The sequence below is a fragment of the Lacerta agilis genome, chromosome 13 (genome assembly GCF_009819535.1).
Source record: "Lacerta agilis isolate rLacAgi1 chromosome 13, rLacAgi1.pri, whole genome shotgun sequence".
NCBI lineage: Eukaryota > Metazoa > Chordata > Lepidosauria > Squamata > Lacertidae > Lacerta > Lacerta agilis.
This window is the reverse complement of record NC_046324.1, coordinates 46,289,702-46,576,272: the sequence shown is the minus strand read 5'-3', so window position 1 is coordinate 46,576,272 and position 286,571 is coordinate 46,289,702. Positions and strand designations below refer to the sequence as shown.

The window sequence follows — 286,571 nt, the reverse complement described above, 5'->3', positions numbered from 1 at the left end:
AACCAGAGCACGCCAGGCACGCCTATCCTTCATTGCCTCTCGCAGTTTGGCCAAACTCATGTTAGTAGCTTCGAGAACACTGTCTAACCCAGTGTTTTTCAACCTTTTTTGGGCAAAGGCACACTTGTTTCATGAAAAAAATCACAAGGCACACCACCATTAGAAAATGTTAAAAAATTTAACTCTGTGCCTATATTGACTATATATAAAGTAATTTTTCAATTTTTCCCACGGCACACTAGGCAACATCTCGTGGCACACTAGTGTGCCGCGGAACAGTGGTTGAAAAACACTGGTCTAACCATCTCATCCTCTGTCGTCCCCTTCTCCTTGTGCCCTCCATCTTTCCCAACATCAGGGTCTTTTCTAGGGAGTCTTCTCTTCTCATGAGGTGGCCAAAATACTGGAGCCTCAACTTCAGGATCTGTCCTTCCAGTGAGCACTCAGGGCTGATTTCTTTAAGAATGGATAGGTTTGATCTTCTTGCAGTCCATGGGACTCTCAAGAGTCTCCTCCAGCACCATAATTCAAAAGCATCAATTCTTCGGCGATCAGCCTTCTTTATGGTCCAGCTCTCACTTCCGTACATTACTACTCTTACTTCCCTCTTACTTCGAACATAGTCAGAGAAACCTTCGTTGTTATTTTTAACCTCTCTTGCAAGCCTGAGCTCATTCTGAGCTTTAGCCAGCCTGACTTCCCCCCTGCAACTGTTGGCTACTCGTGTGTACTCCTCCTTTGTGATTTCCCCTTCCTTCCATTTCTTATGCATGCCATTCTTAACTCTCGGCTCATCTGCAAGCTCCTTATGCAGCCACACCGTTTTCCTTAGCTGCCTCCCGTTTTTCTTTCTCGTTGGAACTGTCTGCATTCGGACCTTCAATATTTCTCCTCTTAGAAACTCCCATCCTTCTTGGATTCCCTTCTCACTGAGTCTTTCTGACCATGGAATCTCATCCTTAAGTTTTTTGAAATCAGCCTTTGTGAAGTCCAGAGCGCGTGCAAACTTATGAAACTCCCATCCTTCTTGGATTCCTTTCTCATTGAGTCTTTCTGACCATGGAATCTCATCCTTAAGTTTTTTGAAACCAGCCTTCGTGAAGTCCAGAGCGCGTGCAAACTTATGAAGCTAACTGCCATTCACCAGGGCAGACCGTTTGGCACAGGACTAACCAACTCTGACGGTCAGAGTATCTCCAAGGAGCCACTCTTGGCACCCATTAAGATCATAAGGAGAGTCTTCCTTAGATGCCTTGTGCTTTTCTTTCTTGTTGGTATTGTCTGCATTCGGACCTTCAGTATTTCTCCTCTTAGAAACTCCCAACCTTCTTGGACTCCCTTCTCATTGAGTATTTCTGATCACGGGATCACACCCAGTAGCTCCAGAGGGATTCCTCATTGGGTGAGATCCCAACGAATCAGAATAGGAATAGGAATAGGAATAGGAATAATTTATTATTGGCCAAGTACATTTTCCAACATACTTGGAATTTGTTTCAGCTACATTGCAATGTAAACATACAGACACTGTTCCTCTCACAATACAAAGAAGCAAGGAAACCCCACCCATAATGTACCCCCCCTTCAGCTATACAACTATGAATTTAACAATTTAATGGCACAAGGAAAAAAACTATTCTTGTGCCAGGCCGATTTTGTATATGAACTCCTGTAGCGGCGTCCAGATGGAAGTAAATCAAGCAGATGATGACTGGGATGTAAAGGATCTGCTACAATTCTCTCTGCTCTCTTCCTAACTCGGGTAGCATAAATTGTCTCTATTGAAGGCAAGCTAACACCAATTACCCTTTCTGCAATTCTTACAGCTCGTTGAATGAAATCGAGCAGCGGCGTAAAAGGCATGTAAAAATGGACCTTCTCGATGCTTGATGCAGGATATGAGAGGGGATGGGGTGGGGCAGGGAACAGGGCCATATGGCTGCAACTTCCTTGAAGCTCTCTGTACAGATGCCCTGGGAAGTGGCATATGGAGTCTCACCCAACTGCTAGACACTCAGACAACGCCATGACAGTTCCTTCCGGCTTGTTTCATTTAGCCTGTCTCTGACGTCACATTTCCTGGCCTGGGTAGAGGTGCATGCAGGGGCGTAGCAAGGGGGGAGCATAGGGGGCGGACCGCCCCGTATTCCATAATGGAGGGGGTGACAAATTATCAAGGAACAATTACTGCCCTACTAGGGCGGTTCATAAAAAAACATTTTTTAAAAAATGCCTGCTCCAAAGGTCTTATCTTAATATACTAGGGATTATATAGCTATATATGAAATTTCATGCATATCGGTTAATATCTTGACCCTCCTCCACCAAAATAGCTGTTTACTTGGCTGTTTTCCTATGTCGTGAAGGCTGAAATTTCAGTTCAGTGGAGCACTTACTGTTCCCAACCCTAACCCTGTGGAAAGCCATCTAATTAGACTTTGATTTGATTTTGAGATGTTTTTAGGAGGTAATTTAATTATTGTTTGATTTTATACCAATGTTATGTATCTGATGTTAGCCACCCTGAGCCCGACTTTGGCCGGGGAGGGCGGGATATAAATAAAAGTTTTATTATTATTATTACTTGTTATTATTCCTTTGTAAGAAAATATGAAATAATGTAAAACCATTTTTCCAGGGGGGGAATCAACGGGAGGGGGGTGACAAGAAATTTTCCGCACTGGGTACCACCTGACCTTCCTATGCCTCGGGGGGGGGGCAATTTTTTTTTGCCCCCGGGTACCAATTTACCTTGCTACGCCCCTGGGTGCATGTAGAACAGAGAGTCTGTTCTCTCCTGCCCCCTGCTCTTTAATAAAAAGATTTGGCTTCCAGAAGCATACAGATAGTTCCAGAAGCCAAACTTGGAAGAGAAGGAGCCTTCTGCGCTTTCCAAACCATTGACATTCACCTGGCAGCTGGATACTGCAACAGTCTGAATCCAGGGTTTCAAGCAGGGGATCAGTTTTTAGAAACTCAGATATGTACGCTAATCTCCAAATGGCACTTTCAACCTTGGTTATGGTCACAATGGAATGTCTTATCACCATTTTTTTGCACTGGAATTTAATAATAATAATAATAATAATAATAATAATAATAATAATAATAATTTCACTTCTGTACTGCTTTATATTGTAAAGGAAAAAAGATCAAAGAGCAGTTTACAACACATTGAAACATCAAATAAAACAATCCAGAATAAAACAGATTCAAACTTCAAGGAAAATATTTCAGATCCTTCTCCAAGTGCCATTTTGCTTTCCCCATATTTATTTATTTACCTACTTAATTTATTTAGCTGCCCCAAAGCAGAAGAACTCTAGGAAGCCTGGGTGGTGTAGTGGTTAGAGTGTTGGACTAGGAACTGGGAGATGAGGGTTCGAATCCTCACTCCGTCCTGAAGTTCACTGGGTGACCTTGGAGTCAGTCCCAGCCTCTTAACCTACTTCACAGGGTCGTTGTGGGGATGGTGAACCATGTACTCCTTGGAGAAAAAGGTGGGATAGAAATGCAACAAATAAGCTCTTAACTGCATAAGAAAGCTGGAGAGGTCAGCCAAACAGAGATGTCATTCGCCAACCTGGCAGCCGAAGATCTGCACATGGGCAAATTTGGAGTCGCGTCGGTCGTAAAAGGTGCCTGGCAAATTTCTAACACTGCAGAGGATTTTTGCCAGCTGCACATGGGTTGGATGCCCATCTGTCATGGATGCTTTAGTTTAGATTCCTGCATTGCAGAGGGTCAGACTAGATGACGCTTGGGGGTCCCTTCCAACTCTACATATCTATGATTCGAGGATTGAACCTGGGGCCACCTGCATGCAGCTGCTTCACTGCTGAACTCAGGAGTGCCAGCTTGGCCCCGCAGCCATGGGTGCCCGTGTCCTGGGTGCCATGCAGCGTTCATGGCCCTGGCACTGGAAATTGTGGGTGCCCTTTGTGGGGAATTTTGTGGGTGCTGGGGTACCCAGGGCTCAAGGGAGTTGGCACCTACAGCTGAGCTTATGGCCCTTCCGTCAAGACCTCGGACGGCACCTTCCTTGCAAGACCGTGTCCCATCCCCATGTCCCGCCCAGTCTCCACTCTGTAAATTGAGTCAGTTTCTCTTCACTTGGGGGTGGGGATGTCCAGGCGGGCAGAACTGCTTGAGCGCCACTAATAAATGCTCCTGGAAATTCAAACACACACGAGTCCCACGTGACGTTTAGGCTGCCTGAACGGCAGCGGTTGTGCATCAAAGACTCTTCTGAAGAGAGAGGCAGAGAGGCAGGGACAGGGAGAGAAGGAACATTTGCTGTATTATTATTTTTTTCTTCTTTGTTACCAAGCAACAAAGGGCTTTGGGGAGAAGCCCGGCCTCTACGTAGGGTCAGCGCTTCCAACCAAGGGGGCATGTATGGAGAGAGAGGCAGCCTTCTTCCTGCGTAAATGTCTTTGTCGCCCAGTCTCTGTGGAAATACGGCAGGTGAGAGTTGTCATTCCCCTCTCCTTCTTTGGAAAGATGAAAAGGGTTGTTGTTGTTGTTGTAGTTAGTATAATTACCATATTTTTCTGTGTATAAGACTCCCCCGTTTATAAGACCCCCCCCCTATTTTTTGGGACTCAAAATTCAGAAAAATGCACTATTAAGACGGCCCCTTATTTTAAACTTCAAAAATTTAGGAAAAAATATAGTCCTATGCACGTAAAAATATGGTTATTTATTAATCACCTTCTAAACCACTGCCTCAAGGCGATTCACACGTAAGGTGATTAAAAACAGTTAAAACCTCAAAAAACCCACCCCCAAATATATTTAAAACAATAATAAAAACCTAACAAGGGGACTGTTGCGGTAAAGACCCCAGCAGATAGAGCCTGTCGAAACAAAAAGGTCTTCAAATTTTTCCGGACAGTACAGACAAGGAGCCAGTGTGGTGTAGTGGTTAAGAGCGGTAGACTCGTAATCTGGGGAACCGGGTTCGCATCCCCGCTCCTCCACATGCAGCTGCTGGGTGACCTTGGGCTAGTCACACTTCTCTGAAGTCTCTAAGCCCCACTCACCTCACAGAGTGTTTGTTGTGTGGGAGGAAGGGAAAGGAGAATGTTAGCCGCTTTGAGACTCCTTCGGGTAGTGATAAAGCAGGATATCAAATCCAAACTCTTCTTCTTCTCAGCAGGAATGCTATTCCACAAGGCAGGTGCAATGGCACTAAAAGCCCTGCTCTGACTTTCTGCAGGGCAGCTTCTGCTGAAGAGATTGTGCTGCAGATCACAGCGATCAACCTGGGGTTTCTCAAACAACCTGGTCCCGAGTTGTATAAGGATTTACATGTTAGTAGGAACACCCTGAGACGCGGGTGGCGCTGTGGTCTAAACCACTGAGCCTAGGGCTTGCCGATCAGAAGGTCGGCGGTTCGAATCCCCACGACGGGGTGAGCTTCCGTTGCTCAGTCTCTGCTCCTGCCAACCCAGCAGTTCAAAAGCACGTCAAAGTGCAAGTAGATAAATAGGTACCGCTCTGGCGGGACGGTAAACTGCGTTTCCGTGCGGTTTAGTCATGCAGGCAACATGACCCGGAAGCTGTCTGCGGACAAACACCAGCTCCCTTGGCCTATAGAGCGAGATGAGCGCTGCAACCCCAGAGTCGTCCACGACTCGACCTAACTGTCAGGGGTACCTTTACCTTTACTTTAGGAACATCCTGAACTTGGCTTGGTAGCCCGTGCGAATCTGGTTGTCCCTGTAGCAAAAGTTTCACACCTGACTTCCTAGTTGCACCCGTCGAGGACCCACAGATAAGTTTTCCAATGCAGTTTTATCTTGGAGGAGAGGGATCTCGGTGGCTGTGCGCTGCCTCCACAGCTGGAGACAAGGCGTTTCTTATGTCCTTACCTACCAAAATGGATCAGTATTTGCTGTTGTTGCCGCTTGCATTCTGCAAACGATGCGTACCTGAGTACATCTCCCTCGCCACCATTTGCGTTGCGTTTCCTTCTGCATTTATGATGTGTGGGGCAGAGGAACACAACAACAACAGTGTAACTCGAGCAATTTACAAAATGACGTACATTTCACAAGTCGCGCAGTTTCGCCGCAGAAGACAGCGAAGCGAATAACTCAAGCTTTTTTTGGAGGGAGACGAACCGCAGGAGTGTGGAAACAGCGCAGCAAAACAGTGCTTTCCCCCAGGCACCATTGAAGGTTTAGCCTCTGCCACGGCTCAATTTCTGAAAAACCAACCGACCCAGGGATGCTTAGTCATGTTTGTGGGAAGCGATGTCCGCGACCGAGCTTCGGCAGGGGAAAAGAGCTTTCAGCCCGCAACCCCTTGTGCAAATTGAGCGTGACGGGCGAGATCCAGCGCTGTGCACAGAGGCTCATCCCCCTGCAAGGTCGCTGCAAATACAGGAAGGTTTTTTGGGGAGAGAAAAAACCCAGAAGATGCAGAACAGTCCCAGAGATACATCTGCTGGGAGGCTAGGGGTTGGTGGATTCTTTTTTTGTTGTTAAAAAAAACAAATTATTGGCTGGCTCCTTGATGAGGTTGGAAACGAGAGGAGGAAGGATCTATGCTTGGACGCCTGGGGCCATTTAGCTTCAGTACATCACGCTAAAGAGAAGGTGGCTTGTGCCAGCAGATTGCTCTGCCGCTGGAGTTTTATTGCTGTCATTGCCGGTGTGTATCCTCTAGCACCTCTCCAATCGCTTCTCTCTCCCACCCCCTCCCTCCTTAAAAACTCCCCAATAGGCCTTCCTTCTTCCTTTGATGGATCCGGTCCTGTCTGCCGTGTGCTTGAATTTGCAGCGCCTTCCTAATTGCCCAGCGCACCGTGCGTGGAATAAAATAGGCAGATCCCTTGCATCTCCCCCTCTGCTGCAGGGAGCAGGGACACAGTCCTCCTTTCGACTAAGACCAGAATGGCTTTGAAAAACCGGGGTGCGATTGGGGCCGGATCTGTCGTCCCTCGTTGCTCCTTCCCCCCCCCTATCGATGATCATTCTCTTTTCCCGTATGTGTTTTTTCATACATACACCCACAGTTTTCTGTTTTTTTTTAAAAGTATTTTTTATTAAACATTTTCTTGATTTACAAAGGTAGTGCAATGTCTCTCTCGTATTTTTTCCATGTAACATTTTTACAAATCAGTTTCGTTTGTTGAGACATTAGGAAGAAAAGGGGGAAAGAGGTGGGCGGGATGGGGAGATGGGTGGGGTGGGGTGACGATGTTTCTATTTTACTGAATATATGTAGGGTTTGGTGTCAGCGTTGTTTGTGCAGGTTCTCTGTTGTTCACTTGTGCTCCTTTGGGGTTGGCGTAGGGTGCGATTGTTCATTTGTGGTTGGCCGTGGTGGTCTTTGGTTTCCTGTGTGAGTGGGGTGGGTGAGTGTTTTTGATCAGGTTAGCCATATTGATTTGTATGCTGTCGGTAGATTTTTGTCATTGTCTTGTTGGGCTGTGTGTGTGATGAAGGGGAACCATACCGGGGTCAGTTTCAGCTTACTGGTTAGTTTTTCTAGTAGGGCTGTTTCCCATACTACTTGGTACCATTGTTCCATGCTTACTCCTGACAGGTCTCTCCAGTGTCTGGTTATGATCTTTCTGGCTTCTGAGAGTAGGTGGGTTATGAGTTCTTTGTGGTGTGAGTGGGCATTGTTGTCTTGGAAGATGTTTAGTAAGACCAATTCTGGGGTGATTTCTAGCACTTGCTTGGTTATCTTACCTATTTCTCGTATGGTTGTTGTCCAGAATAGTTGGATTTTGGGGCACTCCCACCACATGTGGAGGTATGTGCCTCTGGAAGTGCACCCTCTCCAGCATTTTCCACACTTGTCTGTTAAGAGTCTTTTAAAATGAGCTTTCAGGTTGTCGTTTTGCTTAGATGTTCCTCATTGGACGCAGAGGGCTCAGGTTTCCCTTCCTGATGCAACATTTCTATTGCAAAAAAGCGATTTGTGTTTGTGTGTGTGTGTGTGTGTGTGTAGGGGGACTGTAGTTCCCCTCCTTCCATTTCTCGCCGTATCTTGAATCTGTGGACTTTAGAGTGCTTTGCAGTGGGTTTTTTATAATATATTATAAAAGCAATGTGTTAACCTCCTAAACCCCCCGCCCCTGGCCAAAAACAAACAAAACCCCAACAGCAAAACAAGGAAGACCACATTTAAAACAGTACACAAATCTGGTGGCTTGGGCTGCAATCCTAAATATCTACACCACGTTTCCTCAAACTTGGCCCACCAGATGTTTTGAGACTACAATTCCCATCATCCCTGACCACTGGTCCTGCTTGCTAGGGATCATGGGAGTTGTAGGCCAAAAACATCTGGAGGGCCGAGTTTGAGGAAGCCTGATCTACACTTTCTTGGGAGACTTAACTAGGCTTTATTGTGAGTAGACACATACAGGTTGGCATTGTTAAAGGCCTAGATGGAAGAAGACACATTTGGCTGATGCCTAAGTGGCGTCACTCTCAGTGCCAGGTGAATTTCTCTAGAATAGGGTTAAAATTAAGGCCCTGTGCAGCACACAGTTTGTCATTCCACACTCTTCAGCTTGGGGGTGCTGGTTCTGACCCATCGCTAACATGGTGCATGGCAGCTTCCCCGACTCAGTGCCCTCCAATGTCAGGAGCTACAACTCCCATCAGCCCCGCCAACCATGTGACACCCAAGGCCTGATTCCGACATGGTGCGCTAGGATTGTATCTGCAGGGTGCCCTCCTCTCCTGCAGAGCACAGTGGTTGGTGTGGAAGCATCTGCAGCCAGATCACAAAGGCATGGTTGCTAGACAAGCAGGAGCAATGGCACCATGGAGTTTCAGAACTAGTATAGAGGGGACTCTTTGATGTCTAGGATTGCCATATTCCCAAAAGCTTTTTTCTTTTTTCTTTTTCTCAAGGATATAAAGTTAGTGAGCTTTTTTGGGAACCTCTCCCCCCCAAAATCATAAGTTTTGGCCTTTATTCAAATTTTTAAATGTTAAATATTAACTCCCCCCCCATGCCATATGTCTGCATTTCCCTGGAAATTTTGCAGATTTCCCGAAAATTCGCCTGGGCACTGTATGGCAGCCCTAATGATGTCATATCCCAGACCTTCCAAGTATCCCTATTTTCCAGGGACAGTCCCAGATTTACAGAAGCCGTCCCGGTTTCTGATTTGATTCTGATTTGATTTTTATCAAGGGATATGTTGGAGGGTGTGGAGTTACGCGACCCTCAAGCCAAGGAGATAAGTAACTATACAACCTTTAGAAGACATCTGAAGGCAGTCTTCCATAGGGAGGTTTTTAAATGTTTTATTATTTGTTTATATATGTTGGAAGCCATCCAGAGTGGCTGAGGAAACCCAGTCAAATGGGCAGGGTATGAATAATAAGATTTAATAATAATAATAATAATAATAATAATAATAATAATATACACTGCATACTTTCTTCCTACCTGCAATGGGGTACGATGCTGGTAAGCTCTCATCCAAAATACGCTGCTGTTCTCTCTCTCTCTCTCTCGAAAAAATGGGTTGTCCCGTTTTTTCCAGGACACTTGCAGGATATGGTGGGACATGCCACCCCCTTTGAGAACCACTGGGCTAGTCAGCGAATGCAATACTGAGCCAGATGGGCTAATGGGCTAACTCAGTACCCCTACGCTCCTGTGGGTTTGCGGGGATGGTGGTAGGCAAAGAATAAAAATAACTATTAAAAGTCGGTTTGCAGGTAGGAGGAATGGGTTTAAAGGTATGTCCCAAATCTGTCAAAAACGCAAGGGCTGCAGCTTCAGCCGAGGTCCTAATGCTCTGGCCTTGGCAAGTAGCCAGAGAGGTGTCCAAGCCAGGCCGAGGCTAATGTCTGTCGCATCTCTGCCGATGCCCAAGCCGGAACAGATGGCAGAGAGAACAGCAACAGGCCTGTTGTCATGGCAAAAGTACTCAGATAGGGGAGAGAGGTCGAGGGGAGGAGGAGGGTGTCTTAGTGGCTGGCTGTGACTCGGACACCGGAGAGAGCTTTCTGCTTCTCCCTCCCACCCCTGTTTCCTGGGGCCTACGAATACAGTGCCGCCAACGTCCCCGGTGCAACGGCAAGCAATCCTGTGCCCGTCTCTGCATCCCTCGGGGCTGATGGGGATCAGCGGATGTCTCTGAAGGCTGTGAGGTGGGGCTCCAGAACGGGGCACAGATGCAATTCCTTTTGCGGAGCGATTTGCTCAAGGCGAGCCATTTCGCTCTTGCCGCTTGAGCCGGCGGCGGAGGCGCCTGGGGGCAGAGGGTTGTTGCCAGAATCCATCCGAGGGTGGGCCGCTCTATTTGCGCATGTTAATTCTCTCAAACGCAAGCCCGTTCGGAATGGCCTAGCACCGGAGACTGCGCCGACGAGGGTGGGAAGACCACCGTTTACCAAGCGGCAACGTGTCGCGGTGTTACGGCACCGTCATGGGTGAGCTGATCTTCAGCGTTCTGCCCCGCGATGAAACGGACATCGTAGGATATGCTGGGTCACATCTCTAATAATACAGAGTGCTGGTTATGACCTATAAAGACCACTATGCCTTGTCCTGAAAGATCATTATCTCCTTATATGAACCCGCCCAGGTGCAGAGATCCTCAGCTGAGCACCTTCTCTCAATCCCATCACCATCAGAGGCACAGCTGCTGGTGACATGAGAGAGAGCCTTCTCCGTGGCTGCCCCCAGATTGTGGGATTCCCTCCCAAGAGAGTCTAGACTGGCCTCCTCCTTGTTATCCTTCTGCCAGTAGGCTAACCCCTTCCTGTTCAGACAGGCCTTTGGAAACTAAGGCAAAGATGATGCTTAACATTAGGCTGCTCAGTTGTACAAAAAAAGTGGTGAAATGCAATACAGCGATTTTTGGGGGGGGTATGATTGAAAATTAGATATAATTTGGAATAAAAGTTAGACTGTAGATTTAGAGTCTGATTAAGTGTTTAGGAATTGTGAAAGAATGAGTTAAGATATTAGATAAGAATATTGATTAGGTATTTTTAATAGTAAAATAAGATTTTTTAAGATGTAAAGAAATTACTAAAGATGATTGACAAGGAACGCAGGAAGGAGAGATGAGAGGAAGTCAATATACAATGTAAAGGATAGAAGTTAGTGATAGTAATAAGTTTTTTGTTTGTTTTTATTGTAGGTTTGTTTTCTATGGTTGTATTGTTTTGTATTTGTTTGTTTTTGTGGATTGTTTTTTTAAAAATAAAATTTAATAAATATATTTTAAAAATAAAAAAAATAAATGCAGTAGTGGTACCTCAGGTTACATACATTTCAGGTTACATACTCCACTAACTCAGAAATAACGCCTCAGGTTAAGAACTTTGCCTCAGGATAAGAACAGAAATCGTGCTCTGGCAGCACAGCAGCAGCGGGAGGCCCCATTAGCTTCAGGTTAAGAACAGTTTCAGGTTAAGAACAGACCTCCGGAACAAATTAAGTACGTAACTAGAGGTACCACAGTATTCACTATAAGAAACAATTCAAAACTGCAGTATTTACCATACTTTTCGCACCATAGGGCGCACCGGACCATAGGGCGCACCTCATTTTTAGAGGAGGAAACAAGAAAAAGAGTATTTTTTCTGGTTTTCCTCCTCTAAAAGCCCTGTTTTTTTTGAGGATCAGCTAAAAGTTTTGCAGCTTTTTTGCAAAGGGAAAAGCCCTGGTTTTTTTGAGGATCAGCTAAAAGTTTTGCAGGTTTTTTTTTTTTTGCAAAGGGGGAAAAGCAAAGCTCCTTTTGCAAAGGGGGAAAAGCAAAGAGGAAAAGCTCTGTTTTTATGGGGTTCAACTCACATTTCTGCAGCTTCTAAAGGAAAGGGAGCCTTTTCTACAGTTTCCAGACAGATAATCTAATCAGCCAGTCACATGTAGCTGGGGAAACAAACAACCTCCCTCTGAAGCACATTCAACAAAGGAGGGCGGGGCTGAAAGGGAGCCAGGACTCTTATCTCTCTCCTGATCTCTTGCTGATCAGCTGCTGAGCGGGGTCCTTTCAACACCCCCTTTTCTCTTTGTAAAATAAAAAGCATGATCCTCTTTTGGCCCCTGGGCAATTTAGCTCCAGGGACCACCATTCGCTCCATAAGACGCACAGATATTTCCTCTTACTTTTTAGGAGGAAAAAAGTGTGTCTTATGGAGCGAAAAATACGGTAATTGTGTTTTAACATTAGGCTGCTGTCAGAGCAACCTGGATTTTAACTGCTGGCTGTAAATGTGTTTCAGTGTATTTTAACTCTTGCTTTTCAGCTAGTTTGCTTTTATTATGTTGTATTTTGTAATCATGTTTTTTAAATAATAATTATAATAATAACAATAATTTATTACTTATACCCCGCCCATCAGGCCAGGCCTCCCCAGCCTCTCTGGGCAGCTTCCAACAGGATATTAAAAACACAATATATATATTTTTAAAAAACTTCCCTACTGCCTTCAGATGTCTTGTAAAAGTCAGATACAGTATAGTTATTTATTTCCTTGACATCTGATGGGAGGGCATTCCACAGGGCAGGTGCCACTGCTGAGAAGGCCCTCTGCCTGGTTCCCTGTAACCTCACTTCTCGCAGGGAGGGAACAGCCAGAAGGCCCTCGGCGCTGGATCTCAGTGTCCGGGCTGAATGAAGGGGGTGGAGACGCTCCTTCAGGTATACCGGGCCGAGGCACTTTAGAGCTTTAAAGGTCAACACCAACACTTTGAATTGTGCTCGGCAATGTACTGGGAGCCAATGTAGGTCTTTCAGAACCGGTGTTATATGGTCTCGGCGGCCGCTCCCAGTCACTAGTCTAGCTGCCACATTCTGGATTAGTTGTAGTTTCTGACTCACCATCAAAGGTAGCCCCACGTAGAGCGCATTGCAGTAGTCCAAGCGGGAGATAACCAGAGCATGCACCACTCTGGCAAGACAGTCCATGGGCAGGTAGGGTCTCAGCCTGCGTACCAGATGGGAGCTGGTAGACAGCTGGCCTGGACACAGAATCAACCTGCACCTCCATGGACAGCTGTGAGTCCAAAATGACTCCCAGGCTGCGTACCTGGTCCTTCAGGGGCACAGTTACCAAAATTCAGGACCAGGGGGTCCTCCACACCAGCCCACCCTCTGTTGTAGCCTGCCCCGAATCCCAGCTTGGGAGAAAAGCGGGGTGTAAATAGAGGCATTCCCCCACTTAAGCACATTCAAGTCGCATGTGACCATGTATATGCACGGTGCCAGAAACCTGGAAGAGGCCCAACAAAGTCCCGCTGTGCCTCTGGCTCATGAGGGTACCCTCCCCGGAGTCAAAGAGAACATGCCCATCGAGCTCTGGGAATGGTCTCCTCACGAGCCAGAGGTGCAGTGGGTCCTCCCCCCCCCCATGCACATGCCACTTATGCGCTCAGAGGGCCAGAACATAACCCCCATCGCATAAGTGGGGAGTCGCTTGTACACTGAACAGTAAATAGCAATAACTTTTACGGCTGCAGTGTTTAATCAGTTAAGCAGGTTCATCAATTAAATATCTCAAGAAGCATTTTAATTATCATGCAATGTGCCTGAAAGCTGCCGTCTGCATCCGGTGTGCCTCTTCCTCGGTGTCCTGAGTGCTGCTCTGGGTTGGACACAAGCTCTGGCACCTGCAGTTGGCATCGAACGTGGATTCTGGCAGCCAGATGGGCGGGGTATAAATAAATTATTATTATTATTATTATTATTATTATTATTATTATTATTATTATAACCGGTGAGGCGACTTGGAGGCAGTAAAATGGCGACAAGGAGGTGGATCTAGAACTTGAACCCAGAACATTTAAACCCTGGCTGGTTGATGAATAGAGTGAGAAAGGGAAGGGAAGGAGAGCACATGGAGAAGGAGGGAGATACTGGGATATGGAGCGAAAGCGGGGCAGGAATGGACAGTGACCCGAAAAGTTACCTGGGGTCAAAGGAGATTAGATGAAGGAATTAGGGAAGGGGGAGAATTTAGATCCAGTTCAAGCAGCACACAATTTTGCAAACTGAAACACAGCCTCCGAAATCCTCACTTTTCCGAATTTCATAATGGAATTCTCCAGGGAAGTAGAATCATAGAATTGTAGAGTTGGAAGGGAACCCCAAATGTCATGTAGTCCAACCCCCTGCGATGTAGGAATCCCAGCTAAAGCATCCATTACAGGTGGCCGTCCAACCTCTGCATAAAAACCTCCCAGGAAGGAGAGTCCACAACCTCCTGAGGGAGTCCCAGGGAGCAAACCAGACTGCCTCTTTCCCTACATAGATCAGCAGAGATGTTCCCCTTATTAGTTCCTCTGCCTTCAGAGGCTCAGGGTGGGTGGACTAGTAGAGGGTCTTCTCTGTGGTGGCTCCTAAGCTGTGGAACTCCCTTCCTAGAGAGGGTGTTCATGGCACCTTCATTGTACAGCTTCTGGCAAGTGCCTGAACACGCACCTTTTTGCCCTGGCTTTTGAAACTTGAGGTGTATATTTTAAGGACCCTCCTTCTTTTTGTGGTTGTCGGTTATGTCACACTGTTCTTAGTATTGCATTTTAATGTTGTGATCTGCCCTGGGATCTTAGGGTGAAGGGTGTGTGTGTTAATCATTGAAAATGATGGTGCCATACCCTCCAACAGGTTGGGTCCCCAAACCGGGATGTCCATCTTCCCAGCTGTGCTCCTATGTGAGTCACACAACCCATGTGAGATCACGGAGCCCCGAAGACGCGAGCACGGCACCCACAAACGTGTGTTTGGGGATGCCTCGCAAAATTGCGGGCCCCCCAAAAGCACTTTGCACAAACTCAAAATGCTATCATTTAGGTCACATCCCCATTCAGAGTACATTTAAGGCAAATTACTTCCGCCAAAGAACTTTCAGGGTGCATAATTCATTAAGGGTGCTGAGAACTGTAGTTCGGCGAAGGGCAAACTACAGTTCCCACGATTCTTTGGTGGAATCCACAAAGTGGTTGTGGCCTACCCCACCCCACTCCACCTAGAAGTAAGTAGGTAAATAGATATGGGAAAAGCAAAATGTCACTTAGAAAAGGATCTGAAATATTTTCCTTGAAGCTTGAATTTGATTTTTTCCCCCCTGGATCGTTTTATTTGATATTTTAAAGTGTTGTAAACCTCTTTAAGATTCTCTCCCCCCCCCTTAAAATATAAAGCTGTATACAAGCACTCCAGAAAACAGGGTCAGCCCCTGGTAAACAGAGGACAGTCGGTGCATGAATGCAAAGCGTTTCCTGGTCGCATGGAGTAGCCGTGAGGTGGAAGAGGCGAGGGCACCCTCCCCTCCCCCGCGAACCGACCGTGCACCCCGCTGCGCTCCCCAGAACCTCCTGCAATGCGCAGCAGCCTCGTGACGTATGCGCCTTGGCAGAGAAATTGACGTGCAAAGGGTTCCCCAGAGGGGCAGGGTTTGAAAGCCACTACATGAGATCTGGCAGGGGCCGCTCGGCGACGTTCTGGTGGGGGGGGGCCTTTCACATGGATCTTTGTCAGCTCTTCCTAGCAGTGAGAGCTGGCTTCATAAGTCACGGAGAGGGAGAGAGAGGGAAAAGGTGCTTCAAAAGGGTCTGGTGGGCATATTGAACCGGAATGAGGAAGCTGCGAGTGGAGAGGCGCTGTGTTTTAGTCAAATGCAAAATGCATTTATTAGGAAGCATTAGCAGTTGCCAGGAAGAACGAGCTTTAGAGAACTTGGGAAAGAGAGTAAATGAAATAGATTTAGATGGTTGGTCCAACAGAGAGGCCGGAAGGTTCTCTCCCCCCCCCCCAAACTCTGATCCTCCTTTTTCATGCACCCCTAATGCTGGGGACCTCTTCCCAGAGCCCCATCTTTCTCCCTTGACAGACTCTAGGCTTTCTCCCATGCTCCCCCATAAGTCCTCCCAGAACACCAACACTCGTTCTCCCATCCCTGTGGAAATCCTCTCTCCCATCTTTTCCACAAAGCTTTTAATAGAATTGTAGAGTTGGAAGGGATCCTGAGGGTCATCTAGCCCAACCCCTGCACTAAAGCCAGATTCTCTTAGAAAATCCCCCCCCCCCAAAAAAAGAACTCTGGTCTTCTTAAAACCACATCTACATGTGGTGTGTGGACGTTTTTTGTCTGTCCCAGTGCCCCCTACGATGTGTGGACAGTCAGTCCATGAGAGTTGGAGGCGGGCATTGCTGGAAAGAGCGAACAATGGAAAACCCGAGGGTCGATGCAGAAACTCCACATTTTAAAAACCGTATGCTAGAGATTCCCTCTTTCATACCGCTAACATCCATGGGGTTCCAATGAAGCAGAATGTTGGGAGAATCGGGACAGATAAAAAGCACAGTGTTAATCTATGGAACTCGCTGCCACCGGAGGCAGCGACGGCCACCGACTTAGATGGCCTTGAAGTGGGTTAGACAAATTCATGGAAGAGAGGGCTGTTGATGGCAACTAGCCCCAGCAGTTACTTTCTCCCCTTCGCAGCTGGAGGCAGCAATGCTTCTGAATACAGTACCAGTTGCTGGAAACCCCAGGAAAGAAGGATAATCTTGTGCTCAGAGGCTGCTTATGGGTTTCCCACAGGCATCTGGTTGGCCACTGTGAGATCAGGATGCTGGACTCGATGTGCCACTGGCCTGATCCAGCACGCTTGTCTTAGTTTTTAGGCATGGACTTCAAAGTGACAAGCCAATTGCAGAAACTCTGGATTTTGTAGGCAAGTGTGGACGGCCCCTCACTGCGTGGCAGGCGCACATTTTGTCATTCGCGAAGCAACCTGTGTTCTTGGCTGAGGGAGGAGGCAGTGAGGCGTTGGAAGGCCACTGAGCAGGCCGAGAGAGGTGAAGGGGGTTTCCGCTGCTCCTGGCTTGGGAACATTCCTGGCAGGCCTCTCCCAACACCTTTTAAAAATAAAGGCTGGTTTTCATCTGCAGGCTTGATGCTCCGTGATGGCTTCTGAGAGAAAAAGCAGGGTGGGACGAGGTCTGGGTGGGAAGGAGCAGTAACCTGCATGGGAATTTGTTTTTCGGTAATACGCAACCCCAACCCCTCAATTGCCCCCCGCTCTTCCTCAAGCAGGGAGGTGCAAATCCCCCCACCCCATCCCCCCGGGTTCCATTAGGCCTGCATCTAAAGCCTTTCCCTTCGCTTGGCTGCCCCTCCGTAGGAATAAAAGGAATTCTAATAGACTGCCGGGAAGGATCCGCCATTCACCCTTTCCATGGAAACAAGGGGACGAGGGCTGCACTCGAGATTCGGCCCAGGTCACCACAGGAGGGGCCGGGGAAGAAAGGGGAGGCCTTTTTGTTGTTGCAGAAATGAGAAACCTTTGAGAAAGAGGAGTGGAGGAAGGACAATTGCTTTCCTTTCTCTTCCTCTCCTGCCTGTGGAGGAGCAGAGGTGTCAGGGGGTTCCCTCCTCCTGCAGAACTGGAGACTTGCCTGGGTGGAAGGGCCATCATCCGTGGCGGTGCGGGTGTGCGTGGTGCCAGTGGCGGACCTACATTTGGGGGCCCCTGAGACTCAGACCCTTCAAGTGTCCCTATTTTCCAGGGACAGCCCTGGATTTACAGAAGCCGTCCTAGTCAGATGGGTGGGGTATAAACAATAGCATTTGGTGATGGTGATGATGATGATGATGATGGAATAGGATGTCCTTGTTCTCATCAGAGAAATGCTGGAAGTTTGGACTTTCATGTGGGCCTCTTTGCAACCAGCAATGGGGTCTGGGTAACCACTGTTATCTTTTTCAATAAGGTTGTTCACAGCAGATCACCACACCTTTCCAACATCTGTGCTACTGACTCTCAAACTTTGGGATTGTTGAAATATATACCCTATCCTCCAACATTTATCCGATGAAAATAGGGATGTGCTATTCCACCACCACCACCATCATAATTGCCCTGCCCATCTGATTGGGTTGCCCCAGTAACTCTAGGCAGCCTCCAACTTATATATATATAAATAAAGCATTAAACATTTTAAAACTTCCCTATACAGGGCTGCCTTCAGATGGGTATCTGAAGAAGTGTGCATGCACACGAAAGCTCATACCAAGAACAAACTTAGTTGGTCTCTAAGGTGCTACTAGAAGGATTTTTTTTATTTTTTATTTTGTTTTGACTATGGCAGACCAAAACGGCTACCTACCTGTAATTCAGATGTCTTCTAACAGTTGGATAGCTGCTTGGGGGTCACATAACTCCTTTGTCGTTGTCGTTCAGTCGTGTCCGACTCTTCGTGACCCCATGGACCAGAGCACGCCAGGCACCCCTATCTTCCACTGCCCTTCCACAGTTTGGTCAAACTCATGCCAGTTGCTTCGAGAACCCTGTCCAACCACTTCCTCCTCTGTCGTCCCCTTCACCTTGTGCCCTCCATATTTCCCAACATCAGGGTCTTTTCCAGGGAGTCTTCTCTTCTCATGAGGTGGCCAGAGTACTGGAGCCTCAACTTCAGGATCTGCCCTTCCAGTGAGCACTCAGGGCTGATTTTTTTAAGGATGGATAGGTTTGATCTTCTTGCAGTCCATGGGACTCTCAAGAGTCTCCTCCAGCACCATAATTCAAAAGCATCAATTCTTCGGCGATCAGTCTTCTTTATGGTCCAGCTCTCACTTCCATACATTACTACTGGGAAAACCATAGCTTTAACTATCCACCTGGACTCCATACCCTCCAACATTTCTCTGATGAAAATAGGGACGTCCTAAGGAAAAGCGGGGCATTCTGGAATCAAATCAGAAACTGGGATGGCTTCTGTAAATCTGGGACTGTCCGTGGAAAATAGGGACACTTGGCGGGTCTGGGATATGACATCCTTAGGGCTGCCATATGTCCGGGTTTCCGGCCGAAAAATGGCGTCCAGGTCGATTTTCAGCAAATGTCGGCAAAAATGTCTGGGAAAACTTGGACGTATGGCAAAGGCCAGGGCGGGGGGGGGGGGTGTTAATCATTTAAAAAATTAAATCAGAAACCAGGACGGCTTCTGTAAATGCGGGACTGTCTCTGGAAAATAGGGACACTAGGAGGGTCTGCCTTTACAACATCTGTGCTGCTGACCCTCAAACTTTAGGATGGTTGAAATAGATACAACAAAAAATTAATCAATTTGCTTTGTGCAACTCACATTGGGTCAACCAGACCCACCATTTTAAAGCAATGTGGATTAAAGTCATTTATGGGACCCCTCTGGGATTAGGGGGCCCTGTAATTTGAGCTTCTTTAGTTTCATAGTAGATCTGGCCCTGCGTGGAGCAAAGCCTGTACAGTATTGAGACGCCCTTTGACCAACAGGTTAGGAGGGATTACCACCATGGCAAATGGCCTGAGGGCCAGTCTCATTTCCCAGATGGGGGCCTGCATTTGCCTCCCGCCGTGTAGTGCTTTTCTCATGAGCAAGGCCGCACCTGCACTATAATTTTGAAGCACTAACAGGCTGCATTTAACAGTCATGGCTCCCCGCCACCCACCCAAAGGATTCTGGGAACTGTCGCTTTGTTAAGGGTGCTGGGAGTTGTGATGACACCCTTGCTCCCTTCATGGAGCTACAATTCCCAGAGTTCCCTGGGAAGAAGGAATGGCAGTGGCTCTTGTTGTTTCCTAAACAGATCCAGGTATTGGCCAATTACTAATAATGGCATTTATTACAGCAATGTAGCCTACTCCAGCTGCCGCCTGGCCAAAATGGCCGCCGGAATGGTTGCTAAACCTTGGAAATTGCGGCTCTGTGGAGCGGCGAGGGGTCAACACTCAGCACCCTCAACAAGCGACCGTTCCCAAGAATTTTTGGGAGAAGACATGGCTGTTCAAAGCGGTATCATAGGGCTTTAAATGTATAGTGCAGACGTGGCTGTACTTCAGATCTAGGCCTGGCCTAGGTCATTTTTTGCATCCTCCCATTCCGGGTCAAGGTGGCTAGAACCCAAAGCCAGCCAGTAATTTTAACAGCTGAGGCAGGTATCTCATGAGTTCCTCACCTCCTCTCCGGCAGTAAAAATGCCCCAATAATAAATTAAGTAGTCAGCAATTTGCTGCCCTTTCATGGCAGCCAAAATCAGTTGCCTGAGGCGCCTGCCTCAGTTTGCCTAATGGTAGAGCCGGCCCTGTCCAGATCCCATCTTTCCTTAGCCTGCCTGCAACCATTTTTTTTAAAGGACTGTATTTGCCTCTACTTTCCTCTGGGAAGCTTAAGGCAGCCTTGGGATTTATATGAAGGGCGGGGTATAAATAAACGACACCAATAAAACCAAAGTCCTTCTCTGTGTCACCCCTTTTAATCCTTGCAAGAGCCCTGTGAGGGAGGTTAGGGGAAAACATAGGCCACCCAGTGAGCTGGGTGGCTGAATGGAGATTTGAACTCGGGACTCCTCAGCCCTAGCCTGACACTCTAACCACTATTCCATGCAGGCGGCCTTGAGGACCATACCCCTCGACATCTGGGGCATGTTTGTAACACACCCGTTCTCTAAGCCAAAGATTGCAGCCCAGCCTTTGCCCAACTTGTTTCTTATAGCTGAAAGCTTTCTTCCAAGCATTCTGTGCTGCGATAATTTCTCCTCTGTGGCCCAACCCTCCCGCCATTGATTTGAAAAGCCCAGAGAGCTATCCTTTGGTTAATGACCTGCTTGAAAAACGTACCGTATTTTTCGCTCCTTAGGACGCTCCGGACCATAGGGCGCACCTCATTTTTAGAGGAGGAAACAAGAAAAAAATATTTTTCTGGTTTTCCTCCTCTAAAAGCCCTGTTTTGTTTTGTTTTTTGTTTTGTTTTTGAGGATCAGCTAAAAGTTTTGCAGCTTTTTTGCAAAGGGAAAAGCCCTGGGGGTTTTTTGGGGTTTTTTTTTTGGAGGATCAGCTAAAGGTTTTGCTGCTGTTTTTGCAAAGGGAAAAGGCCTTTTTTGAGAATCAGCTAAAAGTTTTGCAGCTTTTTTTGCAAAGGGAAAAGCCCTAGGGTTTTTTTTGGTGGGTTTTTTTTTTTTTTTTTTTTTTGAGGATCAGCTAAAGGTTTTTCAGCTTTTTTTGCAAAGGGGGAAAAGCAAAGCTCCTTTTGCAAAGGGGGAAAAGCAAAGAGGGAAAGCCCCATTTTTATGGGGTTTAACTCACATTTCTGAAAAATCTTAAGGAAAGGGAGCCATTTCTACTGTTTCCAGACAGATAATCTAATCAGCCAGTCACATGTCCTGGGGAAACAAACAACCTCCCTCTGCAGCACATTCAACAAAGGAGGTTGGGGCTGAAAGGGAGCCGGACTCTTATCTCTCTCCCGATCTCTTGCTGATCAGCTGCTGAGCGGGTCCTTTCAACACTCCCTTTTCTCTTTGTAAAATAAAAAGCACAATCTGCTTTTGGCCCCTGGGCAATTCAGCTCCAGGGACCACCATTCGCTCCATAAGACGCACAGGCATTTCCCCTTACTTTTTAGGAGGAAAAAAGTGCGTCTTATGGAGCAAAAAATACGGTAATCGTCTTGCAGTCAGAATCTACTTCAGCAGCTGCCGCGGGTGTGAATGGCAGGTTGCTCTAGGCATGGCATTTTAGGGTTTATGCTCATGCGTTTACCTGCATGTGCAGCAAGACCGATCCATTGCAATGGCACCCCGTCAGAAGGAGGGCTCAATTTCATTGGTGGAATGCAACAGGGTCCAACTTCAATTCCCAGTATCTTCAGGTAGGACTGGGATTTGCAAGTATGTGTTATTGTTGGTCAGAAAACATTATTTGGCAGCCATGCAAATGTTATAGATATTCCTGAGAGCCAGTGTGGTGTAGTGGTTAAGAGTGGTAGACTCGTAATCTGGTGAACCGGGTTCACGTCTCTGCTCCTCCACATGCAGCTGCTGGGTGACCTTGGGCTAGTCACACTTCTCTGAAGTCTCTCAGCCCCACTCACCTCATAGAGTGTTTGTTGTGGGGGAGGAAGGGAAAGGAGAATGTTAGCCGCTTTGAGAATCCTTCGGGTAGTGATAAAGCGGGATATCAAATCCAAACTCTTCTTCCTCTTCTTCTTCTTCTTCTTCTTCTTCTTCTTCTTCTTCTTCATTGCAGTGGGTTGGACTAGATGATCCTCAGGTTCCCTTCCAACTCTACAGTTCTATGATTCAATGAAATCCTATGCCAATCATTGCAAACAATGATGTGCTAGCTGAAACAATGGCCAGACTTGCTAGGCTAGGCTCCATTTAATTTACTCCTTTATTCGTAACAATGAGGACGTTTCCATGCACAATTCAGAGTGTTCGTGCTGACCTTTAAAGCCCCAAACCGCCTCAGTCCAGTATACCTGAAGGAGCGTCTCCACCCCCATCGTTCTGCCCGGACACTGAGGTCCAGCGCCGAGGGCCTTCTGGCGGTTCCCTCCCTGCGAGAAGTGAGGTTACAAGGAACCAGGCAGAGGGCCTTCTCAGTACTGGCACCCGCCCTGTGGAACACCCTCCCACCAGAAGCCAAAGAGAAAAACAACTACCAGACTTTTAGGAGATATCTGAAAGCAGCCCTGCTTAGGGAAGCTTTTAATGTTTAATAGACTATTGTATTTTAATATTTTATTGGAAGCCGCCCAGAGTGGCTGTAGAAACACAGCCAGTTGGGCGGGGTATAAATAATAAAGTTATTATTATTATTATTATTATTATTATTATTATTATTATTATTATTATTACTGGTGTCTTACTTTAGTTTTAGGCATAGAGCCACCACTCCATTGCATATCTCATGCTTTGCCTGCAGAATGTCCCAGGTTCCATCCCCGACATATCCAGACAAGGCTTGAAAAGTCTGTCTGGAACCTGGGACAGCTGCTGCCAGTCAAGGTTGGCAACACTGAATTAGATCCATGGCCTGATTCAGTAGAATCTGAGGTTTTCCCTGGAGGGAGTTGGATGTTGAAGAATAGCTGCCAAGCAGTAGAAATGAGGAAGCTAACCAAGAACAAAGCAGTCACACAGGAGGCAAAATCAGGATGGAGATTTGCCTGGGACCTGGTTAGTACAGCAGCATAAACAGGAAAAGTCATGAATTGTCCAGACTCCAACTCCCATCAGCCCCTGCCAGCACGGCCAATAATCAGGAATAATGGGAGTTGTATTCCAGCCAGATCCAGCCACAGGGTCCCCCATCCTTGGTAGAAACTTACCTTTGGAACAAATACAACTGCATTGGGGGTGGGGGGTCCCCACTTATCTGGCTTCCAAATTCTCCAGTCAGCTGCTGAAAAGGGTGTGAGAAAGTTTTGCTTTCCATGTATGCAGGTGGTACACCCAACTGTCTTCTCCCATAGTTGACAGTTGTCCCACTGTGAGTCTATAAGCGGCCGCCATAGAAATCCAAATGGTTGGACTTCCCCTTTGAGATTTCAGTATACCTTTTGGTGTAGAAGAAGTGGTGCTTATACCCTTAGAGCAATACTAGTTTTTCTTCTAGGCCAAGAATGGGGAACCTTGGGCTCCCCAGAATGGTCAGTGGCAATAAGAGTTGCAAGTCAGCAACATCTGGGTTGGCCAAAACATCCCCACACCAGCTCTAGGTTGTCCACTACATCCTCTGCCTACTAGTGGACCTCCAGATGTCACTGGACTCTGAACTCCCACCTGCGCCAGGTAGCGCTGCCAGTGGCAGAGATTGTTGTAGTCCAGGAACACCAGGTCAGAGAAGTCTGGTGACCTCTTGATCCTGGAATTCCTTCCTTCCTTCCTTCCTTCCTTCCTTCCTTCCTTCCTTCCTTCCTTCCTTCCACTAAAACACAGGCAAGGTGGGCTCCAATGTTGTTCAAAACAGCGGTGCTGGGAGAAGGGGGTCTAAACTTTCCTGCCATGGCATTTACATGATAGGACTCCCCCCACCCAAACTGCTAGGACCCCCCAAGCAGAGATAGGGAGATAGTATCAACCCCCATCACCAGCACCACTTTTTTGATTGAGACTGGAGCCTCTCCTGACTGCTTTTCGATTGTATGCATGTGGGGAGGATAAGGTGGGGGGACCAGTGCCAGGAGATCCAATAAGGAATCTCCTGTATCTCATCTATCTGAACCAGAGATGCGGAATCTCAGGCCTGATGGCTGATTGTAGCCCTCCACCCTCCCTTCTCTCCTGCCCTTGGGGTTCTGCCAAGGCCACATACTTCACCAGCCCTTCTCAAGGGCTTTTGTCTGGCTGGGCTGTGTCAAAATAATGCATCCTGATTGCTTGGATAGGGGATGCAGAGGTGTGTATGTGGATATATAGAAACTTTGGGCCTTTGGATAGCAGCTAGCCAGCTGTGCAAAGGTAAGAGTTCCATTTGTTGCTCCACCCACTTTTGCCTGTAGCCACACTTACCGGTACTTTTGTATTTGGCCCCGACCGCAACTGCTATGTCCGTCTGTCCATCCCCCATCCCCCCGGCAAGCTGGAAAAGTGACCTCACCTGTGAGCTTAAGATAGTAGGTCACTTTCCTTCCCCTCCCTTGAGTTCTAAATCTGGCTGGCTCCAAGTGTTGCAAAACATTTTGCAGTCCTCACCATCACTTCTCTGGGGTGCATCCGACCTGCCACACGACTACTGTAGGAAGCAGGATCGGCTGCCCTTGACCACAAGGGGAAGTAGGAAGACTCTGGGTTCATAGGTAAAGGTAAAGGGACCCCTGACCATTAGGTCCAGTCGTGGCCGACTCTGGGGTTGCGGCGCTCATCTCGCGTTACTGGCCGAGGGAGCCGGCGTACAGCTTTTGGGTCATGTGGCCAGCATGACAAAGCCGCTTCTGGCGAACCAGAGCAGTGCACGGAAACGCCGTTTACCCTCCTGCTGGAGAGGTACCTATTTATCAACTTGCACTTTGACGTGCTTTCGAACTGCTAGGTGGGCAGGAGCTGGGACTGAGCAACGGCAGCTCACCCAGTCGTGGGGATTTGAACCGCCAACCTTCTGATCAGCAAGCCCTAGGCTCTGTGGTTTAACCCTGGGTTCATAGACTCTGGGTTCATAGACTCATAGAATTGTAAAGTTGGAAGGGACCTGAGGATCATCTAGTCCCACCCTCTGCAATGCAGGAATATGCAGCTATCCCATACAGGGACCAAACCTGCGACCTTGGCATCATCAGCACCATGTTCTAAACAACAGAGCTTTTGTACCTAAGCTTGATGGTTTTTGCTATTCTCCTGTTTTGAAACTTGACACTGCTCCTGTTTCCATGTTCTCAGCCCACATGGCTCATGTGCCAGACATCTGGTGGCTGAGATCTCCAGTTCCTATAGAACTGGAATCGGGATGCCTGCAGCAGCCCAACCACCCCCTGCTTTCGTTCCGTGGTTTCTTTGGATTGTAGGCTCATGTCCCACGGATTGCGTCATTTTCACTTGCGTTACTCTGAAAAGCACCTCGTGCTTTGTTGCTGTAGCAAACCATCATTATTACAATAAATCATGGGAGTCGTGTGGTATAGTGACTATGGAGGCCACTCGTTCTCCGGTGACCATGCGTTTGGGTGATTGCAATGCGCTCAGCCTTTGAAAACAGTCTGGAAGCAGCTGCAGCTAGGGCAGAATCGCAGCAACTATGATGTTACCTGAAGGTCCTGCGCTGGCAGCGTGAACTACTAGCTCGCAGATTCGAGGATCTGGCAATGATTTATAAAGCCCAAAATGGCTCAGGGCCCAACTATCCAAAGAAACTCCCACCCAAAACCAGCTGACCCATTCCGTAAGATAATAATAATATTTTTTTATTTATATGCTCCCTATCCGAGTGGGTTGCCCCAGTCACTCTGGGCGGCTTCTAGCAAAATATTCAAAAACGCAATCAAACATTAAAAACTTCCCTGAACAGGGCTGCCTTCAGATGTCTTCTAAAAGTCAGATGGCTGTTTATATGCTTGACATCTGATGGGAGGGTGTTCCACAGGGCGGGCGCCACCACCGAGAAGGCCCTCTGCCTCATTCCCTGTAACCTCACTTCTTGCAATGATGGGACCGCCAGAAGGCCTTCAGAGCTGGACCTCAGTGTCCAGAACAGTAAGGGATGCTCCGCTCATGATTCTCTCAAGCAAAGCCAGACCACTGATGAGGTGGGGTGAAGCACCTCCCTCAGACGGTGGAAGTTCAAGAGGCAGTGCCCTGCCACTGCTGGAACACCTCCTTCTCACCAGCGGGAAGAAGGCTTTCCCGTGCTCAACATTGCTGGTCGTCTCCCCCCCCCACCCCTGGGGCAGAGGAGATGAGTGGCAATGCCTTGTGGAACACCCTGGCTCTCACTAAGTTTGGCGAGGGCGGGCATGCCAATGGTGGCAGAAGTGGTGGCACGGGGTGTGGTGGCAGGAGGGGACAGGGAGTGGAATATTCCTTGCCTCAGGAGTCGAAATGCGCCAAGCCGCATGTGCTATTAAGGATCATTTGGCCATGCCTTTTCCGTGGTCTCCGTCTCAAATTGACATCTGTCCCTTTTGCTGTTGGGATTTAGACATCAATTGAAGATATTTTCGTTTACCCACGGATGCACCAATTTGTCCATTCCGTTTTCTATCGCTTTCTTTCCAGTCTTCTTCACAATTCCACACCAACTTGTGGTTTTTGTTCAAAAGTCCTCGCAACAATATTGTCAGTATTTAAGTTTATATTTATCCCAATATACACATTTGGTATTCAGTTTTGCCTACCATGCACATTTTCCGCAAGCCGTGCTCCTTAATATCATGCGTTTTTGAATAATATTGTCACAATGCACCTTTACATTAAAAACTTCCCGGAACAGGGCTGCCTTCGAATGTCTTCTAAAAGTTGCGTAGTTCTTTTATCTCCTTGACATCTGATGGGAGGGCATTCCACAGGGCAGGTGCCACTATCGAGAAGGCCCTCTGCCTGGTTTCCTGTAACTTCACTTCTTGCAAAACAAAATAAAAAATAAAAAATTCCTTCCAGTAGCACCTTAGAGACCAACTAAGTTTGTTCTTGAGCTTTCGTGTGCATGCACACTTCTTCAGATACACTGAAGATACACTTCAGAAGTGTGCATGCACACGAAAGCTCGTACCAAGAACAAACTTAGTTGGTCTCTAGGGTGCTACTGGAAGGATTTTTTATATTTTTTATTTTGTTTTGACTATGGCAGTCCAACACGGCTACCTTCACTTCTTTCAGTGAGGGAACAACTAGAAGGCCCTTGGAGCTGGGCTGCACAATGTGCTCCTTCGGGTACATGGGACCATGCATGGTTGAGGAACTGCAAATGAGGCAGGCTCCTCTTAAAATGCAAAGTGAATTTGAGAGCTGATGGGTTTCAGTGGCTAGAGGTTTGGGCTAGGTCCTCGGAAACCAGGGTTCAAATCCCCACTCATTTATGAAGCTCGCTGGGTGAGCCTGGGCCAGTGGGCCAGTCGCTGTCTCGTAGCCTACCTCACGGGGTTGGGGAGAGGGAATAAAAAGTCTGCTGCCACTTTGAGATCCTTGGAGTAATGCCAGCTTGGATGGCTTTAAATTAGGACAAGGAAAACTCACAGAGGACAATGCTATCAATGGCTACTAGTCATGATGGCTAAGCTTTGGCAGAAATGCTTCTGAATGCCAGTTGCTGGAAGCCACAGGGGGAGGAAGTGTTGCTCTTGTGCTTGAATCCTGCTTGTGCATTTTCCACAGGCATCACTTTGGCCACTGTGAGAACAGGATGCTATCTATAGGCTACTGGCTTGATTCAGCACACTCTTCTTATGCTGTTGGATGGGACAGAACTCAAATAAATGAATAAATTTTAGTGACTGTTTTTTTCATAAATATTGTGATTTTGCATGTGTATTTTGCATTATTTACCGGGACATTTTGCTGTTTATCTTGAGCTGTACGCACCCTGTGCTCTTAGGAGGACTGGTGATTAATAAATGTAATAAACAAACAGAAGGGCTGATGAGAGTTGGAGAGAGACCCGGGTTCCAATTCCTTCTCACCAGGGGCGTAGCTAGCTGCTCTGGCACCCAGAGTGGCGGGGGCGAGACAATATGGGGGCAGGGGGCAATCCATGTATGGGGCGGCGAGGCGATCTGCCCAGGGGGGAAGTGTGGTGATCTGCCCGGGGGGGGGGGGCAGTGCAGCGAGCTGCCCACAGAGTCCGCCTTGCAGCGTGGGGCCCCGAGCCACCGCGTCACTCCCAGGAGAGAAAAGTGTGGCTCAGGCACGCTGCAGGCCAGGCCCCGCAGTAAGTGCCTCCCCCCCCCACGGTGTGCCATTTTGTCACCCCCTCAGGGATGACACCTGGGGCAGGCCAGACACCCCTCTGCTTCACACTCAGTGACCATGTGCCAAGCACTTTCTCTCACCCTGTTGCAGCCTTCCCCAACCTGTTTTTGTACTACAACTCCCACCTCTCCAACACAGAACACCTCTTCCAGCTGTGGCTGATGGGATTTGTAGTCTTTAAAATGTCTGGCAAGGGTGCCAGGTTGGGGAAAACCTCCCTTGAGGTACCTTGCAGTGTTGTTGTATGACTAGAAACAGGAAGGTGGCATCATCAGTTTCTTTGCAGGAAGGCTAAGGCTCAGAAACAATTACTTTGATTGTTGCACAAAACTTAGAAGCCGGACAGATTTTGTGGGAGCCTGCTGGGAAAGCTGGGTGCACTGCCAGTGAACAGAAGGACCCTGTTCTGGCTAGTGTGTTGCAGCTGCCACTTTTGGGGGCACCAGAGGGAACTGGGCACCTGGGTTTCTGCACTCTGAATCACGCCCCCCCCCCGTAAAAAAAACGATGTGAGGAGGGCAAGAATGGTTGGAGGCTATTCCTTCTCAGTCGGCAGAGCATGAGATTCTTAGGGTTGTGGGTTCGAGCCTCACATTGGACCAAAGATTCCTGCATTGCGGGGGGGGGGTGCCCACTAGATGGCCCTGGGGGTCCCTTCCAGCTCTATGCTTTTAACCTCTGTCGTTCAGTCCTTCCTGATGCCCAGCAGCCACCCAAGGGAAATCAGGTGCCCTCGGCTCTCATTTGCTAGCAGGCTGCGCGCATGACTCCCCCACCACCACCATCACGTAGGGACCCCCACCCCACCCCACCCCAAAAAAGCTCCCCTCTCCTCCGCCTGCTGTGTCAGTCTCTGCCTGGGCTGCAGCTGCGCGCATTTAGGAGAATCTCCCGGTGTGGAGGGACGAGGATGCTTCCCTCTCCCCCAGGCCCCTTCCCCCTCCCCCATTTTGGTTCTCCCTCTCCCCCATCGCAACCCCCCCTCCCCATCGCACACTCCCACGCAGCTCCCACCTCCCTAAGCCAGACCTCTCTCATTCAAGCTTTCACACCGTTCTCTGCTCATTCAACCGCCGTGGCTTTGTTTTGCGTGCGTGGGATTACATTTCAGGAGGAGGGATGGCTGTGGCCAAATTAGACTGATGGAGGGCAACCCCCCACCCCCCCCCGCCTTCCTCCACCTTCCCTTGCTTTTTAAAAAAATTCCTCCTCTTTCTTTCTTTCTTTCTTTTTTCTTTTTGCCTCCCCTTCCTTACTGCGGAGGGTGTTTCTTTCTTTCTCTCCCTCTCCCTCTCTCCCATTTCATATTTTAAATCTGTAGCTTTTCTTGACCCTGCGTGATGGCGCTTTTATGCTTGGTAGGCTGCCTCTGTTTCTGATTGCTATTCCTGGCACACACACACACACACACACACACGGATCACAAACATCACACACCGGCGACAAGGCTGCCACCCACTCACAACACAAAACAAGAAGGAGGAGGGGAGAGAGAGAGAGAGAGAGGAAAAATCTGCCACCGCTGGTCCCTCAATCTCCTTGGACACCCTGATGTCTTTATAGTGCCACCGAGAGAGACCCTGAAACCACTCCCTCCACCCTCCTTTTCCCCCCACCACCTCTCCCTCCTCTCCATCAGCACAACCTCCCCCCACCCTTTTAGCAGCCTGCAGCCAACCAATCAGCCCCCCCACCACACACACACACAGCCGTGCGTGCCCTCCCTTCCTCTTCCACACACATGTTCACCATTCCTACCCCTGGCATTAAATTTTCAAACTGCAGGCTACGGGGCCGTTCCTAATTACCTCCTATCCCCTAGTGGTCTATGAATAATGACTACTGAAGGAGCTCAAAGAGGTTGCTAAGAAGAGAGAGAGAGAGAGAGAGAGAGAGAGAGAGAGGAAAAGGGGGAACAAAAAAATTAAAAACAACAAAAAAAGAATTGTGCTATATACATATTTTTCTCCCCACATTTCCCCCCCCCCCTTCTAAAGGATCTAAATCTGTGACCACTCTGCTCTGGGAGGACGGCAAGGGAAAAGAGCGAGGGAGCGCCAAAGAGGAGACGGAAGAGAAGAGGAGAGCTTGCAGGTAGGGCGAAAGGAGATCTCTCTTTGGGGTGCTTTGATGTCTCCTTGGTGGGGGGCTGCGCGCTGGCCGCTCATTCATCAGCTGCCTTCGTCTTCTTTCCAACCCAGCCCCTCTCCCCTGCCCTCCCTCTCTCCTTGGTTTTATGTTTCTTGCTTACGCCATTTGCGCTTTGGGGAGATTTGTGGGGGGGGGGGAGAGCGCTTCAGAGACAGCCGCGTTGGTCTTTCGGCTTTGGCAGAGTTGGTGAGTGTGCATTGTCTCCCCTCCAAGTGGATTGTTTGAAAAGGGCTTCTGGATTTCCTTGCAGAATTCTGAGCAAGCTGCATTCCTTCCTTCCTTCCTTCCTTCTTTCCTTTCGTGTGTGTTCGTTTGTTCTTTCTAAATCTGGTTGGACGCACAAGTGCGGGCGTGAAAAAGAAGTTTGGTTTTGGGGAGGGATGCTTCTTTTTTATGCGGGGGTGGGGGAGATGTTCGGTATCTCTGGAGAGTGGTGTTTTTTTTTTAAAGGAAGTTCAAAGAAGGCTAAATTGGTGGCGAGGCTGAGATTGAAGGTTATTTTGGATGATGCCTTCGTGGGTCTCAGTAAAGTTGTCGGATGGAGACCCTGCATCCCATTATTTCTCGCCAGTGTTTCCATGCGTGGCTTTGATCGATGTGTTTCCCCATTGGTTCCTTTTCCCAGAGAATCAGTCTCTCCTCTGAGCAAGAAGACCATAAATTGTAGCTAGCATTTGTACTGTACAGCTGTGATGGTTCATTTGGAAATTCCCCCTGGGGGGGGGGAGCATGCTGGGAGAGAGAGAGAGAGAGAGAGAGAGAGAGAGAGAGAGAGAGAGAGAGAGAGAGAGAGAGAGAGAGAGATTTTCTAGAGGTCTCCCTGGGGTTCTCTTTTTCCCATGACAAATGTCTTGCCCCCTCCCGACACAAACCGCCCACTGACACGATTATTATTTTTTAATAAATAAATGGGCTCTCCAGAGCCTCAAGGAAGCGTCGCCAGCCTACAAAAGAGCCTCCGTGATCTTCCTTCCTTTTTCTTTTTCTGCTGCTGTTGCTGTTGCAGAGAATGAAAAGGAAGAAACTGGGAATGTGTGCAGGGTGTTGAAGTATTATTGCAGGAGGAGAGCTGGGAATCAGCTGGAGCCAAACTGCCTGCCAGCCAGCCAGCCAGCCAGTCAGCCTATGACATAGTGGCAGGATGCTGTCCACCCTCTGCCATTGAAGAGCTACTCAGAGCAGGCAATTGTGTGCGTTTGGCGCAGGTGTGGTGGCCGAGATCCACAAAAGCCTCGACTCCAGAGCAGCCCCATTAAAACCAACAAAGCGAGGCGACCCGGATGGGAGCAGATAGGTTTGTTGCACCTGTGTCACTGTGTGCGGATGGGAACTCACCGTGCAAATATTGAACCTTTTTTAAAAACAAAAACAAAACAAAGCACAAATGTAAATCCATCTATGGAAAGGCGCAGGAAACACACCGTTCAGGGAGGCAGCACGGATATGGTGCGGGATGAAACTTTGTGGCATGCACGAATCGTCGCAATGGTGGGTTTGTGACAAAGGAGGCAGGTGGGCAGGTTTCAAAATGAGGAGAGCAAGGCAAAGCTGCAGTGTTTGGCGTAGTGGACAGACTGCTGTGTGTAGGCCAGCTGTGTGCAGCTAGGTGGGGGAAAGAGGCTCTTTGCTCCAGGTTTAATAGCAGTCAGACAGATGCCTCCAGGAAGCCCACAAGGCAGGGATCGCACAAGTGGCCTTTCTTGGTTGTTTTGACCTCAGCCCCTGGGGTTCAGAGATAGACTGCCTCTGAACATGGCAGTTCTATCTCTTGCTATCAAGGTTAATAGCTGCCTCCTGCTATTGTGTTTCAGATTGCATGTGGTTATTCTTCAGGGAGTATATAATTTCTGAGAGCTGCAAGGCATGGAAAAAGTAAAGTCCACAAACGCTCTGAAAGCACACTGTTTGTTTTCGGTTTGTTTGAGGGGTAGGTTTGTTTTCGTCTTTTGCAATTTAATTGTGGATGTGCTGGCCTTTGGACCTTAAATTGAACCTGCCCTTTCTCATGCACTTAAACCCAAAACAGCCTCTGACTTTAGACCAGGGGCCGAAAAGATGTAAATCTCTTGCTAAATCCCTGCCAAGCCACAAAACAGGATGTCACAGTTTTAATACTGTATTATATAGTTAGATAGGTTTAAAAATCTTGCTGATATCTCTTACTTCGGGTAGCTCATGGTTAATGTACGTGCATATTGAGTAAGTCTATGTTGAGCTTCACAACGACCCTGTAAGGTAGGTTAGGCTGAAAGAGCAAGAAACAGACAGGACCAAGGCAACCCAGCGGAGTTTCACGGAGTGAGGATCTGAACCCAAGGAGCGCATTCAGTTTGCTATGGCTGCTACAATGGCTTTGGCAAAAGAAGAAGAAGAAGGAAACCTTTTTGTAGCCCTACCTGGAGCAGCTAGAGGATCAAACCTGAGACCTTCTGCATGCAGGAAACATGCTCTACCCCTGAGCTACAGCCCTTCCCTGACGTATTGTAACTGCATATGTTGATGGTGTTCGTCATCCATAGCTCTGGGAGGCTGTTAGGCTCCAGATTCCACCCTTGTAGCATAAACCCCAGTTCCTTATTGTTTGCCCTAAACTGGAATCATCAAATGCACCTCCCATGTTACTACTTCCTCAAACTGCCCTGAACTTGGGGTCCATTTGACTCCCACTACCTGAAGAGTAAAAAGCTGTTCAGGGAGGGTTCCCCCCCCCCCAGGGTTCCCCCCCCCCAGGGTTCCCCCCCCAACCTGCTCTCCCCGTTTATTTATTTTAATGACGTTGTTTGTTGTTGTTTCGTAGGGAAGCAGAAGTCCAGAGCGGCAGGGGAGGCGGGGAGAGGACTGTGGGGGCGGAGAGTCGATTTAAATTGGGCTTAATGGATTCCCAAGGCAGCTTTTCGAGATGAAAGTCAAAATAAGACCGAATCTCAGCAGACCCGTCTCTTGCATTAAAGATGCCGCACTCCTCGACTTAGCTCCTCTTCCCTCCCCCTTCCTCCTTTTCTTCTTTTTAAAGGGGGAAGAGGGAGGGGGGAAGATTTCTGTGTTATGTGCACAGACGACAGAGTGGAGTTTTCTAGTCTTATAATGAGGACCCTAATTGAAGAGCGTAACCCTCCTGGGATCTGCATTCACTGCTGGCTGTGTTTCTCACTCCTACTGGACTGTGGCTTTCTGTCTGGGGCGGAGCAGGCCGGTGGTCAGTGTGCAAGATTCAAAAGGTACGAGGGTTTAAACAGTGCTACCTCTATTATTGTTATTTAACGCACATCTATCCCGGCTCTCTCCCAAATTGGGATTCGAGGCAGCTGGTTTAAAATTTGAAAATGCAAGCTAACGAAAAGAAGCTAGTGAACAAACCACAATTCAAAGGCATCAGAGCACTTTTTAAATCCAGTTTGCCCTGACAGCAGGACAGCGAGTCTGCACCTTAGTTTCCAAATGCATCTCTGAACGGGAGAGTCTTAGCTAGCTGGTGGGAGGATTGCAGATAGGGAACCTATCTAGCCTCTCTTGGGAGGGAATCCCACCATCTGGGGGTAGCATAAAAAAGGTGCCTCTTGTGTCACCACCAAGCATGCCGCTCATGTTAATGGGACCTAGAGAATGTCTTAAATGGCAATACTTGAAGGACCACCTCTCCCATATAAACTGACCCAGACTCTGCGTTCATCACCTGAGGCCCTTCTTCGTGTGCCTCCTCCCCGTGAAGTCCGGAGGGCGGCAACTCAAGAACAGGGCCTTCTGTGCAGTGGCTCCTCGTTTGTGGAATGCTGCCCCCAGGGATGCTCACCTGGAGCCTTCCTTATATATATATTTTAGGGGCCAGGCGAAAACGTTCCTCTTCAACCAGGCCTTTGACTGATTAATATTCTACAGCCTTTGAAGTATGTTTGTGTATGAGGGGTAGGGGGTGTTGTTGTTTTGTTGTTTCTGGTTTAACTATTTATTTGTGCTTTTTCCTTATATTTTTATCTTGTGAACCACCCTGATATCTTTTGATGAAGGGTGGTATGTAAATTTAATAATAAATAAATACAGTAAGGTGATCGATCACCTGAGGATCGTAGCACCTGGGCAGGTTTGTGTAGGGAGATATGACCTTTCAGGTAGTCTTAGTGCCCTTAGTGTCCTTTTGGCACTAGGGATATATCTCAGACACGTTATGAAATGATGCAGGCAGGCAGGCAGGCAGGCAGGCAGGCAACAACAACAACAACAACAACAACAACAACAACATGTGTGCTCTGCATATACAGACCAGAAATTGCTTGCTTTGCCTTAACAATGTAAGAAACCCACTCTGGCCTCTCAGTCCTCTCTCCATAGCCTCCACCCAGTTCTGCTGGATCGGCGAGATCCTGCGGGAGGCATTTGGTTCCTCGGGGGAAGGTGTCTGTGAGGGTCCTGGGTCTGATTGTACAGGAGATTTGTTTGGGGTCTCCTGTCTGTTAGTCTTGGTGGTCTCTCCGGTCCTCAGCAGCAGGCCCAGAGCTGCTGGATTCTGGGGTCAAAACACCAAGTTGGGGAAACCCGCTTTAGCATTAAGACTAAAACCTGGTTGTTATTTTGGGGTGGGGTCTCCTGGAAAGACCCTTGTGTGACCACGTAGCTGCCGTATCTATTCCCCGAGAAGAGACGGGGCAATACACGGGGCAATTTCCAACCCCTCTTTTGCAAATCTGATTTCCGATAAGGCAGAGTTTGACGCAGGGAAGAATCCCAGCATCCAGTGGGTTCACAATTCTCTGAAATGTCTTATTGAAAACGTTTGTACCCTGCCTTTTGGGCATGCGGGTCTAGCGGAGGCAGCCCGCAAACCAATAATTGAAATTCAGGAGCAAACACAGATGAAAACGTAACCAAACAGATAGCATCAGAACCAGGCAGCCGGGAAAGGACAAAAACAAGGAGATACACAATAAATAGCTAGGCAGTGGAAACAACAACCCAGGAACAACATAAGCAGCCTCCAGCCCCCCTCCCCGTCCATCCCCCCCCCCGCCTCGGACATAACAAGAGGCCTCAAAAGGTGCTCTGGAAAAGAATCACCTTTAAAAAACAGCTTGGGTGGCCTGTTCCCAGGCAACCGTTAGCCGTAACCCAGACAGCAGGGGAGATCAGAGAAGGACTCTGGAAAACGTTGAAGGAGGTAATGCCGGTAAACATGAGCCAGTGGTGTGATGTAGCGGTTAGAAAAGCCAGCACAATCTGGACTTGCATTAATGGGAGTGTAACAACAACAACAACAACAACAACTTATTTATACTCCGCACATCTGGCTGGGTTTCCCCAGCCACTCTGCGTGGCTCCCAACAGAATATGAAAAACATGATAAAACGTCAAACATTAAAAACTTCCCTGTACATGGCTGCCTTCAAATGTCTTCTAAAAGTTGTCTAGTTCTCTATCTCCTTGACATCTGATGGGAGGGTGTTCCACAGGGCTGGTGCCACCACCAAGAAGGCCCTGTGCCTGGTTCCTTGTAACCTCACTTCTCGCAGCGAAGGAACCGCCAGAAGGCCCCCGGAGCTGGACCTCAAGGTCTGGGCTGAATGATGGGTGGAGACGCTCCTTCAGGTATACTGGGCCGAGGCCATTTAGGGCTTTAAAGGTCAGCACCAACACTTTGAATTGTGCTCGGAAACGAAGTGGTAGCTGCACTCTGCTCTGTGCTGTTCAGACCACAGCTGGAGTGCTGTGCCCCTAGTTCTGGGCGCCACATTTTAAAAAGGACACTGGCAAACCAGAGCACCATCCAGAGGAGGAGCATTCTGTAAACCAAATCCTACAAGGGATGGTTGTAAGAGCCGGGTGTGTTTATCCTGGAGAAGAGAAGATTATGGAGAAGTCATGGAAGCTGTCCTCAGAGACCCGATGGCCTGCTGTGCAGGTGACAGAGCAGACTGGTTCTCTGTAGATTCAGGATTGGAACCCATGGCTGCAAAAGGCAGGAAATGGAATTTTGGCTCACGTTCAGAGAAACCTCCCGGCGGGAAAAGCTCTTTGGGAAATGCTGAGCTCTCGGCTGGAGGTATAAGGTAGCAGAGGACGGGCAGCCAGGGGTGCTGTAGCGCAGTCGCATTTTGCCTTGCAGAACCTGCATTGAGTCAGGGATTGGAGTCGATGGGCTTTGAGGTCCCTTCCACTTTTGTGGCCCAATGATTTTATGTGGGAGAAGGCAGTTGTTGAGGCACCCTGGGCTCTGGCGGATTGCAGGGTAGCCGGAGAACAAGAACAGATGCGCCGACTGCTCACTGTTTACCAGCGACAGTCCCTATTTTCGGAGCCCTGTACTCTATTTTTGCCTTTGTAAGAAGGCCTTGTTAACACTGTGTTGTACTCATTAGAGTGAGTTGTTAGAGCTCTCGTTCTTCGAGATGCAGCGCCTCCCCAGGGTTAAGTTTCGGAAGAGAGGGGTGTTTCTTGAACTTGGTGCATCTCCCCCAAGGAATCTGAAGAAGCCAGGAGAATTAAGAAGCGGCTCAGAGGTCAAGTCTGCATGCAGCATACCCCTCAACGCTTTGAAACCAAAATCCGGGATGCCATGTTCCCAGATGCCATCTTCCTGTTTTTTTATCGCGATGGCACAGTGGCCATTTTAGTTGCTGTGATCTTGCATGATTTCATGCTGCGGTTTCCCTCCTAAAACCCTATTTTTGGTGGCACAGAGCCCCAAAATGTGCATTTTGGAGTGGCACGCGAGATTGTGCCCCCCATGTTTTCTGAGGGGAAATTGTGTCACGAAATTGTGCGAGATCGCAGCAGCCAAAATGACCACTGTTCTCTTGCGATAAAAAAGGGATGTCTCAGTTTTTTCAGGACACTTGCAGGGTATGCATGCAGAGGGCCTCAGATTTCACCCCTGTCAGCATCTCCAAGTAGTGGATAGGGAAGGCCCTTGCTTGACACTTTGGAGAGCTGCTGCCAGTCAGAGTAGACGATACTGAGCTAGATGGACTGCTGTGGTAAAAGGCAGCTTGTTTAAAAACAACTCTTCATTCAGGACCATGAGGACTAGCATCTTACTTAAAGGAAGGGCTGTGCCTGAGTAGTGTAGCACATGCCTTGCATGCCGAAGGTGCCAGGTTCAGTCCCTGACATCTCCAGGAAGGGTTGGAAATGTTCTCTCCCTGAAACCCGTGGACAGTTAGTGAAGACAGTATTGAGCTAGATGTGCTGCTGACTTTGGTGTAAAGCAGCTCCCCGTGTTCCTATTTGCATCTGGAGGAATTTCCATGCTTATGGTGCCATCACTGAAAAGGCCCCATCTTCTGTATGGGCAATGGAGAAAGCAGGACCTCCAAGGCCACTTTTCATCAACAACAGGTTTGTAAAGGAGAAGACAGCTTCTGAGAACTTCTTTCTTCCACTCCGTCTTCTTGTGCCAATGCAGGGTGGCTGGTCAGATTTTGCTTGTCATGTAAAGTGCAGCAGGGTTGTGTGGATGCTGAGATTATGTCAGTGCAAAGAAAAAGCAATTATGGTCCTGGGTACAGAGATCATCTACCTTCCTGAGAACAACAGTCCTCCTCCTCCTTCTCCTTCTCCTCCCCTCCCCCCTCCTCCTCCTTTTTTAAAGCACAAGTTTCTAGCCCCCATGGGTGGCTGGGACGATACGTGGGCAAAACCAACTGAAACCTTGAAACCTTGAGTAAGGCCTGGAAAAGATTGCTTGACAAGAGCAACTCCAGCACCTTTCACCCTCTTTGTGAGGGACAAAATCGGAATGAACTATGGAAATGTATCGTGTTTGCATCTTTTCTACAAATTGCAGAAATGGGTTTGCCTTGGACTGCCTGGGTTTGAGCATTTGTGTCGTTTTTATGCAGAGCTCTAGCTGTGACCTTTCCAAGTTGAGACCGTCTCCCTGTCCCTCCCCTCGCCTCGCCTGCTGTTCCGCAGCTGTAATTAAAACTTGGCCAAGAAGACCCTTAGCCATCCTATGAGGCAGAGGACTTTGCAGGCATCAGGACTTTGAGGATTAGGTTGGATAAGGCACCATCCATCGGTCCCCTTCAATAATAAGGAGTGGGGCGGGGGGGGGGTTAGATGCAAAAAGCGAGGGACTGCCCCAGAATCCTTTGGTGAGATCACTCATGCAAGTGAGTCAAGCCACATTATTTATTGATTTGGTCAAGCTATAGACCACTTAATATTATAATAAAACATTTGAAAGCAGTTTTTAATAAGGGGTTGCATCCTCTGCTAAGGCATTCTCAGAGCAGAACCACTGAAGTTAATGGTCACAGCCGATTTAAGTTCATTAATTACCCTGAATACAACAATTCCTTTCCTGCAGGTTGTGGGAACACTGCAAGATAGCTCAGTTGGCTAGAGCGTTGTGCTGATAACACCAAGATAGCTCAGTTGGCTAGAGCGTTGTGCTGATAACGCCAAGGCTGCAGGTTCGATCCCCGTATGGGACAGCTGCATATTCCTGCATTGCAGAGGGTTGGACGAGATGATTCTCAGGGTCCTTTCCAAATCTGCCATCCTATGAAATAGGGGTTGAATCCAGACACTTGGAATGCCAGGTTAAGGGCAGGCGGATGAGAGGAGCATTGTTCGAAACTAGCCAGGTGCGTTTTGCTACTAGCGCGTGGGTCCCATTGCAACTTTGTGGGCATTTCCAGGCGCCAGCTTGGCGACCACCATCTTAAAACCTCTTCCTTAGTCCATAGTTACCGGTAGTACCATTTCCATTTTCCTTGTGTGTGTTCCTCCTTCTTGCATACTGGGACAAGCATACTGTTGTAAGAGCAAGCTACAGTCAAGCAATGTAGCTGAGAACGTAGCATCATAGAATCTGTTGGAAGGAACAATCCTTCAGTTGTGGTGACCGTAACCCCGGTTTAAGGTGGCATTTGGCGCCTAGCTTATATATCTGAGTTTCTAACCCTGGAGAGGAGGGGAGAGATACCAGCAATGAGCCGTGCCACTGCACTGGGCCCATAAGACGCAGGGTACAGAGGCACCAGCTTATGGTCAGGGATTCTTCCTCCACCGGCTGCCACCACAAACCAGGGGCTGCTTCCCCTTCACAGCAGGAGGGGATGGAGCCGGCCACTGAAGTCAAGATGCTCTTGGCTCTGCACTGAGCCTCCTCTTCTGCTTTTGAACATTGGGGGGCCCTCCCCCAAAATATGGGGGCACCAAAGGGCTCGGCCCCTAGGAGATGGTGCCCCTGGCCAAGTGTCGGCTCTGATCATTGCATGCGAGGCTAAGAAAGAAAAGAGGAACGGGTTTCTAGCGAGAAAGGACTAGCGGGTGATCCGAGCCTTTTACCGCCCCTTTAGAGGAATGCGTATTGACAATGACAATGAAGGTACAGGCCGTATGTGATTGATTCTCCCGCCCCCATTCCATTACAAGGTATCAGGAGAACCTACAGTGGTAGAGAGGGGTTTAATTTCAGGCACCGCTGCACTGAATAAGAATAGGGCTTGGCGCCTTTCATCCGGAGATCCCAGGATGTGGCGCGACCTGATCCATGCAGAGTGTATCGGCAGAGCTGGCCGTTCTGTAGGGGGGACAAGGGGCTTGCTCCAAGCCAGCTCTTTTGATGAAGAAGGCCACATCAGGGGGGAAAGACCCGCTCGAGGGGTCTCCTTGCCTTCCTTCCCAGTAACCTGCCCTCCCAAGAAAAGTCACCCCTATGAAATAGCCCTGCACCATCAGCCTCCAAAGCAATCCGTTGATTGAATTTACATGCAGGTGCCTTTTCAAAATATTGCAACCATTGTCGCTTAAAATCTAATAGCCACAAAGCCTCCCTTTAGGAAGAGCTGTAGCTGAGTGTACCCAGAAGGCCACAAGTTCGATCCCTGGTTTGGCCAGTTAGGGCTGAGAATGTCGCTTGTCCTGGAGAGCCTCTGCCAGTCCGTGTGGACAATATAGGCTAGGTATAAGGCCCCCATCTGCGCTATGCATTTAAAACATACCTCCAACATGTTGGGTCCCAAAACCAGGGCATGCGTCTTCCCATCTGTGGTCCTGCATGAGTCATATGACCCATGCAAGACCACAAGAGTTTAAAAGACACACTTTTTTGGGGGGGGCAAGATCACCGCACCCAAAATGGGACACTGCAGGGTACGATTTAAAGCAGTAACATGCCACTTTAAACAGTCCTATGTCCCACCCACCCCCCAAAGAATTCTGGGAAGTGTAGTTTGCTAAGGGTGCTGAGAGTTTCTTGGAGACCCCGACTCCCCTCACAGAGCTGCGGTTCCCATAGTGGCGTAACAGTAGTGGGAATTGTAGCTGTTTGGCCTCCAGGGCTTAGGCAGTGAGGGGTGTCTTTCCCAGCCCTCTTATCCTACCTGAAATCCTTTTAAATGGAAGCGCCGCTGATTGAACATAGAACTGCAGAGTTGGAAGAGACCCCCGAGGGTCATCCAGTCCGACCCCCTGCAATGCTGGAATCACAGCCCAAGAATTCCCGTCAGATGGCCGCTCAACCTCTGCTTCAAAACTTCCAACGAAGGGAGTCCACCATCTTCTGAGGTTGTCGGTTCCACAGCCAAACAAGCCTTTGCCCTCAGAAAGTTATTCCTGATGTTTCGTCACAATCTCCCTTTTGTTGCCATTTGAATCTACTGGTTTGGGTCCTGCCCTGCAGATCAGCTGAAAACAAGCTTTCTCCATCTTCCATGTGGCAGCCCTCTTGATATTTCAAGACGGCTATCACATCACAGGAGAGCTTTTTGCATGCAGAGCTGGTCTCTGCCACTTAGCTGGTCTCCCTCCCCTGTCACGGAGTGATGGCCAGCCTTTCCCCTCTACTCTAGGAGGAGGGGGGGAACCCTCCAATTCCCCTGTAAATGATCATCATTAAAATCCTCCTGCCTCCAATTTATTTTGCTTTCCATCTGGCTCGGCCTCTTCCAGAAGCAAGCAGGACGAGGAGGGAGAGAGAGAGACACACACAGAGACACAGGCGCTATCTATCTCTTTCTGCTGCACACCAAGGGGAAATGAGCGAGGGCAAGGAAGAGGGGGAGGGTTTTTTCCGCGGCAGGCAATCTATCAATCCTCGGTTGTCAGACGGGGGCCTTTGGAGTTCTCTGCGCCAGGCTGTTCTCCTTTCAGGAGGCGTCCCTCTCCTTGCCCAGCTCCTCGGAAAAAAGAGGCCGAGAGAGGGAGGCTGGGCTTCTGCTTTACGGCATACTTGAACTTCTTGCAGGCCAGCCTTTCAGAGCGCCGCTGGGTTTTGGCAGCCAGAACTGCCTGGGAAACGTCAGCCCGTGTGTGCCGGCGGGTGGGTCTGCTTATTAGTAGGGCCAGCATTTCCAGAGAGGACCCCTTTCCCCAGTGCTCAGGATGTGGACAAAGTCTGGAAACAGCAACAAAATCACCATCCTATTGCTGTTTTAAAAAACAAGGAGCTTTTAACTCAACGTGCACATGGACCCTACACCTGGTTTCTCGTCCCAGCCCCTGAATAGTTATCGTCCTGGCTGTGCTAGCAGAAGCAGTACCACTCTATTGCCTCTTTACACAGGCAGCTTTCAACTCACCTTGCACTCCAACTGCCCGCCCTGTTTCTGGTCCCTGTCCCTGAATAATCACTGTCCTGATGGTGCCTTTGGGAGACGCCTGGTTAAAATCTTGCTAGTGTGCATTGCTCACACTGTCCTTCTCTGGGGCTCAGCTCCCTTGCTAGGGTCAGTTCCATCTCAGAATGGGGAACCAACTCACCTTGTTGTGTTAAAAAATGGGACTTAAATGGGCTCTCTCTGGCCCCAATAAAGTACGTTTTGCAAGTGTAGGATGGCTAAAGGGTTTCTGGACAGCAGAGTTATTCCAGTAAATATAATGCATGGAAGGCACTTAGAAACCCTGGCAGTGCATTGTATTTGTCTCTGCATTTATATCTCCTGTTATCTATCTATCTATCTATCTGGGATGGATGGATGGATGGATGGATGGATGGATGGATGGATGATGGGGAACCTGTGGCATTTCATTTGTTGTTGGACTACATTTCCCAGCAACCACAGCAAGTTTGGCCAATGGTCAGAGATAATGGGAGAGGGAATCTACCACATCTGAAGGGTCACAGGTATTCAGTGTGTGTGTGTGTGTGTGTGTGTTACTTTTCAGGGACTGCTAAAAATGTTATTGTACCGGCAGCTCTATCCAAATATGTATTTTAGTTTATTCTATTGGTATTTTCTTTATTAAAAGACCAGTTTTTAACTTTGTATTTTATTGACAATCTGAATGCTTGTTTTGGTTTTAAAAGGCTGCTTAGAGGTTCTAGATGTACAAGAGGCATATCAGTTTTGTTAAATGAAACAAAAATTGTGTGTGTGTATGCACGATGGGGAATCTGTGGCCCTAGATATTGTGTGTGTGTGTGTATATGTATGTATAGAAAGTATATGTATATGTATGTGTATATATAGTATAGTATTTTTATATAGTGTGTGTAGAATATATATTATACACAGAGACATATATATATATATATATATATATATATATATATATATATATGTAATATCTCCATCCCAGTGTTCTAGTGTGACTGACATGCGGAGTACAGTGGTACCTCAGGTTACAAACGCTTTGGGTTACGCGTTTTCAGGTTGCGGACCACGGGAAACCCAGAAGTACTAGAAAGGGTAACTTCAAGGTTTTGCCGCATGCGCAGAAGCGCTAAATTGCGCTTTGCACATGCACAGAAGTGCCAAATCGCGCGTGTGCAGACGCGGCATTGCAGGTTACGAACGCTGCGGGTTGCGGACGTGCCTCCATCACGGATTACGTCCGCAACCCGAGGTTCTACTGTATACCCAAATGATCAGCTCACCCCCTGCATGTAACATACTGTTTTAGCTGACAAGTGCAGCTGTTCCTGTAACCTTTCAAGACAACGACAAAGAGGTATTTAGGGGGGTCCCAGGAGAAAATTGTACCCCCATACCCCCACCCACCCAAGCACCGTTATTTGGTCTGTGTGGAACTATGGGATGCCAATATTCTTTGCTGTGAAAATGGTGGTGTCCGCTTATAGATCTCTGTGCCTGTAGCCTTCCTCGTCCGTCCCCTGTCCATCCGTCCCCCGTGAGCCTCTCTGGATTGCTCAGTTTAAGGTTGCCAGTTGTCAGCCTAGAGATGCTTCCGGTCCCTTTTGTCGAAAAGGCTCTGAAGTCTAAGAACATAAGGTTAAGCCTGAGGGATCTCACCAAAGGTCCGCCTTGCCCGGCATCCTGTTCCCCAGAGGACGTTGGCAAGGTAAGAAGACATGCAGTTGTCTTCTGCCTATTCCTCCATGCCTCGTCGCCAGTGCTCTTTGCCCTATCACTGGGAGGTGAATAGTAGCCCTGTTTGCTAACAGTGAGAAGGGGTGCAGCGCAGGAGGAATGGATTCCTGGGGGGCTGGAGCACCCCTTTCCCCCTTCTGTGTGATTTGTGCTGCTGTTGATAGTCAGGATGGGGTCTGTGCTAGCCTGCTTTCAATACCCTTTGGGCCTGCTAGTTGCCGGAAACCACAGGAGGGGAGAACATCACAGGAGGCAGGGACAGCCACCAACTTGGGTGGCTTTAAAAGAGGAGTAGACAAATCTGTGCAGGAGAGGGCTACCAATGCCTACTAACCACAGGAAGGGAGAGCACTCTCGTGCTCAGATCCTGCCTCCAGGTTTTCCATAGGCATCTGGTTGGCCACTGTGAGGACAGGATGCTGGACTCAATGAGAGCTGTCAGAACAGGACCCAATTCACCCAGAAAGTGTGGTAAAACGGGAACCAATCTTTTCTCTGCACACTGGAGTTTACCATCTACTGTGTGTGTGTGTGTGTGTGTGTGTGTGTGTGTGTGTGTCTGTCTCATCTGGTCTGTTCCTGAGCATACGTGGAGAGCCTCATATGCATACGCAGAAAATTACCTGGTTTTTTTTTTTTTTTTAAGGGTTTGACAAATTCTCCATGGAGGATGTTGTTCAGTCGTTCAGTCGTGTCCGACTCTTCGTGACCCCATGGACGAGAGCACGCCAGGCACACCTATCATGGAGGATAGGTCTGTCTATAGCCATATTATAAAAAACGAATATTTAACTTCAAAAATTGGGGCTTGAGTTTACTTCCCCACCTCTTCCCTCGCATCTCTTTTTCCTTTTGTGTTGCGTGTTTGAGATTGTCAGCCTGCTGGCAACGTCAGACTTATTTTAACCAATTGCATGTAAGCCAGTCTGGGAGACTTTCCAGCTTGTAGAACAGCATACAGATACCTGAAATAAATAAATAAATAAATAAATAAATAATAACCATGACAGCTAAATAGAACCTCCATCTCCAGAGGCAGTATACCTTTGAGCATGGATGCTAGGAAGTATCAATAGAGGAAGGCTATCAGCGTTGTGCTTCTTGCCTGTGAGCTGCCCAGAGGGTTGCTGTATGAGAAGCAGGCCATTGGAGTCGATGGGCCTTTGGTTTGCATCCCCCAAGCTTATACCTTTTTATTCACGGTGTGTTGTGTTGTTGGGAATTGTCTCTGGTTTTCTAGCTCCTTTCCTTCCTTGTTGGTACAGGACCTTTAAAAACACGCGGACCAGCACATAACCCTGATTATAGGATTCGTGTTTTGGGATGGGTAGTAGTGGCTGTCGCAAACAAGGCCAAGCTGAAATTAAAGCCTGGCCATGATGATGGCAGTTCTGTTATTTTAGGTGCAAAGGGGGTGTTGCATTGTAGGACCATATTGCAGGATGTATTGCGCTCTTTGCTCCGGTGGGGACCAGCGAATGCAGTCTGGTAAATTCCTAGAGAAGGGGAAGTTGAGATGCATTGTAGGTGTGTGGGGAGGGAGGGGCTGTATCTCAATGCGCAGTCGTACCTTGGATCTCAAACGCCTTGGCTCCCAAACAAATCGGCTCCCGAACGATCGAAACCCGGAAATGACTGTTCTGGTTTTCGAACAATTTTCAGAAGCCAAACGTCCAGTGCGGTTTCCGATTGGCCGCAGGACGCTCCTGCAGCCATTCAGAAGCCGCGCCTTGGTTTTCGAACCGTTCCAGGAGTCGAATAGACTCCTGGGACACATTCTGTTCGCGAACCAAGGTACGACTTTATGTGGAACAAGATTGGAGAGTTGTGCCTTCCTGTATCACCCGGAAACAGAAGGGTTGCAAACACCACTTCTGGGAGGTAAAACTGTGGCCCCTGGCTTAGCACTACGTGCAAACACAACCAATAGCTGCCAGCTTCGTACGCCTGTGATTCTCAAATTGTGTTTATGCACAATTTGGAAACATGAACCACCATGTTGGATGTGTCCACTGCTCGCTGCTTCTTGGGGCGGCACTGATTTCCCACCCCCGTTCCCAAAATATGAACAGCAAAATCACAAGGGAGGAAAGGTGTACTCGGGTTCAGCAAAAGGGAAACCTGTTGATTTTGATTTCTCTCAGGGTTCATCCACACTTCTTCTCATGCCACAGCTTTCCCCTGAGGAAAACCGCTCTTTAGCGCTCAGTTGGAACTCACGAAGAGAGCCCACTAAACGAAACTCCAGCCCAAGAGTCTGTTCAGCTGCCTCAGCTTTTGATGCTGGAGTCAGTCCAGGCCCCGCTATCCCAGGCCAGGTGGGAAAAGGCCGGCAAAGCACAGAGCAGGTCTTCCAGGACAAACAGCCAAGATGGCAGGCTGCTGCCTCGGCATTTAGAATCACAGAATTGTAGAGTTGGAAGGGACCTCAAGGGTCATCTAGTCCAACCCCCTGCAATGCAGTAATCTCAGCTAGAGCATCCATGACAGATGGCCATCCAATCACTGCTAAAAACCTCAAATGAAGGAGAGCCCACAACCTCCTGAGGGAATCCGTTCTATTATCAAACAGCTCTTGCTGTCAAAATGTTCTTCCTGATGTTTAGGTGGGATCTCCTTTCTTGTAACTTGAAGACATTGGTTCACGTCCTACCCTCTGGAGCAGCAGAAAGCAAGCTTGCTCCCTCTTCCATGTGACAGCCCTTGAAGTATTTGAATTTAGAGTATAAAACCAAGAGTTTGAATTGAGCCCAGAAGCACATTGGCACCACTTAATATGGGAAGGTGGCATAATGTGGACCAGGGTTAGCAAATGTTGTGCCCTCCAGATGTTGCTGGGTGGACTACAACTAACCCTGGTCCCAGCCACCATGGCTAGTAGTTGGGAAGATTGTAGTCCAGCAACATATTGTTGTTGTTCAGTCGTTCAGTTGTGTCCGACTCTTTGTGACCCCATGGACCAGAGCACGCCAGGCACGCCTATCCTTCACTGCCTCCCGCAGTTTGGCCAAACTCATGTTAGTAGCTTCGAGAACACTGTCCAACCATCTCATCCTCTGTCGTCCCCTTCTCCTTGTGCCCTCCATCTTTCCCAACATCAGGGTCTTTTCCAGGGAGTCTTCTCTTCTCATGAGGTGGCCAAAGTACTGGAGCCTCAACTTCAGGATCTGTCCTTCCAGTGAGCACTCAGGCCTGATTTCTTTAAGGATGGATAAGTCTGATCTTTTTGCAGTCCATGGGACTCTCAAGAGTCTCCTCCAGCACCAGCAACATATGGACATTGCCAAATTGGCTGCCCCTAGTATCATGGAACTGTAGAGTTAGAAGGACCCCAAGGGTCATCTAGTCCAACCCCTTGCTCCTGGTGTCAATCAGTTATCAGTGTTTCTGGATTGTCTTCAAGAGAGCCCCATGCAGAGTGCATTGGTGTAGCCCAGACGTGAGGTGACCCTCCCTCTAAGTATCAGAAATCTGAGGAACCGTAGGCTAAGAGAGATCGGAGATGCGATCCAGCCAAAGGCATCTCCTTAAATCCTCATAGCTGGCAGGGGCTGGGAGATTGCGCAAATGCAACACTTCATGTCCTCTGGGAGCAGGAACTCAGCCACAAATGAAACCCTGGATAGATATCATTATTTCTTTCTCTCTCTCTTTCTCTGCTGGCAAGGGAAAGATGATGCAGAGCCATTGCCAGCTGTGGGAGGCGTAGACAAGAAGAAGATGAGAGAGGAGGGGTGTGGAGGGAAGATGGTTCAAGGCAAGAAGGAACCGGGTATTGGGAGGAACAGAGAGATTGAGAAGGAGGTGAGGACTCTGGAGCAAGAGAACCCTCCAGGAAGACGGGAGCTTGACAGTCGGCAAGGGAGAAAAATCTTTCAGAGTCATTCAGAGCAGTGAGAACCTGTAGGATGTGGTTGCTTTTCCAAGAGGGGTGGCAAATCTCTGCAGCAATTGAGGGAGGGGGGGGAGTGAGCTCCTATGGCATTGAGCCCCCTCTCCATCTTCTTCCCTTCCCCCTCCCCCTTCCAAGTCTGAGCCCAGACATCGGCGCTATGAGGACCGAGGATCATTAGCTGGAAATGAGCAGATGAGCTGCTTTCTTAAAAGGATTGTCTGATTCCTCTATTGATCCGCTTGATTTAGAAGGTGGAGCGGGTCAGAGGGTCATAAATTATCATTTGGAAGCAGGGGGTGGTGGCAGCCAGCGGCAAGGGGGAAAGGAAGGCGGTGCCTGCGGTTTAGCTGCAGGGGCGAGGGATCCATCTGGGAAGTTCGGAGGCAGCGGCTTTGTCCAGTTCACAGGGACTGGGGGACCTGTTCGAAGAACCAGCTTGGCAAAGTTCTCCCCAAGGGAGTCAAAGAAAGCTTTGCTGCCTTTCATGTCCCTTGAGTAAGCTTTTACGTTTCCCTTTCAGATAGGTGAAGGGACAGAGGGGCAAAGCGCTTGCCTGGGCAGTATTTTCTGGGGTGGAGGGTCTGTGATGCAGCATGAAGAAGGTCCCAGGTCCAACCTCCGGCCTCTCCAGGTAGAATGTGGTGGGGGATCTTTGTCCCTGTCCCTGTCAGAGCAGACAGTGCTGGGCTAGGCAGACGTAGAGTTGGACCCGCTATAGGATTATATACCAAGTCAGATATGATACCCATCATCAAATCTCTGAAGGCCTTTCATATAGATCAAGGGTAGGGAACTCAGATGTGGCCCTCCAAGTTTTTCTATCTGGCCTTCAGAATCCTCCCCAGGCAACAGACCCCAGTAGCCCCACCTCCTGCCCTCCTTGAGAGTTTTTGCCTGGCTAGAGGGTGCCTCTTGCTTGTCTGGATGGAGAATAGAGAGCTGTGTAGAAACTAGCCTACCATAGAGAGGTTATATTTACATGTGTTGCTCCTCCCACTTTTGCCTCTGGTCCCTCCCACCACTGGCACTTGGCCCTCTGAAGGTCATCCAGATGAGAATGTGGCCCTCAGGCTGAAGAATGTTTCCTTGTCCCTGATATAGATGTTGGAGCAAATCTGTTTTCTGCTGCTGCAGAAGGCAGGACCCAAATCAACGGGCTCCAAATGATAAGAAAGAGGATTTTGACCCAATATCATGAAAATCTGAAGATGTTCCTGATGGCTGTTTGGCAGAGGAACTGTGGTTGGTGGAGAAGGCTACCCTGAAAGATAGTGGGCTCTCCTTAGTCAGACGTTTTCAAACAGAAGCTGCACGGCTGCCTCTAAGGGATGTGGTCGCAGTCAGTTCTGCAGTGGCATGGGGTTTGACTAAACCAGTGTTTCTCAAACTCAGGTCTCCAACTGCTGCTGGACTATAACTCCCATCATCTCTAGCTAGCAGGACCAGTGGACAGGGATCATGGGAGATGTAGTCCGCCCAAGTTGATACACACTGGACTAGATGATGACTGAGGTCCCTCCAGCTCTGTGATTCCATGTTTCAACGTATGTTCAATACAAAAGGTCTCTAAGGCAAAGGTGGGGGAACCAGTGGCTCTCTAGATATTGTTTGACTCCAACTCCCATCAGCCCCAGCTAGCCTGGGCAATCAGAGACAATGGTAGTTGTAGTCTAGCACTTTATGGAGGGCACCAGGTTCCCTACACCTGCAAGAGACATTTGTGTGCACTTTCATCAGGGAGTGGGGGCATTGTGCAGTTTGCTACCACTCAATGAGTCCAAAGGTCTCTGGGCAGCCCAGGAGCAAAGCCTCCTGAGCAGCAGTTGACATGATAAAGCATTATTGAGGGCACCATCCCTCAGGATTCCCCCTGGATGTTTTTAGCACGTCAGCCACAGATTGGAAGGCAGTGACCCTCTGGAACGCCCCCTCCGGAGACATTTTGCAGCTTGCGAAGCGGGGAGCGATGCATTTTTTGCCCCCTTTCCCCATCCCATCTTGGAACCTGGAGCCCTGCCTGCAATTATTTCTCTTCCTTAATTGAAAATTTTGGCCTCCGCAATTTGCTGGAGCTGGCGAGGGATGGGCGCAAACGAGCGAACGTGACACCATCAGAGCACCGCGTAATGGGCCAAGAGGGAGCCTCGGATTTATGGATTCCACAGGTTGGCAAATGATCTCATAACTCACGCGAGGGCACAGCCGCAGCGGGATCAGTCAGCAGACGCTTCTTCCCCACTGCCACCACCCGCCTGCTGCTTCAAGGCTATGGGGGGGGGGTTGAGGGTGGCGGGAGAGAGCCGGGGTGGGGTAGGATTTCCTCCCCTGCCGGCGCTGATGGGTTCTTGACATGCAATTCTTTCATGAGAATTATTACTCTTATTACAAACGCGCCCTCTTCAAAACGTTTCGGAGCAGGATCTATATATCTGTGCCTATCTACCCTTGGCAAGGAGGGCCAATTAAGTAGAATTACAATCAGGAGTGGGCTAGCGACGCCACCTTTGAGGCATCCCGCAGTCAGCCTGTCTCTGGGAAGGACTGATAAGGTGCAATCAAGACATATAAATGAGGTGTTGGCGTTGGAGCAATGGGCGCCCACCACGACGGCCACCGCCGGCTCCGCTTGCTGTCTGCTGAAAGGCCACGGGATCCCAGGGGTAGCATCCGTGCAGTGTGGCTGCAGGATGTAGTCTCTCCCAGGAAGTAGGGGGGAGAAACCAAGTGGCTGGCATCGTTGCCAAGGCCCCAATGGAACTCTCCAGTCATGTCATTAATAATGGCAGTCACGCTTGGTCAGTGCCCATCTTTAATCAAATGAGATGTCTTGATGTTCAGGACCAGAAGGAAAATATGCCCAAGGCAAAACAGGGAAGGCTGACCCACCCGGTTTCCAGTGACATGAAAATACATCGAATTGTAGAGTTGTAAGGGACCACGAGGGTCATCTAATCCAGCCCCCTGCAATGCAGGAATCTTTCGCCCGACGTGGGGCTCGAACCCACAACCCTCAGATTCAGAGCCTCGTGCTCTTCTGATTGAGCTATCCCAGGTCCACAGTAGTTTCCTGGCAGGATCAGAGCGACGACCATGTGTATACCAGCATCCCTCTTTCTGTTGCAGGGCTGGGGGTCATGCCGCCCTCTTCCAGGAGTGTTATTGGCAGTCCAGTCTCTATTGAACCTCGCCAGAATGGGTGATAAATGGGGGTGGGTGGCAGCTGGAGGACCACAGGTCCCTGGTCTAATAGCCTTTATTTGGGAAGCTCGCAAGCAGGACATGCCTGACAGCCCCCCTCCACTCTGCTGTCTGTCCAAGCATCTTGTACTCAAAGGTACTCTGCTACTGGACATGGAGGTTCCATTTGGCTAACATCATCATAGTTGCAAGCACTAGGATCAAATCAGAAGCCAGGATGGCTTCTGTAATTCCAGGAATGGCCTGGGAAAATTGGGATGCTTGAAGGGTATGTGATCTGGCTTCAGGAGGCTGCTGTTTGGTTCAGGGGAGGGCAGACTGCAGGAGATATTCCGCTTATCAGTAGATCCCCAGAATATATTAACTGAAACCAGTTGAAAGGGTCCCTCCAGATGCTTTTTTAATGCATATCTGTTGTGCAGCATGCCATTGATGCATTTTTTTATTTCATAAATTTATATACCACTTGATTGCTTAAATAAAAAAACACACACTCAGAGTGGCTTACAAATGATAGTGCATTCGTGCTGGGTTTATACTGAACCGTCCACACATCATTCTTCTTCATCAGTTCTTCTGCAACGCTTCCCCAATGTTGCTGCATCACTGCCGTCTTTTGGGGTGTGGGGCACCCCCCTGCGACAGTGCAAGAGAAAGCTGACCCGGCCCCGGAATATTTGTGATACAAAAAGCTGCAGGATTTCAGCAGCCTGTTACAGGACGTGGAAACAGAGCTGCGTGTCCACCATGGGACTTTTTCAAGCGCAAACAGGACAGCCTACGACTGCACACACAAAGGATCACGACTGCAGCCAACCATCTGGTTTGGCCTTGAGCACGGCCCACCCATTGGGCAGGGAAAGGCAAGTCCATTTTCCATTTTCCATCCATGGCCAGATGATCACTGTGAGCAGCAGAGACGGAGGTCGTTGCGATGCTGGACACTTCAAACCCCACTGGGGATGGTTGGGATGGTGGAGGAAGAATCAAACGAGCCTTTCTTCTTCTTCTTCTTCTTCTTCTTCTTCTTCTTCTTCTTCTTCTTCTTCTTCTTCTTCTTCTTCTAGCAACTTCATCAGCATTTCCTGTCTCGCAGCGGAAGAGCCGCGTGTGGCAAAGGCGGCAGGCTAAAAATAGGCTCGGCAAACTCATAGCTGTGTCGGCAGCTGCAAAGGTGAAGTCAGCACATCCCAGTACAACAGATGGGGAACCTTTTCCAGAGCGAGGGCCGAGTTCCTTTCTGAACAGCCTTCTGAGGGCCGCATGCTCGTGGAGGCAGGGGCCAGAGGCAAATGGATGGGCAGAGCAATGGATATAAATTCTACCTGGGTACAGAAAGGTTATTTCTACCAACACACACACAAACATCCCTCTGCAAAGTGCATCTCAGCCTAATTGACCTCATTGCAGGGTTGTTGTGGGGAATTAAATGAGGAAGGGAAGGTGTGTTGTTGTTGTTGTTGTTGTTGTTGTTGTTGTTGTTGGTTCAATTTATATACCACCTTTTATCAAAAGATCCCAGGGCGGACACCTTTTACGGAGCATAATAATAAAAGCCTAACAATAAATAGCATGCAATAAAATACAGTAATCATAATAACAGTCGTCATCTCCCCACAGCTTTAATAGGCCATAGATTATTTAATGGCCAAAGGCCTGGGTAAAAAGGAGGGTTTTTTCCCTGGCGCCTGAAGACATGAAAGGATGGCACCAGGAGAGCCTCTCTGGGTATAAAAGCAATAGATAAATTGCAACTCTCTGAGGGGGGATTAGGGCTCTCCTGGCAATTCTCAGCGCCCTTTACAAACTACAGTTTCCACAATTGGTGTGTTTTTTTGGGGGGGGGCTGTTTAAAGTGGCATGGTACTGCTTTAAATGTATGTTGCAGATGGGGCCCCACTGAGCTCCACAGCCGCGTGGGGGGGGATTTGAACTCTGGTCTCTCCCAGGTCCTAGTCCGACGCTCCAACCACTGTGCAACCCTGGCTCTCTGGAGCCTGATGCCACAGACAAGGAGAGATCACACAGCCACAAACTGGTAGCAACAGCGGCCTTCCGGGACTGGCAGCTGGAAGGAGCTTCTCCCCGGCCTCCTCTCGGGAAGGCATTAAGATCAGGAGCACGTACGGCGAGACTCTGTCTAACGGCGCTGCGAGCGGACGCTGATTTGTAGCGGGGCCAAGGAGTGGGGAGCTGGCGTCGCAGGCTCTTTCTGTAGCAATGGTGAGGGGGAAGGAGGAGTCGAAGCAGCAGTGGCGAGGAGGGGGCAGGACCGAACAGGTCAGCTTCGGGGGTGCCACGGAAAGGGAGATTGGGTGCAAATGAAAACCCGGCGTCTCATTTGCACTACATTTGCTTAGCGGTCCGCAGTGGTGCAGCCGCAGAGCTGTGTGGCATCAGGGGATGCCAGGAGGGCTAAGGTGCATTCACATTGTCCAGACAGGCCGAGGGGAGAGGATTATAGTGTGTGTGTGGGGGAGGGGTGCTGGGGTTGAAGAGGGAAGAGCGTAGGAGGGAATGAGGCTATTTGACCCCCCCTCAAACATGTTTCCAAAGGAACTCTGTTCTCACATACAGGACACCTCGACACCATGCAATTGAAGCACTGCGGTACCACTTTAAACAGTCATTGCCGCCCCCCCCAAAAAACATAATTCTGGGAAGTGCGGTTTGTTAAAGGTGCTAAGAGGTGTTAGGAGACCCCTCTTTAGAAATTGGGAAGGGCCACACAGCATCTGCTTTGCTCAGGCTCAGTCCCTGTTTTCTTCACTCGGGGCTGGGAATGTCCCCTGCCTGAAGTGCTGCTGCCAGTCAGTGAGGGCAATACTGAACCAGATAGATCCATGGTCTGACTCAGTGTAAGACTCCATTTACACTTGACATTTAAAGTAGCCGCCCAGAGTGGCTGGGGCTACCCAGCCAGCTAGGCGGGGTATAAACAATAAAATATTTATAATTACTATTACTATTACTTGTTAGCATCCATCTGTCTTGAGAGACAATTGAGTGCGCCTCCAGGGGTGAAGTAAACTGCTGTGTTTGCAGCACCCAAGTGACCTCCCTGGGGCGCAAGCTTGGGCAGTGTGTCTGGAGATCCTGCGTTGCCCAGAGGATAAGACCCCACCCCCAAAGGCCTCGCTGATGGAAAGAAAAGGAAAGCAGATCAAGGTGTTTGGCACCAGCTGGGCTGCAGGAGTTGCCAGAAGGAGGCACACAATGGTGCCACCCAACAGTCTTAGGGACTCCACTCCAAATTTGTGTAGCATTATCATACCACTTTCAACAGCCATGAATCCTGGGAGTTGTAGTTTGTTAAGGGTGCTGAGAGTTGTTAGGAGGCCTCCCAGACCTACAGCTCCCACCGTGGTTTAATAGTCAGTCCCTCTTCACAGGGAACTCCGTGAACTGCGAATAGGGGCCTCAAAATAGCTCTCGGCACCCTTCACAAATGACATCTCCCAGAATTAGTTGGGTGAAGCCACGACTGTTGAAAGTGGCATTGTGGTGCTTTTGACGATGTATGGCATGGATTTGGCCGCAGCTCCTTCCAAATAGGGCAAATAGGTCTGCAGCGGGGAGCCTGCTGTCCACCGCTGGCTCCTTGCTCGATCCAGAATCCTGTGAAGGAAGTTGACAGAGGCCCTCCCACTGCAGATGTTTGTCCTAAAATATGAGAAACTAGAAACAGCCACACGGCAACAGGAGCAGGGCTTAAGATGTTGCTCTTTTGTGCTTGCCTTTGCTGACTGAATAGGGCTTTGTTTATTTGTAAATGCATTTGCCACTTTTCTGTTTGTTGGGATACTGGGGAAAAATGGCATTTTAGTATAAACCACTTTTTAAAGGGACACGGGTGGCGCTGTGGTCTAAACCACAGAGCCTAGGGCTTGCTGATCAGAAGGTCGGCGGTTCGAATCCCCGCGATGGGGTGAGCTCCCGTTGCTCGGTCCCAGCTCCTGCCCACCTAGCAGTTCGAAAGCACATTGAAGTGCAAGTAGATAAATAGGTACCGCTCTGGCAGGAAGGTAAACGGCGTTTCCGAGCGCTGCTCTGGTTCACCAGAAGCAGCTTAGTCATGCTGGCCACATGACTCGGAAGCTGACTGCGGACAAACGCCGGCTCCCTTGGCCTAGAGATGAGCGCGCAACCCCAGAGTCGTCCGCGACTGGACCTAATGGTCAGGGATACCTTTTCCTTTACCTTTACTTTTTAAAAATGCACACCTCAGTTGATTAGAGTGTGGTACTGATATTGCCATGGTTGTGGGTTTGAGTCCCGTACAGGTGCATATTCCTGCATTGTAAGTGGGTTGGACAAGGTGGTTCTCAGCGTCCCTTCCAACTCTATAATCCTGTGGTGTTCAGGGTGACATATATGGGCTGTTACTCCTTTTTATCCATGCAGGAACCCCCATGAGTTTGGTCAGGTTGAAAAAACATGGCTGGCTCAGTCTGCCTTCACATAGCAATTTATCCCATTTCCCTGTTAATTTCAATGCCATATCTGAGCTTTCACACGACGTAAAAAACGCTTCCGGAAAACTAATGGATTACCATGCATGTTCATCACTCACTTCTGTTTTATTTGATTCCGGGGCGGGGGGGGGGGGTCAGTTTGCAGCCTCCTTAACCGGGAAAATCATGGGAATAAAGTGATGAGATTTGGAGTGATACACTAGCATGCGGTTCTTTCCTGCTGTTTTTATGGGGGGAACTTGGATTACAGCTTCCATCATCCTTGACTTTTGGCCATTCTGGCAGGGGTTGATCAGAGTTTGGGTCAAAAAAATCTGGAGGTCACCAGGTTGGGGGGGAGGGATCCCTCTTCTAGACTCTACTGTGAGCTTTGAGATAAGAATCCTCAAAAATAGCATTGGGGGAACCTTTTGCCTCCCAGACTCCCAACTCTCACCATCTCCAACTGGCATGACCAGACCAATGGCCAGGGATAACAACAACAACAACAACAACAACAACAACAACAACAACAACATTCATTATTTGTACCCCGCCCATCTGGCTGGATTTCCCCAGCCACTCTGGGCGGCTTCCAACAAAAATCAAATACATTAAAATATCACACATTAGAAGCTTCCCTAAACAGGGAAGTTAGAGTCCAACAGCACCTGTATGACCGCAGAGTCAGTTCACTTTTCTCCTTCTCCTCCCTCTTCAGCACTGCTGTTTTAACTCAGAATCAATGAATCAAAACTCATACAATGAATTAACAGAGATTTTGCTAATCAGGTGGCAGCACCAATATTCAATACACACCATTGACTTCTCCCATCCAAAGTCCTTTAGAAAGAAATACACTTTTGCAGAAATCCATCAGCCGCAGGATGTTCAGGCCCAGTTTCTTTCCTTCTCTTTCGTTCCAGTCCTGATATTGAAAGGGATTTTTTCTCTCTCCTCGTATCCTCCTGGGTCCCACAACTTTCTGAGGTGGAAGGAATCTGACTGCTTCACGTTTTGTTCTCCAACCCTTTCATTCCCAGAATCAAAGCCGAGGTGGTTGGCGGTTCTGCTATTCCTGTCCTGCTCACAGCTCTGCAGATTCTGGAGGGGAGGTCCACAGCAGAGACCTCTTGCTCGTTTTAAACTAATTCAGAGTTCACCAATGTGGCACACATGGGCTCAGCGAGACCCTAGTAACTAGGGTCATCTAGTCCAACCCCCTGCAATGCAGGAGTCACAGCTAAAGAATCACTGACAGATGGCCATCCAACCTCTGTTTTAAAACCCCCAAGGAAGGAGAGTGCACCACCTTCCAAGGGAGTCCATTCCACCGTCGAACAGCTTTTACCATCAGAAAGTTGGGCAAAAAAAATGAAAGGCACAAATACAGGATGGGTGACACCTGGCTTGAGAGCAGTACATGTGAAAAGGATCTAGGAGTCTTGGTAGACCACAAACTTGACATGAATCAACAGTGTGATGCAGCAGCTAAAAAAGCCAATGCAATTCTGGGCTGCATCAATAGGAGTATAGCGTCTAGATCAAGGGAGGTAATAGTACCACTATATTCTGCTCTGGTCAGACCTCACCTGGAATACTGTGTCCAGTTCTGGGCACCACAGTTCAAGAAGGATACTGACAAGCTGGAACGTGTCCAGAAGAGGGCAACCAAAATGGTCAAAGGCCTGGAAACGATGCCTTATGAGGAACGGCTTAGGGAGCTGGGTATGTTTAGCCTGGAGAAGAGAAGGTTAAGGGGTGATATGATAGCCATGTTCAAATATATCAAAGGATGTCATATAGAAGAGGGTGAAAGGTTGTTTTCTGCTGCTCCAGAGAAGCGGACACGGGGCAATGGATTCAAACTACAGGAAAGAAGATTCCACCTAAACATTAGGAAGAACTTCCTGACAGTGAGAGCTGTTCGGCAGTGGAATTTGCTACCAAGGAGTGTGGTGGAGTCTCCTTCTTTGGAGGTCTTTAAGCGGAGGCTTGACAGCCATCTGTCAGGAATGCTTTGATGGTGTTTCCTGCTTGGCAGGGGGTTGGACTGGATGGCCCTTGTGGTCTCTTCCAACTCTATGATTCTATGATTCCTAATGTTTATTTGGAACCTGCTTTCTTGTCACTTGAACCCACTGGTTAGCATCATTCATTCCACATTTTACCCACTTCTCCACAAGGATTTCACGGGGGACTATGTCAAAAGCTTGACTGGAATCAAGATACACTACATCCACAGAGTACCCCTGATCCACCAGACTTGTAACTCTTATCAAAAAAGAAAGAAAGAAGTCTGGCATGATCTGTTCCTGAGAAACCCATGCTGGCTCTTAGTAACTGCAGCATCCTTTTCTAATGCTGTCTCTCTTACATCTCCATAAGCCAGAGATGGCTAAATTCTGGCCCTCCAGAAAGAGGTGGATTTAGGCCACAGGGCACCACAAGTATAAGTGCACACATAGAATGGAAGGTGAGAGGTGGGGGGGGCACCAAAGTTTGGCCTTGCACAGGGTGCTGCTGAATTTGAAAGACCAAAGGCCCCCTCCGCCGCCAATCTCGATGTTGCTCTCCCAACTCTCATCGGCCCCAGCCAGCAAGGCCAATGGTCAGGGGTGATGCCATTGAAGAACAACAGGGAGGCCACAGATTCCCCCACCTCTGCCCTAAGTAAAAGAACTGGAGATATACTGGAAGGAAGGAGGATTTCGGAGGAAAAATCTAGAATGGCCCGGAGGGTCCCAGCTCCCCCTTCGCCATCCTTTGCCCTTGCTTGGAGGCCTTGCTTTTGTTGCAGGCGCATGAGGTGTCTCTGGCTTTCAGAAGGAGCCGAGGGAGGCTGCGATGCGTGGCGTGCATCAAAGCTCACCGATTGTTTCTTTGCGCAGGGATTGTGCATCAGTCCCATTAAGCCCCGCCGATACATAGAGGGAGAGAGTGTGGCACTGTTATTACCGAGAGCAGAGAAAAGAACAAGCTTTTAGACGCATCTTTCCAAACCTGAGAGGCTGAGGCTGATGGTTGCCAAGAAAGAGACAGACATTAAAGGGAAGGAGGAAAATTAGATTCCTCGGGTTACCTTAGTTACCCAGTTTCTAATGACTCCAGCTTCTGGGCCCCATCACCTCACGCGTATAAGGATTCTCTAGAGATTGCCCCGTTAATAAGAGAGAGTCCCTTGTTCGCGGTTTTTCGGAGGAGGAGGATGAAGCTGCCTCCTTGGAGGAGGTGGGGTTGGGGGAACGCTCCAGGAGTCTTTTTAATACTCTCTTTTTGTGCGATGGCTGGGGGGTAATCTATATCTCTCTGTCAGTAATTGCCTCTCCTTATACCTGTCTTTCTTCTGGGTAATTGCCTGCGCAGGCCTTGCGAAGGTTTCGGGGTGATATTTTGGAGGAGATGCTGTCAGCATTTACCTGGAAACCAGCGATTATGGAGAGGAAGGCGTTGTCCTTCGGGGTTGTAAAGCAAAGATTGTTTGAAGGAACGGGGTAGGGTGGGGGGAATCGCTTAATGGGAGCAGGCCTGTGGCAAGCCCATCGATTCCCCACTTCTCCTAGTTCGCCGTTTGCTCGCCTGCATGAAGGTTGTTCTCCATAGAGGAGGGCAGGAGCTAAGAATAGGGGGGTTCTCTCCTGTTCCCTTAGTATCTCCCTAGTTCACTGCCCATAACCCCACTTTTCTCTTGAGATTCGTGTCAGAACTGGACCATGCACAATTTCACTGCGCACACCCCTATTCAACATATTTATTTATGTTTAAAAGAAGCAAGGGGGGGAGAGAAAGAAAGAATTCCCACTTCATCCAAAAATGAATTTTATTCATGTGTTTATTTCATACCATGTATATACCTGAAAGCAGTTTACAAAAAGAAAGACGAAATAAATAATCGGGGGGGGGGGTGTCAAAAAGCTATTCTGAAACATTTTTTAAAATATATATATATATGAAAATCCGTGGTAAGATAAAATCCAGATTCAAACAAGATGAAATCCAGATTCAAACACAGGTCTGCATTCTGCATGTCTGGGTAGGCTTGTCAAAACAAAAACGTTTTTCGCAGGCTCTGAAAAGTGTACAGCAAAGGTGCCTGTATTCCGTCCATGTTTCCTGATAAAACACTGCCCTGTTTTCTGTGCATGTGGGCATGGAAAGATAAGTTTTTGTGGGTTTTTTTCCACTTTAGCACACCAAAACGGAAAAAAACAAATATCCATTAAAATAAGGCAAAAAGAACATTAACACATCAAATAATAATCTCAAAACCTTAAAATAAAAATGGTCTTTCTCTATAGACCCAACTTCCCATCTACTCCTTACTGCACTTTCTCGTCTGTTGTACACTGCCATAACATAACAAGTTAAATTAAAGTTTCATAATCTTTAGTCTACCTTAAGTTTTACATCATACTTAAAGCTGCTACTGAAGTTATTCGAATGCTGCAAATGACTTTAAGCTACTATTATTATTTTCCAGATAAATTTTGAAGACTTTTCCCATTTTGATATAAATACCCGTTTTGGTATATTTTTTATTTTTCCCCGACAAGCTATCTAATTCCGCATATTCAGCCAGTTTTTGTATCCATTCTAATCTTGATGGAACTTTATCACTCTTCCAATTTGCCACAATGAGCACCCTTGCTGTGACCGTAGCATATAGGAAAACCCCTCTTACCTTTTTGGGCATGGAAAGATAAGTTTGCCCTGTGTGATTTAAATCCATGGAATCGTTGAGTTGTAGAATCGGAAGGGACACCCGAGGGTCATCTAGTCCAACCCCCTTGCAGTGCAGGAATCTTTTGCCCAATGTGGGGCTCGAAACCACGACCCTGAGATGGGTAGGAGAGAGATGTGAAAGGATTACCATAGGAACCTGCTTTACCCTAGGTATGGTGATCTGTCCATCTAGCCCAATACAGTCTGCTCTGACTGGCAGTGCCTCCCCAAGGTCCCGGGCCTAGAAGGGCCATCCCCCATCCTCCGCTGGCTGATCCTGTTTTGACTGGAGATGTCGGGGATTGAACCGGGAAACCTTCTGCACGCACAGCAGGTTCTCTACCACCTGAGCCATTGTATGCCATGCTCCTCTAAGTCTTCTCTCTAGCACAGGTGCATTCAAATGTGCACCCGTGAGATACTAAATCCCCCTGCTGTGCCCACCCTGTGGCTGATGGAACTTCATTATGAACCGTTGATAATGTGTAATAGGACAATTAAAGTGTCCTTTTGTAGTACAGTCATACCTCGGGTTGTGCTTGCTGCGGGTTGCGCGTTTTGGACCAAACCCGGAAGTACTGGAATGGGTTACTTCCGGGTTTCGGTGCTCGCGCATGCGTAAAAGTACTAAATCGCAACCCGCGCATGTGCAGGCGCGGCGCTGCGGGTTGCAAACATGCCTCCCGCATGAATCACGTTCGCAACTTGAGCGTCCACTGTATATCTTTAACCAGAGCAACAGTCACACGCTCTCTTTGCTTTTAAATCAGGGCAGGAGAGGCTACTGCAGATGCAGCATGCAAGGAGTGCAGCAAGGTGGAACGAGGCAGGGGGAGGCGGATAGCTGCTCGGGAAGCCCTGGGGTGCTACAAGCACCCCTCTTTTCACAGCTGTGAAATATCCGAGTCGTATGCTTAGGTGAGTAGCCTAGTATTGCACAGGGATCACCAGATACGCAGGTAAGCCGCCACAAGTTCTATAACCCGAATGTTGCAAGGAGCAGAAGTGATGCAAACACAGTCTTAAGCCCCGGGGTGGCTATATGGCAGGGATGGTGTCTAATCCAGCCCCCCTAAAGCAGTGGTTCTTGATCATTTTCGGGCCACCGCTTCTTTAGTCCCATAAACTCATCCCCTACCCTACCCTTGTTCAGAACATCAGTTTGCACAACCCACTAAGGAAGGCAGCAGCACAATCACTTTCAAAACGGGAAGCAATTAATTCAAATTTCAATTAAAACTATTTAGTTTAATTAATTCAACAAAACTGAGGAACTTGATCCAGTCTGACAGTCATTTATACCTCTTGCCACCCGCTTGACTCTTAGCACCCCTCTAGGTAATGCCCCCCACCCCCCCTGGGGATAGTGATCCACTGGTGATCCACTGGCCTAAGGCACTTTGTGATCCACTGGCCTAAGGCAAGCCTTTCTTCCCTTCTCCAAGCAGGGCAAAGGTGATTTTTGGGGTGGTGGTGGCAAGAAGGAATACTTTTTTTAATAAAAAAAATCAAGCTAAACGGCAGCCCCTGTCCAGTGACCTGATATGGATGAAGGGCACATCAGATTAATCATCAGGTAAACAGGGGTGGAGTGGGGAATAATTCCCTCTCCTTAGCTGACCTGGATGAGGGAGTTTGTGCATAAGAGAGCCACCTGCATGCAAGCCACCTGGGGTAGCCACCTGCATGCAAGTCTCCAAAGGGTTGGCCAAGGATGAATGTGGCCTGGAAGCATTAGCCATTAAGCCCACTGTATTTAATTCAAGGAGATAAGGAGAAGTTCTCAAGTCAGGCCAACGATTCCACCTTGCCCTGCTTTCTCCTTATGAGAGGCAGCTGGCCAGATGCTCCCAGGGAGCTGGAAGGGTGACGATGAAGGTGACGGCCTGTGGCTGCTGCTCTTTGTGCCTGGTGTTCTGAGATAGACTGCCTCTAGCCATGAAGGTTCCAATTGGGTATCTTGGCCTGCTCTATGGAAATATTGGGGGGTGGGGGGTGATACACTGAGCCAGAGGGTTGGCCCAATGCTTTCTGCTCTAGGGATGGAGAACCAAGGGCAAAATGCAGCCCTTTGGACTTCCTTTATTTGTCCCTTGGGTCTCTCCCCAGGCCACATGCCCTCCTGAGCCTCATCCCTGACCAGCCTTGCTTCACACCCTCCTGGGGTGTTTGTGCTCAGCTGGAAAGCGCCACTGAACTCTGATCACACTTCTCTCTCACCTGGATGGAGGGTAGGAATGGGAGGGAGCACGCATTTTACAAAGGTAAAATGCACCCTAGTTGCTCCAACCACTTTTGCCTTTGGAGCATGTCCAGCTCCAGGGAGAGGCATAGCCTGGCATAAGCCCAGGCCCAAAGTCTGCCAAAGGGACCCAGCACCCCAACAACAGGTAATAAGGTAAAGATAATGGACCACTGGACGGTTAAGTCCAGTCAAATTCAACTATGGGGTGCAGTGCTCATTTCTGCTTTCAGGCCAAGGGAGCCGGCGTTTGTCCACAGACAGCTTTTCCGGGTCATGTGGCCAGCATGGCTAAACCGCTTCTGGTGCAACAGAACACCGTGACGAGTGCCAGTGCGCACGGAAACGCTGTTTACCTTCCTGCTGCGACGGTACCCATTTGCTCGCGCTGGTGTGTTTTCAAACTGCTAGGTTGGCAGGAGCTAGGGCAGAGCAATGGGAGCTCACCCCGTTGCGTGGATTCGAACCGGCAACCTTACGATCGGCAAGCCCAAGAGGTTCAGTGGTTTAGACCACAGCTCCAACCGCGTCCCCAACAATAACAACACCCCTGTTCTCGGTATTAATTGAGCAGATCTGTAGCAGTGCAAGAGACTTCTTCTTGCAGGCCCTGCCTCACCAGCACACCAATCAGGTCCCACACACTGAAGAGGCACATTTTGAGAACCTAAGATGGCTGGATCAAGCCAATGGCCCATCTAGTTCAGGCATCCTGTTGTCCCAGTGCCCACCCAGATGCCTGTGGAAAACCAGGAAGCAGGATCTGAGCACGAGAGCACTCTTCCTTCCCGTGGCTTCCAGCAGCTGACATCCAAGAAGCTTTACTGCCTCTGACCATTGAAGCAGGGCAGAGCCTTCTCAGTGGCCTTCTCCTCCATGAATTTTTCTAATCCTCTATTATAGCCATCCAAGTTGTGTCCATCACTAACCTCCTGCAGGATCGGGTTCCATAGATCAACTATTGGACTGCGGGAAGAAGTCCTTTATTTTACCTGGCCTGAGTCTTCCAATGTTCAGCTTCATTGGGCATCCATGAAATCTGGGTGATTCATTCAACTTACAGTCTGCATAGACAGAGCATGCATGGTGTTTTTGTTGTTGTTGTTTATCCAACAAAACGCTGCATCTTTCTTTCTCCGCAGTATGAAACATCCATTGCAAGGGCTTTGTGGGGGGTTGGTGCAGCAGTCACAAGCCCTGGGTCTCTTGAACTGGGCCCCAGATCTCCTCTACTCCTTCCATCATCAACATCATCATCATTTATTACAGGGCTGCTCTGTGCCAACTGCAGTAACAGACGCAGCAGCCACCCACCACCTTAATTTGCTCAGGGACCCAGATTTGCACTTACACATATAATTTAGCATGTGCAAATCTTATGGAAATGTGTGCCCCGAGTCTTTCTAAGCACCCACCAGTACCCCCGACCCACCACATCCATGCCTCGCAGACTTGGCGTGCTTTTTTTCAGCGGTTGGGGTCTTTGTTCTTTCCAGCAAGGCATCCGATCGCAGTGACCTATCGTGGAGCGTTTAATAAGGACGGGTAATCAGTTTGGGAACAGCTCCCCTGGGAGCCCAAAACCTGTCTATCCAAACTAATTAGCAAACAACTCTCCGCCAGCCAATGGGTTTGCGGAAATTAGAATCTGGGGGGGAGAGGTGGCTAAATGGCGCAGTAATTTATTCCCCTGCGAATAATTTGGCTGGCGTTATTTGAAACCCCCCCTGGCCATTTTTTTTTTTTTTTTTTAGCGTAAGCCTGTTTTCCAGGCCACGTTTCTTCCCATCCCTCCCACTCACCTTCGCCTCCTTGGAGATGGAAGGGAAATGTTTGTAGCCAGAAGCCTTTCCAGCTTTCAGAAGGTGGTAGGGTTTAGAAGTCGTCAGGTTTTTTTTATATATTTAAAAAAAAACCCTGTGCAATTGAACTTCTAGCTAATACCTTTCATTCCTGGGAGCAGAAATAAGAGGGGAGCTTGCAAACAAAATTAATACATTTTCTAATTTCTCTTCTCTCCTCCCCCCTCCTCCCTTCTCTTCTTCATAGTCTACTTCCCAGAGATTTAGCATTTTCAAAGTGTTCCGTCAAGGTAAAAAAAAACAACCCCACGTATGACAATGGGGAAGTGCTGCCTTTCTAGCCCACGGCCAGTGCAGTTTTAAAATGAGGTCCCAGGTAGTCATGGTTACCGGTACCTTTCCTCTTTGGGGAGAGATGGAGATGGCTCCCTCCCCTTCAGCCTTCACCTTTGTGTTTGCACGTTATCAGACAGACCGTTGAGACAGAACAGTAATCGGTGTTCACACATGCAGCCAGGGACACAGTAGAAGAGGGGGACCAGCGAAGGCGAGCGTCAGGGTGCCCCCCTGGGATTCCACGAAGCTCCTGGGCTGAACACCGACAGCAAAGGTTTTTAAAGAGAGTCTGAAGTGGATCGCCGCGAGCATCGCTTCGGGGGTCTTAAGCCCAGGGGTAGCCAGGGTGGTGCTCTTGGGATGTTGAAACAAAATAGAAAATTCTTTCCAGTAGCACCTTAGAGACCAACTGAGTTTGTTCTTGGTATGAGCTTTCGTGTGCATGCACACTTCTTCAGATACACTGAAACACTGTGATACACTGAAGTGTGATACACTGTGATACACTGAAGTGTGCATGCACACGAAAGCTCATACCAAGAACAAACTCAGTTGGTCTCTAAGTTGCTACTGGAAAGAATTTTCTATTTTGTTCTGTCTTGGGATGTTGTTAGACTCCCATCAATCCCAGTCTTACAAAGAGCCTGCTGGATCAGGCCAATCGGCCACCTAGCCCAGCATCCTGCTCACAGGGGCCAACCAGATGCCTGTAGGAAACCCTCAAGCAGGATCCGAGCACAAGAGCAACTCTCCCCACCTGTGGTCTCCAGCAGCTGGCACTCAGAAGCATTGCTGCCTCCCGACTGTGGAAGCAGAGCAGAGCCATTGTGGCTGGTAGCCATTGGTAGCCATTATCCTCCATGAATTTGCCTTATCCTGTTTCAAAAACCTTCTAGGTGGGTGGCAGAGGACCATCTTCTCGAGATGATAGAGGCGGCCTGACGTCACACAAGTGTGACATCACAAGGAGCTATGGGGCAGAGTCAAACTTCCTCTGAATATTGAAGGGGCTCGGTCCACTTAAAAAAAAAAACATGTGGGGGGGGGGGCAAACTGTATAGGAGGTGGCACGTATGGTTGGTGGCAGTTGGAGGGTTTATTTTGCCCATATTTTGCCCCTGCTTCTGTTTTATTTCAGAACAGCACACAAATTTGCCAGACCTGTTTACAGAAGCCAAAGTCAGGATAAGCGTAAGCAGCTCAGACTGTGATTACTCATTTAAACTGCTATCGGTGCTGTTTCTCCCCAATCGTCAGCCTCATCTCCCTCCTCTGAAAAGGGCATTTGCTGCCGCCACCGCACCCCCCCCCCCAATACTAGGTGACCCTCTCCTACAGCATTTGTCTGGCATGCAGGAATAAATCCAAGCTCAGATCAAACTCAGGCTGGTGGAAGCTCAGAGGACCTACCATGCCAGTGTCATGTATTTGCAAGGATCTGTTTCCTGCAGACATACAGGTTGAGCGGGTATTGAGACAAGGAGGCAGGTATGGCGGCAGCATGAGGGCAGAAGTAACACTAACCTTATCCCTCTAGATAAGCTCTCTTTGCCAAACCCCCAAAACTCTCCCTTTGTGGCACAACCTTTTCCCATCAATCGGACGATCCTGGGTCTTTTGCTCTCTGGCCCAGACCTCCTGCTCTTTCCCTCCCCCTTTCCACCCCAGCTTCCTTTTTGCTCTGCTTACGGGTTGGCTGGGTGCATTACAAACCGTGATGCCAGCAAAGCCCAGCCAACTGCCATCTTAATTTGCCCGGAGGCCTGTGTGGCCCACGTCTCTTAATTACCTGCTGCCCTGCCGATGGGCATGACTCAAGCGACATTCCAAAGCAGCTTCAAACAAAGAGGGGCCTAATTTGCCCATGGGGTCTGTTGCCATAGAAACATACGAACACAGGAGGACCATTGGCCCATCTGGCTTCAGTCACTGGCAGCAGAAGCTCTTCCAGGTTCCAGGCAAAGGTATTTTACCTAGTGCTTTTTTTCAGCCGGAGAGCACCGGAGCACAGTTCCGGCAGCTCTCAGGTGGGTGCCATTGCGGGCTAGTGCTCTCTCCACCTGCTTCTTGCCTTTTACATACACCTGAGAAGCCCCAAATGAACATTTCAAGTCAAAATGGAAGCTGGCCAGCAGCTGCGAGACCACTTTTTTTAGATCTATGGCTCCACCTAGCTCCTAGCTGCTCCTAACCATGATTGGTCCAACTATGGGGCGGGGCCAATTCATATTTCCTTTTCTTCAATCCATCTCCCATGTAGCGGCAGTGGGCTTTTAGCTTTCCAGCCAGGCTTCTACCATTGCGCATGTGCTCACAGGGTCCCTTCCAAGCTGCCCTAACCATCCGCCTGAATCTAAGAGGAGGTGGGGCGCATTTATTTGACCTTCACCAGAACTGGGGGCAACCCCCAAACCAGCTAGCTTGCCATAGTTTTTTAGCACTTCCGCAGGCAGTGAATGCAGCTATTGTCAAACCGGCATTTGTTCAGGGCTGCCCCGAGTCGCTGTAGCAACTTCATGGTGAGTTTCGGCACCTATTTTTCGAGAGAGAGAGAGAGAGAGAGAGAGCGAGAGAGAGAGAGAGAGAGACAAAAGCACTGGTCTTTCCCACCTTATACTTGGAGATGCTGGGGATAGAGACTGGAACCCTTTGCATGCTAAGCCGATGGTGTGCCACTGAGCTACATCCCTCCTCAAGCTCCCTTATATCAAGTCAGTCCATAGAATCATAGAGTTGGAAGAGACCCCAAGGGCCATCCAGTCCAACCCCCTGCCAAGCAGGAAACACCATCAAAGCATTCCTGACAGATGGCTGTCAAACCTCTGCTTAAAGACCTCCAAAGAAGGAGACTCCACCGCACTCCTTGGTAGCAAATTCCACTGCCGAACAGCTCTCACTGTCAGGAAGTTCTTCCAATGTTAAGGTGGAATCTTCTTTCTTGTAGTTTGAATCCATTGCCCCGTGTCCGCTTCTCTGGAGCAGCAGAAAACAACCTTTCACCCTCCTCTATATGACATCCTTTTATATATTTGAACATGGCTATCATATCAACCCTTAACCTTCTCTTCTCCAGGCTAAACATACCCAGCTTCCTAAGCCATTCCTCATAAGGCATCGTTTCCAGGCCTTTGACCATTTTGGTTGCCCTCCTCTGGACACGTTCCAGCTTGTCAGTATCCTTCTTGAACTGTGGTGCCCAGAACTGGACACAGTATTCCAGGTGAGGTCTGACCAGAGCAGAATATAGTGGTACTATTACCTCCCTTGATCTAGACGCTATACGCCTATTGATGCAGCCCAGAATTGCATTGGCTTTTTTAGCTGCTGCATCACACTGTTGACTCATGTCAAGTTTGTGGTCTACCATTGGTCCATCTACTTCAGTACACAGACTGGCAGTGCCTCTTTTCAGATTGTGGACATTCTCAGCCCCACCTGGAGATGCCAGGGTTTGAACCTGCGACCCCTTGTGTCACGAGGGAGCTGACAGGCAGCATACCTCCTCATCCGTCCAGTCCCTGAGATCTTGCATGCTAAGCCCATGCTCTGCCACAGAGCTACATCCCTGCTCCCCCAATCCCTCAGTAACCAGAGCAGGCCGATCCGAAAAGGACACCCGGTTTATCATAGTGGCCTGAACCATGGCTCAGAAGAGCAGTACAGCCGTACCTTGGAAGTCAAACAGAATCCGTTCCTCCAAAACGTTCAAAGACCAAAGCGCGGCTTCAGATTGGCTGGAAGGAAGCTCCTGCAGCCAATCAGAAGCTGCGGAAGCCCCGTCGGACGTTTGGCTTCCAAAACTCGTTCAAAAACCGGAACACTCACTTCCGGGTTTCAATCGTTCGGGAACCGATTTGTTCAGGAGCCAAGGAGGCGTTCGAGATCCAAGGTACGACTCTAGAAACGCAGGTGGGAAAGCAAGGGGCATTTTGCAGCCTGCAACAGTCGGCCAGTCCTACAGGGGAGCAGAAATGCGGATTCTAAGCTCTGTTTGTTTTTCCTCTCGCATACAGCCATAAAAGATTTTTCTCTCCCCCCCCCTTTCCTCCCAGAGACCAAACAAGTTCCACCAGGTGGCTTTAAGCCTCTTGAAATTTAAAAAAAAAGAAAGGAAAAGAAAGAAATAACAAGGCACCTCAAGGTCTGGTGGTGCGTGCGCATGTCTCTGCATTTGGACTGTGATTGATGAAAGATCAAAAGCTCTGTTCCTGGAGGATCACTGCTTATGGAATGAGCAGACGTGGGAGGGAAGGAAGGATTGCATCCCCCCCCCCCCGCGCTCACTCCACCTCCGAGTCTTTTTGTTTTGTTATGAAATGGGGGCGCGTGGAGAGAGGGGGCAGCAAGCTAGAGCAGGGGGCCCTGGGTCTCTGTGCCAACGCAGCAAAGCTTTCCCGCAGGAATCTCGAGCTCTGTGTCGTTGAAACGTTTTTATTTCCTCCCCGTAATTGGATCCTGGCGAAATGGCGCTGTACTATTTAGTGCTGCAGACTTGCGGGGTACCGGCTTTCGAAAGAGCCTCTGCCGGATCAGGCTTAGCTCCCACTGATTTCAACAGGAGCGGAGCGCAACGGCTAGTTTTTACAGCGTGATCTTAATGCTTGCCTACTCAGGAGTAAAGCCCTATGAATTCAGTGGCACCTACTGTTGGATCAGTGTGTATAGCGGGGATCGCCAACGCCGTGCCCTCCAGATGCTGTTTGAACTGCAGCTGACAGCAACTGACATTTGGAGGGGCAGTTGGTATATAGGATTGCAAACTTAGCCTGGATCTAACCCACCATGTGGAGAATAATGACCATAGACCACTAAATCCAGAACCTGCAATCAAGTGATAAGTACTTCAGGTTTCTTTTTAATTTAAAAAAGAGGCAAGTTGCTAGTTCTTATGTGGGCACACACACACATACACCCCACAAACACACACCGCTTCCTTGCCCTCTGGGATCTATTTCCTTCTGCCCTCTCTTTCATCCCTTCTCTGCAAAAGCGTTAGAATTCAATTCAAAATTCTTTGCAGGAGCCAAAGAAACAAATACTCAGGAGAGGGGGGGGGAATCTCAAAATGAGTGAAACGCGAATGCCCACATTGCGTTTGCAGAATTCAATCTGATTCCTGAGAGCCAGAGTGTTGTAGTGGTCAGAGCATCCGACTAGGACAGGGGTCAGCAACCTAAGGCCCATGGGCCGGAAGCAGTCCACGGAGGTCGTTTGGCCGGCCTCCGAGCTGCCCCCAAACCAAGTTGCCCACTTGCGCGCTGCACTAAACCGGCGCAGCACGGTGTGGGGACTCACTTCAGCGGCGCCAGAAATCACATCTGCGCAGGTGCTGAAAATCGTGTCTGTGCACGCACAGACGCTGAAAATTGTGGGTGTGCATACACACACAATCCAGCCCACGGAGGGATCTCCGTGGAGCCAATCTGGCCCAGGCAAGATAAACCTTGCTGACCCCTGGACTACGACCTGGGAGAGACCAGAGTTCTGATCCCCACTCAGCCATGAAACTCACTGGGTGTGGCCTTGAGCTAGTTCCTGCCCCTGAGCCTAAACTACCTCACAGGGTTGTTGTGAGGATTAAATGCAGAGAACTCCTTGAGCTCCTGGCGGGGGGGGGGGAGGTGGGATACAAAGGCAATAAACGGAATTCAGGAAACGTGCTTGCGTGCTTTCTACACCTGCCTTATTTAAAATGCAGGATGCTGGTGCCCCGTCACTCCTGGGAGGTCTGCACATGCCCCTGGCATCGCAGGATAGGAAATAAAAACAACATCAATAATATTATTAATCCCCCTGCCTTTAAAGTCTGCTCGAGACCTGCTGCCTGGTAGCGCTCTTTCTCTCTCTCTCTTTCTCACTCCCTCTTTCTCTCTGTCTCTCTCCCCGTCAGCCTGATAAGCAGCTCCAAACAATTACTGCCTTGTAACGGGAGCACCAGACGGGCTGCCTTTCCTCAGCCAGCACAAAATAATTTGCAAAATTAAGCGGATGACTGGAGAAGACAGCTCTTGCTGAGCGAGGATGGGCTCTTAGCCGCAATGGCTCCCGAATCTGCAGCTCCCCAGAGCTGCCCATTGCAGCGTGTCAGGAAGCTGCACGTTGAGCTTGCACCTGGCTTTCCGTTTACATTTTTCGCCAGGGCTGGGCTCAGTGATGGGGCTTTGTAGGGGAAAAGAAAGGCCTCTAATTGCTGCTTTATCGACTCTCCCGAGCAGGGGCTGCAAACAGCTGTCCAGGTGTGGGGAGCCAGAGGGAGGTCAGTTGACAGAGGGGGAGATTCCTTTCAAATGAAACCCAGAAGGTGGCATTTAGAATCGTAGAGTTGGAACGGACCTCCAGGGACATCTGAAGGCAGCCGTGTATTGGGATGCTTTTAATGTGCAGTGTTTTGTTGTTGTTGTTGTTGTTGTTGTTGTTGTTTATATATTGTGTTGGAAGCTGCCAAGGGTGACCGGGGCAACCCAATCAGTTGAGACGGGTACAAAACAATTTTATTTTATTTTATTTATTTATTTTCCAACCCCCTGCAATGCAGGAATCTCAAAGATCATCCATAACAGATGGCCATCCAACATCTGCTTCAAAAACATTCAATGAAGGAGAGTCCACCACCTCTAGTGGGAGCATAGGTGCCACCTACGCAGGCAGAGCCATGGGGGCCCGAGCACCCACAAATTTTCAATGAAGGGATTGGGTCGCCCCAAAGTTCCACTCCGTGACGCCCGCCCGATGTGTGTGAGTGACGTCACCACGCCATGGGTGCATGCTGCTGGGCGTGCCGACACGCCGCATGCACGCCACAGTGACGTCAGTGCGCCCCGGGCACCCTCTGTCGTGGGGGCAAGTCGGCGCACCTGAGTGGGAGTCTGTTCTTCTGTTGAACAACTCTTACTGTCAGAAAGTTCTTCCTGATGTGGAGTTGGAATTTCCTTAAGGTTGAAGAGCTGTGCAAATAAAAATGGGCGTAGAGTCATTAGGGAGCTGCCGTAAACTAGGTGTGGTTATTTGCCCGTCTTTTAGCTCTTCACCAGCCTGGGTGCAGATGTTTGAGGCTGGGTGTTTGGGGCTACGATTCTTATCAGGGAGTGGCCTCAAACCAGGTAGGTAGCACCAGGCTGTGGGGGGGGGCGAGTCTAAATCAGTGGTTCCCGATTCTTTTCAGGTCACCACCCCCTGCATTCCATAAGCTCATCGCTAGTGCCCCCTACCCTGTAAAAAGCGTGGCTCAGAATAGCGCTCTGCACAACCCACCAAAGGAAAGTAATAACACAATAAAATTCAAAACAGTAACAATTAATTGCATGTTTATTCAAAAACCAATTAAAACTATTCAGTTGAATTAATTTGATGAAAGGTTTGAACTCGATCCAATGCTACGCTACCAGCGTTTCCAAGTCTGATCGTCATTTACACCTCCAGTGCCCCCCTTGCCTCTTAGCGTCCTTCCCTAGGTAATCCACTGCCCCTCCCCAGGGGGTTGTATCACACACACTGGGAACCACTGATCTACACTCAGGATGGACAGATCTGTCCAATTTGGTTTCTCCCAGTTAATCATCCCACCCCACCGCCCGGTCCTAAATTAGTTCATTCTGTTTCCGCATCTGGCTGCATTTTTTAAAAATAGCAATCCACGCGCAACTTCGTGTACCTTTCTCCTGATATACACAACTTTGTACATAGTTTTGCCTAGTTAACAGACACACACTTTCTATCTCTCTGTATCTCTGTGTGAGGGCCGGACTGATCCGGAGGAGAGGGCAGAGAAGTGATCAGAAGGACTGGCACCCACAGCGCTCTCTCAAAAGCCAAGCGTTTCTGGGAAAGTTTGGCTGCCCCCGTGGAAAGGAGTGCTTTCCTTGCACATTCTGAAAACTCGCACAGCTGGGAAGTGGCCGCATTTGCACGTCTTTGCACTGTGGTGGTGGTCAGATGTGGACGACACCCCCCCCCCGCTGCCTCCAAACAAACACCTCGACTCTGCAACCTCCGTAAAGTCCTGCAAAGCTTCCAGGGCCTTCCCCCACTGTGCCTCCTACCCATGCATCACATCCTCCCCTCCAGCTATTCCCACGCTCCAAGGAATGCAGTTGGTCTCTGTTCAGACAGATGCTCGCATGCATTTGAAACCTATGGATAGGGAAAATCAGAAGCATCTCTGGGAGCTAAAGGCCCATTACTGCCCACATCCTACATTTCCCCCAGTTTAAATAACAGCAGTAGCTACATTCAGAGAGCCAGAAATCTCACCCATGAGTATCCGATTTATTCCTCCAGTGGAGTATTCGAGTTTCGAGGGTTTGTGTTAGGAATATGATGCAGGTTGCCCCAGCAACACTGCCATGGTCCAAATCTGAGCCTGCTTTTTTAGTCCAGATCAAAACTTTGCGGTGTCTGGTGGTGAACCTTCTGTAATACAGTTGGTTTGGACCAGAATTTGTCTCTTCTTCTTCTTCTTCTTCTTCTTCTTCTTCTTCTTCTTCTTCTTCTTCTGATAGCCATCTTAAAATAACTAAATGGCTGTCCCATGGAAGATGGAGCAAGCTTGTTTTCTCCTTCTCCAGAGGGTAGGACAGGAACCAATGGCTTCAAGTTACAAGGAAGGAGATTCTGACTAAACATCCGGAAGAATTTTCTAACAGTAAGAGCTGGTTGACAGGGGAACGGTCTGCATCAGGAGGTTGTGGACTCTCCTTCTTTTTAAAGCAGAGGTTGGATGGCCACCTGTCATGGATGCTTTAGCTACCGGTAAGATTCCTGCATTGGTGACTCTTGGGGTCCCTTCCAACTCTACAATTCTAATTCTTGTTATTACATTTATACCCCACCTTTCCTCCAAGGAGCTCCAGTTCTGATCCTCCCCATTTTATCCTCACAACAACCCTGTGAAGTAGGATGGGGTGAGAGATGGTTCCACTGTAGAGTTGGTCTCTAAGGTGCTACTGGAAGGGCTTTTTTATTTTTATTTTGTTTTGACTATGGCAGACCAACACGGCTACCTACCTGTAACTGGTTCCACTGTAGTTCAACTTCAGGGCAGGTGTGTTTGGCCTCCTTATTCATCTAGTTGTCCATAACTTACATAATTTACATAATTTACACAATTAAATATGTAAATTACGTTGTGGTTAGGTTATTCCGCTTCATTCATCTAAGTGCCAAAGAAACGCAATGCAAGAGGAAGGGAGGACAATCCTGTAATCAATACCGATCGTATTTGCTGGACTTATTTTTGTTCTGGTCATGGGACGAATGAATGAAAATTGGCAATTTTTGCTCCTGTTTCTGTTGGAATTATTCGACATCCCTAGCCTCAAGGTTAAAAAAACCTGTGAATTCTGACTCAGCCCTGTTGCTGTTCACACTGGGGCAAACGGAAGAGGTGGCTTAAAGAGCCCTTCACTAGTTTCTTGGCTTGTGCAGGAGGAAAAGAGACAGTGGCCCTAACGAGTCCTTTGCCCCTGTCTGGGAGCAAGGGGAGACACAGTTTAAAGATGCCTTTGCTTATCTGTCGGCTTCCATTAAGAAGCCCTTTACCTGTCTTGCAGCTCGGCTTAAAGGAGGCGCTGGCTTAAAGAGCCCTTTGTCTTTGCTTGCATTGTTGTTGTTGTTCAGTTGTTCAGTCGTGTCCGACTCTTCGTGACCCCATGGACCAGAGCACGCCAGGCACGCCTATCCTTCACTGCCTCTCGCAGTTTGGCCAAAACTCATGTTAGTAGCTTCGAGAACACTGTCCAACCATCTCAACCTCTGTCGTCCCCTTCTCCTTGTGCCCTCCATCTTCCCAACATCAGGGTCTTTTCTAGGGAGTCTTCTCTTCACATGAGGTGGCCAAAGTACTGGAGCCTCAACTTCAGGATCTGTCCTTCTAGTGAGCACTTTGCTTGCATGGGCATCACGTAAAGAGCCCTTTGCCTATGAATTGGTTTTACTTGGGAGAAAGGGGACAGAGTCCCAAAGAACCTTTTGCCTCTGTCTCACGTGTCAAGAAAGAGGATGGTGGCTTACAGAGCCCTTTGCCTGCGTCTAAGTTTGGGGAAAGGGAAGTGGTGACTTAAAGAGCCCTTTGCCGTGTCTCAGCTTTTGTGGGAGAACGATAGTGGTGGTTTAAAGAGATTTTTTGCCTATGTCTTGAGTGTCTTGCAAGAAAGGAGGGCAGTGGCTCCCAGAGCCCTTTGCCTCTGTCTTACCAAGTGTGGGAGAAATGGGGCAACTGCTGATGCATTTATTTCATCTAGAAACTTCTGTACTCCGCTTATGGTAACCTACCGTTATATCTTCTCAGAGCCCTTTAACCTCTATGCTGACTTGCATGGGAGTAAGAGGTTGCTTTGGCATGCCCTTGGCATTTTGGCTTGCATGGAATAAGGCAAGCAATGACTTAGGAACCTCTTTGGGATCCAGGGGCCAGGTGGTGATCCTCTGGGGGCCAGGGTTTGGTCCTCAGGCCTTCACAGCAGCCCGTCCTTTTTGCTGCGTAGGAGAAGAGAGGGGCAGCCGATTTGATGCTGAACGGCGCAGCAGAGAGTCCACAGAGGGAGCTGGCTGCTGGATTGCTCCTATGCAGAACCATAAAGGGAGCTATTAATGGCAGGCTGCGCATGAGCCGCCCCGTGGGTGTGATGGGAACTTTCCAAAGCTGCAGGTAACTAAACAGCCGTTGAGCCAGCCAGCCAACCAGCCAGCTTGTGTCTGTGTGTGCACGCCTGTGAGAGGCAGGGAGAGGAGGGGAGGAGAAGGAATGTCAGCTCTGGTGGCCCCTTGCTGGGAGCATCATGGATTCTGACACATTCCACCCACAGAGGCAGAAGCCAGCAACAAGCTCCCCCCCCCCAAATACCTCCTCCTCCCTGGGTTTCACACATCCAATTTACCTGGTTTCCCGGAGCTCCCTGGGGTGTCAGCTTGCTGCGTAGTTACAGCAGCTGACAGGGGAGGGGCAGGCAGGCAGGCAGGCAGGCAGGGGACCTGCTTTGGCGGGAGGCAGCAGGCAGCTGTGCTGGCTGCTGAATGAGCAGCCCCAAGCAGTCGTGATGGAAGTGCCAGCCCATGCCAGCACAGGCGAAAGAAGCTGGAGGACAGAGGGCTGACGGGGAAGGGAGGTGGGGGAGGACAGATCTGGGGGATCTAGGATGGCCCATTAGGGCAAATGGGGCACTGCCCCATCGAGGGGTGTACATAGGGGCTGCCAGGTTTGGCCCCTGCCAAGGGCGCAGGCCCAGGGCGGCTCAAAAAACCATTTCTCCCATACTGTGGCTCGGAGGCCTGTCTGCCCATCCACTTGCACCCTGGGCAGTTCCTCTGCTGTTCTGGGCAGCTGGGCAAGGCAGGGAGATGGAACCGGTCACCGGCGTGGGCTGTTGAAGCAGCCTTGCAGGGCTCCCTCCCCAGCCAACAAAAAGCAAACTTTTTGAGATTCTGGTCCATGGTCTCTCCTGGCTTGAGAGGTGCCGATACTTCTCCTTGCCAAGGATGCAAGGAAGCTGGCCCCCACCAAGCTCAGCCTCAGCCTCCTCCTCCTCCTCCTCCTTCCTCCTCCTCCTCCTCACCATCATCTCATCATCTGTTTATTTGTATGCCACTTTCCAACTAAATTGTGCCCAAAGTGGCTCCATTGGACAAGTATAACACTTCAGTATATACCGGTACGTGTGCAGGTGTGCTGGGTCCCATCCCACATTGGGGGCGCCCCGACCTGTGTGTGATGCTCTGCATGTCATGCGCATGACATCACACAGCTTAACAGGCTCCGTTGCACTCTCCTGCAGCTGCAACGAGCTCCGTTGCGCCTCTGTGCGCCATGTGACATCACACATGCAATGCATTGGTTCTCCTGGCCAGGCACACACAGTGACAATTTTGCCTCAGCGCCAGGGCCCACTAGAGATGGCACTTCTGTATGTGATTGATTGAATGTGTGTGTGTGTGTGTGTGTGTGTGTGTGTTAGAAACAATTAGAAATAATATCATCAATAATAAATAAATACCCCAAAACCGAAGTTTGTAAAAAAAACTAAAAATAAACCAACCTAATTTTAGCAGCTTAAAACAAACAGGAGAGAGAGTCATAGAATTGTAGAGCTGGAAGGGACCCTGGGGGTCATCTAGTCCAGCCCCTACAATGTAGGAATCACAGCTAAAGAATCCCCGGCAGGCAGCCACCCAACCTCTGCTTGAAAGCCTCCGGTGAAGGAGAGTCCCCACACCTCTCGTGGGAGTCCATTCCCACTGTCAAACAGCTCTTACTGTCAGAAATTCTTCCTGACACTGAGTCGAAATGCTAACACAGAAATAAAAATAGTCGCATACAAATGTCCGGGTCTGGGGGCCTCACCCTGGGCTGTGCTTGCTTGGCTCTGGCCTCTGTCTGTCCTTCCAGTGGGGGGGGGCAGGACAGCAGGCCCCCTCCCCTAATATTTTATTGAAGTTGGCACCACAGGACCGAAGTGCGGCTCTTTTAAATAAAAGAAGTCTGGGGCAGGTGGATTGAAACAGTTTTGCTGGTGTGTGGGCGTTCATCACCTGCAGATTATGGAGCCTGGAAGAAGCAGGTGACTTTATGCTGCAGGTGAAGAACCCGCTAGGATGCCCTTTTTCTATCCTGATCTTCCTTCACTCGATAATTCAGCTACGCATTGCAGAAGGAGTAGGGAATCTTAGAACCGGGGACAGAATGTGGCCCCCAGGCCTCTCTGTCTGGCCCTTGGAAGTACCCCCAGGTCTCCTTCAGTGCTCTTGCCAGGCTGGGGTGTGCCTTTGAACTCTGATGCTGCCAGGAAGGGGAGAAGTGTGTGAGCGTGTGTAGATACTGCTCTTCTGCACCCAGGTAAAAATCTGCATTTGCTGCTCTGACCACTTTTCCCCTCTGGCCCTGTCCTTTGCTGGCATGTGGCCTCCAGAAGGTTGCCCTGAAAAGGTTCGCTGGCCTTCTCCCGCTGCATCTCAGATTTCCCTGAGCGTTCCCCACCTGCTTCAGAGCCAACCTTCACAGCCGTAGGAAAGGCTCAGAAGCGTGCTTTTCAAAAGCCAAGCACTAGCTCAGTCGGTAGAACATGAGCTTCTTAATCTCAAGATTGTGGGTTCGAGCCCCACGATTCCTGCATTGCAGGGGGTTGACTAGATGACCCTCCTGGTCCCTTCCAACTCTATGAAGCTCTAGAATCCTGGCTGTTTTCAACGTTTGTGACCATTGAGAAGGCCAGCAAACTCAGGTCTCTGTAGCAGAGTCTGGCATGGGCATGTGATTCCTAGGTTTAATATCTGCTGTGTCCATCCTCCCCAAAATCCCGGAATGTGGTTGGGGTGGGAGGGAATTCTCTCCGCTTCAGATCAACTGGCAACTAGCTGCCTTATCCTGGTCCAAACCACTGGTCCATCTAGCTCAGGATTGTTCATCCTGCCTGGCAGTGGGCTCTCCTGGGTTTTGAGCAGAGGACGTTCGTGGACATCCCATGAAGCTGAACACTGGAAGGTTCAGGACAGATAAAAGAAAGTCCTTCTTCACGCAGCGCATAGTTAACCTGTGGAACTCACACCCACAGGAGGCACCAATGGCTACCAATGTAGGTGACTTTAAAAGAAGCTTGCAGGCAGTGTCCATTTCACATGCGTCCAACTGATGCACGACTGCCGACGCACAGGTCCTTTTGGACCCAGAAGAGGGCAAAATAGAGTGGGGGGCAGGGAGGGTTTATGCACGCTCCACAGATGGGGGGGCAAGAATGGAACCCCCATGCAAGAGGGTCGCTACCTGTAGACAGATTTGTGGAAGAAAGCTATTGTTGGCTACTACTACAGTTGGAGCTAGTAATGCTTCTGAATACAAGTTGCTGGGAAACATAGGAGGGGAAGTTGCTCTTGTGTTCGAATCCTGCCTCCTGGCTTCCCACAGGCATCTGGTTGGCCACTGTTCAGAACAGGATGCTGCACAAGATGGGCCATTGGCTCAATCCAGCTATAGGCTCTCCTTAGGTTCTTGACTGAACATACCTAAGATGGGACGCAGCAACACATGTGCTCTGCCCCAGACCTTGTGGCTCATTCCTTAAACATAGGAGCCTGGTCCTCTATGGGAACATTAGGCCGCCACTGAGTTGCTGAGCTATGGCCCCTCCTCAAACGGTTAGATCCCCCTAACCGACATAACGCACGGAAACGACATAATTCCGAGTGTAGGAAAAGTTAACAGCAGATCTCTTGCACCAAATAATGTAACCATTGGGGGGCAGGGAGCATCACACGGGCTTCTGTTGTGCTTGTGGCCATCTGGCTTAAAGAAGCAGCGTGGTGTAGTGGTTAGAGTGCCGGGCTAGGGCCAGGGAGGCCAGGGTTCAAATCCTGGGTGACCTTGGAAGTCAGCCACCGTCTCTATCAGCCTAGCCTACCTGACCGGGTTGTTGTGAGGATGGAAATGGAGAGGGGTGGTGAGAACCTTGTAGGCTACCTTGAGATGCTTGCAGGAAAAGGAAAAGTGGGTTGGAAATGTTGTCAAGAGACGTAGTAACAATGAATAGATTACAGGCGCTCGCCCCCTCACCCGGAGGAACATTTCTGCTTGGCCATCGCACCTTTGCCTCCGCCCCCGCCCCACATCTTTTGCAGAGCCCTTTGCAATCAAAAGACGGCTTGGCCCTCTTGATAAACAAAGGCAGGGGGAGGGGGCTGGCATGCTAATGCACTCCTGCCCCCCCTCCAGCCTGCCCGTCCCGCCGCCACCGCCCCCTCCCCTCCCCTCTGGGAAAGGCCTTTGCAGATATAAGCAAACCTTGATTAAAAGCGGACTGACAGCCAGCGGCAGGCGTTGGAGCAGCTCTTCAAGCCTAAAGGGAGCCAGTCCCGCCTCTGCCTCCGCTCTCAGATGTCCCTGATCCTTTAATCAATCACAGCCGAGGAAGGGAAGAGCAAACACGGAGCCCTCGGTGGAGGGGAGAGAGGTATGTGCCCGCATTCATTGCCACTGCTGCAAAGCAGAAGCAGAGGCGATAAGAGGGAGGGCCCACATTCCCTCGGAAGAAGCAGCTGGGCGGCCGGGAAGGCTGTGGTCAGGCATCCTGCCAGCTGGGGAGGCGGCGCTTCCTTCCCCCGCCCATCCAGTTCTCGGCACACCTTGGGCGCATTTGCACCGTGCGCATCAAAAGCGCAATCAGTGCGCCTTTCAAGCACGTGGCTTTCCCCGGAGGATCCTGGGAGCTGTCGTTCGTTCAGGGCGCTGGGAAATCATGGCTCCGTGAGGGGGAAGCGGCAGCTCCCAAGGTTATTTAAGGAAGTCACGTGATTTAAAGGTGTGTTGAACATCCTTTGGGGGGGGTGCTCCTCGACAACCTGCTTACAACGTGACTCTGGTCTGGTGCTGTCACACTGTGTTAGAATCGGGAAGCACAAGTGCGATTCCGCGATCGAAGTGCAGTTGCGGAATCGCTGGTCAGGTGCAGAATGGGCCAGTCCACCTGCCAAGGTAGCCATGGAGGTACCTGGAAAGCGTTGGGGAGTTTTTGGAGAGTCTGGGTGTCCAGAGGTGGCGTGGGGTGGGTGTTTCCGGGTTCCACATAGTTCCTTGTCCCTTCCCTAAAACAAGCGTAAGATTTTCAAAGCAAAACCATCAAAGGTTTTGCGATTGATCCCAGGAAATGAAAGCCTGCCATGGCAACTTGCGGTACATTCCAGCAAGTTGCATGCCTGGTCAGCTAACAATCTTGTCCCTCCCCTCGTGCATCAGGTTTGCTGTTCACTCTTTTCCCCACCTCCTATAATTGGTTCATTTGCAAAGTATAACCATATCTATCTATCTATCTATCTATCTATCTATCTATCTATCTTGTACAACTGTACTAAGGATCAGGAAGAATGAACTGGTGACGTCCCAGGCACTAGCCAATGGGCGCCTTCCATCCTTCCTTGGTTCAAACTGACCACACTGCAAATTTGCAGAATGCTTTCAAACCACCCTCACTTGCTTTAAAAGTGCTATGTCTTATCTTCACCCTGTAGAATGTTTTCCTAGCTGAGGGTTCGCTCATCCTTTTGAACAGGGGTAGGCAACCTAAGGCCCGGGGGCCGGATGCGGCCCAATCGCCTTCTCAATCTGGCCCACGGATGGTCCGGGAATCAGCGTGTTTTTACAGGAGTAGAATGTGTGCTTTATTTAAATGCATCTCTGGGTTATTTGTGGGGCCTGCCTGGTGTTTTTACATGAGTAGAATGTGTCCTTTTATTTTAAATGCATCTCTGGGTTATTTGTGGGGCCTGCCTGGTGTTTTTACATGAGTAGAATGTGTGCTTTACTTAAAATGCATCTCTGGGTTATTTGTGGGGCCTGCCTGGTGTTTTACATGAGTAGAATGTGTGCTTTACTTAAAATGCATCTCTGGGTTATTTGTGGGGCCTGCCTGGTGTTTTTACATGAGTAGAATGTGTGCTTTTACTTAAAACACATCTCTGGGTTATTTGTGGGGCATAGGAATTCGTCCATTCCCCCCCCCATATAGTCCGGCCCACCACATGGTCTGAGGGACGGTGGACCATAGCTGTCAACCTTTTCCCTTTTTTGCGGGAAATTCCCTTATTATAGCATTGGGAAACAGCAGGGAGGGTTGACAGCTATGCGGGTGGACCGCCCACGGCTAAAAAAGGTTTGCTGGCCCCTGCTTTTGAACCTGTGGGCACATTTGAAAGCCAGAGGAACTGTTGTGAGCTACACATGCTTGCCCCAAACTTATCCCTCCCTAGTTGCAAACCTCCCTGCAATCGCCTGCAAGCTGTGAATTTAGAGTTGGGGAGGAAACCTTCCGTTACCTAATTTCGCTCCTCATTTCAGAGGTATAATAGGACCCCAAGAGTGATAGGAAAGGCCTGTGGGCTGCAAGTTGGTGACCAAAGACCTATCTTATTCTTACTGTTTTTTGTCCAAGGCATTGAAGCACGGTGGATTTGATTTAAATCAAATCGATTTAAATCACAATTTAAATCACTAGTCAGTAAGACTTGATTTAATTGTTGTTGTTTTTTACAGAAAGACTCATTCTTACTGGTATAATTTTAATATTTACAACCAGAGGAAGGTCTCATTTTTGGAATAAGAAATTTTCAGAGTACTTTTTGCAGTTATATCAAAAATTACTGATTTGGTTATACTATTAGAAATACATAGACAGATAATTATGAAATTATTGTGAGGTTTAATAAGTTAACTGTTTATATTTGGACAACTTTAATGCTGTACTTTATTGGAAAGAGAAAAATAATCATTTCCTTAAACAATTTATTTAACTAAAGCAATAACATTATAGCATATATCCATGTTTGTTGACTGATGTGGTTAAACAATTAAAAAAACTTAGCACACATGAGAAACTTAAACCAAATCCTAAATTCCTGATGATTAGCTTGGATGTAATGTAATAAATAGAAAACTATATTTAGAAAGATTTTTCCTCCAAAAGCATTTTATTTTAAAAAATTGATTTAAATAAAAAAAATTTAAATAAAAAATCCATTTTTTATTTTTTTAAAAAATCATTGATTTTATCCACCCTGAATTGAAGTAGCCAGAATCATTGGCTTGTGGGGATGGATGAAGTCAGAGTAAATTCTGGTGCTTCGGATGAGAGTGGTGGGCTTGCATGGGGGGAACCCAGCTTCAGGTACCCCTGAAGCTCACGGATTGATTGTGAGCCAGCCACAATTTCTCGGCGAAACCTACCTCACTGGGTTGTCGTGGGAATGAAGCGAGATATGCACATACAGCACTCAACTCTTTGCAGGAAGGCAAAGTCTCTCTCTGTGTGCAGACACATGAGTGCAAGGAATGTATCCCCAAACATTGAAGTTGCCTTCGGCTTGATAGACAAGCCTTATTTACTCACATTGCAGATTCCTGAGTGTCTGCTGTTGGGTTGCTGTAATAGATGTATTTTTTTTTAAGAAAAAAGTGGGGGGGGTATTTTGACGTGGTTTCAGCTTGCTAGGCTGGTTGGACAACTTTGAGGAAACCGGCCAGAGGAGGCCAGAGGAGTCTACACAGATCATGTTGGGGTTGGAGGCACTACTGCTGCCCCAGGGAGGGAAGGGTGGAGCTCAGGAAACAGTGGCAGGATTGGGCTCCCTCCCAGATGAGGCAAAGGTCAAAGTGGCTGTTGAGCAGCCGAAAGACCTACGAGGAAGGAAAGAGCCAGACAGGCAACGTGCCTGCAGGGAAATTGTCCAGAAATCGTGGACATCCAGAGAAGCTGAAGTTTAGGAGATTCTGGACAGATATAGAAAAAAGCTTCTTCACTCAGAGTTAAACTATGGAACTCCCTTCCTCAGGAGGCAGGGCTGGCCACCAACTTGATTGGCTTTAGAAGAAGACTGGACAAATTCAGGGAGGAGAGGGCTATCAATGGCTACTATACATCATGGCTATGCTCTGGCATGAGGGACCCAGGTGGCGCTGTGGGTTAAACCACAGAGCCTAGGGCTTGCTGATCAGAAGGTCGCGGTTCGAATCCCTGCGACGGGGTGAGCTCCCGTTGCTCGTCCCAGCTCCTGTCTACCTAGCAGTTCGAAAGCACGTCAAAGTGCAAGTAGATAAATAGGGACCGCTCCGGCGGGAAGGTAACGATTTCCGTGCGCTGCTCTGGTTCGCCAGAAGCGGCTTAGTCATGCTGGCCACATGACCCAGAAGCTGTCTGCGGACAAACGCCGCTCCCTCGGCCTATAGAGTGAGATGAGCACCGCAACCCCAGAGTCGGGCATGACTGGACCTAATGGTCAGGGGTCCCTTTACCTTTACCTATGCTCTGGCATTTCCAGGGAAATGTTCCCTGCCTAAAATCCTGGCGATCCGCTGCTGGTCAGTGTAGACAACACTAAACTAGGTGAAAAAAGGTCTTAATGTTTCAGCACAGGCTGCTAGAACTCATTCTTAACAGGTTCTGCGCCTCGCCAAGATCTCCGATAGTTACATCTTGAAACGGGAAGCCATCTGTAGTGTCAAACAATGCGTGCGCATGGGCACATAGGGGCCGTGCAGTGTGCAACCTGCCACTTCACACATCCGGCGGCTGCTCTGAGGCATGTTTTGAACTGTCAGTGACCTATTTTAGGATTCCTTTCCCCACACACAAGCACTTCTCCCTTGTATATGTTTAACCAAACAGCTTTTAAATGGCTGGGTGGAAGGAAGGCAGTTTCGGGATCATAGGAATTGCCTTCTACTGATTCAGACGTTGGCTCCATCTAGCCCAAACTTGGGTCTCCAGCTGTTGTAGGACTACAACTCCCATCATCCTTAGCTAGCAGGACCAGTGGTCAGGGATGATGGGAGATGGTAGTCCAAAAACAGCTGGAGACCCAAGTTTGGGAAACCCTGACTTGCTTTTTATTTTTATTTTTTATTGCACAATTTATTATACAAGAAAATTCAAATTAACAAACAACAAAAGCGTAACTTTGTTCCCCATTAATTTCAAATTAACAAAGTAGCAGATCCATATCACCTATACATGTATATCTTATTCATTGATTTACCAAAACAGCTCCAACTAATACAAGATTTTAATAAAATTAGATACCCTACTTAATAATTGTTTGTGTCATCTTTTCATCCTTCTATACCTATTATCTTTTACCACATCCTTTTATAATAAAGGGGGAAAGAAAAAAAAAAAAGAAAGAAAAAGAAAAAAGATGGAAAAAAGACAAAAGACAAAAAGAGAGAGAGAGAAAAACACCAATAATGAACACAAAAAAGATAAAAAAATAAAAATGACTAAATAAGTAATAATGCTAAAAATCAAAAATAATAATGATAGTTATAATAGTGATGTAAAGAAATAATAAACCAAAAAAAAGAAAGAAAAAAAGGGAAAAAATTAAAAATTAAAAAAAATAACCCTTTGGTTCGACTTCCTGACTTGCAATGACTCTCCAGTTTTTCAGAGAGGAGATTCCCTGTGCCCTACTAGAACTCCGGAGATTGAACCTAGGACCTTCTACATGCAAAGCAGATGTCCTACCACTGAGCTTTGGTCTTCCCCAAAAGCTTGGTCCATAATTTTAGGACCACCAGAAGCTGTCTTATACCCAAGTGGTTTATCTAGCTCAGTATTATCTACACTGAATGGCAGCGACTCTACAACTATCCCACCTTCTACCTGGAGATGCCAGAGTTTGAATCTGGGGCCTTCGGCAAACCAAGCAGATGCTCTTTCACTGAGCCACAGGTGTGTTGTGTGAGCAGAAAGGAGGTCAGGAAGTGATCCTGGACAGGAGAGTTGTGCTCTTTCAAGCATGCCCCTGTTTTGGTCTACAAAGAGCTTGCAATTCGTTTTGTTTTTAATTATGTTTTATTAAATTTTCAAAAGTTTAACATAGGCACTTCAATACATTGTAATTTTTAATTTTGTATTGTTGACATCCCGTCCCCTTTTCCATGGTGTTTTTATTTCTCCCCCTCTGCTGCACCTTATCTTCTATCTCTCATACCATAAAACAATATTGTATAGTGGCAGTTACAGGTGGATAGCCGTGTTGGTCTGCCATAGTCGAACAAAATAGAAAATTCTTTCCAGTAGCACCTTAGAGACCAACTGAGTTTGTTCTTGGTATGAGCTTTCGGGTATCTGAAGAAGTGTGCATGCACACGAAAGCTCATACCAAGAACAAACTCAGTTGGTCTCTAAGGTGCTACTGGAAAGAATTTTCTATTTTATTGTATAGTGGTACCTTGGTTCTCGAACTTAATGCTTTCTGGAAGTCCATTCAACTCCCGAAACTGTTCAAAAATCAAGGCGCAGCTTCTGATTGGCTGCAGGAGTTTCCTGAACTCAATCGGAAGCTGCGTTGGATGTTCGGCTTCCGAAAAATGTTCACAAACCGGAACACTCACTTCCGGGTTTTGCGGCATTCGGAAGCCGATTTGTTTGGGAGCCAAGCCATTTGGGTACCAAGGTATCACTGTAGTCTCTAATTCCTTCTGTTGCTCATAGTTCAAATCCTGCTTGCAATTTTCATCAATTTTGCCAATGCAGCATACTCCGTCACCTTGGTTGTCCATTCTCCTTTGGTGGGAACGTCTTCTTCTGAGCTGGTGATTCTTTAGGTTTCTGGCCTTCTGAGTTGCCCCACTTCCCGTCCCCCCCCCTTCGTTTTGTAGGATGTCAAAAGCAGGGCTGGGACATCTTTGCAAATGAATTTCTCATTAGATCATCCATCTTCCCCAAGACTGACAGGGTGCCCTGCAAACGGAGCTGCTGTCAAGAACTGGCATTCTCTGCAGATTAGAGTTTAGAAGGCCTGCTGTGGGAGTGTTTGGGTTGCTGACAACCCTCTGTGGGGGGGACAAATGGCCAGGTCAAACGACACCCTTTATCAGATTTAATAGCAGTTGTTGAAGGGGTGGCGGTCAGGACAGCAGGGGAGGGCAGGAGCTCAGTCACATGCTTGGAATGCAGAAGGTACCATGTTGATTCCACAAAATCTCCAGGTAGGACTGGGACTCCAGGTGGACTCCTTGCGAAATGTTGGAGAGCTGTTGCCAGGTATTGAACTCAGCTAGTCTGGCTCAACAGTAGGAATAGGTGGGTTCTTTCCTTTCAGTTTCTCGTTTTAAGTGTACACCATTTCTACATACAACTGTGATTTTTTTTTGGAGGGGTGGGGAACCCTGTGTGAACATTCTTGGAGCCTTTTCTGCGCATTTCTCCTGTTGAACGCATTTTCGTACACATTTTCACGTGTGCAGTTTTGCAAACAAGTTCCCCCTCACAGAATGCATTTTTTATACCTTCGGTTTGCTGAGATATGCAATTATTTGCATGCATTCTGTGTGCATGGCTGCCAAACTGCACCTGTCACAAAATTCAGAAAGCGCAAATTTCAAAGGAGAGCTATGTTTCAGTTTGCAGGTTGGGGCAAGAAGTGCAAATTTTAAAAGTTCGTGTGGAAATGTGAACCAAGCACATTTCTTCTCCATGCCTAAACACTTCCTATGCTCCTGTTTAATTCGGTACCCATATTCAGCACCTGGAGTCCTGAGGACTAGAATCTTACTTTTTAGAGAGGGCAGCAAAGGATTCAAACCTGGAATCAGCCAGTCAGTTCTTACAAATTTAAGTTATGTGCCTGCCTATGTTGTTTCGTTCTCTGCTTGTAGGCTTCCCAGAGACTGTGGGATGGTGGATTAGGTGGAACCAAATATTTATTCTATATCTACATATCTATATCTATATCTATCTATCTATCTTTGGTAGGGTAGCTCTATAGATGTGGATAGCCATCTTAACCCAAAATGGAGCCTCACTGTTCAGGAGAAGTCTACCAGATACCCAGGATAAACTATTGCTTTTGTGCCCAGCTTCGGAGCTTCCTGGAGGCATCTGTTTGGCTGTTGTGGGATGCTAAACCAGGTGGGACTTGGTCTGATGTAGCAGCTCCCTTCATTCAAGTTTGTAGGCCCCATTGTTCTCACAACCAGCAGGTGATCTGGCCAGCTGCAGACCATAGGGGAAAACAATCCGCTGCACATAGAAATCTAGGTATTAGCAAGAGGGGTTCCCCAGAAACTAGTTTTCTGCATACACAAGCTTCATTTACTCTCCCAGCCAAGGAATCTTCTTCGCCATTGCCTTTCAGAATCAGGTTAATGTCTAGACTGAGATTGGAGCAGCTTCTGTGGAGATCTGCCTTTCTTTGTTATGCTTGTTTCAGGTTGTGTGTTGCAAAGGGAGAGTTGAATGACAGGGAAGAAGGCTCTCAGGTTTTGCCAACAGGGCCATAAAAATAAATCTGGCCCTGATCCTGCAAGGAACCTGGTATTGATGCAGAATCCAAGCTTTTGCTGTTGTTTTTTAAAGAGTACCGGTAAATCCTCATTGCTGCGAAAGGAAGTTTGGAACTTTGCGGGCAACATCTGTCGAAGACTCGGGGCAGATTACAAGTGTACACCTAAATATATAAAATATATGTGCGTAGTAGATAGGCACATAGACAAGCAGGCAGACAGGCAGACAGACAGACAGACAGAGTGCCTGTATGCATGAGACCAACTCCATAGCCAATATAGAGAGGGTGCCCAGGGTGGTGAGGGGTCTGCAAAGCCACACCCTATGAAGAAAGGTTGAAGTAGCTGGGTATGTTTAGCCTGGAGAAGGGAGGATTAAGAAGGAGACACAATAGCTGCCTTCAGGTATCTGGAGGGCCAGCAAGCAGATGATGGAATGGACTTCTCTGTTCCTCTGGAGGGAAGACTTGGAATCAATGGGTGGAAATGGACTCTGGTCAATGACAGAAATAAATCGATTCATTCATTCAATGGGTGGAAATTTTAGGGAAGCAGATTCCAACTACACATTATGATAGACTTCCTAACCGTAGACTTCATTCACTTGGAAGCATTTAAGCAGTACCTAGGCAGCAATCTGTCCTAAGGATGCTATCATATCAACTCTGTAATTCACTGGCCAGACAGAATTGGCTCCAGATTCGCATTGAGTCTAAATACCTGCTTCTGCCTAACACAGACAGGGGTTCTTACTCATAAGGAAGAAAGAGATCTTTATTTACACAGGCTCATCAGCAGATGCAAAGCTCAGGAGTCATGATTCAGGAGCTGAGTAACAAAGTAAGAAGTTCAGAATTGGGCTCCAAGTCCTCGTGAAAATCCATCAGTATTTTTTCTGCAAATTTCGCTTAAAATACACATTTCCGTGTGTGATTTTGCCTATCACGTGTGCGATTTTGCAAAGCAACTTCCTCTTAATATAAATTTTTTGCATGCTATTCTCAGCAGCATATGCACTTTAATGCAAAAAGTTGCTACAGCGCACTCATTTCTGTGCTTCCTACTTGACCTCCGAGGGTCTTCTGGCAGTACCCTCACTGCAAGAAGTGAGGTTACAGGGAACCAGTGGCAGTGGCACCCTCCCTGTGGAACAGCCTCCCTTCAGATGTCAAGGACATAAAGAACTACACAACTTTTAGAAGACATCTGAAGGCAGACCTGTATTGGGAGGTTTTTAACGTTTGACGTTTTATCATGTTTCAGATTTTGCTAGAAGCCTCCCAGAGTGGCTGGGGAATCCCAGCCACATGGGCGGGGTATAAATAAGAAAGTATTATTATTATTATTATTATTATTATTATATTATTATTATTATTGGCTGAAGTATATTGCAAAATTCGGAGGCGTGGAAATATCAGAGGGCGGCTGTGTTCTGCTTTGTGAATTCCTTTGCCGTGTGATTTAGAAAGATTGTCCTTTAGATGGAAACTGAAACCTGTCCCTAACCAGGCACCATCCATTGCACCGTGTGGTTTCCAGGGGCACAGGAGCATTGCCAGGAAGTCTTTGCATTGAGCATTTCCTGAAAAACAGCAGCATTTGCCTTTGCAGTGTCCATGGTTAGCATTCGCCTCCATTTCCCCACTAAGCTCAGCCCGCTCTGCAGGCTGGCACCTGGTGTGCCATTAGCCCTGCCACACACACCAAAATCCTCTGATTAATTGGCAGAGAGGCGGCTCTGCTCCTGCTAAAGCTGCCTGGGAGCCATGAAGAAAACAAAGGAGGCCAGAAAGGGACTCCCCACATGGAACTCAACCCTCTTCCAATCCCAAGGCATCATCCAGTCATGCTGTGGCAGGGATATTAATTGCAAGGTGCATTTGCACAATGACACCTTGGGTTGCTCAGTGACGCAGCAACCCTTTTCGGACATTACCGCATGCTTGTGGGTGGGCTGAATTGCATAGCAGGCTCGATCTCCGGGGTTATGTGCACACCAGATCATTTAAGCACATCCCCCACCCTGGCCCGCAGAAATCCTGGGAGCTCTAGTTTCTTAAGGGTGCCGGGAATTGTAGTTACCAAAATTCTTTGGTGCTTCAATTCTGCTTTAAGGGCCCAGTGTATATGCAGCCCGTGAGTCATAATACAAGGGGGGTCACCAGCACAGCGCCCGTGGGCACGATTGTGCTACCAGACCTTTTCCTCGGCTCCTGTCAAGGCCCCCTGGCCCTCCCTTTTTATTTTTAATTTGGCGTTTGGGGGGTTTGAGGTAAGGGTGTTTGGTTGGAAGATTGCTTGGGGTGGGACGTTCTCGTCTGCTGGAAGCCACAGGAAGGGAGTGCTCTTGTGGTCAGATCCTGCTTGTGAGTTTCCCCAAAGAGGCATCTGTTTGGCCACTGGGAGAAGAGGATGCTGGACTAGATGGGCCCTCGGCCTGATCCAGCAGGCTCTTCTTACGGTCTTACGGTCTCTTCTCAGCGATAAATACATGAGGCACTCTTATTCCTTTGAACCAGTTTGCATGGGCTGCCTGTGCCTCCTCCCACCTCCGCACTTAGGATCCTCCACCGATTTATTTGAAAAGTGGTGGGAGGGGATGGTGGGGGGGGGTTGGACTCGATGGCCTTTGGGATCCCTCCCAGCTCCACAGTTCTACGATAACAACTGCAAGAGTGACAACGGCCACAGTCAGTGGAGGCTGGTGCATTACAGCGAATGGGGCCCTGCCCCACCAACCTCAGCCAGCCCCCACCTTCTTATAGGCCAGTGGGTGGCCTTGCATGCCAGCTTCCTCCTCCTCTTCCTTAATCTCTGGGTTGCATTTGTAGAACTCAGCAGGGAGGAGGATGGGGGCAGAAGCATTATGAGTCGGCTTCACCTGCTGCTGGCTCTGGCACCACCTACTGTTCGGCCTCCCTGCTTTCTGCTCCACCAGCTGCAGTGGGTGCACAGGAGCCAACTCCTAGGGGCTGAGGTCTCTGCTTCCCCCCCCCCATTATTATTTTTTGAGGGGCCAGACTTCCACAAAGTTGATGGGCATTGCCATTCTAATGGTGTGCTACATCTTGGCATCTACAACCCACCCCCATTTTTTTTCAAGTTGGCACCCATTCAGGTGCCCTGATGGTGAGGCTGCTACTGTGTGCACTGTGTGAGACAGAGGTGCCAACTTGAATAAAATATGGGGGGGGGCAGGTAAACTCCGCCCTGCATAAGCGATCACATGATGCAGTGCGCACACACAATTTGAATGGCAGTGTCCGTCAACCGGGGGGGGGGGCTCAAATATTTCATTTGGGGGCTGAAGGAACCTTAGCTCCTATGCTGTGAGACAACCGCTGTGAGCATCGCTCTATGGGGAGGACATCTGCTTTCTGAAAATGAGGGTAACAAGCAAGGAAGGCATCGCAAAGGCCATATGTATTGTACTTAGCAAAAAGGAGCTTGTGTAGACTTGGGTCCATATGCATCTGAGCGGAGGGAGTTAAACAACTTAGGGACCACCCCAGAGAAGGCCATCTCCTGGGCTTCTGAGCTTCCTCTGGCATCCTTTGAGCTTCTGAGGGTGGTGCCTCATTCTCCCTTTAGAACTTAACAGGAGCTTGCTGGATCAGGCCAGTGGCTCATCTAGTCCAGCATCACTCTTCCCTCCTACGGTTTCCAGCACCTGGTATTCAGAAGCATTCCGGCTGCCTCCGAGCCACCATGGCTAGTAGCCACCAATAGCCCTCTCCTCCATGAATTCGTTTAATCCTCTTTTAAAGGCATCCGAGTTGCAACTTGAGGACAATGGGGCTGATCTTTCTTCCCTGGGTGGTTGCGAGGGTTGCCAGATAATGTAGTTCTTAAAGCATCATATAAATAACCCCGTTTGTTCCTTCAAACTCTGGCAGGAAGGGAGCCCCGTGCTTTGATGGCACCAGAGGTGGGGAAGAGGATGAATGTTCTTGGCAGTGCAAAATGGGGTGCTAGTTGCTGTTATTCCATTAGGCTGCATCTTGGGGAATGGAGGGGTGGGGGGGGGACTAGGATAAGGCAGTCTGAAAACGCCGAACGCCGAAGAATCTGAAACTGCGCGCACACACACACAAAAAAGGGATGGCAAATGAAAACGAGGGGACGTTAAGGGAGGGCGCCGCGCAAGCGTTAATTGAATTGGAGATGATGGCCAGGAGCAGCCAAATAATCAAGTTGGTTTGGGTTGGTGGTTTGCAGCATCCTGTCCCTAGCTGTACCAAAGGCCATTAGCAATGGATCTCTCTTTTTTGCAGAATACCCTCCTCATTAATGCAAGAGGAGCATTTATCACTTGTGGGCAAAGATTCCCGTAGAAGCCCCCCTGCACGCACACCACCCACCACGGCCTGTGCATATGCAGATCAGGCATGGCTCAGGATACTTTCCCTAACTGAGACATCACGAGGTCGTTCGTTCAGCCCAGTCCACCTGGGGGATTTCAAATTTTGACACTTAGAAAAAGGAATGGGGGTGGAAATGTCCTTAGGAGCCCAGGAGAAGAGTGTGGGTCACTCACACTCAGAAGCTGTCCTCTCCTTCCTCCATGGAGGTCTCGCAAGACTGCCTAGCTGCTTTATTTTAGCAGCAACTAACCTCCTCTCGTCTTTATTTTATACATTTAAGGCATTTATAGTCCGCCCTTTAGCCAAATAAGCTCTTTGGAGCAGCTTACAAAAGACTTTAGTATTTTTCTTCCTTCGTGAAAGCACAAGGTCCAGATTCAGGATTTATTCATTGCTGTGGGTGAGCGAGTAGGGTCTTGCATGGAAAAACAGTAGCAGGCACAGAAAGGGACGGGTTCCCTCCTCGATCGATAGCTGATTCCTGCTGCCCAAAGGTCAGCCTGAAAAGGAACAGGACTTTTTGAGAGCACCAACCCAGCAGCTTAAAAGCCTCGTGGGGCATTTTGCTTGGGTGGCCATACACGCTACTTCATTGAGGACAGTCCTCTCTCTGAAGGAGTCCTCCGTTGGAAGGGCTGTCAAAGACAGTTTGGAGTCTTGGGGGCCGACCATTGTGATCGTAAGCCCCTCCACCTCTGCCACATTCACACCTTCCATTTGAAGTGCTGTGATACCACTTTAAACAGTCGTGGCTTCCACCAAAGCATTCTGGGAGCTGTTACGGGTGCCGAGAGTGGTTAAGGGGTCCCCTGTTTTCCTCGCAGGGCTACAATTCCCAGAGTTCCCTGTGAAGAGGGATTGATTGTTAAACCACTCTGGGAATTGTAGCTTGCAGGGGGATAGGGGTCTCCTAACAACCCTCAGCACCATTAAGAAACTACATCTCCCAGAATTCTTTGTGGGACGCCAGGACAGTTTAAAGTGGCCTCATAGTGCTTTAAATACATGATGTGAATGTGGCCATACTCCCATGCTACAATGCCGGTTCTCCTTCTTTGCCCCCCATGCTTTTAGATTCCCTCCTCTTCCTCTCCTCCTCCTCCTTCTCCTTGTCTTCGTCTCCTTTGAAAGGCTACAAATCAAATCGCTTAAAATGTAAAAGCATCAGAAATCCCAAAACCTTCACCTGTCATTAAGCGTGACAGTCAGCCTACCTTGGAATGTTTTGCATAGCAACTGTTTCCAAGACACCCCACACCTGCACGTGTGACATTCCCACAGATTGCCATCTTACCCGACGGAGCAGAACTTGGATGCCAGTTTGTGGAGTGGGGGAACAGTCACAGGAACTCGGCAGAGGGTGAGTCAAATTAGCCAGGATAGCTTAAAGGTAAAGGGACCCCTGACCATTAGGTCCAATCGTGTCCGACTCTGGGGTTGCGGCGCTCATCTCGCATTACTGGCCGAGGGAGCTGGCGTACAGCTTCCAGGTCATGTGGCCAGCATGACTAAGCCGCTTCTGGCGAACCAGAGCAGCGCACGGAAACGCCGTTTACCTTTCCGCCGGAGCCGTACCTATTTATCTACTTGCACTTTGACGTGCTTTCGAACTGCTAGGTGGGCAGGAGCTGGGACCGAACAACGGGAGCTCGCCCCGTCGCAGGGATTCGAACCGCCGACATTCTGATAAGCAAGCCTTAGGCTCTGTGGTTTAACCCACAGCGCCACCCACGTTTCCGGATAGCTTATTCCAGTACAATTGAGCACTCTGAAGGCTGAACCAGGGTCCTCATTGCCAAGTGAGCTGGCCAGGCGGTGGTGTGTGCTTTCAATCCTCCAAACCCTGTAGCATAGTGGAAAGAAATACATCCTGCAGAGGCACATCTTCTGGTCCATGTTCTATCCCTGGAACAAGAATTCAGGAGCACTAGCTGGTTTCATGCTGTTTTTCTGTTGTGTGGTGAGGCCCTCATTCGGATGTGGCCATTAGAGGCCCTGGCTAGGCACACCAATGTGGTTTGTTTCCTTGCCTGACGCCTGTTGCATCTTGGCGACTCTCTGGGGTGGGACTTCTGTTTCAGTGTATCTGAAGAAGTGTGCATGCACACGAAAGCTCATTCCAGGAACAAACTCAGTTGGTCTCTAAGGTGCTACTGGAAAGAATTTTCGATTTTGTTTTGACTATGGCAGACCACACGGCTACTCACCTGTAACTGGGGTGGATTGTCCACAGAAACCATGGTTAGGCAAGGCTTGGGCATCATGCTGCAGTTAAAACAAGACATCAACCAACCATGGCTTTGCAGCATGGTTTGTTGCCAGAAAACAAACCACGACCCGCTTCTTGGGCTGGGCCAAACAAACACGACGTAGCGTTTTATGCAAACCAGGCTGACATAAAGACTGATAGATTATTTGTGACAGAACCTGGAGTTTACCAGCTTTTCCGGAACATGAATTTTCTGGCTGGCAATCGTGCAGAAAATCTGCAAGTCTCCTGGCATCGACTTCCTGCTAAGCTCCCATTACTCCCAGAGGGGAGGGGGATTCGATCTCTTCCCCCATCACGGCTTATCTCTTGTAAAAGCCTGCTGGGCACCAGGCCCCCCCTCCCCACACAACTCCCCCCCTCCTGCAACAGCATCTGGCATTTGACACATGCCATGACCACGACCCCTTCAAGGTCGGGAGGTCAGAGGAGTTCAGCTCAAATCCCATCACTGTGCTCTTGTGTTCGATTGGCAGAATGAGAAAGCCATGGTGGAAGCAGTAGGGTGGAGGGGGGGTGTTCTGGAGTCTCCCTTCCTCACCCGCTCTGTGCCCACGGCCACCACTGCCTCCACTCGAACACATCTCCAAGCGGCCTTGATTTATCCCTTCATAAGAGAAACAGCAGCACAGCTTATTGTGTGCGTTGGAGAGCCTTGCCTGCCTGCGCCTCATAATCTTCTCTCGCCCCCCCCCTCCCCAACATCCTTTCCTTCCACTCCTCTAGGGATCGGCAGCAATTTTTCCTCCTCTGAAGAAGCTTGCAAGAGGATGAGTCTGGGAAGCCAATCTAATTGGCAGCCGAGTAATACCCCCGGGGAGACGTGTACTTTGGTCATATCTAAGTACATTCCAGCCCGGCGTTTAAAGGCACAACTGGATCTCAGACTTGGCCAGGGAAAATGAAATACCGGCGTCTTTAAGCTCCTTATCTATTACTAGCAGATTAACTCCTTAATCGTCCTTTTTGGAAGTTCCCCTGTTCCAAAATTATCACCCGGTCTCGTCTGATGCCTCTCCTCCTTTTGACTTTCTCTTTAGGACAAAAGCGAGGGGGGGGAGAGGAGTCCCTATAGCAGACCGGAAGTGGCTGAGGAGAAGCCGTGGGGCAGGGGCGCGAGGCCCATGATTTGAGTGGGAAATGACCTGCGTTCAGCCTTCCCCACCTCCTCAGCATCTGCAGTTAGGAGGTTTCAGCTGCGCTGGGAGGAGACCTCGGAGGCTAGCCGCAGCATTGAGGGGAAAGCACAGCTGAGCTAAATGTGACTTGGTCTAAGGCAGCTTTTTATGATTCACAACAGCAATAGGAAACATGGCGCAGCTTAAAATATGAGAAGGATTCTCATCGTTTCCCCACTACCTGAGCCAAGGGATGGGGTGGCGGCGGCCAGGTGCAGGGCTTAATCAGTTGTGACACTCCTCCTCTGAAATCCCCTCCCTCTGCAAAGTTTGCCTGGCACCGTATTTGTGATATTTTCATCACTAGCAGAAAAGCTTTAATTTGCCCAGGACTTTGAGCCAGGGTGTTGCTAGGGGCACGGCTCGGGGGCTGAGCCCTGTTGTGTTTTTTGCGCAGGCTCCCTGATCTCCTGCCCCATCCCACCCACTCTCTGGTGAAGAGCATTATCTCAGTGCTAGAGCACCTGTTTGCATGCAGAAGGTCCCCGGTTCCAACCCCAGTGGCATTTCCCCTGCCGGAAACCTTGGAGAGCTGCTGCCAGTCAGTGTAGACAGTACTGAGCTGGATGGACCAGTGGTCTGATTTGGTAATATATTTTTACTTTGCTTACTGGCTGCAGTAGCGGCCAGTGATTTGGCAGCATGCCTCTCGCCACCAGCATCTCTGCAGTTTACCTGAGCAGGGCTGGCAAGGTTGAGACTGCATGGAGCGACAATGTGGTGTAGTGGTTAGAGTGTTGGACTAGGACCTGGGAGACCAGGGTTAAGCTCCCCACTCAGCCACGAAACATAGTTGTTAGGAGTGTGAGCAGTGAGCCATCAGGTTTCTGTTCCAATTTCTCTTTGGGTACAATCACACTTGGTGCCCTGCCTAGGCACCACTCTTTAAGCCTCAGGTCTCCCTGCCTCATCTTGAATAAGAATGCATGCCAAGTGAGGGGTATAACTGTCCTTATTCAGGCCATGTTTACACCACACCTTTAAAACCATATGAAGCCCCTTGAACAGTCAAAGAATCCTGGGAGTTATAGTTCGTGAAGGGTGCGGAGAGTTGTTAAGAAGACCTTATTCCCCTCCCAGAGCTATAGTTCCCAGAGTAACCTAGGAAGAGGGGAAACAAAATAAAAATAAAAATTCCTTCCAGTAGCACCTTAGAGACCAACTACCGTTAGTTTGTTCTTGGTATGAGCTTTCGTGTGCATGCACACTTCTTCAGAAGGAAGAAGAGGAAGAGGGGCTGACTGTTAAAGCACTGTGGGAATTGTAGCTCTGGGAAGGGAATAGGGGTCTTCCAAACAAATGGGTGTGACATGTCCCATTTCACCACTTGAGGCGCGCCACCTCGGGAGCTTTCGCAGCCTGAGGCAGTGGCTTCACCCCACCAAATGGCTGGACCGGCCCTGCTACCAACTCTCTGCACCCTTGACAAACTACTGCTCCCATAATCCTTTGGGGAAAGCCATGACTGTTTCAAGTGGTATCATAGTTTTTTAAACGTATAGCCAATATGTCGGGGTGAGCTCCCATTGCTCGGTCCCAGCTCCTGCCCACCTAGCAATTCAAAAGCATGTCAAAGTGCAAGTAGATAAATAGGTACCACTCCAGCGGGAAGGTAAACGGCGTTTCCGTGCGCTGCTCTGGTTCGCCAGAAGCGGCTAAGTCATGCTGGCCACATGACCTGGAAGCTGTACGCCAGCTCCCCCAACCAGTAATGCGAGATGAGCACCGCAACCCCAGAGTCGTCCGCGACTGGACCTAATGGTCAGGGGTCCCTTTACCTTTACCTTTACCAATATGATCAGATGTCAGCCGCAAGACTTCGCAGCAGCAGTTCCTGGATCCCTAAACTCCTACCCAGTCGCCCATGAAAACGGTTCTCTCCCTCGCAACCCGCTTCCAATTAGTCCGTCTTCTGAAGGGAGGGGGCTGCCCTTTGCAGGGTGGGGACGACAGCAGGGAACAGCAACTATGGCCACCCTCACTCCCATGGGCTGGGCTGTCATCCGTGGCTCCCTCATGGAGTTAATTTGCCTGCTTCGCAAGCGGAGGCTGGAACTGGAGCGCCGCAGCAGAATAAGTGGCTCCCCCACTGGGCCTGTTAGCGTGAAAGAGGTGCGGGCAGCGCTCCCCGCGGATCCTGACAAGCGTCCCCTTGGAGCTGCTAAGCCATCCCCCCCATGACGAGCAGGAGGAGATGAATGGGCTCACAGAGCGCATGTCGACGCATCCCACACCAAGGGCTCCTGAAGGGAGATGTGCTGCAATGGTGGCTCCTGCCATTGGCTAGGCCTCGCTTGCCCTTTCCCCTTGCCCTCCTCTCTTTTTCCCGGCCTCGCTGCTTCTGGTTTCCCCCACTTCCTATTTTTCCACGCAGGAGCTCTCTTGAGTCACTTTTGACCGAGGGCCCCCCACGGTCGCCGCGTCACGTGAAATGCATCTCTACGGCAGGATGGATTTAGCGTTTTGAGTTTTCATTTTCTGTTTCCTCCCTGGTGGGCGAACGTGTGTGACTTTCTCGACGGCAGGGCGAGGGCCTGCGCGCAGAGGCTAAAACCGCTTCTCAAAATGCACGGGTGTGCGTTAATTTCGCCTCTCCCCATATCCTAAGAGGGGGGCAAAGGAGGCTGTGGGAAGCAGTAGAGGCTCAGCTGGTGCTGGGCAGCATTGTTCCAGGGAGCGCCGGAGCATTACGCTTCATTACTGGGCTGTCTGCTCCTCTCGGGGAGACGAAGGCTCTCCTGGCAGCGGTACAGATGGATACATCTCTGGCACACAGGCCAGTCTGTTGGCCATCCGTCGGTCAGAGCTCAACCTCTAAATGGGCAAGGAGAATGGGGCGGGGAGAGAGGAGGTGGAGACAAGCCTGCAAAGGCAGGAAGAGGATTTCTGCAGGAGATTATGAAGGGGGGAGTCTCTGGAATGCAAAGGCCCAGCAAAACACACTAGGAGCAGAAGGCAGTCAGTCATACATCCCAGCTGTTCATATCTGGGTTTTTTGGTCTTGGTTCCTGGCAAATTGCAGTTTGTCCCTTTGGGCAATGCTTGCTAAATTTTGCTAGCACTTGGATCCTTCAGGGTCCGTCTTCCTCCATAGATCCTCTGGAATAGGCATCTTTGAACTCTTCAGACCTAGGACCCACTTTTATCCTGAACATGCAATTGGGGACGCCTAACTTTTATCCAGTGGGCCGGCGCTCCCCCCCATCCGCTTCTTGCCCCTACGTCCTTCTGAGAAGCCCCAAACAAACATTTCAAGTCTAAACAGAAGCTGGCCAGTGTGTGCGAGTCTACACTTTTTTAAAATCTGTGACTCCACCTAGCACTTAGCCACAATTGATTCATCTATGAGGTGGGGCCAATTCATATTTCCTTTTCTTCAATCCATCTCCCGTGTATTGGGGAAATCTTTGGTACGTCCCAGTGGTGTAGCATGGGGGGGGCCCACAAGGACACTTGCCCCAGGTGCAAAATTGTTAGGGTTGCAAAATTTCAGCACCTGGTGCTGCCTCAATATAGCTGTGTGGCAGACTTTAAGCTTTCCAGCCAGGCCTCTACTGTTGCACACGTGTGCATTTGCACGTGGGCCCTTCGGAGCTGCCCTAGCCATCCGTCTGAATCTAAGAGAACAAGGGAGGCGGGGCACATTTAATTGACCTGCACCAGAACCAGGGGCAACCCCCCCCCCAAAAAAAAACACCACCTGGCTATGGAGACAGCTTGCCGTAATTTTAGCACCTCCATGGGCGGTGAACACAGCTGTTGTCAAACCGTCAGCTGTTCAGGGCTGCCCCAAGTCGTCCCGCGACTTACTGTAACAACTTCATGGTGAAACAAAATAGAAAATTCTTTCCAGTAGCACCTTAGAGACCAACTGAGTTTGTTCTTGGTATGAGCTTTCGTGTGCATGAGAACAAACTCAGTTGGTCTCTAAGGTGCTACTGGAAAGAATTTTCTATTTGTTTCGACTATGGCAGACCAACACGGCTCCCCCCTGTAACTTCATGGTGAGTTCCTGTGCCTATTTTTCGGCGGCGGGGAGTGGGGGAGGGAACCCACTGCTTTTAACATTATTTGCATGGTGTTAAGTGCTCCTGTTGCAACCCACCTTGGACAAGGCCCCAACCCACCAACTGAAGTCAAGTGCTCTAGAACAACCTCCCCAAACTTGACGGCCTCCCGATATTGCTGGACTCCATCAACCCCAGCCAGCATGTGCAGTGGTCAGTGATGACGGGGGATTTATTTCAGCAACAATTGTAGGACACTGCATTTATTTTATTCTGACAATTTTTGTTGTTCAGTCGTTCAGTCGTGTCTGACTCTTCGTGACCCCATGGACCAGAGCACGCCAGGCACGCCTATCTTTCACTGCCTCCCGCAGTTTGGCCAAACTCATGCTAGTTACTTCGAGAACAGTGTCCAACCATCTCATCCTCTGTCGCCCTTCTCCTTTTGCCCTCCATCTTTCCCAACATCAGGGTCTTTTCTAGGGGTTTCTCTTCTCATGAGGTGGCCAAAGTACTGGAGCCTCAACTTCAGGACCTGTCCTTCCAGTGAGCACTCAGGGCTGATTTCTTTAAGGATGGCTAAGTTTGACAATTTATATACCACTTAATAGCAATTGTCTCTAAGTACTAAGAAGAGTTGGGGAACTGGTCTGAACTGGAGGTGATGGATCTTGGGTCATAGTAGACAGCTCATTGAAGATGTTGCCCCAGTGCTCGACGGCCGTGAAAAATGCAATTCCCATGCTAGTGTTCATTAGGAAAGTAATTTAAATAAAACTGGCAATATCATACCGCCACTGTAAAAAATATTTGGTACGACCCGGTGGTGTAGCATGGGGGGCCCACAAGGAGACTTGCCCCAGGTGCAAAATTGTTAGGGTTGCAAAATTTCAGCACCTGGTGCTGCCTCAATATAGCTGTGTGCTTCCATTGCTGGGCTCCATGGAAAACAGCTTCTCCATGAGAACCAGGAAGTGACCTCTCCAGACAATGAAACGACTCTTCTTTTTTTATCTCTGTGGCTGCGATCTCTTGGGTGAAGCAGGCACTGTTAGGCAATTGAATGCACATGCTAACTCCATCTGTTTCCCTACCTCCCTCCACCGGGCCCCAGGCACTGGCAACCCACGTTACGCCACTGGTGCAACCGCATTTGGAGTACTGTGTGCAGTTCTGCTCATCTCACCTCAGAAAGGATGTTGTAGGGATGGAAAAGGTTCTGAAAAAGGGCCACCAAAATGATCCAGGGGGTGGAGCGACTCTGCTATGAAGGAAGATTGTTGCGTTCGGGACTTTTTAGTTTAGAGAAAAGGCGAGTAAGAGGTGACGTGATAGACCAGGCTTCCTCAACCTCGGCCCTCCAGATGTTTTGAGACTACAATTCCCATCATCCCTGGCCACTGGTCCTGATAGCTAGGGATCATGGGAGTTGTAGGCCAAAACATCTGGAGGGCCGAGGTTGAGGAAGTCTGTGATAGGCGTTTATATAATCAAGCATGGCAGGGAGAAACCAGATAGAGAAAAGCTTTTCTTCCTCGCATAACCCTAGAACTTGTGGGCACCCAATGAAGCTGCATGTTGGAAGATTCTGGACAGATAAAAGAAAGTCCTCCTTCATGCACTGCATAGTCAAACTTTGAAACTTGCTCCTCCTGGAGACAGTGACGGCCACGAACTTGGTGGCCTTAAAAGAGGCTCAGACAGATTCTCAGAAAGGGCTATCAATGGCTACTGGTTGTGGAGGCTATGTTTGGCTCCACAGTTGGATGGAGACAACATGGCTCCCAGTTGTTGGAGACCACAGGAGGGAGAGAGCTCTTGTGCTCAGATCCTGCTGGCTTGTTTCGCACAGGCATCTGGTTGGCCACTGTGAGAACATGATGCTGGACTGGATAGGCCACTGGCCTGATCCAGTAGGCTGTTCGTATGTTGTTATGGGACGTCTGATTTTGAATTTAAAATCCTATGTGTATGTGTGTGTGCAAAACAGGATGCACCATAACTGCACAAACACCATACATTCCAGGGTGGTCCAAGGGCTGCGTGCGACCCTCAAGATCTTTTTTTTCACAGCCCTTGGCAAAAATTGATGCCTTCCCAAAGCTGGGTGAGAATATTATTATTATTATTATTATTATTATTATTATTATTATTATTATTATTTATACCCCGCCCATATGGCTGGGTTTCCCCCCACTCTGGGTGGCTCCCAACAGAATATTAAAAATGCGATCAAACGTTAAAAACTTCCCTAAACAGGGCTGCCTTCAGATGTCTTCTAAAAGTCAGATAGTTTGTTTACTTGACATCTGGTGGGAGGGCGTTCGACAGGGCAGGTGCCACCACTGAGAAGGCCCTCTGCCTGGTTCCCTGTAGCCTCACTTCTCACAGTGAGAGAACCGCCAGAAGGCCCTCGGAGCTGGACCTCAGTGTCTGGGCTGAACAATGGGGATGGAGATGCTCCTTCAGGTATTCTTAGCTTTGGGAAGGAGGCACGAGGGCTCTAGGGCCCTGCCAGAGTTCCGCACCTCCTTCCCAAGGCCCAGCACCTTGCTTACATGATTAATAATAATTTTATTATTTATACCCCGCCCATCTGGCTGGGTTTCCCCAGCAGCTCTGGGCAGATTTTGAGAAGGTGGTGCAGGGCTGTGGGGACATCAAGTTTTGGCCTCGCTCCCCACCCCACGACAAACCAATGTGTAGCCTGAAGGTTTCACGTTGAAGTACTCTTGCAGCCCATTTGATATGAAAAATGGGACCACCCTGCATGAATAGGACATTTGCCCCCCCTCGAAGAATCCCAAGGACTGCTATTTACCCCTTGCAGAACTACAGTTCCTTGAACCCTTAACAAACTACCATTCCCAGAATGCTGCAGGGTTTGTGTGTTTGCTTTAAATGTTTGACGCATACACAGCCCTCGTCTTCTGCAAGCACTTGGACACTAAGGAGCAGCACCATGCGCAGCCTGACATATCGCACAGCTGCAGAGGTCTATTTCTGAACTACTGACAACAGATTGTGGAAGAATTATATTTTACCAGTATATCTTTGCGCTTCTGAGCAAGCCACCTTCTCGGCTCCTAAGCCAGCGAAGGAACCGGCTGCTGCAGAGAGGAAGAGGATAAAGCAGGCAGAGCAGACCGCCAGCCGTGTATAACCGTGGGATCAGGTTTGGGCTCTGAGCCCCGTGGGGTGAGGATAGGGCTTTTAGGAAGACATCCCTGTATTCCTCCGTTATGCGATTGAGCTGCTTATCGGAGAGTGCCCTTGGATTGACATGGCTCAGAGCAGGGTTGGGCTCCTTCTTTCCATCAAGGGCCACGTTCCCTCCTTGGTAATCTGTTGGGGGCCACATGCAAATGATGGGTGGGGCCAGAGCCACAGGTGAGCTGGTGTACCCCCTTTTCTCCATCTTTCTGCCATTCCCTTCTCTCTCTCTCTCTCTCTCTCTCTCTTTCTCTCTCTTTCTGCCACTCATCTCCCTGCTGTGGGACAATCTGGTGCCACAAAATGTCATGAGGTTCTGGAAGTGGGACTCAAATCAACCCTCTACCAACCTGCTGCAAACAACTATGCTCACTGCAGCACCCTTAGACACCCCCCCCCTTTCTCGGTGTGTGCATACCTACCCCTCCTGATTTTTTGAAGTTGGGAACCTTTTTCATTTTTCATTTGCTTGGGAGGCATTGTTGTTTTGGGAGTTGTAGCCGGCCTTTTTGTCTCTGTTTTATTAGTTTGTATAGCCGGTTTTCCTGTTTTGGAAGGGGGAGTTCTGAACATCGCCCATTTTTCATCTTTGAATGGGTATTTTGTGGTGCCTACTGGAATTTCTTGCATTTCCAAATGTAACCCTGGACCACAAAAGATTGGATGACCTCGCTCTGTTCCATCCGCTTGGCCTGCCTATAAAGTTGAGATTTTTTGAAACGATGACACCAACATGCTGCGTTGAGCTAGGCTGGAATTAAGGATGGCCCTTTTAAAAAGCACACCATGTGCTTGAGAGCAGAAGTGGAACCATAGAATTGCAGAGTTGGAAGGGAACCCGAGGGTCATCGAGTCCAACTGCCTGCCGCGTAGGAATCATTTGGCCAACGTGGGGCTTGAACCTGCAACCCTGAGGTTAAGAGTCTCATGCTCTACTGTTTTCAGATGTTATTCTCTTCATCAGGGTTCCTCTGAGGAAGGGCTGCAGCTCGCAGTCACACTTTGCATTCAGATGGTTCCCAGTTACATCCACAGCATCTCCAGGTGGGGCAGGAATATCCCACTGGAAAGCCTCTGGCAGTCAATGTTGAAAATGCTGGACTAGATGTACCAATGGTCTGGCTCAGTATAAGGCCGCTGCCGATGTTCCTCTTTCTCCAGATAATAATAATAATTAATAAATAATAATTCATTATTTGTACCCCACCCATCTGGCAGCGCCTCCCCAGGCACTCTAGGCGGCTCCCAACAGAATTAAAAACACAATAAAACACCAAACATTAAAAACTTCCCTAAACGGGTGCCTTCAGAAGTCTTCTAAAAGTCAGATAGTTGTTTATTTCCTTGATATCTGGTGGGCAGGTGCCACTACCGAGAAGGCGCTCTGCCTGGTTCCCTATAGCTTCACTTCTTGCAGTGAGGGAACCGCCAGAAGGCCCTTGGAGCTGGACCTCAGTGTCCGGCTGAATGATGGGGGAGAGGTGCTCCTTCAGGTATACTGGGCCAAAGCCATTTAGGGCTTTAAAGGTCAGCACCAACACTTTGAATTGTGCTCGGAAACATACTGGGAGCCAATGTAGGTCTTTCAGGACCGGTGTTTTATTGGTCTCGGCGGCCACTCCCAGTCACCAGTCTAGTTGCTGAATTCTGGATTAGTTGTAGTTTCCGTGTCACCTTCAAAGGTAGCCCCACGTAGAGCGCATTGCAGTAATCCAAGCAGGAGATAACCAGATCATGCACCACTCTAGCGAGACATTCTGCGGGCAGGGAGGGTCTCAGCCTGCGTACCAGATGGAGCTGGTAGACAGCTGCCCTGGATGCAGAATTGGCCTGCGCTTCCATGGACAGCTGTGAGTCCAAAATGACTCCCAGGCTGTACACCTGGTCCTTCAGGGGCACAGTTACCCCATTCAGGACCAGGGAGTCCCCTGCACCAGCCCACCCCGTCCCCCCCAAAACAGTACTTCTGTCTCGTCAGGATTCAGCCTCAATCTGTTAGCCGCCATCCATCCTCCAACCGCCTCCAGGCACTCATGCCTCCAAACACTCACTCGCCCAAAGTGAGCTCATTGCAATAGAGCACTCCTGGGGAAATGGCATTCAGATCACAACCTAGACACTTGGACTCCTGTCCTCTTGCCTGAGCCTAAGCAAAGTTGCTCAGAGTTTCTCAAGGGAGATTTTGCCTGGGGGGCAGTTCAGCTCCATGACATTGCCCAACATCCTGTTACTGCAATCTCTGAATGGAGAGGAGAAAAAGGATCCCAAGGTCACTGTTCAGGATTGTGCTTCCTGAGCATCTCGGTTGCCAGGATTTTGTTTGTTTGTTTTGTTTAAGGATCAAGTGCCTAGCCCTCGGGGCTGCCAAGATCTGCTCAGTTTTCCACTCGTCTGGAGCAATTCTTCAGCAAGATCATTAGAAAAGCAGAATAAATTGCTCTTCCCTCTGACCAGCAAAAGCAGAATAAATTGTGCAAAATAAGAGAAATCATTCATGTGTGCAATTTGCATAATTTACATAGGGTGGAGAATACAGCTTTGCATCGTGCAGAGCTTTAGTTCCATGTGATTTTTTCTTTTTAGCACGGTGTACACCCAATCCTTGCATTATCCGGAGAAGATTTAAAGGCTGCTGCTTTGGCAATCACACCTGGCCTCCCTTTTCCATTTGTCTGAGCTACGGGTATGTCTTTGGCAGCTGCCGTTCCATTCACAGAAGAGGTGAAATGCCTCTTGATGAAATGGTTGCAGAGTGTTGGAGCGGGTGGGGGGGGAACAGGGTAGGGGCCAGCCCCCAGAGCGATGTGTTGGAGAAGAATGCTTTGCGATGGATTAAATCGTCTGGAACTTGGATCGATCTCACAAATACAGTGTGGGTTAAGTCGCCCACAGATGTTTTACAGGGTTGTGTATTGTTCTCTTCTTTTTCCCCCACTTGAAAAATGCACCCACAAAGAGAGGAGATTAAGAAAGGAATGATGGGAAGAGGCAAGCCCTTTGTGGCTTTGAAAAATCTCTGCTATGAACTGCACACCCTTCCAACCAATTTGCACAGCACAAAACAAAGCAAATCCACCCCCCTCCTCGGAACATGCATTTCTCTCAAGCAACGCTCAGACAGATGCATGGCGCTGCTTTTATACATTTCTGATGACGGAAGAGTGTGTGCGTTAGATTTCTTTCCAGATTTATAACCCGGCCCTCTAGTTTAGGGTGAAGTGAAGCCAAGCAGAGCAGAGGGGCAAGTCTGAAAGCAATTTCTTCACATTTAGGAGATTTTTTTCTTTTCCTCTCCATGGGGTTCTGCAGGTACACACCAAAAGCTATCTGCAGAAATTGCTGAATGGTTAGCCCCTATAACACCACTTCAATTTTTGGGGGAAATGTTCCTGCTAGTTTTTGTTTGTGTGGCAAAGTGCCAATTAGCTGGTGCCTTTGATGTCACCAAGAAATCTGCTCGTGTCCCATCCCTGGAGAAGTTTGCCTACTGTTCTTTTTAAAATGTTTGTGTTTGGGTGTCGCTACTAAAAATAGTAGGTAATGGCTGCTAATCAGCTACCAGAGAAAGTTCAAGGTGCTGGTTTTGGTGCATAAAGCCCTTTGCAGCTTGGGACCAGGATACCTGAAAGATTGTCTCATGCTTTATATACCCAACCTATCAGTGCACTCTGCAGGTGAGAACATCCTGCAGATGCCATCGTATCAGGAGATCTGTTCCGCACGTTGTAGGAATCGGGTCTTTAGTGTGGTGGAACCTGTCCTTGGGAATCTCATCCCCTTCAGTGTTAGATAGGCACCTTCTCTTAAGCCCTCGCCGAGGACCTTATTATTTTCAACAAGCCTTTTAAGTTGAGCTCTTTGCATCTGTATTGGAATTGTTGTTAAGATGTGTTGTTTGCTTCCCTGAGCTCCTTTGGGAGAAAGGGTGGGATATAAATTTAATTAATAAATGTGTAAAACAAGAAACTGCCTTATACTGATTCAGACCATAGATCCATTTATCTCAGTATCATCCACACTGGTTGGCATTATCTCTCCAGGGGTTTCCCAGCCCTCCCTGGAGATGCCAGAGATCGAACGTGGAGCCTTTTGCATGCAAAGGAGATGCTCAAATATTGACCTACAAAAAAGGATGAATGTGTTGGTTGATTTATTTATTTTTAAGCAAAAGACCTTGTCTGAATACTCCTACGTGTGTGACTATGGGGTGGGTTTGGGACTTGGAGAGTAACATCAATGGTTGACATGGCATTCGACCCAATAGAATATGCATCCGCCATGCAAATTGCGAAACTAGGAGGAAGAGCTCCTTGTGGCATCTCGTTAAATCTTACATCTGCCCGGGCTTGATTAGTGGTTTCACACTTTCTGCTGTAGTCACGTCTGCTGTGGATACCCTGATGTTTTTGCCAGTGTTCCCTGCGACAAATCCTCAAAGCATGAATGATGGACACGCAGCCATAAGTACCCGTGTATGAGCATCGGGGAGTCATAGATCTGAGAAAAAGACACAGCAGCAGTGGCAACAGGAAGCGAAACATCCAGAGCTCATTTTCACCACTGGGAGAGCAGAGCTCCGGAGCACGCAAGCTTCACATTGGAGGCAGGGGAGGCAAAATCAGAAAACGGTGAGGCATTGTGGCGAGGTGGGGGCAGGGAGTGGGGAAGCCTCACTGTCAATCACTCTGTTTGGTTCATGCTAAATATAATGCTAACTAGAGTGGCTTTCAAACAGAAAACAATATTCTCTGAATGTGTGACGTTACTCAAATTCAAACAGAGAGAGAGAGAGAGAGAAGGGCATTTGCCTATGTGGTTTGTGACTGAGCCCAAAGTTTGTGCCACTGGTTTTTTTAAAAAATAAATAAAAATAAATGCTCAGCTTGTTTGGGCAGGACTAGATGCACAGCCACACATGGCTTGCTGCTGACAATGGTCGCTCTGGGTCCAGTTCCGACTTCTCTCCCCACGTATGTGATCTACTGGGTCCCACTCTTCTCCAGTGCCCATTGGGACTGGTGGGTTGGAAGATCAATAGTAGGTAGGAGCTGGAGCCAATGAATTCTAGTTTTGTCCTCTTCCTTCTCCCTGCTAGGAGGAGGCGGAAGCTGATAGCCAGAGGCAGCCCTTGGACTGAATGTAAATAAGAAGGCAGGCAGGTGGGAGATGGAGGAGGGCAGACTGAGGATGGTGGGACAGTGCCCCATCTGTCCTCATGGACCACCCTCCACTACCTGAAACTTCTGATGTGATGTCACAAGGTTGCGACTTTTCCATGTCTCCGTTCCAGGATTGCGTCATGCTGCACATTTTAGGAGCTAAAAGTTATGGGGAGACAAGGGGGTAACTGGGCTCAGGGTTGCAATTTTGGATGATACACTGCACTTGGGGGGGAAGGACCAGAACCCTGTAACTGAGCCACATGCTTTATTGGCAAAGGGTTCTTCCAGGTTCTATCCCTGGCACCTCCAGTTAAAAAAGATCAGGTATCAGGTGCTGGCAGGACTTACTCAGCAGCTCCATCACCATACAGCTGAGTTTGCTGGGGGTGGCGGCAGTTGTAGTTCAAAACATCTGGAGAGCACTAGTTTGGCAAAGGCAGGAGTAGACAACACTGGGCTGCATGTACAAAGAGTCTGATCTGATATTGTGTATCTTCCTCTAGCCTTTTTGGGTCCAGGCCCAGTTCTGACCTTTGGAGTTTAGGCCAAGGGTAGCCAATTGCTGTTGGTAGACTGCAACTTCCACCCAACCAGAATGACCAATGGGTCACTGGTAGAGATGTATGAATCTGTCCATTTCATTTTTTTCTTTTTCTTTTTTGCAATTTAAGTTCATTTCTCCACTAGTATGCAACTTTTCTTTTTAGAAAACAAGTCCTCACGAAGATTCAGCAGCATTTGAAGCACATTCCTCTTAATAGGCAAATCTTCATATGCAATTTTGCCTGACAAATGTGGTTTTGCAAAGCAATTTTCCCTGCTATAATGCATTTTCTGTCTGCTGTTTTCAACTCATTTGTGCACCTATAAGCTCGCTTTACCTCCGGTCTATGTTTTGCACACATTCCTTGTCTGGAGAACCCCATTGCAAAATTCAGAGAAGTGTGAAGTTTGAAGAATGGCTGCGTTTCGGTTTGCATGTTGTTTTGGGAAGTGCAGATTAGGTAGGTTCACCTAGAAATGGAAAGTGAATCCAATTTCTCCTCCATCCCTAGTCAGAGATGGTGAGAAGTTGGAGGCTAACATCTGGCGGTCACAGTGCTCGCCTCCCCTGGTTTAGAGTATAATCTGATGGAGCTGGGGGAGGCGATATGATTTGAGTAAATCGACTGAATGGAGGAGCAAAAGATGGAGGAACGGAGGCGTGAGGCGGAGTGGGGTTGGACTGAATGGAGGCTTTGAGCCCATGTCGGTCCGAGTCCCACTGGTGTAAAATCAGGAGCTAAGCCTCTCTGTTCCAAGAGCTAGCCTAATGATACACCCATGTGATAGATGGCGGCATCAATCCTCTTTTGAATTCCAGCAGGGGCCCATTTTGAAAGCACGGCGAGACGTGTTGGGCGAAATTGATTGAAATAAAGTAAAAAGGACGCAGAGGGGAAATGGAGACTGTTCAGAGGTAAATCCATTTATGCCCAGAGGGGTTACGGTCTGAGCGCTACGTTATAAATACACTCTGGGGTGGTCCGCTCGCCCCACGGATACGTGGAGGAGGGGAGGGGTGTCGAAGGTTGAGGAGGTTATTCAGGTAATATTTAATAACGCTGTTGGGAATTATGGACATAAATCACGGGGCACAGCTGTGAAGAGGGGGGCGGGAGGGTGGAGCTCCCGCCACCACACACTGGCACGGTTTGTGTGGAGTGGGGCTAACAAGGGAGCGGAAAGTAATCAGAGGCCTTACAGGAGATGCGAAACACCAGGCCGAGAGCAGGAGCCGGGTGACAGGCGGAAATTAAGAGAGCGAAACAGCGATAAGGCGTAAACACGGAGGTCGGAGGTCTCGGTGTCGTCGCCGTCCCCCCTTCTCGTCCCATGAACCTCAGGATCAAGAGGGCTGGGGGGGTGCTTTTCATTTCAGTGAGGGCAATTTCAGTGAGGGTGGGTGGGAATGGGAACAGGGACAGGAAACACAGTCTCTGCACTCCAGACCTCCCTGGCGTTGGAAAAATTCCTTGCTTCCTGCTCCAGAAAGGAAAACATTCACACACCAGTGTTTGAAAAGCAGGACGCAGGGATGGAAGAGAGAGAGAGGGAGAGAGAGCTTGCAACACGCTTTCTTTTTCATTATCCCCCGCGAAGAGGGATTGTGCGATAAAGCACTCTGGGAATCGTATCTCTGTGAGGGAAACGGGTTCTCCTGACAACTCTCAACACCCTTAGCAAACTACAGCTCCCAGGGTCCTTTGGGGGGAGCCATGGCTGTTCAAATTGGCATTGTGTTGTTGTAAACGTATGCTGTGACTTTGGCCTGAGTGCATGGAGTGTCCTCAAGCAGGCGAGGACCAGGCAACCATCTAATGTATACAATCCTCTCTCACCGCCACGGCCTTTGTGGCCTTATTTCACACGCCAAGCTTGGCCGATGCTGTCTTATCAGTTCCTTTGCCTCTGCTCCCACTGCTCCCAAATAACAAGGCTGTTTTTGTTTGTGTGGTTCCAACAAGGCGACTGGCCTTGCCCTGGTTGGCAGTAGTACCAGGAAAATGCTATTTGCGAACCCCCTTAGCTGCCTCTGCCCAGGAGCAAGGGGAGGGGGCTCTGATCATTTGTGTAAGAACGAAGCGGCTGTTATCTCAAGCGATCGGGGTGGCATTTGCCGGTATCAGCTAACCGAGAGAAAAGCACTTTGGATCTCACCAACCTATGTCTGATATCGGGCGCAAGGTAGAGGAGCACTTTATGAAAAGGTCTTCAGCACCTTTGTGTTTTAAATATCTTGAAAACCTTTTGCTAGCGTGTATGAATTTGGAGGCTGCCTCTGTTTAGGCAACTATTGCAAAGCCTCTGTTTTGTATCTCGGCAAACTGTGCCACTGAATAAACTTTGCAGATTAAACGTTCAGCCCCAGATGGATCCAATTGGCAGGGTCGGCTGTGGTCTGGGTTCGATTGTGCGCTGACACGTGAGTGCATTTGAAACTTGAGCAAGAAGGTGAGCCAGTGGCTCTGTTGGTCTTGGAAATCCCGTTGTGCTGAAAGCCTTGCATTGGTCCATTTGAAAATACGCGGGCTTGTGCGTTTCCTAATTATTAAAAGGGCCCGTATGTCTGTGGTCCTAGCTGCAAAGAGTATCTGTCTGGTTGCTTCCAAGGGACTAAGACAGCAGCTTGGGCTGTTGGCAGGGTCACTGGAGCTGGGCTTTGCAGGATCAGGTCTTGGGCATCGCAAGGTAGGAAGGGGCCTGAACAGGTGAAGGTGGCCAAAATATAGGCAACACACTGTCATCATAAATAAGAGGTCAAAAAAAGGTGCTGATTTGCATAAAAATTGCATTTGGCTATTTCTTTGTATACATGCATACCCTCCAAGTGTCCCGCTTTTCCAGGGGCAGTCCCGGAATTACAAAAGCCATCCGAGCTTCTGATTTGAACCTGGAATGTCCCTATTTCCCCTGCCAGTGTTGCCGCCGCCTAGCTTGGGGATGAGCATGAGTTGGTGCATGTCTTGGGCGGTGGCAGCGGCAGGGACCACCCTGCAACCTCTCCATGACCACTGCTGGCTTCCTCCCTTGGGCAGCTCGTAGCACCTGCTGGAGAGCAGGTGAGGAGGGGGAGATGCTGCCACCACCAAGGCCCAGCCCTGCATGACACACAGGCTCTGAGGGGCAGGCAGGGGGCAGGGCCTTCCTGGGCGGGAAGAAAAGGGGAGCAGAGGAGTCTTACTTTTAAAAAAAATGCTTTGTGCTTCTGCTTCTAATCTCGCCCCTTTCTAAAACTTCCCACCACCCTTCTGAGTAATACCCCTCCGCACTCCCTCACTATATTTAAGGATCTGGTGACTTCTGTTTCAGTGTATCTGAAGAAGTGTGCATGCACACGAAAGCTCATACCAAGAACAAACTCAGTTGGTCTCGAAGGTGCTACTGAAAAGAATTTTCTATTTTATTTATGTGGTGTGTGTTTCATTTTGGTCAATATACCAAAGAATAAAATAAAATAAAATAAGGACTAAGGGGTTTTCTCAGGCCGGCGGAGGGCATGTGTGCTGTGTCGTTTTGCTGTAGTGGTCATGACACTTGTCCTTATTTTGATAGGAAATGCTCTGTGAAGGAGACGGGGCAAAAAATTGGGGTGTCAAGGAGGATCAGTTGTGGGGGGGGGGTGAGCGATGTCCCTGTTTTCATCTAAGGAATGTTTGAGGGTATAACTCATGCAGATTTAGAAAAAAGGCACACTCTAAACAGGAGGGTTACAGCTGTTGCCAGGTGCTGTGGATGGGCTACTTCAGTGCCTTTGTCCCTGTGGTCTTTCTAATAATAATAATAATAATAATAATAATAATAATATAATAATAATTTATTTATACCCCGCCCTTCCCCGCCAAACCGGGCTCAGGGCGGCTAACACCAATAAAATCACAACAAAAACTGAACAGTCTTTAAACTGAACAGTCCTCTGAGTAGAGGACTGCTTGAAACAACAGAGGGTTGTCCTCTGACGGTTCTTCAGATGTGGAAGGCTGCCCTCTGTCAAGTAGGACCCAGGGCTGCCCAGAGAGAGGCGAGGAATGCAGAGGAGCAGGAAGCCAGATCAGATCCAGACAGGAAGTAAGGCACGGTCCAGGTCGGAGCAGAAAGGGGTCACAGAAAGTGGAGGTCTGGCAGCCTTAGAAGGGCAGGCAAACAGAGGGGACTTGTGGGAGGTGAGCCCCCTTGAACTGGGTGGTGTGGAAGGATTCACGAGCAGGGCTGCGGAAGCCAGAGAGTAAGAACTCTCTTCGTTAGAGAACTAAATAAGCGTGCTTCCGTCCCTCATGAGGACATAGGGAGAGCCTGCCAGATCAGACCCACGGCCCACCGTCCCGTCCTCATGGTGGCCAACCAGATGCCTGTGGGAAACCCACAAGCAGGATCCGAGCACAAAGAGCCCTCTCACCTTACCTGGCTTCCAGCCACTGGTATCCAGAAGCACACAACCTCCAGCCGTGCATTTATTGATCCCTCATCAATCAAAATAATTGTGTAGTGTAACCTTAAGGGGAAAAGGCGCATGCACACAATTTCAAACTGGTTTTGTTTTTTGCTAGCTGAATTGAGATGTCAGGATATGCAGGAAGGCTTTCCATCCTAGGAACAGCATGGCTTGGGCTGAAACGATGTCCCTCCCTTCTGACAGCTTTCCCAGGATCACCTCTGCTCATATGGACTTTTGGGAACACTAGTAGCTGTCTTCATAGAATCTTAGAATTGTAGAGTTGGAAGGGACCCTGAGGGTCATCTCGTCCAACCCGCTGCAATGCAGGAATCTCAACACAGTCCCCCATCTAATTCGAACCCATACCAGGCTCTGCTTAGCTTTGCAAATGTGCCTGCAGTTTTATTGCTGTTGAGTCTGACCATTGGTTCATCTAGCTCAGTATTGTCAACACTGACTGGCAGCAGCTCTCCAGGGGTTTTTTTGAGTCTCACCTGAAGAGGCCAGGGATTGAAATTGAAGCCTCCTGACTGCAAAGCAGACCTTCTACCACTGAGCTACAACTCTTCCCCATAACTTTCCCATGCTGTAAGATCAGACTCTTGAGGCCCTGTTCGCTGCCCTAGAAGGTAGGGGCTAAGGCTGGCTGATATATTGATATGTCATCCAAAACCGGTTTGAAGTCCTTATCGTGATATCGGTTTCATAATTTTTGACCTGGCAAAATTCATGATGTGTGTGTGTACTATGCAAAAATCACAATGCAGGAAAAACCGTGAAGCCAGCCAACCCCTCTACATAGCTCCATCCTTATTTCAGACATTGTAATATAACAGTATATTGTGATGTTTAGCTGGTGATATATCATGATGTTGAAAATATCACCCAGCCTGGGTAGGGAAGGTGGCAGTCAACTACACCAAGCCCCTTCCTTCCCCACTTTTAAGTACAGTGGTACCTCGGGTTACGTACTTAATTGGTTCCAGGTTGCCGTTCCAGGTAACCTGAAAAGTACGTAACCCGAAAAGCACGCTTTGTGCATGCGCGAACTACACAGAACGCTTCTGCGCATGTGCGGAGCGTGCGCGTGCCAAAAAACACTTCCGGGTTACAGGAGTACATAACCCAAAAATACATAACCCGAGGTACGATTGTAGGTCCTAGAGACTTGACCATCTCATAAGGATAGTCATGAATAATACGTGCTGTTTCTTGATGTTTCGATACTGCTTTGTAATATTTTATTACTGATTTATGGGGCTGGAGGACTTGACATGCTCTTTAAATGTGAGGTATGTATGTGGTACCTATAAAATACAACCTTGCCTCCAGACTCCAGATTTCTAAAAATCACTCTTGTTCTTTTCCCATGAAGAGCTTGGCTGCTGGATCAGGCCAGTGGCCCATCTAGTACAGCATCCTGTTCTCACAGTGGCCAACCAGATGCCTGTGGGCAGCCCATAAGCAGGATCTGAGCACAACAAACAACCACTCTCCCCATATGCGGTTCCCAGCAACTAGAATGCATAGCCATGGCTGGTATCTATTTGGGGTACAACAGAGCCAATCCTGGCTAGAATTCTTGTCCTCCATGAATTTGTCTAATCCTCTTTGGAAGCCCTTCATAAACTTGGGGAGGGGAGTTTCCTGTTTGTTTTGGGGGGAAGGAGCTGAAAGGTCTTGTATAGCCTGGGAATCAGCAGCCAAGGCCAGCCTACCTTATCAGATGTCCTTGCATCTGGCTGTCTGCATTGCTCACGGGACCTCCCAATGTAATCACAGTCCCATTTCCTGTCTCCTGATCCTCCCTCTGTCTCTCCTCTGCACACCTCACCTCCACAGAGGTTGGCGATGATTCAAAGAAGAGGGGAGGCGGAGAGCCATCACAGGAGTCTTCACAGGCGGGACTTCCCTTTGTTGAAGATGTTGCTGATCATTCCACACTTGTTTAAAACCAAAAACCAAAAAAACCCAACCCTCACCCAGTTCTGTGGTTTGTTGGCCGAGTGAAGTCAGATTTCCTTTTAACATTCCCCCTGTTAATTTCTCAGTTCGTGATGCAGTTAAGCTCTGTGAAAATGTTGAGACAAGAATACGAGAACGTAAGATGAACATTGCTGGTTCAGGCAAGAGTCCGGCACTTTGTTCTTCTCATGGCCAACCAGATGCCTATGGGAAATGTCACAAGCAGGATCTGAGCACATCGGCAAATTCCTGTAATGGTGATCGTCAGCAGCTAATATCAGAGCCATGCCACATTCAAAACCGGATGTAGTACACAGGTGTCACGAGTAGTACCCATTGATAGCATTATTAATAATAATAATAATGGAAAACCCAAGGGTGGACACAGAAATTGCACATTTTAAAAGCTGTGCACCAGAGTACAAGGTGCTCTGGTATGGCCTTCAAGCTGACCGACCACAGAAACTCTGAATTTTGGGGGCAAGTGTGGATGGGCCCTAACTGGCAGCGAATTCCTGGGGTGTCCAGCATCTGTCTCTCCCATTCCATCCTGTCGAATGCTTTTTCTTTGGAGATGCCAGGGGCTGAACTTGGGTGCTTTAGCATGCCCCGCACTGGGTCCTTGTAGCTACCATTGAACTGCAGCCCCTCCTCATCAGGAGGAAATGCCTGCATTGCTTGCCCGCTTCACCAGCCAGCATGTCCTTGCAATGACATGGTTCCGCTTGGCACAAAACTGGTGGCTTCTTTGAAACTACTCCTGCCCCTTTGCCAGCTGCAATGTGGGTAAACACCTTTCCTTTCCAGCCCTGGCCCTTTTTAACCCCCCCCCCATGAGACATAGGATCATTGCTCCTTCCACCTAAAAAAACAAAAAAAAAACCCTCCCCACTTTTGAGCCGCTCGGAAAGATGGAGGGTGATAACTGGGAAGGTGGAGATCAGAACAGCCAGTTATGAACTTCTGAAACGAAATATCTCTCTCTCTCTCTCTCTCTCTCTCTCTTCCATAGTTCACAGTGATTTCAGCTCAATAATTCCCTCTTGAAAGCACATTGTCCTTTTAACCTCCCTCCCCACCCCCATTGGAAAAAAGAAAGAAAAAGGCAGCCCAGGAATAATATTTCACTGAGGGCTGCTGTTGAATGAGCCTCTGCAATGAGGCAAGCTCCCCCCCCCACCCCCCCGTGCCTTTTTCCCGGAGAGAGCTGTGAAAGGCCGCCTGGGTGAACTCCTGCTACAACCTCTCCCCGGCCCTTCCCAGACAGCCGCCCCTCACAGCCCGGCAGGCAGGGGGAAGGGAGGGAGCGGAGGGGCCATTATTTACAATGGCTAATGGCTTGGAGACGTGAGGAGGAGGAGGGACTCCGCGGGGACCAAAGTGGGGGGGACTTCAAAGATGGAATTGGAGGAGGAGGCATGAGAAAAGACAGCACAGCGCGACACAATAGATTGGCCTTCGCTCCCCGTGGCCAAGGCCTCTTGCCTGCTCCGGAGAGAAAATTGCAAGAGAGTGGCATCTTGCATTATACTTTTATGTTTTTCATTTTCTTTTCTTTTCTTTAAAAAAAAAAACACCCCTGGCTTTCCACCAAAGAGCTCAAGGCACTGCAAACGTTTCCCTTACTTTATCCTCAGCACCAGGCTTGGAAGGTCAGTAAGGCTGCGAAAGAGCAACTGGTCCAAGGTCACACAATGAGCTTCCTAGGAAGCTGCACCTGGCTCTCTCAGGTGTGAAACTGTAGCTCTGAAGTGGGCAGCCTTTATTCTGCCCAGTAATGGCCCTAATGGTAGGGCCGGCCCAGTCTCATCACATTGGGGCATTCCATTTCCCCCCCCCTCTTTGTGCATTAGCTGGCCCCTCCCATGTCTTTTTCCCCACCAAGCTTGACAGAAACTCCTCCTGCCTCGAAACGTGGCAGTTCCCGCACTGAATTGTGCTGGTTGTAGAAATATTCACAACTTAATCAGAAGCAGCATCTCTTTTCCAGGTCAAGCCACTTTGGAATAAAAGTCTTCTCCGCTGGGTGTTCAGTGTTGTTGATTTGTGGCTTAAGAAAGCAATAGCTGGTGCATTCTGACGCAAGATTTCCTTTGCAGTCTGCACTTCTCTCTCTGCATCCCCATTTGCAAGAGCATAGTCAGGACCACCGGAGGCTGGCCCATATGGGCAAATGTGGTGCTGCCCCACCAACTTCTATCTGCCCTCCGTGAGCCCCCGCCTTCCTACCTTCTGACTTACATTCAGCCAAGGTGTGGCTCTGCTCTGGCGCCACCTCCTGTTGACCTCCATGCCTTTTGCCCTACCGGTTCGAATGGTCACTGGCTGCCACCTGTGAGGGCTAGTGGTAATATGGCCAAATTCAAAAGGTATCTGGAGTGAGTGGAACTCTGCCTCTGTGGATTGGGTATCGCTGTCAGTCACAAGTTCATCTGGAGTGCTGAAGCAGACCATTACGTTCTCCAGTTGCGCAACAGCACCATGGGACTTAATGGTTAGGAAAGAGGAGTATCTCAGTATAACGGGTTGACCTCCCAATTTATACAGATCAGCTGCTAGCCTTTCCCAAGGTTTATTAGGTACGGGTGCCGTGCTTCATCTTGATTTGGCCTACGTCTTCTGCAGCATTCGTAGGATCTGGCTGTCAGGCTAAGATGCTGGTGTTGGTGTACAAAGCCCTATACAACTTGGGATCAGGATACCTGAAAGATCGTCTCAACCCTTCTATATCTGATTGATATCTGCAGCTGGGGGCCTCCTGCAGATACCATCATATCAGGAGGGCTGCTCTGCGCAACACAGAAACCAGGCCTTTTATTTCATTGCGTTGCATTGCGTCGCATTTTATTGCATTTATATCTCACCTCCTCCAAAGAGCTCAAAGTGATTATACATATTTTTCCTTCCCGTTTTCTCCTCACATCAACCCTGTTAGGTAGTTACAGGTGGGTAGCCGTGTTGGTCTGCCATAGTCAAAACAAAATCAAAAATTATTTCCAGTAGCACCTTAGAGACCAACTGTGTTTGTTCTTGGTATGAGCTTTCGTGTGCTATAAACCACATTCCTCCTGGGGCTGAAATGAGCATCACACTCGGCCAGAAGACTGTCATTGAGTTCTGCTTGTTGCCATGGTCCTCTTCAGAGGAGGTAAAGGTTTTAGAAACATTACTGGCTTCATTCCCCGTGGCATAAAGGAGAGAACCTTCTTTCAGGATTCCTTCCTCTTCACTGAGCCTTGTAGTCAGGTGAAAAAGCAAGCAGATTTTTCTTTCCATTCAAACCTTGCTGCAGGATGATTAAAGCTGAAGTAGGGAGAGGGGAGAATTTCAGATCAGCTCACATTTAAAGGTGACTTTGTACAATTTGCACTTTTTGAAACAGTACATGGGAACCAAAACACAGCCGCCCGTTGAAATCCGTACAACTCCGAATTTTGCAATGCAGCTCAATGTGTACAAAATATGTATACTCCGGCAGAGCGTGCATAGAAATGGATATCGTAGTGAAAAAGAAGTTTATTATGTGGGTGGGGGAATTCCATAATCTTTTCAGTGCTTTTGACCTCTAAGGGTCTCATTCTGGCCCTGGACTCTTACCTTGGCAGCTAGCAGACCACATTCCAACCTCACCAATGCCAGAGGTTTCTAAACATAAGTATCTCTCCATTCTCCAAGGGAAGCAGGAGGCAGGATGGCAGTTGACGGACACATTCCAAATGCCCTCGGGGAGGACATGGGACTGGGCTGGGGGGGGCATGCAGCCTGGGGAGGGTGCATGACTAAGGCAGAGTCCTGGTGTGGAGATTCCCCTTGACCGTGTGTGTGTGTGTGTGTGTGTGAGAGAGAGAGAGAGAGAGAGAGAGAGAGTCTTTGATTATTTAACATGTGAGCAAGAAGGCTGGGCATGCAGGTGGCCAGCCCGAGGGGCCGTTAGGGCTGATAGCTTTTTCAAACCACTTCTCTCCCACCCCCTCTCTGCATATATCCCAGAAGGCCTTCCCATGCCCCTTTACGCTACCTTTACCATTACAACACTGGGCTAAGGGGGAAACCCAACAAATTTGAAGAGGAGTCCCTATGACGGTTGGGTAGCGCCTTGTACTCCTGCAGCCAAGCTGGTGCCAAACGTCCTGTTCTGCTTTCCTTTGGACCACATCGCCAAAGCCGAGGCGAGGGGGGGAGGTCTTGTCGTCTGGGCAGCCCAGGACCTCCATACACACCGCTCAGGCTTGCACCCGGGAGAGGTCACTTTTGTTTTGCAGTTTGACATCACCCCCGGAGGTGCACTCCATTGTCCCTCGAGACAGACAGACGGGATGCCAACAATGGGTGGGGATCTTTGGGATTTCCTTCTTCCCCCCCCCCCCGCCCTGTACCATGGGAGCACACAGAAAAGCTTCAGCCAAACCCAGCAGGGATCCCCGCTCAGCATATCCCTCTTGCTCACCCCCACCCCCCTTTGCGCGCGCACCATTTTGGCGCCACCCCAGCTCCATTTATCATCATCTGTGGTCAAGTGAAGTGTGCAAGGAACAGCTGCTGCACTCTGCTGATTTCCGAGGGAGCGTGTGCAGCTGGGAGGGGCGACCGGGGAAGATGAATGAGGAGGGCTGGGAGAGGGAAAACGACTCTGCCAGCTCCTCCTTTTTTCTCCTGCAAGAGGTGGAGGAGAAAACGAGAGAGAGACAGAGAAAGAGAGAGAGAGAGAGAGAAACAGAAATTCACATGCAGCCCCCAGGTCCCTGTGCACATCAGGCCTGACTGCTGTGGCCTGTCTGTACACTGCAGTGCTGGAATCTCTTTTTTTACCAGATCCTGATTCTCTCTCTCTCTCTCTCTCCTCTCTCTCTCTCCTCCTTCCTCCTTTCCCTCTTTCAATCCCCCCCCCCGGCGCTAATTAATTCTAATTGGGGAGGGGGGTGAGGTCTGGAATGAGTGGGAAGTGACATGCCCCACAAGTATCGCTGCACATGGTTAGAGAGCCAGCAACCGGGGGAAGAGAGAGAGGCTTTGTTGCTGGTTAACAATAGCCACCTCTGCAGCAGAACCACCAATGGGCATGTAGGCAGAAAGGGGAGAGACGGATAATCGGGAAGAGGGAGGGGCAAATCATATCGGTTTCGATTGCTCTTCCTTTCTCATTCCCCTCCCCCCGACCCAATCTTTTACGTTCAGTTCTCCACATTTCTGCCCCAATTGGAAATTCTTTAAAATTAAATAAAAAATTCGTCTTGAAAATTCGCCAGCATTTTAGGGTTAATTCTCCCAATGTTTGTGTATTTAGTTTGGCCAGACGTTATGCACTTCTGCATGTGATGTTCACCAATAGCTGCATTTTTCTGCGCATGTTACGCTAATGGATGTATGATCGTACACATTGCTTGGCTGGAGAAATGCATTGCAAAATTCATAGGCTTTTGGATCTGTGTTTCAGTATTGCAAAGTGCAAATTAGGTTCTCCTTTAAATGCAACTTTATTGTTCTTGTTGTTATTATTATTTATTAAATTTATTAGTCACTTTCTTTGCCATAGCAGCTCAAAGCAACGTACAGTTTTAAGCAAAAAAACCCCGAAACATACATATACCAGTGTTTTTCAACCTTTTTTGGGCAAAGGCACACTTGTTTCATGAAAAAAATCACGAGGCACACCACCATTAGAAAATGTTAAAAAAAAATTAACTCTGTGCCTATATTGACTATATATAAAGTAATTTCCCACGGCACACCAGGCAACATCTCGTGGCACACTAGTGTGCCGCGGAACAGTGGTTGAAAAACACTGATATATACCATGCATATATTACCATTTATATAAATAAATACTATGGCCTTTAAAATGTGTTTGTGGGAGGAGGGGGTTATTGGTTTGTTTTTATTATGTATTTTGCATTCTCATTTTGTGTTTTTATGTTGTGAACCTGTCCTGTGACTAACCAATTTCTCTTCCATGATTTGGAGATGTTCTGTAATCCGTGGACGTAGGCAACATGCTTCTGAATCATGTTTAAAGCCCCATTCCCCAGAATCCTGAGAACTGTAGTTTGTGAAGGGTGCTGGGAACTGTAGCTCTGTGAGGGGAGAACTACAGTTCCCGGGCACCTTTGCAAGGGAAAACTTACTTTAAATGTGCGCAACCGTAGTCGATACAGTCAACCCGGTCTCAAAGCCATTTTCTGGGGCGGGGGGGTTGTGGTTTTCCCCCTTGCAAACGCCTCCTTTCTGGCTCCCCATATCTTCGCCTCCCGCCGCACCCTCGTATCTCCCCCATCCCCAGCCTTCCCCCTTCCTTCCTAATGATAAAATCATACGAAGCCGTTTGCAGCGTGGCAGTCGGCCAGAGAGGGTTTCTGTAAACTCCAGGAGCTCACAATTAGGCAGCACCGCAGCTGACATGCTGACAGGCTCACGCTCTCGGAGTTGGTGGTGTGGGGAAGGGGGACGCGAGAGTGGGGTGGGGCGGGGGGGGAGAGCGGAGCAGAGCAGAGCACAGAGGAGGAAGAGGTGGAGGTGGCAGGCAGCCTCTGCCACATTCTCACGTCCCCCACCCGCTCCCAAGTCGAAGCGTTGTTTGGAATTTAATTTAGGAACGAGTGCGAAATCTGACTGCTGCGTCAGGGATGGAGAAGTCTGTCTCTCCCCCTCCCTCTCCTTCGCTCCCTCCCTCCCTCCCTCAGCCTGGCCTGCCTCTTCCACTTGTTAGCAGACATCTGTACACAAAGCGTTTCCGTTGACTGGGGCCAGCAGTGTGTTCCCCCCAGGAAGGCATCCTCCGTTAATGTTTCCCTGTGCTCATTCACAAGCGGTTTTAGGAACATAGGAACATGGCAAGCTGGCAGAGTCAGACCATTGTGTGCATAGAATCACAGAGTTGGAAGGGGCCCCGAGGATCATCTAGTCCAGCCCCCTGCAATGCGGGAATATGCAGCTGTCCCATAAGGCAGAGGGTTTCAACCAGTGCACCATGGCACCCTGGGGCGCCTGGAATGGTAGCCAGGTGCGCAGTGGAAGCACCGGCCCCCATCCCTCCTTCCTTTCCTCCCTCCTCTGACGCCCTCTTGCGTCTCTGCATCCAGAGACAGCTGTTTGTTTCAGCAGCCCTTTCACAACAGAAAGGATAAGACTCCTGGGATAGCTCAGTTGGTAGAGCACGAGACTTTTAATCTCGGGGTCATGGGTTCGAGCCCCACATTGGACCAGTGTTTTTCAACCTTTTTTGGGCAAAGGCACACTTGTTTCATGAAAAAAATCTCGAGGCACACCACCATTAGAAAATGTTAAAAAAAATTAACTCTGTGCCTATATTGACTATATAAAGTAATTTTTCTATTTTTCCCACGGCACACCAGGAACATCTCACGGCACACTAGTGTGCCGCGGAACAGCGGTTGAAAAACACTGCATTGGACAAAAGATTCCTGCATTGCAGAGGGTTGGACTAAATGACCCTGGGGGCTCGCTTCCAACTCTACAATGATGTGATTCTACCATTGGTCCATCTTGCTCAGTATTGCCTGCACTGGCTGGCAGCAACTCTCCAGGTTTCCGGCAGGGGCTCCTTCCCAGCCCTACCTGCAGATGCCACTGGGGATTGGACCTGGGGTGCAAAGAAGATGTTCTAACGCTGAGCTGCAGCCCTTCCCCATCAGAAGAGCAGTGTTGAGGGGGGAAATGGCCTGAGCTGTGTTGGTGGTAGAAGCTGCCGTAACGTGGTTTCAGGGTGGTCAGAGGCTGGAATGCTGGCAGACACGCATGGCGTGTGGATGGCTTTGCAGCTGGCACATCAGAGCGGCCTGTGGTTAGCAAGAGCTTTGCATTCTGGAGCAGCATCTTTGCAGAGAGGGAGACACACAGAGAGAGAGGGAGAGAGGGAGGGAGGGAGAGAGAGAGAGAGAGAGAGAGAGAGAGAGAGAGAGAGAGAGAACTGATTGCAGAGGGATGGCTCTGGCGCCACTATATTAACGGTGAGATCTCCAGGCAGATCATTGGCAGGCAATGGCACGTATTATTTTTAGTTTACAAGACCCTGTTGAAATCCCATCCGAAAGAGCAGTAAGCAGCTGGAGAAAAGACAGCAAGATTGCCAATTTGCAGGATGGCGGTTTGTTAGTGCTGTTGGGTTTTGCTTCTCATTTCTTTGCTGTTGCAAATCTCGACACCTGGGAGAGCATCTTCAAAGCTCAACTGCTAAAGCTGGAGCAGTCGGACAGTACTGTCCAGCACGAACAGTAACCTGGTTTCTCTGTGTGTCCAAAAGGAGGTGAAAAGTCCAGATTAAAGGGGCACAACACATCATATGGGGGTTTCCGGCAAGGAAAAATGGCGGGCACCACAGCAGCAAGCAGCTCCTGAAGCCAGCCAGAGCCAACTGCGCTACCAGGCTGGCTCCGGGCTGTTGAATGCTGCTGCCACCGCCACTGCCGAAGGGGAACCAGGGACGTCCGGCGGTACAGATCTCCTGCCCCCTTCCCCTTTTGGCTCGGGAGTCACGGGCGCGCTGCGCGCCGTTGTCCAGTTTTTTAAAAATTGTGCATTTATGTTTCACAGGGTGCGAAAGAAGGGCTTTGTGCCTTTATACAATATGCACGTGTGCATGGGCCCAGGGTCTTTTGCCTCAACATCCCCACCACGGACTCCCTGTTGCTACTCAGCTTCACAAAAAAAGTGTCCTCAGATTCATTGGAAAAAAATCTGGTAACCATACTTTATCCCATCCCTAGTAAACCCTTCCCATTGTGAATTACCCCCTTCCCACATTGCAAAGGTGAGATTTTTGTTTATTAATAATAATAATAATAATTTATTACTTATACCCAACAGGAGATTAAAAATGCATTAAACACCAGTCATTTAAAAAAAAAATTCCTAAAGAGGGCTGCCTTCAGATGTCTTCTAAACGTCAGGTAGTTGTTTGTTCCTTTGACATCTGATGGGAGGGCGTTCCACAGGGCAGGAGCCACTACCGAGAAGGCCCCCTGCCTGGTTCCCTGTAACTTGGCTTCTTGCAGTGAGGGAACCGCCAGAAGGCCCTCGGAGCTGGACCTCAGTGTCCAGGCTGAACGATGGGGGTGGAGACGCTCCTTCAGTATACAGGACCGAGGCCATTTATGGCTTTAAGGTCAGCACCAACACTTTGAATTGTGCTTGGAAACGTACTGGGAGCCAATGTTTGGGCACTGTGTGTGTGTGGTAACAGGAAGGAAGGCTGGCTAACAGTGGCTGGCAAATCCCATTTCAACTGGGCCCAAATTTGGCCAAGTTTGTGCCCAGCACAAAATGGAAGTGAAGTTCTTCAAACTTGGGGGGGGGGGGGTGGAGTTGGAAGCAGCAATGCTTCTGAATACCAGTTGCCAGAAACCACAGGAGGTAGAGACTGCTCTTGCACTTGGATCCTGCTTGTGGGTTTCCACAGACATCTATTGGCCACTGTGAGAATGGGATGCTGGACTAGATGGGACATTGGCCTGATCCAGCGGGGTCTTCTCTTGTCCTTATTTTGGGTCCTGGGAACCAAAGTGGCTTGTGACCATTATCTCATCCGTAGAGGCATCTTCTCGAGCATGAGATACCCACTGAGTGACATGGCATGTAAATCCATGGCTGATCTGAGATTCAGCCCCACATGTTTTGGGTCATGGATGGATGCAGAACACCCGTGGTCATGCAAACCCCCTGAAGAAAGGCCTCTCGACCGTTAAGATTTACTTGTCATGAAGGTTAGGGAAAGGAAAGGGCAGCATTCAGAGATCTTCCCCTAGAGATCTGTTTCCTCTGCCACAAGTAGCAGCCCTGTGGCTGAAAGCTGAGATGTGCATGTCTGTCCTCACCCCATAACTTTTTTTTCTTTAAACCCACATGTTTCTGCCTTGCATTAAAGCTGAATGCCTGTGCTAACATTTCTGAAATTTGCTCTCTCCTCCTCCCTGAGCTTTCGGGTCCAAGACAGGAGCTGGGGGGACAACCCCTGGGATTTTTCTTTTCTTTCCAGATGGCCAAGCAGCTCTAGGGCTAAATTCCCCCCCCCCCAAAAAAAAAAAACAAATGTCCCCCTTCAGCCAAACTCGCTTGTGAGCCAGGAAACGCAGGACCTCTAAAGGAAGTCCTAGCAGGCTTCTGAATCCACCTCTGGAGTTGAAACTTTGAGAAACGTTTTCAGTAACCCCTGGTAATTATTGAAGTTCTCCAGCCAGCCAAGCTGCGAAGCCAGCTGGGGAAAGATTTGACAAGATTCAGCAGACTAACTGCCGTAATTAGACGTTAGGTGGTAGGTTGAGTACCTCATGCTCAGGAGCCAGTGGACCTCCAGGCCTCCGTATTTGACTTTCAGGCTCAAACCGTCATCCCAGGCCATGCCACTCACCGATCCTTTACTTCCCCAAAGCTCAGAGGGAGCCCTGTGAGTTTGCTTCCCCTCCCTCTGAAAGTTGGTCTGAATTTTCATGGGCACACAACAAATTAGCATGTGCAAATGGTATGCCAATCTTTGGCATGAGCCTGCACCCAAGGGTCTTTTAAGAGCCAGCACCCGCTCTCCACATTTCTTATTCTCTTTCTGTCTCTCTCCTGTCGGCCGGTCTTCAGACTCCATAAGAGAGCAGGGCTATCGATTTCCGTTGCGAATGCAATCGGGAGATAGGCTAGCAATTTCCCGGTAATTGTGGGAGTGGAGAGAGAGATGAGCTGCAGGATGGAGCTTGTTGCCTGGGGGTGGGGGTGGCGGCAGCAGCAGCAGCAGCAGCAGCCGGCTTGCGTGCACAAATCAACTGGAGCCCGAGGGCTTCCCACCTCTGGAGGAAAGATTTTAACCTCCCTGCCATAGACAGTTGACTTGGTGCTGTTAAAAGATTGGCTAGGGAGCAGCCGAAAAAGTAGGCGCGTCTGCTCAGGACCCAGCTGCGGCAAGGCCAAGGACTGAGCCACAGGGCCAGGGGGAGGGAGGGAGTCACCCCAACAGGATACCTGCTGCAGGGCAAGCCTCAGGGGATGACCTTCTGGATCCCAACCAGTGATGGGGATGGTCAGGCAGCTCATGTGAAAGCAGGGATGAGAGATACCATGCCCTGTCTGGCTCCTTTCTTTTGCACATCTCTCTGCCTTCTGTTCTTCCTGAATTCTGGTTTGGCAAGGAGAATTCTGTAAATCCGTGCTGGAACTGGAGCACGGCTGGACCTTCCATAACTCTGGGTTGCTTTGCATCTGTTCCCACCGTGTTACTGATCCGTATACAGTGGTAACTCGGTTTTCAAACGTAATCCATTCCAGAAGACCGTCCAAGTTCCGAAACGTTCGAAAACCGAAAATTCAATACGGAAGCCTCAATACGGAAGCCGCGTGGCATGTTCTACTTTCGAGGCGTGCTCGAAAACTGAAGCATTTACGTCCGGGTTTATGGCATTTGAAAACCAAAATGTTCAAAAACAGAGACGTTTGAAAACCGAGGTACCACTGTATGTGCATTGTTAAAACGTTGCAAAAGCAATAAATGTGCATAATCTCATTGAGATTCCTCCCCTTGCGGAGCAGGTGCACCTTGCACTCCTTTGCATGGGTTCAGCACCACAGAAAAATACAATCTGGGTTTTTCAATGGTGTGTACCATCGCAATCAAGCCGTACGCATCGTCACCCTGACATTCCTCTTCAAGCAGTGTTCGCAGTGGCCCTTGCGCATGGGTGAAATGGCACAGAGAAAAAGCATCTTGGCTGAAACGGTGGCATACAGGTCACGCTGAACAACAAGATAGTGTCCCTCTACTGCACACCCCAGATCACAAGTTCGTTCTGGGGTCGCAGGGCATCCTGTGTTGCATACAGAGCTCTGTCCTCCAATCGAGGGGGAGGAACAGCCAGGGGCTGCCTCCCTCCCGCCTCAGGTGGTTGTCTCACCTTGCCTAACAGTAGAGCCGGGTCTTGCCTCTTATCTCCTTTCACCCTGTACCAATTTTTGGTTAAATTGAATTTGGGGGACAAGAGCAATCACATGTTTAAGTAAACGCAGAGGATCTGCATGCTCATTGGTTACCTCATGGCACAGAGGGATTGTGAGTCTATGACAAGGATGGGGAACTCATGGCCCTCCAGACTGGACTCCAACTCCCATCTGCCCCAGCCAGCAAAGCCAGTGATCAGGGGTGATGTTACTCATAGCCCACCCCTGACCTATCGCCTACTAGTCTTTCCCTTCATACAGTTCTTGGGATAGAGTACAGGTGACTCCGATTATGTGGGAGTTAAGTTCCAGGCCCCTGCGTGCATAAGCCAAAAATGCCTGTAATTGGGGAGTACTCTCTAAAAAGCCTCTAAACACCTGTTTTTAATCCACTGCACCCCCAGTCTATTCAGTGTGGAATAAATTCAGCAACTTTATGTATGCATTAGGGTTTTGAGAGCCAGTGTGGTGTAGTGGTTAAGAGTGGTAGACTCGTAATCTGGGGAACCGGGTTCGTGTCTCCGCTCCTCCACATGCAGCTGGGGTGACACTTCTCTGAAGTCTCTCAGTCCCACTCACCTCACAGAGTGTTTGTTGTGGGGGGAGGAAGGGAAAGGAGAATGTTAGCCGCTTTGAGACTCCTTCGGGTAGTGATAAAGCGGGATATCAAATCCAAACTCTTCTTGTTGTTGTTTTGTTTTTCCTTTTTCGTCACTGAGCTTTTTCCTTGCTTCAGATTTTACCGTTGGGTTTTTATTATATTTGTGGATTATATTGCTTTGTGAGTGGGGACTTGAGCCCTGGTCTCTCCCAGGGGACCAAAGCTCTGGCGCATTGAGTGGATGAGACCAATAGTGGGTCCAACAGACGAGAAGGTGGTTTCTGCGTGTGTTGTAGAGGGAAGTGGGGCAAGTGGGGCTTGGAAGGAAGCCCAACTAAGAGAAGGTAAACTCTGGTCCCAAGCCTTGCGGGGTTAATGCAGCAGTTTGACATAACCCCTTGAGGCGCACTCCATTGTCTCTCGAGACAGCCGGATGCCAACAACTTCTCTCTTATGCCAAGGTTGAAGGTTTGATCTCCAAACAGGAACAGGTGCATATCCCTGCATTGCAGGGGGGGTTGGACTAGATGATCCTTAGGGTACCCTTCCAACTCTACAATTCTATGATTCTATCCTACAGCACTCTGATAAGCAGTAGTTGTACACACCCAGGGAGAATGCAAGCGGCACCGTCTTGAGAGTGTATAAACAGGGCGTGCTCACCTCAAAAAACAGACAGCATGTGACTGTCAGAAATGGCATGCTAATTCCTACCCAGAAGCAGAGGCATCACGTATGACTTGGCAAACTGTGCTCCGGGTTGACGGGTCCCCCCAGTTCCCTGCCGCTCTGCCCTTTACCTCCAAGGGTTAGTTTGCTCTCCCAGGTGGGGAAGAGGAGGGTTGCTGGTTGCCTGGCAACTGCCTCACATGCTCCCTGACCCAAAAGTGATGCTCAGCATGGAAGTGACATAATGCACAAGGGGAGGAGGAGGATGCTGCCTGCCTCGGTCTCCCCTGCCAAGACAGCTTTCAAAGGAATCGGCCTTCTAAACTGTGGTCTCTTAGCATGCTATGTCAGGCTTGGCCTTTCTCCCGGAAGAATCTGGGGGTGGGCGAATCCCCTGTGGTTCTTTCATGCTCCTCCACTCCCAGTTATTTTATTTGGGGTTTTCATCTTCTTCTTTTTGGGCCTTCCCAAGAAAGGCAAGATTGGAGAACAATGCTCTCATCTCCGCTCGGCAAAAGCCCCGGGGGACGGTCAAGCAGGGATGGCGTGTGAACTTCTGAGGCATTGCCGTCTTTGAAAAGTTGCTCTGGCCCCCGTCAACCAAAGCCTGGGAGAGGCTGGGCGCTGGCAGATAGCAATCAAGCGACCCCCACGCTCACACCGAGAGAAAGAGAGAGGCTGGTCTTCCCATCCACTGGACAGAGGCCATCTCCATGGTGACGGCAGGTGACCAAGGTCCCGCTGCTGTGCAGGCGCCACTGTAGGGCTGTGGTTATCTCTAGACGAGTCGCGGGAGTGGCAGGACGTCTGCTCTGTTTCCAGCTAGCCCAGGCTGCAGCAATTGGTATTCTCTCTTGCCCTGCAGCTGCCCAAACTCCTTGCGTCTTCCCAGTCTCCGAATCCCAGTGCCGGGTTCACACATCACAAGAAGCCAGGGCTGCAGGCCAGCTGGAAACCGTGGCTTCCAGATAAATTGCAACAAGCCAGCAACCCTGACTTATTGCAACGTGTGAACAGGCCGTTGCAACGAGACCAGATTTCAGAATGCTCCTCTGCATTGCAGTCGTGGAAAGGAAGCATGGATCAAACGGTGTTGACCGCAGCTTTGCAAATTGTTTCTCAGGCAGACTGGATCCAGTTTTACGGAGACATGAATCCACTAGATATTTATTTCTTGGTAAGTGGGATCTAGAACAACAGCTCAGTGAACTTACTCAGATAGTGGTAAATTGGCAGCAGGCCTGGTATCAGCAGCTGGCATCCGAGGGCAACCGTCAAGGACCCCAAGGCCACAGCAGGGCACATCAGCACTGACGCCCACCCTGCTGGGTCTGCAGGCCGCCACTGTAATTTCCAGAATGCCCCTGAGGCAACACTACGTTGGGCATGCTGGGGCATTGTGGGAAGTTAAAATGGCAGTTCCCAGCCATGCCCAGGTCTTCATCAAAGCTGGGGACCTGCCCTCTTTGGTAGACTCCATATTCTAACATGTTGATTCTGATTTACACAGAATCTTAATTTAGTGGTTTATTTTGGGCTTTACACAAGAGGATCTTTCATTGGATTCCCTCCACATATATACACCCACTTTGCACATTTCAGAATTTGACCAGATAGAGACGCCTGGAAGACTGTATTTGGCTCCGAGGGTTGAGGTTCCTCACACCTGTTCCTGGGAGCTATAATTTCCTGAGGGTGCTGAGAGTAGTTTGGAGACCCTTATTCCCCTCCCACAGATGCAGTTCTCAGAGTGGTTTATCAATCCCTCTTCCCAAAGAGCTCTGGGAATTGTAGCTCTGCGAGGGGAATAGGGGGTCTCCTAACAACTCTCGACTCCCTTAAGAACTGCAACTCCAGGGAACTTTGGGGGGAAGCCATAGCTGTTTAAAGGGATATTGCAGTGATTCAATGTTATTATTAATCATATTTTTTTAGATGTGAAATATAATTTTTTAATAAACTCGGTTGTTTTGAGTGGCCTGAATACTGCTGACAAATTGTTCATAGATTATACCTTCCAGTCAGCTAAGGTTTTGCCATCTAAAAAGGGTTGTGAATTCAACATGAAAGAAGACTGTAAATCCTGCATGGCAAAATAACATGTCCAAGGGCAAAAGTAGATCCTTTCTTTGTAACGTCAGTTGCCCTATTATTATTAATCATAATTAAAGTTAATAGTAACTTATATTGTGATTTACAAGTAAACACACAGACAAAAAAACCCCACATAGATACATTAAAACCAAGAAGAAAAAGAAATACCGTACATTCACAGAATTGTAGAGTTGAGAGGGAACCCCGAGGGTCATCTAGTCCTATGCAGGAATCTCAACTAAAGCATCTATTACAGATGGCCATCCAACCTCTGCTTAAAAACCTACATGGAAGGAGAGTTTACAAGGGAGTCTGTTCCACTATCAAACAGCTCTTTTGAGAGCCAGTGTGGTGTAAGTGGTTAAGAACGGTAGACTCGTAATCCTGGGGAACGGGTTCGAGGTCTCCACTCCTCCACATGCAACTGCTGGGTGACCTTGGGCTAGGTCACGCTTCTCGAAGTCCCCTCAGACCCACTCACCTCACAGAGTGTTTGTTGTGTGGGAGGAAGAGAAAGGAGAATGTTAGCGCTTTGAGACTCCTTCGGGTAGTGAAAAGCGGGTATCAAATCCAAACTCCTCTTCTTCTTCTTCTTCTTCATCTTCTCTTACCGTTAGAAAGTTATTCTTGATGTATTGGTCAGATCTCCTTTATTGTCACTTGGAGCCATTGGTTCAGGTCCTGCCCTCCGAAATAGGGGGAAAAAACCCAAGCTTGCTCCATCTTCCATGTGACATTACAAATACCTGCCTGCTTCTAAAAAGGCCCCAGATTTTATAAGGCCAAAAGCCTGGTTATAGAGGAAAGTTTTTTGCCTGGCTCCTAAAACTATATAATGATGGTGCCAGGTGAGGCTTCCTGGGGAGTGTTCCACAAATGGGGAGCCACTGCAGAAAAAGCCCATTCTCATGTTGCCCACCCTCTAGACCTTTTGTGAAGGGGTCACATGCAGAAGGGCTATATATGCTGACCACAGGGGTGGGTCGGTTCATATGGGGAGACGTATTCCTTGAGGTACTGGGGTCCTGAGCATGTGTGAATGTTGCCACTGTCCCTTTTGAGCTCGCTTCTCGAATCTGGAGCACCAACCAGTGAGAAAAATATGCTTGTGAGTAAAAGCTTGAACGGATGGGCAGGTTGCCTCCATCAATATGTAAAGCTGAGCCTTGCCTCCACATAAGCACCTCTCGCTGCTTCTTGGGCCTCAACAGCTCCTTAGGATTGACAGGTCATGATGTTGCAATGGCCGCACAAGCCACAACTAATGGAATCTTCTTTCTACACAACTCCTGAAGATGTTGCAGCCCTGTCAGGATGCAGACCTAGCAACCCTGTTCCCCGTTGGCTTCCTGGCCCACACCCTCCAAACATTTTCCAGCTTCCTCCCACCTCTCCCCATCCTTATATCGGGTCCGAGCTTTATTGGTGTCTCCCAAACCTTTTATTTCCTTGCTTCCGGAACCATTTTCTCAGTGCTCTGCCTGCCTCACTAGGTAGGGCCTGAGTGAGCTTTTAATCCCAGCCAACTTCCACTTCCCCCATAGTAGCAAATACTCTAATGCAGCCTTTCTCAACCTTGGGTCCCCAGATGTTTTTGGCCTACAACTCCCATCATCCCTAGGTAGCAGGACCAGTTGTCAGGGATGATGGGAGTTGTAAGCCAAAAACATCTGGGGACCCAAGGTTGAGAAAGGCTGCTCTAATTGCTTTTTTCCCTATGTAGCTGGAGTGTTCATGAATGACTTTCTATAACGTGACACCAGCTCAACCAATCAGTGTCGGAGACTTTGCCACAAAAAAAGCACAATACAATGCAGATAAAAAGCAAGTTGCAGGTTTAGGCTGCTCTGGAGCACCTAAACTAAATGACAAATTGTCTGCTGGCCCCCACATCTCTTCCCCCTCTGAATATGTTTATGGAGACTCAATAGCAGTGGCTTCCCGGTTGTGGAATGCTCTCCCCACAGAGACTTGCCTGGCGCCTTCATTATACACCTTTAGGTGTCAGGCAAATACGTTCCTCTATAACCAGGCCTTTGGCTGATTGGCATTGTTGTTGTTTAGTCGTTTAGTCGTGTCCTACTCTTCGTGACCCCATGGACCAGAGCACGCCAGGCACTCCTGTCTTCCACTGCCTCCCGCAGTTTGGTCAGACTCATGTTGGTAGCTTCAGAGAACACTGTCCAACCATCTCATCCTCTGTCGTCCCCTCCTCCTTGTGCCCAACATCAGGCTCTTTTCCAGGGAGTCTTCTCTTCTCATGAGGTGGCCAAAGTACTGGAGCCTCAGCTTCAGGATCTGTCCTTCCAGTGAGCACTCAGGGCTGATTTCCTTCAGAATGGAGAGGTTTGATCTTCTTGCAGTCCATGGGACTCTCCAGAGTCTCCTCCAGCACCATAACTCAAAAGCATCAATTTTTGGCGATCAGCCTTCTTTATGGTCCAGCTCTCACTTCCATACGCAAAAGCTTTTGACTGTGTTGACCACAGCAAACTATGGCAAGTTCTTAAAGAAATGGGAGTGCCTGATCACCTCATCCGTCTCCTGAGAAATCTCTATGTGGGACAAGAAGCTACAGTTAAAACTGAATATGGAATAACTGATTCAAAATTGGGAAATAAGTACGACAAGGCTGTATATTGTCTCCCTGCTTATTTAACTTATATGCAGAATCCATCATGTGAAAGCTGGACTGGATGAATCCCAAGACGGAATTAAGATTGCCGGAAAAAATATCAACAACCTCAGATATGCTGATGACACAACCTTGATGGCAGAAAGTGAGGAGGAATTAAATAACCTTTTAATGGGGGTGAAAGAGGAGAGCACAAAATATGGTCTAAAGCTCAACATAAAAAAAAACTAAGATCATGGCCACTGGTCCCATCACCTCCTGGCAAATAGAAGGGGAAGAAATAGAGGCAGTGAGAGATTTTACTTTCTTGGGTTCCATGATCACTGCAGATGGTGACAGCAGTCACGAAATTAGAAGACACCTGCTTCTCGGGAGGAAAGCAATGACAAACCTAGACAGTATCTTAAAAAGCAGAGACATCACCTTGCCGACAAAGGTCCGTATAGTTAAAGCTATGGTTTTCCCAATAGTAATGTATGGAAGTGAGAGCTGGACCATAAAGAAGACTGATTGCTGGAGAATTGATTGGCATACAATGCCCTTATAAAATGTGTTGGGGGAGCAAAGATTGTTTTTATTATGTATTCTGTGTTTTTATGTTGTGATTTTATATTGTGAACGGCCCTGAATCCTGCAGTTATAGGGCGGTATACAAATTGAATTGTATTATTATTATTATTATTATTATTATTATTATTATTATTATTATTAATAATAATAGGGAGAGAGGGGCAGAGAGGAGTGCACTTTCTTCCAAAGAGCCCAGTGTGACAGCTGCAACAAAGCAAAAACTATGGTTCCTCTTAGCAATCTTGACCCCTCCCCACCTCAACCCTCCTTTGCTCATTCACCTCCATCTGTTCAACCGCTCCTCGGCCATGATTGGTCCAACTCTTTGAAAAAGCATCCGTAATGGGAGAGGAGAAACGTGGGGCTCTTTAAAGCGAGCCCTGTAATGTCCTTCCCTCAAACTGCGCTGGCCACTGCACCCCACTGCCCCTCCTTGTGCTGAGCTTTGGGGCCCTCCTCTCCAAGAGGGGTCTGCCTTTGATTTCCAGCCCGCCTTTGTTTCCCCAAGCCTCCTTTCACACGCACATCCTTTCCTCCGCCCTCCCGACTCTCGGCTGGGACACGGAGCGTGGAGGAAGGGCTTTCTCCCACTCCTGTGCCAGGTTGCTGGCTTGTGAGGCTGTGCTGTATTTTTAATTGAACTGTCTTTTCGGGGAGATACATGCCTGACTCTGCATTCCAACTGCTTGGTGTGCGTTAGGAGATCCAGCTGTACGGCAGCGTAGATGCATTTGCAGCTCGGAGGAGGAGGGGGAGGCTGGGAACTGATGGATGGACCAGAGGAATAGTGTGCGTGTGTGTGTGTGTGTGTGTGTGTGTAGGTTTCGATTATCTGTGCCACTTCCGTTGCAGTTATAAGGTTAACTCCAGAGAGGCTGCCTTGTTTTAAGGCTGTCGTCGCAACACCAAACAGCAGCACCGTGGCACCTTCAGAGGGGAGCAGATTTATTGCAGCATAGCGCACATCATCAGGGAGCTTATGCCATAATAAACGTGCCGTTCCACAAAGTGCCACAGCACTCTGGCTCGTTCAGATTTCTTTCTTTCTTCCCTTCCCTTCCCTTCCCTTCCCTTTCCTTCCTTCCTTCCTTCCTTCCTTCCTTCCTTCCTTCCTTCCTTCCTTCTTCCTTCCTTCCTTCCTTCCTTTCTTTCTTTCTTTCTTTCTTTCTTTTCTTTCTTTCTTTCTTTCTTTCTTCCCTTACCTTCCCTTCCCTTCCCTTTCCCCCTCCCTTCCTTCCTTCCTTCCTTCCTTCCTTCCTTCCTTCCTTCCTTCTTCCCTTCCCTTCCTCCCTTCTTCCTCCCCTTCCCTTCCTTCCCTTCCCTTCCCTTCCCCCCTCCCTTCCTTCCTTCCTTCCTTCCTTCTTCCCTTCCCTTCCTCCCTTCTTCCTCCCCTTCCCTTCCTTCCCTTCCCTTCCCTTCCCTTCCCTTTCCTTCCTTCCTTCCTTCCTTCTTCCCTTCCCTTTCCTTCCTTCCTTCCTTCCTTCTTCCCTTCCCTTTCCTTCCTTCCTTCCTTCCTTCCTTCCTTCCTTCCTTCCTTCCTTCTTCCCTTCCCTTCCCTTCCTACCTACCTCCTCCCTCCCTCCCTCCCTTCCTACCTTCCTACCTACCTACCTCCCTACTACCTACTCACTTTTGCAAACAAATGAGCCAGCGGATGTCAAAATACCAATGATCCCCATAGGACACTCAACAGGAAGGGAAAGCAACCTGGGACTAATAAAGGAAGAAAACCTAATTTCTGCAGATATGCACGCCAGGCAGGGGGAAAGTGCAGCTGGCCTCCTCCTAGGCCCGTGGTGAAGTTTTGCACCTGCTGGGCTTTTGGCAACAGGCCAGCAGTAGCAACCCCCCTCCTCCCCCAAAAGGACCAAAACACCCTTTGGGAAAGGCCTTCGGCTCAGTAGCAGAGCACAGGCTTTCCATGCGAAAGCTCCCAGGTTCTGTGTCCAGGTAGGGGAGAGTACTGCTTCCTAGGAACATAAGAAGATTGTTCTGGATCAGGACCAATCCAGTCCAGCATCCTGTTCTCACAGTGGCCAACCAGATGTCCTAATGGGAAACCCACAAGCAGGACCCGAGCACTCTCCTCTCCTCTGGTTTCCGGCAGCCGATATTCAGAAGCATTTCCTGCCTCCAGCCGTAGAGACAGAGCACATCCATCATGGCTGGTAGCTATTGACAGCCTTCTCCTCTGTAAAGTTGCCAGCGCTTTTGCAGCCACCCAAGTTGGCAGCCATCACATCTTCCTGCAGGAGTGAGTTCCATAGTTTAACGACACACTGCATGAAGAAGTCTTTACTTTTATCTGTCCTGAATCTTTCTACATTCAACTTCACTGGCTGTCCATGAGTTTTCGTGTTTTGAGGGAGAGAGAACAACCCAGTGTGTAATACCTTGGAAAGTGGCTGCCTGTCCGTGTCAACAGTACAGACCTAGATGGACCAGTGGTCTGATTCGGTATATGCTAGCTTCTTGAGTTCTTAGGTAGCAGGCAAAAGGGCATCACAGCCCTTCCCAAGGAGATGTGGCTTTTGTCCATGAGTGTAGTCAGCAGTTCTTAGGCAATGGCAAATTTTGTGGGGGATGAGCTGCTTTGTGGGTGAATGTACATTTGTGGTCTGTGTTGACAGCAATGAGGCTGTGTGTGGGCTACAAGCCCTGGCAAGCAGCCATACAACCCATGAGTGCGTGTTTGCACGTCTGTGTCACGGAGAGCACATATAGTGAAGCGTTCCTGTGTGTGCAAGCAGAGAGGATGTTTGCATCCTGGCTCCCACCCAGACCACGATGACAGAGGCCCTTACTTGAGAGTAAGGAAGAATCACAGAGTTGAAAAGGATCCCAAGTGTCATCTAGTCCAACCCCCCGCAATGCAGGAATCTCAGCTAAGGCATGATGGATAGCCACCCAACCCCTGCTTAGAGGTATTTACTGAGGCGGAGAAGACTCAGCAACCGTTGATGACTTCCTGCAGCTGCTCTACTCAGGCTAGAGGCCAGGGAAGGTGAGGCCAGCCAGGCCAGAAGCAGAGGTCCAAGTCTTAAGGAGTCAATGGGCAATTCATTGGAGGTTTTATAAGCAGATGTTGGAAGGCCAATCTGTCATGGGTGCTTTAGTTGAGATTCCTGCATTGCAGGGCGTTGGGCTAGATGACCCTTGGGGTCCTTTCCCACTCTACAATTCAGTTATTCAATGAATCCCAAAATCAGGGCAAGGAGATCAGAACTACACGGAAGCAACAACATTGTCCCAATGGGATGGCATACCCACCCGCCAAGCTTTTAAAGACTGGGCAAAGCACATTCTTTTCCAAGACTCTCTTGCCGTGCAGGATTGCTGAGCTTGTAGATGCTCACTGCACCAGGAAGGATGTATCTGTTTCTTCTGACAGGAGTGCCTCTGGGTCCTGGGCCACCAGGTTGTACCTTCCTTTTCTGACTCTGCTTGCTCTATGCCTAGCGGTGGGCTGACACCCTTCCCAGATTCTGTTGCTGCTCTACTTTCCCCAGGAGGGAAGGAGCGTAGTGGGAATCCTGCTTCTTCAACCAAGGCAGCCAGATCCTGGCAGGGAGATATACCTGCCTCCTCCAGCCTCTATTCCCCAGCCTCAGCTCCTCCTCCACGCCAACCTCCTGTTCCCTTCCTGTTCATCCATCCTGGCGATACCTCGGGACTCGCGGCATTTTGCATGCCAGTGCTCAGTTGGCTGCTGCCCATCTGCTCCACAGTCTGGGTGTCAAGGGCGACATACCTGTGTGCTGTGTGCAAATGTTTGTGCAGGTGTGGGCACGTCTTTTTCAGCAGGCGGGCGTAGCTTGCATCTAGCCTGCGGGCTTCAGCAAAGCTAGAGAATGACTGGTCGGATTCCAACCCAGCCAGCTACGTTCTCTTCCCCCAGTCAGGGTGTGCGTGTGCGTATGGAAAAGAAAAGAAAACATTCTGAGAAGTGGCGAGGAAAAAGGGTGGGAGCATCATTATAATGCTTGATGTTTTATTATGGTTTTTATATATGTTGGAAGCTGCCCAGAGTGGCTGGGACAGGCCAGTCAGATGGGCGGGGTAATAATAAAATTGCCATTATTATTATTATTATTATTATTATTATTATTATTATTATTATTATTATAAAATAAGAAGGGCCTGCTAGACCAGGCCAATGGCCCATCTAATCCAGCATCATCTTCTCACAAAAACCAATCAGATGCTTGCGGAAAAGCAGGATTTGAGCCCAAGAACAACCTTCTTCGCTGTAATCCCCAGCAGCTGACATTCAGGAACATTGCTGCCTCTGACCATTGGAGCAGAGCACAGCCATTGTAGCTCACAGCCATTGACAGCCTTATCGTCCACGAATTTGCTTAATCCTCTTCGGACGGCACCTAGGTTGGTGGCCATCACCGCCTCTAGTGGCAGCGAGTTCCAAAGTTTAACTATGTGTCACATAATGAAGCACTTCCTTTTATTTCCCCTGAATCTTCCAACCCTTCGGCTTCATTGGATATCCATGAGTTCTTGTGTTTTGGAGAAAGGGAGAAGGATTTTTCTCTGCCCACTTTCTCCACGCCATGTATAATTTTACAAACCTATATCGGTGCTGCCTCTTACTCAGTTTTTCTCTAAACTAAAGAGTCCCAAAAGCTGCAAGCTTTCTTCGTGGAAGAGTCACTCCATCCCCTTGACTGTTTTGGTCACCCTTCTCTGAACTGTGGATCTCTGACACACAAACAAGGGATCCTGATGCCACTGCCCATGCAGATCTGCTTTGTGCATGTGTGCAGGGTTACCGTATGGGTGCAATCTAACCACCTCCTGCCTTAAAATATTCCCTCTCAAAAGTCGAACACCTGAAGCGGCTAATAAAAAAAGCAATTCAAATACATGAAAAAGCCACACAGAGAAGCACAACCGCATGGAAGGATAGCTCAAGTTGGTAGAGCATGAGATTCTTAATTTCAGGATCATGGGTTCAAGCCCCACGTTGGGCGAAAGATTCCCGCATCGCTGGGAGTTGAACTAGGTGGTCCTTGTGGTCCCTTCCAATTCTATGATTCTGTGATCAGTTTGGGGGAGGGGGGGTTGCAAGACCAGCATCGTGGCAACAGCAGAACAGAACAGCCCTCTTAATTCTTGCAAAAGGAAAAAAATCCAAGAGGCGAAAAAAAGTTTCAGTAGTGCCTCAAAAGGTCAATAGCAAGGAGGTCAAGAGAGAACCCCCGAGGGGGGGGGGAGTTTGAAAGCCAGAGTGCAAAGGTCGGGAAGGATCTGTTCCTTGCACTTTCTTCCCACCCTTTGTTTAATCCCTGAAGGTGTGGGGACACAGAGCAGGCCTTCCCGTGTGCAGGCAGGTTTCTAAGGGAGGACACAACCTGCACGTGCTCAAACCACCAGGCATGCACAGAATTGCCCTGTGCGTGTTGTCTGTGCGCCGTACGGACATGACCTCCAGCAGATTGCGATGGAGCACAGGGGAGGAAGAACGGTGACGCGGTTCAGATTGTGCTGGGGAAAGGTATTAAATACAGCCCACTGCCCGGGTTATAACAGCATCTTTGGGTGGTGTTGCAAAGCGAGCAGAATCGAGACTCCCCTTAGATCTGTAGTTGAGTTGGTGGGAGAAGAGCACATATCACTCCTGAGCCAAGACGTGCTCAATGCAAAACCTGCATCTTGTCAACATCCCCAGCTGAAAACACACAAAAGCAGGTGCTCTCGCTGTTCGGCGGCGCAGCAGAGAACTGCAGAAACCCAGGATGGTTTTATCACTGCTGTTCTCCGCTGCCTTCCTAATAGACGTCAGTTGTAAAGAGCAGACAGATTCCAGATGGAGGTGCAGCAATTGCAGAGCGGTGCTTGGGAGATATTGTGTTGGGGGGGGGGCGGGGGGGAGGGTGAGGAGGAGCATCCAGGCTACAGAGCTGAGGAACTGCAGGATCAAATGCTCAAAGGGACAGATCCTGGGCATTGCGACCAGATTAAAGGAGCCACAAATATCAGAATATATAATCTCTCTGCTGTTTTAACAACGAAAATGTTTGGAGCAGGGATGCAAAAATACAGCTACCCAAACTAAGAATGGATGAATCTGTCCATTCCGGCTTTTTCTTCTTTTCCAATCTGATAAGCACATTTTTTGCAAGCAATCGCCCACATTTTTGTATGCTTTCCCTCCACTGAAATATGCATTTTTAAGGGCAATTCCACCTACCATGAGCATTTTTGTTCACTTTGGTTGGAGAGGTGCACAATTTGAAGGATAGCTGCGTTTCGGTTCACATAGTGGTTCAAGAAGTGCAAATTAGGCTGCGTCTCATCAAAATGCAAACAACAACGAATTTCTCCCCACCCCACCCCCACCATCCGTAGCCAGGACACCACTGCCGACTTCGTATTGACTCGAAGAGAGCACAGAATGAGTGACCGACCCTTCTGTACTTGCTGGGGCATGCAAAGACTAGTTGCATCTTCTCTTTACCAACCTCAGCTGTGCCTCTGAAAATAATTCTAGATCCTTCCCCAAGTCCTCCTGGGACTTGGGGAGGGATCTAGATAATTGGCTTCCTCTAGGCACACCTGCAGCTGGATGGCTGCTGCCTTGCCCAGGTCCTAGAATGGACTGAATCACTTCTAAGTGGAGCATTTCATATGCTCCCTGTGCACGAAAAGGTCCCTGCAGTGAGAAAACCAGCTCAGCGTGCAGGGGGTGGCCTTTGTCCCTGATGTGCTATGCTTCTTCCTTCGGGGTGTTTGCTTTTTAACTGGGTGAGCATTCAGAAAAGGGGTGTAGTATGAAATGGTATGGATTGTTCCACCACCTCCTGCTGTTGTGAGTCCACACACAAACACACACATACACACACACACACACACACACACAGAGAGACATCATTCTCTTGAGGCTGACTGCTTTACATTTTGCCAAATTTTCTCCCTGGTTTTTTGGGGAGTGGGTTACAAGAGAGACTCCATTCTCTCCTCATCCCTTCTTTAAAGTCAGAATGTTGCACCCAGACTGGAATAATGCTCTTTACAGCGGTGAAAGAACAGTTTGTTGTTGTTGTTGTTGTTTACTATCTGTCCATCTAGCTATCTGTATAGTATAATGGATACTGTTTATCCATTCTGTATGTACACACCCACGTACATATATAATTTTAAGCATTTGCCTCATGTGTTTGTTTATTTGCTTTTAAAGCACAGCCAACAGGGGAGACGGGCTGGGGGAGATACAAGGTGGAAAGGTGGAAAGCAGGAAAGAAGAAAATCCATTTGTTTGAACCCCCCTTGTCTCTCTCTTTCTCTCTCTCTCCCCACTCTGCACAGATAACAAGGCCCAGCCATGCAGTCCTTCCGTGAAAGGTGTGGTTTCCATGGCAACCAGCAGAACTACCAGCCGGCATCTTCGCAAGATTCATCACGCCTGGAGAATTACAGGCATCAAAGCCAGGCCGGGCCGCACTGCGAGCGTCAGAGGATGGTGGCAAAGGAGTACTATGGCCAGCAGCAGCCACAGCCGCAGCCGCCGCCGCAGCCCCCCTTGCCTTACCAGGGGTACGGGGAGAACAGCACCGTGGAGAAATATCACCGGGGGAATAAGCAGCTACGCAGCCAGCAACTCCCAGGCCGGCCGGCGTCCTTCCCAAATTACACTGTCCAAGAGAACAGTCCCTATCCAGCCCGTTATTCTGGAGAGGAAGGCCTGCAGGCCTGGGGGTCACCGCAGCAACAGCCACCGCCGCCGCCTCCACAACCCTTGCCAGGAGGGGTGGCTAAATATGAGGATAGCTTGTTGAAAAAGACAGCCACCTCCTCCGGCAGCAGGCAATACCACGAGCAAGCCCCTCAGCTCCCTTTCCGAACTCACTCCCTACACCTTCAGCAGCAGCAGCAGCAGCAGCAGCAGCAGCCCACCTTGACCTACCCTAAGCTCCCGAGGCAGAAGATCCAGAATGACGTAGCCTCCCCCATGTCCTTCCCGCAGGGCGCCCACTTCACCCAGCATTCCCAGTCGTTCCCAGCCTCCTCGACGTACACGTCCGTCCAGAGTGGGAGCCAGGCTGCGCATTCCTACAAAAGCTGCAACGCTCCCTCGGCGGCGCCACAGCACGAAAGGACTCTGGGGAATGCCGCCAGCCTGCCCTCTGGGCAGCGGGTCCAGGGCCTACATGGCTATCAGCCTAACCGAATCAGCTATGACCAGCAGCAACAACAGCAGCAGCAGCAGCAGCAGCAGTCCATGCAAGGAAGACACCATGCCCAGGAAGCCCTTCACTATCAAAACCTCGCAAAATACCAACATTATAACCAGCCGGGACAGAGCTACTGTCAAGCCGATGCCCCTGTGCGGACTCCAGACCAGTATTACCAAACTTTCAGTCCCAGTTCCAGCCATTCCCCGGCTCGTTCGGTTGGTAGGTCTCCCTCGTACAGTTCAACGCCTTCCCCGTTGATGCCCAACTTGGAGAACTTCCAATACAGCCAGCAGTCTCTGAGCACGGGGAACTTCCCAGCCAGCCTCGCTGACCATAGCCATTTTATGCCTTTGTTGAACCCTTCGCCGACCGACGGGGCGAGCCCAGATGCTCAGCCGCCTGCAAACTGCAAGAGCATGCCGAAGGAGAAGATCCCCGAGAACCTCTTGTCAGATCTCAGCCTGCAGAGCCTCACAGCGCTCACCTCCCAGGTTGAAAACATTTCCAACACCGTCCAGCAGCTTCTCCTCTCCAAGTCCACTGGGATGCCCCAGAAGAAAGGCATCAAGAACCCACCAAGGACCCCAGAGCAGCTCAAGGGTCAGCACTGCAGCCCGGAAGGCAACAATTACTCAGCTGAGCAGGCGGGGACTCCCCTTTCAGACCCCCTGAGCACCCCCCAGTCAGTCCACGCTGAAACCCAGGATGGCGATTACCTGAGTGGATCTGAGGAGCAGCTGGAAAGGAGCTTCCTCTACTGCAACCAGAGCCGCAGCCCAGCTCGCGTCAACAGCAACTCCAAGGCAAAGCCTGAGTCCGTATCTACGTGCTCGGTGACTTCTCCGGACGATATGTCCACCAAGTCGGACGATTCATTCCAAAGCATCCACACCAGCTTGCCACTGGAGAGCTTCACCAAGTTTGTGACCAACGAGAGGGATTGCCCGAGACTGCTCCTCAGCGCCCTGTCTCAGGAGGAGCTCGCCTCTGAGATCATCGGTTTGCAAGATGCTATCAACGAGAAAGCAGACAAAGGCTGGGCCAGCCCCCCTGCTCCAAACAAAGACCCTGACAAATCCCCTTTCCACTTAGAGAACCACAGAACCTGCCTGGATTCCATAGTAAAAAGTCCGTGGTCCAATCAGGGGGATTCAAATGCCCTCACTGAGCCCATGAAGTTGGACAAAGCTCTGGGGGGGAATAACGGGAAGAATTTCACCGAGGAAGTCTACAACAACTCCCAGGTGGCGTTTACAACAGCAGAGACGAAAAATACCCTGAAAACGACCAGCTCTGTGGGCTACAATTCCAAACCCAACATCTCGGCTGCCACTTCCAGCTCCGAGGCCACAAGCTTCAGTTGCTACTCAAATGCCACAGCCAATTCAGTGGGTTCTGAAAATGCCATGGAGAACTTCGATTGGCCAGATGAAAACCTCAGCGACACATGGAAAGAGCTGGGGTCGAGCCTCCAAGGGTCAGACCTTTCCAAGAGTTTGTTCTCTGGCAAACTGAGCGAGACGTCCGAGGAGAAAAAAAATGCTTGCTGCCTGAGTCTTTGCGATGCTGAGCAGGCGCCCCAAGAAGCAGAGGGCTTCGATCAGCCGCAGGAGGCAAGCAAGGGAGAGAATCTGACTTACGACGAGGCCACCAGAGCAGACAGTGAGCGATGGCTGGAAGACACCACCAGGCAGTCCTGCTCAGGAGGGGACTTCAGTGAACTCCCCATGATGTCCTCTCCAGACCTGAAAGAATCCGATTTGGAACCTGAAGAGTACTCCTCTTTGTGTGAACTAGCAGCTTCTGAACAAAAGTCTTTGACCTATGATGCTTTTACACCTAAGCCAGCGGAGAACACCCCAGCCCTCTCCCTGCAAGACACACCAGGTTCAGCAGAAGAAATGGCAAACGCGGCCGAGAAAGAGAGTGTCACTCCTCCTTCGCACTTATCTGATCAGTCTGTTATCCTCTTGGGCCCAGCTGTTGGCACGGAGACAAAAGTGAAAAGTTGGTTCGAATCTTCCCTGCACCACTTGAAGCCTGAGGAGGAGGTGGCGGGAAGTGAAAACGCCCTTCCAGATAAGGCAGAGACTCTGGCAGCTTCGCTAGTGACTAACCAAGCCTCTCTTGAGCAGGTGCCAATAACCTCAGAACCAACATCTAGGGGCAAGAGCCTTCGCAGTAAGAAGGTCCACTGCAGACTGTCGGGAGGCGAGGAACCCGTCCAACCCATGTCAAGCCCATGCACGGGCAACCAGGCAGCTGGCATGGTGGCCAGCAAATGCCCATGTCCAAACAACCTGATTGAAATGCCAAGTAAGAGCGCCCATGGCCAAACTCCCCGGTTTCCAGCAGAAGGCTTGCCAGCAAGGATGTGTACCCGCTCGTTCACCGCGTTGACTGAACCCAGGATGCCAGATCCTTTGGAAGGTGCAAAGGCCTCGACCCCTCAAGAGAAGTCAGGCAAGAAGACAGTGTGCATCCTGAAACAGAGAGCCGCTTTCAAAGCAAGGAAGGCCAATGGCAAACCTTCTCCAAAGCCCAGCAACGCTGCTTCCCCACCGGTCTCAAATTTGGTGCAGAGCGAAGACTCTGGTCACAAGGCGAAAGAAGCCGATGGCATTGAAATGGAAGCGAAAGATCAGCAGTCCATGATCCTTCGTTCCAGGACCAGGACCCAGGAGGTCTTCTACAGCAAGCGGAGGAGAGAGAAGAGCGCCATGGATGCAGGGCTCAAGGAGGGCAAGCCACCCAAGAAGGTTCTTCCAAACAACCACTTCCCCGGTTCCTTCAAGGTCAGTCCCCAAAGCAGGTCTGAGAGGGAGAGCAAAAGGCTGGCACTCCCAAAAGCCAGGCCTGGAATGGGTGGCAAGATGTCCGATCAGCCGCTGCACAGCCTGAAGAGAAAGTCCGCCTTTATGCCACCGGTTCCTGCGAAAAAAAGGAACTTGGTCCTGAGGAGTAACAGTCACAGGAGCAGCAACGCGAAGGATGAGAAGCCGGAAGCTTCCGCCAGCCTGTTCAAGAGGATGCCGCTGGCCAAAAAGGCGAAAGCTAAGCTGTCCCCTAAGAACTCATGCGATGTGGTGCTCAAGTCCCCTCAGGTGAAGGAGAACCCCGACGTCTGCATCAAGATCACCTCTCGGGCCGCCTTCCAGGGAGCGATGAAAACGAAAGTACTTCCCCCAAGGAAAGGCCGGGGCCTGAAGCTGGAAGCCATCGTCCAGAAGATCACCTCTCCCAACCTGAAAAAGTTTGCCTGCCGAACAGCCACCGTCTCCTTCACCGTCCCTGCCGCCACCTCCCACAGTAATCCCCTCAGCCCGTCTCTGCCACCGGAGAGGGAGCAGGCCTCAAAGAATGCAGGCGCAGCCCCAGCGGCGGTGGAAGCCAGGCCATTAAACCAGGCCTTGTCACAAAAGGCTCCCGCCGCTCCAGCAGCCGAGCAATTATGCAGAAGCCCGAACAACAGATCCTTCAGAGGAAAACTAATGAACAGTAAGAAACTGTCCTCCAACTGTTTCAAGGGTGAGGCCTATTCATCTCCCGAGACGTTGCAGCACAGCGGTGACGGCATGGCTGCCAGCGGCACCGGCCTGCTGCCCAAGAAGAGGAACCGAAAAGGGAAAGTGGCGTCCTTCCGAACGGCCAAAAATAGCCTGGAGAAGTGCCCTCACCTGAGCCCAGCTCTGCTTTTTGCATCCAGAGAAAAGGCAGCGGTTGCAGCAGCAGCAGGGAAAGGCGAGGAGGGACAAAGGGAGGTGAAGAAGCCAAAGGCCGAGGACAAAGGCTTCAGTAGCGCCGAGAGCTCCGAGGGGAGGTCCTCGCAGGCCCAGACCAGGGCCCAGAAGCAGCGGGCCAACCATTCCAACTACAACGGCTACACCAAGAGACAAAGGAAGCGGCTCAGCCGCCGCAAGGCCCCCAGCGTGCCCTCGAGGTGCAAGAGCAGGGCCAAGAGGCGGCACCCGCAACAGGCTCCCCTGCTGAGCCCGGCCGAGCCCGAAATCCGGCTCAAGTACGTGTCGTGCAAGCGGCTGAGGTCGGACAGCCGGGCACCCCCCTTCTCGCCGTATGTCCGGGTGGAGAAGCAGTCCGAGTTCGTCACCAACTGCACTGTCGTCAACTCTCCTGCCGAAGAGGCCCGGCTGCACAATAGTGAGCGCTCCTCCTCGTCTGCCCAGGCCGGGCTTTCGGGGGCCGCATCCCTCCAGCAGCCACGGGCCGCCCTGCCTTTGTCGTCCACCATGCACCTCGGCCCGGTGGTCTCCAAGGCCCTCAACGCCACCTGCCTGGTCTGCTGCCTGTGCCGGAACCCGGCCAACTACAAGGACCAGGGGGACCTCTGTGGGCCGTACTACCCTGAGGACTGCCTTCCAAAGAAGAAGTCGCGGCTGAAAGAGAAGATTAAAGTGGAGGGGCTGGGCGAGGAGCCTCCGTCTCCGGCGGAAAGGCTGCTCAAAGCGACAGATAATAATTGTGCAACTAGTACGCCGGGTGGAAAGCCGCCAAGGTTGGACAGTGGCGCTGACTCAGCGAAACAGAGCGCTCTCCGCTCCAGTTCAAGGGGGATGTTTAGGAAACTACAAAGCTGTTACTGCTGCGATGAGAGGACAGAGGGAGAGGAGGCGGCGGTGGCGGCAGCAGCCGCCGCAGCCGCCGAGAAGCCCAGGAGGCACGAATGTGGCAAAGCGGAGCCGCCACCTCCGGACCCTGCCAGCGATACGCAGGAGCACTGGGTCCATGAGGCCTGCGCTGTGTGGACAGCTGGGATTTACCTGGTGGCGGGAAAGCTCTATGGACTGCAGGAGGCAATAAAGATGGCTGCTGACGTGGTAAGAGTCCGCCCCTTAGCGTAAGCTCCACTTGGAGCAGGCCATGGGCGCAGGCACCAACAGAACCGCCTGCCGTACGCCAAAAGCAAACACCGCTCTGCAAAAGCACGAATGGCAAGGTTTGGGGTTGCGGGGCTCTGGGGCGGTGAGCAGGGCATCCTAACCAAGAGGCCAAAGCTTTATAATTTGGATGTGTTTGGTTGGGCATTTGGTTCCTACTTGGAAGTAATGGGGAAACCTTTCCTGGGAGAAACAAAGTAGTCCAGTCAACAATCTGATCTGTCTCACCCCAATGCTGCCTCTTGGACAACTGTAAATTAGTCCTAGAGGGTTGGGGGTCCATGGCTGCTTCTGCCGTTCAGTCTACTTTCAGTCAGGTTTATTTTTATGCCTGGGATGAAGAGGTTTATTTTCACGCCTGGGTAAGGAGAACGCTCCTTCATCAGACCAAATGCCAGGGGTCTCCACATTTGCCTTGGGTAGTTCCCCATCTTTTCCCAGCAGACAATGGGGCCTGGGTTTCTTGCTACCTGCAGAGTAGATGTGCCCCTTTTGATACCCATTGCTTAGCAAGAGCAGCATACTGGGGAGAAACAGGGTCCATGTGTTTGCAGCAAGCGATTCCCCCCAACCCTTGACACGAATATTGTGCGTCAGCATAAGATGGAGCCTGGCACCATTTTGAGCAGAACTATCTATGCCTCCTTGTGTTGCTGTTTCTGTTTAAGAAATATGGTTACTCCGACAATGACACCCCCGGAGGCTTTCCCTGCATTCAGTTTCTAGTCGCCGCCAGTGATGATCCAGTTACTGTATTTATGGGCTGCTGCCCAAAGACCTTTGCAGCGGCTAATGCACCTGGAAAGCGCAAACGTGGGCCTTAAAAACAACCGCCTTCTCTGTGCCGCTTGTCCCCAGCATTTGGTATACAGGGGGTATACTTCCCTTGTACATGGAAGTTCCATTTAGCCAGCATGGTCACCAGCTCCTGGCAGCTCTACGTTCTGTGCATTCCTTTCATTCATACAAAAGGCACCCAGGGCTAGCTTGGGTCAGTGAAAACTGTGTGCCAATTATCCATTGCACAACAGGGCATCCTCATTTTCCTAGCATCCAAACAGTGGTATGTTGCTGCTTATGGGAAGGTGCCATTTAGGGCTTTTGCTGCATGGCATCATCCCCTTCCTCCCTTCCTCTACTTATGAAAGCCAAATGAGATGTTCTGAGGGATTTGTGGTTTCCACCCAGAGCAGGACCCCTGTGTCTGATGGAAAGAGGCAACAGGACACAGTGTCATCACGCTCAAAAGACCTCTGTCTGCAGGGGAGCAGAAGGCAAAGGATTGGGAAGAAGGACCAGGTTACATGGTGCCATACACCTTTGTTTACTGGGGAGAAGAGGACATGAGACTCCTTGCCATCCACAGCAGCCATACACCTCTTAATCTCTGGGTCGTGGGTTCGAACCCCATGTTGGCCAAAAGGTTCCTGCATTGCAGAGGGTTGAACTACATGGCCCTTGTGGTCCCTTCCGGCTCTGTGATTCTGTAATCTCTCTCAACAGTTGACCCTTGTCCAGGCCGTTTGGCTGGATAATCTCCCAGCCTTTCGATCAGGAACCTTGGATGTCTTCTTCCCTCGCAAATTTCACCTCTTGACTTTTTCCCCACCACCAGCCAAACATTGTATGGTGGTCCAGCACATTCCCAGAAGCAGTTTGGCTTGCGTTCTCATTCTGTGCATGCACTGTACATTTAAAGAGCATGGCTTTCCCCGCAGGATCCTGGCAACTATTATTTCCTCCTTACAGAGCAGCAATTCCCTTTCTTGGGCGGAAGTCACACGCTTTAAATGTTTGGTGCGCACGCAGCCTCTGTCTGCATTCCATCTGCTTTCCCAGGCACATGCTCACATAGTATTTGCTCCTCCCACCTGTCCCCGCTTGCTGCCAAACCATTTTTGCACGAGGTCGAGGACCCACCTCCTAAGTATTGCAGCTGTACCGCTCAACTCGTTGTGAAAAGGCTGGTGAGCAGAATCTGAGAAAAATCAGACAGTCTTTACAAGGGAGGCTGCGGCTCAGGAAATTAAGAAGGACAAGTGGGGCCTTCAACAAAAGGCTGCAGCGTGAAGTGTCCCTGTTCATGATACTCCATTCCATCCCCCTTTTGCCCAGTCGTCCCTTTCCTTCCTCTCCCAGCAGCCCTTCAACATTCTGTGCCCACTGCGTTTTGTTCCCTTGGGCTGGCAATGACCTGTCCTTGCAGTCTATAATTTGGTCTCCATTTGATTCAAATGGTTTCATCTTCAAGGACTGGGTTGCTAGCAAGGCATGCAGTGGACGGCGGTGATGATTTAAATGTATTTATATCCTGGCTTTCTCCCAAGCTGGGATTCAAGGAGGCTTGCAGCGTCTAAAAGCATCATTGTGGGGTACAACATAATAAACACGAACTAGATAAAAGCAATAGTTAAAACACATTGAAAACTGGCATTAAAATCCAGCCTGCCCTGACAGCAGCCCAGCGATCAGCTTCACCTGCACCTAAGTTTTCAAAGACCTGTCTGAACAGGAGGGTCTTAGGCTGCCGGCAGAAAGATAACCGAGAGGGAGCAAATCTAACTTCTCATGGCAGAGAATATGGGATTGCTTATTCTGCAGCGTTCCACTCCAGGTTGAGTGGATTATAGATTATGAACCTTACGGTTCTGACACTAGGATGTTTCATGGCTACTCTTAAATGGAAGGTGTAGCCTCCCGGTATGAGAACATAAGGCTTGTCTCTTTTTAGTTCAAGCTAAAGTTCCATCCAGTGTTTCCGTGCGCTGCTCTGGTTCACCAGAAGCGGCTTAGTCCTGCTGGCCACATGACCCAGAAGCTGTATGCTGGCTCCCTCGGCCAGTAAAGTGAGATGAGCGCCGCAACCCCAGAGTCATCCGCGACTGGACCTAACGGTCAGGGGTCCCTTTACCTTTAAAGTTCCATCAAGTCCCACATTCTGTCCCAAGTTGAATGGAAACCCAGAAAGCTCTTCTAAATCTGGTTCTGGATCTGACACCCTGTTCTTCTACCACTTCTTTTTAATTTATTTATTTGGTTTTTCAAATTTGTAAGCCCCAAATCTCTGCCCCTTCCCCCACTGCTTTTTTAAATAAACTTTTTTAAAAAAACTTTTTTTTTCTTTGCTTACTGGATAGCTGATCCTGCTGCAAAGTGCAGAGCCAACAAGTCCCCAGCCAGCCTCCATCTTCATTTGCCCACAGGCACTGCACACATTTATGTGTTGTGGGCCTATGCCCTCCCAGGTCCTGCTACATACCCTGCACATGGAAGTTTGCTTATTCCAAGGTAACAACCCCTTGTTCCGCTGTTCAGGCTTGCAGCTCACCTTCTTCCCCATCAGGCATGCAATGTGAATGCAGTAGGGCTTGCAGCGGCCTGAATTTATTTTTTTTAAGGAATCAAAGCTGTTTACAACAAGTGTACATTAAACCCTGCAATAAATGCCATTTAAAAAAAAAATTAAAACGGCAAAACAGCTGTTATGGAAAGATGGATTCTTCGTTGCCTGCATAGGACTGATGGAATAGAAAAGTTGCGTGGCTATGTCCCGACCCCCGTGGTAAAATAAAGACACATGACACAATATGGGCAGAAAAAGGCCACAACTTTATTGGTTACAGGTGATGAGCTGTATTGGCTTAGGCATTGGACCTAACAGACTATATCTGATTCCAGCCCATCCGCTGGGAGTCCGGGAAGGGCTAACCACCAGTAGGGGGAGTCCTGCTGATGCACATCAACTAGGAGCTCCCCCTGGGATCACCGCTAGGGGGCGTGCCTTAGGCCCAAACCTCCCTAGGCTTTGGACAGGGCCACGCCCCCCGGAATCCTTTAACGGAATACCCTTCAATATGCAGGGCAGGTGATGGCGCTACCTCCCCTCCTCTCTCCTACAGAAATATTCCAATGCCTAACCGCCAAAACCAAGAGTTGTGACGAATTGCTACGAGGTAGGCGAAAACCAAATGGCTGGTGCCAATTTGCCAAGTGGAAAAAGTCCTACCAGGCCCCTCAACGGCAACCAACCGAGGTCCATAGCAAGGTCCAGGAAAAGAAAACCATGAAGGGCGAGTGGGTGGGAAAACCGGAGCAGCTGGAAGCAAGGAACAGGGAGGTCCTGCTTAAATAGGGCAGGCCACACACCCCAGGCTGACTGGATTGGTCGGCTGGCGGGTGATGCAGCGGGGATTCCCCCTATCTCGCAGGGGCTGGGCATCACCCTGTGCGCACGTGGGGAGTTTGTGACTGCCCGCAACACCACCTCCTGCTAAGGCGGAAGTGGCTTTTTCAGCAGTTTTCTACTGAAAGTAGAAGCAGAAGGTGCCTACTGAACCTCTCTTGGCAGAGCATTATTCCACAGTCTCGTCCAAGGACACTGAAGGACACTTTCAAATAAGCCTTACCTGCCTGGAGGACGACCTACGATGCTCCTGCAGATGATCTCAGTGATGGAGCTGGGATGCAGTAATTCAGGCGGCCTTTGAGGTTCCCTAGACCTGAGCTGTTCAGGGCTTTGTAGATTGATACAAGGACCTTGAACCTGGCAGTGCAGTAGCATATGAGAATGCTCACATGCATTGCAGAATCCTCTCTGCTGTGCAAACGGTGGTCAGGCACCAATGAAACTCACCTTTAGCCCTGTAGGAGAACAGTATGTGATTTTGAGAGCCAGTGTGGTGTAGTGGTTAAGAGCGGTAGACTCGTAATCTGGGGAACCGGGTTCGCATCTCCGCTCCTCCACATGCAGCTGCTGGGTGACCTTGGGCTAGTCACACTTCTTGGAAGTCTCTCAGCCCCACTCACCTCACAGAGTGTTTGTTGTGGGGGAGGAAGGGAAAGGAGAATGTTAGCCGCTTTGAGTCTCCTTCGGGTAGTGATAAAGCGGGAGATCAAATCCAAACTCTTCTTCTCAACCTCCGATTCTCGTGACCAAGAGCTCTGTGCATGCACAAATTTGACAGAGACAGAATTTATTTCAATAGGGAGATTTATGCATAGAGGCTGGGCTGAATGTTCATTATCTGTCATCACTAGGCCGCAAGTTGAAGTGACCTGTGGGGGAATAGATGAAGGCAGGAACTGGGACCTGAATGATACATTGAGATGGCTGGTTGGGCACCAATTGGTCTGCATTGCAGATTGCAAAATGTATTATTGGGCTGTGCTGCTTCAGTGCTGGCTGGCATCATCTGCTTGTTTTGTTCCCAGGTCTGGGGCTTTTTTCTCAGTTACCGTTTCCCCCCACCCCCTTCTGATTCTCTGCGGTGACCCATGTAAATTTTGGTTCTGAATGTGTATGACATCATCTTGCAACTTGATCAGCAAATAACAACATATATTACGTCAATCATAGAATTGTAGTTGTAGAGGATGCTTTTGAATTATGGTGCTGGAGGAGACTCTTATGAGTCCCATGGACTGCAAAAAGATCAAACTTATCCATCCTTAAAGAAATCAGCCCTGAGTGCTCACTGAAAGGACAGATCCTGAAGTTGAGGCTCCAGTACTTTGGCCACCTCACGAGAAGAGAAGACTCCCTAGAAAAGACCCTGATGTTGGGAAAGGTGGAGGGCACAAGGAGAAGGGGACGACAGAGGATGAGATGGTTGCACAGTGTTCTCGAAGCGACTAGCATGAGTTTGGCCAAACTGTGGGAGACAGTGAAAGATAGGCGTGCCTGGCGTGCTCTGGTCCATGGGGTCACGGAGAGTCGGACACAACTGAACAACAAAGAGGATCCTGAGGATCATCAAGTCCAACCCTCTGCAATGCAAGAGTAGGCAGCCATCCCATACAGGGATCGAACCTGCACCCTTGGCATGACCAGCACCATGCTCTAACCCAGGCATAGGCAAACCCGGCCCTCCAGATGTTTTTGGACTACAACACCCATCATCCCTAGCTAACAGGACCAGTGGTCAGGGATGATGGGAGTTGTAGTCACAAAACATGGAGGGCCGAGTTTGCCTATGCCTGCTCTAACCAACTGAGCTATCCAAATCAAAACAAACAACAGCAAGGGCAAGGGAGGGGGGAAATGGTCGTGAGAAGCAGCCCCCAGAGAAGGAAAGGGGGTCAGGCAATGATGCAACACACACAGAATTGTGGCATTAGTGTTGCTGTCGTTCATATGGGGCCTAACCACCTATGACAGGCTAGGGCTGCGTAATAAAATGCACTTTCTGTCCCACAGCGGCAGGGTGAGAAGCAGCACTCCCTCTTGAGAGAATATAGAAATGCGATTGGGGCGGGGAGAACTATCTAGGGGCACAACTAACAAGCTCCACCTTCCCCGCAAGCAACAGGGAAGGGTGTGGCCTAAGGATGACCTTCCTGCCGAAACGGAAAGTTGCTAACTAAAGCTACCTTTGCAAAAACAAACAGCCATTACACTAGATCTCATGGGGTCCTCTTTCCCCCCCCCTTTCTTTTTCTTCCCCTCGCCTGCTGACCGCAGAGATGCTCCAGTTGTCAGCAAGTAGGAGCAACCATTGGCTGCTGCCATAAGGGGTGTGCCCAAACCTTTCACTACATATGTGCCATTGATACAGGTAAGGTTCCCACTGGGGGCAACAGATTTTGCATCACATGTCAGGTCCTGGGACAGTGGAAGATGGAAGCACTTCACCTTTTGTCTACTATAGAATACACACGCAGCTAAGGAAACTTCTTCATTTAGAAAGGAATACAGACATACCTTGGAAGTCGAACGGAATCCGTTCGGGAAGTCCGTTCGACTTCCAAAATGTTCGACTTCCAAGGTGCGGCTTCTGATTGGCTGGAGCGTCCTGTAGCGGAAGTCGCTCTGGACATTCGGCTTCCAATAATCATTTGAATGCCGGAACAATCACTTCCGGTTTTCAATCGTTCAGGAGCCGAAACAGTTGAGTTTACAGGTGTTTGGCTTCCGAGGTTCCATTGTACCTCACACACACACACTTTTTCAGTGTAAACAGCAACTTGAAGAGGAGAAAATTCAGGAAAATACAGTCAACCCCACCCCACAACTCCTATTTGTATTAAAAAAAAAAAATGCTGGAGAAATCCTGACCTCAGACCTGCAACATCATGTGTCAACATCTGAACCTGCAACATATGATGCATTATTATTTTTTTAAATTTGGCCAACTTTGCTTCTTACTCTCCTTGATCTGGTTTGGTTGAATCTATCTCAGATATAAATGAGCCTTGCAGGTGCGGCTGCAGCAAACAAACGTCTCAATTAACTACGGTTTCCCATTGCACCCAAATCAAGAAACTCCGGTTAATGGCTTTGGAACAAGTCCCAGGATATTACGGCATCTTCAAAGCACAGATTCACATCTTGTCTTGTTCCAAAGCCGTTAAATATAGTTTCCTGTTTCAAACAAAATGGGGGGGGGGGGTGTCTGTAGCTGGATTACAACTCCCATCATCCCAGACCATTGGGCATGCTGGCTGGGACTGATGGGAACTAGCCTCCACAACATCCTGAAAGCAGCACGTTAGTGACCCCTTCTATAGTTAATGGAAGAATTGCCCACATATTTCTTGACTTGCACAAATGGGTGGTGGTGATTGCACACAGGCACAATGGTCATTCGCATCTGGGCCTATCACACCAAGATACGGTTATCTGAATTCTCTCTTAAAAAGACAACAGTCCCTTTTTTTAAAAAGGACATTGAAAATTGGAGTGGTGCCCCTGGTGCGACCTGTCGCAGCCGGGCTGTGCCCCAGATGTTGCTCCCAAACCAGCTGTTGGGCGCTGCTGTTCTGCAGGATGTCGTCTTATCTGCCCCCGGCCACCACTCTTGGTTTGCCAAGGGAGAGAATGCAGCCATTTATCGTCACAATAGAAAGATGGCTGAAACCCACCGAGGGTTCGGTAACAAAACGGATTGGAGTGGGGAGAAATTGCAATCCCGGCCCCACCCTCTTTGCTTGAAGGGGCCTGGTTTTTAGGGCTGCAAAGCATGCTTTCAAGAGTTGTGCATGAGAGGCCACATTAGCAGAGAAGGTTGGGAGGGAAGGTAAAACGGGGAAAGAAACACGGGCCCCTAACGGACGCGATGAGTTTCGAGTGCAAGACAGGGATCCCCATTCAATGCTGCTGCTCTGCTCTGTTTGCAGGTTGTTTGTTAAGTGAAGAGACCTTCTTGCTGAACTGCCCTAGACATAAGGTAGGTGAGCGGACCTTCAGGGACAAGGGGGAATCTCGGGGGGGGGGTTGTTGCTCTCTGCACTCTCTCCTGGCTGCCTTGCACTAAATCAGACCAACATAAGTCGACAAAACTGAGGATGGACAACTGGCTGGCAGAGGCTCTCTGGCAACGATGCCTTCTCAGTCCCAAGCTTTTTAGAAACGGATACCCCCGGAATTTGAATCTGAAGTTTTCTGTGTGCAAATCGGGTTCTCTGTCCCAGTTCTGTGGCCCAGGGGGTGAGTTTCTGCGCTTGAGATTCTGCACAAAGTTGTACTAGATGCAGAAATCAAGAACCTCTTAGGTGCTCAGGTTGCTTACTTTTCTTCTCCCCTGCCCTTCCTTAAAAAAAAAAAAAAGCAAGTTTCTAGTCCTTAAATTTGCCAAGATTGCCTTGGGGAAACTCTTCAGCCCTTGCCAGTTGAAATCCCAGAAGTCAGACAAGGTTGAGCAGAATTTCCATGATGTCATTTCTCTCCCCCTCTCTTTTCAAATTCACAATCCTATACGAGTCTACACAGCAGTAAATTCCATTGAGTAGCGCATTGAATAGCTCAGTGATAAAGCTGCTGTTTTATATGCAGAAGGTCTCAGGTTCAACCCCAGCATTTCCAGGTATGGCTGGGAGAGATCCCTGTCTGAAATCCTGGAGACCTGCTGCCGGTCAGAGTCTGCGTAGTGTAAGGATGGGGTAGAAAAAAAGATTCAGTTTACCTTTTAAAGGTGAAACTACTTTTTGCACTACCCAGTACACAAACCGAACCAAGACAGAGCTGCGTTTGGAATTCACGCTTCTCCAAATTTTGCATTGCGGTTCTCCAGCCGACTAACATACAAAATTTAACATAGTAACATAGTAAGGGAAAGCGGGCATAGAAATGCTCACGAAAAAACTTACAAAAATACATTATAGTGGGAGAAATTGCCTACTAATGTGTACACTAGGGAAAAACTGCCTACAAAAACATGTTTTGTTTATGATATTGCCTTGCAAGACTGCGAGTTATTTCTCAGTTTTTATTATTATTCATTAAATTTGTATACCGCCCTCCATCTGTAGATCTCAGGGAAGTTCACAACACAGAAATACAAGATATTTTTTTAAAAAAAACAACACACAAAATACATAAGAAAAACAAGAAAAACAAACAAACCAATAAACACCCCCCCCCCATTTTTGTGTGTGTAAACTTGGGAAAATCTCGATTTTTAAAAAAAGTGTTAGGAGTAATTCACACTTAAACCCTGGTGAATTTTCATGAGGACTTGTTTTTTTTTTAATTTTTAAAAAAATGGCAAACTGGTGTGGAAATGTGCAGAACTGAACATAAGATTGGGAAAAGGAGAAACCAAAGTTCGCCCATCTCTTTTTTTTTAATATCCCTCTTTATTATTTAAAAAAGTACACATACAAACACAAATACACATATACACAAACATAAACACACAAAGTAAACATCCTTTTCTTTTCTTACTTACAAATAAATTCTTGTACCTCCAATTATCCTTATTGCATATTAAACTATTATATTTATGTCACGTACAGTTATATATTTCATTTAGAAATCATATTTTTCCATCCTTAAGTCTCTATTAATTACTTTAAAAGGTTCAGTCAGCATCTGCCATTAGGATTTCACTTATACCGCTATTCCTTAAGTATTCTTTAAATATCCTCCACTCCTTCCAAACTTCCTGGTTTGCCCATCCCTAGTGTAGACAGTGCTCAGCTGGTAGAAGGCAGTTCCTGCCTGTTCCGAATGCGCCTTCCTCCCAGGAACGCAGGGAATAAGCTTGCAGCGTTTTGCTTTCCTTTGCACAGAAAGGGTTACGTTGGCAGAGGATTCTGATGTGTCTCTCTCTGGGTGCTTTATATGCACGGACACACATGCTGGCAGCAGGGGCCGTGCCGCTATCTTCCCTATCCAGGCATTTGGAGCTGCCACCTGGCCAGAGCTGGCAGCAGCACCTGGCATCTCCTGGCAGCAGCCAGGATCCCAGCACCCTGGCAGGTCCCATGGCTGATGCCTGCCCTGGGTTTCCCTTAATTTATTCTATTTTTTCCCCTGGCTAATCACTCCAAACAGCCCCAGGCAGCTGGGCCTGGCTACCCATTTAATTCCCTACATTGCCTCCAACCTAAAATCGCTCTGGGGTATTGTGATAAATTAAACAGCTGGCGAACCACTAGGTTCAGCTTCCTGGAGCACAGCCACTGCCCCTAGGTGAGCCTTCCAGAGCCCCCTGAAGGAAGGAGTGCACCGTATGACACATCGCCCAGGGCCTTCTCAAACCCTCCGCTTGACCTGAGAAGATCAGGCTGGCTTGACCACAATTTCATCCTCCTGGCCGGCTGCCAGAACAGAAGGATGTAAAAATGTGGTGGGGGGGTTCCTGTGGGGTTGCATGTTAACATTTGCATTTGTTTTATCCACTCTCCCTAAGATTTTGGGTTTTGTTGTTATTTTAAGCTGGAAGAGGGGAGCACTTTGCATGTGCTCAAAGTGCTCCTGTCCTTGAAACTGATGTGTTTTGGAAACTGCTTCCTCTCGGGGAAGGAAGGCACTGTGCAGTGCCTCTGCCCCTAGACGCTTCAAAATAAACACAACACACACTCTGCTTTGTTCTGCTCAGGACAAAGAAAATGTGAATGGGTTCTTCAGCATTAGGACAAAGGTCCGTCTAACTCCAGTTTCCAGGGGTGGTCAACCAAAAGCCTGTGGGAAGCTCTGGAGCAAAGAATGAAAGTAGTATTTTCCCACTGTTGCAGCCTAGAAACTGGTTTTCGGGGATATACTTCTGACTATGGGAGCTCTGTATTAGCAACATGACTGCATGACTGTATTAGCAACAAGGCTGCATACGCACTATATCTTTAAAGAACCTTCAAAGCACATTTTTGCCCCTCTAAAGAATTCTGCGCACTGTAGTTTGAGGTTGGTGGGAATTCTGTGTGAGGGGTAAACTACAGCACCCAGAATTCCTTGAGGGAAATAATGTGCTCTAAAGGTATATTGTGTATGCAGATTGATAAATCTGTCCCAATTTTTTTTTAAATCTCCTCCTCCTCCTCTTCCTCCTCCTCCTCCTCCTCCACAAATTTGTCTAATCCCCTTTCTAAACCTGTCTAAGCCAGTCCACATCCTGTTATGGCAAATGCCGTGACTTAATCATGCCTCGCGGAAAGACCTCCTTTCTTTCATCCGCCCTGAATCTACTTCCCATCAACTTCGCTCAGTGATTCAGAGTTCTAGTATTAAGGTTGCGGGGTAGAGGGAACTCTGCACGTGTTCAAACCCTGCTGTCTCAGTCAGAGCGGCCGGAAACTACTTTGGGCAAAACAAGCAGCAGCAACCCCCTGGGCGAAAGGGAGCTCTGGCACCTCTCAGTTCCAAAGGCTGCCTTCCTCCTTGGCTTGAGGCTGCCTGCCATCAGGATTAGGCCTCCGTGGCACTAATATTTTAATGTATTTTAATATTTGTTGGAAGCCTCCCAGAGTGGCTGGGGAGACCCAGCCAGATGGGCGGGGTACAAATATTAATCATTTTTATTATTATTATTATTGTTATTATTATTATTATTATTATTATTATTACCGGCACCCAGAAGTCTTTGGGTGGCTGTTACCCACATCACAGCCAGCTCCCCAAACACGCCTGCCTGCCTGCCTCTCAGGAGTGAGGTTTGCATGCCCGACGCCAGCAGCGTTCCCCGGCGCGGTTGCAGTGTTCCTTTCTGCAACTTGTGTTTGCAAGCAACACCCTCCCATCCGTCAGGCCGGGGAGCAAGCTGGCCACGGCTGTGGGGAGGCGGAGGCCATTCCTCCACACGGCCTGCCCTGCCGCAGTTCCTGCCACGTCCTATTCCTTCTCCTCCTCCTTCCCCACTGTCAAGGAAACAGGAGACAGCCTTTTGGAGCAAAGGCCTTTTGTCTTGCCTTAGTAACCGCTGACCAGGCCTCTGACATAATTTAATCACCATGGCGAGGGCTTCCTGCCTTCTCCCCCTCCTTCCCACCCTCCAACACCCGCCAAGGGTTGCACCTGGTTATCTGCAATTTAAAGCAGAGGTGCTGTGGGAGGGGGAGGAGAGAGATCCAGATGGGGATCTGGGGAGGCAGGCTGGCAGGCATTCCTAAGAAAGAAAATTGAGAGGCCAAGGGGTGTCTCGCCCTTGCCAGCTCAGGCAGGAAAGAAGTCCAGCAGCTGACCAGCATAGGCCTCACCTTGACCCCAACCCCACGGCAGCCATTAAGAGCCAGACCTGTTTGCATGGGGCAGGGGTCCCCCTACACACACACACACACTCACTCTCTCTCTCCTCTGAAAATCTGACAAGCTACAGTCCACCTGGAATTCCTCCAACTTCCACAAAGGCATGGGCCTCTAAGCTTTTTTTTTTTTCAAAAAAATACTTTTAAAACAAGGATAATAAGAAAGCCCTCCTTTCTTTGTTTTCCCTTCCCAGTGAATGTGCGGTGTTTGTGTTTTGCAAACTGAACCCATTAATTCGGAGAAGAGGCTTAATGAAATCTGCAAGCCCCTCTGCCAATTCCTTCCCCCATTTTAACCAAGCCAGCACACACACCCCAAAAAAACTTTTTAAAAGAGTAGTTGAAAGTAAGGGTAGTGGCACCCACAGCACCCCCCAGCACACTGTTATTCAAGCATGGAGTAAGACTATTCTGTCTCGTCATAAATTTCCCCTTCAGATTAATTTGCGTGTGCGTGCAGCTTCTGTGAAGACTCAAATGCCTTTTTCCATGTGTTTTGTTGTTGCTTTAAAAAGTTAAACAAGTTGAACATGGAATAGCCAGCCCCACAAATCCTCTGCCGGGAGTTGCTCCTCACAGGACTGTGATGCTTAAATCTCTACACCCTTTTATCTTCTTTGCATTTCTCGACCTTGTGATGCCTACGTTATCATAATATTTTGTATTTGCACAGCACTTTTTCTAAGCGTTCAAAGCACTACATAAACCTTATCCCACATGCAACCCTTACAACCGCCCTATAAGGTAGGATAGTATTATTCATCAGCTGGGATAGCTCAAGTCAGTAGAGCATGAGGCTCTTGATCTCAGGGTCATATGTTCAAGCCCCACGTTAGGCGAAAGATTCCTGCCTTGCAGGGGGTTGGACTAGATGACCCTCGTGGCCTCTTCCAACTCTACGATTCTGGGATTCTATTCTCCCACACCACCTCCTTGTATGTGAGCAGATTGTGGAGGGGGCAGACTGGAGTTTAGAGATAGGGAGCCTCCCTTGTTTATCCATAGCTGGGATGAATTTTCAGTCAAGGACACAGCCGCTCACATGGGCCAATTCACACAGTGCGGTTTTTAAGTGTACAGTTAAGATGTTTGCAGTATACGCTTGAAAAAGTAAACTGGGACAAGCTTGTGTTGGCCCTCTAGCCTTTCCATGCGGCCCTCGGAACTCTCCCCAAGCCAACCCTTTACCAGCCCTGCTCCTTGGGTGGTTTTGCCTGGCTAAAATGTGTCCTTGGATATTGTCAATGCCTCTTGCTTGCCTGGCCAGAGGTTGGCAAGGCAGGCATTGCTGGGTGTAAAATCCTCTGCCTTTTGCATGGCTGGAAACACAGCCAAATGCCCAAAGGGAAGAGCCACAGGCAGCTCCACCCCCTTTCCCCTCTGGCCCTGCCCTCCACCAGCATGCAGCAGCAGCAGGAGGCCTGCCTGCCTGCCTGTAAGGGGATGCAGGCCTTGGGTGTCCCTTCCGCACTATATGAGGCATCCCCCAAGTGTGCCACTGCTGCAATGTGCAAAAATGCCCCTGATTTCCATTAGCGGCAACGCAACATTGGCTTCTTGGCTGCAACATCCATTCTATTTTTACTTTAAAAAGGGGGGGCCCCTACCCCTTTCCAGCTTTCTGCCTGTTTCCTATTTTGGCCGTGTGCATTTTTATGCCTGCGCACAAATAGCACACGGGAGGCTGCAAAGCGCTTGCGGTGTCAAGAGTGGGGTGGGGTGAGAAGTCGTGGGCGTCTGGCAGGTCCGGGGGCCTCGCGGTACCAATTAATGCAGGCCAAACGGAAGGAGTCGAGGACGGGGGTGGGGGAAGGGGGGTAGGAATAAGACACCCGGGAACTCTCCCGGAGAGAAGCTGGCAACGCAAGTGCTATTGTGAGCTCGGCTCCACAGCAGCCAGCTTGCGCGAGAGATGGATGCGTTTTTTGCTGCCCCCTCGCGATGCGTAAAAACCACCAGACTGGATTAAAAAAAGAAAAAGGAGGGAGGGAGGGGGGAAAGTCAGGGGAGGGGGGCCATAAACACATCTCTGCAGACTGTCAAGGGCTGTGCTGTTATTTATTTATTTTATCCGGGGCTGCGGGAGCCGCGCGGCGAGCCTTAGCAACATGAATTATTCCCCATGAATGAACCAAGGGAGTCCTCTAGCTGTCAGCCACCAGCCCGGGCTGCGTCAAGACCACCGGGCTGCCCCCGCCCGCCCGCCAGTCGGCGGCCACAAAAGCCCGGACCGGAATTCTGGGGTGGGGGAGGCCTGGTGTGTGTGGGGGGGAAGCGCTGCTTATATGGGCTTATTATATATATGCCTTTGGAGGTGCAGAAAGGGGCCGGCTGAGCAAAGGATAAATCCACCTTTCGTTCTCTTTATTTTGCATTGTTTTATTTTTTTGCAGAAGCAGCCGTTGTAATGCGGAGCAGGGAAATCCGTCGCCTCCACCCAGTCGCCAGCCTCTGGCAGCGGCTGCAGCCAAGATGAACTCTGCAGGGGAGAGGCAAAGCGAATGTATTTCGGCCCGGTTGCCCGACCCTCCAGCCCCCGGGCCCATCCGCCCTTCCTTTGCAATAGTACTCTAGGATGGGGACCCCGCCCGCCCCCTGGCCGCCGCGCGGAAGAGGCCCCTCGCTCCAGCTCGCTCAGGTGCCTGCAGTTTCTCACCGAGCCGACACCCCACCCCCCCAAAAGGCACAGAACTCCAGCCCAACTCCTAAGCATCTCCCAGGAAGCCCCATTCAGCCTGGGGGGGGGGCCGCAGGACCTCGGCTCCAGTTCCCGATCTCCTCCTCCTCTGGCATTCTTCCAAAAGCCTCTCCAGGTTGGCACCGAAACCAAAACCCACTTCCAGGTTCTGATCCTCGCTCCTCCGCCTGCCCTTCTCTTGAAAGCAGCCCAGAGCCGGTTCAGGAGAGAAGAGAAACTCCGGCTCCACGTTTTCATTCCTCCTTCCCCGCCTCCCCCGGTTCCCCTACTTAGGAGCTGTAACCAATACTGATAAGCTAACATCTTCCACCAGGGACACGGCTACTGACAAAACCTGGCCTGGAGCTTGTTAGGGGGTGGGTTTATTATTTTTTCTTTTCCCCCCCCCCACCTTTTTTTTGCGTTTCTCCTCCTCGCAGTGAATCTGGAGGCTCTTACCTGCGCACCACCCTTTGGAACTTGCAATCCTTCGGCCAGATTTAAACGGAAATCTGAAATCCCAACAGCACCGGTCCGAGTTCACCTTTCCAGACTTTCTCCGCACGGGAAAGGTGCGGGCGAGGGGGGAGGCCAGCCGGGGAGAAAGGCGCCTGCAAAGCATCCCGACAGGTCGCCTTGCCTTTCTCCCCCAAACGCCGGACTCTCCGAGCCCGCCTCGTCCTTCTCCTCCTCCGTCTCTTTTTTCTGATCTGATCTATTTTTGCCTTCAAACCTCATGGTGTGTGTGCGTGTGCGTGTGCGTGTTTGTATATATCTGTGATCAGCTTGTAAAAAGAAGCGCCCCGATGTTTTTTGAAACAATGCCGCGTTGCTTTGGTTCGTTTGCTCCTTCGTTTGGCTTTTGTCCCCCCGTCCTCCCCTCGCCGCCCCTCCTTCCCTCCCTCCGACCCCATTTGCAGTCTACCCGCACCCCCATCTGGGGCCGACCCACATCTCGACCCTCCTGCCCAGCGCGGAAAAGGCGGCTCAGACATCCAGGAAGGTCGTCTTGGTTGGCCCTGCAAGGAGAAAAATAGCTCGGTTCGATTGGGATTCGCCATCCCGCCATTCACCAGCAGCGAAACTCGGGAAGCAGATTGCAGGCTCTGCGGAATTTCAAGGAGAGGGGAAACGAGTTTCGCGGGATAGTAGCGATGGGAGTGGGAGGGAGAGTTTCGCACACCTCCGCGCAGGAGTTTCACCACACTTAACGAGCAGATTCCTGCTGGGTTTCATAGGCTCCCAAACGCACATTGGCGCTGCTTTGGGATGGGAGTGTTTTTCTGTTCCTCTGGGTGCTTTCTGGGAACAGGGTACATACAGAGACGGTTGGGCACACTCCTCCCTCCTGATGCTTTTTGCCATGCCAATGCCTATCACCTTCCATTGGAGTTTGTGGCAGGAGTGTCCAGAATTTGAGCAGATCCTGGCTTAGCTCGGCCCGAGGCATATCCATCCCTTCAGCACCTGACCCAGATGGGGGGCTACGCACTGCACCCTACTTGGAAGGGACCCTGTTGCTGCGTTCCCAGACCTGTTAAATGATTCCAACCCAGAGCCGCCTCACCTCCTTTTTAGCAGCTGAAGCTTTTCCTGGTGAAGTGGGGAGGTGGGGGGAAGCTTCCAGCATACACGCCCATTTCACCCTAGCTCCTGCTAAAGGGAGTCTGGCATGCCTGTGGCAGTCGGTGTGCCTAAAGGGGAAGCAGCTCTCTCTCGACTTCACCGTGTGCCACCACAACCATGGTTTGAGCCACCCCCCAAAGGGCTAGTAAGCCACACCTCCAGACGCCTGAGGGATAAGGATTAGATCAGAGCCATGGTTTGCGAAGGGCTGTGAAAACTCATGTAGCATAAGATAGCCTCTTGGGAAGCAAGGGTGTCACTCACCTGAGGTGGCACCATCTTCCTTGCAGATGGCCTCTTGCCTTGGTCCCACCCTGCCAGACAGGCTCTACCCAAACGCCACAGACCTCTTCTTCGCAGCTGGGCCCAGTCCGAGGCCTTCCGTCAATGGGCTTGCACACCAACACACATCACCTCCCTTTTGTGCCATCCCATAAGCAGGTTCTCACTGTACCGTGTCCCATGTGTCCTTTGAACAGCACTTTCAAGGATGTCCACAGGGCAGCTTCCCACATCTTTGGTCCTGGACTTTGATGAGAGACCAAAAATGTGGACAGCAATGCCTAAGAAGGCAGTGGGGGAGAATGGGGGAGAGACTTCTAGCATAAATTTAAGCACTTATTTCCTTTGCACAGATTGTGCCCATCCAACAATCCCCTGCAGTCTGGGGGGGGGGGTGGACCACAGAAGCTGAGCTGTGGTTGCACATGCCCAGTTTTTTTTTTTCTGTGCATCCATGCAAGTGTAGCCAATATGCCAACTTCCAACATCCCTGGCTGTTGGCTGGGGTTGGTGGGAATTGAAAGTCCAGCAACTTAACGGAGAGTTCCCACATCAGTTACTCCTGCTCTTAAGGGTGTCCCCTGAACAGAAGGGATCTTAGAGGACTCTTTCTGCTTGGCTATGAAATGAGAACACCCAACTACACAGCTTCAGGGTGGAAAGTCAGCCTGGAGGGGAGCGTTGGTTCAGTATTCTGGTTGCAGTCGCCCATGGAACAGCTGTGTCATCTTCCCGCTGATTGACAGGACCCAGAAATTAACAGGTACAGAATATGCACAAGGACCGTGAATGTGTTGCTACGTTTTGAAATTCCATATTGGGTGTTGCCCAGTCCAGAAAGAGGGAGCACCTCTGGGCCCTCTCTGCTCCCATGAAGCTCTCATGTCTACCCATCCAATGGGATCAATAACAGCATCCTGTTGGGTTCCTTTGCCCTATTAAGAGAGGCCACGCAGATTCACGCTTGTAACCTGTCTTGTTTCATGGTACCCTGCGCTCTCTGCCGTCGCCATTGCTACGCTCACAGCTTGCCCCGCAAGGTTTGGCTGGCCTGTTTCAGAAGCACACCTTATGAGGGCAGGCTGGGGAAATCCCTGTCTCCCCCACCACCCCCACCACACGGCATCGTGACCCCGACGATCTTGGCTGTCTTTGAATAGCATCCTGTACATAATGACTGTAAAATGGCGAATCGTGTGTATTATATATTGCCTCATTCTATAGTGTATATATATGTATACATATACATATATATAATATATATGAAAGACTGTAAATGTTAAAACTAGTGTTCTTATTTAGTATATTGCTTCACACTGAAGATTGTGTGTAACAAGCTGTTTCTAAAAGAAGTTTATTTTCCTTAAGAGTTAAAAAAAAGAGAGAGAAAAAAATCAGGTCATTGCATTCAAAAACATCAATAAAGATTCAATAATTGTTTTGGATGTTTGCAGAGTCCCCTAGTAAACTATTTTTCTGCCACCCCCACCCCCCACCCCATCCATTGAGGGAGTAAGGATAGATTAACCAGTTGCTCTTATCACCCAATTCAGTAGGTGCCCAATAAGCTTGAGCCAATCGCCTGCCAATCCAATCAATTCAGGCACCCCTCAGTCCGAGGCAGCGTACTAGGCTCCCCTAGAAAATCCCCACACCTGAGATCCACGATGGGAAGCCATCGATCGCAAGAAAGTGGCTCTTTCCAGGCAGAGGAAGATTTAAAACAGCAGCAGTGTAACCGGTACGAGGACTGCAGTACAGATTTCAAGGTCAGGATGGGAAAGAGAGAGGCAACCTGTGCACGGATGTGTGAGGGTGTACATGAACATATACAGAAACCCGCCAGAGGAAGAACGATGCTATATGCATGGTCCCCACTGGTACCCAAATAATTGACCGTCAAGGGACCTCACCAGCATCTCTGCTTGGAGGAAGGAGAAGACACCCATGCAACAGCGACCACATGGGATGTGGAACCTCTTGCCTACTAGTTGTTGGACTACAACCCCCATCGCCCCTGACCTTGGGTCCATGCGGGCTGGGGCCCATGGGAGCCACAGCCCACAGTAACTGGAATACCAGAAGCTCTAAACCCTTGGTTTAAACACAGAAGGTACATTCATACATCTTCACTACTCAGCAACTATACTACCAAGGGAATGTTTGCACAGACTATTAGGTCATCACAGATTGTTGTTGGTGTTCAGTCATTCAGTCGTGTCCGACTCTTCGTGACCCCATGGACCAGAGCACGCCAGGCATCCCTATCCTCCACTGCCTCCCACAGTTTGGCCAAACTCATGCTGGTCGCTTCGAGAACACTGTCCAACCATCTCATCCTCTGTCATCCCCTTCTCCTTGTGCCCTCCATCTTTCCCAACATCAGGGTCTTTTCCAGGGAGTCTTCTCTTCTCATGAGGTGGCCAAAGTACTGGAGCCTCAACCTCAGGATCTGTCCTTCCAGTGATTACAGATTATGATGTATCAAAGTTCTGACCCTTTTAAGGGAGTCAATTTGCACAATCTAGTGCGAAGTGGGTGCAAATAGGGGTCTTTATAGGAAAAGAAGGTTTGCCTGTTTGGACGGCACCAAATGGGTTTGGCCACGCATAGCCTTGCTGGACCAAACATCCAGTCTTGCACCCTCCTTTCAGTCTTGCATTCAGTGGCCAGCCAGACACCTGCAGGTAAAGCGTCAGAGCAAGACCCCTTCCCCACTGGTGCTCCTGAGGACCCGGGTCTTCACTAGAGCACTGCCTCTCTGAACCTGCATGGGAACCAACCGCCATTGACAAACTTGTCTTTGGTCCACCCATGGATTTGAACGGAGGCACGTGGATCTCAAATGGCAGGGTGGTCTCCTCTCCGTGACCTGCTGAGCCCCACTCAAGCATACTCTTATTCCTTTCCCGCTCCTTCAATAAAGTGCCACAGACAAAAGAGGTATAAATAAGTAGGTCTTTTATTTTATCATCTGTACAAAAAAGCCTCACGCTATGAAAATAACTTTTAAATGGAAGAGGCGTGGCTGAGCGATGCAGATTGAGGAGGGGTGGGGTGAACTACTATCTCTCTCACACACAGAGAAACGCACCCAAAATGCTTCTGCAACAGACGCCCTGAAGAGGGCACAGTTCATATTCCCACCATGATTAGGCAAGACCTTCCTGCCTCTCCCATCACACCTGCGCCCCGCAAGAGGAAATTTCTCCATAGCAACAACATCCTTAACCCAGACAATGTGATGGAACCAACACTGGGGGCGCTTGCTATTAGGACCAAAAATCTATTTTGGGGGGATTGAAAATGAAGCAGCCTGCCCCTCTGACGGTTCGTTGTTTCCCTTCCCGTACACTCGTAAAACAAAAAAAAACCCCAGAGAGAATCACCTGCTTTTTCTTAAATGGGCTTGCCACCTTTTCTAGCAGAGGGTGCCTTTTAATAGCTGATTTAATAGCAGGCAGAAATTCAACTGGTGAAGTGCCCACAGCCAGCAGCTCCAATAATTAGGGCAGTGATTTCTGTTTGCGTGTGAATTCTACTTTGGGGAAAAGCCTGCCAGAAAAGGGGTGGGTGGAATATACATGTGGCAAAACGTTCTTAGAAATCCATGCGCGCATGCCCTGCGGTATGGTAACAAGCCAGTGACCGCATCCTAACATGGGGGGGGGGCAGAACACCCAAGCCAGAAATCCACAATCCCCAGCCCACCAAAATATAGCCAAATCATTCACAGGGAGCCACTACAAAGGGTGGAGAGGAGGAGAACTTTCTTCTGTAACCGAAGCACAAAGTTTCTCCTGGTTGCTTCACCACGTGAATATCCAAGGGGAGGGTTGCCTCGGGGGAAACCCATGGCCCACCTCCAGAAAAACCCAGACCCGTAGCACTCTGACCCTTGACAGGAGTCCCCATCTTCCCTCAGAGGATGGAGGAGGAGCGACGGAGGTCACGTCTAAGCTGCTCACATCTGGCCAGAGAGATGGTGGGGATCCTGCAGTGCTGGTGGGTTTGCCACCAGGGGTCCCCTTTGCCTTGCCAGGAGCTGCTGGAAGGAAGTAGGGCGAAACTATCTGGGGAGGTGGGGATGAGAGGAACAGAGGCCAGCCAATGGGAAACCGGGCAATTGCAAAGCCCCCTGCCCCCCCCCATAGGGGGCTACAATGGAAGTGCAATGAACCACCACAAGCCAAGTGTGGGTGTGTCTCAAAATGCAGAATCTGGTTGCAGGAAACGGAACAAAATGCACTTGCACCGCACCCAGAATTGGCTCTAAAAAGCAAGTTATGTCCCAACCGTTTCAGACCCAGGACATACTTCTGACCCAAGCATGCATCTGGCGACCCATTTCTTAACCTTTCCTCGTTTATTTGCATGGTGGCAATGCTCCTGTTGGAACTTAGGCTGGACTTGCTAGCAACTCCCTGCCCGCCAGTCGAAAAACCAGTGCCGTCAAAGACGTCCGTTTTTTTCTGGTGCTGCTTCACGCATCCAGCGACCCATCTCCCTTCTCCCCAATTTCGACAGCAGGAGAAGCACACAGCCAGGGGGTGCACCCCCTGAAAACACCACTTGCTTGCTTGCGTTCTCCCACCCCCCAAGTCACAGGTCTGCTCAGCACACACAGCCACAAGGAAAGGGGCTCCTCCCCACACAGAACTTAGGGGGAGATGAGAGGGTAACCCTGCACAGTAATGATTACCTAGAGAGAGAGAAAGAAGGGGGAGAGTTGGGCTTCTGCAGATCCTTTGTCTCGCCTGCCAGAGTCCAGGAGAACACACTCGCCATGTGCTTAGAGGGGGCGCCTTCCCCCCCCTCTGCCCTCTTCCTCCTCCCCACAAGTCCTCCTCGGTGCCCCCTCTCTCTAGCTGGAGGTGACAGTGGACCCGCTTCCGAGCCGGATGATCATCTGCTGGCACTCGTGGAGTGTCCTTTTGTCCCCCAGCTTCTCCAGGGAGCGGGCCGCCTCGGCCAACATGCCCATCCTCTGACCGGGACCCAGAAGGAAGGCGGGGGGCAGGTAAGAGCAGGCGAGGAGGAGGGCCTCGGCCTGCTCTCGCGCCGTCGGCTGGCTCTCACGTTCGCTGGCTGGAAAGGAAAACACCGTCGGAAGCTCAGCGGGTTTATTGGCACGGAAGCAAAGAGGTGGCCCTGCACGAAAGGGGACAGGCCACCCCCCAGGGCCGGATTTAGGTTTGATGAGGCCCTAAGCTTCTGAAGGTAATGGGGCCCTTTATTATGTCCAGCTGTCGTTTGTCAACAACAAATTGTCGCTGTTTCTTGTGTTGAATATATGCTATTTATGAACCTAATAGGTATCTAAAGCCATTTGCACATAACAAAATATGTATTTTATCAAAGTAATTGTTGAACTGAAATACAATTAAGAAGCATATTAATAGTGAAATACAATTAAGAAGAAGTATATTAATAGTGAAATAATTATTAAGCTCTAACTGTATGTAGGTTTCATTTTATTTGTTTTTTATCTTATATTTTGGAAATGTACATCCACTTTTTTTCCTTTAAATTTTTTTTTGGGGGGGGGCCCAAGAGAGTGGGGCCCTAAGCTATAGCTTGTTCAGCTTATACGTAAATCTGGCATTGGCCAGCCCCCCTGACGGCAACGTGGTACAATGGTTAGCGTGTTGGAGAGAGACCAGGGTTCGAATCCCCCACACGGCTATGAAGCTCACCGGGGGACCTTGGGAGCCACTCACCGCCTCTCTCAACCCAACCTGCCTCACAGGGTGGTTTTGGGGATTAAATAGGAGGGGAAGAACCATGTACGTCACTGGGGGGTGGGCAGGAATGGGGGGATGTAAATGCAATGAATGGATTAATAAGGCTGCATCGCTGCCTGGCACCAGGGCCAATTCAGAGACCCACAGCTTATTCTCACTCCTAATGCTGGGCTCTACCCTTTTAACTATCCGTCCCTACAGACCCTCTCAGGTGTTATTATTGGGATGGGGTGCTGCGTTGAAGACTGGCCCCATAGGGCAAATGGGGCATGTAGTCAGCTAGCCCCCACCGCTCTGCCTTCTTACAGGTGAGGGGGCCCCAAGACGGAAGAGGCATTCAGGTGTGAGGAGCAAGAAGCAGCTCACTTGGTAGAGCATGAGACTCTTAATCTGAGGGTTGTGGGTTCGAGCCCCACGTTGGGTGAAAGATTCCTGCATTGCAGGGGGTGGAACTAGATGGCCCTCGGGGTCCCTTCCAACTCTATGATTCTATGAAATCACCCGCATTCAGAGGGAAGGGCTGTAGCTCAGTTGCAGAGTACCTGTCTTGCAAGTTCAATCCCCAAAGGCATCTCCATGTGGGGCTGGGAATCTCCCCAAAGAGCCGCTGCCAATCAGTGGAGGCACTACTGAGCTGGATGGACTAGTGGGTCTGATTCGGAGTAAGGCAGCCTACGGTGGTTGATGCATGGACCAAGCACACACCCCTGTCGCTCACCTCCTTTGATGCTCGAGGCAACTCTCCTGCGCAGGCTGCGGTCCAGCAGCTGGTGGGTCCGGGTGGGGCTGGCTCGGGCCATCAACCGGGCCGTCGCCTCATGGAGGAAAACCTGTGGGGGGGGGCAGGCCAGAGAGTCAAGAACCACCACACTCCCCCAGCTGCCTCCCACCAGAACCACCACGAAAACCCAGCGCTGTGTCGAGATCTCTCTCCCAGTGTCTCTTAAGTTTCTGTCCTCTGCAAAAGAGGCTTCGCTTTGCAGCCTCCCCAGCTACCTGCACTTCCTGATCTTGTTTAATTGAGGGCTGGGCACCCAGGGAGGCTGCAGAGCACAGACCACCAGTGAGATGAGTTGCAGAATGAAAGAAGGGATGCTCACAACAAACAACCCCCTGGCCATATCAAAAGGAAGGCAAGCATGACACAAACCCTGTACCTGTGAGGATTTTTGCAAAAATTTGAAACTTAGCACCCTTAACAAACTACAGCCCCCAGGATTCGGGGGGGGGGACACCTCGACTTTTAGCATGGTATATGATGCAGATGTGACCTCAGAGCCTCACAACATGCAGAGGGCTGCGGATTCCACACGTCAAGCCTTTAACAGCTTGGAACCAGTTTAATTACAAGATCTGCCCGCTTGATCAACTGATCAATGAAATAATACCCATTCCACATTTGTAAGGACTCGATATTTTAGTGTGGCAGCACCTCCACTTTGGAACTCCCTGCCTATTGATAGCAAGCAGGTGCCTTCAAGTGTAATCTCCTATTCTTGCACAGACAAGTCTATTCGGATGCTTGGAAAGTGGATGGGAGTTCTAGTCCGTTGCTACGTTAACTTTTTGAAAGCTTTAAATTATTGTTGATTTCACGGTATTATCTTTCTGGTAAACCCCTTTGAAGTTTTTTTTAAAAAAAAATAAATAAAAACAACAATCGAGCTATATATAAATTTTATGGAACAAACAAAATAAACAGACTGGAGAAGTCTCTGAGTCGGCGTGAGACAGCTTCGTAGGGTTACTAAAAACCAGCGCTCTCGACAGTGACGGCCGCATTGCGGAGCCAATGAGGAGCTTACAGGAGCAGAGAAGCCCAGCATTGAACTCACCCTGTGCATGGCAGCCTTGTCCGCTTGCGCCAGGCGCCGGAGGCTGCTGAGATCCTGCTGGAAGCCACGGAGCTCAAGGGTGGAGGCTTGGTAGGGAGCGCCATGCGGCTGCCCTGCTTGCATGTGCTGCTGCCAGAGCTGGGTGCGGGTGATGAGCAAGAGGTCACACAAGAGGAACTGCACAGCCTGAGGAACAGAAAGAGAACGCGAGAAAGTAAGAGGAGGTTCTCCCGGATCAGGCCAACGGCCCACCTAGACCAGCATCCTGGGAGAGCGGATTAAAGAGCTTTCCATCTGTTCGATATATGATTTCTACTCCGGTGGAGAGTTTCCCTTCGAGAAAGTGCAGGAGCACGGCAACGAAAATAATGAATAGAGTTGGGGCAATAACACAACCCTGTTTAACACCTGATCCCACTGTGAATGGTTCGCTTTGAGAGCCGTTGTTATATCTGTGATTGTTGCTGTCATATTATCATGGAGGAGCTGAATGATGTTCACAAATTCATCTGGGCGGCCAATTTTCAGAAGGACATTGCGATTTACAGTGTTGAAAGCCTTGGTCAAGTCAACAAATGCCATATACAGGGGCTGGATTTGCTCTCTGCGTTTTTCTTAGAGCTGTCGAGCAGTGAAAATCATGTCCACTGTCCCCCTAGAAGGCCGAAAACCATTTTGGGATTCAGGAAGGGTCACCTCATATATTGATAAGAGACGGTTTGCTAAGATCCTTGCAAGAATTTTGCCGGCCGCAGCTCATACGGACTTTGAAGACACTTGAACTCAGGATGCAAAGGAGAAACGTGCTAAGAGGAAGGCACGCTTGGCAAATCCACACCGTGATCAACTCCCGCCTGGAAACCAATGTCCCCACTGTGGAAGGATGTGTGGATCCAAAACTGGCCTCCACAGTCACTTATGGACTCATTGTTAAAACCGTGTTTATGGAAGACAATCTGACTCAGCTATGAGGGATTGCCAAAGAAGAAGAGTCACCGAGAGACAGGAAGAAGAAGAAGAGTTTGGATTTGATATCCCGCTTTATCACTACCCGAAGGAGTCTCAAAGCAGCTAACATTCTCCTTTCCCTTCCTCCCCCACAACAAACACTCTGTGAGGTGAGTGGGGCTGAGAGACTTCAGAGAAGTGTGACTAGCCCAAGGTCACCCAGCAGCTGCATGTGGAGGAGCGGAGACACGAACCCGGTTCCCCAGATTACGAGTCTACCACTCTTAACCACTACACCACACTGGCTCTCAGGAACGGCTGACAGCTGGTGGGTGGAGGGTGCTGGCCTGAAGACAGGAGTGAGCCAGCAGTAAATCACACTGTGCAAGTTCATTATTAGCAAAAACATGACTTGCACAGAAGTGTCAGGCCTCACAAGCAGAGCAACTCATCTCTGGTAGGTCTTGCCCCCATGAAGCAGTTGCCTCCCCACAGCTGCCTAAGTCCCCTCCTCTCCAGGGTTTCCCCCAAGCAATCTGAGACTGTGCCTGCATGAGCATAATTTCTCTTCTGCCCTTTTCACGCCTCTTCTGATTCTGGGAGACAAGTGGAGAGGGGAGCTTGTCACATGAAAGGGAGGCACCCATGACTCTTCAGCAGCCGGACTCATCCCTACCTCTTGACCTCTCCTCCTTCTGGACTTCTCTCTGCCACAGACTCCCCCCGCTCACTAAGCCCTGTTACCTCTTCAGCTTCCCACACCTCCTCTTCCCAGTCTTCTCCCTTTGACCACTCCTCGTCGTTCCACCGCCAATCCCCGGGGCTCCAAGCCTTCTTCCCTTGAGGGTTTCCCCAGCTGGTTCCTCCCACCGCTCCTCTGCGTCCAACCAGTCTGTTGACAGCCAAAGGTCTTCCCTGATCAACCTCCCGCTCCTGCCTCTTCTCGCAAGCCCTGGGCTGCTGCCACGACCCTCCGCCGAGAGAAGCGGCCTCAGGGCTGCACTGGAGGGGCATTGCACACTTTGGCTGCACATGCAATGCAACTACAATGCACCCCCGACACCACCACAACGCCCCCCCCCCCGCCTCTGCACAGCCTCCCGGTTTCCGCAGCCGCCAGAGGTGGGGAAAGGTTGTCCTCAGAAACGAGACCAGGATGTTTGGAGAGAGAGAGAGAGAGAGAGAGAGAGAGAGAGGTGGGGAACTTCAGGACCAGGGGCCAAATGTGGCCCTTTGAACCTTGCTCTCCAGCCCTTGGACCCTCCACAGACCACATGCCCCTGTCAAGGCCCTCAGAAGCCCTCATTGACCCTGCTCTGCGCCCTCCCTGTGGACTTCTGCCTGGGCTGTACTAACGGCTCCTTAATTGCTGGGATGGAGAGATGAGCAAGTAGAATTTTGTGTGTGGCTGGAATGCAGTCTATGGGTACAAAGAGACGGTATTTTTCCATGTATAACATGTCCCCTTGTATAAGACGCCCTGTCTTTTTTTGGGACTCCTAATTGAGAAAAGGTGGGGGGGAGATTGCCCAGAGATGTTGAGCTTTGGGGGGGGGGGGGAGATTGCCAATAGTTTTTGAGCTTTTCTTCAGGAGGATTGCCCACAGTTGCTGAGCTTGTTTTCGAAGGGGAGCGCCCAGACTTGTTGAGCTTTTTTTGGAGTGGGGGTTGCCGAAAATGGCTCACCCACAGGATCGCCACAGCCAATCGCACAATCGCATGCGTATTGACGAACCCCCCCCCAATCGTCTGCACACTCGCCGAAAGACATCACCAATCGCACGCCAATAGCCAGCAGACCTTGCCACACCAACCAATCATCCACAAAAACGGCACTGGCAATCTCCAGCTCGCGGCAGCTGCCAATCACCTGTCCCACCTCTCCACTACCCTAGTATAAAACGCCCCTGATTTTATATTATTTTTTGGCAAAATTTCTTAATAAAATAAGCTCAACTTATACACGGAAAACTATGGCATGCTGCATCTGCTGCTGCTCCCCTCTTTGCCTCTGGCCCCCGACTGCCTCAGCATGTGGCCCCTGGGAGGTTCATCACAAGGGAATGGGCCCTTGTGCTAAGAAAGTCCCTTTACCCCACAGATAAAAAAAACCCAAGATAGACAACTGCTCATGGTGCAGACCACCCACACCGTCCCCCTTAAGACTCATTTGTCTTCAAAGCAGAACCCATTCCCCACCTAGCACATTCCCTGATTCTAAACTCCACCCAGAGGGCAGGAGCTAAAGGGTTGCTGGACCACCTACATCACCCTGGTACCTCACCCACTGTACCCAAAGGTGTTCATTTGTTCAAAATGAACAAATCCTGCTCTTCAGACACACAAAGGCTCCCAGGGCAGCTTGCAAATGTCGGTGACCAGAAGAGAGTCCCTGCCCTCCAGGCTTACACTCAAAAAGACACAGCACTAAAGGAAAGGGAAGGAGGAGGGAGGAGGAAAAGAAAACTCAAGTACTCTTTCTTAGTTACAGAATTTTTGGAATTGAAGAGCAGGGAGGAAGGGTGCCCAAGAAGTGGATTGAGCCTGAAGAAAGGAGGGTGCCCAACTAATGGGGGGGGGGAGACATTGTTCCTCTTCAGCCACAAGATGTCAGGGACTGGGCAGAGGAGGAGGAGTGGTGGAGACCACCTGCCCATCCTGACCCTTCCAGGGAGGAGGAAGAGGAAGACAGTACAGATTCACAACAGGGGTTTGAGGGCGGTCGCAGCTCAGAGGCAGAGGAGGGGGAAAGTTGGGAAATCATGGGAGAGTCAGAGCAACACCCGGCTGACACGTCATTAGAAAGCCTTCCAGACTCTCCATCTCCCAGAACCCGGCGAGCCTTGAAAGTAGGAGAGCAAAGAGCTCAAAGACAGAGGGCAATTAGCAGCACCCGTAGAGATGATGACGATTGAGGAAGTGGGAGAGATGGGGGGTGGAAATTCACTCGGGACAACGCCATTATCCAAGAGGCTGGGTTCTATAGCCTCTGTCTATAAAGGCTGAAATCAAAAAGGACTGAAAGATATTTTTCCTTGTCTTTAAACTTTCCTGGGCAACCAGCCGGGAGCCGCTGACACAACTTGAGGCTCCATTCGGAGCACTTTAGCTCCAGGACGAATCGGAAGCTCCAGGCCAGGCACCCCCAAACTCGGCCCTCCAGATGTTTTGGGACTACAATTCCCATCATCCCTAGCTAACAGGACCTGTGGTCAGGGATGATGGGAGTTGTAGTCCCAAAACATTTGGAAGGCCGAGTTTGGGGATGCCTGCTCCAGGAAAACTAAACTCCACCCCCTAGCCTTGTGCCAAAGCCTCGTTCAGAATCCCAGCCTCTGGATCTGGGCAGTTACCCCCCCTCCCCGGTACAGCAACAGGCTCCGCCTCCAGGGGCATGTAAGTAAATATTAGCTCCACCCACCCCTTTAAGCACCACCCCGGCCTCCCGCTTGGCTCCGCCCCACCGCAACTCACTCTGTCGATGGCACTGGGGGGCGTGTTCCCCGCCAAGCTGTCTCGCAAGTAGTCGCCGGCTCTGTCGCACTGGCCCAGGCTGCAATCGAGCTTGCCCATCAGCACCCGCGCAGCCTTCAAGGTGTACAGTGCCGCACGAGGAAGAGGATTCCTGCAGCGAGGAAAGGAGGAGCAAGCTAAATTGCCAACCCATCATTTCAGGGGAGGGGGGAAACCGCCCGCCCGCCCGTCCCCATATCAGCAGAGTTCTGTGTGGGCTGAAGAGCTCTGGGAAAGCTGCAAGGTCTGCCTTTGGCCACAGAATCCAGTTTCCAATAATAATAATAATAATAATAATAATATAGCTCAGGGTTTGTTTGATTAAATTCAGGTTCCTAGCCCCTGTGACTGTGGAGCAATGCATTCTGAAAATGACTGAAATGAGAGAAGTTAGCTGAGCAAGCTCCAAGACGGAGCTTAAGAACGTCAGAGCAGCAACCGGTACTAGAGGTAGACTTCTCCTGAACTTGGAGGTTCTCTGTAGCCAGTGGAGGCGTCACAGAGGGTTGCAAAACCCAGCTTTGCACAATTTTGATTCTTCTTCGTTTGTTTTAGGAGGAGGTGACACTCGGCCCCCTGCCGATGTCGCTGACCAGACTGGCTGCCATCACACTCCTTAAAGCTCCTTAAAGCAGGATTTTGCTGTCTTTGGCCAGTCTGGCATAGTGGTTAGGGTGTCAGGCTGGAGCCTGGGAGACCAGGGTTCAAATCCCCACTTGGCCACAATTTAAGAAGGATAGTGACAAGCTGGAACGTGTGCAGAGGAGGGCAACCAAGATGACCAAGGGTCTGGAAACCAAGCCTTATGATGAACAGTTGAGGGAGCTGGGTGTGTTTAGCCTAGAAAAGAGGAGACTTAGAGGAAATATGATAGCCATCTTAAAATATCTAAAGGGCTGTCACATGGAAGAGGAAGCAAGCTTGTTTTCTCCTGCTCTGGAGGGTAGGACTCGAACCAATGGCTTCAAGTTCCAAGAAAGGAGATTCCGACTAAACATCAGGAAGAACTTTCTGACAGTAAGAGCTGTTTGACAGGAGAACGGTCTCCCTCGGGAGGTGGTGGACTCTCCTTCCTTGGAGGTTTTTAAGCAGAGGTTGGGTGGCCATCTGTCATGGATGCTTTAGTCGAAATTCCTGCATTGCAGGGGGTTGGACTAGATGACCCTTGGGTGCCTTCCAGCTCTCTCTATGATTGTATGATGTTGACCTGGTTTCCCCCTCTCTCTCATAGGGAAGCTACCTCACAGGGGTTGTTGTTAGGACAGAATGGGGACAAGGAGACCTCTGAGCCACCCTAAGCTCCATGGAGGAAAAGGTAGGGTATAAACAACAACACCTCAATGTATTTCCCCACCCCACTTACTCAGAGGCCTGGAGGGCCCTTGGCATCGATTCCACCAGCGGGTACAGGCGCTCCACAGCCTCGTCATCCCCTTGCAGCCCATGGATCGCCATGGCAACCACAGATGCCCACCAGTGAGCAATGGGGTCGGTGCCTAGAGGAGGGAGAGGGACATGGCGTCAGGCGGATCCTGCCAAAAACATTGAACCTCTTACGGCAAGCTGGGGGGGGGGGTTTGCAGGCTCAGAGGACCAGATCCTTAGCTTTCCCCCCAACCCCTTGGATGGGAGGGGTGGAGATACCCAGCTGCCAATCACTGGACATCTCCATGGGGTCAGGCGACCCAATTCTCCTTCGCTGCGTGGCTTGAACTCCCAACAAAGATTTGGCGTGGTGTAACATTGAGGCCACGTCCGCACCATGCATTTAAAACGCTACGATTCCACTTTTAAAAGAACCCTGGGAGTTGTAGTTTGTTAAGGGTGCTGAGAGTCGCTAGGAGGTCCCTATTTCCCTCCCAGAGCTACAGTTCCCAACTCCCTGGGAAGAAGGATTGATTAACTCTTAGCAAACTACAACCCCCAGGATTCTTTGCAGGGGTGCAATGACGGTTTAAAGCAGTATCACGGTACTTTCAATGTATGGTATGAATGCAGCCTTAAACCACATTCAGTGTGTTTTATTTCTGCCCCGGTCATATATTTCACTTCTGGTGAATTTGGAGGGGGGCAGAATTAAAGTGGGGTACTTTTGCAACCTTTGCTTACTGAATACTTAACTAGAATATGCACACTAAATTAGATCAGTCTCTGGAAACCTCCAGCCCCGCATCCTCCATCTAGCCCTCAGCCCTCTCCCCAGGACACGGCCATTGCTGGCCCCATTCGCCCCCCACACTTTTTTGCCTGGCTGGAACGTGGCCTTTTATCCTGCCTCTTGATTGCCCAGATGTACAAAGAGGGGCGTTAAGTGAGTGAGTGTGTGTGTAGAAACAACCCTGCTGCAATAAATAAATAAATAAAATGCATTCATTGCTCCGCCCACTTTAGCCTCAGGCCCCGCCCACACCCGCATGCAGCCGCCGGAAGGAAGAGTTGCCCTTGCTCTGGGAGAGGCTGCCTACCTGTGCCCTAGGAAATCAGAAAATGTTCTGATGCAAATCGCCCGCTGCAAAATGCCCTGATTTGCACAGAAAGACCACATCCCTGGCAGCAGCAAAAGTGTCCTCCAGCCTCTATTTAACTGCATAAACCTCTGGTTCCCTTCTCCTCCCTGTCCCGCAAGTCTCCAGTTCCCTTCCAGGCCCATCCCGCCTAGGGAAACTCTTGGTTTGTTGATCCCCACCTGTGGCAGCATCCAGACTGGTGCTGAGGGACGGCGTTGGGCTGGGAACGGCATCTGCACAGCTGTTGAGGAAATGCAAGTACTCCAGAGCGTCGGAAAATTCCCTGCAGCGAAACAGAGGAAACCAGGATGAGTTTTGGTACAAACGATGGTGCCAGAGCTCCGATTTCCAACAATTTAACCTGGTTTGGGCTTCTAGTTGGGGAGGGGGCAGCAAAAAGTCCCCTCCCCAATACCCCAATCCTGGGCTTCCAAGGGCCCAAAACGAGCCACAAAACAATTAATGCGATTGGATGACTTTAAACAAACAAACAAACAAACATTAAACTGAAAGCTTGCCCAAGCACCAAAGATCGGGACCAGACCCTCTCCAAGGCCCCATCAAAATCCAGTTTGGAACTTACACCAGACAAGTGTCTCCCATTTCCTCCAGAAACCCATTTACACAAGTCCTGACTGCATCAATGGTGTGTCCAGTAGAATTCGGTCCTAAATATTCCTTTAGAGTCTGGGGCCTGTGTAATTTAGGAGGAAGGAGGAAGGTGGGATTCCCCCCCCCTGCACATTTTGTCTGCAAGAAGCTTTTGCATCACGATGCAGCATTCCTCCAGGGGCAAAAGAAAACTGAGTTCCCCCTTGACATTTTTTTTTGCAAATACCAATTCCATTTGAAATCAGCAGCACCCCAAACCCACCACCCAGTTGTGGGGTTTCCCCATCAACAACAGACCCTTCCAACACTTGAGTCGCAAAACTGAACTCACCAGTTATTCTCTATCAACGTCTCTTCCACCCACACATCTTCAAGCACCCACAGCCCCCTTCCTCCCAAGAGGGGGGGAAATAACCCAAGGTCACCTTGGGGAACCAGCTGCGAATGGCCGGAAGCAGGCAGGATCCCACTTGACCTCTGCTTAGTGGAATATAAGGCTCTACAAGCCACAAGAACTAGGTTCTCCCTCCCCTGTTGGAGGCAGTATGCTAGGAATCACAGCTGGGAAGAGTACTGTCGCAGACCTCACCTATCGTTTCTCGGTGGGGATGATAAAACCTGTCGGCATGCCCAGTGGGAAATTATGGGTGCAGCTGCCCTTAGCTGTGGCTCAGGGCACAAAAGGTTCTGGGTTCAATGTCTGGCATCTCCAGGATTGGGCTGGGAAAAGGCTGAAACCCTTCAAAGCTGCTGCCAGTCAGTGCAGGCAAATACTGGGTGGTCCGGTGGTCGGATTCAGAATAAGGCAGCTCCCTGCGTTCCAAGGGGATAGGAAGGGATAATGTGGGAGCAAGTGAGGGGGGTGGGAATCCCCTCTCCAGGGCAGTTTGAAGGGGGATTGGGCCAAATCTGGAACAAGGAGAATCAGTACAAACACACCATTTAAATGTTCTCACTCAGCATCTATAAATGTGGGGGGTACCAGAACTGGTTGGAGCCAAGGTGGGAGACAGCAACATGTACAGGGGCTTCCAGACCCGAAATCCGGTCCTCTCTTACCCCTCGTCGTGGCTGGCAGGTGCCTCACTCTCTAGCCTAGAGACACAGGAAAGGGCTTTCTCCAGCAAATGCTCGCGGAAAAGCTGGGTCACTTGAGCCAGGGGGTCCGCTGCGAAGGGGGGAGAGGGGGAAAAGAACATCCTTTTCTGATGGGGTCAACAGCCTTCATCTGCTTCAGCTGCAACAAAACATGTCTCTCCCGTATCGGTCTCTACAGCCACAGCAGGCGCCGTGACTCTCCAACAGTTTGACATCATTCACAAAGGTGAACTCCTCCATCGTCTCTCAAGACAGAGGGATGCCAGCCAACCACCTGACAGCACACCACAAAATACCCTCTTGGTCCAATGGGGGAAACCAATAGATTGAAGGACAACCCTTTCCTATGAAGCCCTTGGCAAACATGGCGCCCTCTGGAAGTCGTTGGACTACAACTCCCATCAGGGCCAGGCAGCACAGCCAATGGTTAGGGCTGACAGGAGTTGGGGAGTCCATCTGGAAGGAACTGGAGACAGATTGTGAAGCAGGCAGATTACTATCTATCAGAACTACAATTCTGGCTAAACAATCAATCCGTCTTCCTTATAGGGAACTCTGGGAGTTGTAGCTCTGCAAGAGGAATAAGGGCCTCCTAACAACTCTCAGCACCCTTAAGAAACTACGGCTCCCAGGATTCTTTGCGGGAAGCCTTGGCTGATTAAATGGCACTGCTTCAAATTTATACTGCCGATGGGTCATTGGGCCTAGCTGAGATTCCTGCATTGCAGGGGGTTGGACTAGATGGACCTCAGAGCCCTTTCCAACTCTATGACTCCATGATTCCTGTCTGTCATGGGCTGCTGCCCATTTGATCCTCACAACAACCTTGTGAGGAAGGTTAGGCTGAGAGAAAGTCACCCGTGAGCTTCTCAGCAAAGCAGGGATTTGAACCCAGGTTTCCCTGCTGCTCCCCAAGTCCAGGGCTCCACCCTCTCGCATCATACTGGCTGATTTCTCGGTACCTGGATTGCTGGTGGAGCTGTAGATGCTCTCCCGAGGGCAGCTCTTCACAGCCCAGTCTCCGTCCACGAAGAAACGGTGACCCACAGGATGGCACAGCCACTGGAGGGCAGGCGGGACAGTCCCACTGTGGGACAGCAGCACCTGCCGGGCGCTGCTGAGGAAGAAGCGCTGTGCCACAAAAGGGAAAGGAAAGCCAATTAGGGAAGCCCTGGGGGTGTGTGACCCCGACAGGGGTGCCCAAACTGTTTTTCAAAGAGGGCCAGATTTGATGAAGTGAAGAAGCATGGGGGCCGGCCGAAGTTGTTGAGCTTTTTTTTCAGGACATATACTGACACGGGGGCCAGATTAAATTGACCAACGGGGCCGGATTAGGCCCCTGATACGGACTTTGGACATGCCTCCCATAGGAGAACACCAGCATTCTGCGCTTACCACTTGCAAGGTGGCCAGTGGCTATTTGCAAGCCTTATTTTTTTAAAAAAATTAAAAATTCCCCCGTTAAATTTATATGCCATTTGACTGTTAAAAAAGAAAAACCCCTCAAAGTGGTTTGCGAAAAGAACAAAACAATAACATATTTTGAATCTTTGCTGCATGCTGCTTTGGGCATCGCTGCTTGTGGAAAAGTTGCATCCAAGTAAATTCGATCAATCAATCTTTTGAGGCCCTTCTTCATGTGCCTCCTCTATGGTGGCAACGCAAGAGAACAGGCCTTTTCTGCAGTGGCTCCCCGTTTGTGGAATGCTCTCCCTAGGGAGGTTCGCCTGGTGCCTTCATTATACAGTGGTGCCTCGCTAGACGAAAATAATTCGTTCTGCGAGTATTTTCGTCTAGCAATTTTTTCGTCTAGCGAAGCACCAATGCAAACAGCGGTTTTCGCTAGACGAAAAAAAAAATTCATCTTGCGAGGCAGCCCCATAGACTTTTTCGTCTTGCGGGGCAGCTTCCGCTAGACGAATGCCGTTCGTCTAGCGAGTTTTTCGTCTAGCGAGGCATTCGTCTAGTGGGGCACCACTGTATATTTTTAGTAGCCAAGCAAAAACGTTCCGCTTCAACCAGGCCTCTGGCTGATTAATATTCTACAGCCTTTTAAATGTGCCTGTTGTTTTGGTTTTAATTATTTGCTTGTGGTTTTATCTTGTATTTTATTCTGCGGAATGCCCTGATATATTGCAATGAAGGGCTATATATAAATTTAATAATAATAATAATAATAATAATAATAGGGCTTTTTTCAGCTGGAATTTGCTTGAACTCAATTCTGGCACCTCTCAGCTTAGTGCCATTACCATTCAAAGAGAATGCAGTAAGCTTTTTTCTTTTCTAGAAAAATAGTAATAATAGTAGTAATAAATAATAATAATAATAATAATAATAATAATAATAATAATAATAATAATAATTTGGCCCTCCAGGTGCCTCTGGACTACAATCCCCCTCACCCTCAGAAAGCATGGCCAATGGGCAGCCATGACGGGAGCTGTGGTTTGGCGACATCTGGAGAGCCCAAAGTTCCCTACACCCGATGGTGAGCTTAGCCCCAACGGAAGAGCCGAGGTAACATCCTGAGCCCCCACATCGCACGGCCTTACCGCCAGGAAGTGACAACAGCGATGGAGGCTGGTCTTCACACGCAGCGCCGCTGCCACGTAGACCTCGGCCAGCGTCGCCACGGAGATGGCGTTGCCTGCGCACTCGGCCAGGTTCACGGCACTCAGCGCCATGTTGATTGCCGAGAGGTGGCCGGCCACGTGCTTCCCTGTGGGAAGAGGAGAAGGAGGAGGAGGCGAACCCCTTAGTCAAAGGTGTCGTGGTTTTCAACCAAGGAGCCGTGGACCCAAAAGGGTTGAAGACCTAGCTACCAGGTTGTTAACTAAATTGTATTGGAAAGGGGGGAAAGTACCAACAGTAAGGGAATGGCAGAAGAAGTTATTAGACTATGCGGAATTGGCTCAATTGACAGATAAGATTAAGGGGAAATACAAAACAACCATTCACACAAAAATGGGATATGTTCAAGAATTACCTACAAAAATATAACAGCGACATAATGTCTATGGCAGCATTTGAATGACTCTTGTGTAAATTATATATTATTAAACAAGGAAATACGGCACAATATGTTGTAAGAAAGTACAGTGGTACCCCGGGTTGCGTACGTAATTGGTTCCAGGTTACAGTTCGTAACCCGAAAAGCACGCGACCCGAACAAACGCGTGAAAAATCCAGAAGTAGCGGTTTGCATATGCGCGAATGCATCTGCGCATGTGCGAACTGAGTAGAACGCTTCTGCGCATCCGAGCGTTGCACGCGCTCCGGGTTGCGCTTCCGGGTTACCGGCGTTCGTAACCCAAAAAGTACCTAACCCAGAGCGTACATAACCCGAGGTACGACTGTACTAGAAATTATAGTAAGAGTAAGGTAAGATATATATGTACATTCAAAGTTGTAATAGTAACTTACATCGGGAAATGACAGGAAGTCTGCTTTTGTTTTATTTTGTGACTTTTTATGACTTAGTTCATTGGATTAATATTCTGATATACTTTTGATTAAGAAGATGTACATATAAAAGTGTAAATTAATAACTATTGGTTCAATATTTAAGGATGTACAGCTACCAAGACTATGTATGGATGTAAATTAACGTATATAATCAATAAAACTTAAAAACAAAAACAAAAAGGTTGGAGATCTCTGCTCGAAGCCTACCTGTCATGTGCAGCTGATGGAGTCTGTGGTACACCAGGGCCGCGTCACAAGCGCTTTTCTGCACATCAGCCTTGAGCTCCCGGTCGCGGAAGAAGCCTCCAGCCCTTCCCGCCAGCCAACGCCCCACCCAGAGCCGCTGAAGGACGTGGCGGATCAAGTTCCATAACAGGCTGCAGGTCAGGTCCAGGTTGGAGGTCGGGAGCGGGCGGCCGAGGGCTTTCAATGCCGTCCATAAGTTCTGGGAGGCCTGAGCAAAATCTCCCTGAAGAGGAAATGAGGGAGAGAACGGACAAGCCTTGTAAAGGATGGAGCGCAAAGAGGCTACAAGGAAGAAGAAGAAGAAGAAGAAGAAGAAGAAGAAGAAGAAGAAGAAGAAGAAGAAGAAGAAGAAGAAGAAGAAGAAGAGTAGTTTGGATTTGATATCCCGCTTTATCACTACCCAAAGGAGTCTCAAAGCGGCTAACATTCTCCTTTCCCTTCCTCCCCCACAACAAATACTCTGTGAGGTGAGTGGGGCTGAGAGACTTCAGAGAAGTGTGAGTAGCCCAAGGTCACCCAGCAACTGCATGTGGAGGAGTGGAGACACGAACCCGGTTCACCAGATTACAAGTATACCGCTCTTAGCCACTACACCACACTGGCTCTCAAGGACATGGTGGAGCAGCTGCTTTGCATCTAGAAGGCCCCAGGGTGAGCAACTTCGGTGTGCTGCCTGAGACAGGGTCTTCTTAGCAGTGGCTCCCAGTTTATGGAATGCCCTTCCCTGGTGAGGTGAACCAATTCAACTCTAAAACGGACTGATCTTCGTATGCACCTGCCTTGCCTCTGAACTTCGGACTCGAAGGTCCCGCTGGATGTCTTATCTTTGCTAAGTATAGAAGCAGGTGTGTCATATAGGATTAGTTTTGAGGATCTGATCAAGGACTTTGCAATTAGAAATAGTAGGAGATGAATAAAGTGGAAGTATACAAAAACAAACATTATTTTCCATCTTGCCTGTAGGTTTCATTTCATCTATATAAATAAAGATGTAAATGTTCGTTTGTTCAATACCTCAAATCTCAGAAAGTCTGTGACCAATTGAAATTTTGACACAACGTTGCGTTCCAATCCAGGAGCGTAATTATGTAAAAATATTACATAAATGTCACGCCTGCGACAGGTAAAAACTTGATTTTTGGCAAAACAGCCTCATCTACTGGACGCAAAAGCAGCACACAGTAATTTCATTGGTCGTGTGCATGGGGGGCAGAGCCAGCAGTTTTGACGGAAGAGCCATTTATGAGGGAGGAAGACCATGGAGCCTCTTCGCTGGGAGAGAAGGCAGGCAGGCGGGGATTCAACAGGAGAAGCTGTGGGGAGGCAGTAGAAAACGGGGGAAAGGTGGAGAGGAGGCAGGCGGGAGTTCAACAGGAGAAGTTGTTGGGAGGCAGGTAAAAACTGGGGGGAAGACGGAGAGGAGGCAGGCGTGAGTTCAACGGGAGAAGCTGTGGGGAGGCAGGCGGGAGTTTAACGGGAGAAGCTGTGGGGAGGCAGGCGAAAATGGGGGGAAAGACGGAGAGGAGGCAGGCGTGAGTTCAACGGGAGAAGCTGTGGGGAGGCCCTTTTGGTCTGGTCAGCCTTAGCTACAACCCATTGTGGCATCAACAACGTTGCCGCAACCCGCCTGGTATAGCCTCGCGACCCACCACTTCCAAGACCTATGACCTAAAGCAGGGTTTCCTGAACTTGGGGTCCAACTCCCATCATCCTTAGCAAGCAGGACCAGTGGTCTGGGATGATGGGAATCGTAGTCCAACCGCAGCAGGAGACCCAAGTTTGGGAAACCTATGACCTAAGGAAACTGAGCTGAACAAGAGTCAACAGCAAGTCTGGCCAACGCCCCAGATTACGGGAACATGTGTCCCCAGTGCAACAACCCTACCACAACCAACACTGCTTTACAGAATGGGCCTCCCTTGGAAGTCCCGTCATAGGACCTATTCTGGACAAGGCAGGAAGCTTAAAACCATGAAAATCGCTGAAAATCACAGACGCACACACTCACCCGTGCCAAATCAAGGTCTGCCTGCTTGCGGTGCCTCCAGAAAAGGATGGAAGCCTCTGAATGAGGGCGTGTGATGGGCTCGCCGTAAATGAACAGCCGGACAAAGGCTCCCAAAACAACCAGCATGTTGATCAGCCAGAAGACCAAGGTGGGGAGAAGCCACTGGGACCAGGCGACAGGGGTGTCTGTGGATGAAGACACGAGGCACTGTGGTTTAAGAATCCGTCTCTCTTCCTCACAACAGAGAACTCTGGGAATTGTAGCTCTGTGAGGGGAATAGGGCCCCCCCCTAAAAACTCTCAGCACCTTCAACAAACTACAGCTCCCAAAATTCCTTGGGCGGAGCCATGGCTGTTTGAAGCAGCATCATAGCACTCTAAACATTTCCCGTGAATGTGGCCAAACACACACACACACAAGTTCATACCCTCCAACGCTTCTCCGAAGAAAACAGATGTCCCCTCCAACATTTATGCCATAAAAATAGGGATATCCTAAGGGAAAGTGGGACATTCTGGGATCAAATCAGAAACCAGGACAGCTTCTGTTCCTGGAAAATAGGGACACTTGGGAGGGTCTCCACATCCAGGCATCAAACGGACAGTGCTTGCTCCAACAGGGCTGATTTGGAAGCCTAAATATGGCGCTGTGGGGAAAGGAGGCTGCAGGCTGGATAGAGAAGCCTCACGAGACATGCCAGCCCCACAGGCCTGTGGGTCCTCTCCCCTGGGGGGGAAGACCCTGCCACACACTCACCTGCAGCCTCGTTCTGGCTCTTAATGGTGCGCCCGGGGTGGCTGGGGCCATCGATATCCGAAGGGCTGGCCGAGTGAGACCCCGCCAAGAGGGAGGAGAGGGGGTTGAAGGAGAGGCAGAGGAAGACGAAGGCGCACAGGGCCATGCGCGAGCGATCCAGCATCCCAAGGCTGCTTGGCGAGAGCGCCTGATGCTCTTGCTTCACCTGAAAAAGCCACAGACAACACATCAACAACGTTGCCGCAACCCGCCTGGTATAGCCTCGCGACCCACCACTTCCAAGACCTATGACCTAAAGCAGGGTTTCCCAAACTTGGGGTCCAACTCCCGTCATCCTTAGCAAGCAGGACCAGTGGTCTGGGATGATGGGAATCGTAGTCCAGCCACAGCAGGAGACCCAAGTTTGGGAAACCTATGACCTAAGGAAACTAAGCTGAAGAAGAGTCAACAGCAAGTCTGGCCAACGCCCCAGATTACGGGCGTTTGGGGGCAGAACGGAGGGAGGACCAAGTTGCCACCTTCTCAGTCAGGTGGCTTCCAGCTGCTTTCAACCTGGGCATTTCTGGAGTGGATATGCTAAGTATTTTGAAAATTTGATATACAGTGGTACCTTGGTTTACGAACTTAATCCGTCCCGGAAGTCCATTCTTAAACCAAAGTGTCCTTAAACCAAGGCATGCTTTCCCATAGAAAGTAATGCAAAATGGATTAATCCGTTCCGGACTTTTAAAAACAACCTCTAAATCAGCAACTTAACATGAATTCTACTGTCTAACGAGACCATTGATCCATAAAATGAAAGCAATAATCAATGTACTGTACTATAAAATAAATAAAACAGTATTGTAGGTGATAAAAATTTAAATTTAATTTTTTTTCTTACCTGCACTGATAGTCATTGTTTGGATTGGGGTGGGGCCTTTTATCCATTTCCGCAGTCACACAATCAATCAATCAGCAGCTGAACTGGGATCCACACAGATCCCACCCACCCACCCACGCTGCTGCGGGAAGGGCTCCCTAGAGCGCACCTCCCACAGCGGCACGGGGGGGGGGGGAATTGTGCGCCTGCAAACCAGCTGGCTGGCGGTTGCACAGCTTCCCTCCCTCGCGGTTGTGGGAAACACCATGACGACCCCTTTCTCTGCTGCTGGACAACGAAAGTGTGGCACTCAAAATGGAAGTGCTCCCCCGAACGCAGTACGTTCAGATTCCAAAGAAAGTCTGCTAACCGGAACACCTTCTTCTGGTTTTGAAGTGTTTGTATTACAAATAGTTTGTGAACTAGGCTGTTTGTAGACCGAGGTAAAGGTAAAGGGACCCCTGACCGTTAGGTCCAGTCGCGGATGACTCTGGGGTTGCGGCGCTCATCTTGCTCTATAGGCTGAGGGAGCCGGCGTACAGCTTCCGGGTCATGTGGCCAGCATGACTAAGCCGCTTCTGGCGAACCAGACCAGCGCATGGAAATGCCGTTTACCTTCCCGCCGGAGCGGTACCTATTTATCTACTTGCACTTTGACGTGCTTTCAAACTGCTAGGTGGGCAGGAGCAGGGACCGAGCAACGGGAGCTCACCCCGTCACGGGGATTCGAACCGCCGACCTTCTGATCGGCAAGCCCTAGGCTCTGTGGTTTAACCCACAGCGCCACCCGTACCACTGTACAAATAACTGTCAGATAGAGAAATGGAAGTCTCTTTTTTCTTTTAATCATTCCGCCCCACCCCCCCTTAGAATCATAGAAGGAAGGAACCCTGTGAATCATTGTAGCCCGACCCCTTCCGATGCAGGAATATGCAGCTGTCCCATACAGGGATCGAACCTGCAACCAATTCTTCATTTTGCTTTCTTTATGGAAAGAGGTGGTGAATGAAAGAGGGGCATGAATACAGAAAATGTTGGGGGCAGGGGTCCCCTCAGGTTTCCAGGAACGGTGATAGTTCCTGTGAAAAGACCCTAAGGCAACATTTTGCAACCCTAGTCCAAATATTTTGCAAAAATCAAGGTACTCGGGAGTGGGAAAGGCCCTGGAACAGCTGCTACCAATCAGAGGGAGCAATACTGGCCTAGATCAAGGGCACGCAGCTGATTCACGGAACTCATATCGGGGATCCTCATTTGAGATGGACTTTTGGTTTTTTGCATGGTTCTGCTGAGGCTGAGCCCCAGCCCCCTGGTCCCTTCCCAGCCGTTCCCCCTTCCACCGCCTCTTGCTCCCTTTCGGGGTCACACCTTGGACTCTTCGTAGAAGGGGCTGTCCGGCTCAGAATCGCTCCCACTGGTGCCGCTGAGCGAGAGAGGGCTGCCGCTGCCGCGCAACGGGGAGCCTGCGTCCGACGGGGGTGGCGTCAGGGTGTCTACCAGCTTGATCCCTTCCGTCGAGTCCTGGCCGTTGCCACATGTTGCTACCAGGTCCTTCAGGGATTCTGCAGAAGCAGGACAGGTGGCAAGAGCAAAAGGAGAATCCATGGTCAACACAGAGAGAGATGCGCTTCGCCCAAAAGCAAGTTCAGCTCCGAGGGCCTTCTGGCAGTTCCCTCCCTGCGAGAAGTGAGGTTACAGGGAACCAGGCAGAGGGCCTTCTCGGTGGTGGCGCCCACCCTGTGGAACTCCCTCCCGTCAGATGTCAAGGAAATAAACAACTATCTGACTTTTAGAAGACACCTGAAGGCAGCCCTGTTTAGGGAAGTTTTTGATGTTTAATTGTGTTTTTATATTTTGCTGGAAGCCGCCCAGAGTGGCTGGGACAACCAAATAATAATAATAATAATAATAATAATAATAATAATAATAATAATAATAAGTTCTGCTTCCAACCAAGAAACATCAATGATTCGGAAGGGGGCAGCTGTTTGCATTCCCCCCCCCAGGGTAATCATGCATTTGCTCCTCTCAACAGTCACAGAATCATGGAATTGCAGAGCTGGGTGGGACCCCCAAAGGTCATCCACTCCAACCCCCTGCAATGCAGAAATCACACCCAAGAACCAGCCTCTGTTTAAAAACCACCAATGAATGAGAGACCACCTGGGATCCTTGTATTGATAGGATCCAGCATGTGTAGTGGGGGGTCCCTCACAAATTGTTCTCTCCCCTCCCTTCCCCAGTCCAAACTTTTGCAGTTTCCAATCTGCAAAAAAGGGCCAAAGGCTGGGAAACTCACTGTTGTTCTGGCTCGCCATTTTGAGGGCCATGTTCTCAGCCTTCAGCTTCTGGTTGGCCTGCTTCAGAAAGCGGATGTGGTCGATTGCCTTGCGCAAAATGGCCGACTTGTTCAGCTGCCAACGGACAGGAAAGGTTGGCACGGTTAGAGGGTGAACGGAGGGAAATGACAGGCTCAGAGGGGTTCCTCTCTGACCCGTCCTCTTCCCAGGACGGAGGTCCTCCTGTGCAAGCCCTGTCGAGGCCAACAAGCGGGAGAATCTCCGAGCCACAAACTCTTTCCTGGGGCAAACGCTTTCCCCCTTTGGTAGCCAAAGCCTTGGAGACAGCTGCCCAAAATGGCAGCGAAATCATCCGAGTGAAGGAGGAACAGGCTGAGTGGGCAGGAACAGCCAGTTGGTCGGAGCATCCCACAATTTCCTAGAGAGGAGACCCTGCCACATTTGAAAGGAGGCATTATGTGAGCAAGGAGGTTGGCCAGGCTCTCTCCTGGTGTGGCATTAAATAGCCGATGCAGGAAAGGTTGGCTGCTGCAAATGTCTTCACCAGTGCCGGATTTACGTATAAGCTAAACAAGCTATAACTTAGGGCCCCACTCTCTTGGGGGCCCCCAAAAAATTTAAGGGGAAATAAAACTGGATGTACATTTCCAAAACAAAAGATAAAAAACAAATAAAACAAAACATACATATAGCAATAGTGTTTTGTGTTTTGTGTTGTGTAGGCTCCTTTCTCCCACTTTTTTATTTATTAATATTAATAACAAAACATAATTAATATGCTGAAACAAAAAAGAAACATGATGTAAGTAATGGGCCCTGTCTGGTAGCCTGCTCCCTAAAAGATCACTGGTTTGCTCATTTCTATATATAGGGTGCGTACATTCTGCACAGACTGTTATTTGCAAATGGCTTTAGATACCTATTAGGTCCATAAATTACCACATAGCATATATTCAACACAACAAATAGTGACCATTTGTTGTTGACAAAGGACAGCTGGACATATAAGGGGACCCATTACGTTCAGTAGCTTAGGGCCTCATCAAACCTAAATCTGGCCCTGATGCCACCCAGAGCAGCGCACGGAAACGCTGTTTACCTTCCCACCAAAGCGGTACCTATTCATCTACTTGCACTTTGACGTGCTTTCGAACTGCTAGGTGGGCAGGAGCTGGGACCGAGCAAACAGGAGCTCACCCCATCGCGGGGATTCGAACCACTGACCTTCTGATCAGCAGACTTGTTTAGGCACGCTTACCCAGCTAAGTACGATGTTGACATGTGTTTTAATTTGTCTTTAGCTCATCAGCAATTTTTTTTGTTAATGTTGTAAATAGCCGCTTCTTAACTTTTCATGACTTCTGTAACCCACTTGGAGATTTATTATTTTTCTTACGGTCAAGCAGTATAGGTTGTGAACCACCATGTGATCTTTGGATGAAGGGTTGTATACAAATATAATAAATAATAATCATAATAATCATAATAATCATAATAATATAACAACAATAATATAAAATTTTATGAAATAAATAGAAAGCCTGAGAGAATTATTTCTAAGCACATTGGCCCAAATGGTGCCAAACCACAGCCACAAATGTAGGTGCCCGGCGGGCTTCTCTAGGAAGAGACCTCCTCAACCAGGGGACAGGTGAGCACCCGAAAGAAGGGCCCCCTGAAGGCGTACCTTGGCTTCCGACCCCACCACCAGGTCCTTGAGCTCGGAGATCTTGTCGTTGATGGAGGAGCGATACCGTTTCTCGATGGCGTTGTGGGCTGTGCGCTTCTCGCCCTTGCCGTGGCTTCCCAGCGGCTTCCCGGCGGTCAGGCGGTTGATGGGCAGCTTGTCTGTATCCATCACCAGAGGAACCGTCGCCAGGATGGTGCCCCCACTCATCAGTGTCTGCAAGGGAGGAGGAGCAGTCGTGGGGGGGGGGTTCCTTCCATTCCTTCCCCTCCCACAACTGAACGCCATGAAAAGCAACCCTGTCTGCTCTCCAGGGCTTGAGGCAGGCAGGATTCTTCCCCAAGCCTCTCTGGTAGCGCCAGGGATTGAGCCAGGCAAAGCCATTCCCCCAATGCAACACATTCTTGTTATTACTGTTTTTAGTTTTTTAATAATAATAATAATAATAATAATAATAATAATAATAATAATAATAATAATAATAATAATAATTTATTAATACCCCAGCCACTCTGGGCGGCTTCCCGCAAAATATTAAAATACAATAATCCATCAAACATTAAAAACTCCCCTAAACAGGGCTGCCTTCAGATGTCTTCTAAAAGTCAAGATAGTTGTTTATTTCCTTGACATCTGACAGGAGGGCATTCCACAGGGCGGGCACCACCACCGAGAAGGCCCTCTGCCCGGTTTCCTTTAACCTCACTTCTCACGGTGAGGGAACCGCCAGAAGGCCCTCGGAGCTGGACCTCGGTGTCCGGGCAGAACGATGGGGATGGAGACGCTTCTTCAGGTAAACAGGACCGAGGCCGTTTAGGGCTTTAAAGGTCAGCACCAACACTTTGAATTGTGCCCGGAAACGTACTGGGAGCCAATGTAGATCTTTCAGGACTGGTGTTATGTGGTCTCGGCAGCAACTCCCAGTCACCAGTCTAGCTGCCGCAACAGGTTTCAGAAATTTCAAAAGGACTTTAAAAGATTTTTTTTAAAAAAACTACAACCACAAATAAATGATATTTCCTTAAGATGAAAACAAAAAGATACAGAAGGCTTGCAGGACTCACTGCCTCTTGAGATCAAACAGGCGCCTCCACCGTACACTTTTCAGCACCTGCTAGAAACCTTTATCGTCTAGACAAGCCTGCACAGATGCTTTTAAAAAGCCGAGTCAATTTTAATCCGTTTCACTATTTTAACTTTTGTAATGTTTCGAAGTACAGTCATACCTTGGATCCCAAACGACTTGGCTCCCGAACAAATCAGCTCCTGAATGATCGAAACCTGGAAGTGAGTGTTCCGGTTTCCGAACGATTTTTGGAAGCCAAACGTCTGGCACGGCTTCTGCAGCTTCCGATTGGTTGTAGGAGCTTCCGCTGCAGCCAATCAGAAGCCACGCTTTGGTTTCCGAACGTTCTGGAAGTCGGACAGATTCCATTCGACTTCCAAGGTACGACTGTACTGTAAATCATAGAATTGTAGAGTTGGAAAGGACCCTGTGGATCATTTAAGCCCAGGGTTTTCCTAAACTTGGGACCCCATCTGCTTTTGGACTACAACTCCCATCACCCCTAGTTAGCAGGACCCGTGGTCAGGAATGATGGGAACTGTAGTCCAAAAACAGCTGGACTGCCAAAGTTTGGGCAACCCTCGATTTTATGGTTTTATCTTTTTGTACATCGTGTTGAGGTGGTTGTTGTCGTTTACCATCAAGCGGTGCACACGTATTATGAGACGGAACAATCCATTAACTAATTACCGGCATCTGTAGTGATGTCGACTGGACGGCCGTCGTGGTCCCCAGGGTGGTGATGCCAGTGGTCTGGGTTCCCGAGACGGTTGTCAGAAGCAGAGAGTCGGCCTTGATGAAGTGAGGCTGCAGAAGGACCTGCGGGAAAAGAGGAGGGGTCAGCGCGAAGCTTATGCTGATGAGAGGAGCTACGGATCCGGGCCCCCAAATCCCCTACTCACCGGCACTTGTTGGATGTGGCGCTGGACGACTTGGGATCCGCTGTGGGGAGTCAGAAGCTGTTGGGGAGCGATGTTCTGGAGTGGGGTTTGCATTGCCACTGGCTGGTTCTGCTGCGACCCGGCTTGGGTGCTTGGAGGGGGCTGAGAATGCCCTCCTGGCTGGGGAGCTGAGAGAGAAACGTATTTATTTCTAAAACGCATCCATATTCCATCCATTTCTCCAAGCAGCTCAAGGTCCTCCCCTTCATTTAACCCCCACAACAACCCTGTGGAAGTAGGTTAGGCTGCAAGCATAGGACCGGCCCCCAACATAAACCCAGTGAGAGCTCCATGGCCCAGTGGCTATTCGAACCCTGGTCTCTTAGTCCGGATGCAGCACAGCAGAGCAGCCCTGCTGAAGCAGAATGGAGGAATGTGTTAACTCGGCATCCTCCGTTTCTCCCACCAGCCAGTGAAATGCTTCCACGAAGACCCCAAGGAGGGTGTGGCAGCAACAGCCCTCTCCTGCTGTTGCTCCCTGGCAAGTGGTACTCTACTCACAGGTAGACCACCACTGAACAGGGAGGTTTCGTGCAGTTATCATGACCAGCGGCCATGAACAACATGAAGGAGACAGAAAGCATTTGCACATTTGAAACCCCCCAGCGCTGAACGCCTTCACCCATTTTGGTTCCCAAAGTAGATTCTGATGCTCTCCGAGATCCCTTTCTGTCCTCCAGATCAGGGTAATGCTCTGTTTGTCATTGGCAACTGCAACAAAGCGTTGCAGTCTTGAGTGCTCCTGTTGACGGTTCCAGCCACTCTGCTTCCCACCCAACCACTCACGTTTTTCTGTCTGTCCTCCAACAAATGGGTCAGTCTCTTTTGGCTGTTTTGCCTCCCCCGCCAAATAAGTCTCATTCTGAAATCTTTAGGCCGCAGTTTCCTGATTCCTAATTTATATATGGGGCTGATTACAAGCCCCTGTACATTTAAGAAGTAGGGAGACGGTCACCTGTTGACTTCTAAGGAGCTCAAATCACCTCTAGGGCTGCCAACTTTTCAACAGGCCCCTGTAGCTGTGCCTTTAACAGCTGCCTGGCGGGTCAAGACGAACAGGGAAAGACACACGTCTCCTCGGTGTGAAAAACTTCGCCTGCTAGTTCCTGAAGATGTGGCAGCTGCTAAGGGCACAGGAGCACACCCAGCTGCTGCTTTTTGGTCAGTTGGCAAGCCCAGTCCCCTCTTACTGTATTATTACTATTAACATTTATTTATATAGCACTATCAATCTGCCTGGCTCTATGCACAACTAAAATCAAGAAATCCTACCCTCAAAGGGAATACACTCCAAAACAACAAATAGAAACAATACAATTTTAAAAATCAATAGTTTAATTTTTGAAATCAGTTAAACCTGGGGGCAACCCTCCTCACCAGAACAAGCAGTGTTATCACTATGAATACAATTTTTAGGCCATATTTTAATGCCCCAATTCTAATCTATATATTTTAAACGCTGCTGTATACGTATATATATGTGTGTGTATTGTTTTCGTTGTGTAAATTTTAATGTATTATTTTTATATTATTGATTTAGTAAGTTGGTCTGTGACCGTAAAAATAAATTCATTCATTCAACCCTCCTCACCAGAAACACTGCTCTGATTCAGGAATCCCACCATAGGTTGTGCTGAGAATTGGGTCTGGGGTGCCGGGACGAAACTCTGAGCCGCCATCCTGGTCGGCGGGAGCCGGGATGCAGGCTGGGTGGCCGTCGGCGGGACAGGCTCCTCCTTGATGTCCATTGGAGTGGGCTCTGTGTTCGAGTTTGCCGCCGTCACTGGTTGGAAGCTTGGTGGGGGTGGAGCTGGGACCTGGAACAAGCTGGAGGAAGGTGAGTTGGCGGCTTCCAGGTAGCCGCTGAACAAACTGGGCCCATGTGGATTGGGCTCTGGGGCGACATTTGTGCTGAACGATGCTTCGAACAGACCAGGGAAGTCTCCATCTTCAGTGTTGATCAGCTGAAGCATGTCTGCAAAACATACAGAAGGAAGGTAACCTTAAGACGGGGTTTGCTTTGTACTTAGGAGTCTGGGGGCTGCAACTGCACCATACATTTATAGCACAGTGATACCCCTCTATTTTTAAAAAAATAAATAAAAATAAAACAATTATTCATACTTTTCTACATAGTAAAGGTAAAGGGACCCCTGACCATTAGGTCCAGTCACAGATAACTCTGGGGTTGCAGCGCTCATCTTGCTTTACTGGCCGAGGGAGCCGGCGTACAGCTTCCGGGTCATGTGGCCAGCATGACTAAGCCGCTTCTGGCGAACCAGAGCAGCGCACGGAAATGCCATCCCGCCGGAGCGGTACCTATTTATCTACTTGCACTTTTGACGTGCTTTCGAACTGCTAGGTGGGCAGGAGCAGGGACTGAACAACGGGAGCTCACCCCGTTGCGAGGATTCGAACCGCTGACCTTCTTTTTTTTATCAATGATTTTTATTGATTTTAATATACACAAATAATTACATATAATTACATATAGTAATTACATAAAATAGCTTATATTCTGTATCTAATATCGACTTCCAATCTTCCATGTTCTGTCTTCTTTAAATCAAACTTTTATATTTCTTATCCAATTTTCATAATTTAATAACTAATCTCTCAAACTTATACATCTAATGTTCTCAAAATATACATAATTTGTTTCCCTTTTCAAACGTCTACTAATTACCTTTCCGTTCTATTTCCATTTGCTGAATTTCCCTTCCCGTTATGAGGTTTATTTCCATATTAATCTACTTTACACATCTTGTCTATATATGTCATATAATTTCCCCATTCTTTTCGAAAAGTTTTGTCACCCTGTTGCCTGATTTTTGATGCCAATTTAGCAGTTTCCATGTATTCCATAATCTTTTGTTGCCATTGCTCAACCGTTGGGATTTGCTGTGATTTCCAAACCTGTGCCAACAACAGTCTTGCCCCAGTCGTTGCATACATAAACAATTTTCTGTCATTTTTTCTTATATCGTCACTCAGCATTCCTAAAACAAAGGCCTCTGGTGTTTTCCTGAAGGTATATCTAAAGATTTTCTTTAGTTCGTTATAATTTTTTCCCCAATAGGCTTTAACCATATCGCATGCCCACCACTGATGAAAGAAACTGCCTTCTTTCTTCCCACATTTTTGTTTCCTATTCTGTACATTTTTAGCTAATTTGATGGGGGTGAGGTGCCACCTATACATCATTTTATATAGATTCTCCTTCAGTGCTGTGCATGCGGTAAATTTCATACCATTATTCCATAAATTCCACCATTTTTCATACTCAATATTATGGCCGATGTCAATTGCCGACCTTCTGATAGGCAAGCCCTAGGCTCTGTGGTTTTTAAAAAATAAAACAATTATTGATACTTTTCCAACATACAGTACAATAATAAACACACTAATCTAAATAAAGAAGAAAGGGAAAAGCAGAAACGAAAAAAAACAAACTGAGAAAGAGGAAAGAGAGGGAGAGAAAATCACGAAGAACTGTATCAGAGGTAGGTCTTAACCCTCGTCTCACACAAAAGGGGGGTGGACCCTCCCAGCTCTCACCAGTATCATACCACTTCAAACGGAACTCAGAAAGCTCCTTGGCTATGTGACAGGTACTCTTTATATTCGGACTCAAAAGAGAACTTTGCCACCTCTTTCTAGGATGTCCGCCTCCCGGGGTGTTACCCAGTTTCACAACCCACGTTCAGCAGATCACATGGCAAACAGATGCCCGTCTGGGCTGAAGTTCACTGTGTGAGCCGAGGCTTGGCAGGATCATCCCCAAGACACAGCACCGTGGGCATCTCAGGAGCGCCTGGATCCGTTCCCTCAATCATCACAGCTATGGAGTAAAGACCTCCTGTCGCCAACAGCCACCTGTGCCAACCTCCAGCAATGCAGCCGCATAATACAATTCTGCCAACCTTTGGTCAAAATCACCAACTACTCCACGTTCAAGATCAGTATCCTGCACCAATAGCTCTTTGCATCTCCCATGCCCAGCAGCATAGGGGCTGGAAGTTTGTGATAAGGCAACCCTGTTTAAGCCAAGCAGGTTCTGGGTCAAGCCAGAACAGGGATTGCAGACTACGTGAAAAGGATTATATTTGGAATGTCAGGTGGGGGCGGAGGAGCCTTTTGGCATTGCAGTAAGGTACCCATTAGGGAAGTAAGTGGGTGGCGCTGTGGTCTAAACCACAGATCCTAGGGCTTGCCAATCAGAAGGTCGGCGGTTCAAATCCCCACAACGGGGTGAGCTCCCATTGTTCTGTCCCTGCTCCTGCCAACGGAGCAGTTCGAAAGCACAAAGTGGAAGTAGATAAATAGGTACCACTCCAGCAGGAAGCTAAACGGCGTTTCCGTGCGCTGCTCTGGTTCACCAGAAGCGGCTTTGTCATGCTGGCCACATGACCCGGAAGCTGTCTGCAGAGAAACGCCAGCTCCCTCGGCCTATAGAGCAAGATGAGCGCCGCAACCTCAGAGTCGTCCGCGACTGGACCTAACGGTCAGGTCCCTTTACCTTTAAGGCACCCATTGGAGCAGAACAGAACAGATGGCTGCTGGATCAAGCCAATGGTCCAACTAGTTCCAGCATCCTGACTTCACCGTGGCCAACTACATGCCCCCAAGGGAAACCTCCAACGAGGTTTTCAGCAACTGGCATTCAGAAGCATTGTTGCAGAGCATAACCATTATGGCTAGTAGCCATCAAAAGCCTTCTTCTCCCCCATGTATTTTGTCTAATCCTCTTTGCAAGCCATCCAAGCTGGTGGCCTTTACCGCCTCCTGTGGCAGGGAGTTCCACAGTTTAACTATGCACTGTGTGGAAAGAGAGAAAAACATATGCCATGTATAATTTCACAAACTATCACATTACTTCTTGGGCATCTTTTATCTAAAATAAAAAGCTTTAAACTCCTTTCCTAATGATCCCTGCCATGGAATTTGCCTTTTTCAGAGCCGCTGCTGCTGCTGCTGCACACTGGGTCGACATCTTTATTGAGCAACCCATCAGAGTTGACAAAGAGCCTGGCTTTTTATTCCACACACAACACCTGGGCAAAAGTAACTCACAACACAAGACAGCCCTCAGGAACCTGTGCTCGTGTCAGTCTGTCTTCAGTGCACTGCTCTGGAAATTTAATTTGAGGAACTTCAGCAAACCTCTCAAAAGGAACCCATACTTTTTCTTGACCGATATGTTGAATGCATTGCATATCAAGTAACTGCCTTGGAACCAAGAGCTTTTCTCATTGCTCAGTGGCTGTGCTTTGCACACACACACAAAAAACCCTGATCTTACTTTGCTAAATCGGAAAATCCACAGCGAGGTGTTGCTTAACCAAGCTTCAGTTGAGAAGGTAAAATTGGGTTTAGGCAAGGAAAAGTCACAGAACAACAAGGAAAGCTCTCAGACCCAGGGGAATTGACTGGTACACGAATGAAAGACGGGTCAAGCGAAAGTGTGGGTGGACCCAAAGTTAGTTCATGTGTTGCTCTAAAATAAAAATCCAGGAAGGTTCTGCAAAGACACAGGATGGGAATTAAGCATTTTGCAGATCTGGGCATCCATCCTAAAATTGAAGAATTATGCGCAACAGAATAGCCCATTTTGCAAGGCTCGGTTATCCAAATCTACCTAGCACTAAACTAAGGCACATGCTCCACAAAGCCCTATGTAAATGAAAACCCCGTTCACACAAACTTCTGATAGTTATCAGAATGCCACCCCACATGGGTGCTATCCGAGTGACAGCACACAGAGCCCCATCCCATCTTCAGATTAGAGGCTTGGTACCGCTCTCCACCCTTCTGAAAAGGAGAAGCAAGTTTTATTTCTTGTTTATTTCGTAAAATTGATGCACTGCTGAAAAACCTGAAAGCATTTTACAAAATGATAGAAACAAGAAAACCAAGGGGAAACCGCAACTTTAAAACATACGCAAAGATAAAACACTAAAGCAGATTAAACTATCCTTATAATATTCCCCAAACAATGTTAGGAATATTATATAAGGATAGTTAAATAAGTGTTTGTTAAGATTTTTGTATTTTTGTATTTGCATTTTTGTTATTTCTTGTAGTTTCTTTTTTGTAGTGTTTTGTTGTATTTTGTGTTTGTTGTATTCTCAAAATTTAATAAATTCTTATTTAAAAAATTAGCAAAAAGCGTGCAGTTTGTTCGTTTGTTTGTTTTTTTAAAACAAACTGCAAGCAATTGCGGGAAATTGCATGAAAACAATTGTTTCATAATTTATTTATTTTTTAAAAATGTGTTTTCATTCACTCTCAGAGGTTAAACGGGAAGGTAAGTTTCCAAAATTGCTGACAACTTTGGAGGGCGAAAAGGTTTCAAACGCCTTCGCCTCCATTGGCAGCTGTACCCTCACCCAAATCTGGAAAGTTCCTAATTGAGATGAAACTCCTTCGCCTGCCCTTGCTATTACCCCGCTCCACCTGAAATCCAGAGTTGTTCTCTACTGGGTCGGGGAGGGAGAGTGGAAAGGATCCCAGCGTCTCCTCCGCGAGCATCCTTCTCTTCCGCACCACCTGGGCAGAAGGAAGCGAAGCAGGCAGCAGACGCTACACCTGGAAAGGAAAGTTGTACCTTCTAAAGTGCAATCCATCCTTCCTGGCTGGTCCAAAGGCACCCTCACCTGACCCGTCCCTTGCACACCTTGGCGGAGGGGGGAAACGTGCAGACAGTGCCTTGGTCTGGCTGCAGCCTCGCTGTGCAAAAAGTACAACTCTGGGAACTGCTAATTCTTTCTCTCTTTTTTTTAAAAAACCCAGCTCTCCTCCCTTCCCTCCTCCCTCCTCTTTTCTGGCCAGCCTCTTCCCCCGCTCCTCCTCCTCCTCCTCCTCCTCCCTCCCGCCCCCCGCTGGAATGAGAGGGTGGAATTGTGAATCACGGATTTAGCATGAGGTGATCCTGCCTGGCCAATCAGGGCCGGCCCGGCTGCCAACCACCCTGGCGCTGGGTCTTTCAGCCTTGCTGCAGACTCCAAGGTGAATGGCACCCGGGGTTACTGCCGGGCATGGCAGATTAACACTTTCCCTGCCGGCCGAGGGGGGTTACTCTAGGTCAGGCTGCACACACTTAACCCGTCTGGAGCCGGACCCTTTTTTGCAAGAGGAATTTTAAGAGTTGGAAGAGACCCCCGAGGGCCATCTACTATAGTCCAACCCCATGCAATGCAGGAATCTTTTTCCCAACGTGGAACTCGAACCCTTAGCCCTGAGATTAAAAAGTCTCACGCTCAAGCGACCGAGCTATGTGCGCAGACACACGCTCAGGCCACATCCACGTCATATATTTCAAGCATTGTCATAGCACTTCGAACAGTCCTGACTTCCCCCAGAGAATCCTGGGAGCCTGTAGTTTGTTAAGGGTGCTGAGAGTTGTTAAAGGTAAAGGTACCCCTGACCGTTAGGTCCAGTCGCGGACGACTCTGGGGTTGCAGTGCTCATCTCGCTCTATAGCTTCCGGGTCATGTAGCCAGCATGGCAAAGCCGCTTCTGGCGAACCAGAGCAGCGCATTGAAACGCTGTTTACCTTCCTGCCAGAGCGGTACCTATTTATCTACTTGCACTTTTGACGTGCTTTCAAACTGCTAGGTGGGCAGGAGCTGGGACCGAGCAACGGGAGCTCACCCCGTCGCAGGGATTCGAACCTCCGACCTTCCAATCGCAAACCCTAGGATCTGTGGTTTAACCTACAGCACCACCCGCATCCCTCTGAGAGTTGTTAGGAGGCTCCTATTCCCCTCACAGAGCTACAGTTCCCAGAAGTGACAGCCCACCCATGAGGCAAGGGGAGGCAGCTGGATCCTCAGCGGCAACAGATCCCAATGTAGATCTTTATTCCACCCCCCTCTCCCTTGTTCCTCATGTAGATCTTAACTCATCCCTTCTTTTCTGGTGAGGAGGGAGACACCATTTTGGGATCTGCTTTGGGTGTCAAAATATATTGGCCTGACCTTGGTTCCCTGAATCATAAAATTATAAAGATGGAAGGCACCCTGAGGGTCATTTAATCCAACCCTGGAAATGCAGGAATCCTGCCCACAGCTCTGCCCCTTGGTGGGCTCGAACCACCGACCTTCTGCTTAACAACCAGTCACACTTACCCATTGTGCCACCTTCAGATGGAACTCTGGGAATTGTAGCTCTGGTAAAGGAATAAGGGGCCTCCTAACAACTCCCAGGATCTTTAACGAACTACATTCCCCATGATTCTTGGGGGGAAGCCATGACTGTTTAAAGGGGCATAATAGCACTTCAAATATATGGTGCAGAAGGGGCCTTTAATCCAATTCTTGGCTTGCTCTTGTGCTTTTAACAGCCCGGTGTACAACAACTTTGTACGAAGCCCTTCCTTCTGTCTTGCATAAGGTTGCAAAACGGCCACAAAGACACCCACTCTGGCTTATTCCTGTGTCCTCAGTCAGTGCCTTACGAAGAAAACCAGTGGAAGAAGCTTTCCTTCACCCATGACTTTGAGCCAGCCTCTGCAGATTAAGCTGCACAGGAGCTGGGGTGGTTAAAAAAATCTGGCAATCCCAGCAAACCTCAAGCCACTTGAGCCATCACTGCACCAAGTGCTACAATAAAAGAAGGAACCATTTTTACTGTTACGGACCTAAATTTGAGCAAAAGGTTGCCAAACAAATGTTGCCTCCATGAGTCTCTGTTACAACACTGACTCCGCCATCATAGAACTGTAGTGCTGGGAGGGACGCCAGGGGTCATCTAGTCCAACCCTCTGCAATGCAGGAATCTCAACTAAAGCATCCATGACATAACTCTTGACAACAATTTTCATAGCCGAAATCATGCAGTCGTTATTCCCTTTGATCATGCGTTGTATGAAGTAATACTTTCCTTGCTTTCCTATTGACCGATCGATTTCTAAACAGCCCCAAGTTCTAATATAATCCGGGGAATATAATTCCACCTCTTCAAGGATGTTGCAAACATTGATCGATCCCACTAGCACCAGCATGTCATCTCTCTCTGCTCACCCGCCCCAAAGGATCAGCTTATCCAACCTAGGCTGATTAAATCATTTCAATCTCCTAAAAGAGCCAAGAACTATCTGTTCTGCCTTTGGCGTTGCAGAGTCTGTACTTTGGAACTCAATGCTGATTGACACTGGGCAGGTGCCTTCACTGTATTCTTTCTTTGCCTATATAGGCAGAAGGTTGGTTGTTCTTGGTTATTAAATTTGTATATCTGAAGATCTCAGGGCAGTCCACAGCATAAAAATACAAAATAAAAACACAAAATACATAATAAAAACAAAAACAAAGCGAATCAACCATCCACACCGACAGAAAAAAGCACATTTAAAAGGACATTGAATGTTAATCAGCCCAATGCCTGGATGAAGAGTAATGTTTTCGCTTGGTGTCTAAATATGTATAACAGGGGTCAGCTACCTTTTTCAGCCATGGGCCAGTCCACTGTCCCTCAGACCATGTGGGGGGCCAGACTATATTTTGAAAAAAATATGAACGAATTCCTACGCCCCACAAATAACCCAGAGATGCATTTTAAATAAAAGCACACATTCTACTCATGTAAAAAAACACACTGATTCCCAGAGAAGGTGATTGCGCCGCATCCGGCCCACGGGCCTTAAGTTGTCTACCCCTGGTGTAGAATGAAGGCATCTAGTGAGCCTTCCTGGCTAGAGCATTCCATAAGTGGGGAGCCACCACAGAAAAGGACCTGCTCTTAAGTTGCCACCTTTTGGGGGGGCATACAAAGAAGGGCCTCAGAGGGTGATCACAGGGTCCAGGGCACTTCAAATGGAGAGAGGCGGTCCTTGAGGTTACATGGTTTATTGTGTTTCCTTGTTTTCGTATGTTTTTAACCGCTTGAAAATGTTCGGTTTTTAACTGTATTTTTTTATTACAGATGTGTTTGCCACCCTGGGATCCTTTGGGAGGAAAGATGGAAGACCAACATTTTCATTATAGGGAGAGTACTGCCAGAATCAAAGAGCTGGAATAATCCTCCAAAATCATCTTGTCCAACTCTCTGTGCTGGTGCAGGAAATCCAGCTGGGCTACAGTTTAGGGAGAAGGTTTATTCATAGACGGGTTAAAACTGACCAATAAAAATTGAGGAGAGCAAGGTTGAGGGGCAGAAGGATCTATATTTTACTAACATGTGGGAAGAAGAGAGTTTGAACAGACTGCAGCAGCAGCAGCACCCAAACACACCGTCCTGCCAGAGACAGCCTCTCCAGACACTCTCTGCCCTATTTCCAAAAATGGAACCTGCCCTTTGCCCCGTGTCAAAGTCCGCCCCCTGAAGAGCTGATGACTCCAGGTAACTTCCTGAGAACACAAAGGTGTGTTTGGCTTTTCCCAACAGCTGATTAGCAAACTTGCCAACAGGGACAACCTCCGCTGCTGTCAGGGATTGGTACCAGATGCATGTTTGACTACAACTCCCATAATTCCTGAGTATTGGCCAAGATAGCCTGGGGTTGGTGGCAGCTGGAGCCCAATGGCATATCGCTGCTCTAGCCGGGAGGCTGGACTCTGGACAGATGAACAGTTCAACTTCGGATTGCAGGTGGACGGATTCCTTTTTAAATGTTCCCTCTCACTAAATAATAAATAATAATAATGGAAAAAACCTCCCTGTGTGTAGCAAGCTAGTACAGCAATAAGGCTGAGCTTCATCCCTGAGGCGCTAATTTTCTACTTGCAGATAAGATATATTTTAACAATTTTAAAAGTTTCATTTAATAAAATGTATATACTGCAAGGAAAAACCCCTCTGAGCGGTTCTCAACAATATTCAGTTGTTGAAATCATCTGTTAAGAAACAGTTAACAACAGGTATTAAAGTATTTAAAAGATTAAAATCAGCACTAGCTAAAAGGCAAGAGAACACATGCAACTTCTGTGGGTCTGAAAAGGATTGCCTAAGCAAAACCATTTAAAGTGGAAGCCAAAAGGAGTTCAGCGATGGTGCCCGGCTGGTGTCAATAGGCAGGGAGTTCCAAAGTACAGCTATTAAACATGAGAAGGTTGATTTATTACAATTATGGAATATTATGGGGCACCTGCAGCACTGCTTGTTTCGTCAGTGTGTATGTGTATATATAGGACATTGTTGTATAAAATACTGCAGTTCTACTTTGTCAGAACTGAAACCACAACTCTACCAACCAAGCCCCAAGCCTACTTGATTAGCACCAAATCCATCCAACACAAACACACACAAAAACACTGCATCTAACTCCCTCTCACGCACCTAATTCTCACCGTGTCCTGTAACACCCAGTGTTGCTCTTAGATGCAGGTTGCAAAAGAGCCCTGCCAAATTACTGAGGGAGCATTAAAGACAGATTTATTACATTTCACAAGGGCGGGCAGATGAACCACTCTGGGAATTGTAGTTCTGCGATGCGAAACAGTCAAGCCCTCTTCCCAAGGAACTCGGTCAATTCTAGCTCTGTGGGAGGATTGGAGGTCTCCTGTCAACTTTCTGCATCCTTAGCAAACTACAGCTCCCAGGATTCTTTGGGGAAAGTCATTTTAGCTAATAGTGCTTTGATACTGCTTAATGTATGTGTAGATGGGGATAAGAATGGAAGAGCAGGCTGAGGTTCTCCGTTTTTTCCCCCCAGATCTGGCCAATCCGGAGGGCTTTTACTGCCCACCAGTCAGAGTGGCTGATGCTGCACTGGCTCCAAACAACCTTATTTTGCTTTGAGGAGAGACACTGTGTTGGGGTGGGGTTATTTTGACTCTTGAACAATCTGCGTGTACTTTTATTTATGTGTTACACTTATACTCTGCCCTTTCCTCCAAGCAGCTTGAGGTGGCATGCATGCCTCTCCTCCCTTTTAATCTTCAAAACAACCCTGTGAGGTTGTGTCTTGTGACCAAGACACAAATTCAGGGCTGAATTTGAACCTGGGTCTCCCTGGTCCTAGCCTGACACTCTATAACCATATAACCGTTAGCAACTCCTATACCCACTATCATTTCCCAAATCAGGGAAAGGTAGGGGACCTTTGGCCCTCCAGATGTTGTTGGACTACAACTCCCATCATCCGTGGCCATGTCGCCGGGGGTGATGGGAGTTGTAGTCCAGCGTCCCATGGGTTCCCCACCCCTGCATTATAGCCATGCTCTCATGTGGATGCAGGTGCACAGACCCAAAGAGTTTCTCTGGTATCCTAACCTACTCAGTAACCATTTAAACTATTATTATTATTATTCAGGCAGTGAATGTTTATTTCCTTACTTGCTGTATTTATATCCCAGCTTTTCCTCCAAGGACCTTAAGGTGGCGTACAAAGTTCTCCCCGTCTCCATTCAGTCTCCACAACAACCCTGTGAGGTAGCTTAAGGCGAGAGGCAATGACTTTCCCAAGGTCACCCAAGTGAGTTTCATGGCTGAGTGGGGGATTTGAACCTTCGTCTCACAAGTCCTAGCCTGACATACTCAAACCAGAACATCACCTTGGCAGAACCCCTTTGAGTGCCTCAATTTTAAAACAAGTGGAATCAGATCTACGGTGACAAGAGATATCCTATTCCACCGTTCTGACATTTTTAAAAGAAGGTAAAAATAAAGCGCTTTACTGGCCGAGGGAGCCGGTGTACAGCTTCCGGGTCATGTGGCCAGCATGACTAAGCCGCTTCTGGAGAACCAGAGCAGCGCACGGAAACGCCGTTTACCTTCCCGCTGGAGTGATACCTATTTATCTACTTGCACTTTGACGTGCTTTCGAACTGCTAGGTTGGCAGGAGCAGGGACCGAGCAACGAGAGCTCACCCCGTCACGGGGATTTGAACCGCCGACCTTCTGATCAGCAAGCCCCAGGCTCTGTGGTTTAACCCACAGCACCACCCGCGTCCCTTTAAAAGAAAGGGGACTGGTATAAGCAGTGTAGCATAAGGACCGAGCAAGGGTTTGAATCCAGATCTACGTAATTAAAGTTGAATGCCAGTACAGGACACTGATTTCCAAAATGAAATGAAATTTGTCAGGAATTTACCTGCATGGCAAGTGCGGATTTTCTGTCATGGAACCATCTCTTCTTTTGATTAATGGGGGGGGGGGGGGAGATGTATTTGTGGTAGGAATTGTTTTATTTTCCTTGGAGTATTTTCTCTCTCTTTACTCTTTACTCTCACTTATTGTGTATTTTGAGTTTTTATTTTGTATTTTTATGCTGTGAACTGCCCTGAGATCTTTGGGTGAAGGGCAGTATAATAATAGCAGTAGGATAAGGACCACCAGGAATATCAAAGGGCTGGGAGAGAGTGACCCTTAGGCAGTGACCCTTTGCTGTATCAATAGGGGCATTATATTATTCTACCCCTGTTCTCACCTGGGAAGTTCTGGACACAGGATGACCACTTAAGACATCAGCAAAAAAAGAAAAAAAGGCAAAAAGACAACAGAAAGTGGCATAAAATTTGCACGTAGTAATTTATGAGCATATAGATAATAGAATTGTAACGTTGGAAGGGAACCTGAGAGTCATCAAGTCCAAACCCCTGCAATGCAGGAATATTCAGCTGCCCCATATGGGGATCAAACCTGCAGCCTTGGTGTAATCAACACCATGCTCTAAGCAACTGAGCTAGCCACTTAGATGCCCATTTAGAAATAGTTGCACCTCTCCACAGTGGGGAAGCCCTGCTGAGTCCGCTATCCAGGAGCTTTCTGTGGGAGCAGTGGAATCCATTTATTTGTTGCCATTCCTGTTCCTTTGCAAAATATTTGCGCAAGCTGCCCAGAGATTCTGGGACAGGCCAGTCTCAGAGCACCTACAACTCCCATCATCCCTGGCTAGCAAGACTAGTGTCAGAGATGATGGAAACCGCAGTCAGAAAACAGCTGGGGACCCAAGTTTGGGAAACACTGGACTACAACTTCCATCATCCATAACCACTGGTCCTGCTAGGTAGGGATGATGGGAGTTGCAGTCCAATAGCGGCTGGAAGACCAAAGTTGGAGAAACGCTGTCATGGGACCTGTGGTGGTGTGGCCTGCATATTGGGTGGGTTTGGGAGACTACCCACAGCCAGTTAGAGAGGCCTGAAGGGCCCGATTTGGTCCCTGGACCTGAGATTCCACATCCCTGTTACACAGGCACAGCCTTTCATGCATTAGAAAATGGTGAGCATGTCTTTTTCCAAGGCAGTAATATCAGAGCTGGCCCACCCATGAGGCAGGTTGAAGCACTGGCCTCAGGCGGCAGATGTGCAAGATTGCTTCTGGCATGCGGCACTGCCACCCATCTTGTGGAACACCCTGGCTCTTGCCAAGTTCTGCAAGAGGGGAGGGGACGTTCTGGCAGCCCCAGAAGTGTTGGTGGGGCAGCAGTAGGGGGGCAACGGGGGGCACTTCCGTGTTTCGCCTCAGGTGGTGAAATGGGATGGGCCCTGCCCCTGACTGCAACTATATCCTAACTCCAAAGCAAGAAATAATGTGCCCCTTAAGCTCTCGGAGCACTGGAACAGCAGCCTTGCCTCTTATGCAATGAGTCACAACCTTCTGTATTGTTCCCTGATCCTTAGGAACTATTACAACAACCATGCACAGTAGACCAGTGTTGCTACTTTCACAGTATATTTTGTTTTATGTATTTAGGTGATTGTTTTTTACCACCCTTTGCACAAGTTACAAGGCGGATTGCAACCGAGTCCAATAAAATAAAAAGGGGATCTGTAAGATTACACAGCTCTTAAAACACAAGAACTCGTTAGAAGAAGAGTTTGGATTTGATATCCCGGTTTATCACTGTTAGCAATCATTTATCTCATGAGGTCTCTCCTCCTCCAAACGCCTGCCCCCAAAAGGTGCGTCTTAACCAGGTACCTAAAACCATAAACAGATGGTGCTACGTGTACCACAGGAGGGAGGGAGTTCCACATGTGAGGACTCTGAGGAGCCACCACTGAAAAGGCCCCAACACCATGTACTTCATTCTCAATTGGTTCAACAGTCAATCCCTCTTCACAGGGAACTCTGGGAATCGTAGTTCTGTGAGAGGGAAACGGGCCTCCTAATAGCCTGCAGCACCCTTCAATGAGCTACAGCTCCCAGAATTCTTTGGGAAGCCATGACTGTTTAAAGTGGTGCCATAGCGCTTTAAATGTATTCCATGTTAGCAGTGTTAAGTTAATGCGCTTAATTAGAGAAAAATCATTATTGACATTTATTAAGGATTAGAAACTTCTTGTGGACTTTTCTGCTTGAAAGAGAAAATATATTTGTAATATGTGAATCTGAAGATTGAAAAAATATTGGCTTATAGAAAATATAATAGTTGGAGGTCAATCAGTGGATACTATCTTTGGCTGACGGACAGAGAATTGGAAGCCTTTTTATCTTTCCCCATTGTCTTTTCTTACTCTTTTTCTCCTGTTTTTTTTTAGATTAGATTTTTAAAGTATTCCCCTTTTCCACAGGTGTATTAGGAAAATATGCTTTGTATTGGGTAGGAACTTTTGTGTCTCTTTTGGTAAGTTATTAATAAAACTGGACCTAAAACCAAAAAAACTGTATATGCCTCCAGGTCGGGACCTGTGCTCTTTGCACTTTGTAACGCGACATTAAAAGCACCATAGCATTACTAAGAGATGCATATACAGCTGGACACACAAGAGGTGTGCTTTGCACTAAAACCCAGCTACGCTGGCCCGGGACGCTTTTGCAAAGGCGCAGTCGAGGCAGAGAAGGGGTTGGCGGGCGGGCAAGACGGTGAAGTGCAATCATAGGAGACAACTCCTAGGGCTAAGGTCCCTTCGACCCCCCAATAAAATATCTGAGGGGACGGGAGGGGCACCCCCCAAGTTGATGTGCATTGCCATTGTGCGTACCGCGTCTTGTGTGTGCGCACCGCGTCTTGTGATCCGTTATGGGGGGCGAGGCATACCTGCTGGGCCTCCCCAATGTTTTATTCAAGTGGGCACCCTTGGGTGCAAGCCAAGCCTAGTTACACAACCCAAACCTTGCACATCAAGGCGCTGTGAAAGCGCAGGAGCCCGAGCGCGAAAACCTCGGTGCCTCGCGAAAGGCGCGCTGAACTTTCTTTGGAAAGAGGGAATGACCGACAGTAACCCGAGGCGTGACGTCAGCCTCCCCTCCCCTCCCCTCTCTCTCACACACACAGGGGGGGGGAATAGGCGGGGCGTTTAGCAGCTGGCTACCCGCCAGGGACAAGGAGAGGCGGTGGATTTCTGGCTATTACATTTGCAATCTCACAGGCTCCTTTTGACTCCTTTCTGCAAAGCCAGCGGTCCTCCGTCCTCCCACAAATACACCCAGCGTCGTGATGTTGCCATGGTCAAAAGGCGGCGTTTTGTTTCGTTTCCAGATGCTGGTCGTGGTTAAGCGGTGTACAAAAGCACATGGCTCGCGAAGGCGGAGTGGGGGATCTCACCCAAGGAGAAACAGATCCCTCGGTGGGAGAGAAACAGGCTCGTGCCTACACACACACGGCTCCCCAAAACTCTCACTTCTCAGGCAAACACGCTCAGGACGCGCTCGTTTCATCAAAACTGGTTAGGAAAAAGGAATTGAGAAATATTGCACACCGAGACTGCAATTCAGGCTCTAATTTGGAAGTTCACTCTTGCTGAAATCACAGGCTGGCTGGCTGGCTGGATATTTATGTATCTTGGCAAAAGGGCACTTTTGGAAATAAAAAAAAAAAAACAATTGCACTCCCTTTGCACAGAAATTAGGACCCTCGTCCCAAACCACAGATCCCTACTTTAACTCAAGCAAGAAAGGGCTTCTCCAAGGAACTCCCAGCCCTTTGGACATCCCTCCCCCTTCCACCATGATGCAAGACCCCATTTCTTTGCAGGTACCAACTGGGCAAAAGCTGCTTCCCTTCTCCCCAGTTGGCACCGTGAGAAACAGCGCCCCCCCCCGCTCCGCTCCGCTCCCCCTACCCTGTACCCACCGTCAATGTCGCTCAGCAGAGCCGTGTCAATCTCGCTGGATTCATGGAGAGTCAGCGAAGGGTCCAAGCTCTCCAAAGGAGCCTCTTCGAAGGCGAGGTTGTTCATCTCGGCCACGGCGCGCGCAAACCCCTCCCTAGAGAAACCCCCTCCCTACCCACCCTGGGGGGGGGCAGGCCAAAAATAAGTTGATATTTTAAACAAACGTGTAATTGAATAATCTGGAGGAGCCTGGCTGACAGTTTGGGAGGAGGAAGCGCCTTCCTTAGGCTGCCGGGGACTCCGCGCAAAGAGAAGCCATCTGCGCATCAGGAAGCGAAGCAGCCCGGCGTTTATGGGCTGGTGGCTCCTAGCTGCCTGGTGCTGCTGCTGGCTGCCATCCTCACGTCCATGGCAGGCTCTGTAAGGAGGAGGGAGGGCAAGCAAGCAAGCAAGAGTTGCGAAGTGGAGCTCAAACCTGCTACTGGGAGGGAGAGCAGGGGGTGGAGCCTCCGCTTTGGGGCCCGCCCCCTGGCTCTCTTGATTGGCAGCCCCCTGCAGTTCCCGGGAAATGGACTGGCTGGCTGGCCCGCCTCCCCACATGGACGGGAGGGGTGTGCGGGACACAACAACACCGGGAAGTTGGGGGCGGCGGCGGCGGCAAGAGTCCCAGGGCTCCGCTTACTTAGCAGGAAATCTGCCCCGCTTTGATTGGGGATCACTTCCGAGCAAATGCGCACACGGTTGCAGGCTCAGTGTTGGAGGAAGGCCTTGGAGCAGCTGAAAAGGGAAATTCAACACGCCGTGTCCTCGCGCGCGCCCCCCCAAACCATGCATGCCCAGAAAGTTGCACTTGTTGAATTTCTGCCTGTTGCGCACAGAGAGAAGGAAAGGGGGTTAGGGGAGGGACATGAGGGCGGTCTGATCAAAGGGACCCCAGAAGGCTCAAGAACTCAATGATTTGCAATTTGGAAAGTGGGGGTATTTGACACCCCAATACATCATTTTGCAAGAATTATTATTATTATTACATTTATGTCCCAGTTTTTCCTCCAAAGAGTTCAAGGTGGCGCACAGACATGGTTCTCTGCTGTATACAGTTCATCATTGCAACAACCCTGTAGTGTAGGTTAGGCTAAGAGGCAGTGACTTGCCCATTGTCATACCCAGTGGGCTTCATGGCTGAGTGGGGAGCTGAATTCTGCTCTTTTGGTCTTGACACTCTGAACAGCTCAACCACACTGTTGGTAACAGTAGATCAATTTCAACATAACTGGGTTTTTTTATATATAAAGGAAACAAGGCATGAGGTTGTTTATTTTAAAGGATTTGTTTACGCACCCTTCAAAATATCACACCCGTGCAATTTTTAAAACATACTAAAAACGAGCTGTGTTTCTTGCATTGCAGGGGGCTGGACTCGACTCCTGGGGGGGGTCCCTTCGAACTACAATTCTGTGATTCTATGAACTAAAGAAAAACAATGAAAGAAACTGGAAATTGTCTAACCAACCATTGCTTAAAGTAGGGAGAGTTGGGTCCAGACTTCAATCATTATTGGGGTAGACCCATTGGGTAATTTACCCAACTACGTAAGTCATATTCAGAATGGGTCTTCTCTGAGTATGATTAACTCTAGATATTCACCACTGAAATTAAGGGAGCTTAATAAAAATTAACCATCCCATTTATTGCAAAGGGTCTGCACTAAGAGTGGCAAACAGCGTAATTCTCACCCTGTCCACTCAGAAGTCCCACTGAAATCAAGTGAGGCTCCCATGCAGGAGAGGCTAGGATTCCAGCCTGTATCTGTGTCCCACCAGAAATCCCTACATGTGCAGGCCAATGCAAGTTTTAATCCCTGTAATAATAATTCTACATATTCTTGGAAGAGACTTGCAAGAGCCTTGTTTGATTGCAAAATAAAATGGGGGAGAAACAAAACTTGTGGGGGGTTCCCCCCCCTTTTTCACCTTCTCCACCTCTGTATCCCATCATGCAAGGACACACACAACCTAGATCCACAGGTAACTTTGTGTGTGAATAAAGCACTGCCCCTTTCCTCAATCCAAACCAGGTGTTCAAAATAATAAATCTGGGGCCTCCCCTCTATTTTTAGGAAAGACTCTTCCCTCCCCCCCCCTTGATCCAATAGGTCAGAGCCATCCCTCAGCTTACCTAGGTTGCCAGATTCTCAGGCAATGTCAAATCTGCTAAAGGTGGCTGTTTCACCACAATTAAGGTTGTTCCTTTATCCTTCCAGGGTAGGTGGCAAAATTAGTCAGGGCTCCTGCTGCACCTTTGATAATTGTGCAGAAGAGGGAATTTCAGCACAGGATACACCTGCAGAAACCGTCTCTTCTACACATCTGTTTAAAGGTACAAGAGCACAGAAGAGGTGGAATATAAATACAATTGGATAGGTAGTTAGGTAGAAATTCCATCAATCAATCAAGGGTTGGACTAGATCATCCTCAGGGTCCATTCCATCTCTACAATTCTATTGTATAAAAAATAAAGAGTTAAACTGCACCCAAAGCTTTTTAAAAAAGGAAATAAGCAAGCAAATAAAGCAGAAATTAACTTATGGAACTCACTGCTGGAGGATGTGGCTATAACCACTACCTTAGATGACTTTGTTGTTGTTGTTCAGTCGTTCAGTCGTGTCCGACTCTTCGTGACCCCATGGACCAGAGCACGCCAGGCACGCCTATCCTCCACTGCCTCCCGCAGTTTGGCCAAACTCATGCCAGTCGCTTCGAGAACACTGTCCAACCATCTCATCCTCTGTCGTCCCCTTCTCCTTGTGCCCTCCATCTTTCCCAGCATCAGGGTCTTTTCTAGGGAGTCTTCTCTTCTCATGAGGTGGCCAAAGTACTGGAGCCTCAACTTCAGGATCTGTCCTTCTAGTGAGCACTCAGGGCTGATTTCTTTGAGAATGGATAGGTTTGATCTTCTTGCAGTCCATGGGACTCTCCAGAGTCTCCTCCAGCACCATAATTCAAAAGCATCAATTCTTCGGCGATCAGCCTTCTTGATGGTCCAGCTCTCACTTCCGTACATTACTACTGGGAAAACCATAGCTTTAACTATACGGACCTTTGTCGGCAAGGTGATGTCTTTGCTTTTTAAGATGCTGTCTAGGTTTGTCATTGCTTTTCTCCCAAGAAGCAGGCGTCTTCTAATTTCGTGACTGCTGTCACCATCTGCAGTGATCATGGAACCCAAGAAAGTGAAATCTCTCACTGCCTCCATTTCTTCCCCTTCTATTTGCCAGGAGGTGATGGGACCAGTGGCCATGATCTTAGTTTTTTTGATGTTGAGCTTCAGACCATATTTTGCGCTCTCTTCTTTCACCCTCATTAAAAGGTTCTTCAATTCTTCCTCACTTTCTGCCATCAAGGTAGTATCAAGGTAGATGACTTTATAGGGGGACAAAGGGGAACCAGCAATACAATGTTGCAATGTCTCTCCTCAAGGAGTCAAATAAGCATGCTTGCTTCCAGCATATTCAATTTCACTGCTTTATGGTCGCAGCACCTGCTATTGAGAGGTAGACTGCCTCTGAACATGATGCTCTGCTACAAGGGTGGGAAAAACTCTTTTTCATCTCAATGGCCACATTCCCTTCTGTGCAACATTGGCTGGGGGGTGGGGTCAGTTACCTGCCAGTGGTGGGCAGGGCCAGAGGCAACAGGTGGGTTTTGCTTTGATAGAGTCAGCTAGTTTTATGCTCCACTAACACGCCCTTCTTCACAGAGAAAGAGGAGTTGTCAGTCACTGGGTATCATTTATTATATTTAGGATAGCATCTTATTCAGAGGCCGTCTGCCTGAAGAGCAGCTGTTGAGGACAAAGAGCAGCAGAAAGTCATTTACCTTTATGGCCTCAATTTGGCCTAGAAGGGATTTTCAACTTGTGTGCAGATAGGGTCTCACTTGATTGAATGCTCCTTTAAATTATTATTATTATTATTATTATTATTATTATTATTATTATTATTATTATTATTATTATTATTTTATGTGCTCATAGAAGATTAGCTGCTCAAGGAGAAGAGCATCTTCCTGTTGTGCTACTTTTCTATGTGCAGGGATTTCTTTTAAGGTGGAAGCCTGCAGTCATTCAAACCCCAGCCAGCAGTCTTAAGTGGTAAGACCCTGACACAGCCTGAGTCTCCTCAGTGAGAAATAGGACACATTCAGAACATGTGAGTCGTGGAGGGTCTTCCCCTACTTTCTGCCCACAATGCCTGAAATTCAGAGGTAGACTGCATTAGGTCATGCAGGTTCCATTTAGCTGTCATCAACAGCAGGCCTCATCTTTCTCCCCTAATTAATTTCCCCCTTTTTTTTAAAGCCACCCAGACTAATCTTTACTTCCTTACAGGGCTGTTTGTCATTGCACGCACAAACGTGCCGTTTGCGATCAGGCTCTCCCAAAGAACAAACAAACAAACAGGCAGGGAAAGAGTTAAAGCCTGTTCTGCTCCTGTGGGCGGGGCCGTGCTGCGACCTCAGCCAATCGGCTGCGGCCAAGGCAGGAATGCCCCCGCGGGAAAGCTTAGTTGAGCAAGCGGGGAAACACCTCCAGTAGTGCCAGTCGGCTCAGCCAATGGCAGCGCGGCTCCGCAGTGGAGTGATTTCGCGTCACAGCCCAGGCTCTAGGATTACATCATGGGGGCGGGGATTCCCCTCCTCCACGTGGAGAGGAAGGCGAGGAGCTGCCAAAGTCAGAGCCGACGTGGGGGGCGGGGTTAAGGATTTAAAGGAGCCGCTCAGGTTCGGTTAACCCGTTGTTTGTGGACGGAAACGGGAGCTTTGTGTTAAATATCCTGCAGGGCAGGGATTTAACCAGGATAGGGGTGGCCAGATGTAAAAGGGGGAAAAACAACAGGGCACAGCTACCATGTAAACCGTACCTGCTGAAATTTCTTCTATTAAGGAAAGAATATGGCTAATAAAATACTATTATTTTATGAAATAACATTAAAACGTGCAGCAACACTCCTCGTTTCATATCTGCCCGCCGCCGCCGCCAAGCATAAATCTCCGGGCCTTTTAAAATGTTTACTTTCAGGGGTCTTGCCATGCACGCAACAATTCCTCTGTACATGAGCAGAAAGCTTTTCCTTCCCGTATGCATGCATACTGGGTGGGAGTGGGGTGCCAACTTCAGTACTCTTTCCTTAGCTGCATGGAGCAGAGTAAGCCTGTAGGTGAGGGTTTCGCAGCACCAGTTGGATTACAGCCTTGCAGAGGGGTGTAGTCAAACTGCTGCATTGGCAGCACCAAAGTTTTACGTCTAGGACAGCATTGTCTCCTAGATGGGCTACTTTCCCAGGTGGAATCCGCTGGAATCTGTCTTCGCATGCAAGGCAAGTACCTAACTCACCGAGGGTTAGAGACCCATCGGCTACCGTCACCTGTTTGAGCTGACCAGTCAAAGCCATTCCCAGTGTGTGGCTGCTGTCGCCTGCTGACAGCTTCTGGGAGCCACAGGTGTAGATTTTCAACAGTTGGTTTTATTTATATTTTGAATTTCTTTTTAGATAAATTTCTTGTTTAATTGACTTTTATAGATAACCATGAATGCAGAGTTTATGTAAACCGCTGAAAGCAGCAGCTAAAATTGAGCTGTTTTGCAACAGTTTCAGTGGAAACTAGCTGGTGCTATTGGTTCCAGTTACAGGTGGGTAGCCGTGTTGGTCTGCCATGGTATCTGAAGAAGTGTGCATGCACATGAAAGCTCATACCAAGAACAAACTCAGTTGGTCTCTAAGGTGCTACTGGAAAGAATTTTCTATTTTGTTTGGTGCTATTGGAGCGGCCAAGAATGATGCTGCAGTTCCCAAGCGCCCGGCAACCAGCTAGCTGCTGGGTGCTTGGGAAGTGCTGCACAATGGTCTTTAACTAGTGGATGGGAGGACCTACCTGGCAATCACCGTATGTGATAATTGACAGGTACGTTCTCCACACCAGGTGTAGATTGCAGGCTCCTTGGGGCAGGGGCCTACCCACACCTTCTTTGTAAAGCTGTTATGTACATGGATGGAAGTGTCGGTCACGGCTAAACAACTGAACAACAACAACAACATGGATGGCACTACTGCCCGTCAATCGCTTTGTTCTTGCTGTGTGTGAAATTTGCAAAACCCATGTTCCTTTCTACAGTTTTCTGCTCTGTCAGAGCGAGAGCCAGCGTTTCCTCCCAAACAGAAGCTGGCACTGTATTTTACTAGAATGTTGTGGCAGACAAAAGGAGGCACATGATGCGCTGGAAGGAACAGCAGTAAACAAGGCTACAAAGCCAATAGACAGAAGCCACTGGGCTGGGCAGTCACATTGCAGCTGGTGTTCATGCAGACCAAGGACATCTTCACACACCCCATTTAAAGCACTGCACCTCCACACTGAGCAGTCCTGGTTTCCCCTAAAGAACTCTTAGGAGCTGTAGTTTCTTAAGGGTGTAGAGAGTTGTTAGGAGGCCCCTACTCTTACAGGCCGCAGGTGGCGCTGTGGGTTAAACCAGAGTCTAGGGCTTGCTGATCAGAAGGTTGGCGGTTCGAATCCCTGCGACGGGGTGAGCTCCCGTTGCTCAGCCCCTGCTCCTGCCAACCTAGCAGTTCGAAACTACGTCAAAGTGCAAGTAGATAGATAGGTATCACTCCGATGGGAAGGTAAACGGCTTTTCTGTGCGCTGCTCTGGTTCTCCAGAAGCGGCTGTCATGCTGGCCACATGACCTGGAAGCTGTCTGCGGACAAACGCCAGCTCCCTCAGCCAGTAAAGCGAGATGAGCGCCACAACCCCAGAGTCGTCCATGACTGGACCTAATGGTCAGGGGTCCCTTTACCGTTTATTCCTCTACAACTCCCAGCGTTCCCTGTGAAGAGGGTTGTTAAATCACACTGGGAAATGTAACCATAATTGGGACATTGTGGGGGGGGCATACATTTAAAGCATTATGATACCCCCTTAAACAGCCATGGCCTTCCTCCCAAAGAATTATGGGAGGTGTAGTTTGTTAAGGATGCTGAGAGTTGTTAAGACTCCCTATTCCCAGATAACAACAAATAGAACTGGAGAACATTGGAAGGAATACGACATGCAGTGGAATTGAGATGATGATGAGCCTTCCAAAACTTGAAGCGTGGGGAGTCCCCCCAAAAATAAATTATAATTTGGCAGAATATTTGGATTATATGATTTGCATATGTATAATCTGGTATATTTAATAGGATTTGATTGAATTGTTAATTTGGAAATTTTAATAAAAATGATTTATATATATATATAAAAGAGACTCCCTATTCCCATCAGAGCCATTGCTTTTCTTTCTTTCTGGGGGCACTCAAGGGTATGCAGTACCGGCAGTTCTTTTTCTAGAAGGAAAGCACATCAAAGAACTACAATTCCCAGAGTCTCATAGGAACAGGGACTTTTTTGCTAAACCACTCATGGGAGAAATACTGTACATGAATAGCAGATTTCGATTCCTCTCCCTCCCCCTGCCCCGCTCTGCCCAGCTGCAAGTTTGGCCAGTCATGAAAAACTAAACCAAAACTAGCATCCTGGCCCAATTCAGGATGGGTGCATGGATTTAATTTTATATAGGATAAAGTATTTTGGACTTTCTAGTTTAAAGACATCTATCTGGAGGGCAAAAAATGTCATCATGATAAGAGGGTTATAATTTTTTGCGTAGTGTGGAAGAAGTATGCAAGAGGATTTTTTTTCTCACTCTCTCCCCATACTTTTAAAACTGTAATCCAGTTTGAATGACTGTTGGTATTTAGGAACACACTTATTTCCAGGGATGGGGGGGTGGAGCTTGCCAGCAATGGGAGAAAAGAACAGCGAACTAGATGAGTCTTTGGTCTGTTGCATCAAGGTCCTTTTTATGTTCAAAGCCAATGGTCTCCAACTTGTGGGTTGAGAACCACTTGTGGGTCACACAGCCTGATCCAAAATAGGTCGCAACAGGAGCACTGCCACCATGCAAATGTGCAGCAGGAGATTAAGAATTCGGTCCCCCGAAGCATGTTTGGGTTTAAAAGTGGGTCCTGGGTCTGAAAAGGTTAAAGATACCTGTTCAAAGCTCCCACCCGACAGGTTCTCAACGGGAGTAGGTGATTTAGATCCTTTTGCCTTAACACCCACAAAATCCTGGGATGCGGAATGGGCAATACATTCAGTCCATCACCAATGGCCAACATTCACGTCTAGTCGTTATCACTGTACAGGTTTGCACTAACGGTATTTTATTGGAGTATTTCACATGCAAGAATGAAAGGAGGGAAAAAATGTACAGAGACCGACGGACAGACAAGAGTTAAGTGACGGCAGGTTAATTAATACATCCTGATGCAAAAACCGTTTAGCAGGTTTTTGCTCACACAAAGAACACCATCACTAAAAAGGAAAGAGAGAGAGAAAGAAGCCAGGACAGTTTTAAAGGCATTTAAAGAATTAATTTTTACATAGCTGTCTTTACATTTTTAAAAAACAATTAATTCCCTTTCCCTGCCCACCAACCTTCTCCCCCAAACAAACAAACAAATATGTTCAGTAAATAAATATTATCCACTTTTAATCTGGACACGCCTAGAGCTTTTAAAAAAATATACAGATGGAGACACTATGACACAGGTTACGGTGGGCTGATGCTATTGCAACAGTTAGCAGACATGGGGGCGGGAAGCTCATCCTAATTTTCTCGGAGGGCAGAGGAACCTGACTGAATAAGGATGTTCTGTAGAAGCATTTGCTTGTTATGGAGAAATAAGAGCAGGAAACAGTGTGTGGGGTTGTATGAGGAACCAGGATCACAAAAGGCCAGGATTGGTGTTTGGTTTGTTTTAAAATCCAAATAGTTAACAGGTTCAGTCACTGCATGCCTAACGTTCAAAAGGACTGTACAGAAGATTCGGAAATTTCTAAGCAAACCACTTCCTGTGGGATTATAAAAGGGTGCTGTTGGATCACAAATCCAGGCGTGGTCCGCGCTTCTGTAGGTATCAAAGCAGGGTGGAGGTTAAAAGGAGGCCAAGTGTTCACGCCAGATGCTGGATAATAAACAGGGCCCAATTCTCAACTGCTATCCTCCTGCAGCTGCCATTCATCCGAAGCTGCCCTGTGTTGATGCTTCTACGGCTGCAGCTATTAACTTTAAAGTCAGCATTTAACACCAAAGAGTTGAGCAAAGAATTGGTTCCATACTTCCTCCATACCTTCTGTGCTCTCCTGAAAGGTCATGAGGCCATTTTAAGCTTGCTTTCCAGGCTAGGCTTGAATTAACGGCTCAAATAAACACCCAAGTTCCTCACTTCTATTTAAGAATCGGGAACCTGTGGCAACCTCAGGCGTTGCCGGGACTCCCAACAGCCTCAGCCAGCATGGCCTATGGTCAGGGATGATGGGAGTTGTGGTTTAGTGGCAAACTCACCTATCCACGTGACATTTTAAACTGGATTGAAACTGCTCCAAACTACAAAAATCATCGTTTATGATCTGCACACCCCCCCTTGCAAAAAAAGACCCCTGGGAACTGTTGCGTTGGGAGAGTGCCATGAATTGTGCTAAATGCACCTCACCTTGTTGCAGACAGGCATTTCCCAGAGATCATTTGGGCGGGAGACACGGCAGTGAAAACAGAGTCAAAGGTTTAAAGTTTGTGGGGTCAATAGGCCATTAACCAAGGGGATCCCATACCCTGCATCAGTCCTTCTTATCCTGGCAGTAAATACCAGTAGAAGATTCTTTCACCTCTCTTTGATCCTCACAGGGACTGAATCAGACTTTCCCCAGTTTTAGATGACAACTCCCATCAGCCCCAGCTGGTTGGGGGCAATGTAGTTTGAAACATCTGGAAGGTACCAGGTTGGGAAATGCTAAACCGAACGAAGGTTCGATGCACGCTAGACTCCCAGAAGTGAGCGCTGAGGCAGCTCTGGCGTTCTTTTGTCTGTGCAGGGGGAAAGTGCAATGAAAAGGTTTAAAATATCCCCATCTCCTGTGTTGGGGGCACTTTCTTTACTGATCTGCCAGCCACCACCCACATGAAGGGCTGGCAGCCAACTAGTACCCCGGCAACCTTCTTTTACAAACGAAAAAGTGCTTCTGTAGCAAGAGAGGCTGGCACTTCAGACCTCCCCATCCCTGGACCCAGTGGCGTAGGAAGGGTGGGGCGTAGGGGGCGGGTCGCCCCGAGTACCAGGGGAGGGGGGTGACACTCCCCGGCCACTCCCCCGCCGCCCGGCACTCTGTCCGTGCTTCTTTACGGACGGACGGGGCAGCCCCACGACCTGCCGCTCGCTCGCCGCGGGAGCAGCAACGCCAGCCCAGCTGCACTACGCATGCTCAGAAATTCCGGGCATGCGTAGTGCAGCCGCCATGTGTCATGACGTCACAACGCATGCGTCATGATGCCCCGCCCCAGGGGGATGCCTCCGCTCCGCCGTCCTGGGCAGCGGAGAGGCTTCCTCCGCCACTGCCTGGACCCCTCTTGTTCCTCCTCTGCCTGTCCTCACAGGACAGGGATGTGGAGTGACAGGAAAAGGCCAGGCACAGCTTCTCCTGCTGCAACAGTAATGCCAATGGGACAGCTATCTTCTTATCCAGATTACCAAGATGCAGCAGCTACAGAGAGCCATTGTGCTGGCACAACCAGTTCCAGGCTGTGGACAGCAGGCTTGAGGTCTGGGCCAACAGAAGCTGGTAGCCAATGCTCCAGAGAGGCGGGTCTCTGACAAGGGAATGGGAAAGAATGTGGCCTTCTTGCTATGGCTGGAAGCCTCCTTGCCCCTGTTTCATTCTTTCTCCATTCTTCCTGGAAGCTGGAAGGTTTCACTGTCTCCTCCAAAGGCTATGGCCGCCTCCACACTATTAGTTTAAATCACAATCGTTCCACTTTAAACAGTCATGGCTTCCCCTGAAGAATCCTGGGAAATGCAGTTTGTTAAGGGTGCTGAGAGGTGTTAGGAGACCCCTGTTCCCCTCACGAAGCTGCAATTCCCAGTTTGGTTGAACAACCCTTCCTTCTTCCCAGGGAACCCTGGGAATCATAGTTCTGTAAGAATAGGGGCCTCCTCTCAGCACCGTGGACAAACTACACTTCCCAGATTCTTGGAGGGGAGCCATGATTCTTTAAAGTGATATGATACGGCTTTAAATGTATAATGCAGATAGGGACAGAGAGACAGATACTGGAAGCCAGTCTTTGGAAACTTTGTGTGCTCCAGATGTTTTGGACTAAAACTTCCATCAGACCCAGCTGGGTGGTGGGAGTTGAAGTACAAAACATCTGGAAGGCACCAGGACGGTGACAACCGCACAGCTGCATGGCCAGGACAGTGGCCAAACGGTCAATTTCCATTTCTAAGATACTTCGTTATAATTTAAAGGTGCTTTCTCCTCCCCGGCACACATGTGGTTATTTAACAATTTCTTTATAGCCAAAGAATTTGTAACAGGTTTTGCCATCGCATCAGTCTTATACAGATTTGAATTCTACACATAACACTTTAAAAAAAGGGGGAGGGGTTGGTGGTAGAGAAAAAACATGCTATGCACCTCCTCACACATGGAATATATTTTAAACGGAAACAATTCGTTTTCTTCGTTCCGACACCTCAGAACACAGAGGTGTTAATAAAGATGCTGTAGGAGATGCGTTTCTTAAAAAAAAAAAAGGGAACAGGTGAAGGGAGGTAACGATTAAGGTCCCAATCCAGCAGGGATTTCTCTTGTACAAGTTCCCGCTCACTTCATTGGAGATGGTGCCAAGAAACTTCCTACCGGATCAGGCCAAAATTAAATATCCGAAGCCTAAATGATGGGCCTCATTAGTGTTTGAGCAAGGATACCAACAATAATTTAGTGTCATTTAGTGATTCCTAACACAGATAAGGGTTTTGTTTTTTTTAAATGGATAGTCCCACATTCTCGTGGATTATGCCACTTGGGGTCAGAGCCTTCCCTCGCTTTTGACCTCTAATACAATAGACGGCTCCTTCTCTCTTCACCCCTATGAATACAGCAATGGTGAAGATGGTTGGAGAGCAAGGAAGTAAAACTGAGGGCAGAAAGGCCTGTGGAAATAAGGACAAAGGGATGAAATATATTTAAATTTCAACTTCCCAGTTTGGGCGTCACAAGGAAGCAATGGGAGGTCACTGGGATGGGATATGGGACGCAAGGGAAACTTCGAAAAAGCTCTGGCAGATGTTCGGTGAGTGTTGCAGACCAACCTGGCGCCCCTCCAGATGTTCTGGGAGTTGCAGCCCAAAACATCTGGAAGGCACCAGGTTGTGGGAAGGCTGTGCTAGGACATAGCCAGAAACCTAAGTTCACATGCTCCGAGGGCATCTAGTTGCTGGCAAAAGAGCTGGGCTGTCGCAGGAACATCCGAGGGCTCTCAAGCCAAGGGACCTTCCTCCTGCAGCAGGAAATGCCCCTGTTGGGGAGCATCTAGGCAGGGTGGAAGCAAAAATGTCTGCATCTCTCTAACACTAATAAGTCATTTCATTTCTCACCAAGCCTAGACTGGATGAGATTCTTCTCCGCTTTGCCAAAACAGCCGGCAATGGCTGCCTGCTTTTCTCCTCCTTTGCATAGTATCTTGCAACAAATCCACCTCTAAAGGGATCTCAACACTACTGGATCAGGGATGGGGAACCTGTGGTCCTTGGAGCTGTTGTTGGCAATCCAACTGCCATAAACCCCAGCCCTCACACTCAATGATTAGGGATAATGGGAGCTCTCGTTCAGTCACATCTGGAGGGTCACAGGCTCCCCAATGCTGAGCTACTACAAGGCAATGGAATGGACACAACTGGCTTCTACTCTGGGTGACGTGCTAGAGACAGAGCCCTGTGCTAGAGACCTGGTCCTCTTTCTTAAAGTAGTCAGGAAGCCAGATCACAGCCTTAGAAGGTCAACATGCAACACACACACACACACACACGGGTTACCCAAACATTCTTGCTTAGGAGTAGTGCCACAATATCCACACAGGCAGGTGGAGAAACCACCATCCAACTGGACTAGACACAGGACCAGGCAACACATGGAACAGCCACATCCAAAACAGAGATTCCAGTTGCATGAGCTTTTAAAACCATACATCTGCTGAGCGGGTGGCGCAAGAGGCAGCAGAATTGGGCAATACCATTTCAGACTGCGGCTGTTAGAGGGCCCCTTTTGAATACTCCTCCTTGTAAACATTCATAGCAAATAGAGACCTAACACCATAAGAAGAAAGATTCCAGCTCACTCCTTTGCCTGCTGCGCTGGCTTTTGATTTGTACGGAATATTTAAAACAAGGAAGTGGTTCAGCCCACTCAACTACCATAGGTCTTTCCCACATCACTCTGCTGCATGGGGGTGGACCAAGTCAAAACATCAAGACTAGGACCTGGGATCAAAACAGCAGAACTAACTGCAAGGCAGGAAGTCGATCCATATATGACAGACAGTTCCACCACAAAGCAGAATGCAACTCCCGTGGTTTGATTTAATCCTGCACAAATACGTGGCGTGTTCCCAGGGAGGGGGCAGTTGCTACTTTCCTCCTGGATGGACCCTACATTATACCCTTGGACAGGTTGAAACCACACACCAAATTGTCAGTGGATCGCATGGGGTGCTCCCATCTCAGAGCACCATTCTCTGCTATGCAAACCACCCATACAGGTTCATCACCCAGAGTTACCAGTCATATGGAGGCCCAGGTACCAGGAAGTGGCAGTCGTGCTGGACCAGCAAAGCAACAGCAAGCAAGATCAACTCCCATACTAAAAGGGTCACTTCTGCCTTCTCTAACTCCACCTGGCAGGGGATTTGTTGAAAGGCCAGAGAAGCGAAAGGCAAGTACCCTGTCGAGAATTTGGCACAGCCTGGAAATCCTGACAGCAACTTCAGGGGTACAGCATTGCTAGCGGAGGCAGAGGAGCACGCAGACAAGACGGAAAAAGCCATCGCTTAGAACGCAGCAGCCGAGGTGCCCACAAGGGTCGTCCCCCGGCATTCCAGACTATGCACCACACTGTCTCTTGCTTCTCACTGAAGCTTCTCCATTCAAAATTTGAAGTGCACCTTCCTTGCAATGCACACAGCAGCCCAGCTGTGGCGGGATCGCACCCCCAGGATTCTCAGCGACGCCCCTGCTTTCTGAAGCTCTGTGGCAAGGACAGAGGATCTATTCTAAACCCCTTTCCACGTGTATGTGCGTGTGCGTGTCTCACATACACCCATGCAAAGCAGGCCCTTGGTATGTGTGTGCCAGGAGTCCACCTGGCAAATTAAGAAACATGGCCTACCTATCAGAGCCAGGTCACAATCCTCACTGCAGTTGACCACCTTAGGGCAGAAAGCCAAACAAACATCCCATGAAAAATACGGTTAAGATCCAAAACCTAGCTGGGGAGGGGGAACAGGCCACGCATGGCACCAAATTCTGGGACTGGAGCAAGACGATTAATTTCTTTTGTGTTCAAACTATGGGAAGGCTGCGCCGGTTCTTGAGAAACAGGCACCTAAACACACTTAACCGCTATCAGAGATGCACCAAGCATGTTGCACTTTGGACTGGCTTGTGGGGAAAAGGAGGTTTTGGCTTAAATCAAAGACAGGGCTGCCCTCTGCACAACTCTGTTCTGGATCTGCTGGGAATGCGGGTCGGTGAGATGGGAAAGAATTCATGCATTATTATTATTATTATTATTATTATTATTATTAAAGAGAGAGGGTCTTGGTATTGAACTGGGTGGGTGCGAGAGAGAAGGAGCTTAGCGAGTGGGCAAGGACAGCCACAGGAGTGACAAGGCTGGATGTAAATACTCTGTGAAATGTTAGCTTATTCGGGCTGGATCGCTTCCAAGAGGTACGAGAGGCCATCTATGGAACCCAGGAGGGGCAAAGGGAGCTCGCCGCTAGCTGGAGAGCACGAGGAGGCCGCTGGACTGCGCGGTTGCCTTCCTCCACACACGCACACGAGGAAGAAGAGCCGAGGAAGGAGCATCACAGGGCAAAGAGGGCATCTTCCGAGCGCTCCGGCTTCTTTTTGCTTGGGGGGTTTGCCGTCGTTGGTGGCGTGGGCTCCTCCTGAGGTGGCGAGGGCAGGTTGGGGATCCTTTCAGCAGCTTTGGCGCGCTCCTCTAGGAATTTGTCAAACTCTGCAGGATTTTTAAACATAAAAAAAGAGTTTATGTTGCAATTTAGGGCTAAAGGAACTTTGCTGCAAGCTATGGCACGAGGATGCCTGTGGGGGGCTATGCAGCTCTGCAAAACTGCCCCCCCTTCCAAAAGGGCCTCCTGCGACAGAGGCCCTAAAACAGAAATGGAGAACCTCAGGCCTTTGGGGCCAAAGGCTCTCTATCTGGCCCTCAGGACTCTCTATCTGGCCCTCAGGACTTTCCCTGACCTTCCAAGCCTCAACCATGAATTCTGATTATGCTTCCTGCTTGCCTGAATGGAGGATAGAAAGGGGTGTGCATGTATGTATGAAATGAATCTACTGGAAAAAGTTAACTTTCACGTTCATTGCTCTACCCATTTTTACCTCTGCCCATGCCCACCACTGCTGTCACCCAGAAGGCAAAGTGGCCCTCAGGCCGCCCCAAAACATCCCTGGCCAACCTGGTGCTCTCCAGATGTTCTGCACTACAGCTTCCATCAGTCCCAGCCAGCACAGCATGATGGGAGTTGGTAGTCCAAAATACCTGGAGGGCACCAGTGTAGCCAAGGATACCTAAAAAAAAATGTGGGGTGTGATCCACTGTTCCTTTCCCTGGTCAGAAATCAGAGCCCATTGGCTCTCTGCAAGGAGGGCTTGATTGAACTCCAAGGGATGATTGCCCTGATAATGACTTCTAGGAAAGACTGCTTGTGCACACAAGCAAACACAAAACAGTATGCTCTTATGCATCCTGGTCTGTGTGTTCTCTGCCTGAAATAAAATTCTGCCCCCAACTTGTTGGCATCCACCTGTCTCGAGAGACAATGAAGTGCACCTCTGGGGGTGAAGTCAAACTGCATAATAATCACAGCGCCTGCTGTGGCTGCAGAGACCAGTAACTCGTATCTGCTGGCTCCCGCGCTGTTTTTGCTGCGTTAGCAGCACCAAAGTGACCTCTCCAGGGCACAAGGTCCTGGGCTGCTGATGTGGTCTAAAGGAAAGCAGAGCAGAAGAAGAGAAGAAGAGTTTGGATTTGATATCCCGCTTTTCACTACCAGAAGGAGTCTCAAAGTGGCTAACATTCTCCTTTCCCTTCCTCCCCCACAACAAACACTCTCTGAGGTGAGTGGGGCTGAGAGACTTCAGAGAAGTGTGACTAGCCCAAGGTCACCCAGCAGCTGCATGTGGAGGAGCGGGGAAGCGAACCCAGTTCCCCAGATTACGAGTCTACCACTCTTAACCACTACACCACACTGGAGTACATCAGTACATCTGGCATCACATTGGCTGCAGGAGTTAACGGAAGAAGGCATACAAGATGCCATTCAACTGCCTTAGGGATTCCACTCCCTAATTGTGTAGGGTTTCCTCCTTAGCCTTTTCTAAGATATCTTCCAAGGCAGTAGGCATGGATTTCTTTTCTTGGGGTTTCTCACGAATGAGTATAGCCGCAAGGCAGCCATGGCGTAGGATCAATTATTTCCTTCTCCTAGATAGGCTTCCTTTCCAGGCTGGTGAGCCCCATCTGCCCCCAGCAAAGCTGAATACTGCAGAAAGTATTAAATGTCTCCCATTTTGCATAACTGTTAGGGAGTATATCAAGGAAATACGCAGGGCACTACAGGCCCTCCCTACTGCCCACGCTAGATATCTCACATGGCCACATTGCTTTGGAACACAGGAAGCTGCTCGTTCTCTGCACTTTTCAGAAACAATTCAAGACATATTTGTCCTGACAAGTTTTCCCAGATGAATGAATAGATCTCTGCCATGGATGTCAACTTTGTATTTTTTAAAAAAAATATATTTTTTGCTTATTTTTCATTCTGTTAGAAGAAGAAGAAGAAGAAGAAGAAGAAGAAGAAGAAGAAGAAGAAGAAGAAGAAGAAGAGTTTGGATTTGATATCCTGCTTTATCACTACCCGAAGGAGTCTCAAAGCAGCTAACATTCTCCTTTCCCTTCCTCCCCCACAACAAACACTCTGTGAGGTGAGTGGGGCTGAGAGACTTCAAAGAGGTGTGACTAGCCCAAGGTCACCCAGCAGCTGCAGGTGGAGGAGCAGAGAAGCGAACCCGGTTCACCAGATTACGAGTCTACTGCTCTTAACCACTACACCACACTGGCTTATTTTTCATTCTGTTATACACTGTTTCTTAAAACAACTAAGAAGTATTTGTTCTTTTAAAGACCATCCTGCCTGCCACATTCTGAACTTTTTCCCTGCACTCCCAAGTTATCACAACACACAGAGTCCTGCAGGTGGCTTTGTGCCTTACAGGAATTTTACTTGAGTTTGTGTGTGTTCCCCAATGCTTGCTTGTTTACCTTCACTCGTCACTCCTTCTTCCAGTTCGTCTCCTTTCTGCAGTTGGAATGAAAGTGGGGGTGGGGAAGAGAAAAGAAATATCAGCACATGCTCGGAAAGTCCCTGCGTAGCTCATACCTCTAAGGTGCTTCCAGCACTGGAACGGAGCAATCAAAATAACCGGGTGCACCATTAAAGTCAGCTGATGGCATATACACAGCTAGTGTGATGTATACACCTTAAAACTAGACCAACCAATATTCCTTCTCTGAAAGGAGCAAGTAGAATTGTGCCACGGGCAGTGGCTGTCTCCGGTATCTCGTCCTTTCCATCAGAGGAGGAGGAGAACAGGCCCTTTCCAACTCAAGTCAGGGTCACACCAAAACAGGGACCCCAAATAACCATTTTTCTTACACCTCTGTTAAAAAGGGGGCCATGGATGGACTACTACAGGAATGCAAACAAGTTCTTCGTCACACGGGCAAGCCAAGAAGTCGCTAAGAAACGTTTGCTGGAAAGGTGACTCCCCGACCCCCCACCACCCCAGCCTGAGGTCTGGAATAAAAATCAATTATAGGAAAAATGACTGGATGTAAAAAGTTGGAAGAGAGTTCACGGTGCGCCCCTGAGCAGCGGGTTGAAAACCTTCACGCACAAAATGGCAAGCAGTTTCACAAGCAGAATCAAAGGCTGGAGCAGCCGTAGGTCTTCTGTCCTCTTTTGCATTTACCAGGAATGTGATCTGCAGGGAGAGTCCTCCTGATCATACTGTGGTCTATTGAAGTTTGGTTTTCCCATTTTCTGGAACGAGCTTCCTAGGTAGATTAGGCAAGCCTCAGCGATGGGATGCTTTTTGCAGACAGCTAAAGACCTTGATGTTTGGCCTGGAATTTCCTGACTGCTGACACTGAGGATTTTGCTTTATTTGTTGTTGTTTTATACAGCTACTGTTTTTGCTGTAATCATGTGTAATGACTATCTGGATGGCTTAATTGTTGTTATTTATTGATTTAAAGGGTTTTCGTGTAAAGATTGTGAACTGCGTTATAAACGAAAAGTGGTACGGAAGGGATTAAAAAAATAATTTAAGTTCTTCTCATTTATTTTTAAAAGCTGCATCTTCATTTGCTGCATTTCCCCCCACCCCACCCCAAAGGAGACTGCTCCAGAGATTTGGGTGAGGGGGAGAGGGAGGTATCATAGGGTCTGTCCACACCTCTGGTTAATGTGGCTTGTGAATCCCTGGTTCCTCTTTTAATTTCCCCTCGTCCATGTGGTTTTCTCCAACTACTGCTGTCCCAAACTTTCTCCTCCCTCAGTCTGGAGATTCCTGATGCTTTGAACATCCGAACAGGAGAGCTACATCTTGAGGGCTGGCTCAAGACATTTTGCTGCCTGAGCTGAAGGACAGGACGTTGCCCTCCCACAAGGAACATACAGAAGGCAGCTGGGCTGGTAGTTGAATCTTGCTTCAGTGCTGATGAAAGAATAGTGCCTTCCGTGGCACTTGAGGGCAGAAGGCTAGCCTAGAGGTGTACAGGGTAGCTGATGCAGCTTCCTCACTCTGCCTCACCGTAGGGCCGGCTCTGCGTCATCATTTGGATCAAGAGCACAGTGGACCTACTGCCTGGTGGCGTCTCAGCAGTGGTCAGGGCAGCCCCACCTCCAGCTCCAGCATTTTGGCCCACGTGCAAAAACTCATGAGCACCTCCCTGCCTTTCTTTGGTCAGCTCGGGACTCTACATTCAGAGCAACCACTGCTAATAGTAACAATTCAATGGGCTGGGGTATTAGGCATATGTGCCCTGGCCCTTTTACATTAAAAAGAAAGCCAGAGAGGGGGAGAAGAAGACTGGCCTGAGTTTATTACATTGCTATCATTATGGTGAGCGATAGGCAAAATCTAACTACAACAAATGCTTTAAGGCAGAGATTTATTTTTTCGTTTCTTTATTATTTCTATGTTTCTGCTACTTTTTCTTTCTCCTTCTTTGCTTTGCTCTTGCTTCTGGTTTTATTTTTTTATGTCCTCTGAGTCGATGAAGGGAATGAACTCAGATGAAGGTGATGGCTGGCTGGCAAAGAACCCTGTGTGAGAGGCACAGAAGGGAAGCTCTCCCACGGTGGTGGGGTGGTGGGGCCGCTAGGGGAAGAAAGGGAAGCTCCCAGGTGAGAGCTGGGAGGGTCCAACTCTTTCTTTGTGAGACGAGGGTTAAGAGGCACCTGGGAGAGGGGACTTTGCATTCTTCTTCCTCTTCCTTTTTCTGTTTTTGTTTAGATTAGTAGGTTTTGTTTACTGTATTGCATGGCAAAAGGCCTTAATAAAATATTACAAATAAATAAAAAACACACACAGAGAAAGCCATTGCTTTGCCTTCTAGATGTTCTGGGTGACAACTCCCATCATCCCTGAGTATTGGCTATAGTAGCTGGAGCTGAAGGTAGTTGTAGCCCAAAACATTTGGGAGGGACCATATTTTGCTCTGTTTATTGTTCAAAATCAGTCTCCACATGCAGATATAAAGATATATATATATAAACCACCCACCAAACACACACTCGAATTAGAGAGCCATTCTATGAATTAAACAGGTGGGCAGGTGAGGTCAAACAGATTCTGGGATGTACCACTTGAGAGGGGGGGGGTGCATGAGCGAGAGAGAGAGTTCTCATTAGGGTAAACTAGTACTTTTGGGAGAGGGCTAAGTTAAAATCCCTCCCTTCCCTGATGATGGGCTACTTTACTTACATGCATAGCAGGGGGGAGGAAGGGAGGGGATGAATAAATATGATCCCTGAACACACCTCTGACGTGGCTCATTTCCTCCCCTACTTCAGCCTATGGCCTCGCGCTGCATCTCTTGGACCTGACCTTTGCATGCAGCAGAATGGACTGCACAGCATGTCAGGCAAAAAAAAAAACCACGATAGCTGAATGCCCCTCAATTAGAAGCAAAACAAAACCTCAAGTAGAAACTAGCACACCATGGAGAAAGGCTGCAGCCTAGCCCTCTCCCTGTTGTGATATGCTTGCTCCTTATAAGGTGGGTATTTTGGCTGCTTTTGGGATCTTCCCTCCCCCCCCCCCGCACGGGGGAGGCTATTGATGCTCATGGCTCTTCACCTTTAGAGATGCAGTCCCTTCTACTGTCTCATTCATGGGGATGGGATGGTCTACTTACCTCGCAGAATCAAGTGGAAATAAGGTTCTAGTAGGAGGGAGTATTCATGTGTAAATATGCACCTGCAATTCCCTGCAGGATTGGGAATGAAACATCGCAAGCTGGAGCGCTCCTGTTCAGAATGCAAGCCAGCCAGCCAGCCAGCCATGCCCTTTTCCAGAACACTCCATTCCACGTCCTCCCCCTCTGCCTGCTTTTCCCCTTCGTCTCCCCATTACCAGCTAGCCATCATTCTTGTGTTCTATCCAAATACTCAGCATAAACCCATGGTAATTAATGAACCTGTTAGTAGAGTCCATTATTTTCAACGGGTCTACTCTGAGTAGGACTAGCAATGGACAGTCCTCATGGGTCTGCTTGCATCCTGCCTCCTTAGGTATTTCCCCTTGCTTCTCTCCACACACACCCAGCCCATATTTCTGTAAATCTTTAGGTTTCCCAAGCTTGCTAACACCTCCGTCTTGCATGTGGGTGAAGCCTGGAGGAGGGGCACTTGAAGAACTCTGTGTGTGTGTGTGTGTGTGTGTGTGTGTGTGTGTGTAAAGAATGCTATGTTCTAAGTAGAAACACAGCACACCAGGAACTGGGCTGGCTGAGCTAGAACTGTGTGTGTGTGAGAGAAACACACACAAATGTTCGGGGGAAGCATTCAACAGTGGCATTCCCTCGCAATCTGATGGCGTGTCCATACCTGGCTTAATGTGGACTGTGAAACGCTAATTTAATTCCTCCTCTTCCATGTGGGCATTCTGCTCCAACTACTGCTGTCCCACCCACACTTTCTCCTCCCTAAATCTCGAGATTCACTATGCAATGAAAATACAAATTGGGAGAGCTACATCAATTTAAGGAGAAGTGTGGGGCAGCGGCAGTTGGAGGAGAATGCCTACACAGATGAGGGAGGAATGAAAGGAGGCACTAGGGGTTCACAAGCCACATGAAGCTGAGGTGTGGATGGCATACCCTCCCTTGAAAACAGAGACATCCTATTCCATAATAATAATAAGAATTTTATTATTTATACCCCCTCCAAACACACAATCTGACAGGTTTGCCCCAGACACTCTAGGTGGCTTCCAAAACATATAAAAACATAATAAAACATGAAACATTAAAAAAAACCTACACAGGATTGCCTTCAGATGTCTTTCTAAAGGTTGCATAGTTACTTATCTCATTGGCTCGGGGGTTGCATAATTACATGCTCTTCAACATTTCTCTGATGAAAATAGGGACGTCCTAAGGGAAAGCGGGACATTCTGGGATCTAATCAGAAACCGGGTCAGAAATCTGGGACTGTCCCTGGAAAGTAGGGGCACTTGGATGGGCCACAGAATAGAATCCCTCAGCGCTAATATGGCCACAGCTGCTCACAGACAGCGTTGCTTTGTCCCCACTGAGAGGAGTGATGTGCGCAGCCTCTTATGCAGAAACATATCAAAGGAAATTTTAAAAAAGTAGCAAAACAAAAGAAGAGAGTCTTACCACGTCGGTACTGAGCCATTCCTCAATGTCATCCATGACAGAGGACTGTGTGACGGGAATCTAGGGAGTGCAGCAAAGAGATAGAGCGAGGCAGGCAAAGAATAAAACAAGGACACCACACAACCACAATCATGGCCACAGAATGAGAGGGAAAGAGGAAAGGAAAAAAAAGAGGGTTGGGGGTTAGAGGAGAAAAAAAAAAAAACATACGCTGTGTGAGATGTATCACCGCTGTGAAGAACTGCAATACAACAACAACAACAACAACAACACAGATAAAGCAACGAGCGAAGCAAGAAAACATCTCGGCAAACAAAAAAGGTTGCGATGAGTGAAATGGCCGGGGTCTGGCTGTGCTCTGAGGGGAAGGGCCAGCATGGCTCTGCGTTTGAAGGACCTGGTTCTCCTAAGGCTGGAATATTAGATACGGCTGGACAGGAGGTGAAATCCAAAACATAAAAGAAAGAGGTATCCATGACATGCCCAGTTGCTCACTGCAAGAGATCACGAAATGGAGACGGGAGATACGAGTTGCACCAACGACAGGGGGTGCCTGATCTGCAGGTGCAAGGCTTGGGTCTGGTTCAGAAGCAACATGAAAACGTGGCTTAGGATTGTGGGGATGTGGTTTGCACACTCCTTCCTCCATGCATGGAAGGAGGCAACCGGCAATTTCTTCTGCAGCACTAAGCCTCCGTTCGTTGCTGAGAATTTGCCTTGCGTGCAGAAGGTCGCAGGTTCAGTTCCTAGCATTTCCAGGTAGGGCTAGGAAAGACTCCTGCCTGAAACCCTAGAGAGCTGCTGCCGGTCAGTGTTGACATCACTGGGCTAGATAAACCAATGGGTGTGACAGTATAGGCCAGTTTCCTGCATTCCCGTGTTCAAACTGAAGTTAATAAACCAGGATGCCAAACCATGTTTTGATTGTTGTTTGTTTTAACCATAGCTAAGACAATACTGCAGTTCACCACATTTAGAAGCCGTGGGGAATTGTTCTGTAGTGGAAGCTTCTGATCTCCTTCAGCAATGGAGAGAGGGGAGTGTGGAAGCTCAGGACTTGTGCAGGACCAATCCCGTAAGCTAAACCAGCCTTTCCAAAAGTGGTGCCTTCTAGGTCCCATCAGTCACAGCCAGCATAGCTGATGCATTTGTGTTGCTTCCAGACAACCTGTTCATTGACCATTCATCCAGATTTGTTTGTGGGGAGTTTCTATGATGTTGCATCAAGCAACTGTCTGCTATTTTCAGGGGGGATTCTGCAACATACCAGCAAATTCAGCTTAGTGCAATCAAAGTTGATTTTGTGCTCTGGCACAACAAATCAGCTTTCCCCACAGAATTAGATTTTTATTTTTATTTTTTGTAATAAGGAAAAGAAATGTGGATGGATGCTCCATACTCAGCCGTTGTCCAACCTCCCCGCAATCTTTGTCAAACAAATCTAGATGAGATGTTCATTAAACAAGTCACCCGGTAATGATCCCAAATCAGGCAAGGCAGATGCAAAGTTGCGGGTGGGCAGATGGGCTAGTATCTTAATAGAAATGTGTTTTGTTTAAAAGGCTGAGATAAGAGGGGAAATGGCAAATTTGCATGTCTTCCAAAATTTCCAAATCGGGGATAATCATGGATAGATCTTTTTAGAAACGAATTCCTGGGGCTTCATTGGCAAGATGGACCAGCTGAGGAAGGGGCATAGGGTGAGGAGAGGAGAGACAAGAATACCAATAGGACCCCCCCCCCTTTTGAAATGCATTAGGTCCAATATTCAAGCCTTAAAGAGACAGGCATTATTGGAATCCCTTATGAATCCCAGTGGGGGACATAGGAGAAGCAGGCGTGAGGTGAGGAACTAAAATAGATGGAGGAATCCACCAACATTTCTTAGCTCAGCTGAGCCTTTACTTAACACTGTCCCTTAGTTGGATTTCTTCCTTTTTTTAAATGCTACTAAACTTAACTATGGATCCAAGTGTTTTTGTGGTATTCATATTGTTGAAGTAGTATTTTTCCTCATAAGCAAAGGCTCCTAGTACTATATTGCACTAGGATGGAAAGCTAGAACCGAAAGCTACGGGGGTGCCTCTGCTAGTCATCGTGTCCATGTTTGCAAATGTCCCAGAGGGATGATTCATGCTGCAATCCCACACCAAATGACCTGGAAGTAAGCCCCGTTGAATTCAATGGGGCGTACTCCTGAGTCAACATGGGTAGGACTGCAGGCACCAGCGTCACACTTTCCGGTGCTATCCCTGACCTGCAATGGAGGAAAAGTGCACATTAGACATTGGGCGGCTGGGATTATTTCCAGCTCTGTTTTGGAGAGGAACAAACCACTTAGAAACCAGTTTGGCATATAAGCAGCCTAATAATAATGCCAATAATATCATGTGAATCAAGTAAATCCAGGGAGGACAATATCAGATTTTTAAAAAATATATCCAAAGGGGTTCTTTTAGACAAGTGGAACTTCCAACTCTGCACCTTTTCCATGGAAAAGGCTATTAACTCTGTGGCAGAGAGCATAGGTTCAATCCTTGCATCTCCAGTAGGGCTGAGAATGCTCTCCGCTTGAGACCCTGAGAGCCACTGCCACTCACAGTAAACAATGCTGAGCTAGACTGGTGAAGTCCATGTTCTATGCAGACAAGAAACCTCTGCATGTCTCTCACAGAACTTCCGTGGGCTACAAAGGATTCTGGGGGTCCTATGTTCCAGGGTGCACAGGCAGCTCAAACAGAGCAGTGCTCAGGCCTCTGGAGTGTCCTGGTCACCCTGTAGGACCTCACAAGTATTCACCAAAATCTACTCAAAACTCTCTTGTGGCTGAACATTGCAGGAAAAATTGGAGTAGCTGGTCTTTAGGAGTAGTGGGGGGACCCCCCAAAAAATCCACAGCTTTGAAAACAGCTGCTTAAGACCATCAGAGTCAGACTGGATAAGCTGTCAATTTCAACATGGATCCACTGAAGAGTAAGTTATGAACCCGAGAAGATGACGTGTAAGGGCCACAGGTTTCCTGCGTTTCCACTGCAGATTAGCCACCCTCTTCACTGTTAACACTTGAAAGGCACTTTAGTTTCAAAATATGCAGTAGCCGAGCATGTGATGTTTCATCATGCCACCCAACACTTCTCTTTAAGAGAACCATGAAACAGGGCTCTGTGAATTCCACCACTCAGGAGTAGAACCGTGGCCATTTAAAAAGTAAAGCATGCAAGCTTCTAGTCCGTGAGAATGAGAATAAAGAGAAAACACCATAGAGCCCAGGCCTCTCTGGTGAAATTTCCTGGGCTGGGGAGTGGAAATGGGCTGTGCAAGGGCTGCTAACTTAAGATGGCTTTGGAAAAGGAGGACAGGGCTATGGCTATGTTTTACTTCAACTGTCAGAGGTAGGATGCCTCTGAAAACCATTTGCTAGGAATCACAAGTGGGGAGAGAGCTGATGTGCTCAGGTCCTGCTGATGCGCTTGCCAGAAGCATCTGTAAGAGCAGGATGCCAGACTAGATGGGTTATTGGTGTGATCCAGCAGGGCTTTTTATTAAATTATCAGCCCCTTTGACTAGCAGCAGCAGAACTACATGAATTATGGCAAGTACCCAAAACTAATTTTGTCTGTTTGCACAATTCATTCAAGTTGCAGGATCCAGCTTTTCCTGATGCACTTCAAAAGCAGCATCTTCATTTGGCTCTGACAACTGGCATGACCTGAAGAGGGAAACTCTAGAAAGCATTGCACTGATATGCTGATATTGACCTGCAGGTGAAACTCGAAAAATTAGAATATCGTGGAAAAGTCCATTTATGTAAGCAATTGTTTTCATTAGCTACTGGAGTTTAATATATGAGATAGACTCATGACATGCAAAGCGAGATATGTCAAGCCTTTGCTTGTTATAATTGTGATGATTATGGTGCGCAGCTGATGAAAACCCCAAAGTTGAGATTGTTAATTTGGGGTTCTCATCAGCTGTGTGCCATAATCATCACAATTATAACAAATAAAGGCTTGACATATCTCACTTCGCATGTCATGAGTCTATCTCATATATTAGTTTCACCTTTTAAGTTGAATTAGTGAAAGAAATGAACCTTTCCACGATATTCTAATTTTTCGAGTTTCACCTGTACATTGGGCCAGCAAGCAACAGCTCATAAGACAGTGCCAGCCTCACCTTAAGGCTGTGCAAAAAAGTAACCAACTGGGAATAAGTAGGAGAAAAAGAGATTGCAAGTCCAGGTTTTCCCAGCTTGCAGAATATTAATAACATGCATACATAGGAGTGATTCTAACACTGATTTGGTCACAAGCCTGACACTCTCCTCATCCTTCCAACAGGTTGCATCATTCCCTTTAAAGTTTTGGTTTTTTAAAAACATTCATTCACTGTCATTTTAATCGACAGCTACTTTAAAGGAATTCCAAATCTGGTCCAGATACAGGGAGGTGGGTATGAGACACCACGGGTGCCAGCTACTCGGTGCTGTGCAGAGTTGGCTTACATTACGGACTCACAGGACTGGCTTTTCTCCAAGCTCAACCCTGGAAAGAGAACAATTTGTCTCAAACGAAATGTGGCAAGGGCACTCCCACCACTTCAATAATGCTATTGTCCTGTGCAGATCTGGGATTGCAGAACTGGGTCAAGATGCAGTAACAGACATTTGCTGGCCGTAACCATGGCTTGCCAATTCAGACATCATGCCAAGCCGTTGCTGACACAATGGTTTTAGATTCTGGCTCCATGGCCAAGTGCAAGCCATGGTGTGCCAGTTCAGATCTCACAGCAAACTACGCTAAAGCTTCCCAACATCTGGTTTGCGATGAGGTCTAGAATGAACCACCATATGGGTTAAAACCAGGGCCGTGACTTCTAGTATAGTTTGGTGGAATGAAATGGCACCCAAAACTGAAGTTTACAAATGTGAGGGAAATGCATTCTTTTAAAATTTTTTTGGCGAAGTCTGATTTCAGAAGAGGGTATTTTGAGCAACATTTCTGGTCCAAGAGACAACATTCAGCAGGGTGTCCCTCTGGTCCTCTAGCCCCTTTCAGGTGACACTGACAGAAGCCAGCATTAAAATAAAAACTTTTTTGCTTTACCTCAGTAGAAAACCATGCCATACCTGAGTAGAACCATCTGCACTAGGCCACTTGTGTCTCCTGCAGTGTGTCAATTCTGTTAAGTACTCTATTAATGGACACGGTTAAGAGCTACCGCTAACTCAGACAGAAAACTGGGTTATGGATTAGTTAGATTCTAAAGGGATGCCAAATACGTCCGTATTAAAAACAAACAAGGTTAAAAATGCCCTGTAAGGGGGAATAAACCAGTCCCCTACAGTTGTTATGGCCGACACAAAGGCTGCAGTATCCTTTCCCCCAAAGTGAACAAACACAAGCCAGCAGCAAATATGGGCAGGGCAGGAGGAAGAGTTTTGTACTCCCCCCATAAATTTTAAATAGCAGCAGAGAAAGCGAGAAAAACATACTCTGGGCTTCTCTGACCCTTGGGAACAGCACCCAAGCAGAACCAAATTGTAGGATGAGTGACAAAAGGGAAGAGTTGGAAAACAGACTCCCTAAACACACCTGGTGTTTTTAAGAAAAGGAATGAGGCATGGAATTGCTCTCTGCTTCCTTCTTCTGCAACTTCCCACCCACCTCCCTGGACAGGAAAAGGGAGGCACTGTCGCCTTTTGAGAATAGAACAGACTCAAATCCTAGAATTGGAAGGACCACAATCTGCAATGCAGGAATCTTTGGCCCAATCATAGCTGTCAACTTTCCCGTTTTTTTGTGGGAAATTCCCTTATTCCAGCGCAGTTTTCCACTGCAAAAAAGGGGAAGGTTGACAGCTATGGGCCCAATGTGGACTTTGAACCCACAACCCTCAGTTTAAGAGTCTCATGCTCTACTGAATGAGCTATCCCAGAGCCATCAGGATACAGAGGGTTGCACAGACCCTTTTTGAATGGCTGAATTTGTCAATTTTGGTTTCACTCAGTTTATCATCTTTAAGATCTTAAGTTCAGTTCTTCACATTACCACATCAGCTTGCAATTTGTTAAAAGCCCTCATTGGAATTCATCAGCTTGCTTGTGCAAACATCTCCTGGCGCTCACATTTATTTTTTGCAAAGCACTGTTGCCTAATATAATGCAGGGTTGTTGTTTTATTTGCATGTTATTATGACAAATACACCCATTTTTTAATGGAGACTTTACCACAGCAGCTGCATTTTTGCACACATTACCTGGCTGGAGAACTGCGTTGCGCAATTTGGAAAAGTGCAAATTTGGAAGGACGGCTGCGTTTTGCTTTGTGTATTTGTTTCGAAAAGTATAAATTAGGCTTCGCCTTTAAATGCTAACTGAATCTAGCTTCTCCCCTCATTCCTAAGTTGTTCACCAATAGTGATTGTTCCCCTCTCCTTGGGGAGGCGGCAGAAGCTTCTGGAACACTGTGATGCTCTGTTTTGCCTCTCAGTTGGGTGCACTCCCCTGCTCTCAGCCCCATGTTTTATCTCTTGCAAGGCAGCTGAGTTGCAAGTCTAAGGAAAGGGAACTCTAAAGCAGAGATGAAGAACCCGTGGCTCTCCAGATGTTGCAGGAACACAAATCCCTGACGACCACTCGCTACGCTGCTTGGGACTGATGGGAGCTGTAGTCCAAACACCCTCCCCACACTCTAGAGTTACAGCTCAGCACTCTTCGCTTCTTACTCCTCAGTTCAGGGCACATTAAACATGAGCGAGGGTGCAAAGTCCTTCAAAGCTTTTCCTGCTTAGCTCCCATTGTGGCACCGGGATTGCAGAGTTGAAGGAAAACGCACATTTGGCCTCTGCCAGGATGGGCCAAGGGCACTGTCTTCACTATATAAAACTGTCACCCTGCTTGGATACTTTGCTCTCAGGATGCCATGTTTTCCGAGGAGCTAAGGGGGGTTATGGAAGTATATTCCAAGTCCCCATGGATGTAAGGCATTCTGCCTAAAGACTACATTTAGCCTTAGCTAGTAATATGCTTTCAACAAAAGGAAAAAAAAAATCACCCAAGGGGTATATTATCTGCACTAGAATGGCTATATAAGACTTTGACTGTCATGGCTCCACCCTATCACAGCCCAAGAACTCTGGGAATTGTAGTGCAGCAAGGGTGCTGGGGCTCAGAGCTCTGAAGTCCCCCTCAGACAACTACAGTTCCCAAGATTCCCTGGGGAGAGGAAATGGCTCAACAATCAGTTCCCAGCTGCGCAGCACAGCATAGAAGCTCCGCTCTCTGCTCTTCAACTACCGGGTAGGCCTTTGGCTGATTAATATTCTACAGACTTTTAAATGGTTTTTTTTGTGAGGGGCGCTATTGTTTTGTTGTTTTTTGCATTAACTATTTATTTGTGCCCTGAGATCTTTGGATGAAGGGTGGCATATAAATCTAATTAATTCAACATAAATTCAAAAAATAGTAAGAGGATGCCGCAACAACAGATTTGCATTTATGTTCAGCCATATTTAGTCCAGCAGACACACTCCCCTGTTTTGCAGGAAACCCACTTGGAAGCCTCTTGCAAAACAATACACTCTTTCTGTTTCCGTTGCTCCAGAACTCTTGCTGGAGAAAATTCAGGGAAGGGTTGAACAGCGCAATATGATCTGAGCTTCTGGTCATACTGCTTAGTGCTACTGGGGCAGGCTATTAAAACTTTTTTATTTTATTTTTTGCAAAACGAACACAAACAAACCCTCCCCATTTTAATGAGCATAACTTGTGTTTTGGAGGAAATGTGGATACTGCACATATATATTTCTCTTTTTAAAAAATTGGGACAGTGAAAGGAACTGGAGAGGTCCATGTGAGTTTTGGAAACAAACATGGTAACATACATTTTTCTCCCCTGCCACGCATCCCTGTTGAAAAATATCTATCCCCAGGTCTCCTAGCCTTGGCCAGTGGTCCCACTTCACCACCCCTCCACAGATGGGGACCCACCTCCTTGCACTGTCCAATTTGCGTTCTTTCAACAGGATGAGTGACAGGTAAACAGAGGATGGTTATGCTATTTAGAGGAGGAGATGGGGGTGAGGACAACAAGGGGGTGGGGCGTCACTCGACCGGCAAAATCCTCCTCACCATTCCTTGCGTCATTAGCCACTTGTCTATGGGCTCCATGTCTGAACTGCCACTTTTACCTCTCCTCTGTGTTGAGAACAGAAATTCCCATTAAAAAGTCAAAAGGTGTGTTGGGGGGGTGGGTGGGGGAGAGACGGCAAAGGAACAGCGAGATGGAGAGACTACAACATTTCCTAAAGACGAGCCCATGACCTCCAAGCTTCAGATAGCACTTCACCCATCCCAGGTCTGTAAATTATTACTCACCTGTGCAAGTAAAAACAAAAACCAACAAGCCAAACTAAACCAGCTTTCAGATCTTGAAGCAGAAATTTTCTTGGAAGGAAAAGTAGATCATTCCTGAAACACACCTTGCTTATTGATAGGCGAAGGCAAACAAGCTGGCAAAATGTGGGGGTTTGTGTGTGTGTGTGGATTTGATTTGCAAGGAAGTTTCATCCTCCTACCAAATGACAAGCTCAGTTTTCTGGCCAGCAAACTACTGTGAACTGAGAGCACTGGGTAATTTCGAGGGCTTTTTCTCCCTCAGGTGCACACTGCCCCAGGAAGTGGCAGCTTGTGGCTGCCTGAGTTACCCACCTGAGACCCTCTGTCCAAGGCAGACACTCTTTTCAGTCAAATAAATGAGTTTCTGGTCAGGTAAACACTACTAGTCAAAAAATAAATAAATCCTTCCAGTAGCACCTTAGAGACCAACTAAGTTTGTTATGGGACGCAGGTGGCACTGTGGGTTAAACCACAGAGCCTAGGGCTTGCTGATCAGAAGGTTGGCGGTTCGAATCCCTGCGACGGGGTGAGCTCCCGTTGCTCGGTCCCAGCTCCTGCCCACCTAGCAGTTCGAAAGCACGTCAAAGTGCAAGTAGATAAATAGGAACCGCTCCGGCGGGAAGGTAAACGGCGTTTCCGTGCGCTACTCTGGTTCGCCAGAAGCGGCTTAGTCATGCTGGCCACATGACCCAGAAGCTGTACGCTGGCTCTCTCGGCCAATAAAGCGAGATGAGTGCTGCATCCCCAGAGTCGTCCGCAACTGGACCTAATGGTCAGGGGTCTCTTTACCTTTACCTAAGTCTGTTATTGGTATGAGCTTTCGTGTGCATGGAAACTTCTTCAGATACCTTCCCCATAGCAATAACAAACTTAGCTGGTCTCTAAGGTGCTACTGGAAGGATTTTTTTTTATTTTTTATTTTGTTTTGACTTCAGCAGACCAACACGGCCACCTACCTGTAACTAGAACTACTTGTCAAGTTGTCCTTATATGAAAATACATTAATATTACTAAATTCATGCCTTTTGGCCTGGAGTCAGGCCCTCACCATGACTTACAATATAAAAGCAGTAAGATAGGGTTAGCTACTTATGTTCTAAGGTCTCCACCAATTACTAACGTATGACTCTGCTTAGCTTCTAAAATCTCATGAGATCAAGCTTGTTCAGGCAGGTACGGTAAGGTGCTGTGCGCTGCCTTAAGCTACAAGAACCCAGGCAGCTTAAGGTTTTAACAGTGCAATCCTGATACATGGCTCCTCAGGAGTAAGTCCCACTAAATTCAATCGGACATTTAGGCTGCAATCCCATTTGCAAGGATTTAAAAACAACGTGCCAGAAGAAAATCATTTTAGGGCTCCACACCCAGCCCTGCCAATTAATGAACAGGTCTGCATACATGTTTTAAATGACTCTGCATGTGGTAATTTCTAGAAAAGTCAGGAAGCAGTTCCTCCTTGCATCCCTATCCAAACCAACAGGCAATGTAAACTCCCTGCGCCGGCTTCAATAATTCTTGTGGAATGTATTTTCACTCATCTGTTAGGGGTCCCCCTGAATATTCCAACAAACCACTGATGGCGGAAAATGCACTACTACTCACACAGTGAGCTACAGTTCACCAACACTATGAGAACATGCCGGAGAGCAAAATGGCCAGACTTCAGGGTGAAGTCTGAAAACATGCACGTCTTCACACACTTTGACCCTGTTGGGTTAACTCAGAGGAGCCCTTTGAACTGACAACGCTGTAGGCTGATAACAGCTACATTGATGGGGGAAAGACAAGCAGCCCTGGGATCCGAAGCAGGAATCAAACAGGAGTGCAGGTTAATAGAGAAGGATGCTCATCCAGCTGCAAGGTGCGAGCTTTCCCAGAATTACTATTAATTACATTTCTAGCCTGTCTTTCCTCCCAAAGGAGCCCGACATCGAAGTGTTATGGCAATGCAATTTGAATTAAAGCAAAAACAAACTTAAAATGCTTAAAAACCAATTAATAAACCATCTAAAAACATTTAAAAGCCCTCTCATCATAGTAGCTGATTTCGAGGTTGCCACAGCCAGTATACTTCAACCACCAAATTTGCTGGGTAAGCAGGAAGGTTTTTTTAATCTTTCCTGAAAGTCAATAAGGAAAGAGACAGAAACACCTCACTAGGGAAGGCATTCCAGAAACAGGAAACAGCCGCTGAGAAGGCCTTGTTCACAGCTCAGTGACAGAGATGGAACCAGCAACAGGGGCCTCCCCCTGATGATCACAGGGCCCGAGGCGGCTGAAACTGGGGGAGTTGCACATTTAGGTACATGCCAATATGAACACCTTGAATTGGGCTTAGTAATCCACCAGCATTTAGCACAGAGCTGTCGGGACTGGTGACACATGGGCCACATCAGGCTGCACCTCTTACCAACCTGGCAGCCACTTTCTGCACTAGCTGCAACCTCCAGACTGCCTTCAAGGGAAGCCCCACAAATAGAGCATTGCAGCAGTCTAAGCAGGATGTCACTAGAGCATGGGCAACTGGGACCAGGCTACCCTGGTCTGAGAATGGCCATAGCTGGTGACCAGCATAAGTTGAGCTTACGTACTCCTGAGGCCCCAGTGACAAGTCAGAATCCAGGAGAACATCCCAGACTACGAACCTATTCCATCAAGGGCAGTGCAACCCCTCCCAAAACAGTTTGTACACCTAATTCACAGACATAGGAATTGCCCATTACCTCTGTCTTATCAGGATTCAGCCTAGTTTTAGCCCCCACCCAGCCTTTCACTGCTGCCAGAAATTTATAAACTGCTTGATCACAGAGGTCCCCGGGTAGTGTACAAATAAAATTACAAGGTTGAAGAATACTGACTACTACATTCTAGAATATGCTTTGCCTATGCCAGTCAGAAATGCTTCCAGACTCCACCTGTCTACTATTCATTCACTTATTCGAGAGAATAATTCACACCCCGCCTTTCAGGATACATATCCTTCCAAGGTCGCCTGCAAGAAACATTAAGCTGATTCAAAAACAAAACCTGAAAATATTATTTTACTGGAGTGTGAGTATACAAGATGAAGTAAACCCTTATATGACACTGGAGTAAATATAAATGGAACAATTTCTGGAAAAAGTCTGATGCTTATTATTTCTATATGTATGCTAGTAGTGATATTCATATCTATACATTGTATTCTTATAGGTTATTTGTCTAAATAAAAATCCCTAAAGTGATTTGGTTGGATTTGTAATAATTTGGAAAATTAATAAAAATGATTGGGGGACCCCCCCCCCAAAGTATCACCACCTACATATAACATTTACTTTATTTGCTTAAGGGGTGGGGGGAACCCCAGGCCACTTAGTATCAAAACCATCTCTATGTGGTGTCGCAGGGATCCTTGGCACAGAGTAGCTGGTGGCAAAATGGGCCTGGGGTGGGCAGGAGTGAGAAAATACATCTTGAGCATCCTGTGAGATGTTCTTCACCTGCCTCTCTCTCCTCTTGGGATCCTTCCCATAGGACCCCATCGCTGTGGTGAGGTGGTAAAATTGGTGAGAAGTCCAGTTTCTGCCAGTCTCACCTCTATTTTTCCGCAGCAGCTTCCCTCATGCCCCACAGCTCTTCCCTCTCCTACAAACACTCAGACTTCAGGACCCCTCTAAGAAGGCCATGTCCCCACCCCACTCAGTGTGCAAGGAAACCCCTGGAGAAGGCCAGTTCGAATGCTGCTGCAATGCATGTGCTCTCTCGCGCCCCCAAGAGGACAGAACACTAAAGATGAGAAGATGAGTTCAAAGGACAAATGTTGCCACCCAAAGGATGGAAAGGCAAATGGGTTGGAATCCACAGAGAGGTAGGGATTCCTCATCCAGAGAGGTGAGTGGGGATAGAATCACTGCCCCGACCAAAAAGACAAATAGAGGGTTGTCTTCAGTGAAGACCATTTATGCTCCCAGTTCAGATCACTGGAAAGAAGCAGGTTTTAGAAAGTTACCTGCACCGACCACAAGTTATAATTTATAATTTATATTTATCCATACAAAGGCAGAGAATTTAAGAGTTGGCCTTGCTTTCTGAGTCAGCCGTTCAGTGTGCTGCTAACACATGTAACTGGGGGAAAACAGGCAATCTTCTCGAGAAAAGTCAGGCTAGATACCGGTCAGAAATTAGCGTGAAGTATTCAAACCTTAGACAGTTCTAGGAAAACACAATTGAGCACCACTGATCACACGTGCTTCACAGCTCTTTTCTGCAGTTTGAAGCTGGATGCACACAAAAATCTCAGGACAGGATAGAAGGAAACACATGAGTCGCATTCAACGCTCTCAACAAAGCTTGAGAGCAACCCCCCTTGCGTCTGCAATGCAACAGGGCAGAGAAGCAACTTACCCCTCCTGTGTTGTGTTTCCGAACATCCAGGGCAGATGCCAGTCCTTTAACAGCCTGGGGGTCTTCGTACGTTACGCTGAAACAGAAGAGGGGCAATGAGCATTGCAAATACCCAGACAGCAGCAAATGCAAGAGTAAGAACGGATGACATTGGGAATGTCATCTATAAATTGAAGTCCCAGGAGTGTTGCCAGGTGCCTCCATATAACAGTTGCACACTGAGGAGAAAAATATTCTCCTTGTCAGGCCCAAACTTAGCCCTAAGCACAGTCATTTATACGTTTCTCTTGTCATTTGTTCTTTCCAAAAACAAACAGCAGCCTCAGGCTTGAGCTGCTGGTCCTACGTTTTCAAGCACTGGCTGTTTTTAAGGTGTTTTTAAAAAATAAAAAGTGGTTACCCTCTAGAGTCCCCTTCCCTTTCCCTCTGTAGCTAGTAGCCTTTTTCCACCTGAAGAAATTGCGGGCTAAAAATCAACAAAGCAGGTCTCTCCTCCTAGATGGAGAGGGAATTCTAAAATAGGCTTTGCCCAAGCTCCTCGCTGTCCAATTCTGCAATTTTGGTGCCAGCGTGGTGTAGTGGTTAAGAGTGGTAGACTCGTAATCTGGGGAACCGGGTTCGCGTCCCCGCTCCTCCACATGCAGCTGCTGGGTGACCTTGGGCTAGTCACACTTCTTTGAAGTCTCTCAGCCCCACTCACCTCACAGAGTGTTTGTTGTGGGGGAGGAAGGGAAAGGAGAATGTTAGCTGCTTTGAGACTCCTTCGGGTAGTGATAAAGCGGGATACCAAATCCATCCAAATGTAAATGCAATGAAATCATCACTGAGGCCCTTCCTTGTGGGCCCCCTCCATGAGAGGCCGGAGGGTGGCAACATGAGAAGGGGTCTTTTCTGCAGTGGCTCCCTGTTCGTGGAGTGCTCTCCCCAGGGAGACTCGCCTGGCACCTTCACTACATATTTTAGGCACCAGGCAAAAATATTCCTCTTTTTACAGGCCTTTGGCTAATTCAACAATCTATGGCCTTTTAAACTGTGGGGGTAGCTGCTGCTTTTGTTTATTACTATGTTGTGTACATTTGCGTTTTTATATTGTGACCCTCCCATGAAGAGTGGTACATAAATTTAAATAAATAAATTTAATAAATAAAACAAATAACAAATGAATACACCACAAGTGGGGAAACCTTTGTCCTTGCAGGTGCTGTTGAACTGCAACTCCCAATCAGGACTAGCAAGCATGGACAGTGGCCAGGGATAACGTAGTGCAGAAACCTCTGGAGGTACAAAGGTTCCTCACACCAGATTTAAGGGTCAATACCAGTGCCTGGAAACCAACAGGTAACCAATGAAGATGGTATGAGTTGTATGTTCTGGCCTCTGACCCCCAGCCCAAACCCTGGCAGTTGCATTTTGGACTGGTTGAAGTTTCCAGGGCGGCTTTGGGGCAGCCTAACATACGAGAGTATTACAGTCATCTAACCTAGGATAAAATTAGGGCAGGAGGTTTAACGAAGGAAGCATAGGGGTGCAGAAAACGGCCTTACACCAGATCTGACCACATTTGCTCATCTAGTTCAGTACTGTGTTTGTTTTTTAAAAGGTTTATATTTTCCAGCTTTATTTTAGGTGGGAAGAAAACTGGTTTTCCGCTCCCAGCCTCCAGAAGCTAAACAAAAAGGGGTACAAGTTGTAGATTTAACTACAAAAAGTGAAGTTGATTACTATTTCAGTTGAATTCTTCTTGTTTCGTGACATTTCTTTTTGGAATAGCACTAGACCTTGATTCTAGCTCTGTTCAGCAGTTATAGTAGGTAAACTGTGACAGATGTTTGATCCAGTTTGCTTTTAAAATACATATTTGTTTGACTTAATTATCCATTAAGAACTGTCAGAAATAGTATGATTATTTTTCTTCCATAGTGGTAATTTTTCTTCAATGACAATGTTTATTCTTTGACCATAAAAAATGTTATGTGACAAAACCTTTAAAAAGCAAACCAGTTAAAAAACAACTCCCCCCCACAAATAGTTATTCTTTCATTTCTCCTCCTCCTCCTCCTCCTCCTCCTCCTCCTCCTCCTCCTCCTTCTTCTTCTTCTTCTTCTTGTTCTTCTTGTTCTTCTTCTTCTTCTTCCACACCCCTTATATAAAGGACATTATTGCACCTTATCAGAACTTCACCAAGGTGTCCAGATAATGCACCATCAATATATGATAATGCATGTTCATGTAGCCATCGACGGAGACGAGGTAGCCTTTGTATTCCGTCCCCCACTTCAGCTTCACCATCACTGGCTTCCCAGTCAGCCCGTTTAGGAAGGGCTTTGGATTGAGAGACAGACTCATAGCAACCAGAACAACCTCTAGTTCAGTACTGTTTACGCTGACTGGCAATGGCTTTCTGTAGAGTGTCAGACACAGGTCTCTCCCAGTTCTCCCTGGAGATTGAGCTTGGGGCCTCCTGCACATAAAACATAGGCTCTACGACTAAGTCATGGCTCACCCCTAAGGTTTCCAAAGCCAGGTCAGATTGTGCTAGAAGAAACGGCTGCTGGTGATCCAGCCAAAGCTGGTCAAAAGTGATCCTGGCCACCACCTGTCTAGAAGAAGTATCGGATCCAGGAGTAATCCCAAGCTGCAAACCTCGTTGAGAGTGCAATCTTATCTTGTGCAACTAGCCACTGACCATCACTGAAGGGTCTTGAAGCCCAACAGCTTAGCATGCGCGCACACACAAAAAGTTAAACTGAAGCAGCATCGCAAATGGTTGATCTCTTGTCATTAATTTCAACTCCACTCCTGAATTCCCTACAGCCGATGGAAATCGGAGCAGGGAGTGGAAACGGTTGAAAGATTTCACAGAACCTAGAATCGCCTCCCAAAAAGGACAGATGCAGTTCACTACGTGAAGATCTGCCCATTAGTCAGCCACTGGGTGGAACTAAAGGACCAAGGACAATAACTAATCTCCTCCCTGGTGCCTGAATGCGAGAACATCTCTGGTAGGTAGGCCTTTGGAGGCCAGGATTCAGCCAGCCAGCCTTCAGAGTAGTGGCGACAGCACACTAACTGTGCCTTCCAAAATAATGGGTTGGTGAGGGGGAGATGCTGCATTCAGTTCCACATGGAAAAGCTGTCACACACACACACACACACACACAACCTGCACCCTTTGCTGCATTATTGGCATGCCAGGATACCTGTACAATGGACCAATTCAGGCCATTTATTAAAACTCTGGATGACCCAAGATACGGCAAGAATTGTAAATCAATACAACTGGGAATTCTGCAGCTAACATATGGTTGACCCTCTCTGGGCCCTTGAGATGGGCTGCAAAATGAATGCATTGAAAGAATGAATACATGAGCTTAGCGGCTGAGAGACTGATCTGTGGAACAGGGAGCCTCTGGTCCGAATCTCACTTTGGCCACGATGCCACTGTCCTCTTGGCCTTAACTTCTGCCCCCAAAGGAGCCTGGCTCAGAGCAGCAGAGCAGACCCTGTTGAGCCTGTGACCTGCAGGGGAACTGCAGGCCTACAAGGGCCAGTTCCGAGGGCTTAAGAGAACCACCCGAGTCTCCCACACCTCCCTCCTTCAGGCCCAACATACGTCTTGCGCTGATCAGCCAGTGAACTGCCTCTCGTCTGTGCGAACATGTCGAAGTCGTCCCGGGGGTTGGGGTGCTGGAGGGAGCTGAGCGTTCCGCTCACGTTGTTTGCGCCTATATCTGCAGACAAAGGAAACGATACAGCTTAGGATAGGAGTGGACAACCCTTTTCAACCCAAGGGCCATACTTATTTCAGAGCAACTTTTTTTGGGAGGGGGATGTCACATGCTGGTGGTGGGCAAGGCAAGAGGCAAAAGTGGGCAGAGCAATGAATGAGAATCTTACCTTTGCATAAAGCAGGCTACTTCCTACACCCAAACCCCACTCTCTAGCCTCCATTCAGGCAAGAAAGAGCCATTACTAGAGTGCAAGGGCACATGCCAAGCAGAAACACTCAAGAAGGCTTCAAAACAGGGCTGGCACAGGGTGCAGCCTGTGGGAGTCCCAGGGGCCAGATAAGAGGTGCCTCAGGCCCTCAGGCTTGAGATTCCCCATCCTTGCTGCAGGAGAAAGCCAGAGTCGCCACACGAGCCAGCCAGGCAGAAGAAGGCACATTTTTTGCTTTGAACATTTTGTTCTGTTCCAAAGACTGGTTCCAAGCACACCTGCAGCACCCTCTCCCAACCACCGAGTCTAGAGTTGGGCATACAGCTCTGCATCTCCGGTGGATGGAAGCGTCAGACTGAACACGGAAGCACAGCTTTGTGAAACGTTAGCTCCTTGGCTACTTGCGTCTCCATTGCTATACATTCTCTGGAGGGGAGGATGTGTGAAGCAGAGAAGCTGCGGGAGGAGAGGGGATGCTTCCTCCACCAGCTACTTTGCCCTTGAAACTCACTCTCCACCTCCCCACAGAATCCCAACATTTAGGCTTGTGTGGCAAGCATAGATCTGAAGCCCTTTTTCTGCAAGTGAAGGGGGGAGGGGAGAGAAAAGACAACATATTTCCCTAAAGGAAAGGGAGTTGGTGGAGGGGGGTGCGTTAAGCACCCCATCCTTCCTCACCCCTCTGATCTCCAAGGGCGCTTTGCAACAGAGGTTACACCCACACCATACATTTAAAGCACATGGATTCACCCAAAGACCCCTGTGGACTATGTTAAATATGCTAGAAACTGTAGCCCTGTGATGGGTAAACTACTGTTCCCAAGATTATTTGGGGGGAAGCCAAGTGCCTTAACTGTATGATGCAGACGAAGTAAGGGGGGGGGGTTAGCCTAACTCAGCACACAGTGTAACGTGACCTGCAGTTTGGCTCAGACAGTCCCATTTGAGCAGGATTGCAAAAATAGTAATAGACTCCACTCTGTTTATAAGATGGACAGATTTGGACATCATAAGCTTCCAGGACAAGATGGGACGCCACCCTTAACTGCAAGCACTACTTGTCAGAGCCATGTGACCTTCTTCGGGAACCTGCAACATGGAAGAATCTCCAGGGGAGTGTGCTGTGGACTAGCCCCATACTACTCCAGTTCCCAGCACACCTGGAAAGGCAAAACACATACCAAGCCCAGCGAGTTGGGTCGAAAGTGTTGACGCCGGCGCTGTGTTTCCGACCATGGGGCTGACCACTGCCGGGGAGCCAGGCCCCAGGTCTATTAAGTTGTCTTCAGTCACCTCGCTGAGAACCTGTTGAGCCAATCGGGACACCAGAAGCAGTCACATAAGGTAGCACATGGGACAGCGCTCGTCAGAGAGGCAGAGCCTTTCTCGAACACGGCTATGATTCAGGAAGCCCTACGCCAGCCTTCCCCAGCCTGCTGTCCTCCAGCTGTAGCTGGATAACAACCCCCATCATCAGGAACCATTGGACATGGTGGCTTGAGCTGGCAGAAGCACAACAGTATCTGGAGGGCACCAGATTGGGGAAGGCTGCTCTATCTAAGCACAGAGAAAGCTATAGGGATCTGCCTCCCCACCCCACTCTCTGTCTCCAACACCAGGTATAGAATTTGGTTTCTTAATTTCTAGTCCAACATTTACTTCATTTGTATAATTAATTTTGACAGCATATCAGGAAAGCTATCAATTTTTTAAATACTATACAGGGTGGTGTTTTTTTCTTTTCTTTTACTAAGTATACAGACCCTCATACTCTAAACCTATTTTTAAATTCCTCTCTGATCATACTGCAGCTAAAGAGGTCACAGTTCTGCAAAATCCTTTCCTTGTCCAAAATGCAGTTAACATACTTGAGTTTTCTGCTGATGGAATTTGGGTGCAGTCTAGTGGTGAAAAAACAGGCAGTGGGGAGGAAAGGGGAGGGGGGAGAACTAAAATGGACAGTCTTGTTGGGATTAACAAAACACATTTGACAGCATTTGAGTTAAATGTCAGTCTTTTGCCCACACAGATAGTTGTTTTACCTTTCTCTTTATGGTATGAATCATCAAACCAGAAACTCTTCAACAAACCATTGTTTCCAAACTGGGAAACTATGGATACCAGCTTCGGAACAAGCCAGGATATTAAAACACAGTTTGAAGTTGGTAAACCATGATTTCCCTGTTTGGATGGAACAAGAAACTATTATTAATTAGAGGCTTCCTGGTTTAAGTGAAGCTCATGCAAAGGGAAAACACAGATTCCTATCTCAGCTTATTTTCAAAATGTAACCCTTTAAACCATCTCAAGAGCTTGATATCTGGATCATTTATATCCCATTCAGCTCAGCTTGCTCCTGTCTTTGTAACTTGCAAGCAAACTACCTCACATTTACCTACTTAAATGCAACTGATTTAAGAGCAAAGGGGCTCCAAACTTCATCACAAATATCAGTAAGTGTTTTAGCAAGAAGGACTTTGCAGCAGTGGCACCACCTTACTTTCAAGGATGAGTTTTGCAAAGCCCAAGGTTAGCAATTTTGCACTGGACAATCCTGTCTTATTAGCAGCAGGAGGACTCACCCCGTTGCTTGCGTTCTGTGCAGACCGACCCAACCTGTATCGCTCAAATCTACAGCAGACCAAAAAAGAGGAGAGATTAAAAATTAATGGCATGTAGCAATTCTGAAAGGTGCAAGTCTTATGACAAAACCCAGGATGCAGAAGGAAGGATCTGTCTTTTTCTGGCTGGGGTGGTGGGAAGCCGACTGTAGCCACAGAGACCAGCATATGATCACAAGGGCTGCTGCACTGTCACACCTCTAGGAATGGCTGGAAGCAACCCCCTCCAACTCTCTCACCCCAAAACCTGCCATTACAATGCTGAAGGCCAGCCTTCTTCAGCCTGGTGCCCTCTAGATGTTTGGGACTCCAGCTCCCATCAGCCTGAGCCAGCATGACCCATGGTCAGGAATGACAGGAGTTGCAGTCCAAAGTATATGCAAGTATATTATGGGTTACAAAAGGCTGCTGATGTAGGTCAGGGATGGGTAACCTGCAGCCAGAGCCGCACAAGTGACATTGGCAGCAGGTGTTTCCAGCTCTATTAGCTAGAATGGATCAAAGGGGGCTTCTAGCTCCATGAACAGCATGGAATCAGGATGATTGATTTGAATGAAATATCTAACTAATGTGTAAGTGAGCTAAATTAATGAATCAAATAGATGAATAAATAAATAATGATCAGGAGCTTTAAACTAAATCCTGAGGGGGAGGAAGACAATATTACAGACGACAGGAGAACACTTGGTACTGGAGTTAATAGTTAATAGCTCCAGAAACGTGCTAAAGGGCAGGTAACTACAAGAAAGAAGCAGTTGGAAGAATGACTCACAGTTTCAGTTGTCTCTATACTAATGCACAGAGTATGGTAAACAAGCAAGATGAATTCTTAATACAAGCAAGACGAGTTCTTAATACAGGATACACTCTGGACGTTAAAAGGCTGATTTTCAAAAAGATTAGGAAGTACTCGGTGAGGGGGAAAAGCCACACTTAAGGGTAAGCCAGCAACTATTTGAGCTTCAGAGGAAAAGCAAGCCACCTCTCGTATCGGAGGAAAACGTTGTTCAGATCGTCGTTTACATGAAGTAGCTCTTCTGTGACTTCTTCATTGGACACCCTGGAGATGAGCTCCACGATCCTCTGCTGCATGGCTCGACAGGTGCGGTTCAGCTCCTGGGAGAAATGAATCATTGCAACTTCAAGGGAAAGAAATGATGTCCAAGAGTTACAACACAGGGGAGCTTCAGTCGTCAGAGCCCAGATATAGTAGGCCTGCTCACGCAATCCAACTACATCATGCTATGTGGGGGCAGACCCTTGCCAAAAAGGTGACCAATCACAAGTACGGCTAACAGTGCTATTCCACAATCTAGTTGTGGTGGGGGTACAGGTACAGGTAAAGGTGGGTCCAGTTTCAGCAAAGACTACCCCCTTCCTAGTGTTGTAAGGAGGCAGAAAAGAAGGCCAGAATGCTCATTTGCCAGATGGTCAGAACCATCAAGAACTCCATATATTTAATTCTGGTTATAAAGTCTGTGTTACCTGTCAAGATATCTAGCGTAAGGCTCTAGGGCCAGGGCGACATAGCTTCTGCATAAACGGTCAGGTCAGGGTGTAATACTGAGCTCAAAAGTTCAACTTCTTAAACATCCTAGCAATTCTTTAAAAATTAAGTTTCTAGTCCTTATGGCTGCAGATATAACTTCATGGGCAACAGGATCTTAAGGGGTGACAGTGGTGGCAAAAGACTTCCTGTGATCTGGGCATCAGTGCCGTGAGAAGCTCTTTGCAACTCCTGGTGACTAATTAAAGGACAATAAATCAAGCTAAAATACATGAACATCTGCATAAGGTAAATAATACAATGGAATGCAGCCTTTTAGCAGCGTAGAATTCTGAACCACTGCAAAATACAGCCAAGCCTCAATAGCCAAGCCGTACCTGGCAGTGTTTCCCAATGCTGCCACTTTTAGAAGCCCTGGCCTTCACTACAAGAATTAGCCTCCTCCCTCTTTGCATTCCTCCCCCTTCAGAGTGGAAATTCAGGATTAAGGACAGCCATGTAAGGATACATATCTTAAATCCATTTACCGTATATACTCGAGTATAAGTCGACCCAAATATAAGCCGAGGCACCTAATTTCCCTGCAAAAATGTGGGAAAGCTTATTGACTCAAGTATAAGCCGGTTCACCTTTGCCACTGTGGTAGAGGAGGAACGAGCAGCCCAAAGCAGCCCTTTGGGCTGCTCCTTCCTCTTCCTCCTTTGCTGCTGTGGAGCTCACCCCGTCGCAGGGTTTCGAACCGCCATTCTTCTAATCAGCAAGCCCTAGGGCTCTGTGTTATACAGAGAAGGCTGGGATCCTGTCCTGTTTAAGCAGGAGCCAGGGAAAGTGAGCACCTGTGGGGTTTTAATACTTCCTTAACTGATAGGCTTTCTGCCTTCTGGGGTCTAAAGTTTGCATTTATGTGAGCAGTTCAGGAATGGAACAAGCTGCCTGGGGAGAGTAAAGAACCACTGTTCTTGTACACTTCTTAAGGAATGGTTGACTTGAGTATAAGCCGAGGGCAGCTTTTAAAGCACAAAAAGTGTGCTGAAAAACTAGGCTTATACTCAAGTATATATGGTAATTAGTATATTGATTGTTAAATTCCACTTTGACCAGTTTAATGTTTATGTAAAAATTATGCTGAAATTCTGGTTTTACTATCCTGGCTGTTTAGCCATAATAATAAACATTCATTCAAGGACAGCCATGCTGCTGGTGGTATCAGCACCCCCACCTCCGAGAAGAAAAACAAGCCTCGTTGACCTGGCAACTCATGGCCTGACGTTCTGCACCTGGACAAGTGTCATCTCGTGCTTCCCGCAGCTGCTTTCACAGCTTGAGGGCTGAGTTTACCATGTCAGCTTTGATCCCATCAGTTCAGAGACAGATTGTGACATTTCAGAAGGTTGGATTCAGATGGAGAAGAGAGGGCTGGCAGGGCCTGTCTGTCTCTATTCTGCTGCAGCGCCTGGTTGCATGCCATTAAAAACCTTTCCTTTTTATTTACCGGTAGCTGCTTATTGGGTTTCTGATGGGTAACAACTAACAACCAGGGCTTTCTTCCAGCCAGAACTCAGTTCTGGCACCTATCAGATGGGCACCACTGGAATTCTAAGACGAAGCCGTTCATGGTGAGTTCCAGCAACTCTTTTTCTAGAAAAATAGCACTGCTAACCACCCACCATCTTGCTACACCGATCTCCAGTCTGCACCTTCCTTTTCCAGGTAAGCTTATAGAACAGAACTGATAGCTCAGTCAGTAGAGCACGATACTCTTAATCTCAGGGTCATGGGTTCAAGCCCCACGTTGGGAAAAGATTTCTGCATTGCTGGGGGTTGGACGAAATGGTCCCTTCCAACTCTACATTGGCTCCCAGTATGTTTCCAACCACAAAGTGTTGGTGCTGAACATTAAAGCCTTAAACAGCCTCGGCACAGTATACCTGAAGGAGTGTCTCCACCCCATCGTTCTGCCCAGACACTGAGATGCAGCTCTGAGGACCTTCTGGCGGTTCCCTCACTGCAAGAAGTGAGGCCACAGGGAACCAGGCAGTGTCGCGGTCACTCTCTCAGACCTGAGCAGCACCCCCGGACGTTTAACGGTCTATTGGTAACTGCCCCAACGACATATGGTATAACCGCTGCCACCAGCCAGTATTCACTCTGGCAATGAATAACTCACTTCAGATTCAGATGTTGGTAAAATAAAACATAAGTTTCTTTATTGTGTGTACAAAGCGTAATGGTTTCAATTGACTTGGTAAAACGTTTAATATAACTGTATGGTTATTCAGATAAGTATATATCAACTCTCTACCTAGTATTCCAATAACTATCCCTAATGCCTCCTGTTTATTATTCACTCTGCGCTAGCTCTGATCATAGGCTCTATCTCCCTCTCTCTATCCTTCCCTAACTCAACTCAACTCAACTGACTCACTTCTAACCTCTAACTGCCTTTTCTATCCTCTCTAACTGCCATCCTTCCACACTCTAATTGCCTGGAGAGCTCCCATTGGTCAAGCTCCTCCCTGCCAAGTTAACCCTTGGAGAACCTATAGGGATGAACGCCACAGGCAGAGGGGCTTCTCGGTAGTGGTGCCTGCCCTGTGGAACGCCCTCCCATCAGATGTCAAAGAAATAAACAACTGTCTGACGTTTAGAAGACATCTGAAGGCAGCCCTGTTTAGGGAAGTTTTTGATGCCTGACATTTTAATGTATTTTTAATATTTTGTTGTAAGCTGCCCAGGGTAGCTGGGGAAACCCAGCCAGATGGGCGGGGTACAAATGATGATGATGATGATGATGATGATGATGATGCTATGATTCTAATAGGCAGGGGGTTGGAACACAAAACATCAGAGGAGCCCTGCTGGATCAGAACGGAGACTGTTATTTAGTTAGTTTATATCTCGCCCTTGCCCTCCGAGGATCCCAGAGCAGTGAACACAATTCAAAAACCAGAACAAAGCAACAATGTTCTAAAACAGTTAAAACATTCTGAAAACGATTGCAATAAAAAAGCAGCTATGGTTAAAAACGATTCTTCCATCCAGTGATTTTGAGGTTGCCGGGAACAGTATTCTTCAGCCACGACATCCAGTCTTAGTCCTCATTAACAGCCATGGCTTCTCCCAAAAAATCCTGGGCACTGTTGTTTGTAAAGGGTGCTGAGAGTTGTTGATAGACCCTTGAACACCCTACAGTTTCCAGGTTTCATTGCGAACAGCCATGGTGCATAAAGTAGCATAAGAGTGCTTTAAAAGTATAGTGTGGCTAGAGTAGAGTAAAGGTAGAGTAGAAGAAGCGGAAATTAATAGGGAATCTGTGTATAAACAATATGAGGTCGGATCTTAAAGTTAGATTTTGAGTTTGGTAATATTCAGTTGAGTATTATTTATTTATTTATTTATTTATTTTTTGTTTGTTTGTTTGTTTGTTTGCTTATGTGTTGATTTGTTTTTGTTTTTGTTGTTATATTTGGTTTTTGTAATTTTGAAAATATTAAATAAAGATTTTTATTACTAAAAAAAAAAAAAGTATGGTGTGGACTGATGATCCAATGAGTTCAGCATTCTGCCTCCTATAGCGGAGGTTTCCAGAAAGTCTGCTAGCAGGACATGAAGGAAACAGCCCACCCTTACTCATGACCCTCAGACCCGCAGTAACTGGTATTCAGAGAACATGGAGGCTCTGTTAAGCCACCAGGGCCAACGGCCACCTGCAAACATGTCTAAAACTCCTTTCGAAAAGCTTCTCAGCTAGTAGCCATCATCATACCTTGCGGCAGCAAACGGATTGGTGGGGACGGGACCTTTCTCCTGCCCTGAATCTACTACGTTAAGGCTTTGGTTGCAACACATTTACCTGCAGTAACTCAAGGTCTGATGAATCTTCTTGCCCAGGGACCATTTCTGTGAGCATTTCAGACATCACTTTGGTGTTTCCGCGAACAACATCCAGTTCACTCCGCAGTCGTGCAATCTATTTAAAAGGGGGGAGGGGAGGAAGAGAAATGCAACTTTTTACAGAAGCTGCATGCATTTCATGGTCTGATTTTTAAAAGGCTCTGGAGGCAGGAAAGCCTTCTACAGTACCTGCTCAGACAATACCTGCTCTGTATTTGCTGTGATGGGGCCAGTCACATTCAAAGCCGGGGCCTGAGGAGCAGAGTACGCCGTTGGAGAAGGAGATGAATAGGAACTGGAGTTCATCCTTTGCTGAGACTGGGACCTGTGCATGCTGGCAGCTGGGTCAACCTCAGGAACGCTCTAGCAGAGAACAATGTGCAAACACTCAGATATATAGTAGTCACCGAAAGATTGCGCTGCTGTCATTATCGTGCTCTTTAGGCCAAAAGGGCAGGGAAGGCAGAAGGCAGGGATCCTCTAATTGTTTCTTCTCCTCTACAAAAATAAGGAAGAAAAGCAGACAACACTGCCCACTTACTCTCTGCGGTGTGTGTATTGGAGACAAAGCATCCAGATCAGCCATTGGAAACTCAATCCCTTTTCTTTTGAGTTCTTCATAAATGTGGACGACCCCAGTTAGATCAGGGCTGCTTCGAAAGGCATCAGCCCAGGCCTGCAAAAGAAACAGAGAGTGTCACAAGGCTTTCACTCAATCCAGTTCCCTTCTATTGTGGAATCTGGTCTGTTATTTTTACTCTGAAGGAGACTGCATTTCTTGTGAGTATATAGTATAGTTGTACCTTGGAGCCTTCCGACTTGAATGTTTTTTGGCTCCCAAATGCCACAAACCCAGAAGGGAGTGTTCCGATTTGGACAAAATAAAATAAAAAATTCCTTCCAGTAGCACCTTAGAGACCAACTAAGTTTGTTCTTGGTATGAGCTTTCGTGTGCATGCACACTTCTTCAGATACACTGAAACGGAAGTAACTGTTCCGATTTGGAAACATTCTTTGGAACCCGAATGTCTGACGCGGCTTCCGATTGCGTGCAGGAAGCTCCTGCAGCCAATCGGAAGCTGTGCCTTGGTTGTTGAACATTTTTGGAAGTCGAACGGACTTCCGGAACAGATTCCATTCGACAACCAAGGTACGACTGTACAGACGTGAACAATATTTCTTCAATCACAATGTCTCAGGGCTGTATGGTGACTGTGGGGGGGGGATTTAAAGCCTAAGAAAAGGCCCAAAGGTTTCTAATAAGGCCACATAGGGTCAACTGAAAGTTCAAGGGTGCCACATCAGGACATTTACTAAATGCAGTAAATAAATGTAATTATTTACTTGATTTATATCCTGCCCCAAGGAGCCCAGAGCAGCAAACAGATACACAATGTAAAAACAAGAAGAAAGCAAGAACATTCTAAAAACAATAGCAATTAGAACATCTAAATGCAGTTAACAGTTAAAAACATTCTGAATGTATCAATGGTAAGGAAACAAAGTTGTGAACGAAATAAGAAGCATGCAATTCATTTATTTCATAAAATTTATATGCCACTTGTGTGCAAAAAAGAAAAGAAAACCCTCACGGATCAGTTTCTCAGGAAGCACACAAATAAAGCCTTGCTCTGTGAGCGCATCATTGCTTGTGTTCTTACAGCTCCATCTTCCAATAAGGTTAATTGAAGGCATCAATTCTCCGCCACAAGGGTGTTGCCAGCCAATCCCACTTGAGCAGAGGGAACTTGATCTTTGATTGGCAAGATCCGCCCAAATTGGCCAAGCCAGTTTCCAAGGAATCTTCCCTAAATTACAACAGAAGGCATCCTTCCTGCAGAAGCAATTCTTACTCCCTTGGAGCATTGTGCCATTTTTTATTTACAAGAGAAAGGCCAGGAAAAGCACACGTTAACGGCACAGCAGCATTCTGGGCTGCTTCCAGACACGGACAATTTAGCAGCAGCCATTAATTGCTGTTCTGCTTCAGGCTTGTAAGCAAAAATAGCAACTCTGCTGCTCTCAGACTTCTAGAAGCCAAATGACATTCTGGAGCCAACTGGGCAGTCCCCCCTGCCCTGGTCCCAAATGTTGGAGGATGCTGGAGAGGAGAGAAAGGATTTTCATTGGGACCATGGTGCAGGAGGGAAAGGATTAAAACAGTCCCTTCTTCAGCCATCACTCCACTCTTGACAAGGATAAACAGATAAACAGCTGGATCTCTCAACATCCTTTTCTTTTCTGAAAAGCTGCATCAGTGAGGATTTGGCAGGGAGAGCAGGGAAGGGGGTGGGCTGAACCCCCCTCTCTCCAAGTCAATTCTCCAAATCAAGTCCTTACACAAAGCGGGGGATGAAGAGGGAAACACACACACACACACCCCAAATATACAACTATTAGGCAGATATCATAGCCATGAGGTAGACTCAGTTTCAAGTTCCCCTCACTCTCTGATCGGTTTTAACGTCTTGCCTGCCCGATGAAACTTCTGGAGAACTAAATAGCTTGCCACACTTTTGTAATGTAGATTTTGGGAGATTTTTCTCATGGGCCAGCATGGATACTTTTGATTTTTGAGCTACTGGTACTACTTAAGTTATCCTTCACAGAAATGAGGACTTTTAGCAGCCTGATCAACAGAAACACAGAGTAGTACTCAGATCTCCTGGCTTTCACCTAATATAGTCAGGCTGGGGAGGGAATAGAGAGTGGGGTGGAGAGTGAGGAACTTCTGAGTTTGGGGGGGGGGCAAATTAGGCCCAACAGGAGGCCGGATTTGGCCCACAAGGCCATTTGTGCCAGCTCACCCCCATCTGATTTCATATATGACATCAAGTCTGGGGCAGGTAAAGAAGTGGCCACAAAGTGGGAATGCAAAGAGATTAGAAATTATTGGGAAATGATATATAATGGATTGAAAAAAAATGTTCAAAAAGACTTTTGGTAAGAAACCAGAAGCATTCCTCCTAGGAATTTTAGACCAAGATGTAAAAAAAGAAAATGGGAATGGGAACCATTTGCAACATATATGAAGAGGCAACATAAAGAAATGGACTCATTGGCAGGGTTTGAGTAAACAATCACAACCGTATACAACAAAAAATAAGACTATATGTATTGGGAAAATTTTGGGGAAACAATACGCAGGGTGAACAATATGGAAATAAAACAGAACGGGAGTATGAGGGAAGTCCAGGGGAGGAGGGTGGAAATATGAAAAATTGTTAAAGATATATTATTAGAAGAAGTATACATGGGAAAATAAATTTAAAAATACTTTTAAGAAAAAGAAAAAGAAGTTGCCACAAAGGAACAACCAGGCATCTTAAAGGTTGGAGTGTCAGACTATGACCTGGGAGAGAAGGGCTTGAATCCCCCCTCAGTCATGAAGCTCCCTGGGTGGCCTTGGGCCAGTCACTCACTTCCAGCCTAATCTACTTCACAGGGTTGTTGTGAGGATGAAACAGGGAAGAGAACCACACACATCACCTTGAACTCCTTGGAAGATAAAAGTGCTATATAAATGTAGCAAGCAAATAAATAAATTGTGGGAAGCTGATATTCAGGGGACTATTTCTAACGGCAAGGAAGGGGTGGCTTCGTGGCGTGCACCCCCTTTCTAAGAACAAATCTGCTGAAATTAAGGAAGCCGTGTTGAAATTTGGGCATCAATGACATTTGGACACCTGCAAGACTTCATTATATTAATTATCATCCCTTTGTTGGAGAGGATGTCAAATTATTGGTATGCTGATCCATCTCTGGAGGGAGTGTCAAAAAGCACAGAAATGTTGGCAGGCCATTTTTGCAAGCCTTACTGATCTCATTCGCAGAGATACTGAAACGGAACCGGGATTAGCTTTGCTCTCTTTATTTAGAGGGTGAAACAGGGCTCTCCCTTGTAAGAATCTGATAAACCCCCTCCATGTGGGAGGTACATTGGAAGGATGCAGGCAGATGGACTACCCCAAAAAGGTAAGGTAAGAGTATAGTACTTGGCTTTGGCTGATAAACTTACATAACACAGTAGAGTGATGCAAGGAAGAATTTTAGAAAGATACTTTCAATGCTGATTGATTTATGTTTATTTTATTAACTGCCATCTGGAGGAACCTAGGCCCCTGTAACTCACACATCTTTTTGACTTGGTTATTTAACTTAACAGGTTGCTATTATTTTCTGCCTTACACACATCTGTATTTTGCTTTGTATCTGGCGACCAGTAAACTGTTATTTGTTGTTTGTATTGTTTCAATAATAAAAACTATATTATGTATATATAAAGTCTACTTTCGACTAATATTGCCTATCACTCAGAAGGCAGAAACAAAGGCCCAATGACAGACCTGAATTAGTGCAAGTACTTTATCCTGGACAATGGTGGGCGGGTTGTTCTTGGGAGAGATGATTTTCACCAGAACACCATCAATGAAGTCACGGTTTGCTACTAGGACATGAAAGCGATGGCCACAGTTCTTCACACATGTTTCCAGTACCTGTGTGTGGGGGGAAAAAACATCATTACTGGTGGAGCAAAGAAAGCTGGTGAACACATGCAAGGAAGAAATTCATTGCCATGGACAGCAGCTAATGTCCAGGGGTGTGGGAACACTTTGAGAAAGGAGTAGCCCAGGGGATTAATCATTTCACTCACCATGGCCAGTGTTCTGTCATTTTCTAGGGAGCATGGTGAGCCCCTAGCTTTGCTCCCAGCTCAGGGTGGGAGACATCTCCAAATGGGATAAAAACTATGGTTTCTTTGTGCACTATGTTTCAAAGGTGCTCTATGCAGGAAATGCAGAAGAACAAGCTCAATCCTGGAGAGGGGAGGTGGGGAACCGTCCCACAATCACACAAGGCTTCTGATTACCTCCAAAGCTCAGTGTTGTGAAGGGAACAATCCCTGCCGCTTTTCTCCAAGTGCACCCACTGCACTTCTTGGAGCACTGCAGCAATGACTGCCCACCCCTCTTCCATGTGTGTGGATTGTCCCCGGGTGAATGGGGAATTGCTCCTGGTGTCACTTTGTGCTTTGGAGACACAGAATCCTGGTGCCCAACCTGTTTTGGCTGTCCACCAAAGGTCAGTCAAAATTTGTGGAACAAAAAGACATGAACCCTGGCAATCACAGAAAATATTATTCTTAATTTGAATGTCTCTAGTGGATCAGAGGCACCAGAGCACTTTTATGCCACATGGCGGGGCTTTACTTCTTATACTTCTGGAACTGTGGTTTAGACCTCTTGGGCTTGCCGATCGGAAGGTTGGCGGTTCGACTCTGTGTGATGGTGGTGAGCTCTTGTTGCTTTGTCCCAGCTCCTGCCAACCTAGCAGTTCGAAAGCACACCAGTGCAAGTAGATAAATAGGTACTGCTGCAGTGCGAAGGTAAATGGCATTTCCATGCACTCTGGCTTCCGTCACGGTGTTCCATGGTGCCAGAAGTGGTTTAGTCATGCTAGCCACATGACCCAGAAAGCTGTCTGCAGACAAACGCCGGCTCCCTCGGCCTGAGGCAAGATGAGCGCTGCTCATTGACTGGACTTAACTGTCCAGGGGTCCTTTACCTTTTTACTTTTAGTTCTGGAACTGGTGCACAAAATTCCCTATCTGCACTGATTAGTAAAATTTGGTTATCCTAATGAAAACGCTAATATACAAGTGGATTTCATATCGATGAACTGCTCCAGTTAGGGAGGCAACTTGAATAAAATACAGTGGTGCCCCGCTAGACGAAAATAATTCGTTCTACGAGTTTTTTCGTAGAGCGAATTTTTCGTCTAGCGAAGTGGCAATGGAGCGCGGAGGTTTCCGCGCTAAAAAAAAAAAATCGTATTGCGAAGCAGCCCCATTGACTTTTTCGTCTTGCGGAGCAGCTTCCGCTAGATGAATGCTGTTCGTCTAGTGAGTTTTTCATCTAGCGAGGCATTCGTCTAGCGGGGCACCACTGTATTGTGGTGGCCCAGGTTAAGACCTGGCCCGCATAATCTATCACATGGCACAGTGCACACGCACAATTTGAATGGGAATGCCCATCAACTTTGTGGGGGCTCAGCCCCACAAATATTTTATTGGGGGGGGGGGTTCAAAGCCCCCAACGGACCCTAGGAGTTAGCTCCTACGGCTCAGAGCCTAATAAAAAGTAGAATAATAATAATAATTTGTGGACCACTGGCGTTAAATCTTCCTCCTTCAATGTGGCTACAAATGCCTGTTAGTATTTCATGCAGTCCGACGCTGCAGATGAGATTGTTATATATCACATGCCTGTCTGAGAAGACTGCCAGTTTCTGCACACCTTTTCTTGTTCCAAGTTGGTAAGGGGAAGAGGGGGAGGGCAGATTTGTTTTGGAGGTCTCCCAAACGCTGACCCCTGAATCACACCCACTTGCACACGCTACTCACCGTTAGAGCTAGCATTACTTCCCTGTAGTTTTTGTTTCCATTCAACCTCTTCTTAAGCGCTCGGATGGCATCCTTTGGGCTGATGGGGAAAACACATGGCCACAGATAAGGGACAGCTACAAGTAACTGCACTTCTCACAGTAAAGGCAAAATTGCAGTTCTAATGTTAGCTCAAGTGCACATTATTTGAACCCACAGGGTTTGGAGACAGAAACTGTACTTGCACATTGCCTGAGACCATGCTTGAGTGCAATATGCACACACAAAAATTAGCTGCAGCAATCATTCAGCCCTTGTGCTTAACACCCCCTTCTTTGGCTTCTCAGCTGCACAGGATGAGGAGTTTGGAGGCTTCTGCTCCTCATTAACTACAGCTTAACAAGCAATCTAAACTGGGAACTTTGGTTGACATTAACAATGGTTAGTTTCAAAAAGTCAGCTTTGTAAACCATGGTTTGAAGTTGGCTTGTCTCAAACAACCAAAGTTAGCTGCTCTGGTCAGCAAGTCAAACTGTGGTTGAGTGAGAGGGGATTCCTCCTTCCATACATGTGGGAGAGGGGCAGGGGAGACTCCTAGGCCGCAGGTCAGTGTGTTCTCTAAAAAACTTGGACTGTACCTTTCCCACAGCTTTTGAACCTCTTCAAATGCAATGAAAAACAAGTGAGTTTGTTCTGGGCCAGGCAGATGCAACCAGACTAGTATTGTAGCGGAGACGCAAACAATGTTATGAGAAGAAAGGGATTGTTCTGCTGACCCTGGCACCATCAATGTGCTCAGAAGGGGAAGCTCAGAACCATCTGTGACAAGCAGCAGAAGCCGAGCTATGCTTTGTCAATAATTGCTTGGCGTTTCCTTAACATGCAGTCTTTATAATTTCCCTGGAGTGCTCAGGTGAACATACTGTCCCCTCATGTGGGGAAGGGGAAGAGGAGACAATGGTAACATGAGAAGAGCCTGCTGGATCAGGCCAATGGCCCACCTAGTCCAGCATGCTGTTCTTGCAGTGGTAAAAAAGGTGCCTGTGGTAAACCCTCAAGCAGGACCCGAGCAGAAGAGCCCTCTGCCCTCCTGCCTCTTTCAGTTAGTAAGATGTACCTGGAATTTATGGAAATCAAACCTTACAAATGACGCGGGTGGCCTAGGGCTTGCCGATCAGAAGGTTGGCGGTTCAAATCCCCATGACAGGGTGAGCTCCCGTTGCTTGGTCCCTGCTTCTGCCAACCTAGCAGTTTGAAAGCACGAAGTGCAAGTAGATAAATAGGTACCGCTCCGGCGTTTCCGTGGGCTGCTCTGGTTCGCCGGAAGTGGCTTAGTCATGCTGGCCAGCTCCCTCGGCCAGTAAAGTGAGATGAGTGCTGCAACACCAGAGTCATCCGCAGCTGGACCTAATGGTCAGGGGTCCCTTTACCTTTACCAATGAACTATAACATTGCATATAAACACCTTCTGGAGGACAGGAATGCCTAATGTAAGCCAGCTCAGTAACACACAGCTGATTAAAAACAACAACACTCACACCAGCACACAGCATGCAATTCTGCTTTTTGCCCTGTGGTATCCATAGACACAGACAAAGACAGACATACCCTTCTTCTGTCTCATTGATGATGTCACATATCTCCATGTTAAGTGTCCAGTCTTCATTCTGTAGGGAGCCATCTGTAGCCTTTTCTATTTGAAGCAAAACAAAACAGAGCAAGCAAAATATTTGTTCACTTTTTTCCAGATTAAAAACCAAGCTTCAGAAAAAGATTTGCACCAGGCTGGTCAATGGCCACACGCCCACGGTCATGTAAGAACTACCTCCAGGTAACCAGAAAAAGGAAGTTCTACTGTACTTCTCCTCTGAAGTGCTGTCAGGCCAATAGTGTACCACAGTTTATTTCTTTTCTAGAGCTCCACTCATGTACATCCTGTTTTACAAAGAATGAGGGAACAGTTCCCTGCTCCACAGAGTTTACAATCCAGAAACTGGGACAAGGGAGTCAACAAAGGAAGGACATGATGGAAATTGTGGTGGGGCAAAAAGGTGCATGATTATTACAATCTTGCATGCCTAGGGTGCTTCCAGAATGTCAGTATTTTCGGGTGACAGTTGATCACAAACCAGCAAATTCAGGTTGCACAATTAAAGTTGATGTACTGCCCTTGTGCAACAAGCCCACTTCCTTCCCCAAATTGGAACATTTTGCAATAAGGGAAGTGATGGGAAAATGCACTTGATAACAGTCAATTGATGCCGTGTCGTACAACCTCTCTGCAATCAAACAGGAATTAAGGCTAAAAATAATAATAACCAATGTTGTCAAACCTGCCAGCAAACTAGGTACAAACAAAGCAGGGTGTAGATCAACAAGCAGGCCATCTAAAAGTCAACTTGGATATGGTAAGCTACAAATCTTAAATGCAACAAAATGTTGCCAGACACGGTACTCCTGCTCAGGGTTCCAGCCAGTCAACCATGACTTCTTAAAGGATACTCCATTATACACACACACTTTCCTTTTTCTTCCAGTTGTCTGTAGCCTTTGTGTCGATGACCTTCATAATCCTTTCAGCAGGCAGTCACGTCCTCATCCAGGTGTAAGAGGAAATGCACCCCTCCCAATAATCCACTCAAGCTCCATCCATCAGTTACCATAGTAGCAGACATCCTCCCAAGGATCCCCTATTGTTCTTCCCCGGTGGAAACTCTCCATGTGTATTGTACCCACCCTTAAACCATTTACCTGTTCCTGCCACCTTGATCGTTATGCTAAACTTGTTTTCCCCATATGCAGATCCTGAAAACCCCCCTTCCTCCTGTCAATCATCTGACGTTTTTCCCCATGTGATGATGACGTTCCTGAAGTGTATTCTGGGATGTTTTGTGAAGTTTTAAAAGTCCATGTCACCCCTTTCCCCATTGAACAGTCTTGGCTGCTCCTGTTGCGCAATAAAGCTTCTTTGCTTTACTTTGCTCCTGGCTGGCTTCCTCCTTGATCTCCGCAGAACCCGTGGGCTTCTCTCATAGGGCCAGGTGGGCAAGTACACCTGGGGTTTTTCCATTACAGTTGGTGCCGAAAGCCGGGAGTCTTGCGGTGCTCCCGTGTGGCTGGCCGCGGGACCCCAAAACCTTCAGCCGGCACCGGGCCCCTTTGCCTGGGAAGTTTTTCCGGACCTCCGGCCATCCTCCGGGCGGTAATTGCAAGTCTCCGAGGGACCAACCAGGGAGCAAAGGGAAAGCTCGCCGGCTACCTTCTTGATCCCGGGATCACAGGACCAGAGACGTGAGTATAGGTTGAATCCCCGTGCATCGGTGGGAGAGGGGTGGTGACTCCTGGCAACCAATTCTCTGCCCTCTTACCTATCGTTATTTCTTGCCTTTCTCTTGGTCCAACGCGTGGACCCATGCTCAACTCGACAGGGGAGTCCTGAGCTCTATTTCCTTCTCTTAAACCTCTGGTCAGCCGCACCGAGACGGGACTCGAACGTAAGACGGGGAGGACGGCCTAAACAACCACCTCACCGCTGTGGGTACCCTATCGAACGCAAGGGGCCAGAGTTCTTCTTCGTACTTCTGTCTTCCTCATTGGTGTGGAACCCGAGAAATAAGACGGGGAGGACGGCCTAAACAACCACCTCCCCGCAAACGGGTGACCTACCAGCCGAGGGGCAGGGGGACTTCCTTTCTATCGTTACCCTAGCCGCACTGGTCGGGACACGTGTACGCGCTTGTCGCGTGTGAACCCGCTTCCAAACGCAAGGGGGGTATTCCGGAACGAAAACTCTATCCAGAGGCTACCTGATCTGGCACCACGCTAAGTGGGCGTCCAGTAGGGCCCTCTCTCTCAAGTTGTAACGTCAGGTAGGAGGTTGCCAGGAGGGAGAGCTTGGCCTGAGGGGCAAGACAAGGCAGAGTGGTGAGGAAACCCCTGGTTGTTTGGAAGGGAAAAGGTCTGGGGAAGGAACCCCGACGGTGGAAGAAATAGGCGCCAGAGTTGAAGTTGAGTGTTAGGAATAGGAAAGGAAGGACTAAGGATATCCGATTAAGAAACCCGAACCCCTACCCTTTTTTCCCGTTCTTAGGAACCCGAACCCCGAAGTCGCGAGATGGGAACTAAAGCTTCGAAGCATGAGCGGGCTCCCTCTGAGAGGAAAGCTTCACGGAAGCCTTCCGTTTCTCAGCTGGACCCCGACTCCCCTCTTGAGTTCGTCTTAGCCCACTGGAAGCAAATACCAGGGCACGAACTACTATCCAAGCAGAAGTTAGGAGACCTCTGCAGGAATCTATGGCCAAATGCTACTGCCACCTTAAAACCCGAGCTCCGCTGGCCAACGGACGGGTCTTTCAATAAAGACCGACTCAATTCTCTGAAGAAGTACTTATTAGAAGAAAAACCCCGCCAGCTAGAATACCTGGCTGCCTTTGAGGCAGTCCAGCAGGTTCTGTGCTCCCTGCAGACTGCCCCATCGCTGCAACTTCCCATCATCAAGCCTAACCGGCAGCCCAGCGAGAAGAGGCGCCAAAAACCAGCCCAGTCGCTCCTTCCCCCTTACGAGGAACGTTCAAATGAAGAACTCATAGATCGGACCTTAATCCCCTTCTACTACCAGGGCGCAACAGCACCCGTTTCAGACCTCGGGACAAGCTCAGAGGATGAGGAGTCAGAGGGGGAGGAGGGGATGGCCCTCCGTAGCGGGAATAAAACAAAAGGGAAGCAAGCGCCCCCATCATCAGGCGCGGGCCCCAGCACATCTGGGAAACAGCCGCCACCATCATCAGGCGCGGGCCCCAGCACATCTGGGAAACAGCCGCCACCATCATCAGGCGCGGGCCCCAGCGCATCTAAGCCTAGTGGGGAGCCAGAGATACAGATGCCCTTGAGAGCACTGCCCATACCACCGGCGGAACCAAATGGCCCACCCCGTATGATTTACACCCACCAACCGTTTCATACAGCGGACCTGGTGGCCTGGGCAAGCCAGATGCCGTCTCTAAGAGATAGCCCTGATAAATGTTATCGCCAAATAAGCGCTATCTTCTCCACACACCATCCGACTTGGGCTGACACGCATGTTCTCCTTAATGCCCTCTTTAATGAGGCGGAGAAGGCAGATATCTTAGCCAAGGCAGGAGAAGCACTAGAGCTTGAAAACTACCAGCAAGACAAACCCGACGGTATTGAACCGCTGACAGCCCAAAATCTTAGGATTGAGCCGGAGCCTGCTTGGGACTACAACACCCCTGGCGGCGTGTGGCACCTAAAAATCTTCAAGAAAGCCATCCTAGATGGGATTAAAGCGGCTGGCCAGCGCACCGTGAATTGGACTAAAGTCCAGTCGGTTCTACAAGGACCTAATGAGCACCCCTCAGATTATTATACTAGGCTGGTATCGGCGATAAAGACCTGGGGCGGGATAGACCCCGACAATCCTCAGCACTCAGTGATAGTGAAAGGATTCTTTAAGGATCAATCCAGCCCGGACATAAGAAAGGCTTTAAGCCTCCAGATAGGATACGATGGAAAGAGTTTCAGCGAAATCCTCTCCATCGCAAAAACCATCTTCAACACTAGGGATGAGAAGAAAAGGAGAGAACCAAGGTCAGAGGACGACCATGTGCTCGCCCTCAGCATGGAACCGGCTCAGTATCAAAGCAGGGGAAGAGGACGAGGAAGAGGACGGGGGCCACAAGTCACAAACCGACCCTGGGGCTATACAGGAGGGGGCTGCTTCCATTGCCAGGAGGAAGGGCACATACGCAAATTTTGTCCATATCTTAATCCAGTAACTAATTGGACACAAGAGACCAGGCCTCCCCACCACAGAGGAACGAGCTATGCGCCCTACCTACCTAACCAACAGGCTGCCCCAGGGTTTGGGAACCAAACCCCAGCGACTCAAGGACAGTGGCCCCAACCACCTTCCAGACCACCGCAGGCATCCCAGTCCAATATGCGCCCCCCGATTCACCAGAGTGGGGTCCAGAATCCTGCAGCACCACCGGCCACTCTACCTCCCCAGCCGCATGGAGCAAATCAGTATTGACAATCAGCCGGGGATCCCAACCAGACCCACTCCATTTGCCCAGTCCTAGCGCTCTCTCCGGAAGATCCCATCTGCACTATTGAGATCGATGGGCACCCTTATGAGTGCCTTCTCGACACCGGAGCGCCCTATTCCACCTTGGCCAACAGCCATCTGGAACCTGGGCAGGAAACCAAGAAGGTCATGGGACTGGATGGGATACCCCGCACCTGCCCGCTCTCACAGCCAGCCAAGGTCACCCTGGGACCCCTATTAGCGGAACATACCTTCTTGCTAACCAGCAGCCCAGTGAATCTCTTGGGGAGGGACCTACTTTGCAAGCTGAGAGCGACTATTAAATGCTCACAGGACGGCATATATCTGCACATGCCTGAGGAATCTGTACCTGCATTCCAGGGACTTGTACAAGAAGCAGTCCAGGAGCGTCAGTTCCCAGATCTCCCCTTGGACCTTGAATTGGAACTACCCCCTTGGCTATGGGGGACAGAATCCACTTCTGTAGGGCTTTTAAAATCCGCTGTGCCTGTCAAGATCACCTATAGAGCAGATCTCCCATACCCTTGTACTAAGCAGTACCCACTGCCACAGGCTGCAATACAGGGACTTACACCCATGATAGAGGATTTCCTACAACAGGGAATTTTAGTACCTTGCGCCTCCCCGTGCAACACGCCAGTCCTCCCCATTAAGAAGGCCGCTACAGAGGGCGCCCCAACCCGTTACCGTTTTGTACAGGACTTGAGATTAGTTAACCAATTTGTGGTGCCGCGTCACCCGGTGGTGGGGAACCCAAACTCCCTACTAAATGCAATACCACCGGGCACCTCCTGGTACAGCGCTGCAGATTTATGTTCTGCATTTTTCAGCATACCCCTGGCCCCTGAAAGTCAATTTCTCTTTGCCTTCACCTGGGGACCCGGCCAGCTCACTTGGACCAGGCTACCCCAGGGGTATGTGGAGTCGCCGGCCATCTTCTCTGCCATCTTGCACCAAGATCTACAGGATGTAGTACTGCCTGCTGGATCCAAGTATCTGCTTTACGTTGATGATATATTGATTTGTTCTAATAGCGAGGAGGCATGCAAATTGGACACCAAACACCTCCTTGTTGCCCTAGCCTACAAAGGACACAAAGTTTCTCCCAAAAAGCTACAATTCTGCAAGCAGGAGGTCAGATATCTGGGACACGTCCTAGGGGTGGGCACCCGAAGCCTGGCAACCGACAGAATAGATGCAGTCACGAAAATACCCCTACCTCAGACTAAACGGCAATTACGTGGGCTGCTCGGGATGGCTGGGTTCTGTAGAGAATGGGTCGCAGCCTACAGCGAAATAACGAAGCCCCTGTCGGCCATGACCCGCCAGGACCACCCCGATAAGTTAATATGGAACGAGGAGGCTTTTGCCTGCTTTGAGCGCCTGAAGAGGGAATTACGTTCCACCCCTGCTTTAGGCCTCCCAGATTACCGCATCCCATTCAATCTATACGTCCACGAACAGATGGGGGTGGCCTCGGGAGTCCTAACTCAATCCTTTCGGGACCGGCAGAGGCCAGTGGCTTACTACAGTCTGCAGCTCGATAACACCGCCAAAGGAGCTGTAAGCTGCCTTAGGGCCATAGCCGCTGCAGCAATCCTCCTCCAGAAAGCGCAGGAGACAGTACTGGGGCATGAAATTACCATTCATGTGCCCCATGCAGTCTCCACCCTCCTATCTATGAAAGGCACCCACCATTTTTCCAATCCGCGTCTAAACCGCTACGAAGCCCTCCTATTGGCTCCCTCAAACGTAGTCATCAAGAGAGTAAACTCCTTGAACCCGGCGACCCTACTTCCACTGCCGGAAGATGGCACCCCCCACCACGATTGCGCCCAAATTGTCAGACAAACTGAAAAACCTAGAGAGGATTTGGATCACCTCCCCCTGGAGAACCCAGATCTCATATTATACACGGATGGCAGCTCTAAGATAGTGAATGGAGAGAGAAAGACTGGATATGCGGTAGCATCTGATTTCGAAGTATTAGAAGCGGGTCCCATACATGCCCAGTACAGTGCTCAGGCGGCCGAACTAATAGCCCTCATCAGAGCCTGCGAGCTTAGTGAGGGAAAGCGCACCACCATATACACCGACAGCAAGTATTGCTTCGGTCTGGTCCACACTACGGGGCAGATATGGCTCCAAAGGGGCTTCCTAACGGCTGCAGGATCGCAAATCTCTCACGCCGCCCTAGTGGAAAGACTGCTGTCTGCAATTCACCTACCGGCCTCCATCGCTGTCGTCCACTGTAAGGCCCACACCAAAGGGAGGGACCCGGTCTCAAAAGGGAATAGGAGGGCGGATCGCGCTGCCCAAATGGCAGCTTTGCAAACCCCACGGGAGGGGGCAGACTTCCAATGCATTCAAATACCTGCTGACTTCGACTTTAATCTAATGTATAGGACTGCCCCTGAGGAGGAGCAATCCACGTGGACTACCATTGGTGCGACAAAGGTCAATGGCGTGTGGACTCTTCCAGATGGGAGAGTCGTCATGCCCAGGGCTTGGACCCCTAAGTTTGTCAGAGTCCTCCACCAACAAACCCACTGGGGCAAAGGGAAGCTGATAGACTTTGTTCAAAGGTCCTGGTATGCCCCTGGGACAGCCACTGCAGCAGCCGCTGCTACTAAGAACTGTGTCACTTGCCAAAATTATAACCCTAAACGTGAGCCCAGGCGGCCACCAGGGGCTAGACCCTGGGCTTTTGTCCCCTTTGAAAACTTACAATTGGACTTTATTGATCTTCCCCCGTGTCAGGGCTTTCATCATGTTCTGGTTATAATTGACAAATTCTCCTCATGGACTGAGGGCTTTCCTGCTAAAAGGGCTACAGCCTCAGTTGTGGCCAGAGCCCTACTCCATGAGATCATTCCACGATTTGGAATCCCACGCAAGTTAGACTCTGACAGGGGGAGCCACTTCACAGCGGCTGTGGTCCAGCATGTGGCATCTGCTCTTGGCATTAAGTGGGAACTGCACACCCCCTACCACCCCGCTTCCTCAGGGCAAGTCGAACGCATGAATCAAGAAATAAAGGTCCAATTGGGGAAAATCTGTAGCTCCACTGGTTTGAAGTGGGTCAATGCACTGCCAATAGTCCTTCACAACATCAGGAGCGCCCCCACTGGACCCCTAAAACTCTCCCCCTTTGAACTTCTCTTCGGACGACCCCCTCCTATCTATAACACCCAGTTCCCCTTATCAGAATTGGACATTGGGGAAGCTGAACTTACCAGCTATGTGATACAACTGCAGAAACAGCTGCGCAGCCTCCATAAATATGCGGCCATAGAAGGCCAGAACCTGCCAGCAGATGCCCCCGTTCACTCATTCCAACCAGGAGACTGGGTGTTAGTGAAGGTCTACCAGAAACTCCCACTGCAGCCAGCCTGGGAGGGTCCATATCAGGTCCTCCTCGTCTCACTCACAGCTCTAAAAGTGGGGGAGAAAAATGCCTGGCTTCACCATACCAGGTGCAAGGCCACACAACCGCCACAGGAGACTCAGGAAAGCGGGGGGGAGGATTATACTTTTGATAACCCACCTCCCACTGCAGCCTCCTATATAGACGACGAGGACGGAGAACATATCGGCCCACCACAGGATCAGGATCGGGACCAGGATCGGGTCCAACAGCCTTCGCCACCGGATCAGGATCGGGACCAGGATCGGGTCCAACAGCCTTCGCCACCGGATCAGGATCGGGACCAGGATCGGGTCCAACAGCCTTCGCCACCGGATCAGGATCGGGACCAGGATCGGGTCCAACAGCCTTCGCCACCGGATCAGGATCGGGACCAGGATCGGGTCCAACAGCCTTCGCCACCGGACCAGGATCGGGACCAGGATCGGGTCCAACAGACCGGACCGGGCGCCATCTGGACCTCCGAGATCGTTCCCGGCAACACTGGTATCAAACTACGCCTGAAACGCGACTGACAGCCTGTTGACAGCTCGTCCTTCGCTCGCCTCGCCTTCTGACAGCTCGTTGACAGCTCGTCCTTCGCTCGCCTCGCCTTCTGACAGCTCGTTGACAGCTCGTCCTTCGCTTCGCCTCGCCTTCTGACAGCTCGCTGACAGCTCGTCCTTCGCTTCGCCTAGCCTTCTGACAGCTCGTTGACAGCTCGCCTCGCCTTCTGACAGCTCGTTGACAGCTCGTCCTTCGCTTCGCCTCGCCTTCTGACAGCTCGCTGACAGCTCGTCCTTCGCTTCGCCTAGCCTTCTGACAGCTCGTTGACAGCTCGTCCTTCGCTTCACCTCGCCTTCTGACAGCTCGCTGACAGCTCGTCCTTCGCTTCGCCTCGCCTTCTGACAGCTCGCTGACAGCTCGTCCTTCGCTTCGCCTCGCCTTCTGACAGCTCGTTGACAGCTCGCCTCGCCTTCTGACAGCTCGTTGACAGCTGACAGCTATCTGACAGCTCCACCTTTAACTTCCACCATGCCGCCCCAATTTCTCTGCTCTCCCCGGACTCTATCCCTTGTTCTAACTGCTGCGACTATCACCTTCGCAGCCAACTACTGCGTGCACTTGCACACCAACTACCGTTACCTGGACTTCCATGCTGTTGACCTAGGGGGTAGGGACAACCGGGATCGAATGGGGGACTTTGACTTTTGTGTTCCTGAGTCCCGGACCCTCTTGCGTCACTCTGCAGTACCCCAACTCTCTGACTCTCAGTATTGGGAACTCTTTATCCGTACCCAATACTTCCATCGCATTGGAGCCGCTGTCCTTGCCTTGGACCATGGGCATTACCGTTTGCAATGCGTAAATGGGTCCTACCTCCTCTACGAACGAGGGGAAGTTACCAGGCTCCCCAACTGGACTGAGGTGGCGCTTGGTGGAGCCTCACACGCCTACACGGACACTCACCAACCCTCTGAGAGTCTCCTCTTTGGATTTCAATGCCTCCGTATGGTTCCGGGACCCCATAGATCCCAGTTGCAAGGCGTATGTCTCAGGAGGTTTTGTTGCCTCTGGGACCTTGGACTTACGGGAAACTGGAAGGGGAGAGAGTACTTAGAAGGGTGGCATCACCCAGTGGCCCCTTCCCATCCTCCTACTTGGGACCATACAGGACCCATGAGATGTGGAGGCATTGCCTCCAGCGTCAGCCTCCTTAATTCCACTGACCCCCTTCACCCGATAGGCACCGCTCCCCGACAATTAGGACTGAACCGGTCTGGCATAGAACCGGACCTCCTCTCTTCCTGGGAGCAGAACTCTTTCATCCAACTCCTCAGCAAGGTGGCAAAGGAGACCACTACTCGGGACTGTTGGATCTGTGCTCATGCTCCAACCCATATGAGACAAGGACTACCTCTGGTTCCGGTGGCCGTCACCCTGGAGCAGTTCCGGTCAGGGGACGTTGCCTCATGGAACCTAACCGCCTTGAATCTCACCCACCAATACCTGTACTTGACAGGTCCAACCAGGGGCCCCCTTTGCCGCCGCTTCACTGGACAAGGACCTAACGTGGGGGTCAGTGTGTGCGACATCAACCTGGAACTCCGTGAGACAGGGCAAGTTATCATCACCAGCCCGAGAGGCACACAGACTGCCTCCGACCTCTCCGCCGCTTGGACTACCGTTGTTGGACCCGTGGGAAAGCCGAACCCCGCTCTCCTACAAAGTTTTGCCTCAGGCCGGATGGAGTCCTACCTCGCGGGCCTGTGGTGGATCTGTGCTCACCGCGGGTACCGGTGGGTCAGCCCCCACATGTCTGGCTCCTGTTATATCGGATATATAGTCCCGGGCATCCGAGTCACCCATGACCTGCCTACCGGGAGACAAAGGAACAAAAGAGAGGAACAGGCTCTCTCGGACCTCTCCGATGTGGCCGCTAACGGAGAGACGTGGGGGAGAGCATTGTTCCCTGCCTACGGAGCGGGTTCCAATCACGTTGACATCTTGAAACTCACGGACATCCTCCTCAAATTCATGCGAGAAACCGAACAGGTCACCGATGCTCTAACCACTGAGCTCTCCCAGGTACGACAATTATCGATCCAAAACCGGATTGCTACCGATTTTTTACTGTCATCGGAGGGCGGGACTTGTGCTCTGATTGGTTCAGAGTGCTGTACGTATGTAACCGACCAAACCCTAAACATAACGGGACACCTAAACAACATACATAGACTTGCTGGGACCCTGCGTGACATCCAGCATGAAGGACTGTCGGGGCTCGACCTGTGGGGTTGGTTGCCTGATTTGGGCTGGGCGAAGCAACTCCTGAAGGGACTAGTTGTGATTGTTTTAGTCGTTACCGTATGCATCGTGACCTTTTGTTGTGTTGCTCACTGCTGGGGACCGTGTTGTTCTTTGCTTCGTTGTCCCTCCCGGAAAGCCCCTAACGCTATATTTCCCCTTAGAGCCTATTCCCGTACCGCCGTTCCCTTCCCCGAATACGTACAGATGCGGCACCTGGGGGAAGGGGAATATCAGATCACCGAACTGTGAAGGTGCGGAGAGAAGGGGTTGCTGTTCCTCCGGAACGGGCCGCAACCCTCTCTCCGAATGGGGGATATGATAGGGAAACCGGCAGGGGGAGCGCTCTTCCCCGGAGACCTGCTGGCAAGGCGGCCAGCCGGGACTCACCGGATCGCCTTTAGGACACTTCCCCTGGGCCCCCGAAACCCCTCCACATGTTTCCCCACACGGTCTCACAAGCAGCACACTGATTTTCCCCCAAAACCCCTTCAAAAGGCTGTACATAAAGCCTAAAAACCCGTACCGCTTCGACTGTCAGAAGCGCTTCGCTACACACCATTTTCTCAATGAGCGGCAGGCCCGCCAATCAGGAGCATGCATTCAGCTCAGCCTGCAAAATGGAACGTTCAGCTCAGCTACTATGATTCAATCATCACCTTCACGCTTGACTGAACGCTAAGTGGGTATTGACAGGCTCCCTGCTGGGAGAACAATGGAATCGAAACCAAAATGTATCCAGTTGGGGAAACTATTAATTATAACTTGCAACAATGTATCAAATGGACAATTTAGATGCTGGGTGGCCTGTTTTGACAGCTCGAAATGTTTATTATTGTAAAATCCATAACTCCTGAACGCAGTGTCCAATCTGCTCAGTTCGAGTGTCTATCTTCTCCTCAGGAGATGGACTCTCCATCCCCTCGGTTCCCGCCATCCTCCGACCATCAGAAGTACACTTTCTTGAACATATATAATTTTTGGACTTTGTGTCGATGACCTTCATAATCCTTTCAGCAGGCAGTCACGTCCTCATCCAGGTGTAAGAGGAAATGCACCCCTCCCAATAATCCACTCAAGCTCCATCCATCAGTTACCATAGTAGCAGACATCCTCCCAAGGATCCCCTATTGTTCTTCCCCGGTGGAAACTCTCCATGTGTATTGTACCCACCCTTAAACCATTTACCTGTTCCTGCCACCTTGATCGTTATGCTAAACTTGTTTTCCCCATATGCAGATCCTGAAAACCCCCCTTCCTCCTGCCAATCATCTGACGTTTTTCCCCATGTGATGATGACGTTCCTGAAGTGTATTCTTGGATGTTTTGTGAAGTTTTAAAAGTCCATGTCACCCCTTTCCCCATTGAACAGTCTTGGCTGCTCCTGTTGCGCAATAAAGCTTCTTTGCTTTTCTTTGCTCCTGGCTGGCTTCCTCCTTGATCTCCGCAGAACCCGTGGGCTTCTCTCATAGGGCCAGGTGGGCAAGTACACCTGGGGTTTTTCCATTACAGTAGCCACTAAGAATGCTCAGTCATCTTTGGGCATTTCTGGCTTTTTAAAAACCATGTCTTCAAAGACCTCCCCTGCAGAAAAATCCCAGTAAAATAGAGACACTGATTTGCCCAGCTAAAAATAATTGGAAAACAGGGAGTCAGAGCATGAGTCCAACTAGCCTAGTATTGTTTATTCTGACTGGGAGCAGACTGTCTGGCACGGACAGGTTTTTCCCATCACTTGGTACCTTGTGGAGGGTAAGACTGTGAATGGCTACCTCCCCTGTCTAAGGCAGAATACCTTGGTATGGCTGTGGCTGGGAATCACAAGTGATGTTGCACCCGGATCTCCCAGTGTGATCTTCACCTAGACATCCTGTTGGCCATGGTAAGACTATCCTGGACAATGGCAGGCCTTTGGTCTGATCCAGCAGGGCTGCTCATCTAGCCCTTTGAGCAGAAGTTGCCATGGACTTGACACAGGCCATTCTGCACACAGAACAGGTGCTCTTCCACTGAACCGTGCGCCTCCTCCATGATTTCTACAGTTATGACTTACTTTGAAAGAAATAAACTCTTTCAAATATGGCCACTGCTTGGCTGGAATCTGTTGAGAGTCCTCAAATTTTAAGAGGATGGGTAGGTATTACACACACACACACACACACACACACCACAACTAAAACATCCACTTTACTCAACTATGTGGCCTGAAAAATCCAAAGAACGCAATCAGTTTTACAAATTAATTCCAGCTTTAAACGCATCGTATTAACTGGAGATACAACATACACAATACTGAGCAGCCAGCTTCATTTCAAATGTATGCACCCCAAAGCCACCCAATCCATTATTTGACAAAGATTTAATTTGCAATTCACAAGGATTTCTTCTGTAGCATAATCCATTATCACGAACTGAAAGCTGATCTGAAAAAAGCTTAAACAACTTAAAGCACTTTACGATCAAGGCACATTTTGGGCACGCTGATAATAGCAGCCTACAAGAATATTAGGAAGCCAAGTTTTGAGCATAAATCGTGTCCCAAACGTAATGTCACTTAAGTGCTTTACAACAGAAAAACATTGCCTTATTCACTGCAGAAACGCAAGCTAATCTCCGTGTAGAAGATTAGGCAACGCTGGTTCTGTAAATCATACAGCAACAATGAAAATTCCACCTTCCCGATCGGAAATATAAAAAGATCTCCAATGATTATTTCACTGTGGTAGCTCTACCATAGGGAGTGACAGGATATTAATGTAACGGAGTGAGGAACCTCTGGCCCAAAGGCCTAATCCACAACACCATTGGGCCCATCAGGCTGTTTGGGGCAAGATACACCCATCCACCTGCCCTACTTCTGATGTAATATCCCTGACCAGTGGCCATCCTGGCTAGAGCTGATGGGATTTGGAGTCCCTCTACATCTGGAAGGGCAGGTTCCACAACCCTCCTTTATTTCCAGAACAGCTGAATAAGAATCTTTGCCTTTACGTAACCCCACATATTTTAAGAGCTGCTGAGGACGACTTACAAGTGCTCTTACCAGCTCAATCCCAGCAAATCGTTACCAAGGAGAGGGGTTTCTCAGTGGTGGTATCATCATTGTGACCGGCAGGGCGGGAGAGGGGATCCCACACAAATAAGGCCCACCTGGCCAACTCCCTCTTTGTCAGGAATTTTATCAGATCTTTTTTGTTCAAAATTTTGCAAGAGCAGAATTTTGTCATCGCTGATGTGAACTTGTCAGAGGCTGTTGTGTTAAGTGATTTTATATTAAACATTTTAATTGTTAACTGATCCTCATAGAATTTTTTATTGCTTTCTATTAGACACTGCAAAAACCTGTGAGTGGAAGGGCAAATCAGAAATAAAAATAAATGAGTATCATATGCCTCGGCTCATCCTAAACACTTCTTTAAAAGGCTTTTGCAAGCCTCACATTTACCTAAGGTCGTTCTGTACATCCAATTAATTTTTCCAGTGAACCAGTGCCATTTCCTGGCAGAGAAACTACAATGCTGATGCATTTGCAGCCCTGAATATATATTTTTCAAATTATGGGAGGCCACAGGAGTTTGACTGCAGAGACCAATGCAATATGCTCAAATGAAACTATTCTCTGTGTTTTGCAGCATCAAAAGAGCCACCAATGAATGCAACAGCCAAATAATTGTGCCTCACACACTCAGGCAGGAAGAACCATGGAAACATCAGACAAGCAAAGCACTGTGAAGCCAGACAGTCTTCAGCTGAGGTTTTGCTCCAAAAAAACACCATTAGCAATTATAAAACAGGCGGCAACTTTGCTTCTTCTAAGGAGCCGCCTGCTTAACTGTCATCACCCAGCCCCAGAATTAGGCTGAATTTTTTAAGATACAATCCCTTCTCTTTGAGGCCATTAGCATCTTTTCCACTGGAGATAAACATCCAATTTATTATGTACAACTCACTCGAAACCCCACTATGTCTCATAATAAATATAAGGGGCACCCACTGGCTGCTTGCAGCAAATGGGGAGCAAAAAAGGTGGAGTGTAGTTAATATATAAAACCTTTAAAGTCTCAGCAACAGTAGGATCAAGCTTTTTGCCCCACCCAAGTTGCAAGACATAGCGATTCGAGGGTTGAGCCTGAACAGGTTCAAATTCCTCTTCATTAGATGCACTTGGCAACAAAACGGGTCAAAGAAACTGCTCTTTTGTACTTGGGTATTGTTAAAAAATACAGAACCATGTCTTCCTTGGCCTTTCGTGCTGGGGGTAAGCTGGAGGAAAAGAACCTAGCTATGATGTCTCCCACTACCCCCTTACTTGAACCACCTGTATTTCCACCACTGGGACAAATTTTAACAATTTGGTAAACAAGAAGGACAATGGCTTCATTGAATTAATATACTGTACGACCAGTGCAGAAATAAAGATAAACTTGGAAATATTGAATGGATGGATGGATGAATGAACACAACACTTTGTATCTATATCTATAATAAAAGTAACTAGTAACTGGACCATCAAGAACTGAACATTTTATTCAACAACAACAACAAAAAACATTTACAAGTTTATTATCTGAACTTTACAAAACAAAGATTTTGCTTCATCTCCTACAAAGAAAAGGCATGTTTGGAGTCCACCCACCATACACACACTTCCTTGGAAAAATCCTTTGGGCTGAACAATCTTTTACCAACATATCTTGGAAAAGATACAACAAACGGGACAATCCTTTATTTACGTTATGCTATTGGACTGATGAACAATTCATTCTTAGGACACAAAACAGAATGTATGCTCTGTTTTTCTTACTGCTTTTGTTTGATGAATTAAAGAGCAGTTAGGTCTATTAATGTCAGTAGGACTACTCTGTGTAAAAATTAGTTGAATACCACATGAAGCATTTAAAAAACACAGCCTGATGATTTGGTTGGAATTGGTTCTAACTAATGAAATAGGAATTAACAACCACCAGCACATAGCAGTGGTTTTCAATCTAAGTTTCCAGGAACTCTGGGCTTCCTTGAAATCTCAAGGGCAAAAACATTAAGGGCACACAAGCTTCTTTGGAACATGACTTACACAACCACAATTGCAAAATTCTACTCTATTGCATTATTGACAGCAAGCAGCTGCAAGGAACTGTTGGGTGTGCTCCCATAGGTTAACAGAGAGAACCATCAAGTCTGTCCGCTGAAAAGAGCACGTACCCAGGAACATGCCCAGGGAGTCCTTGGAAGACGATAGATATGGAAAGTGTTTCCTGAAGACAGAAAGTTTGAAAAGAAAAGAAAAAAGCCGCCTAGAGAACCAATTCTGAACATTTATCTAGGCTTAGCACTGTGCAGAGATTTTCAGTTTTCTGCTCAGTTTTTCCCAAGCTGGTCTTGGGACTTTCAACTGAGCACAGAGCACCCCGCGACTTTTAACAGTACTTGTACTGTAACAAAAACTCCTCAAAGCCATGGGAACATCTCAGTTTAAATAGATAGATGCTCAGAGCCCCTTCTTCAAGGTCACAGGAAAGGTCAGCACCAGAGCCAGGATGGAAACTGAAATTCCTGACATAGAACAGCATGCTCACTTAAGTCCTTGCCCCCGCTGGACAGCAATTTTCCACTAAACAAAGTGTAGCAGTTTACCAGAAGCGAGTCTAAGGCTATTTGGACCCTGATGACAAAATGACTGTTCCTTTATTAGGGTGTCACGTATGGAAAAGTATCTGCTATTTGTTTCCCAAGCAACTGAGGGGGCTATATTGCCCCATGGACAATCAGCTCCCCACAACAAAACCTAGCAGTCGGAGAAGAAGCACAGCTCAGGAACAGGGCCCCCAATAATCACATTATTGCACAATATTGCTTTAGGCCAAGCATTGCCATTACAACCAGAACACAAAAGTGGTCAGTATCTTATTCTCATGGTACAGAGGGGAGCAGTTGCCACAAGACTCGGGCCTCATCTGTGCGCCCACCTGGATGCTGTAGGAGAAGCCCAATCGTGTTCACTTTCCTTGAGCCATATCATCTGCTTTGAACACAGAATATCTCGGATTCAGTCATTGGTATCTCCAGGAAGGGCTAAGAATGTCTCTGCTGAAACCCTGGAAAGTCACTGTAGTCGCTGAGCTAAATAGACTGGTGGTCTGACTTGCTGCAAGGTGGCTTTCTCTATTCATATATTCCTCAGACCTGCTTTTGTCTCTCAACTTCCTCCACCTCATCCCCCCCCCCTTGGTTATGAGAGTCAAACAGTCCTCTCCCTCCACCCCAGTCCAATAGGATGGTTCAAGGATGCTGAAGGATCAAGATCCATTTCAATCAGAGTTTAGGCTCGGTTTTGGCAAAGAACTGCTTAGGCCACCCTGTATGATTACCTCTGTTGGGAGAGAGACAGGTGAAATGTCAATCCTGATAATTCTCCTCAAATTCCTGTTAATTCTCCTCAAATTCTTGGCAGCTTTCAATACCATTGACCATGGTATCCTTCTAGAGTGCCAAGTTAGGGGTGGGTGGCAACACTTTGCAGTGCCCCCTCCACAAGAGGTCCAGAAGGTGGCAACATGAGAACGGGCCTTTTCTGTAGTGGCTACCTGTTTGTGGAATGCTCTCTAAAGGGAGATTCACCTGCCACCATCATTATATATCTTTAAGAGTCAAGCAAAAACTTTCCCCTATAACCATGACTTTGGCCTTTAACTACAGTGGTACCTCGGGTTAAGATCTTAATTCGTTCTGGAGGTCCGTTCTTAACCTGAAACTGTTCTTAACCTGAGGTACCACTTTAGCTAGTGGGGCCTCCTGCTGCCGCCGCATTGCCGGAGCACAATTTCTGTTCTCATCCTGAAGCAAAGTTCTTAACCCGAGGTACTATTTCTGGGTTAGCAGAGTCTGTAACCAGAAGCGTCTGTAACCTGAAGCGTCTGTAACCCGAGGTACCACTGTATTTTGAGGAAAAACTGGGATAAATGGGTGAAAGATGGTGGTTTTGGAATAAGGAAGAGCTGTAGCTCAATGGTAGAGTATCTGCATGATGCAGAAAGTCCCAATTTCAGTCCCCAAGATCTCCAGGTAGGACTGGGGAGACCTCTGTCTGAAACTCTGGAGAGCTACTGCCAGCTATTGTAGACAATACTGAATACTGAGTTTGAAGTTTATTTTCCTCTTTCTTCCTTGTCCATTTCCCCAAATTTATTAATCTATCCGTTTGTTTATTAGAATGTAAGCCTGCGGGAAGGGAATGTCTCATTTTGATCTCATGTAAGCTTCTCTGGGAGCCTTATTTGAGTTGATATAGCAACTGAGGAATTTCGTTGTTCCCGCAAGGGGACAATGACAATAAAGATTTATTCTATTCTATTCAAATGTTCTAAACAAACAAACAAGCAAGATGGACCTATGGTCTGTGTCAGTATAAGGCAGCTTCTTCTGTTCCTATGTGGTTGAAAAATTGACAAGTCGACATATCAATCAATCAATCAAATAAAAAAAAATCCAGTCACTTTATCCTGCCCAGGACAACCTAAAGCAACTTACAACCAAACAAATAGACAATAAACCTCTTCTGAAAGACCATCATTTGCTAAATTCCTTGGTTCTTTAAAGCCATCTTTAAATTGTCAACCTCAACACACACACCCATCCTATGGTAACCAGTTTTGTAAGGTAAAAGTCTGCATTATGAAAACAATACTTCCCTTTAAAAAAAAAATCAACCACATATTGCAAATCAATGTCACCAGTCAGGTTCTTGTGTTCTGACACAAGGCTTCTATATTGCAATCATAGTTCTATACTTCCACTTAGTCATTGCTTTTCAAAGCCAAGAAAACCTCAGCCTCTCCTCAAGTGTGTCTCAGTCAGGAAGTCAATCTTAACTTCTCTGATCATTTTAGACATCCTTTTCGGTGTACTTCGTAAGAGATCTTATTTGAGATGATTAGGTGATAAAAACTACACACACACACACCTGAGATACCTCCATGTCAGGTTGACCTATCTGACTCCACCCCATCTTTCCTCCCAGTTTCATTCTTTGACTCACCCCACCTCAGAGTACCCTAGGCTTCCCCAGTTCCTCTTTTGCTCCCCAATACCCTCCAACATTTCACACACAGCTAAAAATAGGACCTTGAACATAACATCCCAGCTTAAGATTTTTAACTGCCTGAGGCAAAGGATGAGATGGTTCCCCTGTCCTAGTTCTGCATACGGAAACCTCTCAGACTGGCAATTGAATCTTACTTTAATGCTGGTGACAGAACAGTGCCTTTTAGCAAAATGTACTGCAGTAGGCTCGCTTTAAAGGAGTAGTTACAGGTGGGTAGCCGTGTTGGTCTGCCATAGTCAAAACAAAATCGAAAATTCTTTCTAGTAGCACCTTAGAGACCAACTGAGTTTGTTCCTGGTATGAGCTTTCGTGTGCATGCACACTTCTTCAGATACACTGAAACAGAAGTCACCAGATCCTTAAATATAGTGGGGGAGTGGGGAGGGGTATTAGTAATACCCTCCTCTGAGTAATACCCCTCCCCACTCCCCCACTATATTTAAGGATCTGGTGACTTCTGTTTCAGTGTATCTGAAGAAGTGTGCATGCACACGAAAGCTCATACCAGGAACAAACTCAGTTGGTCTCTAAGGTGCTACTAGAAAGAATTTTCGATTTTGTTTTAAAGGAGTAGTTAAAAGAAAAAGAAAAAAAAACCCTATGGAACTCCCATTGACTTGTGCCTTCCCCCATGTGTATAACCATTCATGCAAGCATTGAAGAACTTTGTGTTTAACGCAACCTTTAACTGAGATCCCGATTGGGTTTTACAAAACAGCTTCTTAAAGTATGCTGTATGTTTGGTCGTGTATCTATTATATCTTCATATCTGGCCTTGCTATTGTGTGTATGTTGCATTGTAAGGGAATTGTCCTAAACGGCTAATAAAAATACAAAAATATATATACAGGGCAGGATTCCTTGTACACACAGCTCTATCCTCTCAACCTCACTGCCACTCTTCCAACCCCAAACATTTGCTGCCTGAATCAGCTGTGTTTTCTCTTTAAGGATTGGGTGTGTTTGCTCTTTAAGTAGCAGATATGCTAGAAAAACAAAAGTCCTCCTGTAACCTGTTATCAACAGTTCAAACAAATGTCAGCGGTTTCAAGGTATGTAATGACAGGTTGTGTACAGTACGGCACGCTTTACTGTACACACACATAAATTTATGTTCATGAGGACAAGATGCATCTTCCCATCAACTTCTATAGACCAGGGAAGAGGGCTGGATCATGAATAATAGAGAGTCAGTGTGGCATCATAGTTAGTGTTGAACCAGGAAATCAGGGCTCAAATCCCCAACGGGCCATGAAGCTCACTGGGTGACCTTGAGTCAGTCAGTCACTCTCTCTCTCTCAGTTTAACCTACCTCACAGGATTATTGTGAGAATAAGATGTGGAAGGAGAGAACCATGTAAAAAACAAATAAAACATTATTAGTGACAACTCCAGATAACTAGGGTTTTAACTAGCTACAAGATGTTTAAGTCTTTGTTTTCAACAGTACTCTGTTGGTATGATTAGGTCTGCTATGGCGGGTAGCTTTATAGTTTCATTTTTTTGGGATCGCATGATGATTTCCTAAGAGGCATATTGCTGTTATTTATTATTTAAATACTGTACAGAAGCTGCGTTGAAAGGGTACTTGGCCTAAAAGATGGCATATAAATATTTTAAACAAAACTAACAACCTCAGGCTAATAACATTTTGGCAAGGCATCCTCAAAATGCAAACATAGGGAGAAAATAAGCACAGTTATGGGACACAGGCCAGAAAACAGGGACAGCTAGAGGATACAGTATGGCCTGGCCTATATTCATTAGAACCCACAAAGCAACCCATATATTGTAGTTCTAACTATATCAATCTATTCATCTCAAATTCACAGTCAAATGGTCAAATCGGGGCCAATGCTTTACCAGGTGGAAAAGAACCAGGGATGACAGATAGTTTTATCTGTTCATTCAATGGTCCTTAATGCACCTTTTAGGACACGCTGTCATCACAGAGTGACTTACAAGGCTCCTAGTATGCATTAAAATGTCTGTTTTTTGCTTAAAATATTGCATGTCACTTTTGAGCTGCTGCAGCAGCAAAAAAAGAGACGGCTAAAATTTAATTTTAAAAACCACTAATAATACAATTACCCTCCGCAAAAACTAAAGTTGAGGCATATGACATGGCTATATAAACCAGTGTTTTTCAACCATTGTTCCGCGGCACACTAGTGTGCCGCGAGATGTTGCCTGGTGTGCCGTGGGAAAATTACTTTATATATAGTCAATATAGGCACAGAGTTAAATTTTTTAACATTTTCTAATGGTGGTGTGCCTCGTGATTTTTTTCATGAAACAAGTGTGCCTTTGCCCAAAAAAGGTTGAAAAACACTGATATAAACGACAACAACAATATTTATGGGACACACACAGAGCGAGCCATCAGGGACAAACTTAGCAGACTGACAGGCTGGGAAGGAGAACAGAGGCAATGATTCACCAAGGGCAGCAATTAAAATAAAATACAAACAGGGACGCTGGAGAGGAAAGACTTTCACCTCCTAGCTCCATCCCTGGTTCACGGCTGGCCGTGACATGGCGCCAATCAGGCCCGGGGCTCCCTTCGTGGGTCAAGAGGGGGCCAAGAGGGGGAGGGCCGTGAAGCCAGTTCAGGTGCATCTATCTCCCTGTCATCCCAGGAGGGAGAAGCTGCGTCTGCCTAAATTCCCCCCTGGCCTGCTGACAGGGGCCTTTGCGGCTTCTCCCCCCCGGTCTCCGTCTCCCCCGCCCCCGTTGCCTCAGGCCTGCCCCCGCCCCGCTCCCCTCGGCGGCCCCCTCTCTTACCGAGGCTCTGCCCCACCGGGGTGCTGAAAGGGTTGCCCAACAGAAACTCCATCTTGGGATGACAACAAACCCGACCGGCCTCCCCGCCCGCTCCACCTCTCGGAGCCTCCTCCTCTCCTCATCCCCCCCCCCGCACCCAAACCTCCTCAGCCCCGCCTCTGGCTCGTGACTGACAGGCCTCGCCGGCCAAGCAGAACCTCCGCTTCCCCACAGCAGAGCCCGCCCCGCGGTGTCGTCGCCCGGGCTCCGATCCCGAAGGCCGAGCTCTCATTAGCGAGCGCGGGCGCCAATCACTTGTCAGGCCTCGATGCTGTCGGGCGTCGGGGAAACAGGAGGAGGGAAAGGGCGAGGGGTGGGACGGAGGGAGGGAAGGGATAAATCCCGCCTCCAGAGACCGCCTATTGGCCAAAGCCTCCTCAAAAAATAATAATAAACCATGCGGCCTATTGGATAACCTTCGCCGAAGGCTCGGATCGAATAGCCAATCCTGATGGGGGAAATGGCTGTTTATGCGCTCTGTCATTGGTTGGGCGAGTTGGTTCGGGTTGGTTCCTTCTCTCTCGCGCCCCCACACACAAACACTCGAACGTGAGTCGGGGTTGCTTGCCGCTGTCGCCGGCCGACTTGCGTCACACGTGACGACGGAAGCCCGGTGGGCCGGCGCGAGAAGCGCGACCTGCCCTTAGCAACGGCCGCGGCATCCCTAGCAACGAGGCCTAACCCGAGCTTTTAACCTTCGGGGAGGCTGGAGGAAGGCGGCTGTGGGTTCAGTGTGAGCTGGTCAAGTGACGTGCTGGTAACCTACTGAGCAATCCGGGGCTGGGTGGGGTTTCGATGG

The 286,571-nt window shown here is 48.6% G+C and overlaps 4 protein-coding genes and 1 long non-coding RNA gene across 13 annotated transcripts; 1 reads left to right on the top strand and 4 right to left on the bottom strand.

Moving 5' to 3' along the window:
• Nucleotides 1-139,940: 139,940 nt before the first annotated feature.
• RAI1 (retinoic acid induced 1) lies at nt 139,941-160,674 on the top strand. Its single transcript, XM_033167259.1, has 4 exons — nt 139,941-145,644; nt 152,165-152,258; nt 153,820-153,869; nt 160,557-160,674. The coding sequence occupies exons 1-4, from the start codon at nt 139,957-139,959 to the stop codon at nt 160,569-160,571; spliced, it is 5,847 nt and encodes a 1,948-aa protein (XP_033023150.1). The 5' UTR covers nt 139,941-139,956; the 3' UTR covers nt 160,572-160,674.
• LOC117056678 lies at nt 160,527-161,747 on the bottom strand. Its single transcript, XR_004427750.1, has 2 exons — nt 161,300-161,747; nt 160,527-160,642 (listed from the first exon to the last, which is right to left on the bottom strand). It is a non-coding gene; the product is annotated as an uncharacterized LOC117056678 (long non-coding RNA).
• Nucleotides 161,748-167,344: 5,597 nt separating this feature from the next.
• Nucleotides 167,345-209,463, bottom strand: SREBF1 (sterol regulatory element binding transcription factor 1). 3 transcript variants are annotated; one of them, XM_033166871.1, is made up of 19 exons: nt 198,947-199,022; nt 193,931-194,314; nt 192,301-192,467; nt 192,089-192,217; nt 190,333-190,548; nt 188,645-188,759; nt 187,714-187,907; nt 185,484-185,688; nt 184,728-184,912; nt 182,681-182,942; nt 181,561-181,727; nt 179,968-180,136; nt 178,967-179,075; nt 177,475-177,578; nt 176,152-176,284; nt 174,750-174,900; nt 170,328-170,513; nt 169,211-169,322; nt 167,345-167,836 (listed from the first exon to the last, which is right to left on the bottom strand). In XM_033166871.1, exons 1-19 carry the CDS (start codon nt 198,963-198,965, stop codon nt 167,613-167,615), a joined length of 3,231 nt encoding a protein of 1,076 aa, XP_033022762.1. In that variant the 5' UTR covers nt 198,966-199,022; the 3' UTR covers nt 167,345-167,612. The 3 variants fall into 3 exon arrangements, with proteins under 3 accessions (XP_033022762.1, XP_033022760.1, XP_033022759.1); XM_033166869.1 differs by lacking the exon at nt 198,947-199,022 and adding an exon at nt 209,297-209,463 and having other exon boundaries at nt 167,346-167,836; nt 184,728-184,918; nt 185,490-185,688; XM_033166868.1 differs by lacking the exon at nt 198,947-199,022 and adding an exon at nt 209,297-209,462 and having other exon boundaries at nt 167,346-167,836.
• Nucleotides 209,464-220,951: 11,488 nt separating this feature from the next.
• On the bottom strand, nt 220,952-286,281 carry TOM1L2 (target of myb1 like 2 membrane trafficking protein). 7 transcript variants are annotated; one of them, XM_033167836.1, is made up of 16 exons: nt 286,189-286,281; nt 264,155-264,239; nt 262,568-262,646; nt 260,511-260,660; nt 256,706-256,840; nt 256,354-256,527; nt 256,124-256,240; nt 251,746-251,879; nt 250,725-250,773; nt 249,324-249,447; nt 247,817-247,934; nt 244,204-244,279; nt 239,554-239,619; nt 231,423-231,482; nt 226,776-226,812; nt 220,952-224,447 (listed from the first exon to the last, which is right to left on the bottom strand). In XM_033167836.1, the coding sequence occupies exons 2-16, from the start codon at nt 264,190-264,192 to the stop codon at nt 224,293-224,295; spliced, it is 1,512 nt and encodes a 503-aa protein (XP_033023727.1). In that variant the 5' UTR covers nt 264,193-264,239; nt 286,189-286,281; the 3' UTR covers nt 220,952-224,292. The 7 variants fall into 7 exon arrangements, with proteins under 7 accessions (XP_033023727.1, XP_033023723.1, XP_033023724.1 ...); XM_033167832.1 differs by lacking the exon at nt 286,189-286,281 and adding an exon at nt 285,734-285,875; XM_033167833.1 differs by lacking the exon at nt 286,189-286,281 and adding an exon at nt 285,734-285,875 and having other exon boundaries at nt 256,369-256,527.
• Nucleotides 246,311-246,560, bottom strand: LOC117057067 (small nuclear ribonucleoprotein F-like; the record flags this gene model as incomplete). Its single annotated transcript, XM_033167839.1, is given in 2 exon segments — nt 246,311-246,420; nt 246,423-246,560. Coding segments are annotated over 2 exon segments (237 nt in total), but the record flags the coding sequence as incomplete, so codon positions are not given.
• Nucleotides 286,282-286,571: the final 290 nt, after the last annotated feature.

Excerpts from the sequence above, each read along its gene's own strand:
- RAI1 (XM_033167259.1), top strand. The coding sequence starts at position 139,957 with ATGCAGTCCTTCCGTGAAAGGTGTGGTTTCCATGGCAACCAGCAGAAC. Across the intron at positions 145,645-152,164 it reads TAAAGATGGCTGCTGACGTG|AGATGCTCCAGTTGTCAGCA; the intron begins GTAAGAGTCCGC and ends TGCTGACCGCAG. Across the intron at positions 152,259-153,819 it reads CATATGTGCCATTGATACAG|GTTGTTTGTTAAGTGAAGAG; the intron begins GTAAGGTTCCCA and ends CTCTGTTTGCAG.
- SREBF1 (XM_033166869.1), bottom strand. The coding sequence starts at position 209,402 with ATGAACAACCTCGCCTTCGAAGAGGCTCCTTTGGAGAGCTTGGACCCT. Across the intron at positions 194,315-209,296 it reads TCTGCTGAGCGACATTGACG|ACATGCTTCAGCTGATCAAC; the intron begins GTGGGTACAGGG and ends TATGTTTTGCAG. Across the intron at positions 190,549-192,088 it reads CGACATCACTACAGATGCCG|ACACTGATGAGTGGGGGCAC; the intron begins GTAATTAGTTAA and ends CCTCCCTTGCAG.
- TOM1L2 (XM_033167832.1), bottom strand. The coding sequence starts at position 285,785 with ATGGAGTTTCTGTTGGGCAACCCTTTCAGCACCCCGGTGGGGCAGAGC. Across the intron at positions 251,880-256,123 it reads CAGACCTTGAGTTACTGCAG|GAGCTGAACCGCACCTGTCG; the intron begins GTAAATGTGTTG and ends CATTTCTCCCAG. Across the intron at positions 250,774-251,745 it reads GTTTTCCTCCGATACGAGAG|ATTTGAGCGATACAGGTTGG; the intron begins GTGGCTTGCTTT and ends GGTCTGCTGTAG.